Source organism: Phycodurus eques, chromosome 17 (genome assembly GCF_024500275.1).
Source record: "Phycodurus eques isolate BA_2022a chromosome 17, UOR_Pequ_1.1, whole genome shotgun sequence".
Lineage (NCBI taxonomy): Eukaryota > Metazoa > Chordata > Actinopteri > Syngnathiformes > Syngnathidae > Phycodurus > Phycodurus eques.
The window spans coordinates 1,701,350-1,987,453 of NC_084541.1; the positions used below are offsets into that span (position 1 = coordinate 1,701,350).

At 44.3% G+C, this 286,104-nt stretch overlaps 12 protein-coding genes, 1 non-coding gene and 1 pseudogene across 31 annotated transcripts; 6 read left to right on the forward strand and 8 right to left on the reverse strand.

Annotated features, from left to right (window-relative positions):
- Positions 1–1,818: 1,818 nt before the first annotated feature.
- spns3 (SPNS lysolipid transporter 3, sphingosine-1-phosphate (putative)) lies at positions 1,819–8,317 on the forward strand. Of its 3 annotated transcripts, none has more exons than XM_061703090.1 (13): positions 1,819–1,898; positions 2,522–2,773; positions 2,857–2,922; positions 4,690–4,826; positions 4,977–5,128; positions 5,214–5,280; positions 5,374–5,516; positions 5,625–5,777; positions 5,861–6,050; positions 6,315–6,380; positions 6,460–6,558; positions 6,678–6,849; positions 7,946–8,317. In XM_061703090.1, exons 2-13 carry the CDS (start codon positions 2,548–2,550, stop codon positions 8,008–8,010), a joined length of 1,536 nt encoding a protein of 511 aa, XP_061559074.1. In that variant the 5' UTR covers positions 1,819–1,898; positions 2,522–2,547; the 3' UTR covers positions 8,011–8,317. The 3 variants fall into 3 exon arrangements, with proteins under 3 accessions (XP_061559074.1, XP_061559073.1, XP_061559076.1); XM_061703089.1 differs by having other exon boundaries at positions 1,833–1,898; positions 2,506–2,773; XM_061703092.1 differs by lacking the exon at positions 1,819–1,898 and having other exon boundaries at positions 2,754–2,773; positions 4,703–4,826.
- Positions 8,318–10,604: 2,287 nt separating this feature from the next.
- Positions 10,605–81,090, forward strand: spns2 (SPNS lysolipid transporter 2, sphingosine-1-phosphate). 6 transcript variants are annotated; one of them, XM_061701720.1, is made up of 14 exons: positions 10,620–10,710; positions 18,769–19,001; positions 31,847–31,912; positions 43,308–43,444; positions 45,422–45,573; positions 47,250–47,316; positions 50,037–50,179; positions 51,271–51,426; positions 51,521–51,710; positions 54,914–54,979; positions 55,660–55,758; positions 59,135–59,298; positions 62,942–62,988; positions 65,758–68,262. In XM_061701720.1, the coding sequence occupies exons 2-13, from the start codon at positions 18,770–18,772 to the stop codon at positions 62,982–62,984; spliced, it is 1,515 nt and encodes a 504-aa protein (XP_061557704.1). In that variant the 5' UTR covers positions 10,620–10,710; position 18,769; the 3' UTR covers positions 62,985–62,988; positions 65,758–68,262. The 6 variants fall into 6 exon arrangements, 5 of the variants coding, with proteins under 5 accessions (XP_061557706.1, XP_061557704.1, XP_061557703.1 ...); XR_009770154.1 differs by lacking the exons at positions 10,620–10,710; positions 65,758–68,262 and adding exons at positions 73,241–73,318; positions 80,778–81,090 and having other exon boundaries at positions 18,382–19,001; XM_061701722.1 differs by lacking the exon at positions 18,769–19,001 and having other exon boundaries at positions 10,605–10,710.
- ruvbl2 (RuvB-like AAA ATPase 2) lies at positions 76,818–82,514 on the reverse strand. The gene is made up of 14 exons (XM_061701723.1): positions 82,440–82,514; positions 81,422–81,476; positions 81,267–81,322; positions 80,785–80,926; positions 80,588–80,717; positions 80,443–80,509; positions 79,396–79,502; positions 79,197–79,290; positions 78,816–79,034; positions 78,407–78,525; positions 77,686–77,805; positions 77,485–77,614; positions 77,173–77,287; positions 76,818–76,958 (listed from the first exon to the last, which is right to left on the reverse strand). The coding sequence occupies exons 2-14, from the start codon at positions 81,474–81,476 to the stop codon at positions 76,933–76,935; spliced, it is 1,380 nt and encodes a 459-aa protein (XP_061557707.1). The 5' UTR covers positions 82,440–82,514; the 3' UTR covers positions 76,818–76,932.
- A 217-nt stretch (positions 82,515–82,731) lies between these two features.
- trnav-aac (transfer RNA valine (anticodon AAC)) lies at positions 82,732–82,804 on the reverse strand. Its single transcript has one exon. It is a non-coding gene; the product is annotated as a tRNA-Val (tRNA).
- A 1,079-nt stretch (positions 82,805–83,883) lies between these two features.
- Positions 83,884–92,151, reverse strand: ftr83 (finTRIM family, member 83). 4 transcript variants are annotated; one of them, XR_009770239.1, is made up of 8 exons: positions 87,594–92,151; positions 87,317–87,412; positions 86,886–87,119; positions 86,599–86,758; positions 86,457–86,513; positions 85,882–85,947; positions 85,345–85,471; positions 84,936–85,024 (listed from the first exon to the last, which is right to left on the reverse strand). XR_009770239.1 is itself a non-coding variant. In XM_061703096.1 (7 exons), exons 1-7 carry the CDS (start codon positions 88,167–88,169, stop codon positions 84,498–84,500), a joined length of 1,716 nt encoding a protein of 571 aa, XP_061559080.1. In that variant the 5' UTR covers positions 88,170–92,151; the 3' UTR covers positions 83,884–84,497. The 4 variants fall into 4 exon arrangements, 2 of the variants coding, with proteins under 2 accessions (XP_061559080.1, XP_061559079.1); XR_009770238.1 differs by having other exon boundaries at positions 85,882–85,950; XM_061703096.1 differs by lacking the exon at positions 85,345–85,471 and having other exon boundaries at positions 83,884–85,024.
- A 60-nt stretch (positions 92,152–92,211) lies between these two features.
- Positions 92,212–97,467, forward strand: ftr82 (finTRIM family, member 82). Of its 2 annotated transcripts, none has more exons than XM_061703094.1 (7): positions 92,212–93,023; positions 94,129–94,224; positions 94,677–94,910; positions 95,083–95,242; positions 95,354–95,383; positions 95,486–95,563; positions 96,215–97,467. In XM_061703094.1, exons 1-7 carry the CDS (start codon positions 92,433–92,435, stop codon positions 96,733–96,735), a joined length of 1,710 nt encoding a protein of 569 aa, XP_061559078.1. In that variant the 5' UTR covers positions 92,212–92,432; the 3' UTR covers positions 96,736–97,467. The 2 variants fall into 2 exon arrangements, with proteins under 2 accessions (XP_061559078.1, XP_061559077.1); XM_061703093.1 differs by having other exon boundaries at positions 92,217–93,023; positions 95,327–95,383; positions 96,215–97,466.
- An 816-nt stretch (positions 97,468–98,283) lies between these two features.
- On the reverse strand, positions 98,284–101,404 carry atp5l (ATP synthase, H+ transporting, mitochondrial F0 complex, subunit g). The gene is made up of 3 exons (XM_061701846.1): positions 101,050–101,404; positions 100,550–100,710; positions 98,284–98,480 (listed from the first exon to the last, which is right to left on the reverse strand). Exons 1-3 carry the CDS (start codon positions 101,099–101,101, stop codon positions 98,382–98,384), a joined length of 312 nt encoding a protein of 103 aa, XP_061557830.1. The 5' UTR covers positions 101,102–101,404; the 3' UTR covers positions 98,284–98,381.
- A 762-nt stretch (positions 101,405–102,166) lies between these two features.
- On the reverse strand, positions 102,167–106,834 carry LOC133415637 (polyubiquitin-A-like). Its single transcript, XM_061701838.1, has 2 exons — positions 106,755–106,834; positions 102,167–105,705 (listed from the first exon to the last, which is right to left on the reverse strand). The coding sequence occupies exon 2, from the start codon at positions 105,695–105,697 to the stop codon at positions 102,272–102,274; it is 3,426 nt and encodes a 1,141-aa protein (XP_061557822.1). The 5' UTR covers positions 105,698–105,705; positions 106,755–106,834; the 3' UTR covers positions 102,167–102,271.
- A 1,869-nt stretch (positions 106,835–108,703) lies between these two features.
- Positions 108,704–109,845, forward strand: LOC133416347 (acidic mammalian chitinase-like; annotated as a pseudogene).
- Positions 109,846–110,637: 792 nt separating this feature from the next.
- Positions 110,638–115,968, reverse strand: nherf4b (NHERF family PDZ scaffold protein 4b). The gene is made up of 11 exons (XM_061702754.1): positions 115,914–115,968; positions 115,112–115,139; positions 114,548–114,606; positions 114,261–114,466; positions 113,959–114,163; positions 113,716–113,852; positions 112,504–112,708; positions 112,235–112,431; positions 111,940–112,143; positions 111,665–111,874; positions 110,638–111,555 (listed from the first exon to the last, which is right to left on the reverse strand). Exons 1-11 carry the CDS (start codon positions 115,927–115,929, stop codon positions 111,526–111,528), a joined length of 1,497 nt encoding a protein of 498 aa, XP_061558738.1. The 5' UTR covers positions 115,930–115,968; the 3' UTR covers positions 110,638–111,525.
- A 6,913-nt stretch (positions 115,969–122,881) lies between these two features.
- cltca (clathrin, heavy chain a (Hc)) lies at positions 122,882–168,368 on the forward strand. The gene is made up of 30 exons (XM_061703300.1): positions 122,882–123,173; positions 136,565–136,772; positions 143,068–143,336; positions 145,216–145,377; positions 145,459–145,572; positions 145,722–145,895; positions 148,130–148,327; positions 149,623–149,823; positions 149,928–150,080; positions 150,166–150,288; positions 150,449–150,586; positions 150,995–151,159; positions 151,277–151,457; positions 151,886–152,049; positions 156,594–156,719; positions 156,811–156,953; positions 157,454–157,688; positions 157,771–157,893; positions 157,954–158,099; positions 158,210–158,393; positions 158,484–158,676; positions 159,313–159,470; positions 159,554–159,826; positions 160,126–160,443; positions 161,176–161,307; positions 161,906–162,016; positions 162,091–162,261; positions 162,359–162,580; positions 165,835–165,910; positions 167,261–168,368. Exons 1-30 carry the CDS (start codon positions 123,132–123,134, stop codon positions 167,374–167,376), a joined length of 5,019 nt encoding a protein of 1,672 aa, XP_061559284.1. The 5' UTR covers positions 122,882–123,131; the 3' UTR covers positions 167,377–168,368.
- On the reverse strand, positions 167,541–178,411 carry ptrh2 (peptidyl-tRNA hydrolase 2). 5 transcript variants are annotated; one of them, XM_061703311.1, is made up of 3 exons: positions 177,646–178,411; positions 177,051–177,135; positions 167,541–171,337 (listed from the first exon to the last, which is right to left on the reverse strand). In XM_061703311.1, exon 3 carries the CDS (start codon positions 171,328–171,330, stop codon positions 170,794–170,796), a length of 537 nt encoding a protein of 178 aa, XP_061559295.1. In that variant the 5' UTR covers positions 171,331–171,337; positions 177,051–177,135; positions 177,646–178,411; the 3' UTR covers positions 167,541–170,793. The 5 variants fall into 5 exon arrangements, with proteins under 5 accessions (XP_061559295.1, XP_061559294.1, XP_061559292.1 ...); XM_061703310.1 differs by having other exon boundaries at positions 177,225–178,411; XM_061703308.1 differs by lacking the exons at positions 177,051–177,135; positions 177,646–178,411 and adding exons at positions 173,814–173,957; positions 175,494–175,574.
- A 54,089-nt stretch (positions 178,412–232,500) lies between these two features.
- rps6kb1a (ribosomal protein S6 kinase b, polypeptide 1a) lies at positions 232,501–256,896 on the forward strand. Of its 2 annotated transcripts, XM_061703301.1 has the most exons (15): positions 232,501–237,282; positions 239,017–239,060; positions 239,398–239,518; positions 244,416–244,484; positions 245,114–245,261; positions 245,419–245,476; positions 246,422–246,522; positions 246,919–247,009; positions 247,331–247,421; positions 247,500–247,607; positions 247,695–247,757; positions 251,303–251,380; positions 251,465–251,572; positions 252,752–252,864; positions 254,587–256,896. In XM_061703301.1, exons 1-15 carry the CDS (start codon positions 237,211–237,213, stop codon positions 254,816–254,818), a joined length of 1,497 nt encoding a protein of 498 aa, XP_061559285.1. In that variant the 5' UTR covers positions 232,501–237,210; the 3' UTR covers positions 254,819–256,896. The 2 variants fall into 2 exon arrangements, with proteins under 2 accessions (XP_061559285.1, XP_061559286.1); XM_061703302.1 differs by lacking the exons at positions 232,501–237,282; positions 239,017–239,060; positions 239,398–239,518; positions 244,416–244,484 and adding an exon at positions 244,699–244,799.
- Positions 256,897–257,009: 113 nt separating this feature from the next.
- rnft1 (ring finger protein, transmembrane 1) lies at positions 257,010–264,196 on the reverse strand. Of its 3 annotated transcripts, none has more exons than XM_061703305.1 (9): positions 264,040–264,196; positions 262,466–262,807; positions 261,999–262,075; positions 260,674–260,774; positions 260,407–260,560; positions 258,902–259,060; positions 258,758–258,823; positions 258,506–258,607; positions 257,010–258,435 (listed from the first exon to the last, which is right to left on the reverse strand). In XM_061703305.1, exons 1-9 carry the CDS (start codon positions 264,044–264,046, stop codon positions 258,301–258,303), a joined length of 1,143 nt encoding a protein of 380 aa, XP_061559289.1. In that variant the 5' UTR covers positions 264,047–264,196; the 3' UTR covers positions 257,010–258,300. The 3 variants fall into 3 exon arrangements, with proteins under 3 accessions (XP_061559289.1, XP_061559288.1, XP_061559287.1); XM_061703304.1 differs by having other exon boundaries at positions 262,466–262,905; XM_061703303.1 differs by having other exon boundaries at positions 257,011–258,435; positions 262,466–262,908.
- Between the last annotated feature and the right edge of the window lie 21,908 nt (positions 264,197–286,104).

A 286,104-nucleotide genomic window follows, 5' to 3' on the forward strand; every position in this document is an offset into this window, starting at 1 on the left:
TGACTTTGGGCAAAAGACGGGGTACACCCTGAACTGGTCGCCAGCCAATCGCAAACTGCTAAACTGAAGGTTTTGCTTTTTGTTGTTTCAATGGGAGACAGGTCTGGACTCCCGGCAGGCCGGTCTAGTACTCTTTTACTACCAAACCACTCTGCTGTAAGACGTTTAGAATGTGGCTTGGCATTGTCTTGCTGAAATAAGCAGGGATGTCCCTGAAAAGGACGTTGCTTGGATGGCAGCGCATTTTGCTCCAAAACCTGTGTGTAGCTTTCTGCATGAATGGTGCCTTCACAGATGCGCAAGTTACCCATGCCACACATCCCCCATACCATCGCAGATGCTGGCTTTCAAACTGCTTTTGAAGAATGTTGGTGTTTAAAAGCTAGCTAGCGTTGGCTTCACGTTCATGTTCCCATAGCTTTGGTAACCTTGTGAGCGGATGAACAGAAAATGCTAACTCAGCTAATGGTAGTAATTGAAAAGATACATCTTACTTGGATGTGTTGTTTTTCAAATTGGACAGAGAATTTTTATACAAGCCAGAAGCTGTTTTTTACACCACAAATTTGCCGCAAATCATTCTTGTAGCCGACAACATCAGACAATTTTCTTAAATAAGACCAGTGATGGGGGAATATCTTGCTCCGACTCTGGAGTTAACGCTCCCTGGATTATAAGACTCCAATCAATCGATCAATCAATCAATCACTCAATCAAGCACTGAATGAAGCAATCAAGCAATCTATTTGTCTTTTTTACACGATGTTGTCATCTGACGAAGTCGAAAAAAGTAACACGCCTATGTTGACAAAGTAAGAAATAAAAATGTAAGGAATCAAAGAAAAGATACCTGAAACAGCGACTTAAGTCCAGTAACAAAGTAGTTGTACCTCCCACCACTGTTGAAAAGCCATCTACAAGACATTTGTGAGCTCCTAGCCTGTAGAGAAGAAGTGTCTATGGATAAGTGAGCTATTTTTGGTGGGGGGGGGGGGGGGGGGGGGGGGGGATTCTCTTAAACTGCTATGACCTAAAATAAAAAAATAAATAAAGAGAAAAAAGGCACTGAACTCATGAAGCATATTTGATTGGTTAGTGGGAGTGAGTATTACTTGAGGATCAGAGTCAAATATATACATTTTAAAACCTCATTTAAGCATCCGTTCTGGCCTCTTGAATTTGAAAAACATACTGCATCATCCAATTCCTTTTGATCAGAAGTTATGTCACCCTGACATAAAAAGTGCACATTATCGAGGAGAGCTGCAGCAATGACGCACACTTGGGTTTGAAGTAACATGCATGTTCAACAGATGCGCTGCTTTCGTCTCAATTTAGCTTGTGATTCATTTCGATTGGTATCACAACAAATCGTCAACTGACAGCCACATGTTATAGGAGTTGTGTTTGCTTAAAGCCCGCAGCCACGGTAGCCTGTATAATTGATTGTTTTCCATTGATCTTTCAGTTTTGACTTCCAAAGCCTGAAAACATTTATGGCGTATGTGAAGTGTTCTGGGGCTGGTTTGTTCATGTTACAGAGACTGAAAAAGCAAAAGCAAAGTTTTTTTTTTTTTTTTTTTTGCAAATAAACAACCCCAAAGACCAAGCAACACAAGGTAATGGTTTATCATTTTAAGTCCTTTCTTTTATTATTTCTCAAGAAAGAAGTGGGAGGAAAAGAAAGTGATAGATGTATTGTTTACAGCATTGCGAGACAGTGAAGAACTGTGTGAAAGCATTTCGCCACCCCCAAAATGGGCCGTCCCTCACTTTCTAACTCAATATAAGAGCTTGGGCTTCGTTTGGGCTTCCGCACGCCTCGCAGACGCGCAGGGAGATCGAGATCCACTGTCATCTGAATGCTGCCACCATGGAATGAACAAACGCATCAACAAGTATGTCAGATGACTTTCAATTGTTAGCCAGGCTCAACGCGTGACTTGAGGTTGAATGGCGGTGAAGAGGTCAACTTGCCACGTTCTGAGGGCCAAATGCAAATTCTTTGAGGGAGTCAAAATAGCGGTGCCAGTATGGTGATCAAAGTATGCTGTTAGATGTCAAGATGATTAGAGAGCAGAAATTCCCATGAACAGATCAGAATTGTGCTTTATTTATGTTGTAATATGTTGGACTTTTTTCAAAACCCTCTTCTCCTTTCCCTGTCACGTAGTTTCACCACCCTTGTGTAATTGCCTTTTGTCAGACGGATATGTGGGTTTAAAAGGAGCCGGTCATGAAATGCTGACTACTTTTTCTGAGTACAAATGAGACAAACTGTGTTCTCCGTTTGATGTCACTAAGTTCTACAGGAAGCAAGAGAAGCAAAATTCGACAAATAGTCTGTTCCGTGTCACTTCTATGAGAAGCGAAAGTAGCCACAAGTGAAATATGTGTGATACAGTATTGCAATGTGTTAAAACCAGTCAATCTTATGCAATAATGTTTAACACTAAAACAACTTCAGCATGTTTGGTGAGAGAGGTGTTGGATTCTTGATATTAGCTCCCAGTCTCCGCAGTCCAAGCGAAGAGAGACCTGCTCACGATGGAGCCGAAAGGATCCGTCACGTTCCCGCAAGACGGGCCGCTGCCCCGACGCAGCCGGGGTTCCAGCTCCGGTCTGCACTACGGCTCATTTGTGAACAGTCTTTCTTCACTTACACCCAAACCGGACGACAGGCCTGCCATATCACGTCGGCGAGCCCACGTCGCAGTGGCTGTGCTCTGCTATGTCAACTTACTCAACTACATGGAACGATACACAATTGCAGGTTTCTGCACACCTCAGGCTCTCAGCACTCATCGCTGTTGTCAATGAGCGGAATTGCAAATAACCACCTTTTCTTGTCCGTAGGCATACTTCTAAATTTACAGACGTTCTTTGATATCAATGACAGTACAGCTGGACTTCTCCAGACAGGTAAGATGATGATCTCTTCGAATGTCCCAGACCAGTTGCATATTTTGAAAGTCCCTCACTCCGCCCTCCATTGCTTCACAAGGAAGTGCTGAAATTCAGTTGCAGAACATACAGTTTGTGATTACACCAATTTGTGCGAGCAGTGACTGTGTCAAAGCATTAGAGATATCCGTTTAGAGAGGTTTGCGTTCCCATCGTAATGTTGTAGTTGTGGTGTACAACTGCACACTGCCTCATACAGACTCAAGACTCAGTATTACTTTTTTTAAAATTAGTTTAGAGGCGGGTTACACCTTGGACTTGTCAGCAGCCAATCGCAGGGCACATATACTAACAAGCATTCACAGTCACAGTCACACCTAAGGGCGGTTTAGAGTTTTCAATGAACCTTATGCGCATGTTTTTGGAATAAGGGAAGAATCCGGAGTACCCAAGCCACACAAGCCCGGTGAGCGCATGCAACCGCCGCCCGGAAAGGCCAGAGCTGATATATTCAAACCCAGCACATCAGAACTGGGAGGCAGACACGTTCACCGCTGGCTGCCCCAAATGCAAACTGCAACAATAATAGACTGTAGATGACAAAACACAAAAGACATTTACATTATTACAATGGCTGAAAGGCATTTTGAGATTATGGGATTATTAAAAGAGCCCCCATTTATATATATATATATATATATATATATATATATATGTGACAGATCTCAGCAAGTATGTGAATTCTCATGTGTCTTATCTAGTGGGAACAGCCTCGGTTAGAATAACTGCTAAAAAATCTCTAGCCAGGAAGATATGCACAAACTGGCAAACCCTCGCTGCTAAATACATAACAAGAAGTATACAGTACTGTCTTATTGTGATGTTTTAGCTTTATCTTTTGCGGTACCGTTAGTACTGTTTTCAGACTTCGCCTTTTTTTGCAGACCAAAAGGCAGACTCCACTCCGGACCGGTCGGTCACTAGTCGCACACATGTCAGGACAGACAACCTTTCACGCACGCGTGCGGCGACTGAGTGGGAATTGATCCCACATTGGCTGCGGTCAGCAGTGTGCACTACGACACTATCAGTCACCCTGTTTTAAGACTCTAAATCGGAAATTATTCACAATATCCTAGTCCTCATTTGTTACATATTCATATATTAAGTGATACAACTGTTCTACAATGGAAATGTAACTTTAGGTCTGTTTAATTTTTGCCGGGGATATGTTCTTGTTTTGTATTGAAATGCAATTAAATGCATTTTTCCAGAGTTAACAATAGTCCTGTTTTGTGTCAATTATTTGATACAGTGGTGCACTAAAACCCATTTAAATAAAACAAAAACAAAACAAAAAAAAGTAGCTTTTTCGGAATTATTATGTGATTTGAAATGCGATGAATCGAGAATAATTCATTCCAAAAGCTCGAATTAATTATATTTTTTGAAATGGAGTCCCACCCCTAAAAGGAATACAAAGAAAGAAACATGTTACACTGATGAATGTATTCTAAAAATAAATCGAATGATAATGAGGCAACATGTGGTGGTCTGCCTTCGGGGTATTCCGAGTCACTTCGTGAAAGTGGATAATTGACAATCGATGGATGGATGGATGGATGGATGGATGGATGGATGGGCAATGATAATGACCGCAGAAATGTCAAATTCTCATAGTATAACTATAATAATAGATTTTTTTGGGGGGGGGCGGGGCATTGAAGTGCTATCTTCACATAAAGAAGACTCCATTCTTAACATTCTATACTAAAATACTCACAGTTTTTATCTGCAGCTTCCTCGTGATGGCCCCTCTCTTCGGTTACCTTGGCGACCGCTACAACCGAGTACACATCATGGCGGCGGGTTTGATTATGTGGCTGGTGACCGCCACTGGCAGCTCTTTTGTTACGAAGTCGGTATGTGCAAAAATACACTCCGTGAAGCTTCACTCCCTGACTTCATCATGTGATTGTTCTTTTTTGGAAAACATGGATACTCAGAATGACGTCACAGCATGCCTGACTAAACGCTGACCATGTGCTTCGATGTCGCTTTTATCTCTGAAGTACTTTTGGCTTTTGGTGCTGTTACGAGGCCTGGTCGGGGTAGGGGAGGCGAGCTACTCCACTATCGCTCCCACCATTATCGGGGACCTTTTCACCGGGGGACAACGGACCGTCATGATCGCTGCTTTCTACATCTTTATCCCTGTTGGGAGGTCAGACATTTTGTGTCCGTGATGACTAATTTCATTCTTCCATGTCAGCGTGATCCTCTTCGAATGACCTTCTGTGTGTCCTTAGTGGTCTTGGCTATATAACAGGGTCTTCAATAGCCAGCCTGACTGGCAACTGGCACTGGTCTCTCAGGGTGAGAATGCCCTTCAAAAGCTCAAAACTGAAAATATGAAAATAGCACTGACAATGATCCATAACCTGCCTTGAATTGTTACTGTGTTGACAGATAACTCCCATTTTCGGTCTTGTTGGGTTGATTTTAGTGGTGCTCTTATGCCCAAACCCACCCAGAGGTGCTGCAGAAAACAACCGGCATGGTGTTAACGAGCAGAGCTCTTACTTGGAGGACATCAAGTATCTTCTGCAAAAGTAGGACCTGGAAACATTTCTGGGGGTGGAATATTTGAGATTGCAGGCGACACTGAAAATCCTGAAGGTTTTTTTTTTTCATATCGCATTTTCTCTCTGTCTCTCAAGTAAAAGTTACATATGGTCAAGTCTGGGTGTGACGGCAATGGCCTTCCTTACTGGAGCCTTGGCTTTCTGGATGCCTACTTTTCTGTTCAGAGCTCAGGTGTCTCAGGGCCTTCAACCACCATGCACTCAAGGGTCCTGCAACTACAGAGACAGGTGCAGTGTGTGTGCTTATTAGCTTTCCATTCCTAACACCTGCAGCTTTTTAGCATCGCTGTATTTCTCCGCTCCCAGTACAGTTTAATCTTCGGCGCCATCACCGTGGTCTCTGGCATTCTCGGAGTGTGTCTCGGCACTGGTTTGGCCCGACGGTTGCGGGACAAAATGCCCAATGCAGATCCACTCATCTGCGCTGGAGGCATGCTGGGATCCGTCCCGTGCCTCTTCATCAGCATCTTCTTGGCAACGGCAAGCATTCCGGCCACTTATGTAAGCCTACATTCTTTTTATACTGTACCCATTTCCTGTAGTATGTAAAGTAGTCTTGCAATGTACCGTACCTGAAAAACCTTACAAACCACAAGCCTTACAAGGATCGTCAGATGAGTTCGGTGTCGAAGAAATTCCACCGGCCAGCACCTCTCGAATGAACTACAGCAGATTTTGTGAGGGGGTAAAATGAAAGCGATGGGTTAAAGTACTTGTTGTAAAGATTTGGCTAATGTCCATTTGATCCTATTCGTCTCATTTAAGGTCTTCGTTTTCATAGCTGAGTTCCTATTATCACTCAACTGGTCCCTTCTGGCTGATATGCTACTGGTGAGTGTGACAGTAGGAACAAAACACAATGAAATAACACTTCCGGTGAAGTCATATTGTGTTTCTCTCTTTGCCATAGTATGTCGTCGTGCCCACCAGAAGGGCCACAGCCGAGGCTCTCCAGATCACAGTCTGCCACCTCCTCGGGGATGCCGGGAGTCCGTATCTCATCGGAGCGGTGAGAAGTACTGAGAAGGAGTCAACTGTGTTTCTTTTCCAGTGGCGTTTCACCGGTGCTACTGGCGGCAGCTTCAATAACCCCCAACTGCAAATGGTTCTCTTCAATCTTCATACCAGATATCCGACGCAATACAGAAATCCAAGCCTCCATCAACAGACTGGAGCTTCCCTAGTCTTCAGTACAGCTTCCTGATCTGCCCTTTTGTTGGCATCCTGGGAGGGATTTTCTTCCTCATGACTGCTCTTTACATCAGTGACGACAGAATGGCAGCTCAGCGGCTGGTGGAAGGTATGTATTGTACTGGTAGGTCCAGAAGCATTTGGTCAAGTTTTCCGGATTTACTGATACGACTACGAGTACCGCTTCTACTACTACTACTGCTGCTATTGCTATGGAAAGCTGTTTGAGCGAAGTAGTATGACTACAGGTATGTCTTGCTAGTCCTATTTTCCCCACTTGTGCCTGTCCGTCTCCCACTGCTGTACGACATTACCGCACACTACTGCGGGAGAACAACAAAGCCACTGCGGTAGAACGACGACACTCCGTACGTGTTCCTAGAGAGGCAAAACTGCGCACTAGTCGATCTCTGCGCACTACTAGTACGGCTAGTGAAACTGCGGCTGCTCGTCCATCCGTCCGTGAACCATCCAGCCAATAACAGGGCATACTTAATTTATCAGACAAACAACCGAGCTTTAACAATGTGGGTGCAAGGAGATGACTAGGAGATTTTTATACTGTTTAGCCACATTGGCTAAGAGGTTTCAGTGCTCAGTGCCAACGTTGATACAGTAGTGGAAAGGCCATTGAGACAGGTTCTACTAGTGCACCCTCATCGTTCTATCGTTCTAAAGATGGAGGTATTCTGCATACAGTAAAAGGATTCTAAATGCCATATTTTTGCGCCACATCATTCATGAAGATGGATGCCCACACTGCAATGCTTTTATTTCAAATTAACTGTGACGGCGGTCTAGGGTAAAGTCATGAATCATTGTTCAAATACCTCTGGATCTACGTACGGTACTTCGCTTTAGTTTCAGTTCTTTGTGCTTGCTAAAATCTCACTCTGGTATATTTTCAGTGCTGCAAATTGCGGTGGAACAGTAGCTTTTTATTCAATTGACATTATGGCACTCCTGGCGGCAAATACAATTTCCTCATTGACCCAACGATTGGCAGTCCAGTTCTATGACATTGTCCAAGTCAGAAATGGGATTGTCCAGATGAATGGATCATTGTCATCCTAGATTGGACCTGCATTGACAACATTCCGATCAATTCCATTGTTTGTTGTGTGCGAGGGAGATTTCCCATCAGGGCTGCTTGGTTAACACCGGAACACAATTTGTTTGTATGTTTCTTTGTGTATTACCACTAGATCCTCCCCTGCAAGGTCCTACACCCGAGTCCACTGTGGAGATGAACAATGCGCAGATCATATAGAGCTGGACAACTGCAGCGAGGCATTTAATGCTCTCGTTCATTTGATCAAAACTAAACGTGTGGCGATGGATGTCGGAATGAACAAAAAGAGTGTTTTTTTTGTTTTTGTTTTGTTTGTTATTGTTGCAAAGTGGTGTAGAAACATAAACTTTACCTACCGTGCCCACACTGTCTTCAAGGTGCATTTCACCATGTTAACATTCTGTACCACGTTGCACAAGAGGGAAGACAGGGCAGACGGATACACAGTAGTTGATAACAGAATATATGTCGACATATTGTTTTGCATTTTGAATAAATTGAACAAAGAAAATTGAGTACCTTTTTAACATTATTTTATCTTAAAACAAATTCATTGTGCAAAAAAAAAAAAAAAAAAAACCCACAACACCTTTTTCCATGCTAATATCAGGATAATCTCCTGTTGCTCCACAAACCCTGTGACAATATTAATATGCACCTCATTTGAGAATTTGCGAAAGATGAAACGAATTAAGCCAATTAAAGCTAATTACTCTCCACAGGTAAACAGGCCACCTCTTGAAATGATAAACTGACACTGCAGTCTCCTAATAGCCCATTTATTTCGACGCAGTCATCACATCTTGTCTTTCTTATCTAAAGGAGACCCTTCCATTTCTGCTGACACTCTTCACATTTTGAAAATCCCTTCCCTTGGTAAATCCAGTTCTAAGAAGAAAATGCCGAGTGTTCAGGAAAAGAACCTCCGCCTGCGTCCAGCCAAGAACACACAGCAGTGACCCCCGAAAGTCCAAAAAGGTCCAAATTTCACTAGTGGATGAGAAACGTCTACAGTCCACTAGATGATGCTGCTGTTTTATTGTTAAGAGCACAATGCTCCACTTGGATTATTATTTTTTTGTCAGTGGAGCATCAGCATCTAAGCTTGTCTATGTTCTTCTGCATGTACGCGGAACGGCCCATGTGTGTTTTGAGCAGCTCCGTTCAATAGAATGCCGATGATTGCGAGACGTTTCTCCTGGGCCTGGCGTTGTAATTACTGTTGCGCGCTCGCCAGTTCTGAAAAATGTCTTACGCTAATCAGTATGAAGCATCAATTTTAGCGATTATTTGAACCCTTTTATTTCTCTTGATCAAGTGTGGAAAGAGTGAGCGAATGGTTAGCACATCCACCTCCCGGTTTTGACGTCGGGGGGGTTCTACTTGGGGCTTCGGCCCTGTTTGAGTCCACCTTGCCTCCGTGTGCTCGGGCTTCTTCCCACATTTCGAAAAACACGCTTCCCAGGTTGAACGAAGTCTCTAAATTGTCCTCGCGTGTGAGTGCCAATCGTTGTTTGTCTATATGTGCCCTGCGATTGGCTTGGCGACCAGTCCCGGGGGGTGGGTGGGTACCACGCCTCTCGCCCAAAGTCAGCTAGCTCTCCAGCTCAACGTCGAGCCTATTAATGCAAATGGACGGACGGAAGTGTGGAAATGTGTTCCAGGGCACCCCGGCAGTTCTGATCGGTACGTCTCCAATCCGGCAAGCGGTTTATCCAGAGTCGGGCCACGGGTCCCAATTCCAGATTGGGCAACGATGCGCCGTCGACTCAAAGCAGGAAGTAATACAGCATATATGCCTCGTCCGTCCTTGTTTCTTTTGATACATAGGATCAAGAAACATAAAGGAGGGAGTACATTCTTGTTTACGTCAAAGCGAGGACAGGCAATCATTGGCTTACATCATCACCGTCATCTGCCGATGACTATTCCCAATGAGGAAATCTCATCAAAAATCAACACCTCTTCCCTGGCCACGATACGATTGATCCGCCAAAATATCATGTCAAATTCATGTTAAAGGCAAGGCAGGAATTCAGAGTCAACCACTTGGGCTGAGCAAAACAGCCAATGTGGGAAAACATGAAAGAAACCGAGACAAAAGTGAGCTTGAGCTGCTGCAATCGTGACGATTGGACGTACACCAAATGAAGCGACCAGTCAGTGTATACAGTATGGAAGCGCAAACAATATTGGCTGTCACATATACCGGATCCGAGCAAATTGTATGATGCCTGGTGACACTCATTTTCAGGTTCTCTTTGGAAAAGGCAGACCTGTACATCACCAGAACGCCCTTTCACGTGGAACTATTGGTGGCTTTTAAGACTTTTCCGGGTTTGCTGGGATTTTAAAATCAGCATATCGCCAAGTGACTCTCCGTAGTGTGTTTTTATGTTTTGATGTCTCTGTTAATCTGTTAAAGTATTTTTTTTGGGGGGGGGGGCTGTCTGTTGTCGTACTCGAGCGGCTCCAACTACCGGAGACAAATTCCTTGTGTGCTTTTCACATTCTTGGCAAATAAATTGCATTCTGATTCTAGTACCACAACAGACTAGCATTTGACAGAAACTACTTTGGAGACAGCATTAATTAATCCCACGATTACGATTTTTGATTGTTTAAGTGCTTCAAGGGAATATCAATCCGTCCATTCTCGGAGGCGCTTGTATGTTTCGCATCAAGCGAATTTACTCTAATACACCAAAGTCACTTTATTTTTGAAGAGGTGACATCACATAGACTTAAAGATCAAAGTCCTGGGAGGAAACTCATTCAAAGTTGAGCTGCACGAAAACAACGGAGACGTTTCAGTCCCGACTGTCAAGACAAACCGAAGCAAAGCTCCACCAGAAAAAGGAACAAAGCTCAAGTCTCGAATTTGGCAAGCTGAGCAAGGTAATTTTCTTTTCATTTTTATATGGATGAATGGATTCTTACATTTTTTTGTATGCTTGTCGTTTGCAGTGTTGTCCGACTGCACACAATCGTACCGAGTACCGTATTTTCACGACCGTAGGGCGCACCGCATTAAAAGGCGCAGCCTCGGCTACGGCGGCTATTTCTGTATTTAACACGTACATAAGGCGCACCACCGCGTTATTGGGCGCAGGCGTATGCAAACAGTACGGTGGCATGCGTGCACGCTAAAGCAATGGTTTTACTGGGGGCGTGGCTTTAGCGTCCTACTTCACGCACACTTCCCCTGACCTCAGCCACGTCCGCTTTTCCTCTGCGTAAGCAGCGTGTTGGCAGAAAATGCTGGGGGGGAAAAAAAATAATCGATATAAAAAACAATTCAAGCGGAGCGCTCATCACACAACAACATTTATAGATGTCGGAACTCGGTGCACACATAAGACGCGCCGCAGCATAAGGCGCCCCCGTCCGTTTTGAAGAAAATGTAAGACTTGTAAAGTGCGCCTTATGGGCGTGAAAATACGATACCTGTTTCTGATTTTAATCTCCTTTATCCGCACGAGTGGAGAAAATGCCAGAAACCACGTTTCGTATGATGTCGTCCAGTTCTACACCAAGGAAAACTGCAACAATGACGAACATAGTGTGAGGCGTACCGCTGACGTGGCTCGTGAGGTGTTGAGTCAAAAATTCAAAACAGCAGTTTTTACTCGTGTAGGTGCCAAGTAATTGTTCAAAGTATAATTGCTTAGTCATGGAATATGCTGTTTTCCCTTTTGCTAACAGTTTAGCCTTGAACTTGCAATTTCTGAGACATGACGTGATTATTCAGTACTGTGCTGAGGAAACAGACTGGACAGACAACGTATGTGCAAAAACAAGCAAGTACACACGCACACGAAAAGGTATGTGGAAAACATCGGAGAGGTAACAATCTGACCTGCAATTAAAACACAATGGGCATTGTGCACCATGTTTCTGAGCACTTTATCTGCATACCTCTCAGTTTCCCCCCCCGTCGACCGTGGCAGCGCAGGAAACTGTCACAATGGCTAATAAATTGTCCGGGTCGATCAATGAGGGAGAACGGATATGGTCGGTGTTTACTCAAGGACGGGGGGGGGGGGGGGGGGGGGGGGGGGCATTTTCGACATGAAAACAGCTTGGAATGCTGTCCCATCAAGTGGCCTGTTCATCCACAGTAACACAAGACAATAAATGATCTATTCCGTGTCCCATGTTTTCCCTTGCCTGTCTTTGAATGGAGTGGATGACCACGATAAGACAAGGCAAACATTTGTGGATATGAAGTTGCAGTCTTTGCTTATCACCCGGACACCGGTGCCAGTGACATGACATTTAGCAAGAAGAGGCCGGCGACACCCACGGTGTGGCCTCTCACACTGTTGGGGACCATTACATCACATTCATCATCATCCATGTCAAGACAGTTCATTTGATCAATCTCTCTCCAATTAGTTCATTTGAATTATGATATATTTATTTTCTCATTCGTTTCCCCCCCCCCCCCCCCCTCCCTCGTTAATTTCCCAACTTTGATCTTGTAATGATATATTTTTTTGTCCCTAAAAAATGCGCCTATTCTCAAAACAGTCTTTCATTCATTCATTCATCGAGAGGACGCTGCATCTTTTTGCACAATTGCCCCCCCGCCAAAAAAAAGTACCGGCATTACCTGATAACTAGCAACCCTTTATTGCTCAGTGACTGTTTTTTTTGGTCAATGTCTTCATGTCTCCAAAGTGTTCTCTGTCAATTGACGTACTCGAGCGGCTCCAACGACCGGAGACAAATTCCTTGTGTGTTTTTTGGACATACTTGGCAAATAAAGAGGATTCTGATTCGGATTCCGATCTTCCGTACCGCTTCTCCTCAACGCGGGTCGCGGGCGTGCTGGAGCCGACCCCAGCTGACTCCGGGCGAGAGGAGTCAGCTGGGGAACACCCGGAACTGGTCGATCGAACTGGCCAATCGCAGGGCACATATAGACAATCATTCGCACTCACATTCACACCTACGGGCAATTTAGTCTTCAATTAAACTACCACGCATGTCTTCGGGATGTGGGAGGAAACCGGAGTGCCTGGAGAAAAGCCACGCACGTAGGCACGGGGGGAACGTGCAAACTCCACACAGGCGGGGATCGAACCCCGTCCTCAGAACTGTGAGCCGGACGTGCTAACTAGTCATCCGCTCAGAACTGCACAGCTTTATTCGTGCAGCATTTTATTTACAATGATTTGCAAATCCTTTTCAACCTATATACAATAGAATACACTACAAAGATTCAGAACTGATGAACTTTATTATTATTAGCCATCCATCTATTTACTGAGCCGCTTATCGTCAGAAGGGTCGCCAGTCGGCCACAGTAGTAGTGTTATTATTCTTCGTTGTTGTTGTTGCAATTGTTCCCAAAAAGCTCCGACGGGGGGGGACAAAAGACTGAGAAAGTTGAGGAATGCTCAGAAAAATACCTGTTAGGCACATTCCGCAGGGGAACAGGTTAAAAAAGGAGCGTCCCCGCAAGGATGGGGCGAGGTTCGACACTTTGCGAACAATTGGCGTCAGCAAATAATCCAGCAGTCCGAGGACAGCATTTCTCAACGTACAACGGCAAAGCATTTACGATCTATAATATCAAAACATTCAGAGAATCTGGAGAAATCTCCGCACGCAAAGCGGCAAGGCAGAAAAAGCAACATCGAATGCCCGAGACCTTCGAAAGCGACACCCATTGTGTCAAGGATATTGCCGCACTTCAGAAAACCGTTGTCAGTTCGCACAGTTTGTCGCCGCATCTACAAATGCCATCAACGTCACAATGCCACAATCGCTGCCGGCGGCTTCTCCGGTCACAATTGTGACCCGTGGAATCATACGCTGTACTCTCGCTTTAAAGCTTTGAAAGTGCCTTTTGTACAACAAAGGCGATAGATAAAAGATCACAAGGGGTCAACATTGTTTTTGACTTGACGATAACGTGCAACTACTCGCTTATTTTGTCCAGTATTTCTGTGACATGGGGGGTTTGATACCCTCCCTTTGTCGAGTGATGGGTATTTTATTGCAAATGGCAGTTGGACAGAACAGAGAGACGACGTCATAAAAGATCAATGTCTTATTCCCTTTTTTTCCCTTGTTCTGTGACAGCAAGACTCAGCATTCTCACATTTCCCTTTTTTTTGACCCAATGTTTATCAAATACCTCGAGATCATCCAAGTGTCACCCAAATGACTCGCAGTCACAGTGTGGGCTGCAACTTGACTGCCAACTGCGGTTTGCGCTACAATGGCGCATGCCGTCTGCTCCTATGTATTTAGCATTCCTCTTCCAGAGGCCCGCTGGCCACTGGACTGGAGGGAGCTGATTCACAGACGGAACCAGAGGCAATGTGGTCATTACCAAGAGCCATGAAGACTATAAATAAGAGCTGCGCCGCCACACAGATCTGGCCTCGGCGCATGTTCAATTCTGTTGTGTAGCGCCCTTAAATTGCTAAATGTCCGCATTTTTCTCACTTCGGCGAGGAGATGGGAAAACGTTTTTTTTTTATCCGAGAAGACATATCAACTGGAGAGCGATGACCCGGGGACTAAGGAGGCCGACATAGATAGAGCTGTCGAGTCAATAATTCGAATGGGCAATAAAGTTGGCTGCCTCCGCCCTCGCACCCGAAATTTGAGTTGCCGCTGGCTCCTCGCTGCCGCTTTATTGGAGTAAAAACAGCACGAGATCAGGAGACATCAGGATAGATCAACTTGGCTGCTTCGCTCCTCCGCAGACACCGCAGGGGGGTCGGCAGGGCACATCGGATGAGAAAAGGTCCAAATGGCACAGCCCGCGCACCTCGAGCCTGACGGCGCTGGCTCTAAAAACAAAATGCATTAAGAGGAGAGCTCGGAATCGGACGCTCGCAGACGCAATACGGCAGAGAGTGCGGCGTTAATGTATTTTGTACTTTGCACTCTTCAGTACTTAGTCGACGCAGCTCTTCAGCGCTTCACGTGCACACCATGCAGCTCTTAATCAAATGATCAATAAATCGGGTCCTTCTGACCCTTAATTATAATGTCTGGCCCTTAAGTAATTTCTCAGTAAAGGGGAAGGCCCTTTCTGTTCCAGTTTTCACAAAACAAGGCCTGCTTGGATGAGTTTTGTCTGGAAGAGCTCGAGAGACCTGATCTCAACCGCAGCAAACATTTTGGGGATTAATGGAAGAAGGGAGAGACATTTTGAAACATGGAGCAGGCTCAGTTCTGCTTTCTAGGGCTGCTTTTTTTTTTTTCCTTCCTCCTCCTCCTTTCTCGAGGTATCGTAACTCCCTGCAGGGTGGAATGAAGTCTGTGTATTCCGAAAGCTCAGTTTCAGCCACAAGTCATGTCGTCCTCCATCAGGACAATGACCCCAGACGCAAAGCTAACCCCCCCACCAGGGAACGGCTGAAAACAACTGTATTCTGAAGAGATGGAAATCCTTTTGAACATCTGTGGAGGGCGCCGAGCTCACGAAGAAGAGCGGGCCAAATACTCGACATGTCCGCACGTGTAAAGTTCTCACGGAGAGTAACACGGATCATTTGGATTGCACCGATGTCCTCAAAAGGCGACGCAACAAAATATTATGGAAACGGCAACCTACCGTCTTTTTTTTTCAGGCTAGTTTTATATATATACATATATATATATACTGGATATATGTTGGACTACATCAAAAAAGAACTAGGTGAATGGCCAGGCCATTTTAGTGTGCGTTTTTTATAGCACATGTACCATGTGCTTAAGGTGCGGCAGTGTTGCAATTGTACAGGTTGTAAACCTTTTCGTGCTCACTCGCCTGTCCAGTCGGATGCTTCAGCACCTGACCGTTGAGGAAACCGGTTCGACTTGACATGATTCTGTAAATCCTCTTTTGAGTTTGGGGTGTGACGATTGAATCATCAGTGTGGGGAAAAAAAATAGTCTTAGTTTAATTCATTGTCTTAGTTTATTCCGTATAGCAGATGATGTACTATTCTTCCAACTTGTTTTCACTTTTTTTCTTCACTGCTAAGTGTAACACAAAATATATAAGATGAATTTCAAGTGGCCCAACTTGCATCGCTTACTAATGACAATGTTACTTTTCATAGAAAATCTTCTTCGGATGCCAATTGCCTAAAATGAATCCTGTTCTCAATCATTTTTTTTCCTCCCCCCCCCCCCTCAAAGAAAGAAATATATATATATATAGTCAAATGACACATCACTCTGCAAACGAAAGGCAGAAAGGAAAGGAAACCATCAGCAGAAAGCCACGTGTCAGTGCGTTTTGGAAACATGCATTTTTATTTAAGATGCAGCAAGACTCGGCCTTATCGCCCCGCAGCCGCTCGGCCCGACGATTAGTTACGTTATCTCCCATCCTGCGCCGGAGCCTCGGCCCTGAGCAGCGACAGGAAGGAAGGCTTCACAGAGTCAGCGGTGACTCTGCGGCTCCGGGCCACAGAGCAGAAAAACTGCCCGAGATAGGTCCCGGTCCACCCGCCTATTCTGTATGAAGGGAAAACGCAGATTGATCGCTTTACCGTTAGCTGCGCAAAAAAAAAAACAAATGCGTTCAGAGCTCGATCAATTTCCGAGGAACCTTGCGACGCCAAACGCCTGCAGAGCAGAACCGGGCAAACGCCCAAAGGCTCCTTGGACGCCAAGATGCAGTTCCCGTCTTTTTTCGAACATATCTGCCTGCACTTCAGATGCGCAATTCTGCCTTGTCGAACGATATTTCGAAAATCATGGCCTCACCGGACATCATACAATTCTTTATGATCCGGTATATGGAACAACAGATGTTGTCGGCAACAGTCTAGTTTCCGCTTACGGAGTGCATACGGAGCCTTTGCAAAAAAAAAAAAAAAAAAAAAAAATGGGAACATCGTTTATTTTTATTAAAATAATTTTTATTTCCATAATTCCATTGAAAACGTTGAACTTCCATAGATTATATAGATTTCAAGTATTTACTCGTTCTTTGGGCGTCCAGCTCGTAAAACCCACAAAAATCGAGGAATTCCAAAAATGTGAATACCGTGACGAAATCGCCATTTACTTCCCAGTTTTTGTCGAAAAAAAACTTTAAAAAAGAGAGAGCCATCAGGGTCACTTTGAACCAATCAAAATATGGTCCTTTCAAAACGATATGATGATAGCAAATTGCGGGAATGAGGGCAACAGTCTCCGGATTACGATGGTCTCCACAGCACGGTCTTTCTTTTAGTACCCGGTGACGCCAACAGGTTTTTCATTGGTCCGCTTTGTTGACATGATATTATTATGATGATATTTTATGTAGCATTTTGTACAGATCCATTCCATGCCAAATGTTGTTTTTTTTTGTGGTTTTTTTTTTTTTTTAAAACTTTGTGGCCTCAGAGGTTGCACTGTGACCCTTACAACTAGTTTGACCAACCTTAACGCCAACTTCATTTATTTCTTGCCCTCAGAGAAAGCCACCAACCGTTGTGAGCACGACTTTCAACATCGCAGCTCGAGGTGCCCACGTTCAAGGAAAGCGGCGGTGCTGTTCGGGGTGCAATACAACGAGATCTAGCCGGCCACAGGCCAAACCAACGCAGTGTACAGTGTCCCCTCGCTGTATGGTTGTTCACATATCGCGGATCCAGTGCATGACAGATTTTTTTTTTTCATACACATTTTTTGCGCATATAATTCATCATATTGCGGGATTTTGAGCCTTTTGCCGAATTCTTTTTTTTTGTGGTAAAATAATCGCTTCCTAGCCTAAAACATTAACAATGTAATAGAAAAAAAAGAGGAAAGATTGATGAAAACACATATTACAAGGAATAGAATGTCCATAGTGTACAGTGCTTCTGTGTAATATTGTATGTTTAAGAGTATAGAAGGTGTTTCTAAGAGTGCGGTCGAGTTTAATGGGAGTGGGGGGAAGACCGAGAAGAGTGTCGGAATGGTACATGTAGCTTTATATTATGTATAAATAATCCAAACAAGGCGGCACGGCGGCCGACCGGTTAGAGCGTCAGCCTCGCAGTTCTGAGGACCCGGGTTCAATCCCCGGCCCCGCCTGTGCGGAGTTTGCATGTTCTCCCCGTGCCCGTGTGGGTTTTCTCCGGGCACTCCGGTTTCCTCCCACATCCCCAAAACAGTGCATGAATTGGAGACTCTAAATTGCCCGTAGGCACGACTGTGAGTGCGAATGGTTGTTAGTTTCTAGGTGCCCTGCGATTGGCTGGCAACCGGTTCAGGGCGTACCCCGCCTCCTGCCCGATGACAGCTGGGATAGGCTCCGGCACGCCCGCGACCCTAGTGAGGAGAAGCGGCTCAGGAAATGGACGGATGGATAATCAAAACAAATATGTGGTTTTCCCCTATTGCGGGATCACGATAAACATTTATTTAGTTTGAAAAGCCTTTTTGTTCTACCCCCCCCCCGTTGAGAACAGCAACTTCATCATTGAACAGTTGAAAGAAGGTCAAAGCTGCAAAGCTGAAATTTCACCCAAAAGCTTTTTTGAGAGGAGTGCACAGTAAATAATAATAATATATATATTTAAAAAAAACAACCAGAAAGAGGAACTGTGTCCAGAGGACCTGTCATCCCTTTTTTTTTAATTTTTTTTTTTATTCTTATTGTATGAACATGAATCATTGCACGCCGGTTTCACCTTGCACGGTTATCTTAACCAAACCCCCCCCCCCCGCACCACCCGGGTTTGCGGCGCAATCAGGTGCGCGTCCCTCATTGGCTGCCGGCCGCGCAGGGGCGGGGTTTACAGTTCCTGGCCGCACCCCTTGCGCTCGCCTGCTTGACAAGGGGGGGGGTGGGGGGTGGACGACAACCCAGGAGCGCAGCGGCCCTCGGTCACTCCGCACTGGTGGAAAAATATGGTGCCGAGAGGAGCTCATCCTGCGCTCCACCGCCACAGCGACTAAATCCACAGCGAGCGCTCACACTCGGGTGTTGTTTTCTTGTGCCCTGCTGTCACTTTGCACCAGAATGTGCGTGGAGGGCGACGGATGCGAGGTGGAGGGCTGCGGCCGTTCGGACGAAGTGCGCACGCTGTCGGGCGGCGTGAGCACCGCGCTCAAATCCAACCCGGACCTGCGCGCCTGCAAACCCGGGCACAAATTTCGAGCCGCGCTGCTCCGATGCCGCTCGCCGGCCGTCGCCGCCGGGATCCTCAGTTTCGGGAACGTGCTCAACTACATGGACAGATGCACAGTAGCCGGTAAGAGGGATTTTTTTTGCATTTTGTAATTTTTTACCAAAAAATTTTTTGGGGGGTCGGGGGGGGGTCGTGAAAGGTTCTAATGATCATTTTGCTGCACGGAATCGGCCGGCAGCTTCTTCGGTCTCGATCATCTCACCTCAGCCCGGACGGGCGGAACAATGGGAGCGCGTCGGCGCAGCGGACGCACACTTGCCGTGTTTATTTGCGCTCTCGGAGACTCGCGCGTGCTGATTTCATCTCGGGTTATCTCTCGCGGAAATGCTCCACAGTGGGTTAGTGATGACTGGATCATGCCGCAGATCGATCCGCAACCGCGCGTGTGACATCGACGGCGGTTGATAAACGTTCAAGATGTGATCCGAAGGGGGGGCTGAACAAATGAGCTACGAGTTCCTGCGCTGCGGCTCGCTGCTGCTGTGAGATGCTGAGACGAAGCCTCGCATTGTTTACCTTTTTGCGCCTTGTGAAACCGAAACTGACATCCGGGCACGCAAACGAATTGGAACGTTTCGAATGTTAATTGCGATGATGTTCAACCTTGGCGACTTGCAAAATGGAGTCAAAAAGCCCACCGTTTTCACAAGTAATTCATTCCCGGACCGGACGTCGTAGCCTTGGCAGTGAATGAGTTAAAAAAAAATATTGCTGCAGCACAAAAGAATGGAGGGAAGTGGAATTGTAGGTTGCGCTGGATGAAAGGAGTCAAATCCATGTTTTCAGTTGACGCTTTTTTGCTTTGGTGAAATGCAATTGCAGCGGATGCTCGGTTTAAAAACAAATCTCGCATTTGCTACGTTGAGATGTATCGTCGTCGCTCCTTATTCCGACTGAAAAGGAAGGCCGACTTGCACGCGCAGAACAACGTGTGCTTTTAAGTGGCTGGCCACGTCACGTGCCTGCGGCTCAGCATCCCGACGGCTTCAGCTCGGAAGAAGCTCGAGAGTGTCGATGACGGACTGCGGTCCAGACCACTCGAGCCCCGACCGCGCTGAGATTTCAGTCTCGCCGTCTCGGGCCTGCTGGACGGCTCGAAAGGTCTCGAAGGTGAAACACATGCGAAGTCCCAAACTGATGATTTGGGGGGGGCAGCGCATTGGCTGCGGCCTTGCCCTTCCGTCCCTGCCACCTGAACTCCGCACGGCCGTCGGGCACGAGGTACGCGCGAGAATGTGCACGGACGGGACCCTCAGGAAGAAAACCTTGAGCGTGAGCTTATCCGCCTGCTCCATCGCTCTTGCAGTCGTCATGAGATGGCGGAGGTTTAGCAACGCAGCGGTACACTTGGTGTATTTTCTGCGTGTTCTACAGCGCTTGGTCGGCAGCTAGCTGATTTCGGGGCAAAGAAGCAGATGACAGCCCCCCCCCGGCGAGTCGGCAGCCATCGGATACCCTGAGTGGGAATCGATCGGCGATGTGAAAGCACCTTTTCTGTTCCTCCTCTCCTGCTTCCCGCAGTCATTTCCTCACCCTGACGAGCAGGTACCTAATCCCAAATCGTAGATCCTAATGTCAATTCAGCAGGCACGAGTGCGAACACACAGGATAAACGCCCCCCCCCGACCCCCGACCACCATTCCCGGGATGAATGAGAGAGGAAGAAAGTAGATGTCGAACGCACACAGCATGAAACTGAAATGGTGCCGCGCCCACTCCTCCTCCTCCTCCTCCTCCTCCTCCTCCTCCTCCTCCTCCCTGAACGTCAAAAGGTCTTTGTAGCAATAGCCGCGACTGTAGCGAGCGTTGTGCGCGCTTGGATCACTAAAGCATTGTCAGCGAGACGGAGGGTGACCATTCCAGGCACCGGAGCTATTCTGCCCCGCAACAACAATGCGATTGTCGATTGGGACTCGACTCGGCAACGAACTGCGATGTCAGCTGCGGAAACGCTGTTCCGCGGTCGACATGCGTCGCCACGTGCATGCAACGCAGACGTCTGCTGGGGCGCCAAGTCCTCCTGGAGGCTTTTTTGGGCCCCGCTCGATGCAACGTCGCCACGGAAGCAGGAGTTCAGAACGTTCAGGAACGGGATGCCTACGAAGAATAACCATTTCATTGATCAGTCATTTTCCCTGAAGTCGATTTTTGCCAAATGCCCGACCGACCCAAGTAGGCCACCGGTCGGAATTAGAATGGCGTCTTTTAGCATGCACGACTCAGGCGCTCACGTTTTTCATGCGTAAACATGCCTTCTGAAAGACAAATGAAGAAGCGATGAAAACGTAACGCATGAAACCCGTCGCGGTTGAACGGCCAACGATCAACTCGAGGTTTGCTGTCGGGAGGCGGTAGGAAATGCCGACGGCCGCTCTGATTCCAGCTCCCTTTTTCACGACCGAGACCGCGCCGCAGGACAAGGCTGCAGTGTCCCGTGCGCTGCGACATGCGAGGGTGTTTTCTCGAGGGAGGGGGAAGGAATTTGGGCCTACGCTAAATTGCAATTTGATCTGACAAATATTGACAGGGAGCGAATAGGCAAGCGTGCCCGTGTCGCCGCCCTGGCCGCGCAATCGGAGGAACGTCCCTTGACTAAATCCCGACGGCCGCCGACCCGAACCCGTTCGCCCGGGCTTCGCCGTCGGCCCTCCCCCTTTGCACGCCGCCGCCGATCACGTTGCCGCCTTTGTTCCATTTGCTTTAAAGATTGGGATTTCATTTAATCGGAGTTGGCTTTGAAACCTTCGAACCTCAAATGGGTCTCACAGCAGACGCGCCCCGAGAGCTTATCATAAAGAGCGGATCAAGTGCTTTTCGGAGAGTACGGAGGCCACGCGAGGCAGACGCTCGGCACTCAAAAGAAATTTGCTTGATCAGTAAGGCAGCCTCGAGCCGCCCCACTCGTCGCCGGCAAAGTGGTCAATTGAGGCCTGCGAGATAATCGCATGTCAAGCTGTCGCTCCAGGAATGCCCCCCCCCCCCCCCAAACAAAGATGCGTCCTCTTGGACAAGTGCTTGCGTACTTTTGGCCTCTTGCATCTTAGACATAGATGAGCGCGCGGTGGTAATCCTCTTAAGGCAAAGCTCTTTGTCACGCAGTAGCAAAGATGTCGCCATGTAGCCAGTCTGACATGTATTCCTTGCACCACCTCGGTCCGTTTTCCCTTCGGCGTCCGCAATTCGCACCCTTTTACAGTCAGCGTGGTCGGGGGGGTAAAACGTGGCATGCATTTCCTCGCCGCTACGTGATGTCACTGCAGTCTTCTGCGAAAGTGCTCCCAGACGTTTCGGGTCCACAATGGCTGGAAAAGGAGGGAAGTGAGGATTTAACGCAAGATGTCAACATGGGAGGCGGCACGGTGCACGACCGGTTAGCACATCAGCCTCACAGTTCTGAGGACACGGCGGTTTCCTGCCACCGGCGACCAGTTGAGGGTGTACACCCCCACCCCGCCTCTCGCCCGCAGTCAGCCAGGATGGGCTCCCAGCGTGAGGATAAAGCGGAACGGACGATGAACGAATGAATGTCAACACGTGATCCCGGACGATGGCATGTTGGACTTCTGCAGAGTGATTTCCCACAGACTCCTCGGTAATCTCCTCATTTCTATATCCTCGCGCGCTCCGCAGTGAGAAAACAGTCTGTGTGTTCTTAAGGCTCCAATTTAGCTGATGTCTGTAATAGTAACCAGTGGAATGGGGACAGCGCTCCTTCCACCAGATTCTTTCATGTGGCCACCCCACATTTTTACCAGCAAGTGTACACACTTCCTTGCATCGGCTTTCACTGTGTTACCCCCGGATATGAACTCTTGCATGTAATAGAATCATGGGAAGTCGCTTTTTAGGGACTTGGGCCAAATAGAAAACCTGGCCCAGAGTTAGTCCTTCACGCAGCCATGCATTTCTCATATTGTACGTTTACCATTACGGTCGCAGGTGAGTTCGGATGAAGGGCGGGGACTCGGCCGCCCCGGATCGGCCGCCAGGCGTTCGCAGGGCGCGGGAGGGCACGGGCCAAAAATTCAAAGCCGAGACCGCTCGGCTGTGAAGCAGATGTTGGAACCTCTTACTCCCACCGTGCTTCCCTGATGCAAATGCAGAAAAGCAGCGAGAGTTGTGGGTGAAAAAAAAAAAAAAAAAAAGTGTCACCACAACTAAATACAACGGCAACATAAGTAACAAGGATCTGGCAAAGATTAAACAGAAGCCTAATGTCAAAAGTCGAGATGACGAGGCCTTTTTTCCCCGAGGACCCGCAAAACGGTGCACTCGACACTCGTTCTACAAGCGCATTGAATTGTGTTGGCGTACTTCGACTGGATATCAAAGATGGCGAATAAATGCGCAAAGTGGCTCGAACGTGGCGGCGTCTTCACGGCCTCTCGGGGGATGTTTCAACGAACGAGGCCTTATCGCTGGAATTCTCAGCTGGTTCTTATCTTTGGAGCGTCCAGTAGCTGGCCAAGTCAACAGCTGGCTCAAGCTGCCTGTTGATCTTTGACAAGCGATGAAGGCGAGCAGCAGCCCGATAATCGCCGACCTCCCCTGTCATCACGGGAGGACGTGCGGAAATGACAGCAGAGCGGCGGCGGCGGCGTTTGTCTGCCGTTGCGTCCTCCGCCGACGGCGTGTGCTTGGGGATCGCAGCGAAGTCGACGGATTAGCCCGGCTTCCAACCAAACGGCTTCCAACCAAACGGCTAATCCTTCGTTCTCTCCCACGTCAAAAGTGCAACGTCCCTTCCCTTCCCGCTTCATTATCTCTGAAGATTGCGATATTTATCTTCCGGCAGACAGAAAGATCACAGGAAGCGACCCGAGAGCGAGGCAATGCGTTCGGCGCTTTGCTGCGTAAGACACACTGTCGAGTAATAGCTCAACCCTGCTTAAAATAAGGACTCCCTTGCATTCCATTGCTTCAGTTCACTGGTGTACACCAGCACCACCGCCAGTGTTTAGAATAAAATAAATAACACAAGATAGGGACTACGTGTGATTTTACATTCGCGTTGCCAAAACCACAAAGACTCAACTCGGCGCACACACCAGGCACGCCGCATTATCGGGAAAACATGTGAGACTTTTAAGTGCGCCTTATGGTCGTGAAAATACGGTACAGGCACAATTCATTGTCAATTTGTGTCATAAAGCAATTGTGCATATCTATAAATAATACATTATGTATATTTGATTTGTTTTATGGTTTGCATGTTTGGATTTGGGGGAAGGGCTCATTTGTAATTCTGTTCAAAACGAACACAGTATTAGACCAGCGGCTTGTGTCAGCCCAGCTCCAGTCCGTCGCCACGGTGCTGTATATTTATGCTGCTTCACGTGCTGCCGCCATCTCGCGTATAGCGTTTTGTTTACAAAACAAAAACCAAAGCCCGACCGAGCGTGTGTCCACTGTATTTGTAGGGCCCAGCTTCAGAAATAAAAGATCCTCCTTCCCTGCATTTACATGTGATCGTGTCAACAGCCCAGCAGAGGGATTACGTCGTAGCAACCAGAAGCTTTGTATGTGTTTGCGCGCCTCTCGTTTTGGATTTGTTGAGATCTAAGTGTCGCGATGTCAGAGGTAGACGAGACCAAGACCGCAGCAGCGTGTTCATTACGGCGCTTGGGGGTTGGGGGACCCCAGTCCAGGGCTCAGATCTTTCTGGTAATCCTTGGTCCGAATTGCACATAATACAGTCCATGCACTCAGTGTGCATTTCTTTTTCCCTTCTACTGTGCAAGATTTACACTCCAGTTATTGCACTTATGACATGCTTGCACGTAGGGTCCGAGCCACATAACAGTACTACGTAGGGAAGTAACTGTTACGTGGCTCGGATTGCAGTTCCAAGGTTCATTTTGCGGTGTTTAATGAGTGAACCACAAGCGTGCGAGGCCCGACCGAGCCTGTGTCCTGTGCAGTATGTATGTCGGGCTGCTCTAATGAATCCAAAAGTGACGCCTTGACAAGTATGACCACATTTTGAACGATGTAGATGCATCTCGCTTACTTTGACCTTCATTGCGAAGACATTTTGATAAAGAAATGGGTCACATTATTTTGTTAATATCAGATGCTTAAAGGAAAGGCCGATTTCAATGTTGAGTTCATATTTGGGTTTTTTTTGCGAGTGATGAAATAGTGGAGAGAGTAATGCGGTGCCACATCTTAATTTACGAGACAGTGAAAGAAGAACCCCGCTGCCTGAGCTGAATTAACTCTTCTTCTTCTTCTTCTTCTTCGTCTACTGGACTGTAATTGAGTTTGGAGTTGCTAGTCCTGAAAAGGTAGATGTGCCGTGAGAGTGAGCAGATAAGTTTAATGTCTTCATGGGTCCCCTTGACAGCATCTCAGTCAGTCGAAATGGGTTTATGTGCGATTTCAATGAAAAGCCAAACGAAAGTACGGTCACGGTAATAACACGTTCCACTCTCATATCTAGCCCAGAATTTCGAGAATAAAAATAAATGTCTACACTTCGCGTTAAATTTCACAAGACGGGGCATGACAGATATGTTATTATTTATGGCCAAAATGTGGTTGTTATGGCTGCCCATAGGGAATCCTTTTTGATCTCCTGGAGCGGAAGCGGTGGTCTGATTTTGCAGACGCGGTGACATTATTCCCAGCGTACAGAGTCCAAAAACCAAAGCCGCGTTTCGTGTTTGATGGTCTGTTGTCTCTTCAAAATGCTACACGATATGTTTTGTCTTTTTCCAGACCAGCCAAAAAAAACAAAAAAAACAAAAAAAAACATATCTTCCAAAACAATGGACTTGTTGAAAGGCAATGTTCCCCTCAATCTGCCGGTTTTGTCGCAATATTAACACCTGAACGAAAACCATATTGTGGTTTTGAGATCGTCCGATGTCCAAAGCGACTCCCATTTCCCCCTTCGTGTCACGCGCCAACACGGCATCGAGACCCAGAGAACCTGTGGACATCATAACGGCCGAAGAAAAGCCCATGCCACATCTTTTTGGCGATAACATCAGATGGAGATTATTTCCCCAGCAAAATGATGCACACAGCTTAATCCGTGGATAATTAAAGCCGTCTTGTGCTCATGAAAACCATTAAGCATGGAAATCGAACAAAGCTTATCTTGGCTGTACATAATTAACGCAATACTAATTACACAGTACCACCCACAGCTGATTCATCTGCTCAAATTGAAGAGGGTTCGTGGTGGCTGTGACCCTGATGATGACACAGTAGAGAAAATGAATGCCTAAATGTTACCTGATGTGGAACAGAGACAGAGCTTCTATCATACTGTATCATCTTGGGTTTTTTTTTGAAGGACGTATCAACACGCTGTCATAGTGCTGGGTTAGCAAGGCCCCGTTTCAAATTGCGCCTCACCTGGCGAGGAGAGTTCAAACGACTGTCTTCGCGGAATACCGAAGGCTCGAAGAACCCCGACCTTGTCTCGGCAGACCAACCTCGCTTGTCCGTCTCGCATCTCCCCTCAAAATACTTTGGCCTCGCTGCTTCGCTGCCCCTCTTTCTATTTCATCGAAAGCGCGAGCTCCTGAACGAGTCGGCGAGCCCCGAAATGTATTATTGACGAGCGATAGGTTCCGTCTGCTCCGGTGGCGCTTGGCCGCCGTCCGTGTATTCTCGCTGCAGCCGTCAAATATTTAGCACGGGCTGGCTGGGCCTAATGCGCTGCGGCACCAGAGCTGAATGGAAGCTTTTGATTAGTCGAAAGAAAATTGTGTTAAAACAGCGCATACGAATCCAAGTGGTGAAGCTGGCAAACCTTCAAGCCATTAACGGGATTTTGCCCCCGTTTTGCCCACCGATGGCGAGTATTAGAGCGAAGACCGCCTCAGACATCATCGAGCTTTGAGCTTTGAAACGATGTCAGATTCCTCACGAAGATTGCCAGTCATCGCGTTTGTTTTGAATATACGTATTGAGTCTAATTTAACGGCAAAACCTTCTGTAGCTAAATCTTATCTGCGGTTTCCTTGAAAGCACCTGGTTTTGTGGGCGTGGCCCCGTCACCTGCAAATAAGCCACTGCTCGCTCGTTAGGACGACATGCGGCATGTAGCGCGATTTCTGAGGCGCGTTTGAGGAAAATATGAAAGCACAGAATTGTAAAAACCTTAGCGGCATGCCACTTCCACTGTAGTTCGTAGTTCAGTTATACCAATGAGCCTGTATTTAAAACGCGGCATTTTCTTTTCCATTTATCCCGCCTTCGGTATTCTAGAATGATAACCCCTTTCAGCATAATAGCATATTTCTGTGTGACATATACAGTCAATGTGTATTTTGCCACAGCTGTAGTGTAGCGGAGAAGTGCTTGAAATGGAGGGGGGAGGCGCTTGTAAAATGTAAAACAAGAGGGCATATTAAACTTCCAGTCAACAATGAAGACTTTCTACCTCATGTTATTTTTGTGTGGGGGGAACCCACCTCAACATGCTCGCAAGCCCGACCGCGCAGGCAGCTCTATGCTGTTTCTCAGACATCTGTAGTACATTTCCTTTCTGTGTGACGGGGGAAAGAATTGAAATGAAAAAAAAGAAAAAAAAGAAATTGGCTTCCTCACCCACTGCGGCCACACGGCCAGGGAGGAGAACAGTCGGTCAGGAGCCCGCCGGCCACAGTCGGACATATTTGCGGTCGGCTTCTCTTCACTTCGGTCTGAAAGGGCTCTCCGTCGCGGCCCCCTTTCCGCACGTTTGTTTTGTCCCTCGGCGCGTCTTATCTCATGCTCGCATCTAAAAACTGATCAAACCCATAACAAACCCAAACATGCACTTTCTCCTCAGTTATTATATTCCCTGCTTTGGTCTCTCACTGACTATTTATACTGACGGCGTGATCGCCCCCCCACCTCCCTTTGCCAGAATGGAAGCGGGGAAGGAGATCGAGCCGCATCAGCACGGCGGTTTACCGCCGCACGCCGGAACCTGGCCAGAATGAATGACTTCCATCCACTGGCTCCCTTTCACTTATACACGCACCCGACACTATATAGACAGAAACAAGGAAAAAAAGAATGCCTTCCTCAGCGGTCACCCTGACTGACGTTTTAAGGCCGTCACCGATTTCTCTCTGCGGCTCACTGCTCTGAAATTGGACTGCTATCCTCTGCTATTCCTTTTAGCCTACTTTCTCTGAAAGTCACAGAAATAGAACCTGGACAGTCACCAGCCTCTGCTAGGGTTCTAATATAAAAGCTGTTCTCTGCCAAGAATTGCTTTGCCTTGTTAATGTGACCGTTCAAAAAGATAATTCGTGTTAAAGCCTAACCCGCTCGCCCCCCTGCAAATGCAGCATTCGTGGTCCGTGGACCAATTTGCGTGTGTTTTCCGCTCGCTCGAAACGGGGTCACAAAGACAGACCCGATGAGAGGGCGGAAGAAGTGTCAGCCATTGCATTGCACCGACTGTTGTATGACCGATGTGTTTAGAGCAGAGACGCGCGATGCACGGACCAGCGGCGCAATACCAACGTGAACGGGCCAAGTTGTTAGTGATGACTAGAATGGTCACATTTGGTTTTCTTGTTGTTCAGGGAGGGAGGGCTCCAAGTATTGCATAAGACTTGGTCATGGAAGCTGTCTGGTTCGTGTACATTGCTGTGTTAAAGATGGAAGTTGCTGATATAGCTGTGTTCAGTCAGGTGGATCCACATTCCTGCAATGGCTCTCGCCGTGCGTCATGCTCACACGCACTGCAAACCCTCAGGTGGTCTGACAAAAGTAGTCCCTTTTGTTTTAATGACATTTGACCGCTCGGGTTATATTTGTGGTGATTTGATACTGTTTGTGAAGGAGTCAAAAAAGTAGTCCCGATTTCTTACATGCTTTTTTTTTTTTTTTTTTTTTAAACATTCAAACAACCTTTCTAACAGGAAGCAGTTGATGCACAGGCAGCCTAAGATTCCACAGAAAGGAGGCAAGTATTGAAAAGAGAGAGTTCAATTCCTCTGTGGTTACTTGACCTTTTTCTTTTTGGAGTACCAAGCCATTGCCATGGCAACTGAACTGGCCGCGCTGCCAGCTTTGGGAGAGGGTTCGCCTTTGTATTACCTCGTCATCAGACGCATTTTAGAATTCATCCTTTTGAGACCGGTGTTGTATTTCGCCCTATCGTCAGAGCTACCCGTCCGAGAAAATGATCCAATAATTAAGAGAGCAAGTTGAACAAAGGGAAAGAAAAAGCAAAAGCACAGTTGTTTGTTTTGAAGGGCTTTACGCGACCTCGCGGAGAGTAGAGATGGATAGAGATGATAGTTCTGATGGGCTGCTGATGAAACGCAGAGCTACTTGCTCTCTCTAATCCGTTGCAGATTAGCTCTGTAAAAAAAAAAAAAAAACACTCAAATTGATGCACGGTTAGCCACTGGATTGCTAAATGTGTCTCATTTTGAACGGGTTTCAATAGACGTTAATACTGCACATTAATACTCTGTGTAAGTCATCCCTTTTTCTCTTGTTTTCTTCCAATTAACCAGCTCAACCTGTATTTATTGTCTGCTAATGCGAAGTGTGTGTTGTGTGTGGTGCACACACACAAGTAAGACTGCGTCCAAGAAAGACGCTCCACCATCTGGCGTAGGAATCCCCCCCACGCAGGAGGCTGCTCGTATGCCCTAGCGAGTTCGCGAGTTCATGTACTTCTTCTTCTGGCCTAATTACTGAAAAGAGAACGGAAGAATTTGGAAGGGTACTGATAAACACCCATGCGACTGGTTGTCTTGTTTCAGACACACTGACCCGTTCTCCATTTATGAACGACAACATGATGTCATCATCATGTGCGCGAATGCTGTTGAGTATCGTTTTTCTTGCTTGAAGTCCTTTTGGGCATCAGTCCGTACTAATAGATCAAAGGTTTATAAAAGGAATGTTAACATATGGAATCTGATCTTATCCCTGATTCTCCCCGTCTGGAGACGGTTATTCTGGGGAAATGTCAACTTGCTGCATAACGTTTTTTTTTGTATGCTTTCACTGTTGTGTGAACTTCTCACACGGATGCTGTTTCATGGAAATGAATGATTGATTAATCAATCAGAAGCTGTACACGACCGTGAATCTTAAATTCATTTCAGATGTATTTATTTATTTTTTTACATTTCTACGGTTCCAGTTTGGGAAAGGCTATGTTCTGCTCCAGCCAACCACGACCCCGAAGGCGTGCTTGATACCTTTAGGATAAACTGGATAAACGAGAAAAGAGACAACAACCGTTCCAAGTGTTATTGTATGAGACTCCACGAGGTGCGCAAATGTGAGCGGGGGTTTAACTCAGGTCACTCTGCCGCAGTCAAAGCTACACGCAGTGCACCTGCCCGTGCAGGTAATGCATGCATAACGCATTCTTGGAAACGGGATGTCTTTTGCCCAGCTGACGAAGCAAAGACAACAGCATCCGTCGTGAGGGAACCTTCGGACTCGCTCGGTGGTGATCGTCGTCGTCGTCGTTACCCTAAACTCCCGCTCGGTGGATGACGATTTGCCCGCTGCTGCTAAAAGTAATATATTGCAGAGACTCCAGCGCAGGAGTCTCGAGGTCGGGTTATACGAGGTCATGTTGGAAAGATCACAGGCTGCCAGCTTTTTAAAAATCTTAGTCATGCCTCCGTTTTCATTTTCGTGCAATCATCCGCAGCCACGTTTCATCGGAAGGCAGGAGTACTACCAAGCCCCACAACATTGCGAAGATTGAATTGTAATGATTTTGGATTTGATTTTGGATTTTTTTTTACTTTTGGTTGGAAAGCCAGTGGGGTCCGAGAGAAGCAGATCTTTTTAATGATTCATTTTTGACTCTCGTTATCCGGAAACAATCACATTACATTTTCTATTCCGCTTATGCTGTTTCTCCTGGCCCCAGGCCAAACGCAAACTCAGAAAACTCGGATTGGTGGCCGATGAGGAGTCATCGGGCCCATATCGAGACGACCGCTCACATTCACGACATCACCGAGTGGCAATTGAGTCCACACCGCCTACGCAGAAGTCAGGCGAATGAACCACTAGCCTGGAACATCAGAGATTATATGGGAAATATAATCGTTAAAATATAAATTGGAGTGTTGGCGATCTATCTACCGATTTTTGCAATTTCTTTTCTCTAACACGTTACTGCAACGTAAGACAAATACGATGACATTCAAACAAAAAAAAAAACCCCAAAAAACCTGTCAAGAAAATGCGGATTCTTACCGATTTTTGTCGCTGTTGTAAAGTGAAACAAATACTCAAGGTATTGTATTGTAAGTATTGTAACAAAAAATGTCAAAATATTCTGCCAGTAATTCATATCTTTATTGATGTAAGAATTAAGGGACCAATAAAGTTGTTTGATTCCTTTCCTTCAAATTAATGATCTAATGAATTGGTTATCAGAGTTTGATCCTGCCAAACATCGGCCTAAACAATCCGCGTCGGTCGGGCCCTCGATACGAGTGTGATTAGGGAACGGCACGTCGTGTCAGGAGATGTTCAATGCATACTATGGGAATTTCTTCATTTCTGCAAAAGTGTGCTTCGCTTACAGAAACAGGCTTAAGATGCCTTTCAAAGACCTCGCGGGTTCTCACGCTGAACACGGCTCTTACGATGCTGCTGTTGATCTTCGGGCTTTACAGGAGCCGTCGGCTATATTTGATCTCGCGCGGATGTCTGCAGTGCCCGTCTCATTGTGTGAAGTGACATTCAAATGCAAATTGCCCAATCATAACAGGCCACTGCTAATGTGTCAATTAAGGAAGCACTTCATTACTGAAGTGGTATTTCTGCTCATTGATCCATTCGGTGATTAGTGCTGGCCACCCATCATACTGTACTAATCCAAATGTATTTGTTGAGTGGCTTTTCCAAATGAACGAAGAGTGTCTTGCAAGCGCATTGAAATGTTCCTTTTTTGCCGTTGGCAGGCGTCGCGCTTGACATCCAGAAGCATTACGAGGTGTCGGACAGCGTCGTGGCCTTGTTGCAAACAGGTATGTGTCCTATAATCCTTTTAACAGCAGGAGCCTAAATGCATTGCCCACACTGTGCCCACCACGAAAGGCTAAAACAACAACAACAACAACCACAATGAAAGACGTACTGTGTTTGGCTTTTGCAGTGGCAACAGCAACCTCCGCTGCAGGGGTGTCAGAACTCATTTTTGTGGCGGGCCACATCGCAGTTACGGTTTCCCTCAGAGGGCCGTTATGACTGTGGAACCATAAAAATCTTTAATCGCCTCATCATATTTACACGCGAAATGTATGACCTCGTTTTGGAATCAGAAATCAAGGGTGATGGGGTTTTCAACGACGATTAATATTTGGTAACGCAAAAATGCTTACGATATCTCAACATGATCATTTATGATATCTGACGATTTGAAAATGTCGGTCCACGACTCATGGAAGTTGACGCACATGATTTTGCCTTTGCGGGCCACATAAAAGCCTGCGGCGGGCCGGATGGGGCCCCCGGGCCTTGAGTTTGACACCCGTGATCTTACTGCCTCGAGCGCTAATTAGAAAAGGAGCACCGGTTCAGAATATGCTGTCGAAAACGAAACAATGTGGTTCCGTGTTGCTGAAGCATGTGCAGCGCAGCATCGATAATTGTGTGCATTTCATCAAGGTAAATAGTTCAGATTTGGTTGCTTCAATGGGGTGTTTTGGGAGTAGCATTGCCTCACTTGAGCGGCGGCGGCGGCGGCGGTGGCGGGCCAAGAAAGCAAAACAGGCAGGCTGCTTCCTGAATACTAACCAGCGTGTGTGCACCTTTGGTTTAGGGCAGGGTTTCCTCCAATCCTGACCCTAATGAATCCACCTTTTTGGGGAGATATCTTGCAAAGCCCTCTTTTTGGGGAGGACAGGAGCCAGTCTTGTCTCAGTGTGGCCTCAGAGTCCTTTCCAAACCATCAGTTTGGTACACAAAGCTTCATTGAGGCCAAGCGGGCCAGCTCGCGTTCGTAAAAGAATACCGCCCAGTGTTTCCTCTCTTGCTTGATGTTCCAAGGCTAACTTAGAGGTGACCTGAATGGTGTCTTAAAGAAAGACAAAAATACCCTCCGGGGAAAAAACAACAACAAAACACTTCCGCCATGTCTTATTTTTTCCAGTAAAAAAAAAAAAAAGGCCATTTCATCACCTCGAAATCCAACTTTCACCCAATTCCATTTTAGCGTCGCCATTTTCCTCCTTTTTTAAAAATCCCCTTTCTCCTCACAGCATATTGTCCAAATTGAGTCGTTTTGTTGTTGTTGTTTTTACATTCTGTGGCAGAAAGAAAGAAAACATTATCAGCTTTCATTTGCGAAATGGGACCCGCCAGCATGAAGCCGATCGGACGCCGCATGGCCGTGTTTTGAGCGGCGGCCCATAAAAAGCATTGACTACGTGAAAAAGAAATAAAGAGCACTTTGAATTGCTGTGAATTTATTACCTTCGTGCCTAAAAAAACGAATTGATGAATTGAAAAATGAAACCTTTTTATTGAGTGGGTACAGCAAAATCTCCATGGAAAAAAGTCCAACAACGATGAGAAACGAACGACGCAAATCGGCAGCTGCCGCGTGCAAAACCAACTAAAACCACATCGTGTCTGCATCAACAAAAAGCTCGGGGTTCTCTGCATCCACCGATTGAATATTGAATTCAAATGTACGTCATTACTCTTATGGACCCCTGGTGTCAACAAAACATTCTTGTTGCTAGGGCAATGTCGAAATGCTGCTTCCGATTCCAGTTGTGCAGTTTCTATTTGGAATCTTGGCCCGGCTTTCAAGCTGTGCTTTGCGAGCGTTTTCTCTTGACTTCCTCCCACATATCCCAAGCGTGTGCTTCTTAGGTTCATTAAAGATTCTTCATTGTCCATGAGCGTGAAGGCTTGGTGGTTGTGTACCCTTGCCTCTCGCTCCAGCTTACTTGCGCCCCTAAGGAGGATAAGCAGTATATTAAATGGATGGTTGTCAGCACAACACCCGAGGTATTGCTTCGGTATTGCTCGGGCAAATCGGAAAGAAATTAATCGCCTGACGTAATGTAAGCTGGCGATGTAATTATCCCCGACTGGTGTGGCACGGGAGCGATATCGGGGGTCGGGTGGCCGTGGTGGTTGAGAAGAGGCCTGACGAGGAGCCGCGGCTCACATGGCGTCCGGGCCCCCCGTTCTGCGGGCGGCTGCCCACCACCTTGCCTGTAATGTGAAACCCAGAAATGCGCGCTCTTTCACACACACACGCCGACCGACATGACAGCGCTCGGCTCGTAACGTGGTGTCGATCTGTCATTGGGCTGCTATGTGAGCCTAAGGAATGAAGCCACAGGTGCTGCGGCGGGAAACTTAGCGAGACGTTTGGGGGCCATTTAGACAAGAGTTTCTTTTTTTTTTTTGGGGGAAGGAAAATGGACTGATGGAAATGTTTTATTAAACACAAAAAGTATTCAGAATACGCTTTCAAATTAACAGCTGCAACAATGGTGTGCAAGTGCACTGCAAAAACTCCATCTTACCAAGAATATTTGTCTTACTCCTAATCTGATAGCACTTAAATCACCTGAAATGTAACTTGTTTTTAAACCCTTTTCACTTGTTTCAAGCAATTTTGGACTCGGAATAAGTAGAAAAAACAATTGTCAGTGGAATAATTGGGGGTTTTCCTGACTTCCACTGACGTATGTCGAGTGAAGTTGAGCGTGAAAAAAAGTGCAAATGTTTCTAAAAACAAGTGACTTGATGAGTCTTACTTGAAACGCGTTAAGAAATAAGACGATCATTCTTGCTAAGATTGACTTTTTGCAGCGTGTTTCTTTTCAAAAAGAACTACTCCCGCCACACCGGGATCAGACTTAACGCTTGCCCCAAATGAGGACAAGTGGTATAGAAAATAATTGGATGGATGGAGTCTCCCCCCCCCCCCCCCCCCCCCCAAAAAAAAAAAGCTTTGACTAAGTCTTTGCATACATAACCTCAGGTGTTACTCGCTATGGTGTGTGGTGTTGACGAGGAGCATCTTTCTTCTCTACAGTGGGAAGACAATCTGTCGGTGCTTGATCAGCTGTTTTGACCACTCACAGCTGCTTCTATTTTGTATCTTGCCCTTGGTACTGCTCTCCCTCGCTCTCTTTGGCAGCTGTTCTTGCCTTGTCGTCACTCCACCGGCACCTTCCAAAAAGGTTTGGGAGACGCAGGGATGGAGGCAAACGGAGCGTAGAAGGATAATAATGCACCTGCGGCCGGCTCATACACAGCGGCAGGATTTTGTCTTTTGTATTTATTCCCAAAGCCCAAATAATTGCGTTGCGACGGCGTTCGGCGTGGCCCTCGGCTGCGGAGACGGACGGGAATAGAGCGATGACGCGACGATTCGCCGGCATCACCCTGCGCGCATGCGTGTCTCTATATTCGGAATATTTTTATAGGCCGAGTCTCGCAGGAGGGCAGCTGCTGGCCGTGATCGCGACATTGTTTCCTTTCGCTCTGTGTCGACAAAACCAAAAACAACTGCCGATGATTGAGCATCTAATTGGGATTGCAAAGTCAATTTACAAGCATGCTATCAGCTTATTCATCTTTCATTGAAAGACACAACAAAAGAAAGGCACATTTATGGTTTGGGGGTATTTTAATTGTTATTTCATTGTAATATTGATGATAAAATTCGAGTGTACTGTACAGCAGAAGGACTTTTAACACATTTATAGAGCAGGTTTGTTAGTTTGCTTTTGTTTTTTTTTGTTTAAATGCTTCATTTTAATTTCGTTTTTTATTAGCTTCAGTAATAGTTTTATACTTTTTTCATTCAGGGTAATTGTCGAGTGTGAGATTTAAAAAAAAAAAAAGATCACAAGAAGTATTCTGTAATAAAAACTCAACAACAAAAAAGATATAATTGAAAACAAAATGTATCAACTTACCAACAGATGAACAAGCATCCACAAATCCAATCCAGGAACCGTATTAAGAGTCCGCAGAATTTGAACTGCAATAAGTGCAATGCGTCATACTGCCTCCAATGTTAAATGAGATGCATCACAACATACAGTAAAACCATTCATGAGACACATGCTGCATGCGGCTTGGCCGTTTTAAAAATGTGTTTATGACAGGAAAAGAAAACAGATCACTGGATAGAAAGTAAGCTTGCTTTTACCTGCTGTACCTTTTTTTTTTTTTTTTTTTTTTTTTTTTTGGTGAAGCCATGATGATTGTGACCGATAATTATAGTTTTTTGGTCTCTTTCAATGAATCTTTCATCATCCCATGGTTGATTTCATCCATCCGTTTTCTGTAGCGTATTGACGTCGTCAAGGCTGCGCTTGAGTTGGAGCATCTTGACCGAAAGACGAGTCGCCACATTGGAAGGCCACAGCCGAGATTCGAACGCTGAACCTCAGAACTGTGAGGCAAACGTGATCATCGCTATTCCACTTGGCCGCACTGCAGAAACTGAAAATCTCACCAAAACTCTTACAATAAGACTCATCACACTTAAAATACAAGACCTGAAAAGTCACTTTTTTTAAGGCAATTTTCAGTTGTTTCTAGCAGAATTTCAATTGAAATAAGTTGAGAAATGTGTTACTGTGTTAAGAAAAAAAATGTTGTTTTTTTTGAATCCTTATTTCAAGTAAAAAATACGCTTGAAACAAATGAAAGCTGTCTAAAACCAAGTTACTTTTTCACAGTCTTATTTGGAGTGCAATCCAATGAGTTGTGACTGGAAAGAAAACAAATACTCCTGGTAAGGTTTTGACTTTTGGCACTGTGCCCCATGTGCAACTTACTTTTCTTCTTTTGCAAAGAGAACAGATTGCTTCCCTCCTGCTACTGGGACCTCAATTAGAAACACACGCACACAAACAAACACTCCTGTCACTCAATAGGCTTGACTTTTATATAGTGCACATGCAGCCAGTGAAGGTCAAAGGTAGGATTGCTGCTCATCAATTTTGTGTGGAAAATGTGAGTGCGTCGGCACTATTTTTCCCATCCTATTAGCGTAACGACAAGGATTGCACCAATTCAGACAAGCGGGGTCGGCTGTTGTTGTCATTACGCTGGCTGCTCCGGTGTAGAATACTCCGGGGGGGGGGGGGGGCAACTCCTTTGCTCTGCGCTTAAGTGCTCTTTGTAATCTCTGCCACGCAACCCTGCGAAAAAATAAATGTTTTATTATTTATTTTTTTTGCTGGGATAATAAAAAAATAAAAATTGTTTATTATCCCAGCAGGTTTGAATAGGATTCTGGACCCGAAGTGAATCTCACATCCTGCTTCTTTTATTTGTGGCGTGTGTGTTGGCCTCGAGTGTGTGCCGCTAACAAGCCGAAGATGATGTTGCCAGACGGTTTTCCTTTTGTAGCAAGGTGTAATTCTCCCCGGCTCCAGATCTCACAACGAGCAGGTCGTCGGGATGGACCGCAGCTGTGACATGCGCCGGCTATCGGCTCACAGAAGCGGGAAGTTTGGATACAATAAAAAAAAGGGTTTAAGTGGGAGTTGGCGGGCATTTGACTGCAGCTTCTGTAGGAATTAACTGTTCAGATCCCAGGCGAGAGGGAGCTGCAAAGGTATTTCCCAGGGTGTATGTGGACTTCAACAGATTGGTAATCCAACACCGGTCAAGACTGAGCAGAGGGGGGATTGAGGGGTAAATTTGTGGTAGTCAGAAATGTGAGGAATGCAGGAATACACGGGGCGCCGCACGAAGGGGAATCCCCGAGGCGGAAGCCTGATACGTGCGAATGTCCAAATGGACGTGTCGCAGGCTTCACGGGCAATCCCATTAATCATTCGAGGAAGAAACTGACTCTCAGCTGTACGCTTGACACAACACACCGCGGCCTCTGCGCACAAAAGCCGATATATCGCGGCGCTCGCGTGTCAAGTCGACGGACGGACGAGAATCGAACACGACGCAAAAAAAAAAAACCAAAACATTTGGATTCACTTTCTGCTAATTTTACTCCGACAGGGCAGAGAGAAGCACCGCAGTTGCTTTTAGGAGGCCCCAGACCCAAAATAAACAGCGTTGCATTTCCACACCCTTCAGTCAAGCTTCCTTTCATAACCACAGTAGCGCGGAACCTACTTTGCCGTTTTGATTGCATTCAAAATGGCTTGTCTACATAAAGTTGCCCCATGTGCCTTATTTCTGCTGTCACCTGGAACTACCCACAAACACACAACTATTCACACGCACATACACACCATGAGCAATTTGTTTTTGCAATGTGGGAGGAAGCCTTAACCCCTGGACAGAACACGGGGAATAACACGCATACTTACGCAGGAGGGCCCGAGCCGAGATTCGAACGCAGAACCGCCACAACGCTCTGCTGCAGCTTCCAAAATAATCCGTGGGAATGATCTTGGCTCTCAGATCACACGTCAAAGATAAAACAACCGGAATCAATGCAATGAGGTGTGTGAAGAGCACCTTTAATTAGGTGCATGACATCACTTATCGATATGTGTATTAACTTGTGGCATTGTCGGAATTGTTTTGCTCGTGGTACTGTTCGGGTTGAGTTTCTTAAATTGAACAATAAAAGTGTCCGCAGTATGCAGGCTTCCTTTTGTCTGCGCAGTATTGATGGGTGGGGTGATGATAAGAGTGCTTTTCACGCCCGGTGTAAAAGTCAACCGCTTTATATGGCGTTGCCATGGCTACAAACCGATGTCACCCAGAATAGCGCAAGTGTAATCCTGCTTGTTTCGTTGAGCATGAATGGCAATTTTTTTTTTTTTTTTTTTTTTTTTTTTGGACACTTGACGAAAATCAACCCGAAGCGTGAGGATCTCATGGCACAGACATACCATGGCGAGCTCCTAACTTTGCAATAATAATGACTGACAAGAGTGGAAGGCTGCTGTATTCATGGAAGACTTTGGGATGGGAGAAGTAAGCGCTGACACAGAAACAAGGCTGTGAAAAACTGATTGACAGCGTCGAGCCCGCAGACATGCACGGACCTGCGTATGTTTGCATGTGTGTGTGTGTGTGTCTCTCGACTCCTCGCATCGTGTCTGTCTCTGGCGCAAGCGGTCAAATTCCTTCAGCTGTCGGTTTGACTTGTCGGGTTCCACGGCGCTTCCAATTGCCGTGGGAGATGGCGTGTCCCTTTTCTTTTGAAATCCGCACGTCAGAGCTAAGACGCAAAGGTCTGAGGCCACGACCGGCGTTGTTCTTTGAATGACCCTTTTTTCCGCAGCGGTCATTTATAGACGACAAAACGGCGTCGGCGATGACATCGATTACGATTCAATTAAGGTCATGTTCACACAGGACAATTGGCACTTAGAATCTCTTTGTTGTTGGTGGTTTGTGTGTTAGTTACATGATTAGCATGATTTAAAAACCGCTCCGCTGATTTCCACAAAACTCTCAATGCAACGGTCCAGCCCTTCGTTCAAATGTTCGCGTCTCCGTCACACGTCACCGCACTATCCGGCGCGCAATATGAACGGCCAACTTTGCATTAGTGTGCGACGAAACCATCGCATTACACCATGTTTGGCACTTTTTACTCTTTTCACTTTATGGGTGTTGGCCCGTGGCCAGAAGTTGGTACAATTCTGTACAAGGGCGTGGCCGCATGGCTCACAAACGGCACAGTTGGCAGCGCCTCACATTGGTTTCCGGTATTTTCCATTGGTGCTACCGATATATTAGCTTTGACTGTGAATAGTATTTTTTTCCTATTTAATAAACCCCCTCGAGACTCGGCAGGGAGTTAAATATGTTTTCATCAATGCACTCTTTTCGCACGTTATCAATGTAAAAAAAAAGACGACGACGAAATGTTTGCGCTCATACGCAGATCGCAACCTTTCGACCCTGGCGGAGCTTTGGGCCTTTGTCATTACACGCTGTAATTGTGAGAATTCTTCTTTTTGTTCAGTCCAGCTGCGATGGTATTCTCTTTCCTACAGAATCAAATGTGCGTCTGAAAGAGTTTTAAAACACCAAGTCAAAGCCGCTAACAGAAACACAGCTCAAAACAAATCTTGTCGACTTGAAAAGTCTGTTTGGGCCTGGGAAAGGAGAACGATGCTGTCCCTTTGTGCCTGCTTTTTTTCCAACGCAATTGCTGCCTTTTAGGGGAAGCACAAACTCCTCTTGTTCAAAGCAGACGAGTTACGAAACTGTGTCTCCCCCCCCCAACCAAATGTTTAGCGTCACAGGTGCCGTCTTCAGGTGAGTGTCATGTTTCACAGGCAAATGTGTTTGCGCACATTGGCTCGGTGAATAAACAGCACATGCTTGAGCCGAATTGTGTATGTCCTTCCGTTGCCTTCTCGTCACTGTGGCTTGTGTTCGTAGGGGTGAGTCATCTCATGAGGTTTTGTCGAGCCACTGGCCAATCAACGCGAGAGCTGGAAGTCCCATGTTTTTCTGTGTTTTTAACCCGAGTTGATTCGAAAGCACGAGGTCCAATTTGAAAGTAAAAGTGAACCCTAGAAAGTGTTTTCAAATTATTTCAATGACTGTAACCAAGCATTTGGGGTGCCCTGGCTAAAAGGACTCATGGAAGAGTCGCAATACCTCACGTGCTCCGCAGAAACCAGAACATTGTTATGATGATTAGAAAAGGCTTTTGGCTATCGTGACAGACCTAAATGGACAATGAGTTTTTTTTTTTTTTTTTAAGAGTTACTTAGACGGACTTGTATAGAAAGTTCATGTTGATTGGGCTTATGCAGTGAGGGTCTTGTTCTGTCAAATGTTTCAGCTTTCAAGTGTCATGTTATAAATATGAGGTTGCATGTGCTGCATCAGTGAGAAGCTATACAGTATCACTTTGCACTTGGAGGGGGAAAGGAGAAGAGTTTTTTTTTCCCTCTAAGATTAACACATTCACTGCCATTGACGGCTTCCGAAGTCAAATAACTAAGTCATGTTAACTGGGAGGGCTGGTAGTTAGGTTAAGTAATGCCGGACTCCAGAGTTCCCATTATATCCATGACATCGTGTTCTCTCACGTAGCCATTTTGTCAGTCATGTAATTTTCTACATTGGCTGTAATTGATGCATTTCACCGGCTCGTGTGCCTTGACGAGCATGCACGTTATTTGGAACGTGAGTTGTATGAGCAGAACAGGTTTGGCGCTCCTCGTTGTTTGCCTCGCTTGATTCACCACAGCATGTCAAGTCGCTGAGAACGGGGAACTTTTTCTTTTAACTTTGCTACACAAAGGGAATGAGGCTTCAGACTTTCTACAGAGTAACTCGTGTGTAGATGTGTCAAACATTTTGACCCATTTTATCCAACACGAGACGCACGAAATAGCTTTCCTCCCTCCAGGGCTGCAGCATAATCATCCGCACAACTGTTTGGGTTGAACGAATTGATTCTCAAAATGTTTGTCGATCTCTGAAAGCTTTGTGAAGATCACGCAAACGCGTGCATGTGTCCCGCTATATTGCGTAAACAGGAACGTGAAGGTGGACAAACGTGGAATGTGGCGTGTGCAGTCAGGCAGCATTTTATGCGTGTTGCGTGCTTAAGGGTTGACTGTACATTATACAGCACATTTCTACGAGAGAACGTGGCCTGGTCTTGAAATAAGTAGTACTTAAGTCTATTATGAGAACATCTAAACATCTTAGCAAAACGTCTGAACATTTCAATCAATTCATCACATATGCACTGGTTAAGTGTTCTCTCGCTGACCGTAATGGAGCGTATGCATATTTTATGAAGATGCCATGAATCAATTTTCATTTTCACGTGAAGAATTAATATTCCGGTGTTAAAAGAATTTGAAAATGTTCAAACATAAGATAATAATCTGTACACGATAACTGGCGTCGCAAGATCAAGCTTTTTTCAATTTCTCTTTTCATCTTGTTTTGGGAACGAGCTCTTCGCGTCGGCCATGGTTCATCGCGGGGATGATTATCTTTCTAGATCTAATCTGGGCATACGGTAGCTAGCCTGTGACATTCCGCATGGCCTCCGCTTAAAGAGAGAAACATGATAATAGTGCAAAACCGCCCAGCGCGAAAATGAGCACGTTGGATTCAGGTACACTTTGACTGAAAACCAATCCAAATCAGGTTTGTAGCAGGGCAGTGTTGTTCGGGCTTCCTCTTACACACACACACACACACATACACACTAGAGGTTTTGTGCTGTGCTTTGAAGTCAGCGCACACAACAACAAACAAGGTTAACAGTGCATAATTGCGAACACGATGTCAAGGGGCCCGAGTTTGTTCCGACGTGTGGACATTGCAACGAGGCGATAATGAGCCGTTGAGAAAGGCTCCTCTAATCATCTCATCGACAAATCGCAAAGTCACCGAAAATGAAGACGCATAGGGAGATGGTGATGTGAGACCTTGCTAATGATTCCAAATCAGCCCATTAATGATAAGAAGTGTGTTTTTCACGAGCTGCTAAGCGGTGACGAATGGTCTCTGGCCCCCGTCTCTTAAAACCCCACACGGAACAGCTGGTGTGTCCATTGGTAAAGCTGGTTGGAACCATTTGGCGTTGCACAATCGCCCTGCACCACTTATCCGCATGCAGCACATTCTCATGACGGAGACTTGACGAGCGGGAGGAGAAGCAGGAAATTGGAGGCGAGAACATTGGGCCTGACAGTCACACTTTTAATATCCAAAGGTCTTTTATTTACGAGTGCCCCAACTTATGACTTATGAGTATCCGACTGAGGCGAGGCCCTCGTTCGGGTACCCTGGGCCGTCGCCCCCCCCCTTTACGCGGCACTGCATGGAGAAGATGCGCAAACCGAAGTGACCGCGTGGTAAATGGGCAACCTGCGCTGGCTTCAGAGAGTAACTCGCTCCTGCTGTATTTTGCTTAAGGTTCGAATATTTTTATGCCGTATCACGCGTCGACAACATCGGATTCCTGTCCCTCATCCTGTGGAATCTCGGTGAGGCTGGGATGCGCGTATCTTATATAACGTGCTCCCCCGTCCTCTCTTCTCTTCTCTGGCCCCATCCGCCAGTCCTCCTCTACATCTTTATGCTGACAATGTGTCAAAACGGCAGCCCGCCTCCTTTGCTCCCCCACTGCTGTCAAGAGCAACATCTCCGCCCGAGCTACTCTTAAGAACACTCGAAAGTCAGCGGGAGAAGATTAAAAATGCAAAATCTGCAAGATCTATTTACGTGGGTCCTGGCCATAAATAAATATTGACCAAAATCCCGGAGAATCAAGCGTCACTCACTGCAGTGGGCCAATTAGTCCAAAATGTTTAAAGCACTCACGTTACTTTCACTGGGATGCACACAATGTGCAGTTTTAAGAAGCCGGAGGAATTGTTCATGGCGAGTAGGAAATAAGTCCCAATTGTTCTGTTAGGCCATAAACACTCATCTGTGTGTCATTGTCGTTTCTATCTGCTTTTACAGTGTTCATCTGCAGCTTCATGGTGGCAGCTCCCATCTTCGGTTACCTGGGCGACCGCTTCAACAGGAAGGCCATCCTGAGCTGCGGCATTTTCTTTTGGTCCACCGTCACGCTGTTGAGCTCCTTCATCAGCAAAGAGGTCCGTTGGAGCGAGACGGCGGCGCGTGTTCGTCTGTTCACTCAAGACGAGCTCATTATTGCGGATATGCTTGTGTTGAAACGACGGAAATGAAATGATGCGCCCGTTAAGCGAGACTCCCGCTTTGCCCGCAGGCGTGTTAGCGTTTCTTTTGTTGTCGTCGTTTTGTCTTCGCCCTCCATCCAATTAACAATGAAAGCTGACGCTTAGTCTCGGTTACAGCCCTTTAGGAGATGAGACTGCAGTTTTGCCACCCCTTGACAGTTTTGTTTGCGATATCCCTAAGAGCCTCCGGGCGCATTCGACAATAACGTTTCTCTCAGGGGGCAATTACATGGTGAGATTAACTGCCGCAGAAAAAGGCTTTGTGCGCACACAGAAACTACCGCGTAGTCTTTCATAAGAGAGCTTGAGAAAGTGCAGACCTCCGCCGCGGCTTCAACATTTGTCCTGTGTGAAACCAATCGGGGATCAATGACCCCATTTCGAATCGGAGCCACGGAACCATTTTGAGTCGTCAATGCAAATTGACGAGCGCGTGCCCCGCCATGAAAATCACTTGACGTGGAACCGAATGAGATCTTTTATTCGGCAAGCGGGAAAAAAGGAAATGAAAAGGATATTTTTCATTCATAATTTTGATAATTCTGTTTTGAAATGTATATTTGTTTTGGGTAATAAAATGGGGGAAAAAATGATACTGCTATATCTTAAGGTATGAAATTCGATTTTCCGAAGTTGAGGCCTTAATTAAAAAAAAAAAAAAAGAATGATTTTCGTTTTAATATGGAACCGACTCAACTCAAAAGCTGCCATTCAATAGTCCTCAAAATGCCACACAGACATAACGGCGCCTCAAAACGGAGACTGTTTAAAACGTCTCCGTTTTTCCTCACTAAACCGTTTCATCAATGTGCGGACTCTTCATCAAAACTACAAAGGCAGCAGTCCGCAAATAATAACCTGCGGTCGTTGCAAATTCCAAGACGGGTGTATCAGAAACTGTAGACAGAAGGTCAGCCAACCAATCAACCTCAGCGTCCCGAGATAACCGAAAAGGCTAACACGCTGCCATTCTAGCAACGGGGCTTGACTGGCAGCCACGCGCGGCTTGAAAAGCTTGACTTCTCGAGCGCGCATGGCGGCGGCAGCAGCAGCAGCAGCGCGGCGTCGCTGGGTTGTCCGCTTCCTCGAGTGGGCCGCTTCCCTGCGGGGAGTCTCTTGCGGAAGGAATGACAGCACGTGCATATTTGTGCGGGCCTCTTGAGAGGAACTGAAAATACATGATGTCATAAATCAATCATAATCATTCGGATGTACGAGGTGTGTAATTATGTTCTGCGCTTCAGTTCAGCGCCACTGCAAAACAAAATGAAAACTTACAAAGAAGCCATTTGCGCCATCCTCAGCATGCGCTCTGGCCAGAACAAGGCAGAAAACAACAAAACAATAACGCAAATTACAGATGATGCATATGATGAACGGACACGACCACTTTCGAACCTCGAAAAGAATTGAAAATCCTCTTTTTTTTGCATTTTCACCCATGTTGCTCAGAATATGTTTTTTGTTTTTTGTTTTTGCTTAATGCGACTAACAAGCAAGTAATGACTGTGTTAAAATGTTCCACTCTCACAATGTAAGCGGAAAACACATCTCTTTGTCAAGGTCGCAGACACAGGAGTACCGTATCTCGCCCAAGAGCGGGTTGCCACGGAAACAGCTGTCCACACAGGTGCCCGTGCCAGTGCGACCACTCCTTAAGCCTTTGAATTCAACCCTTTTCAGTTTATCATGTCTGAACAGACAGTACAGTACAGCCTGGCAATCAAACGTCTGAAAGCTAAAGATGATAAGATGATTAAATAGGCATCATACTGTACGCTCCTCCCGTCAAAAGCTCCTATCCTAATCTCTTCCAACTCTTTGCAGCGCGATGGGAAATGTGAACATTCGGTGCTCTCTCTGTCTCTGCAGTACTACTGGCTGTTCGTGCTCTCCCGGGGGCTGGTGGGCATTGGAGAGTCCAGCTACTCGTCCATCTCCCCCACCATCATAGGAGACTTGTTCACCAATAACAGGCGCACCATGATGCTCTCTTTCTTCTACTTGGCCATCCCTTTGGGAAGGTGAGTGACAGAAAGTCACAGCGCTGACGCTCTCGTGTTGATCGCGATCGAATTGTCAGCAAACCCGTTGCGCTCTTGTCTCGACGCAATCGTAATAAGGGTAAGGATATGCAATAGTTCTGACACGTTCGCACATTCTGACAAATAAAAAATACAGTTCTTTTGCTGTCTGCTATTATGGGAATGCAAAATGGCCGCTCACGGATCCCGCCGGTCTTATCGCAACGGCACAAGACAGTGAGTGACAAAAGACGGACCATTCGTCAAAGAACCAAATCAAGGAACTCTGAAGACAATAAGACGCAATTGTGTTAGTTTTCATGGAAAGTGCATCGTAAGCAATAGGAGAAAAATCGCATCTCTTCACAAATGCAATTGGCTTTTTCAGAAAGCATGTCGCAAATCATGCAACTTCAATTGAGACATAACGCTAAAGACATTTTAGCATTACAACTGGGAAAAATGTTACTTTGGACTCTTGTTTTCTCACAAACAAATGATTACAGGTTGAATGATGACAAATAACTCGCGTCATGAAAATGTGTTGATTTTCAGTTGATCTTCACTGTTATTGATCCAATTGTATGGAAAATGCCCGATACACAAAGAAGGTCAGGCTCATTCTTCCAGCTGCGCTAACATCGCCCACACAAGAACGCAGAACTTTAAAGATGTGGTCTAGGGGTGTGGGAATTGGGAGCATTTTGAGCTTCACTTTATTCAATAAAGGACCACAGGGACAAAGTAAACAAAGTTGTGGGATAAAAGATGAACGGATCGGCGAACGGAGCACAGAAAAAAAAACCTTTGCGGTTTAACATTCTGCACGGCACGGTGTGTACCGGCATGCAGCGCTCATGCGCGAGGAAGCAAGAAAACGGGAAATGCGCGCTGTGAGATGACGTTAAAATAACGTCAACCGAAACACGAGTTAAATCATTGCCTCATCCAATAATGGCAAAACGGGTTGTGGGAGCTTCATATGATGTGATCGTTCATGATGTTTTGGGCTTGTAAAGAAACAAGTAAGGGAAGGGAAAACCAAAGTGATCCCTGAACAATGTGTTCTGAGTTGCCAAAGTGTTTGGGTCCTGGTAAAGTGCCCGGCAACACACACAATAGAAGGTGAAAGAGTTGGCCTCAGGGAAAGCGCAGTCAAACATCCCATCCAGTCTCGACTGAGATTGTTGTGACCGTTTCGAGGAAATGACCCAATTCGCAGGAAATGGATTTTTTTTTTTTTTAATTCCAGCTTTTTGAACTGGACCCTCTCATAATGGGCGCAGTTTATCGGACGCCAATGTGCACATTTGTGGTTGATTGACATTTGTGTACATTCCAACATGAATTTGCAGGTTATTCTTTTCCAAGCGTTTGTCGACTCCCAACACGACCTAAACCGGTGAAATACACAGCAGTGTTTTCACAAATAGACCCATCAGCCAATCGGCTCTCTTGCTACTACTACTGTATGCTCATCCTCAGCTTATCAACGTCAAGTGCGCAGACAAGTCAACTGTGTAATCAGGCTGCAAACGGGATATGTTTAGCGGTAAATTGAAAGGATGGAAAACAAACAGCGAGCAAACTCGGTACTATGAGTCATATGATTTAGATAGAAATGACATCCATGTGTCGGTGCTGTGGAGCTAATCAGCAGTGTTGTTTTCCTGCAGCGGATTGGGTTACATCCTGGGCACCAGCGCCAAGGTAGCTTCAGGAGACTGGCACTGGGCACTGAGGGTAAGGGCATCCACAGCTACATTATACACACACAGAAACACATCCACCCACACAAAGACGGATTTACCCGACCACAGCTCCTGCAGGGCTGTGGTCGGGTTCAGAGGGGTCAGGAGCACGGGGGGGGGGGGGACACGCAGGGGCTGGACGTTGCAGGGAAGTGACAGCGCAAATACGGCTTCGGGCTGAACGAGTCACACACACACATTGACAGAAGCTCAGCCACGCCGGCGTCCTTCAGAAAACCTTGCAGAAAGGACGTCGCTGAAAGCAGCATCGGTTACATCCATGTCATTTAAAATGGCAGGTATGTAGCAAGTTTACAACGGGGGACTCTTTCAAATCATTTTATTCATGTTCCTCTACATAATGTTCATAGCATGCACAAAATGCTCATTTAACTCAGAAAACTCATGAGACACACTTGAAAATGAGTTGATCGGCCAGATTGAGGTTTTGGATAGAACCCTCAGCTCCCCTTACTTGAACATTTGAGACAATGACGGGGAACAGGGAAGGACCTGTTCTCGGAAGAGTCCTGAACGACATGCTTAAGATAGTTTGGTGTGAACTTGAACTTGAAAAAGCATCAACCTCATCGAACAACCTTTCGGATGAACGAGGACAGTAATAAAGTTAGAATTGAAGTCGCTACAAAAAACATGTAGGTGGTAAATATCAAAAGAATCCAATGACAAACGGGGAAGTATGGCGGTAACTGAGCTCGTCGTCTTGTGCTGTGTGAGGATGTACTTTTTGTCGCCCACCGTTGATGACCTCAAAATGTTGACATATCGAAAGCACATTTCCCTACCGATACTTTGATCCGCACATTTTAGCCGTGTGGTGTACAGTGAACCCCCGCCGCCGCCCCGTTGTATCGCTTATCGCTACATTCCAGAACCTAACATTGTAAGTTTATAAACACACCCAAATCTTCACCCAAACCATATCATTTTGTCTTAACAAAAGTCCAGTAGCTTAACGCTAACACGTAATTCAAAGCACTGTAGAGGGGCTAACGGAAAATAGCACAGATGTTACGGCAATTATAAACCTTCAAACAACTGCGACTTTTAACGCATACAGGCAGACCATACAACAATGCTAAATGCCCTCAGCTCTTTGGGAGCAACAGCTGCTACTGGAGATCAGTTGAAGACCTCCTCCGGATCTCTTCCTGCAGACCTCAGTGCCGCCCGGTCGGTATGCAGCGGCACAACGCGCTTCGACGCCGAAGGTGCGAAACCCGAGACTTAAGTAGAGGGACAAACAATGAAAGATTGTATGACTATACGTTTGTGAATTTTGCGTAATGTGTTGAGATGTTTGCCTTTGGAAGGTCACTGCTGAAGAGAGCTTATTGGGGTTGCGGAATGTATGGATGAATTCAAGTGTAATCACTGCAATTCCAGTGAATGCAAGGCAAAACGCTGCGGACACGAGTTGCACGGCAGCCATAACGGAAGCAAACCCTTGGAATGCCTCAAGGAACTCCCCAATTGTGGCTGACTTTGGAGGTCAGCTTCTAAAAAGCCCGGACAACGTGAGAGAAAATAAACCTTCCTTCAGCGGGTCACCGAGGATTCCTTTGGATTCCTGGACATGACAGGTTGTTCTCTCGGTTCGAGGAAACAGGAAGTCAAATTCCTACAGGTCTCGGCGGAACATGGAGTAACATAACAATGAGCAGGGCAGTTTGTTCCACTGTGGCCACGGTGACATTCCAAGCGAACAATCCAAAAGCCAATTAGTCAGCGGTGCGGCATGTGGGAGGAAAACAAATATGAAGGCATGAAATGTGTTTTCACCGGCGGTATCCCGCCGTCGGTAGAAATGACTGGACCGAGCTTCCGCTCGCGTTCGCCGGCTGTGTTCCTGCTACCTTCCTTGTTTTGGCCAAAAGGTGTTCAGCAAAAAAGGAGATCCATAGAAATGAGGCGCAGGGGGGAGGCCAGTTGCTCATACGTGGGATTGATTGATACAGGAAGTGTCTAATGGGCCCGGTGGGAGGCCGGGGTTCAAAGTTCTGGTTTTTGCCATGCCCTGGCGGAATAATCGTCGAGGGAATGCTTTTGAAACAAAGTCGGTATATTCTGTTGCAGCATGTTGCAAATAAAAGCGGATTCTCTTTCTGAGATGAGAGCACATGATAAGATTCAGTTGTTGATCATACGACAGACATGACGTGTTATAGAAAAAGGAAAACGATCGATGTGTAATCTGCACACCTTCCGGACTTCAGCTACCCGCAAAATAAACCGCATTAGCCACATCCAGAGACTCGCCCGTAATACACACTTAGCAGTATGAGCCTCGTTTTCACATCGCACTGTTTGCGCCTACGAAGCTGTTTTAGAAGCGACTAATGTGACGTATGGAATTTGCTCTGGAAGATGAAACACACTCACACCCCGAACACACTGTAAATATGCTTCCACATAATAGATAAAGATAACTGCAGGCTATGCTGTATTATACATGGATCTCATTAAAATACGCGCGCGCAAGTACACAGGGACAGAGCCAACAGAGAGAGGAGCGGGTGTTCAAAGTTAAGATGTCAAGCGTCTCGGCAAACACAGCGGCCGTCCGTCCGTCCGTCCGGCTTTCGAACGCACCGTTCATTGTCCTGCGGCTGATGTGTGCTCGTCCAAGCACTGTCCTGCCTCCAATATGATTCCAGTCTCACGCGAGGCCTTGTACAACTGTTGCATTAGGTGACTCCGGTTTTGGGGATGACCGCAGCCACCCTGATCATGCTCTTTGTGCCTGAGCCAAAGCGAGGAAGCGCCGACCAGATGGGAGGACGCATCAAGACCCGCACGTCGTGGCTGTGTGACATGAAGGCGCTCGCTAAAAAGTAAGATGTCCGACGGGGAACTATATCCATAGTTCCATCCGAATCATTCTCTGCCCAAAAAAAAAAAAAAAAATCAGGCACGCTTGCACGATGGACCTGAAGAGAGACAAGAGATCAGATCTCTTGGATGTGTGGGTTTTCGATGAAAATATACATTCTCGCATGGCCAACATACAGAAGCCGTTCGTCATGGAAGTGTCAACAGCAGGCACAGTTGAGTCTTTGTCAATCACTTGCCGCCACTCGGTAACACTGCTCGACTGTTGAGTGAAGGCAGCCTTGCGCGTGTGACAGTGTGCACTTTTGTCATGATGTGACCTTTGCCGGGCACATTTCTTAAAATAGCGTTTCGACGACATAAAGTCCACGTCACGATGGGGGTTTATTGCGGAGTATATTGTAGGTGAGGTGCCATATTCTTCATCTGAGCAACAGTGTTGAGTGTCGGGCAACACAATCTTCTACATTCAGTACCTCTGGAAGCTGTTCTTTTATAGCGTGTTATTTTGGTCTCTGACATAAAACTGCCAAGTCAAGCTGCATTTCACTTTACTTACCACTTAGCGTTGGAGCTGCTTTCAACGTTTGTTTGCATGCATGACAAAACATTTTTCACAAAAACAGTCGAAAGGTCGTCATGTGTATGCCGGGCCGTGAGTTGGCGATGCTCCTTTGTAACGAAGATTCACGCGACTTATCAAACTTCTCTTCAGCGGTCCAAATCGGACATCGCTCGCTGCCACGTGTACCCGCATCCTGTTTTCACTGTGTGCACAACTTTCACTATTCCACTGCCGAAACAGTTGTTGTTCAGATCGTGTGTTCATGGAATCTTTTGATTTGTCGAGAAAACGCGCGCAAAGTAGCGCTCAGCACGTCTGCCTCGAGAGGCAACAAGTTCTGTGTCGGGATCTTGGCTCGGGCCGTTCTCACCGTGCTCGCGAGGGTTTTCAACTCCCAGCACTGCGGCGACGTCCCTTCGCGGTCTCTGCTCGTTTGGACTCAGCTCGACCTTCCCCGTGACGCTAAACTGATATTTTGTGTTTTGTTTTGTGTGGTTTTCTTCTCTTTTTTTCCCCCTTCACATCCAGTCGGAGTTACGTGTTCTCGTCCCTGGCGTCCGCCGCCGTCTCTTTTGCTACGGGTGCGTTCGGGATGTGGATTCCCATCTACCTTGCCAGAGCTCAGGTGGTCCAGAAGACCGCAGAACCGTGCGACACCAAAGAAATCTGCAGCAGCACAGAAAGGTGAAACGCAAATGCTCAAATGTTCAATTCAAACTTCCTAACCGCAATCCTCCATGTGCAAAAAAATAGTCCTATTTTTCTCCTTTTGCCTCAGTCTTGTCTTCGGGGCAATCACTTGCGTCACGGGCCTGTTGGGCGTGCTCATCGGGGCCGCCACCACGCGCATGTGCCGGAAGAAGACGGAGCGAGCGGATCCCCTCGTGTGCGCCGTCAGCATGCTGGGCTCGGCCATCTTCATCTGCCTTATTTTTGTCGTGGCAAAGAAGAGCATCACAGGAGCTTACGTAAGAGTACACGTGACGTGGAGGGGAAACGTGTGCGTGTATTTCCAGCCTCTTAATAATTGGCAGGTACCTGAAGAAAAGTAAATGATTAACATTTTAGAAAAATGAACAGTGGACTTGTTTTAAGCACTGGAGCAGAAGGCGGCTCATCAGGGCGGGGCTAAAAGAGATGGCCTTTGAGTGGGCGTCGCCCCTAACATATATATGACCTTGGCTCACGTCAGCATCGCCTCAGTTTCCTGGCAGGTACGACATCAGAGTCAGGACTCGGGGAAAAACACCCATATTGCTCCAGTTTAGAAAATTGCAATTTTACGTAATTATAACTTGGACAAAAGAATGAAAATATGTATCGCTGAACGTGATACACAAAGAGTCCGACGGTACTTCCGGTATATATTTACAGGGAGTACCGAAGAAAGCCCGGGCGAGCACAGGGAGAACATACAAACTCCACGCAGGAAAGACTGGAGCCCACATGAGATTCAATTCCCAAACCTGAGAACTGTGACACAGACGTGCTAAACCGCTATTTGACGGCGATGCTGCCCTTAGTAAACTGAAGTCTTTCAATGGAGTGCCCGATTTACAAAGGTCTCAAATAGAGGACGCTGGATTGCGTGTTCACGTACAGATGGCGCGTTCTGTTGGCGCACGTGTTACGACGCCGTTTTCACTCACTCAGATTCCGTGCGCTGGTGGACGCCATATTTAAAGGAGTCTTTGATGATTTAAGTAGCTCTGATGGTTTTTACCGTGGGCAATCGTGGGGGAGCACCGCAAGCGCAAAATGAAGTTTGAATTGATGGAACTGGAAGTATGGGTAGAAAGAGGAAAACAAACATATTCCTGAGAATATATGAAATATATATTGATTGCTCTGATGATTTTGGCGGAGCTAGAAAACTGCATAAAATCCACGTTTTGTTTGATTTTGCTCCTCAAAGTCAACCCTTCCCATCTTACATAGCAGCGCGTTGAAAACTTGGAACATTCTGCTCCCAAAGAACTGCTCTGTGAGAGGCCAGCACCAATTGTCATAGTGCGCTGAAATGACCGTAAGCACAGAAACGAAGAGTTAAAAGGGGCTTTATCATAGGTGACATGGCATGACTCCTTCTTGTGACTGGCTCCATGTCAGCCCTTAGATCAGAGGTGTCAAACTCAAGGCCCCCGGGCCAGATCATATTATGTGGCCTGCGAAAGCAGATCATCTGCTTGAACCGGCATGATTCTTGCTAAAAAAAAAATAATCATCATCATAATCGTCACAAGGAATTCATATTTCCAACCATGATTTTGTTACCAGGCCTCTTTTTACAATACAGTAACTTATACAATAGTTACAAAGTATTACCCTGGAATTTCGATTTCCAAACTATTCATCTATCAATCTTTTCTCTGTGTAATAATATAAGGAGGTGAGTCGATATTTAGATGATTTTCAAAATCTTAAGCCCTCTGAGAGAATCCATCACGGCAATGTGGCCCACGACACAAATGAGTTTGACCCCCCCCCCCCCCCTGCCTAAATCATTCAGATTGGATCATTTTGTTTGTTTGTTTGTTTGTTTTGGGTTAGCTGGAAAGGTCTTCCCCGCAGCCCCTTTTGTCGCGTGTTGGTTTCCACCTGTCACTCAGAAAGGATATTTAAAGGTCCCATATTTTGGCAACCTAGATGGCCATTGAGTGACTGCGTAACATGGACTTGTTTTTCAAAAATGAATCAATTTTATTGAAAAAAACAACAACAACAACAACAACCTTGGTTTTGGCATACAAGTGTCCAGAAAAGCCCCCTCTGACAGCTACTTCTGTTTGACCCAGTTTTGTATCCACCTTATTCATATTTGGCTAAGACCGCCCCCTTTCCTCTGATTGGTTGCCTCCGTGTAGACGACCTTAGTTGTGAGAGCCCGTGTGTTTGTCATGTTGACGGGAGCGAAGAGGCAGGTGGAGACCTTCGGTAGCGACGTAGATAAAGCTTGAGAAATTCGGAACGACCTGATTTCGGGCCTCTCGGCAGAAAAACGTCTGGGACTCAGGAATGCGCGGACGATTTTAATTCATAGCTCCCACGTTTACTGAGGCGCCATAGAGCCTCCCAAATCCGAGAAAAAGTTGTTTTGGGGAAATAGGGGACCTTTAAGGATGCAAAAGAAGCCATCACCATTGGCTTTTACTCCTCCCGGAATGCAAATTTGAGCATTTTGCAATCCTGAGTGCGACCAGTTAGTACATTGGCTCCCGCATCCATTTGTGTACCAAATTAAGGTTGCACACGCATACCTTTTGTAAATCAGGGTCCGAGTGGTTTGGCTGAACCTCTGATGAGTAGTTCTAGACTTAAGTTTGTGGGAAATACCCATCAATATAGTAAAACTCCATGCAGGTGACTCCTCTCGTTCCGTGTTCGCAGACCTCTCACTTGTTCAAATCTCACCTGACAGCGCAGAGCCACTTGTAACTGATCACCTCGGGTTTCGCGGCACGGCGCTGAACAGATGTGTCAACGTTGTGGGCGCGTGACCCGGCGATTGACCCCTCGCAGTTGTCGTCTCACCTCGACGACGACAAAACTAATCGGATTAAAGGCCTTTCTTCCTCGCTCTTGGGAGGCGACATGTCGGTCGCGGCCGTTTGGGCGCACGAGAAGGGGGCTATTTCCTCGGCAGGAAACACGCATCAGCAGGCCCTGTTTAAATGTGCCACACAAAAGCAGCCCATAAAGGTCTGTTGCAAACAAATCCCATTGGGTTTGTTTTTAAGAAAATTGTCAAATAGAAATAGCAGCTGCGACCACGCCTTTCATGCGCTGCACATACAACCACAACAAGCTATTCAAAGTTCACTCCTCCACCCAAAAGAACAAGGTAGGGCTAGCATCTTGAAGCTGGTGCCAAACTATGGATATATATAAATGTGAGGCATATAATCTTTTATCATCCATGCACTGTTTTCGGCTCGTCTCGTCAGAATCAAACTGAAGATCTGCGGCGCTCGCGTACAATTGAGCCAAATCCTAATAACATGTTTTTCAGCCACAGCGACCAAAGCAGTTGTATTCAGCAGTACGTGCCCACACACAGTCGAAATGATGTATAAGTCCACTTGTGGCTTTGTGCCTCGTAACCGCACGGTGGAAACCGGTCGCTCTTAATCGTCGCTGCCGTATAATGCGAAATGTTGTCGTCTTTATTTAGGTCTGCATCTTCATAGGAGAGACGCTGCTCTTCCTGAACTGGGCCATCACGGCTGACATTTTAATGGTAAGTGCTGGAACCCCATACTTATCCTTGGCGTCTCTGGGAATTCTGTTATTGTACCAATTTAATGACAAATACCCATGCTGTATTTTGGAGTTGCGAAGGCTGATGAGACGTCCGCACGAACGCGGGTTTTCTTTTTCAAATGTATTTTTCTCTGCGCCTTGGCCTTTCGTCCCCACTCAAACTCTCCTCCCGCCCCCGGCGCCTGGCTGCAGATTTTCCCAAATTCTTTAGAGACACTTAGCCTGTCGACGGGAAACGGTTGATTCTTTTGGTTTTTCTCTTTTTGATGACATCACAGTGTGCGCCTTTTTTTATTTATTTATTTTTTTAACAGGGGAACAAAATCAATTCTGCAACTCTTATATTTGTTCAGAGTTGAAAGAAAGAAAACCGGGAAATAAATGACAATAAAACTGTTTCACGGTCAAACGGATTTGCTTCAATGGCCCTTGTCAACAAATATACCTTGGGCGTGGACAGACATTTTCTATTTAAAAATACTTTTGTAAGTGACTCAAGATAGCGAAGTGAGTGACACTTGCGTGTACGGGTGTGCCAAGTCATCGGTTTATTATTGACTGATAGCAGAGCTCGGTGTTAAGATGTGCAACGCGAACTTGATCTCCTCATCACCTGACTTAATCCTAAAGTTTGGTCATTTTGACTCCTCTGTGCAGTTTGTGGTTATTCCCACGCGGAGAGCAACAGCGGTGGCGTTCCAGAGCTTCACCTCTCACCTGCTGGGTGATGCGGGAAGTCCATACCTAATTGGTCTGGTAAGACGCTCCCAAAGCGAAATAGTTGAGCTTCACCACAGGTTGCGAACGTGAGCTGGAACGTGTCAAACGAGTCAGCGTGAATGTTGCTCCTCTCAGCTCTGAGACGTCATTGTTCCATTGGAGTTTTGATGTTCTAAGGGAATTTCATAGGTCCGGTGGAGCAGACCGTCACGCCCAGCAACACCCCCCTTCGCTCACACACGCGCACACACAAACAGCGTCCAGGCGACACCAATGAAACTTGTGCTTTGTGCTCAGTGGTGTGTAACACGGGAACCGAATACCTAGTTTGGGCAACACGCATTTTTCTCATTCCAAATAAAAGGTGACCAAAACTAAAGTTGATATAACTCCCAAGGTGCACAGGAAGAACAGTGAGCCGTTTGTGTCGACAAAACAGAGCAACATGAGTCACCACAAACTCTGCAGTGACGTCAAGGATATCAAAGTCCACGTTGTTATCACAGGACTAACTTCCCGACGGGTGTACGTTGCGTATTGTGTCATTAATTGTATGTAACGCTCGCAGGGGGGCTCGGGTCAGGAAGTCTTTGATTTGAGAATCGAGACTGATTCTCGGCCGCAGCTGTCGAGCCATGTCTGCAATTGTCCCTCCTCTTTCTTTTCTTTCGAATCAAGTGAGATGTTCATATTCCATAACCTAAACCTATAGAAAGCATGTTTTGGGACTGGGGGCCGCACACCGGGACAACATCCCGAGCGACCCGAGAGAAACACCGGAGCCGGGACTCAAGCTCAGAATTTTCTTGAGGGTCATCGGCAGCTCTCGCCACTTAGCCAATGTATCGCATGAATGCGACTACCCTGAATGTATCTAGACAATCATAAGGCAAAATATATTTTAAAATGCTTAACATGCACATTTTCTGATAATTGTAGTTTAGTAATGATAAAGCATAATCTCACAACATGTAATTATATTCCATCAAACATTTTTTTAATTCATTATAAGGCGTCTTTTTCTTCACTGGAGTTTATAAAGTCGGGGGTTGCGGTCCAAGTGGGCCAATCTGAAAATGAATTTTTGAATTGAATGAAAGGTTTAACATGACATCGGTCCGCCCTCTGCAGTTATAACAGCTTCAACTCTTCTGGAAAGGCTTTCCACGAGGTTTAGGGGACTGTTGAAGGGAATTTATGACCCATTTTTCCAGAAGCGCATTTACGAGGTTACACCCCGATGTTGGACAAGAAGGCCTGGCTCTCATCCAAAAGTGTTCTATAGGGTTGAAGTCAGGATTGTGCAGGCCAGTCAACTTTGTCCACATCAAACTCTTTCGGAACCTTGATTTAGGCACTGATGCACAGTCCTGTTGCAACAGGAAGGGGCCCAAAAAGTTGGAAATGTCCAAAAGGTTAGCCCTTGAGCTTCAGTTAAAGGAACTCTGAATGCTTCAGCATACCAAGAGATTTGGGACAGTCAAACAGTTTGTGAATGACCCCTTCCTGTTCCAACAATTCTGCGCACCAGTGCACAAAACAAGGTCCACAAAGACATGGATGAGAGAATTTGGTATGGACGAACTTCATGGGATGGACGAACCCTCAACCCAATAGAACAACTTTGGGTCGATTTCGAGTGGGCAGCGAGCCAGGCGTTCTCGTTCAATATCGGCGGGTGACCTGACAAATACGATCCTGGAAGAACGCGCAACGATTCCCATCAGCTCAATTCTAAACCTTGTTGAAAGGCTTCCCGCAAGAGTTGGAGCTGTTCGAGCTGCAAATGGTTAAACCGACACACACCACGTGGATGTAGAACAGGATAGGCTATCGCTTCAAATCATAGGCGAGTCAAGGCAGGTGAGCAAATACTTTTGGAAAAAAGTATTTGTGTGATTTATTGCGCAGCAAAGGGTCGAAACGGTGAATGTTAAAAGTCTCATATCCTAAATGCAAGTCTAAAAAGGAGTCAAGAGAGTCCATTGGATGGATGCATGGATGGAACTAACATCAGAATACTTGTAATTATTTCATTATAATAGTCCATTGATGATTTGAATATAACACCCTCCTGTAGTATAGAATCTGCACGTGAGCTTCATTACAAATTCCAAATTGTCCATAGATGCGAATGGATGGATGATTTGAATTTCCTCATGGGAGAAATAAAGTATCTATGACCGAGGGAAAGAAAACGTTATTTCCCGCCACATTGTGAGCGGTTCATTTTTAACTTACACTGACCACTTGGGTTACCGGATACAATTTCCCTCACCCCTTGTGGTTGGTGATTTCATTTTTTTATCAGCCTAACTGCGCGTGTAGATGATTAATGAGTATAAAACTGCATATATATCAGCGTTCCTAACTAAATCCCCCAATGTTTTCCATCTGCCAGCAGCAGTGAAAGTCCCAGGGTTGCACACCGCTGACCGACGAGCGCCAATATGCTCCGAGTGCGTCATTGCCCAGCGCGTCTCAGTTCCTAAACTGAGGTTTAGCATGCGAGTGCAATGGAGTCATCATGACGTTCACTGAGGACAGGCAGATAGAGTTTACGGTCACCCTTGCAGCCTGTCACTGATCCCGCGGTTGAGGAACACGGGAGAAAGCTGCGACTCAGCTGTTTTGGGGATTCTAACACGCGCAGACGATGTTCTCAACAGACGTGCTATTTCTTGTACACCGTGATATCCTTTAATGGGTCGGACGCCTTCGTAGAATTCCGCCAATACGCACGCCACTTAGCAGACACTTCCGATGTGTGCATGTGCGCAGTTGTCCCATCAGAATCCCAAGAGACGCGCGCATAATAGACTCTCAGGTGAGACACGGCCGTCGGCAGAGTGGGTGGGAGGCGCCGGGAACAATCTCAGCAATCATAATTATATGACAAGCAGCTGAGAGGATCCCATTTTGCTGAGGTGAACATTTCATCCAGGCGCTTTAGCCCCGGTAACCTTTGACCCCTCCGACTCTCGCCCGCCCGCAGACAAGAAGCTCTCGTCCTCGTTTTGCATGCCTCTGAATAATTACGAGTCTTATTTCAAGCCACGAGGCTCGCCAGCGCATTTGTCACTGCGTTGAGACACGAAGCGAGGTACGCTCAGGCCCGTTTCTCCTCCTGGTGCTACTCTTTGGTACAATGTATTCCCATGGCATTGCCCTGTTTGGACACACATAATCTATTCTACTTTTTCATCTTACGGGGACATTTTGGACAATTCTATACTGCCTGTCAGCTGTGTAATTGTGCCTTCCATCATGCTGAATGTTGAGTGGGAGGAGGAACCCCGCCGGTCCTGGCGTATGACCCAAGAGAACGCCATTTTGCACACAGAATGTTCAAAAAGGTGCTCCCGTGCAAGTCGCTGACACGAAATGAAACGTCCTTTTTCCTCCGGCGCAGATCTCTGACAGCCTTCGCGAGAGCTACGCGACGTCGGCGCTGTGGCGCTTCCTCAGTCTGGGCTACGCCCTCATGCTCTGTCCCTTCATCATCGTCCTGGGCGGCATGTTCTTCCTGGCCACCGCGCTCTTCTTTCTGGATGACCGAGAGAAGGCTCAGAATCAGTAAGTGGCTCTTGGCAATGTCGGAATACATTTTGAGCACCTGCATTCGTTACGGGTTGAATCCAGCTTTGAATATTTTATACGCGCATTTGATGGCATCATCTCAACCATCAAGCTGAATGGCGAGCTTTCGGTACATTGTATTTAGTAGTAGAATAACACACACACACACACACACACACACACACATCTCCGGCCCGCTTGACCAATGCAGTTTAGATAAGAAATATTCCTTGTAATGTGTGTTCTAAAAATGGCCATGCCTGAAGAACAGAAGAAATCGGGGACCAAAAATTCAGTCAAGTGCAAGATTTAAGTGGCGCCGGTGCTTTTCTAGCCGTCTATGACTTGATTTTTTTGTATCTATCTTCTCTACCGCTTGGCCGCCCGTTATTTTCTGTCTGCTTATTTTGTCGGGCCTTTTCTCACGTTGACATACTCCTCTGCTGCCCGCGCTTTCGGAAATGACTTCCTTCCTGTTCCAAGATGGGAGACATTTTTAGACGGGATGGCAGTCTTGATGCCGCTGCCGTCTTGTCTCCAGTCAGTCAGCCTCTTCGTCTTCCTCGCCGAACACGAGTTGTTCCCACGCTGAAAAAACACCTCACGGAGCGAAACGAGACATTTGCTATCGCTTAAGCAGAAGGAAGAAAAAAAAAAAAAAAAAAACAATCTTTTAGCAATTGTAAGAGCTTGAAAAGTAATGCCATTGGGAAATATTTGTGGAAAGAGAGTTATGTACAGTACTTGGAAATACTCCCGTCATGCTACCATCCAAGCTGTTAATATGTCCTCTGTGAATTGTTAAATGTATAATTTGACTGAGGCCTGAGAGTGGTGGAGGTCCATGGCAGCCATAAAGCTATGATGTGGTCTCCGTGGTCCCTGCTCCTGGAAAAAAAGGCAACAAATGTGCAACAATGACCCCAACCCCATTACAAAAAAAAACAAATCTGTGACTAAAAAGCACTATTCTGCGGTCCTGTTTTGCTCGAATAGATCAAAGTGTCGCAGAGTGAAAACAATGCATTTTTGTTTTTACATGTTTTATTAAATATTTAAAAAACACAGATGTGTAATTTGACGTAGGATAAGGAAAGGCAGACATTACAAAGAGTGAATTACTGTGTGGGTTTCATCTGAGTCATGAATTCATTACTTGCAGTTACCATCCATCCATTTTCTAGCGCTTATCCGAGGGGCAGTCGCTTGAGCTGGGACGCCCAGACTTCCCACTCCCCAGCCACTTCATCCAGCTCTTCCGGCGTGTCCCGGGTCGTCCCCGGGGTCTCCTCCCGGTGGGACGTGCCCGGAACACCTCACCGGGGAGGCGTCCGGGAGGCATCCGAATCAGATGCCCCGGCCGCCTCATCTGGCTCCTCTCGCAGCGGCTCGACTCTTGAGATCCTCCCGGATGACCGAGCTTCTCACCCGTTCTCTTAAGGGAGAGCCCGGCCGGACACCCTGCAAAGGAAAGCCATTTCGGCCGCTCCTATCCGGGATCTCGTTCTTTCGGTCACGACCCGCAGCTCGTGACCGTAGGTGAGGGAAGGAACGCAGATCGACCGGTAAATCGAGAGCTTCGCCTTTCGGCTTCGCTCCTTCTTTACCACAACGGACCGATACAAAGTCCGCATCACTGCAGAGGTCGCACCGATCCGCCTGTCGATCTCCCGTTCCATTCTTCCCTCAATGGTGAACGAGACCCCGAGATACTTGAACTCCTCCGCTTGGGGCAGGATCTCATCCCCGACCTGGGGTGGGCACGCCACCCTTTTCCGACTGAGGACCACGGTCTCGGATTTGGAGGTGCCGATTCTCATCCCAGCCGCTTCACACTCGGCTGCGAACCGCTCCAGTGAGAGTTGGAGATCACGGCCTGATGAAGCCGACAGATCCACATCATCTGCAAAAAGCAGAGATGCAATACTGAGGTCACCAAACCGGTCCCCCTATCAAGAGGACTGGTACCAGAGCCCAAGCTGCGTGTGGAGGCGAGCCCGACTATAACTAGTCGGAACCTCTCGACATCACACACCAGCTCGGGCTCCTTCCCGCCAGAGAGGTGGCATTCCACGTCCCTAGAGCCAGCTTCTGGAGCCGGGGATCGGATCGGCAAGGTCCCCGCCTTCGGCCACCGCCCATCTCGCACTGCGCCCGACCCCTATGGCCCCTCCCACTGGTGGTGAGCCCACGGGAAGGGGGACTCACGTTACCCTTTCGGGCCGTGCCCCCACAGGGGCGCTCGCCTTCGAGCTCCGCCTCCAGGACTGGCTCCAGAGGGGGGCCCCCGGTGACCCTCGTCCGGGCAAGGGAAAACGTCTTCCAGAATTGTTTGTCGTCATAGCGGTTTTTGGAGCTGTGCTTTGTCTGGTCCCTTCATGGGTGACCCTGCCAGGGGCATAAAGCCCCACACAACTTGGCTCCTGGGATCATTGGGACACACAAACCACTCCACCACGATAAGGTGACAGCTCAAGGAGGGGATTATACATACTGTAGGTGTAAATTTGAGTGTGCATGGTTGTTTTGTCTATACGTGCCCTGCGTGTACCAAAGTCAGCCGTGACCCTAGTAAGGACAAGAGCTATAGAAAATGGATGGACATACAGTATGCCAAACCCACAGGCAAGTTATTTTTAAACTCGCTCAAGGTATATATTGTATGCTCAGTAAACATACCTCAAGTCTAATAGGTCGTAATTCCCGTCACAACTTTGTAGATCTGAATGAAGAAAAACTTCAAGAGCAGCAGTTCTTAACCAAGAACAGTTGACAACGTGTACGACTTTGTACGACGGGGGTTATTCCATGGCTGATATTTCTAGATTACATTCACGCTATAAAATCCAACTGACTTTACAGAGCACCGTTTCCCCCTTCTTTGACTACGTCGCCAGATACTTACCTATTTATAAAGCATCGGAGCCGAACTTGTGTACTCGCCGGATGGAGCGTGTCTATTTCCGGCTTCAAGGAGCACTTTTTTTTGTATTTCTGGGCCGCTGTCTTTTTTTGGCTACACTGTTTCCGTGAATAGCTCAGGCTCGTCGCGTGCCCCCCAAATACACGCGTTCGCCCGATCTCCATTTACGCTTCCTGATGTGCGAGCAGATCGGTCTCGGTCTTCGTCACTGCCACGCCAGCGCCGACGTCCATTTAGGGGTGCAGGGAGCGAGTTGCGTCTTTGGGATCGCCACGGTGAACCGACTTCACCTGATTCCGTGGTCAACTGTGGTGTTATTATGTAAAAAGGGCGGGGCTTGAGCAATGGAAAGTCATAAATACAGCAAATATTTGGCATTTCGAACTGCACTAGTCTCTTGTGCATATGATGTGCGATTCACTTCTTCTGCTGGGTCTTCAGTGGTGGCCTATAGATCGGCGGGCCTGTCCAGGTCGCACGTGGTTTGTGCTTACTTCAGCATCTCCGAGAGAGATGAGCTGAGATGAGAACCGCAGTAGTGGTTTCGGCCCAAAAGGGTCGAAACCACTCCGTGGACACGTGCCGGCACCGATCCTTGCAATGCTGCTTTGGTTTGCAAGGTTGAAACAAATAAACACTTCGCAGCCATCAATACCCCAAACTGTCCAAACCGTTATCTGGCATCCAAAGTCTCACATTTCTTCTTTCCCTCCTCAGGTTGAGCCAGCTCTCTCGGCCCTCCGCTTCGGTCAAGGTGTGATGAGGTAATTTTGTTTTTAAAACGTCAACACCAAAGTGAGTCACTGATGATAATCTGGTCGACTTGGCATGCAGGCAGCTCGGGTTCACTCGGTGTGAGTGCGTGAGTATGAATGCCTGCCTTGCCTCTATGTGGCCGGTTTTTGACTGGCGGTCAGTCCAGGGTGTTCTCGGCTCAGATCTGCTCCAGCTCACCGGGACCCTGAAAAAGGAAAAGCAGCATAGAAAATGGATGGATGAACACCAAAGCGCATCTGCGATTAAGCAGCATAGCACCTCACATCATTCAGCCCTCGATGTGAGGTTATCCAGACTTACGATACACACTTCTGATTGCTTACAGTAGCTATGTGCTCAAAGGGTCTCGAACATTCTCGGTGTGGTTATTTGACCCACGACCTGGCATCTTATCAAGCGCCATGCTAGCATCCTTCCCCACTTCCTGGCCCCTTTTTTTATCAGATGTATACACATGTAGCCCAAGCTCTCTAATTATTAACCGGGGGGGGGGGGGGGGGGGGGGGGGGGGGGATACAATAAAGGGCTGCCAAATCTGTACGGTAGAACAATGAGGAGTAAATGTAGTCGCCGGTACAGAATAACAAGACTGAAACTCTTGACTCGTTTGGACTTGGATTTTTAAAGGTTATCATGTTGAGCCAAAAGATCCAAAATGTTACCGTATTCTAAAAACGGATTATTTGTCCTCTTAACACCATGTGAAACACCGGAGGTACGCAGTGTAGGCAAATAGTCGAGCACTTGTTCGTGTTAGGTTGAGGTTACGACATCAGTTTTACACATTCGATAGCTGTTAAAACTGAAGCATCACTCACACAATCTGTGCTTAGTGACACTTGATAGCTAAAGGTTGTTAACTAGTGTCCACCAAGGCTGAACATTAAACCTTCAACCTGTCTTTCTGACTTGTTTGAGAGAAACACACATTTTGCTGGATCTGGTTGGTCATCCCATCGCTTGTCCCCAATGCGAGTGGACCGCAACAGCAAAAAAGTACAAAGGCGAGGCGTCGTCGTTGCGCAATCATGCTGAACAAATCAGCCAACAAGAGGAGGGAGGCCCTTCATCTGATAAATGAGGATGGAGTGAAGCAGTAATCTCCTAATCTTTTCAACCGTGATTGACTATCCCAGACTAATACTAAGATACGCGGAGATCCGATTAAAATAATGTTGGCGGGGGGCGGGGGGAGGGACTCAGCCTGGCTGTCAACCGGGTCAGCGTGAGATGTGACAGCAGAACTTCCATTTCTTCAGGAACCGCACCGCTCGTGGAGGGAATCGCATCGTGAGGTCGCCGTTGTCCAAATTGCTCAAAGTGTTTACACGGCTGCAGGTTTTCACCAAATTCATTGAGTCGAAGCTGTTGGCCGCAGAGAGGACGACGCCACGCCGCACGTCACACAACTCTGTGCAAGCGATGAAATAGTTGACCTCCTTACCAGACACTTCCACTCACGCCCGAGTGTGAAGCCGGGAACTGCTTTTAATCAGGAGCTGCATCCTGTCAGCACCAAACCACTCAATCAACTTGATTGGACTTTATTCCCTCGCCGCCTTCCGTGAGCCCAGGAACAGCAACGCTGCGAGGGGGGCAGGCCAACCTTGCATACAATGAAAGAATCATTAGCGTTATGTATAGCCACAGTGGCATTTTAACTATTTTGATGACCCTTTGGAATGAAAATGAGCATTTAAAGATGTATTATTCATTCCCCCCCCCCCCCCACCACCACCACCCCCCTCCCCTCCACACACAATTTTAAAGCAGTTCCTACAGTAGTGGTCTCGTCTGGCTGGAATTCTCATTCAAGTGAGCAACTAGACGCCACGCTCCATATACTGCTGGGCCGAATGGCAAGTGTGGATTTTGTTACCGTGGCAATCAGGGCAAGGGCGTAGGAGCCTATAAAGAAATTAGAAGCATTTTCACCTGTGGAGGCAGCACTTCATCACCAAGCAGCTGAATTGCACGTCAAATATCTGTCGTGTAGTGTGGCACGGGAACTACTATTGGCACCCTGGCTCCCTCTGGTGATGCATGAAAGGATCACTGAATTTAATGTTCAAACTGCACATGTTATAGTGTCTTACTTAAAAAAAAATTTAAAAATCCAGTATAGTACATAGAGTTCAGTTGTATTTAACTTTTAAGTACAATACATTTAGTCATTTTTATTATATTTAAGCAGTTTCATATATTTTGGCCCTACTAGGCTACTGTATCTTAATGTTGGTCATTCCGATGGGACTTGGAGGGCCGAGTATTTTTTGATGCGGTACTTGGATGAACGACCGGTCTTGCCAAAGTGCATGCGGACGTCACCAAAAACAAATGGAAGCTACTGTATTTTGTTAACAGTGGGCTGGAACAGCTTCCCACAGACATATTTTCAGAACTAGGCAGAGATGGGAAGAGATTGACACGTTTGTTGTCATTTCAGTTGTTGTGCACCGCACCGAACCATACCAAATAATCCTTAGTGGACCTTGCTGTCTTGGTAGAGTCACTAACCCAACCTGGGGTCCATTAATAAATTCCCAATTCTCGGGGTCAGTATTTTATGTGCCAGAATGGGGTCATCGAAACGTGTTGGTACGGATGCAGGCTAAATATTGAGGTCACGGGCCGGTGCTACTGGCATCAGGAAGGTCCGAACAGATGGCCTAAGAGCTTTGGGACCTCTACGTGAATTACATTCCCACGGTGAGGTCCGCACTAAGCACACAATCCGCCTCCTCTCGTCCTTCCAGGTGACAACCGAGTGAAGAAGCAGCAAAGAGGAGCTCAAATTCCGGGGGGCAGCTGTTTTCCAAACCACACCCGTGCGCCTCCCCGCCGCCGCTCCTCTAAACGCATCCGCGGAAACGCTTCTTAACTGGACTCGAGGGCGCGTCTTGCCCCTCCTCGGGAGTCGCCTCTCGAAATCGCGAGCTGGTGAGAAGGTGCCCGGCGGCGTGCCGAAGCCTGCCAACTTGACAGCTGGTGTCTGTGAGGATCCACTGAACTTTCACTCCGAGAGGGAGGAGGTGACCTCTGTGACATCTCCTGATGCCATACTACTGAATGCTGACCATGAACCTACCCTGTCTGTCTGTCTGTCTGTCTGTCTGCCTGCCTGCCTGCTTGTCCGTCAGTTGGCTGTCAATCTGCACCAAGTGCCATTGTGTCATTACATTCCTTCAGACTTTGCACTGACCACCCTCATGACATCACCGCCGACGATGTTTACATGCACCGTTCAGCCTTTCGTACGGAAAGACAACGTATTATGCCCCCGCCCTCCGGCCCGTCCAAAGCCTGGAAACAGACCAAAAAACTGCAAACGTAATGCAGGGCAACTTAAGTAAAACCTGCGAGTGTGAAGCAAAGTCGTTACCTGCCGCCATGGCGTTACAAGCAAGGCTGCGCCGTGCGTGCAAACATAGTCTGCGCCCGAGAGCCAAAACGTGTGATCGTGCGTGGGTCAGTGAATCGGCCTTAAAAGCGCTCCTGTCCGCACAGCAAGCCAGCTGTTCCCGACGAGCCTCGTATGCAAATCCTTTTGAGCTTTGAGCACTTCAAATCGGTGTGTGCCAGAGAACGTGACCGGGACGGGAGAAAGTTCACAAAATGATCTCTCGTTTGCAATGATCTGGCTTTTTCTATGTGAGGTCAAAGGAGGTTACTGCCTGGGATTGTTGTTGAGGGATCAACATGATACAATCTGGGTGCTTTAAAAAGGACACTGGATGATATATTTTATAATTTATTGTATGTATATATGCCCCCCCCCCCCCCCAAAAAAAAAATGAATGGAATTATTATTGTGACTTGGGGATGTATAAAGGGGTGTTTTGATGTACGTGGGAAGCAATACTTGTGTTTTGTGGAAGCTTTTTAGCCACACTGCCTTATCATTGAGCTGGCTTTCTCCCTCTCTGATGCTTGGTTTAGAATTTCTGGACAAAAGAAGAGTTCAGTCCAGCCCACACCGGATAGAACAACATCTACCCCTCTTGTCTATATTTGAGCTATCACGCCTTGACTAGAAAAGAACCTTTGACGTGAGCTGCAGTCGCAAGCCATTAGTTTATTGCTGAAGGAAATCTAAATCCCAGACAGGAAGAGGAAATGTTCCAACAGATAAGCGAGCATCGCTAACCCCCAACCCCAGCCCCCCCCCCTTTGTCCATGAGGGGATTCAAGCCGGACAATTATTTAAAAACATGCAGCAGTCGCGCCGCACTGAACGCATGAAGCTGCTGCTGTAGCTTCTGAGGAAAAGAATTGGTTAGTTGGACTGCAAATTGTTCATGATAATGCAAAACATTTTGACAGTACCTGTTAGAAGCAAGTTGACTGAAACCACGAATAAAGTTTGAAAACAGGCGCGTGCGAGCACTTTCAGGCTTGCAAGGAAACAGGCGTGATCGGGAAGCGATGACCTTGGTGGAGGAATTAGACGTTACTGGAGGCGTGTGAGCGGCACCGACGGGACCCGCGCGCGGGCTGTGCCCTTGCTCTCGGATGATTAGCTTTAGCTTCGCTGAGCGCGGTGGTGTCCGACCGACGCGTTTGTACACGTGCAACGACTACAGCTAACTTCTTACCTTGGGTTCATTTTTTTTATCATTACCAAACGTGCAGCAATCGTAATATATTGTAAAGTGATGGCTCGGATGCAATGTATTTATGACTAATCTGTAAAGGGAATTGTTAGGCTTGTTTAAATTACACTTTGTCATTGTCATTGGGGTTTGAGACAACTGCTTGTGCTTCCTTTTGTATCTAAATCAAAACAATCACATTTTTTTTTTTTTTTTTTTTTTTCTAAGAACCAACATGTTGAACCATTTTGCACATTCAACGTTCAGGGATTTTATTTCAATCCATGTCGCCGCCTCTACCCTACTGGTCATTTCATGCGCACATCCAAGCGTTTGTCACCAAGTGGGTTGCCAAATTTCGTTGATCTAGCGCCAGTCCTTCAGTATCTGTTGTAATCTAGGAAAGCTACGTTAAATCATCATTCGAGCGATGTATCGAGAATGCACTATTTCTTGTCGTACAAGAATCTGTATATAAAGAAACCTGTTCTATTTCTGGTGTTTGTGCAGAAAACGAGGTTATTTTTATTTGTAGGCAGGTTGACCCGAGAGAAGCGTGAACAGATATTATTGATATTATCTAGAAATGAACTGTGATGCTCCCGTCAGGGGTCGATTCAAAATGTACACAGCTGCAATTCAAATAAACAAAGTATTTAATCACCTTTACGTTTTGTCTGTGTGTGCGTGTGTACTGTATGCAGCATGTGGACAAATCACACATCTTCCATGGAGGGGAACAAGAACTTATTGAATAACAAAAGCTAGATGCTGAAATGAAATAACCAGCGCAAAACTGCATGGAAACAGTTTCAGTAGGGCTAAAATAAAATAAGATGACCCAGTAGGAAAATAAAGGGAAATAAGAAAGGCAGGAAAATCTTCCAACATGAACATGGAACAGTCTGGCTATTTAAATGACACTCCACAAGGGAGGGAGGAAGGAAGGAAAGGAATATATATATATATATATATATATATGGGTGTTTATTTGACTATGGGCCTTCTTGTGTCCTTGATGTAAAATTTAAAGAAAAAATGGAAATAGATTTTTGTAAGATGTCATGTTAATATTAGTATATTGTGACATTTTTGGAGCCGTTTTATGGCGGTATTTTACAGTTTTCACCCTGTCCCTAGCACAAGGGTTGGATCGTCTTTCTATTAAAACATGCTAAAATGGTACAACCTTGACCGTAAATTCCTTAAAAGATAATAGAATGAATGATTTCTCATCATATATACAAAACATTTCAACTTCTTTACAAAAATATGTCTGTCCCTTGAACTTGCTGTCATTGGCGCCACATTGACCATTTTCCGATGAATCGGGTTGCGTCCAAATCGGATTCTCGAATTCCCTGCGTCGTTTTGTCTTGTCACTCAAGCCCATGCTCGGTCGCACAGAAGCCACACATTTGGAGAACTGGAAGAGTTGAGTTTTGTCCTCATTGGTACCCTTAAGTCACATCGTATTTTTATTGCAAACAACTTGCGGTGTTCCTATGTTTCAAGATTTTCCCTGCAAAAACTTGACAATCATATCAAAATGTTGTACAGGACGAGCTAGCTAAAAGCAACATTTAAGCTAACTCTACCAGCATAGCACAGTTAGCGAAGAACTTTGGAATGCCTTTACCATCACGTCTCATCACATCGTCCAGTGTGGTGGTGACGATAGAAATGAGAATCAAAAGTGCCCCAAAACAAATAAACACCCATATATATATATATATATATATAATGTATAACAATTTTTTTCCATATACAGCATATAAGAGAAATGTCTCCTTCTCTCCGTATATTTGTCGACTCACAACGTCTTGATTAGAATTGCAGCGCCACACTGCTTGACTTCGTCGCGGAATGAACTGTTATATTGTTCGGATGCAGTCAGGCAGGGCTCAGTGAGGCCCGCTTTGGAAAATCATCTCGAGTGTCCCGAGCGGGGTGCGGACCCACTGACACATCGCAGGTACGCCACACAGGTGCAGTGTGTGTATTTATTAAATAAAAAAAAAAGAGCTGCATTGACCTTTGCGGGACATGAGAACGTGCAACGTAACTGAAGGCGCACTTTGTGTTGCTGTTGTTCATTACAGGGGACAGAGTCCATTAACATGGACATGGCTGCGCAAACACGGAGTATGCTGCATTAGTGACAAAAGACGACAGGCGTTACGGTTTCCAAGTCTTTAATCAGGCAGCCCTGCGTTTGAAGAAAAGAAAAAAAAGGGGGGAGATGACACAGCAGCCACAGGAAGCTCCAAGTGGAGAATTGGTGGATGACCCACAGAAACCCACACCCTTTCCCAAAGTCAGGCGCTCGGATCGCAGATGCGGGCAGGAAACGCTGGGGCGTAGACAGGAAAAGGGGAGCCATTCTCGGGAGCGGTGGAATTTCCATTTACACATCACACGGGACAATTTAGTGAAACGCGCCGGGCAAAGTCAGGCGGTAACGTTCTTGCCCGGCCACGTGAAGCCTCTGCTTGTTTGGCGTTCGAAGGGCAGCGACCCTTTTAAAAACCGTCATTACCTTACACGCTCAAGAGCACGGTTGTTTGGACACTCGAAGAGCTCACGAAAAAACCCACGTCCGCTTTTCGCTTGGGGTACTTTTAACAACTTCAACGGGAGCTGTTAAATCCATAATATTATCTGGGCCTCAAAGAGTTCTTAATCCTCGGAAATATGATATGCAAATCCTTAAAAACGGTTTCATGAGAAGCATAGTGGATGAATGAATGAGCAAATGGCAATATTTAGTTTTCTTTTAGGCTAGTGGTTAGCATATAAAAAAGGAGCCAAAGCGACCTTCGGACGTCAAGAGTGCGCGTCGACGCGAGGCTCCGCGCGCGCTACGTTTCCCGGAGGAAACGGGCGACGTCTTCCTCCTCGTTGCCGTCAGCTCATGTGGAAGAAGAGACGTGCTTCACGGTGGCTCGAGCGATGTCGTCGCGGGCCGAACGCCGGCGGCGGGGAGACGAGAATGGGACGTGATAGTTAGGCCTGCGGTCGTAGTAGGAGAAGACTTCATCCTCCCCCGGGCTCGCGGCGACGATCGCACTCGAGGAACGTGACGTCGAGAAGGAAAATATGGCAGCGGGGAAATAATAATAATAAACAAATAATAGGAGAGTGGGAAATATATGGCGCAGTGGGTTGATACCAAGCGCAAAGTATAGAATACTTCCATTCGTGTCAGATCCGACGTGAGAAGTAATTTGACTGTGGAACGTTAACCGTGTGTGTTAGGAAATCAGACTTCATATCTGAGTCCAAAGGAGAACGAAGTGTCATTTTAAATTACAGACGGGTTTAAAATAACACAAAACGCAAGTGTGAACTGGGTGTGAAGGAGTTCCCAGGCTCACTGAACCTTCTCGCTGCAACTTCACAGAAAATGTAAGCGCTCGTTAGAATCCCGCACTAACCGCACGACATCGGTTGGACATAATTCAATTTACAGCGGAGCTCCGAGTTATTCGCACGCTCGCCACAATCTCAGTTGGAGTGAATTCTGGCTGCGAATGATGATGGCCTGTAAAGTCTTGTGTCACTACTCGTGAAAAGTATTCATTCATGCTTTTTGTTTTTGTTTCACATTTTAAAATCTATCCATGATCCCGAAAGTATCATTTGGAGGAGTCTTTTTTTCCACCTTTCTAAACTGTCCCGGTAACGTTCATTATCGAGCATAATTTAGAGCCTTTTATTCAACTGTAGATTTCTATTTATATCGAATATGCCTAAATTGAGAAAGCGTACAAATCATTTCGGACGTTCGCTTTTTGAACAAATGTAAATAATTCCTGTGTGTATATTGCAGTGGACTGATATGCCCTTTTGATATTTCAAGATCGAAATAATTTTGGCCTTAACTGGTTACATGACCACAAACAATTCATGTAAACATGCACAAAGACTCAAAGTTACCATTTGGACGACTTTTTTTTGGGTACAGTATTCCACACTGTACTCATGCACCAGCTGCGAATCATTCAACACTAGTCGATTGGCTTACCTAAACCAGGTGACACTCTTGACCTCTGCAATGAGCTTCTACATGCTGCTACCACCAAACCACCTACATGTATATAACACAAGCATATAAAACAACACTTTTCTGCAACGGTGCGACATTGTTAGCGTTCGGTATTTCCACACAATACGAGAAAGAGCATGATCATAAAAATCGACTTATCGTATTTTCTTGCCTGTCTCTCGTTATATATGCGTGTGTTGTTATTTACACCGAAATGTTGAAACACCGTGGAGCCATGAACATTACAATGCATATCTTACAGTACACGTCGACATTGCTGCAAATCCTGCAGTTATTTTACCACAGGCCATGCAGTCAAATCGTGCAAAGTGATTATCCCTCCATCCATCCATCTTCTGAGCCGCTTCTCCTCACAAGAGTCGCGGGAGTGCCGGAGCCTATCCCAGCTATCATCGGGCAGGAGGCGGGGTACAGCCCGAACTGGTTGCCAGCGAGGACCAGTTCTTCAGGGCACACATAAACAAACAACCATTCGCATTCGCATTCACACCTACGAGCAATTTAGAGTCTTCAATCAACCTAGTACGCATGTTTTTTCGGGATGTGGTAGGAAACCGGAGTGCCCGGAGAAAACCCACGCAGGCACGGGGAGAACATGCAAACTCCACACAGGCGGGGCCGGGGATTGAACCCGGGTCCTCAGAACTGTGAGGCAGACGCTCTAACCAGTCGTCCAGCGTGCCGCCACATACATTCAATGAATTGTTGGTAACATAAACGCACGTTATTCATGTTACATTAATCCTGATCATTCATGGACATTAAGGATTAACGTCTTTACTATGGCAACAGGTCAACATTGCATGGTGCAATGCATGCTGGGAGCCCCATTTTCATATTTGATTTATTTGACGCCTACCTCCACTGCCATTGACGGCTTTAGAAGTCAAATAGCCATGTTAACTGGGAAGGCTAGCAGTGAATGAGTTAAAGAGGAGATTGAGCTTTCCCGTCCAATGCTACGACTCAGATGAAAGTCATCATCTAATTCATATAAATATTATTTTCTTGGGCCCTTGTCAGTCATGGGCTCTTAAAATCCTCATCACAATTCTCTCCCTTATGGTGGCCCTGGTTACGATAATGACCCTTATGACAGAGGAGTTGTGAATTAAGGTATTTTTTTATGATATGATTCTTTAAAAACCAAAGTCCGAAACCGCTGCACTGATAGATTCCGACCTGACTTTTAACGGTCATATCAAACAATTACTAAAACTGCCTTCTACCAGCTGAAGAACATATCCAGAGTAAAGGCTTGCATGTTCCAAGCAGACCAGGAGACGTTCATCCATGCTTTTATCTCTAAATTTGACTATTGTAATGGTCTTCTGACTGGACTCCCCAAAAGAGCATTAAACAGCTGCAACTCATTCAGAATGCTGCAGCTCTGGTTCTGACCAGAACAAAGAGGTCAGAGCATATCCCTGCTTTCATTGTATTTTTACTTTTCTCTTTGTTTTAAATATTTAAGCTGTTTTTTTTTTTTTTTTTTTTTTCCTGCTTGTAAATGCTTTTCATCATGCAAAGCACATTGTATGAAATGAGCTATATCAAGAAATGTGCTTTGCTTTACAGCCATCGGTCACAATGATGTCTCAACTCCACAAGTAGCACACTGCCCAGCTGGAAGTCAGCCCCGGGACACTTCATCAGGTACGCCACCGCAATCTAATGAGGTCAGTAACACTCGCTTTTGATTGACACTTCATTGTGCATTGTGAGTGGTGCACCTCCTATGGAAGTATTCTATAGTTTTTTTTGTTTTTTTTTCCCAAAAAAGGGGGAATTTTGGGAATGTGGAAGTTTTGGGAATGTGAAAAACAGTTCCAAATGTCTTGGATGAGCTCAAGATTATTTTTGTTGACTGTCTCAGCTTTTGGGGGGTGCAAAATGTGGAATTCTGGGAAAATTGAAAAACTACTAAACGCTCTTCACTATTCTAATGAACAGTGTTCATTTAGAACTTTTTTTTAATTTATTTTTTTAAGCAAGTACATTATTGGAGCAGCAACTGGTTAAAAGGCTCATACCGGGAAATCTGCTGGACGTTCTCTTGCTGCTCGTTATAAATTCCTTTTTTCTTCTTCCTTCCAACGGCATTGCTATAATTAGCACAGACAACTATGGTTGGGAAAATTTGAGGTAAAACTCCAGACATGTTCTGGAAACTTGTTGGTGGGTTTAACCAATGTTGGGATGTTGACAATATTCAAAGTTGGACACATTCTATCAAAATTCCGAAAGATTATCCATCGATCCATTTTCTATGGCGCTTGTCCTCATTCGTGTTGCAGATAGGCAAGCGGGGTACGCTCAGATAGACGAATATTTATATTTTAGAGCCTTCACTAGAAGAAAAAGCTTCACATTGTTTCATGAGGAAAAGGCTTAAAGGTCAGATGACAAAGATGTTCAAATTGATATTTGCATTGTTTATATGTTATGTAATACATGCACGTAGTTTAGTCAAAAATGTTACTCTATCCACCGCAAGGGCTACCGGAAGCTACGCTCTATGTGGAAGGGGGTATAAGTAGATGTCCACATCAATTTGGGTGACGATTGGTTGCATCTCCGCCAGTAAACCAACCTGGCTCTGTCTATTTCAATGTCTCTCGCCAATAATGAATTCTTGCAATGCCAAACTTTCCAGAATGTCTACAGCATGTTGCTCATTGTCAGTCTGAAATCAAATCCGTCACGCCGTCGCGTAGCTTTTACCTCACTTATACCTTCAAATTTGACTTAATGGGCACGGACCACGACTTTGTGCGCACAAATTGCCACTTTGAAAGTAGTTGCAGTGTGCACACAATATTTTTTTTCTCCCCATGTCTTGTCTGGGTCTCCATAATATTTATAGATTTCTCTTTATTAAACACAAAATGCATATTTGACAAAAAGAAAGAACAGGCCCATCTGATGCACAGTTACTGCTAAAACAGATTCATTGTACTTCCTCGTAATGGATTATTGATAGCGCGCTCATACTAGATGTCATTACAGGTGCTATCTAATATTGTGGGTGGTGAGTGCATCTGCCCCAAACGGGGTTTTAGTGCGACTCGTGTACTTCTGTACAGTATTTACATTTGTGTATTGTTCTGACTCGGTCTGCCGTGACACAGGGCTGGATGGGGTAGATGTCTCCCTGCGCAGATGGGAGGTTTGGGGGTGTGCATAATGTTGGTGAGACCAGCCTGCGGTGCAGAAAAGGTCCCCTGAATCTGTTCAGCAGGCAAAATGCCACCATGTGTTAGCATGCCGTGCACGCCTTGTAGCCTGTGGACACTGACACAAAGAGCCGGTCCCAAACTGAGGAAACGTGCTTCCAGTTTAAAGGACGACAGTGATGTTATCGGGGGGGAGATATCTCCGTTATGCAAGTCAACTACAGTATATTGATGCATTCATTTATGGTCGATGGTCCCGACGGTTTTGCAAGCACATCGGTCGGGGAGGTGCCGCCCACGAGTGCTGCGAATGCAGTAACAAGTACCACACACGTGCACACACGCTGTTTGTCTTATTATATATACACAAGTGAATTCTCTTCCTTCATTAGACCAAACAGTCATTCCATCAACTGGCCTAGTGCTGCAGGCTGCAGCCAATAGCAGGCTCGTGGGACCCAGTGGGATTTATGGGACATGAGCCGCACAAATGTCTCCCACCAGGCACTAAACATGAAATATTCACTTCTGTATAGGAGACAGTCTGCCTACGCTCAGACAGGTTTGGGTCATTTTGCAATTGCTAATGAAAGAGATCTCGTCCCGGGTTGGGCAGCGCTCACATAATATTCATAGATTTCCAGAGATGTCTGCCTTCACTTAAGTAGGGTACACGATTGGCTGTTGTATCCATGTAGAACACGCCCTACTGCTTCCAAAAGGCAAAAAAAGATGGGACACGGCATTAATATGTTACCCGCTAACTGTAACCCATCCTTAAGCCCCAACCCTAGCCCTAAACTGAATACTGTTCAGGCTGTGTGATATTTCAGTTTTTCTTTTTTAATAAATCTGCAAAAATTTCAACAATTCCGTTTTTTTTTCTGTCAACATGGGGTGCTGTGTGTATATTAATGATGGGGAGGGGGTGGGGGGGGGCAATGAACTTAAATGACTTTTAGCAAATGGCTGCAATATAATAAAGACACATAAGACACACCAACAAAAATAATTAACATTAAATTGGCGGTTTAGTGGGTGTCCACTGTATAGATGAAACTATAGAAACGTCTTTAAAATACTGCAAGTGTGCAGTCAGATGATGTCAATAAATCATACTTTGGATTGCTCTGATATGATCCTTATTTCAAATCATTTTAATGCTGGGTACTAGTGCGGGCGATCACTGTTCACCAGTGTGCGACTGCCATCTCGTGGCAGTAGTTTCCAACTACAGTTTGCGTTACTAGAATTGCAGTACTGTGTTATATAATTTACGTGAATACCTTCTGTACTAATTCAAGTTTGGCTTTTGTTTTACTCAAAGAAGTTGCCATCGTAATTAGTTTTAATTTGGTTTTTTTTAATTAATCAGCAAAAATTTCAACAATTCCGTTTTTTTTCTGTCAATATGAGGTGCTGTGTGTATATTAATGAGGGGGGGGGGGTTAATTTAAATGATTTTAGTAAATGGCTGCAATATAAACAAAAACAAAAAAAGTGGAACATTTAAGGGGGTCTGAATTACTTTCCATACCCACTGTATGTGGTTTTACAGAGAATAACTAAAGTAGGTGATTTGCCTATGAGACAAGAGAATCGAGTTAGTTGTAAAAACCTGTTTAATCATTTTCATAAAAATAAAAACCATGTAATGACGACTCAACCGAGAACACACGGGGAATGGGTATTCCTACCAGACCTCAGAGACAAAACATGAAGGCAACGCGCTCAAACAATGTAATATAAAAAGGTGAACTGGGAAGACAAATGTCAAGAAATCCTGCACGTGATTGATTGTTCATGCTCAATGCACAGCAGTACACTGTTGACTTGCTTAGGAAGATAAATACCATGTTTATTATTTTTTAAATTGCTATTTTATATGAAGAATTGGTACAAATTAAGGAAAACATATTGGAAATTATAAAAATAAAGAATGGGAATAGCCGCTCTGCTGCCCAAACAAACCCATAATATTGCAAGTCAGTCGCTTGTTGTTTATTTCAAATTGGAGGAAAAGTTTGAACAGACAACTGCGCTGAAGATAGACAACATTATAAATTGACATAGTAAGAAAACACGACTTTTTCATTACGAGGTTTCCATCTGAGTTGTTTCTGCAAGGGAACAGAAAAGATGTGTAACACCAGTTAACACTGCTTGTTGCGGAAGACAATAAAGAAAATGCACACACTCTTAACAAATTCCTGGGAGCATAAAATACATGGAGTTTGAAGTCTTCATTGATAGCAGAGGATTTGCGAATTATTTGAACTTCACTTTCTGTGATGATGGCAAATTGCGTGATGCTGATACTGATATGTTACTCACGCGTTTCGTTGAAGAGGAAGGACTCCTGATACTCCTTCATGTACTGAGAAGATCTGGCCTCATCCAGGAAGAGAGAGTAAACCTTCTTGATGTCCTCTACTTGTACCTCTGTGCCCTAAGGGCAAAAAAAAAAAACAGTAAACCAGCATAAACTACTCAGAAAAAGTAAGGGATATTCAGCTCAGGGTGAAATTTCAGGATGAACCTAAAAAGAATAACCCTAATGTTTTGCAAGTAGTGTATAAATATTTGCAGAAGCACGCCTTGCTATCGTTTCACCCAGTTTGCGGCACAACGATGACGATGTCTCACCTTGCGTTTGCGACACACCAAACCGGCCGTGCTGATGAGCTGCATGGCGTATCGCAGCGACGTCTCCATGCCGATGCGAGTCAGGACCGTGTGAGCCTCCTCGCTCAGCTCCACGTCCTCCTCCTCACACCTGGAAATAAAAGGATGAAGAGTTACTCGACGCACTCTAATTGCTGGAGAGGCATGAGCCAAGATTCTTACCGGATCTTTAGGATCTGTTTCGTCTCCTTTTCGGTGTAAGGGGAGGTGGCGATGATAAGCAGGCGGTCCAACAGATCCAGGGGGATCCCATGAGGGCTCTGGTAGTTTGTGCCACGAATGCTGGAATGAAAAGGAGGGAACATTTTGTTGGAAAGCACAAGGAGCAAGCTGGGCTCCCTTGTGCGTGTGCAAAGCTTTCTTTGAACCCTTACCGTAAAATAACAAAGACAACAAAGCCAAACCACTCAAAAGTCCCGTACAGTATAATAAGATTGAAAAGATGTTAAAACAACGTGTGTTACAGTAGTTGATAAACTGACGGTTAAGAATTCTGCAGCTTGTGCGGAATTCATCATTGATTCATCGTGCCTCGATGTCAACAACGCAAAATGGAAAGCGCACTACTTGGCTACAACCAGCCAGAACGCGACCATCAGTCAAGAACATGACGTCAGCTAAGTTAGCGACTAGGGATGGAAGGTTCACCAATACAGCGTGATACCATTTCAAACGCTTAGTTTGACCAGTTTATATAATAATTATCATTACCACCGTATTTAGCATGTCTGCCGCTGATCGTTGATTATGCCGATTGGGGATCAAGGACATTTTGTCAAACGCCCATCTGTACCTTTGGCATTAACGGACATTAATGAGGCATGACTTCCACTATCCTGTACATTTACACAATGTGATAAAAGCGAATAAACAACAAGAATACCGAGTGATGCCCCTGTTGGTGGCCATGATGAGAACAGGGGACAGGTCACTCTCCAAGGCACGGTTCAGGAAGGAGAAACACTCCATATCTAGCATGTGCACTTCATCAATGAACAACACCTGCAAAAACAACAACAACAAAAGTGTGTAAAGTCATTTAAAAGCAATCATGATAATGGTGATAACACTTCGTGGCTGTTTTAAAAAAGAAAAATCACTCCCCATCGACTATATGGTGCCCCATAAAGAGCGTTCCCTCATCGTGTAGTACTGTTTTCATGTGTAGCGAGTATAGGAAACCCCCTAAATAGTGCCCTCAATCTATCCCATAATGCACCTAATGTCGGTCTACGACTTTTGCATAGTAATGTACGAAAGGGTCACCGACACAAAATAGGAGTGACGCGTACCCCGGGGATGATCTCCGCCTTGCCCTCTTCTCTCCATTCGCAAACTTTGGCATTGATCTGCTCGCGGACTTCCGACTTGATCTCGCCGGTGTCTCCGGAGAAAAGAGCGAGGAAGCCCTGCGTGCGGCTGTTGATGACGTCGATCTCGTGCAGGGACACCGTGTGCACCACCTCCTTCCTCTTCTGCAGCTCACCCTCCGGGCACTGCACAAACTGGGTCTGCAAAGAAAACATTACTGTTTGCAATGTACAATAGTTTGACGCGAATGGCTACGCTACGAAAATCAGTAATACTATTCCAAACATCGACAGATCATTTGAAAATGTTTTTTTGGGGTATTTTTTCTTTTCGTTCTTAACTTTGAAACGTTCCACTCGTACCTGAGCTCCCATGGCATCGTAGTCTCTAGCTCTGGTAAAGGAGCGGCCCAATTTGCTAATCTTGCCGGTAGCCTTGTCGATGGTGATGACATCACTGAGAGAAAGGAAACGAGAGATAAAGTGTGAGTGGCCTGACCGATGCAATACTTTTGACACACTGTGGTGACTGATCAGAAGTAAACAAATGAGATAAACATACCCCGCTTGAACCTTCTCTTTACTGAGACTGTCAATCATCTTGTTGCCCAGGTCATATATTGTCTCCATCTCGGTAGTCTTCAAGGTCAACTTGCCTACCTTGGCACCCTAATAAACAAGGTATTATTTTTCAGGTGTTTGTAATAAATGCGGCATTTTCCCCCTCTCTCTGTACCACAAACTATGGTTAACTTTAAACGTCATAAGAGTATGATTACATAAGTTCTGAATGTGCAGCTGGGTATTCAATCGATGAAAGGATCTTTTTATTCACTTTTCATTCTGATTTCAAATGTTTAAACACGTTGAAAGGTAAGATTCCTCATTTCCTCAAATATATGAATAGTAGTGTAAGGATCACACTGACATAAGAAAATAAACATTTCAGATACGAGCAATATTATATAGTTACCATCAATAAACAATCCAATGAAAAACTGTAAGTAGAGTGGTAATATACAGATGGGCATGTCCGACCGGGAGGAGGGCGGGGGGGCCAACCCTGGACACGCTGGGGAGACGATGTCTCCCGGTTGCCCTGGGAACGCCTCGGGATCCCCCGAGAAGACCTGGATGAAGTGGCTGGGGAGACGGACGTCGGGGCTTCCCTTCTTAATGATGCTGCCCCCACGACCTGACCATGTCGCACTACTGCTGAATCGAAAAATAGTATGTACAGGGGGGTCCTCGGGACCTCTTAAAAACGATCTTTCGAACGTCGCGTGCCGTAAGAATACGGTATCACGCAGCACTAGAGCACATGCTCGGTCAACACCAGATTTTGAATTTGCTTCTTTTATATTTATGACCTAGAAGGGTTTTTCGTACAAATATTTACTATATTTATGACGTTAGCGTAGGATAGCGACAGACTACGGTGAGTTCCAAATTACGTACCAATTTGGGTTACGTCGCCTCCCTAAACTCCGTCTTAAACACGGGACCCCCTGTATTGTTATAGTTGTTTTTCGTACACCAGTATTGTTACTGGTTCCCTTTCTTAGTCTCCAATACAGTTTGAGGCCGATAAAAGTGTACTCTAACCCACCGTTCCGGTGGCAGGTCGATCAATCTGGATTTCTACAACTTCTCCTTCGATGATCTCCGTCTCCTCCCTGTAAAAGAAAGCCGCCTATGCATGACATTTGCATTTCAAACAACGGAGATCACGGCGATCGTGTTGATCCGCTCACTTGATCCTCACTCCGATAGCTTTTCTAAAGGCTTGGCTGAGCGCCTCAGTCTTGCTCATCTCCAGGGAGAAGATCTCACTGCCGGCCAGCGCTGTGAAGGGGGTGTCCGGGCCGAGGCTCTGAGCAATACCTGCGGGGGAACTTTTATTGAGCTTGGGTGTAGCAACAGTCTCATCCCTCTTCTATTTAGGTCTCACCCATGGCGATGGCGGTCTTTCCAGTGCCGGGCTGGCCTGCAAACAGCACCGCCCTGCCAGCTATGTGGCCGTCTTTGATCATCTCGAGGATGACCCCTGCTGCCCGTCTGGAGGCCAGCTGACCAACCATCCCCTGAGACACCTGCAGGGGAACACTCACAGTTATCCATCCATTTCCTATGCCGGCTGACGTTTGGTGAGATGGAGGGTACACCATGGACTGGCTGCCAGTCACTTGCAGAAGAAGAATCAACTTTTATTGTCATGAACATGCATGCAACTATACAGCTGAAGAGCGTGGAAGAAAAAGGGCGTTTGGGGGCCCTGGGCTGTTCAGCAGGGCAGTATAAAAAAAGAAAGAAAGAAAATATGTTTTTTTTTTTTTTTTTAATATATATATATATATATATATATATATATATATATATATAAATTGTCTCCATAGTTGAAGGTTGCGATAATGTTGTGTGCAATGCTCTCACTTGTCTTGGTTCCAAAGCATCATCCAAACCAAGTCCACGGATGTGAGAATGTGCACCTGAAGACAAGACAAAATTAACACAAATAAAATGGGCTACTGCGGTAGTATATGTAATACTGCTTGTATCTACGCAGCTTTGGATATGTACATTCTCACCAATTCTCTCAATCCGTGTGATGTCACGAACCTCTGGAACTTTAGTAGTCGCCATCTGGAATAAGTGAAAAGGCCAATGGAGAAAGATGTGCATTAGATACTATGACACTTTATGTCATACATTTAAGTCCAAAATGTCCAAGTTTGGCTCAGACACACTCGGATTTAAACACGTAACCACTGGCCACAACATAAAGGTACACCTGCACAATCCATAGAGATTGAATACAGGGGCTGTACAATGTTTTGGTCTGCCTTTACAAAGATAATGCCCTTTTTTTTTTTGTCTCGACTTTGATTATCATTAAATTATCATCATCATGATGTTATTTAATATTCGTGTGGTTTTACCCCGGTGGGGGGTGTTCTAATAAAGCAAAAGAAGTACTGTATTAGCAACCCTGCTATACAATAGACCAGCAAAAAATGTGGCCATTGTCGTAACGTGACGTGGCGTGGTTGTGTTTCAAGCATATTTCGATGTCTCCCCCCCCAGAACTATCTGATGTCTTTTAAGTTGCACGCTCACTTGCACGATATTTAAAATTCGCTAAACAGGAATGACTCTTCTCATGAAAGCGCAAATATTGGCCGCTCTTTGTGCCGAATGAGCCCGCTGTTTGCTTCGTCCACGGTTGTCATAGCGACTGTTAACATTGAATGTCCCAATACATAGCATTCAACAACGTAGTATGATTCGCAACGCGTCTTCGAATAGGAATATACACGTGTATATGAATATTATAATACTATACTCGTGAGAAAATGGCAAAAAAACAAAACAAAACAATAAAGAATCCGTTTTTTTTTCAACAGCTATGGGATGTGGAGTACCGAGCTCACGTCAGCTATGTTAGCGAACTAGCCAAGTAAGCTTCATTCATTCAATTGTTTGTAAACCTTGACAGCGGTTACGTCCGAATTAAGGCACGCTGTTGGACGAAACCAGAGTTTGCCGACTGATACGCACATCGACGTGTCAATATGTGAGACGAAAGAGTTGGAAAACAAAGCTCACCTGCAACGGTTCAAGTTATCAAAACGTGAGAATGCGGCGTTTCTTTCTGTGAGGTGTGCAGGCTAAATGTATCCGGAGAGAAACGAGTGTAGCTTTTCTTTGCGGAACTGGAAGTAAAGGTTGACTGCCCCCTACCGACTCACTCAGCGACAAGGCTGAAGCAATCTCGGGTACAAACGCTGCATAAAGTCTTGTTAAACTCAATCCCTCTACTTTAAACATTGTTGATTTACTCCATTGTGGATCGCTACAAATATACTACTTATTTAAAAAAAAAAAAAAAAAAAAAACATGTTTCCGCCCGGTCTCGAACCGGGGACCTTTCGCGTGTTAGGCGAACGTGATAACCACTACACTACGGAAACGGTTGACGGTAGTGATATTATATATCAGCATTTGGTCTGTTTTCCCACCAGAGGTCGTATAACGAACACGCAATAGCATGTCAAATAGTTTTGAGAGCACATGCCACTTAACAGAAAATAAATTGCTTGCAATACAACAAAGAGTACAGTCGCGTCCTTTTCACCCAGCCTCTGCCACTCTGATGTATGTTACTGTATGAAATAGTCCCTCAGTTACCGCCGTACTCGTGTTCGTTTTCCATGTAAATGTTGACTGTAATGCGTTCGCGGAGGTTAATAATGGACTACGTCGTAAACCGAGGACGCCCATGTATTGTACAATACACATTCATTGATAATCATCGGAAGTTTTCATATCCTCTCCTCCTTTGACACCCTTGTCCCAGCTGGCAGAATCTGATTCGATTTCAATGTGAGCCAGCGGTGCGCAAACTACGGCCCGCGGGCCACATCCGGCCCATTGCTCATTTCAATCCGGCCCTCCAGAGACTGGTACAGAATTGCCCAGATCGTATCAAAATCCTGACTACATTCATTTGAGTTTGTCCTGTAATGCCGAGTAGTTCCACCAGGTTGCGCTGTAATGCCCAGTGGTTCCACCAGGTAGCGCAAGCACGCTGATTACGCTAACAGCCAATCAACGCAGGAACCGACGGCTACGCCTCAAATCGGTTCAAATCGAGCTTGCGGGCTCAGCAAAACACCTTCATCTGACAAACTGCCATCGAAGATTCAGTCACACAAGACCCTGAAAGAGCGCCACGGGAGCTGCAGATGGAACCGATTGATCTCCAGTGTGATACTGTCGTAAAAGAGAAGGTCAACTCAAACAGGATGAGCTTTATGCTTCATGAAGCGCAGACACATTTCCCAAAATGCGAAAGATGGCACAGAGGATGCCGGTGGTGTTTGGCTCGATATGTGTGTGTGAACAGACCTTCAGTGTGATGAACACCAACAAAACATCCTACCGATCCCAACTGAGTGATGAACACCTCAGACGTGTTCTGAGAATTGCATAAACGCGCCCAAGGAGGGATGGCTTATTTTCTTTAAGACAATTTTTAATGATAGTCCAATGTCAGCTCATACAGACAGTTTTAACATACAGTATATGACAAAAGTGTTTGTTTTATTAACTGCAAACTCCACCTCAGTTTTTTTGTCAGTACTCCATCTTCAGGATCAGGCCTTTGGTGTGCGATGAAACAACGGCACAAACCAGAGTGACACGGCACACCCTGATAAAATCCATCCGTTCATTCTCTACGCCGCTTATCCTGGTCAGGGTCACCGGGCAAAAGGCAGGCAACACCCCGAACCGGTCACCAGTCAGTTGCCGGGCAGACAACCGTTTGCACTCACATTCGCACGGTCACTGAGTGGGAACTGAACACCAAAGTCAGGCAAGTGTACCACTAACACCATTAGTGAGCCCTTCATAATATCTTTATTAAAAACAAATACATCTCGTATAAATGGCAATTTCAATCAAATACAGTTCCTCACGTAAATGCGGAGGTATACAGCGCTCTCGTTCACTTTGTTCATCTGATTGCCCAAATCCACACATCTGCAGAATATTCATGGTCATCAACAATACAGGTTCCCCAACTCCCCAAATAAACGTATAACTTTTAAATTCACGAGACGCGATCAAATTAAATAACTTGTACATTGCTCTGTGTTCTTATCAGAGCTGGATGAGAGTGATGGATGACTCGTACCAAACCCAGAAGCCCGGATAGACAGGCTCACTGAATGAGGCCTTGAAGCGGTGAATGAGAGACATTGTTTCCCCGAGAGAGTAAAAAGAGAGGGTTCCCCCGGCGTGGTCCAGGAAGACCCCAATTCGAGAGGAGTATGGCGCGTTGACCTCTATCTGGTCCTTGTTGTGGCGTGCAGAATAGCTGGAGTCAGAGCAGAAGAGGCTCCAAGATTTGTGATTGTAGCCGATGCGGCAGCTGTCTCCGTAACCCGTCCTCTTGATGCCTTTGTAGGTGACACCCACGGCAGCCCCCTCCCCACTCCAGTCGACCTCCCAGTAGTAGGCGCCACCTGAGAGGGCCTCCGTGCACAGGACCTGGGGCAAAGAGTCAAACCTGGCGGCACTGTCACTGTAAGACTGGGGGTCTCTCTTGAGGGCAGCTTTCCTGTTCCCTCGAGACAGGTGGAGCTGTCGGTAGGCTGTGTTTGGGTTCAGAGTAAGTTGGCAAGCATCTAGGAAGAGACATACGATACGGATTGGAGAAGATGACACATTTAAGATCACGTGACCATGGAAATGGAAACGCACAAGATGACACGGCCCATCACCATCGCACCAGCAGCTTGAAGTGAAAACACTAAACTATTTCCAGATTCAAAGCAGTTTGGAATGAGTGTGTTGATTGTGAGCAGAGAAAAGGGAGCAGCTATGGAAAGAGCTCGGTCTCATCAGGTAAGATGTGGATGTAGATTGAAGGGCGGAAAGTGTGAGACCCTCTGGCTTTTACACATCAAACAAAAGAGAATTGTTGCAGGGGTTAGATGTCACCTGCCTGCTATGTCTCTCTCTCTCTCTCTCTCTCTCTCTCTCTCTCTCGCTCGCTCGCTCCCCCTCTCCCTCTGCAGATCACAGTTGGTGGGACACCCGGCGGCCCCTGCTACTTCTGTCCGGCTTATTATCTGGAATGCCAGAGGTATCGACACTGCTTGTAAGTCTGACCACAAACAGAAATATATTGAATTTGAAGGTTCACTCGGATTTATACAAGCATTCCGGATTTTTTTTTTTTTTTTTTTAGCATTTTTGATTCTTGTCTGACTAACCTTCTCAACACCAAATATAACAGACTGCTTTATTTCTTATCTTTTTTTCTTTTTTTTTTTTTTTTTTACTGCAAGTCAGTCACTTTCTCTGTGATACTGTGGGACAAATATGTCCTAAAAAAAATAAAATAAAAAAAAAAAATAAAAAAAAAAGTGTTGAGTTTGTGGTCAGCCGCAGGGTCTGACAAAGGAGCTAAACAGCGCCTAACGCAACTTAAGCGCCGAAATGAGCAGCAATCAACGGAAGCGGATCAGCTGACACTCACATTTTAGGAAGTCGTCCCTGTGCTGTGGTTCCTGGACTTGCACAGATCTGTACATGGGAGCGTCATCTGCTGTGGAAGCAAAAACAACAAAAACATATCCTGATTAGAACGGGCTGCATGATTAGATATTGGTTATCCGTGAGGTGCCGTTAAGGTAGATTAGCAAAGCAACGATGTGGATTCTTCTGAAAGTTCACCGTATTGTCATAGTATTTACAGAGTACATGCAAACAACATTTGTTTGTTTGTTCATGTTAACTGAGTCACGTCATACTCAAAGTAAACATTTGAACAAGCGGCTACCGAGTGACCTCAAACAACACTACATTAACAATATAGTGCAGCATTGGAACAATATCCTGCTGATCTGTGCAAAACTTTGTAGAGGTCATTTGTAATGTAAATCGAATTGACTGTTTCAGGCCAAGTGATGCAAAATGGGAAAACTCTTTCAAAATATAAAGTGGAGCTTCCCGAAGGAGCTTATTTCCATTGCACGTGCAGTACTAATCACTCAGTTTGATTAGGGTAATCAAACTGAGGGATGAAATCCGTAAAGAGTTCAAAATACTCACCTTTCAATGTGCGCTTCTTTTTGGACTCCTCCAGTTGACAAAAGGTCATTTTGTTAACTGTAAACAAATATGTGTTAGCGTGGTGATAAAAATACCGGTGGATTGCAATCCAGCCACATACAACGATACGTTACCCACTCACCCGTCTTGGCTACTTTCACGAGTTCATCATTGCTAAATTCGTTCATGTGCTGTTTCATCTCGGACACGGCCTTAGTAACTGGGCCGAAGGTGAAGTAAGGGTTCACGGTCACCGTGGGCAGCTCCTCAGCCTCAGTCTGGGCTATCAGCATGTGGTAGCTCTGATAAAGAAAAGAGAAACAAGGGAAATAAGAGTGCATTGTTGCATTTGACTATATTGAAGTACAAAAACATCGAAATAAAGTGCATTTAATGTGCGAACATGAGAATTTGTCATGTTCATGTTACCTGAATGAAGTGGATGTGGTCCTCAGTGCGGGACAGTTGAGTGATCTCACTGTCTCTCCTCTTCAGGTCAGAGATCTCGTGGGTCAGACGCTCCACGTGACCCTCGGCGTTGTTGAGTGCCGCCCGCTTATTGGTGGAGATCATCTTGGCCATCTCTTGCTGCATTCTCTCAATGGAGCGTATCATGTCGCCAAACATCTTCTCACATTCCTGCATTGCTCTCTGGGCTGAGTTCTGCGCAGGAAACAGGAGGCAGACCATAAATCAAGTGCGTGTCCCTTTTTTTTTCTTTTCTAAAAGCATCCCGAGCGATGCTTTCATCACTCTCAACATGAAGGAATGTCAAGTGCGTAGGTCGTTGATTTAACATCCTATTCGATCTGGAACGGGTCGGCCCGGTTTTATAGTCCTGATCGATGAGCGGTCCGAACCTTGAGTGTGTCTACCGCTTGTTTCAGTTCCTCCATCTGTTTGAGTCGATCGTGAATCCTCTCCTGGATCTCAGCCTGGGTGGCACCCAGGCGTTGCTGTGGAGACAACAACGAAAGGCGTCAGTTGGATTAACTTATCGCAAACTGTCAGGAAAGTTCTGTGCAGTTTAGGAAGGCAGAAAATGAACTGCAGGTCTCACAGAACCGCTCATATTTCGATTTGTTCACCCCCGCTGTGTCGCCCGATAGTATTCCAATCGGTCACCTAATTGCGTACCTGTTCTTCCGCCCGCTCTTGCTCCGCAGACACCATGTCGTGACCTTTGTGCTCTTTCACCGTACACAGCACGCAGATGCACATCTGGTCCGTGCGGCAGAACAGCTCCAGACCCTTCTGATGCTGGGGACAGATCTGCCGGTCCAGATGGCCGATTTCATCCACCAGCTTGTGCCGTTTAAAAGTCGCCGACTCATAATGGGGCTTGAGGTGCCTCTCGCAGTAGGAGGCCAGGCACATCAAGCAGGTCTTGATGGCTTTGTTCTTCTTGCCCACGCAGATGTCGCAGCCCACATCCTGCGGTCCGGCAACGTTGTAGTCAGGGGACGGAGGTGGAGGCGGGAAGGCGTCTGAGTTGCGTTGAAGGGTAGAGTGCCGAGAGCCTCCGGTGCGTCTGGGCGTGGGCCTCTTGCTGTAGGTGACCCGGCACTGTGGGCACATGTATGTGCCCGTGTGGTCTGCGTGGTCCCAGTAGGTCTTCAGGCAAATGGAGCAGAAGATGTGCCCGCACGGAATGGACACCGCATCCCTGAGGTACTCCTTACACAGGTGGCAGTTGTCCTGCTCAGATGCCATGCCGTTCTATAGTTTTCGCTCAAATGCAGCGAGGATGCTGTGACATTCAGTGACTTGTGTCAGCACAGGAGCAAAGTGATCCCACAGGTGCTTCTGGCCTGGAGTTATATGGAGCAAACGGGGGGGGGGGGGGGGGAGAGGCTAAACTGGTTAAGCCGAAACCAGTAAAACAAGGGCGGGGCGAGGCGAGGGCACAGTGAATGTCTTCATCGGTGAGAGTGTGCAGAGGGAATGAATAAAATTCGAGATGACGTGGGCGCCGAGCCATCAGTTTCATCATTTCTTTGAATGGAATCGCATGTAGACACTTCAAGTAGAAAGGAATTCTCAACCGCATCTCGATGTAAATGAGTGGTAGAAGTGCATCTTGTATTTGCATTTGAATGATTGAAGAACAGAGACAATGAAGCCTATCGAAACAATTCAGGTGTGTCACAGTTGCTCGTACTGAGTGAGACATCGTCTCACGAACGCCACTCGAGTCAAAGTGCACCACTAAACAATCAATCATCAATCATATCAAGTGATTGTGCTCCTGCAGTGATGCGCAATTCATTGTTTTGATTAGGCTAATTTGGCTTGCTGTGTGTTAAACCAGTCACAGTGCAACCGTCGCCTATCCCGCTTAGTTAAGAGTCGAACTTGTTAGCATTTAATTAACACTCATTTCTGATGACCTTTAACATGCAGGTTCTGCAATGAGACTTTGTCCCTGCAGAAACTCTTGCAGTTGTAGGAATGTTTTCTCTTCTGAGTAAAGAAAATACCTTCCCATTGAATGTTTCGTCTTACAGTGAAACACAGTCAAGATGGAGTCGCAGGCTTGTCGGAATGGAGTGGAATGCAACTCCACTTGATAGCCCAGATAACAGCAGTGCAAACAGATTCCGTTGTGAAAGAGCCAAGATGGCCCCTGCAGAGTGGGCCATTGACAGGTCTGCTGTCCATCAACAACAGCTGATATGCAAGAATAAATATATATGTCGTACCTGTATACCAAAAAAGAAAGGTAAACAGTGTATTGAAGTGACGCAAAGTGAGCTAACCAACAACGACAAAAAACATTCATAATCGACTATGCCATTTTTCATTGTAACCAAGACAATGACTGACTTCGTATATTCATTTTGAAGAATGCACAGTATCGCAGTGAATGGAATAATTCTAATTATTTTCATATGACATGTGACCATATATTTGTCTGGTTAGGAATGTTGCAAAATTCTTCAGAACCACAATTCAGCTGGAGTTTCAACAGGCCTCTTTGGCTGGAAATTGACACTGAGGAGGATTTGATTTGGAAAACTGCTCTGTACTTTGTTCTGCCAACATAAATGACCTTGGTTTGAACAGTAAACCCGGACTTTGCCTCCATAAAACAAAAATACCGTGATTTTATGGAGAACAGGAATCTATTGGCCAACGATCATTGCACTTCACTCGCTTCAGTGCAGAGGATGAGCGCTGAGCTGTCTGTTTCTGGATTAGTTCCATGAAAATGACTCTTTCCAGTGCACAACTCTGACTAACATACAGAGTTTTTTTTTGTTGTTTAGTTTTTTTCGCATGTGTCTGTACAAAGTATTAGGGCCACACTGAAATGAGGAAAAATAAAACAAAAGCTGGAAAGTAATGAGAATTAAAAAAAAAATAAAGTAACATGACAAGAAACATTTGTGTGCCGCATAATAGCTAACAGCTAATTTCTAGACCAGTAGCAGAACTTTAAAATCTATTGTAAAGCTGACTGGAAGCCAGTGTAAAGACTTTAGAATTGGAGTAATATGCGCTGACCTCTTTGTTCTGGTCAGAACCCGAGCTGCAGCATTCTGAATGAGCTGCAGCTGGTTAATGCTTTTTTTAGGGAGTCCAGTCAGAAGACCATTACAATAGTCAAGTCTACTTGAGATAAAAGCATGGATGAGCTTCTCCTGGTCTGCTTGACCTTCACTCTGGATATGTTCTTCAGATGGTAGAAGGCAGTTTTAGAAATTGATTTGATATGACTGTTGAAAGTCAGGTCGGAATCTATCAGAACACCAAGGTTTCGTACTTGATCTTTGGTTTTTAAAAAGAGTGACTCAAGGTATTTACCAACAGCAATCCTCTTTTCTTTATTGCCAAAACAATTATCTCCGTTTTGATGTGGTTTAATTGAAGAAAATTTTGGCTCGTCCAGTTATTTATCTGTTTTAGACAGTGACACAATACCTCAATTGAACTGTAGTCCTCATTAAATATTAAATATTTGTAAAAACCCTTCTGGTTGACGATCAAACAAACCCGCACACACGCAAAAAAAGCATTTTCTCTCATCTTGTTGGTTCTTAGGAACAGATATGAAATTTCGCTGATACTGATGATGTTGTGCGAAAACATTAACTATTTCATTGTTATGCGGAACTGCCTCCGAACAAGATCCTCAACTGTCGTAATCTTAATGCAGGTAAATGTTGTTTGTATTATCCTGACTGTATTCTCCTGACGTATATTCTTGTAACTTTGACCTTAATCCTATCGCATTGTTTTTTTGTTTTTTCTTTGTATGGCCCTAATGTTCCTTCATATTTAGACAGTGAAAGTCTCATTTGGCCCGTGTAACGTTCATCAGTCTTCACTTTGGTTAACTAGCAGAAATCAGTCCAGTGTTTTCACCATCACATGTTTAGAATGGTGTCTTCCTGTTTTTATCACACACCCTCACTAAACTCGCACTCGGTTTCCTTCGATGAAGTCGCCATATGTGCGCTTGCCTGCACTTTTCCTGCAGAGCGCATGCCCGCACTCTCTCGAGGCTGGCCGACCTTTCACCTTGAACTCGGTTTCAGCTGTGAATGACTGGAGTATCTGTTCTAAAACAGAACTCCTCCGTTCACAACAAGCACCTGACGTACTCGCAGGGTCCTGTCAGTAAAGCTAATGAAAAAGTCCTGTATCCCAAACATGATCGCGTTTCATAGAGTACAACAATGACATTGTAGCTGCTGCACAGTCTTTCCTTTTTCAATATCAGAAGAGTGTTAAGTGCTTTTCCCCTCTATAACAAGTGCAGGTAGTTAATCTGTAATCACAGGGTGCACCCTCTACACTGGAGGAAGGAAGGGGAAAACTGGCTTATCACAACCTGACCTAATATGGTGAAGTAATATGTATGAAGTCATGCAGGATATGGAGTGAAGAGCGGATACTGTACTTCTAATAGTTTCCAACGCATTTATTTTGTTTCCAGCTCCACTGAGGAATGTGAAGCTTATAGTGTTCAGTGTTATGTCAAGGGAGGAGTGGACATAAGAATACTTGGATGAGGAGCTAGTGTCGTGTGAAACCAATAGTCCAGGTCCGATGGAAATGCTTTATGACGACAGCGTACACTTCGTGTCGATGCTTTCTCGTGGCTGCTTTAAACAGTGGAGTAGGCAACTTTCCGCATGATGTAACACACGAGTATGTCAAACATCTACACGCGCCTGCATCTTACAGTAATGTTCCGGTTGCATGTGTGTCGACTTCTGCTGAGCAAACAGATGCTATCTCGATATCTGCGGTTACATATTGACCTCCACGAGTTCACTGGACTGGTTTGATGGGTTGCAATATAAAAAATGTATAACTGATCAAAGGAGTGAGAAGGGATGTTTTCCCGAAAATGCTCAAGCTTGCAACGTCTGTGTTTGTTTATTGGGTGGTCCCTTAAATTCCAACAGCACCTAACCCTCCATTTGTGTTTGTTGGACTGTAACCGGTCGAAGACAATGGCGATTCTGTCTGACAACAATAGGTGGAAATACAGCTGTTGAGAAGTGCGCGCAATTCATCCCCAGATGAGCCACAGGAGGAATTGGAAGCTAGCTGTGGGGGAAATCGAGGCGTTTTCATGCATGTTTTTCTTTCTCGTTTAAGCTTTTCACATTTCATTCATTCTCCCGTTCAGTCTTTTACTTTCCTCTCTTTCCAGCCTACACGGCTCGCTCTCCCTCCTTTCCTCCCTCCCTCGCTCGCTCCCTCCCTTTCTCTTCACCCTTGCTCAACCTGCTTATCTGAGCAGGGCAGGACTCCCATGTACACGCAGAGTGCAGGAGGCGGGCCTTGTCTGCTTTCAATCAATAACCTCTGGAATTCAGAAATACAAGTAGGTCCTGTCTCTGGCTGGCTGTACCACACTCACTCAGGAGGGCGGGCTCCCACGCAGACTCAACTCGGCGCTCCCGGCATTTTTTTCTTCTCCACTTCCTCAGGTCTGCAAGCGTTCGCGTGCTCACCGCGATGGCTGATCACACGTCTCCAGACTACTTCAGCTGTACCCTGTGTGTGAACCTCCTGAGGGACCCTGTGGCTATTCCTTGCGGTCACAGTTTCTGTATGGACTGCATCAGCGGCTACTGGAATGAGGCGGACTACACGGGGATTTACATTTGCCCCCAGTGCAAGATCACCTTCACCCAGAGGCCTGTGCTGCGGCCCAACGCTACACTCAGCATGGTGGCTGAGAAGATCAAGAAGAGTGGTCTGAACCTTAACGTCCACATACCCCAAGGGAATGGCTACGCCGGGCCAAGCGACGTCCCTTGCGACTTCTGCTCTGGGAAGAAACTCAAGGCCGTCAAGTCCTGCCTGAACTGTCTGGCATCCTATTGTGAGAAACACCTGAAGCCACACTATGAGTCAGCCACATTCAAAAGGCACAAGTTGGTGGATGAGTTGGGAAACCTGGACAGGAAGATTTGCCCGCAGCACCAGAAGTCCTTGGAGCTCTTCTGTCGAACCGACCAGATGTGTATCTGTGCCATCTGCACAGTCAGTGAACACAAAGGCCATGACATAGTCTCTGCCGAGGCCGAGAGGAGTGAAAAACAGGTAGGGTAACAAGGAAAATGCTCGATTGTGTTGTTCAACCTTACAAATAGTGCGTGTACCTGTTAGATGACTTCCAAGTAGCCTCAGAGAGCAAAAGTGCGCACTCGTGTCACAGTGTAACAGTTGTATGAGCAGATAAGAGAAAAGGCTACAAAACATGTTGTCTCCATGGAGATTATTTGGCTGTTTTCCCCACCGCAACTGTCGCACGTACTTTGCCCTATTTTCCCTAAAGCTATCAGCTACCTCGGCAGGCATCGACCGCCAAAACAAATGCGGCTCTCCGATTAGCTGTGCGGCGGGCGGGGGGGCTTGGGGGGGGAGTGTCTTGCTTATCAGCACTGAAAGTTCCTTTTCAGAGAATGCGGTGTTCCATCTGTGGGATGGATACACAGAAACTGTCTTCCTGTGCCATTTCCCACCTGTGGGAGGAGGCCTGGAGTGACACTGGAATGTCAGGGAGTCAAGGCCCTTCAGCCGCTCGGGATCACGAATCAGAGCCAAACACAATCAAAGCGCTCGAGTGCTGTGAGAAAACACAGACGGTCAACAGACTGCGTAGTGTATAAATCTACATTGTTGATTATACTTTGTGCCTTCGAGCTTCCTCTCTACAAAGTCTGGTATCTCTAATCGGGACATTTACCATCAGAGTTTCGCAAATCTCACACCATCTCCTCCTGTATCCCCTCCCCCTCACACGCTCACCCCTGCCAGATTCCCTACATTCCACCAGCTTATCTTGAAGAATGGCTTGGTGAGCTTGAGAATAAAGATGAATTAGAAAAGCCCTCTATTCTGCATGTCAGTACGACGTGCACCTTGAAACATCTCTTTAAAAAGTCAGTCAGCGGTGGATTCGCATTCCTGACATGGCCAGAATTCCATTACAGACCCCCCGTCTGAGATCAAACCTGCCTGTCTTGAGGAAGCTCTTTGAATAGGCTTTATTAGACGTGCTGAGTTGGCTGTCTGGACTTAAGCCTTGAAATATGAACTTGTATTTCCTCAAAAAACAACAATCAAGCCAGCAGGACACTGACTTGGGAGAGTTTGTGAAACGCAACATTTATGATGGACTATGATAACGAATCCTTTATTCCAGAAACTCTTGGGAATCTCCACTGCCGAGATTAGACAAAAATGTCAAGAGCGGGTAAAAGAGCTGGAAGAGTTGAAGACTGCAGTGGATTCACTAAAGGTAAGGTCGAACTGTTGAACAACCATATTCATCCATTTTCCAGAGCACTTGTTGTGGGTGATCTGGAACATATGCTAGTTGAGAAGCGGTGTACACCCTAGACCGGTCACAGACTCACAGTGGGGGAAAAAAAAAAGAAAAAAAAGAAAACTAACTGGCAAAAATCAGCAAACTTTGGAGGTCAAATAGCCTTCATTTTACGCTTGTATAGAAGTTGAAAATCCTGCACTGCAAAGAAAGGTTTTACAATGGCAACATTCCCAGAACTGATTATTATTATTCCATTATTGGTTTGGATATACAGCCAAATTGGAAATGGATCAGCGATGAAATGTGGTTAGCCTCAAAGGTTCCACTCCAAATCATTCTTCAAATGACATCTCATTCGCATCACACTGCTGAAGATATAGTGGCCGTTCCTCCAGTAAAACACTCTCCGTGTTCTCGTGCAGAACTCAGCCCAACGAGCCATGGTGGAAAGTCAGAAGATGTTTGAGGACATGATTCGTTCCATTGAGCGGATGAGGTCAGAGGTGACCAAGCTGATTGGGATCAATGAGAAGGCCGCATTCAACCAAGCCGAAGCGTTGATCGAGCGTCTGGAACAGGAGATAGATGAACTGAAAAAAAAGGAGTCGGGCTTGAAGCAGCTTTATAGTACAGACGACCACATCCACTTTTTGCAGGTATCCTACTGCACAAACACATCCGAGGGAGCTGATTTTGCGACGAATGAACTGTTAAGGTTTAAAACCGTTTGTCGCTCCATTTCATGTCTTTACATGTGGAACTGTGTATGCATTTGTGTACAGGGCAGATTAATTACAGGAAGTGTTTCTCCAAACTTGCTTCCCTCAGAACTTCAACTACCTGTGCACCCCCACCGATGACGGCTTCATACCAAAGGTGAGCGTAAACCCAGTCTTTTCCTTTGGGGCCGTCAGGAAAGCTGTGGCCGAGATCAAGGAACGTCTGGAAGAGTTTGGCAGGGAAGAGCTGTTGAAGATCTCCAAGACAGGTTGGTTTGATTTTAGCAACAGAAGCGCACCAATTTTTCATGATGAACGCAGAAAAATATAAATCAACGTTCTGTGCCTTACAGTAAATGATGTTCCGGTATACACTACAGAAAGTCGAACACTGGACAGAAGGAGCAGAGGTGAGCTGATGCCTAAAAACAATTGCCATCAACGCATGGAGTCAAACAACAACAACGGCGACAACAGATCAGAGATTTTGAAAAATGCTGTTCAATTTGCAGGTAAAGAGCACAACATGACAACAGTGGACAGCACTCCCGCTACCCCAGAGCCAAGGAGCAGAGCAGATTTTATCAAATGTAAGTACTCAAAGTATCCATTTCAAGGAGACAGCGTCACAATGGCTCTGGATCCTCGCTCAGCCTCGCTGATCCTGTCATCAGCGAAGAAAGTGAATCAGACCAGTGGAGAATGCAGAAGAGCTCATTCACAGACACGTGCTCAGAAGCAGATCAAAGATTTACCCGCTTATTTAATTTCACACGAAACCATTGGGCAGGCACATCGAAGACCCAGCTTTTTGGATAAAAGCCATTAAAAAGGCCAATTTGGGAAGGCTTTCCACAAGGTTTAGGAGTGTATTTATGAAAATGTTTGGGATAAATTAGGGCGACGAATGAGAGCGCAGACTTCTCATCCAACAAGAATATGTGACCTCAACAAATACACTTCTGGAAGACTGGTCAAACATCCCTGTAAAGAGACGCTTGAACCTTGTGGAAAGCCTTCCCAAACGAGTTGAAGCTGTTATAGCTGCAAAGGCCGAATTGACGTCATGGATTAAGAGTGCGATGTCACCTAAATTCATAGGCGAGTCAAGGCAGATGAGCGAATACCTTTTGGGTGTACAGTATGAAGTATATGCAAATATAGGTGCACACATGTAAGTCCCCTTAAATGTACTGTACTTCAGTTCGAAAATCACAAGTTTATTGCTTCTCACGATTCAGACTTCTGCCATCTGAAGTTGGATCCGATCACGGCCTACAAAGAGCTGCACATCTCTGAGCACAGCAGAAAAGTCATCCGAACCAGAGACCTGCAGCCCTATGGGGACAACCCAGAGAGGTTTGACAGTTTTGCCCAGGTTCTGTGCCGGGAGGGTCTGTCCGGAGGCCGCTTCTACTGGGAGATCGAGTGGAGCGGGGAGTTCTCCGTCGGAGCGGCCTACGGGGGCATCAGCCGTAAGGGCAAAGGCTCATTGTGTCTGCTGGGCTACAACGATAAATCCTGGAGTCTACTTTGCTCTGACACAGGCTACTCGGCCTGGCACAACAGGGTCGATAAAGCCGTCAGTGGGCCTCACTCTCCGAGAATCGGCGTGTACTTAGACCACAGTGCAGGCGTGCTGGCGTTTTATAGCATTGGAAGCAGCATGACGCTGCTGCACAGGTTCGAGACCACGTTCACTGAGCCCCTTCACCCAGGCTTCGGAGTTGGAACCTCAGTCAAAATCTGCAACGTCAAGTGAACATTACATAAATGAATATTACATATTTGACCCAACACTTACATTTTTTTTTTTTTATGATGTCTTTGGAATATATATTTTTGCATAACTTTGAAATGTATGTTACACCGTTTAATGCTCTTTGTTTTCCACACAAATGCATAAATCATCACATAATGTATTTCACTTTTTTGTCAAATTACTGTAACCTTTTTCAAGATCCCTGCCAGAAAAGGCTTTTAAATGCAGTATGCTTATTAAGACCTCTAGTTACAGTGTACATCTCATCCTCATATTTCATATTTATCTTGTCAGAGAGGGTGTGGCAATTGTTCTTTTGTAATGAAATAGATAACTGGATGCATTGTTGGTTTATTCTTTGCGAATATAATTTCAACCAACTGTAGAACTGTATCTTATTTTATGTCCTCTTAACAGTTCAGTTAAGCCTTATTTAATGTTATGCATGTTTACTAACAAACTGTTGAATTGCCTCTAGAAGTCAAATATCCATGTTAACTGGGAGTCCTGGCAGTGAATGGGTTAATTAAAACCCCTGAATATAATTGTTACCGAGGACAGTCCCTTTTTGGGCAGATTTATAGTTTTGAATAAAGAGCTAAATGAAAACGTTTTGTTGTTTTTCCACTAACAAGGGAAGAGTTTGGCAAGTACACCACAGGTGCTTCGTGTCATGTGAATGGAGCCAACGAGGTGTGGCGCCCAGAAAATGTACCTCGAGCTCCCTCTGCTGGCTGAGGACAAGCAATAAAAAGCAGAATTGAAAAAAGGTGGCGTTTCTTTAGGATCATTTACAGCAAAGCTGACCATATTTTTGCACGCATACAAGTGCGTTTAAGAAGTATCGGCTTGAAATGGATTTTCGCTGCTGCTTTACAATTTTGTTGGTGATCCAAATTAACATGAGTCGCTAATGTAGTAGGGGTAAAATCCAGAAGAAAAATGTATTCCTCGAGCTTTACTTTCAGATTTCATTTTATGCAGACAAAAAAGTTAGGGATATTCTGGTTTCAGTGAAGTTTCAGGATGAACCTAAAAGGTACTATTGTATAACCACTAAAGGTGAACTTCATTTGACCTTCTCTAACTTTTGAATGCACGCCCAACTGTCCATGTTTGAGTACTTTTTGCAAAACTTGCTGTTCTTTTAAAAGGAGTTGAACAGCAAAACAACACAGAAGAGGTTTGTTCCAAAAATCAACCATATGGGGGGGAGAATTTGAGTGCCCTATATTTATACATACTTAGTCCTGTCATCTCTCATTTAATGGGTGGCCAGGCCAAATACCAAAACCCTATTTATATTCAATTTTACTTTAAATGTACACAAGTTGCTGAAAATGTTTGATTGATGAGGCAAACTTTCAGAAGCTGTGATCTTCCTTGATTAAAAGTAAATGCTAGACATCTGGGAAGCATCAAAAACATCTACTTCACAAATGAATATCTTGAATACTTGTAACGTTGGAAAGTCAAACGACTACCAAAGAGTTGCAATGCAACTCTTTGCAACCAAACATTGCACGAGAAAACATGGGGGGGGGGGACTTTTGTAATAATAGACATCTGTTTATTGTTCCCAGACATTTTGCAGGATGTAGCGCACACAATGCTCAAGAGGAATAGAATAATAACAGTCCAAAAGTTCAGACAGCATAGCCAATAATTCCTCCTTTTCCAATGCACTCTCCAATGTAAAACCACATCAGGACTTCAGTTGCCACCAGCCCATTCCTTAAAGCATCCTGTAAAGAGGGAAAAACACATTCAGATCAATAATATAACAATTGGTTCTTTCAATGAACAGATAAACAAGATTAAGAATGAGATGGAACACAAATCAACAGTTTTAAAGTAAACACCAGATGTTCTCCATTTTGATTCTTGGAAGAAAAAAAGATTGTTTCAAAAATGAAGAACTGCCAGAAAGGATCATTTTTACAAATACCACAAAATAAACATCTCATTTCAGAAAAAAATCATATCATCAACAGTGAAATATGGTGGTATTCGTGTGATGGTCTTGGGGCTGTTTTGCTGCTTCAGGACCTAGAAGACTAAATGGAACCACGAATTCTGCTGTGTACCAAAAAAATCTTGAAGGAGAATGTCTGGCCCTCTGTTGCTGAAACAAACTGCGACAGGACAATGATCCAAAACACACCAACAAGTCCACATCTGAATGGCTGAAGAAAAACAAAAAGACTTTGGAGTGGCCTAGTCCAAGTCCTGATCTCAATCCTATTGAAATGCTCTGGCGTGACCTTAAAAAGGCAGTTCATGCTCGAAACCCCTCCAATGTGGCTGAATTACAATTCTGCAAAGATGAGTGGGCCAAAATTCCTCAACAGCGCTGGAAGAGACTCATTGCAAGTTATCGCAAACGCTTGATTGCAGTTGTTGGTGCTAAGGGCGGCCAAACCAGTTATTAGGTTGAGGGGGCAATCAGGTTTTCACGCACGAACATGTAGGTTTGGAATTTTTTCCTCCCTAAATAATAAAAAAAACATTTAAAAACTGCATTTGTGCTTACTTGTGTTGACATTTAGTAATATTTAAATTTGTTTGATGACAGGAAACATTTAAAGTGTGACAAACATGCAAAAAAAGAAATCAGGAAGGGGGGAAAACACTTTCACACCACTGTATCTTTGGGCAGTTAATCAGGTTGGATGGGGAGCCTCAATGCATGCCAATGTCATTTTCAGATGTCTCCACAGATGTTCAATTGGATTCAAGTCTGGGCCACTCAAGGACATTCACAAAGTTGTCCTGGCCGAAGCCACTCCTTGGCTATGTGCTTAAGGTTGCTGGCCTGCTCAAAGATGAAGCGTCACCCCAGTTTGTGGTCAAGAACACTCTGGAACAGGTTTTAATCCTGGATGTCTCTGTACATGGCTGCCGTGTTTACTGAGTTTTTTTCCATCGGAAAGAGGCTGTAAATAAATGTGCATTCGATTTCTTAGGTGTCTTTTTAAAAATAAATCTGTAAAAAAAAAAAAAAAGTTTTTAAAAGTTATGTCGAACGTCGGCAATATTGGCTTCAACACATTGTTTCAATTAACCATTGGGAAGGTGGGCAATGGCCAGCGCGAACCCAATTTTGGAATAAGGTTGTAACATAAAATGTGTAAAACATGAAAGCGCTTTGAGTTTGACTACTTTCCAGATGCACTGTGTATTTGTCCTGCTCAGTCTAACAGATCCACAACAAGAGCTGCATTAAAAAAAACATGCATTTAAAAAAAAAAAAAAAAAAAAAAGCAAGACATGCATGGCCAATGACAATATTGCTCATCCAATGCTAGTGGATGAAAGTACAATTTCCCTACCCAAAAGAGAAGCTTTAGTAAATTACAGTTTTGAAATTGAGGATGGAGGTAACTGTCAGACAACGCAGAGATTTTGCTCTGAACCATGCCCGTCTTATGTTTTTGTCTTGGAGCACAAAATAGTAGATGACGACGCAGGGCTGTTCAATAGCATTTAAACTACCACACACGGTTCCAACAAAGAGATTATCAACAGTCAAACTGAAGTCCTTTTCAAGTGCTTTCAAGTTCGCCCACACTTTTGAAAGAGGTAAAGGAAAGCAGCTCCAGAAGAACGTATTTGTCATAATGGCACAAACGAGCCACTTGACCGCAACTAGTATGGGAATAGGTTTTATTATAGATTGATTGTTCAAGCGTCGGGATGACGCGTGTGGCTTTGCTGTTAAATACACAATTCCCCAACTAGCGGTTTTTTTATTCCACAATTCATGTCGGACATAGAAAAGCACATCTTCGTGTGTGAATCCACGTTCGCGCACCTTCACTGTCGTTTGTCCCAGCCGTCCAGTCTGGAAACCCTTGATGAGGTTGGTTGCCCCCTCGATGGCCTTGGGGATCTCGGCTGGGCTCGGTGGAACAAGTTCAACACGGGCGTAATGCCAGAAGGTTGCTAGCCGAGGTTTGGAGTAGGTGACGGCGGCTGAGAGGCGAGGACACAGGTTAGCAAGCGCCAAGACGGCTAATGCTAACGTTAGCGCTGAGCTTCCTACAAATGAACGACCAGCAACTAACAACTACGTACCGAACCGCAACCTGTAATTTAGTCACAAGAACGTATTTTGTATACGCCAACTCACAATAGCTACAACAACTATTCATTTTATTCGCACTTGTTTATGTCAACTCGCAATAGCTACCACAACTATTCCATTTTATTAGCCACCAGCCAAGCTAGGTCGTGCTAACGGCCATTGGACAGCCTGCAAAGAAATAGCGAGTCCTAACTGAACAAACGTCATTCATCTACGAAGTAACTCACCGCCAACCAAAGTTGGTACTTTAGCGACCAGCTTTTGCACTGCCTGCGCCATTGTAAGACGATGGTCGACTTGTCTCCTGCTTTGCCGACTGAATGTCACCTCCAGCTAAAGGACCCTGAGCGAGAGCTGCATAAACTGCCTGTACAAAAATACCCGTCCTATGGTCTCCTGCTTTAGCCGGCTGAATGTCACCTCCAGCTAAAGACCCTAAGCGAGAGCTGCATAAACTGCCTGTACATAAATACCCTGTCCTATCTACACGTGCACAAAATGTCGCTATCAAAGAATTCGTCTCTTGATATATTTATGCCATCAATCCTCGATTTTGATACGTCGTTCCAATGAGACAATATTTGGTGATTTGTCAATATATTAGGAACACCCGTCAAAAAAACTATCACACACTTGCACTCTTTAGAATAAAACTAGTAATAAAACTATCCAGGTTATAAATTCATATTCATTTGACACTTCAATCCAGGTTTTAAATCCATATTCATTAACCGTGTTATTTTCATATAAAGTGACTCCCAAGTTAATTTCTTGGAAAGCTGTTCATGTTTATAATTGGGCATGGGCATGTTATTGTATTATTGTTATTGTATATAGAAGTTAAGTTGTTAGCACTCCTCCTTAGACATGACAGCCAAATGAAGCTTCTTAAAGCACTCAAGCTTTCAGGCCATCTGTGCCCAGCATTATGTCTCAATAGTAAGCGGTGATCTCCAAGGCATAAACGTTTGCAAAATTTGAATATCCAAGTTTTATTTTAATTTTATGAATTACAAATTAATCCCAAGGCCGCAGACACCAAAGAGCAACTGGGTGTAAAATTACCATCTATGTTGTCAATTTACAAAGTCCCTTTTGGAGAGAGTGCTGTACTCGTTGCCTTAGTAATCCATCCATCCTCAATACCGTTTATCCTGTTCACGGTCACAAGGTGCTCGAGCCTATCCCAGCTGACTGGGCAACAGATAAGACTACACCCGGAACTGGTCAAGTTCAGTCACTGAGTGGGGGTTGAACCCACACTGCCTGCACCCAAGTCAGGCAGCTGTACCACTAAACCATCAGTGACACCTCAGTAATAAAAGACCAATCTCCAAACTCATCCAAGACAATAAATTAATGGACTCGCTTTAATCTTTTATTCAATCACATTTAACAAGTCATACATATTGGCTTTGAGAGGTTTCAGGTTTGGAAGTCCGAGTTGCTCTAGCACCCACCTCTCAGACGCAGGACAAGATGGAGGGTTGACTCTTTCTGGATGTTGTAGTCAGAGAGAGTGCGGCCATCTTCTAATTGTTTGCCTGCAAATATCAACCTCTGCTGATCAGGGGGAATGCCTTCCTTGTCCTGGATTTTGGCTTTGACATTCTTAACTGTGTCATTGTTCTCGACCTCAAGGGTGATGGTCTTGCCAGTGAGGGTCTTCACAAAGATCTGCACGCCACCACGAAGCCGCAGGACTAGATGGAAGGTGGACTCTTTCTGGATGTTGTAGTCCGAAAGGCTGCGACCGTCTTCCAGCTGCTTGCCAGCAAAGATAATCCTCTGCTGATCAGGAGGAATACCTTCCTTGTCCTGGATTTTTGCTTTGACATTCTCAACAGTGTCACTGGACTCAACCTCAAGAGTGATGGTTTTACCAGTCAAAGTCCTCACAAAGATCTGCATGCCACCTCGTAGACACAGGACAAGATGGAGGGTAGACTCTCTCTGAACGCTGTAGTAAGAGAGGGTGCGACGATTTTCCAACTGTTTGCCAGCAAAGACCAGCCTCTGCCGGTCAGGGTGAATGCCTTCCTTGTCCTGGATTTGGGCCTTCAGATTCTCAACACTGTCACTGGTCTCTACCTCAAGGGGGATAATCATACCTTTGAGGGTCTTCACAGCAATCTGGATCCCACCTCTGAGACGCAGGACAAGATGAAGGGTAGACTCCTTCTGAATGTTGTAGTCAGATATGGTGCGGCCATTTTCCAGTTGCTTACCAGCAAAGATCAACCTCTGCTGATCAGGGGGAATGCCTTCCTTGTCTTGGATTTTGGCCTTCACATTCTCAACAGTGTCACTGCCCTCAACCTCAAGAGTGATGGTCTTGCCAGTCAGGGTCTTCACAAAGATCTGCATGCCTCCTCTGAGACGCAGGACAAGGTGGAGGGTGGACTCCTTCTGGATGTTGTAGTCAGAGAGGGTGCGGCCATCTTCCAGTTGTTTGCCAGCGAAGATCAACCTCTGCTGATCAGGGGGAATGCCTTCCTTGTCTTGGATTTTGGCCTTCACATTCTCAACAGTGTCACTGCCCTCAACCTCAAGAGTGATGGTCTTGCCAGTCAGGGTCTTCACAAAGATCTGCATGCCTCCTCTGAGACGCAGGACAAGGTGGAGGGTGGACTCCTTCTGGATGTTGTAGTCAGAGAGGGTGCGGCCATCTTCCAGTTGTTTGCCAGCAAAGATTAGCCTCTGCTGATCTGGGGGAATACCCTCTTTGTCCTGGATTTTGGCTTTGACATTCTCCACAGTATCGCTGCCTTCAACCTCAAGAGTGATGGTCTTGCCAGTGAGGGTCTTCACAAATATCTGCATTCCACCTCGAAGCCGCAGGACAAGATGGAGGGTAGACTCTTTCTGAATGTTGTAGTCAGAGAGGGTGCGACCATCTTCCAACTGTTTGCCAGCAAATATCAACCTCTGCTGATCAGGGGGAATGGCTTCCTTGTCCTGGATTTTGGCTTTGACATTCTCAACTGTGTCACTGTTCTCGACCTCAAGGGTGATGGTCTTGCCAGTGAGGGTCTTCACGAAGATCTGCATGCCACCTCGAAGCCGCAGGACTAGATGGAGGGTGGACTCTTTCTGGATGTTGTAGTCAGAAAGGCTGCGCCCGTCTTCCAGCTGCTTGCCAGCAAAGATAATCCTCTGCTGATCAGGGGGAATACCTTCCTTGTCCTGGATTTTTGCTTTGACATTCTCAACAGTGTCACTGCACTCAACCTCAAGAGTGATGGTTTTACCAGTCAAAGTCTTCACAAAGATCTGCATGCCACCTCGTAGCCATATGACAAGATGTAGTGTAGCATCTTTATGGACGTTGTAGTGAGAGAGGGTACAGCCATCCTCCAGCTGCTGTCCAACAAAGATCAACCTCTGCAGGTCAGGGTGAATGCCTGCCTTGTCCTGGATTTGGGCCTTCACATTCTCAACACTGTCACTGGTATCTACCTCAAGGGGGATAATCTTGCCTTTGAGGGTCATCACAGCAATCTGGATCCCACCTCTGAGACGCAGGACAAGATGAAGGGTAGACTCCTTCTGAATGTTGTAGTCAGATAAGGTGCGGCCATTTTCCAGTTGCTTACCAGCAAAGATCAACCTCTGCTGATCAGGGGGAATGCCTTCCTTGTCTTGGATTTTGGCCTTCACATTCTCAACAGTGTCACTGCCCTCAACCTCAAGAGTGATGGTCTTGCCAGTCAGGGTCTTCACAAAGATCTGCATGCCTCCTCTGAGACGCAGGACAAGGTGGAGGGTGGACTCCTTCTGGATGTTGTAGTCAGAGAGGGTGCGGCCATCTTCCAGTTGTTTGCCAGCGAAGATCAACCTCTGCTGATCAGGGGGAATGCCTTCCTTGTCTTGGATTTTGGCCTTCACATTCTCAACAGTGTCACTGCCCTCAACCTCAAGAGTGATGGTCTTGCCTGTCAGGGTCTTCACAAAGATCTGCATGCCTCCTCTGAGACGCAGGACAAGGTGGAGGGTGGACTCCTTCTGGATGTTGTAGTCAGAGAGGGTGCGGCCATCTTCCAGTTGTTTGCCAGCGAAGATCAACCTCTGCTGATCAGGGGGAATGCCTTCCTTGTCTTGGATCTTGGCCTTCACATTCTCAACAGTGTCACTGCCCTCAACCTCAAGAGTGATGGTCTTGCCAGTCAGGGTCTTCACAAAGATCTGCATTCCACCTCGCAGCCGCAGCACAAGATGGATGGTAGACTCTTTCTGAACGTTGTAGTCAGAGAGGGTGCGGCCATCTTCCAACTGTTTGCCAGCAAAGATCAGCCTCTGCTGATCAGGGGGAATACCCTCTTTGTCCTGGATTTTGGCTTTGACATTCTCAACGGTATCACTGCCCTCAACCTCAAGAGTGATGGTCTTCCCAGTGAGGGTCTTCACAAAGATCTGAACGCCACCTCGAAGCCGCAGCACAAGATGGAGGGTAGACTCTTTCTGAATGTTGTAATCGGAGAGGGTGTGGCCATCTTCCAGCTGTTTGCCAGCAAAGATAAGCCTCTGCTGATAAGGAGGAATACTTTCCTTGTTCTGGATTTTGACTTTTAGATTTTCTACAGAATCACTAGCCTCAGCTTCAATAGTTACTGTTTTACCAGTGAGGGTCTTCACAAAAATCTGCATGCCACCTCGCAGACCCAGAACATTTTGGAGGGTGGACTCTTTCTGGATGTCATAGTCAGAGAGGGTACGGTCATCTTCCAGTTGCTTGCCTGCGAACATCAGACTTTGCAGGTGTGGGGGAACGCCTTCCTTGTCCTGGATTTTAGTCTTCAAATTTGTAATGGTGTCATTGACCTCAACCTTGAGAACAATCGTCTTTCCAGTAACTGTCTTCACAAAGATCTGCATGTTTGCACCTGAGAAGAAAAAATGTGTTACTCGAGCTCCTTCCCTTGAAGCAAACCAGTTAACAGTAACTTTGCTACCAAAATGTTCCCACTAAAGTGGTCCCTTTAAAGTCAAGTGGCCAAAAGCAGTGGTTCCTCAAAATATGGTTCTCTAACCACTAGTGGTACGCGGGCTCCCCTTTAGTGATATGTAAAAGAATCACTTTTATTAACTTTGAAGTTAAATACATTTGCAATTTTTATTTAACTTTTCTGCGGCACAGTGGATGACTGGTTAGAGCGTCAGCCTCCCAGTTCTTGAGGACCGGGGTTCAATCCTGGAAAATGTATAGGTGGGGGCTGTGGCCACTGCCTGACGGTACCCCTGCTTACAATATTTTAAATATAATAAAATGTCAACACTTTGGCCTTATCACATAACCTTATTTTAAATCAAAATGGAAAAACCATGGAATGCAGACATGAGATGGAAAAGCAGCAAACACCTCTCTGCTGGGGTACATGTACATGTTCTTCACGCCGTTGGTCACGCGTTAGCTATGGGAAAGCTCACAATATTTCAAATTTAATTCAACAGCAGTGAACTTCCACTTGTAGGATTTCATCTTAACTGCTTCCTATGATGAACCGTTTTGATGTTAAAAGTGCAGTTGGGTTCAAGTACAAATCCTAAATTTTGTCTTTAAGTAGTATCAATGTAATCACAGTCTACATGTAAGTATAATTGTATACGATTGTATAACATGTCTGACCAAATACATTTCTGTGTATAATAAAGAAAATACTTAATTGTAAGGCAAGGCATGTTTATTTGGATACCGCCATTCATACACGAGGATAACCATTTACGGCCAAAAAATAATGTCAATGAAAATGGATGCATGAGTAGATGCAATTAATTATGTTGGTGCGCGACTTGAAAGATAATTATGCGTTATGTCTTGTATATTTGACAAAACTTCACATTATACAATCATAACCCTGTACAGTAGTATATGAAGTTGTTTTTGTTGTTGTTGTTTTTTTTTTTTTTTTTTTTTAGATTGTCAAGTACTTACAAGAAATGTGGCTTCCAGGCAAGGAACGCTCCAATTTGTGTCGGCGTGAAGCGAATTGCTTGTCCTCCTCCTGACAACGTCGGCGACTGTGGCCCTGCTGCGCACGTGTCGCTGTTTTATACCTTCGTCACGACAATCGTCATAAAAGCGAAACGACAACGAACGGAAACGTTCGCGTTTGATCCAAGGAGAGTTCAGCGGAATAAAGAAGCGGCGTCATCTCGCGACGGTTTACGCCCCAGTTAGCTTTTATTCACTCCCAAATAGAAAACAACTAGAACCCAGTTAGCTTTTTTTCACTTCCAAATAGAAAACAACGAGAACCCAGTTAGCTTTTATTCACTCCCAAATAGAAAACAACTAGAACCCAGCTAGCTTTAGAACCCAGCTAGCTTTTATTCACTCCCAAATAGAAAACAACTAGAACCCAGTTAGCTTCTATTCACTCCCAAATAGAAAACAACTAGAACCCAGCTAGCTTTTATTCACTCCCAAATAGAAAACAACTAGAACCCAGCTAGCTATAGAACCCAGCTAGCTTTTATTCACTCCCAAATAGAAAACAACTAGAACCCAGTTAGCTTCTATTCACTCCCAAATAGAAAACAACTAGAACCCAGCTAGCTTTTATTCACTCCCAAATAGAAAACAACTAGAACCCAGTTAGCTTTTTTTCACTCCCAAATAGAAAACAACTAGAAACCAGTTAGCTTTTATTCACTCCCAAATAGAAAACAACTAGAACCCAGCTAGCTTTAGAACCCAGCTACCTTTTATTCACTCCCAAATAGAAAACAACTAGAACCCAGTTAGCTTCTATTCACTCCCAAATAGAAAACAACTAGAACCCAGCTAGCTTTTATTCACTCCCAAATAGAAAACAGCTAGAACCCAGTTAGCTTTTATTCACTTCCAAATAGAATACAATGAGAACCCAGTTAGCTTCTATTCACTCCCAAATAGAAAACAACTAGAACCCAGTTAGCTTTTATTCACTTCCAAATAGAAAACAACTAGAACCCAGTTAGCTTTTTTTTCACTCCCAAATAGAAAACAACGAGAACCCAGTTAGCTTTTTTTAACTCCCAAATAGAAAACAACTAGAACCCAGCTAGCTTTTATTCACTCCCAAATAGAAAACAACTAGAACCCAGTTAGCTTTTATTCACTCCCAAATAGAAAACAACTAAAACCCAGTTAGCTTTTTTTCACTCCCAAATAGAAAACAACTAGAACGGTACACTTGGTTTCTTTGATGGTTCCTATAAGGTTTTTTTTAATATAGGGTTTATACGTGTTCCCCAGGCGGCACAGTGGGCGACTGGTTAGAGCATCTGCCTCACAGTTTGTAGCAGAGCTGTAAAACAAACAGTAACAAGCTGGCAGCTAAGCTTTACTGTTACTTTACAGGACAATTTGTTAGAGTGTACCCATTTAAAGTTACAAAAAAAAAAAAAAAAAAACATCAGTGAAAACAAAGCTTGACTTTACGACAACACAATGCTAAAAAAAAAAAAAAAATCCATCTATCCATTTTCTATAGCACTTATCCTGTTCAGGATTGCGGGTAGCTAAAGTGTATCCCAGCTGACTTTGGGCATAAGGTAGTCTATACCGTAGACTGGACTCGGTGTCAGTCACTCACAAGGCACATTTTGACAGAGAATCATTTCCAGCGTCACTGAGTGGGCATTGAAGCCATGCTGTCACTTAACTCAAGACGAGTGCACCATGAAGAATACTAAACATGATTATCAGCCCTCCATTTTTTTCCCTCCAATCCTTCCAGATGTTCTTTGGTCACTGATTAAATCTTCACTGTCCCACAAAATGTAAGGAAAATGTCCTATTTCATTGCTCTTGACTCAACTATTTGATCAATTCTGAGGACATGAACTATTGCATCCCATTTCCTCTAATCACTCTTTTTGTAACTTTATAGTACCAACATGCAGAAATTCATTGTTGCAGGTAAGGCGCACAAGTAGATTATGTACAGTCCATGTTTTTTGAACATTTCATGTCAGATGGGTTGCGTTTGAAATTTGAATATTCTGATGAAGTATGTCCATTTGCAGGTCTCTGGCTGAGCGTTGCTTGGTTGGGTAAGTTCATTTCTTGCTTTTCAGATCCATCGAGCAAGTTTGCAAAGTCTAAATACTGTATTAGGTCATTAAAGGGTAGCGATTTTTAAAATCTTTCAGGCTCAGCCGAGCGACTTGTGTGTCTCTATAACAGCGTATCGGACCAACGATGGGAGATTGGACATTTCAAGATTGACAACATCCAACCAAACCCGCGTACCCACCTGATCTATAGTTTTGTCGGCATTGATTCGAGTTTTGACATTTTAGCTAGTTCCAGTGACAAAACTAAATGCCCACTCTTCAAGAAACTGAAGGACAGGTGAGACCTCAAACATACGTATTTGTCTTGTCTCCCCCCCCACCCCCACCCCCCCCCCCCCCCCACTTAGAATTTATGTTCAATAATAAACAAACAACTACGTTTGGTCCAACACACAGCTGAAAACCCTTTTGGAGGTCAATATGATTTCAAATCTGATGTAAGTAAAGCTGTGCAATGTAGTCATAGTTGCAATGACTGAATTCATAATTGCAAGACAATGTGGAAAGCTGCATACTATCTCACTATGTACACAACTTATTTTATTGCTACTGTACGTCACTATACTACTATTATACACTATACTGTATAATTTTCCTCATGTTCAACAGATTCCAACAAATGATAGTCACGCAAGTAAATAGGGTGACTTTTATCAAGTCTGCAATCTCCTTCTGAGAGAACTTGATGATATATTTGATGGACTTAACATTTTGTGGCTGTCTCACAAGGAAAGGAACGTTTCGCAAAGCTCATCCAGGTATGATCCTGAAATTCTCATCTTATTCTGACAGATAAAAACGTGTAGACTTCCTAAAGCCTTTCTGCTGTATGGGAATTCCAAGAGGCCTTGAATGTGGAGGCGGCCCAAACTGGAGCTGAAAAACGACCGCTCACTGCTAGTGTCTCTGCTCAGCCATCAGTCATGACTCAAAGCTACGAGGTCAAACAGATTGCAGAGTAAAGACACATTTTACAAGGATTTTCACAATGTGCCCTTTTTATCTTTCGCTAAGCAGTAACTCCTCAGGGTTCAGCCGAGACGTAGACTGCTTCAATGTCAGATGTTGAAATACCCTTTGTGAATGGCCAACCATCTTTCTCCAAGTACTAACCAGCACAAGCCCCTCAATGCTTAAACTTGATCTATGGTTTGTGTTTTATTGGCTTGAGCACCATCCCTGGGTTCTTGTCCCTAACCATTTTCCTAGCCATAAGCTTAACATGGGAATTGGGGTATTTGGAGAGGATTTTACTATTAACTCACTGCGCATCGTTGAACATTTTGGCTGATCTACCAGCAGGGTTCTTGGCCCGTTATGAGGCAAACTATGAGGAGAAGGAGCTTCCGTTGTAACGGATGAGAATACAATATTTCAAAGTGTGGATTTTCCCTTCTGGTCTTCTTTTGGCTTCATCAACAACGCAGGTTGTTTTGGATGACATAGCTTCTATTGATACAAAGGTAGTCCCAAACCAGCCAAACACAAAAACCTCATACCGAATGATACCATGCCGACAAACATCCTGTCATTCAGCGACATCCTGTCATTCAGCATCTGCATAATGAGCTAGTTCACAGCTTTAAAATCCAGTAGCATCATTATGATTCATGATATTGAGATAGTTGGGTCTTGTCAGAAAAATAAACAGTACACAATCATTTTGGTTGCTGTGTGTGTGGTCGGTGAACGAATTTAATTGGGGCCATAAGGTAGATAAAGTGCAAATTTTTCATTTATTGCTCTTCAACATACAACAAAAAAAAAAAGCATCACTATATTTAGGAATACTGAATACACAACACATACAGTCAGTGCTCTCAAATAGTTACACCGTGTGTTGCTACAAGAGACTTGTTGGTTACATAAACTGTGTTCATTTGATCCTTTGTTGCTTTGCAAATAAAGTCTTTACTTCTGACAGACGAGACAGGTCACGTGTAGTTAGTGATTCCCCTGTCATTATAGCAATATATTATGAGTTTGTTGATCCTGGAACTAGTAGTTGGCGGCGATACGACTGCTGCATAGTATCACTCTGCCAACTGTGTCAAAAGTACAGATAGGTTTTCAAATAAGGCGTTAAAATGACAAATGAAATACACAAGTACAGAGACGTGAAAAATCTACTTCAGTACACTTCCCGCTACTGCTCATTTAGTATCTATGGGGAATATAGGCCTTCGGTTATCCATTGGCGAGTAAAGTCATCACTATCAATCAGGGCTAAGTTAGTTAGTTTTAAAGATATTTTGAATGTGACGTTTCTACACACTGGAGATTGATTTCATGAACGCACTTTAATTGTTGTACAAATAATCACACATTTCCTTTTTTTTAACTTTTGACACTTCTATTGATGTCTGTGGTGTGTATGCATGTTGATCTTTATCAATATATATATTCTACTATGAACACACGTTCAGAAAGGTGATGGTCTTTTAATGCCTACAGAATTGAACCGAGTGGAAATCATTGACAAAATATTTGTATCTTTTATGCGCATTGGATGTAAATCCTTCAAGTGGACCATCCCGGTAATTTGAACAGTATTGAAATAATAGAGTTAAGGTACAGTTTGAAGTCCCATCAGACGGAGAAGGAGTACAGCATGGAGTGTTGTCAAGACTGTTTGAGTCATTTCACAAGCGTGAAACCTCTGTTTCTTCTCCCTATTGAGAATGAGCAAGAAATGTCAGGTCAACGCTATATACTTTGTAGCTAACCATTGATAGAGTGCCTGTTTTGATCATTTTTTACACGTCTGAAATATTTTGTCACCTCACTGTCGGTGATCTCAAGCGTGTCGGTCTTTTTCAAGTTGTCGTAGCTCTCCTTCTCCTTGACGAGTAAGGAAAGACATGGTCCGGCTTCCTTCACAAGCTTGATCACGTCTTCCAGGTATTGGTGCTCCACATTTTGCCCATTAACTTCAATCACTATATCACCCATTAGTAGTCCTGCTTTCTTCCCCGGGCTCCCTGGGGCCACCTGAACAAGACAATAAATGTTATCTTCATGTGGAGTCTCATTGAAAGGTGATATTTTTAGCCTACTTGACTGACGAAGGTTCCGGGACACTGCGGTATAGAGCCAAGGTTGAAGCCAAACCCCGAGGGGCCTTTTTGAAGAGAACACAGTCTGGGCTTGGATGAACCTACTCTATGATTTTGTTGGCAATGTTCTGATGCACAGACCGGCTCACTGTTTTCCATCTTAATAGCATCGTCCTCCCAGAAGAGGAGAGGGGACAGACCTAACTGCAAGAACATTAGACCGAGTATAGAGCTTTAGTGCGATTCCCAGCTGAAATTCACACAGTGTAAAACTGAATGCAAAGTGACACCCAACCTGTGTGTAAAATTCATGGCCCTGCTGAATAATCGTGGTAAGTGAGATATGTCGGCCACTCTCTCTCACTCTCGTCACAATCTCATCATGCTGCAGCAACTCCACAGACTCTCCATTGACCTCCAGCAGCACGTCGCCGTCCCGCACCCCGGCCCTCTCCGCGGGACTGCCAGTGCCCACCTTCCGCAACACATGAGCTGCCGCATAGGAAGAAACCATTCAAGAACAAAATGTGACACCTGTGTTGAGCACACATTTTGAGTCCTCACCTGTACGTCCTGATGGGGCCTTCTCAAAGTGAAGGAGGAAACCGTAGCCCTCAGGTGCCAAATCCAAATCTAGTTTTCTCGACCTATAGGGCAAGTTGTGTGGGACCGCCATAGTAGGGAGTATGGGCATCCTTAGTTGAGTGTATTTCTTCTCGCTCTCGCTGTCAATCACTAGGATGGTGATGTATTTGCCACATTTTTTCATCTACAACAAAATTGGATATTAAGTTCAGTCATTGTAAAATGGCATCTTGTTGATATAGTTCAGTCCCAAAGTATTTGGACAGTAACATTTGTTATGATTTTACCTCATACATTATCACAATGTTTTTGAACTAAAACCATCAAGATGTAACTGTAGTGTAGACTTTGACCTTGAATTTTAGTGGTTCGATTTGGCGACATTACCATTTTATGCCAATTTCAGGGGCTCGAAAAAATATTTGGATGAGGCAACGTAATTGTTCAGTGGTGCATTGAAAATAATTTGCACTCAATGACTGCCAGACGTCTGGAGACATGAGACATCACCAAATTCAGATTGTCCTCCTGCAGATGTTTGGCCAGACCCTCACTGCAGCTGCCTTGAATTGCTGCCTCCACTTTTGTCTTCAGTACCTTACAAGCATCTTCTCTCGGGGTGAGATCAACTGACTGATTTCGGCCATTGCACACTTTTCAATTTCCTTGTCTTACCCACTACGGAAGGCAACTCAAATGGACGGTTACAAATGTATTTTCTTGATGAGTGATTCTTTGGGAAAAATCCATAGCATCAACAAATCAAGAATGCTCTGGAGAAACTCTATAATCATCAAAGTATACAATCAAGAGATGCCTTAATAAATGTCAATACTGAGGGTTTGCAAAGCACTGGTAACGTTCCAAAGCGGGAAATCCAAACTTCCGAAAAACAATTAAGTTTCCAATGTCCAATATCACAACAATCGAAAGAAGAAATCTACGGTGACAAAACCGATATTTCCTTCCTCAATGGCCCAGTCAAAGACATGATCTCAACAAAATACAAATGACTTTCACTTACTGAAGACAAAGGGGAAGGCAGCAAATCCCACAAACAAGCAGCAAGGGAAGCCACCTTCCGCGAAGGCCTGGCAAAACATTTACAGGAAGGAAATACTCAGAAATATTGTGTCATTATCCAAATACTTCTATAAGTTGATCTTTCTGCGTTCATCAAATTGTTCATACCATTTTGCTGAGTGCAGAGTGCGTGAGATCTGAAACCACGGCTCCATTCATCCACACCAGGCGATCCCCCTTATGTACGCCAGCCTTTTCGGCCGCCCCTCCAGGTACCGGGTTGACTGAGAAGCAACCCTTTTCAGCTAAATGGTAAATGGACAAAATTGAAAGATAAAAAATCAAATAAAAGTCCTGCGCAGCCTTTATACTCTCGAACCGTGGCCATCTGAGTGTCAAGAGTGCCGTTACCTCCAATAGGTGTGAAGTTGATGCCCAGACCCAAGTTCGGATCTCTGGTGATGTGACACAGTCGTGGTGGTTTCAAATGTTCACTCTTATATGCTTTGACAAGATCGCGAAGGTCCTGCCCCTTGGAGACTGCTTTCTCATACGCCTCGTCATCAAGAACCAATAAGCATAGGTGATGTCCACTTCGCTTTATTCTCCTGGCCACCTGATGCAAAACTACTGTTATTTCAGCCTGGGAAATCACCACGACACTCACTCATAAATATAAATACATCAATAAATGTAAGACTCAACTGGTTTACCTCCTGGTGAGGAGCATCCTCTACATAGACATTGTTGACCTCAAGAAGCCTGTCTCCATCTTCAAGGCCGCAACGCCCCGCAACGCCTCCAGAAACCACATTTCGGATAATGTGACCTTGTTTCACCCATTCTACTCTCAGGTGAAATCCGTAGGTCTCCCCTTCCTCCTTTTTAAGAACACAGAGATGTGGTCTCGGTGTGGACTCTGCAAGAGAGGAAATACCGGAGAACGGTGCTCCAATAACGTTTTCTACAGTTGGCTGATTAGAGGCGCCGAAGCAGATACCTTCTGTGATGACCATCAGTGGGTTGTCTATTCCCTCCTTAGGGTTAAATGAAAATTTCCTTCACAGAAAGAGATAAAAGACCAGACCACTTTAGTTTGACACACTATGAAGGTAATGTGCAGTTCAAATGTATCACATATGTTATTGTAAATTTGAATTATCGGCAGTTTATAGTCAGTGATTTGAATATACATGAATAAAATCACCATTAAGTAGGGGCTCATCATAACCATTTTGTCAGAATCCGACTTTTATCTGTGAACGCCAAGTCTTATCTCGGTCCCAGTGGTCCGAGATTCAAAATGCCGCGCCGAGCAGAAACAAAATCGTCTCAAACCCTGCGTGGCGGCGCGGCCTTTAATATACTGTAAGCGCTGTTCAAACTCCTATTTTCATGTCTAACTCCCGTTGCTTACTCAATGATATACTGTACAGTACAATGTTTCCTTGGGAGGTTGGGTGTTCATGCTGTAGCAGTTCTCGGTTTACAGTCAAGTTGATTTTTCAGAACGTCGGAAGATAAGGGAATAGGTGTAAAGAATTGGAGCAAAAGCAGGACTTACTTTGTCCCGCATTTCATTTCCACCGAGCCTTGGAAAAAAACAGATCAGATCAAGTGTTTGGTTTTAGTAGCACACAGTTAGGTGAATATTGAAAACAATATTTCTTATTTGCTAAACATCCAGCTCAAATCAAAGATAAATAAATGTCAATCACAGTTCTGGTGATGATCTCAAAGTGCAACCTTGTTGCTGCTGAACTTTAACCAACTCCAAGTTAAGATTCCAGGAAGGACAACAGTGCTTCTTTTAAATACAGCGGTCAAATGATTGTCGTTAGCCATGTCCTCTAATGTCTCACTGCTTTTGATAACAATGTCAGTGACATTTTGTCCATCTCACAAAGTGTCACAATAACAAACTTAATGTCTTGACTGTTCTTTTCCAGTTGGACAAGATAACTGTAACGTAGTAGGTCGTACAATCTGGCGACATGAAATTCTTCACGTGCCGCATGTGGCCGTGCAACTTCTCTTTTTGGGTGGAGTAGAGCAAATGTACTTAAGTGCCACTAATGGATCGGTGTTTGCTTTTCCCACCATAAAGCTTTCATTATTATTTAACCCGGCTAGTATTCGTCCCACGAGAGAACATGTTGAGTTAGAGTGTAAAAATGTCATTTTAAGGTGAAACAGTATTAAGAGTCTGGATGTTGTTTCCCATTCAAGCAGTCAGTAGAAAGGAAGTTCAGAGCATAAAACAAGGCATTCAAATATTAATTATAGAAACATGGATGACATAATACATAAAGGACAGCTGCTGGAAAAAAAAAACATAACATGGTAAAATGTTTTAAATGTAGTACCTGCACTTGATGTCATGTTGTGCCGTACAGAAGGGGATGAAACATGGGGAGTAATCCAAACCCAAACATTTATTCGGATCTATCTGTGTGGCTCCTCCCCCCGGGGGCACCGGGCAAGGGCAATGTCTAATCATTGTGAAATTCACACGCGCATACCTTCAGTGCACTTCAAACTTATACGACTTTGTCTATCACTCTATCTTTGGGCTCACGCGATCATTACTTTCAGACACAGTCATCGTATGAATGGGCAACTCAATGTTTCCAAGTAACAACTTGCTAACCTAACTAGCAAAATGGTTTCCTCCACTTTCTACTCTCGTGTCAAGGTCTATCGTGTTAATGATCCTCGAGCAAGTGCTTTCAAATTTGTCAGCTCGATTTCGGTTAGAAATGCGGAGCTCTGCGTGCTCGGTGTAGGGCTGGCTCGATTGTAGTGGGATGCAGGGCGCCCCCAAATCCTCAAAACCCGACAACTTGTTGCATTTTCACCTTTAACAGAAAGCTGTGATGTACAGTGGATATAAAAAGTCAACACACCCCTGTTCAAAGGCCAGGTTTTTGGGATCTAAAAAAGCGAGACCAAGACAAATCATTTCTCAACTTTTTCATGTTGTAAGTCAGTTGGGGGAATCGGTTGTAAGAGGGTGCGCACACGCACACACACACACACACACACACACACACACACACACACACACTACCACATTATCTCAGTTGTTTATTTTTACATCCCGAAGACATCATCTAATTTTTACCTGCGTTATAGAAACTATAGGTAACATGACGGAATACGTCTTGGAAGGATTTATTTCGTTTTAATTTTTGTAAAACACAAAAACCTAGGTATTTAACAGGGGTGTTTAAACTTTTTATATTCGCTGTGGATTGGTTTAATTTTTCACAATTTTTAAGTGGCCCTTGAATCCATCCGTTGTCCTTAATGGGGCCCCTGGAGTGTACCACAAGAGCAGAATCACCGTCCAAGTACAGTTCATTGATATTTAACTTCTTAGTACACTTCCCCCATGTATTTAGGCACAGTGTTAATGTTCAAACTGTGCAAAATGTTACAGTGACTCACAATAATATTATTTTCATGAACATTTCCCGGTTGAACCTACACCCAGCAAGTTCATTACGTTATCATTTAAGCTCGAGGCCACTAGATGGCAACAGGTTTCAAATCAAACTTCACCAGCATGCAGGGAGCAAAGGCCCAAGCGTAGACATAGTCAATTAGTAACTAGATCTCAAAGTGCTTCAAAGGTTCTGCTCATAATTTCCTGCATGTCAGGAAGAGAGTGAAATGATCATATGGAGACTTTGGATTATTTGGCATCATTTACGATCACATTGTGCGAGGTTTACTTGTACTTGCATATGTATCATTTTCAAATTGAATTTTCAAACCAATCGATTTCAAAATGGACATCAATAACTCCAAAAGTGTGTCAAGTAGGTCACGGTTGTGGACTTGCCGTGCTGTTGGGAAGTGGTTTGCAACCCACAGGGGTCACCGTCGTAGCCCCCGAAGACCACATGAGTGTAGTTCAAAGGTCAGTATTGTAGCGCATAAGCAAACCATAGCATTCGTGGAGGCAAATTAATGAGCACAACAACGATTAGAAGAGGATTCACCCCCCGAATAATTAGTTTTTCCCGGACGTGTGTGTCAAACTGGTAGACTTTCGCATTAATCAGTACCCAAGAGGTACCTCTCGCCCTCCAAAAGGTTGGTAACCCCTGGTTGAGAGAAATGATCTTGTCAGTTTGGGGTCATTGCTCCAATTCTGGATGAATGTGGTTGAAGAAAACAAGGATACTACGGAGTTATACGTCCATGCAATTAGTTATGGGGGGAAAAAACTGCTAGGGCTAGTATTAATAGTTGATGTTAATAATGATACTTTATTTATATGTCTTTCTGATGCCCTACTGTATTCACACATACAAGTAGACGATGCCAATAGCAAGCATAAAGACTAGGGATAGGCAGCGGCAGTTCTGGACCAATTCTACTAGTGGGGCAGTCAGGCTGGGGCCAGGGGTTTTGAATCGATGCTTGCATTCGGACCTATGGACTACAATTAACCTAACATGCATGCTTTGGGGAATATCCCATATGACCAAAACTCTATGGATTAAGAATGGGATGTCACTTGAATTCTGAGTCAAGGCAGGTGAGCAAATGCTTTTGGCAATATAGTGGACGAGGACTAGGGAAACATGCAAACACCACAGGGCAAGGGTGCAGCAGAGATTCTGGAATTCATGAGATCAAAGTTCAAAAACACACTTTCGTTCGACTTTTCTGCCATCTCAAAGTACAATAATATCAGGTGTCTTTTATCCATCCATCCATCCATCCATCCATCCATTTTCTTTACCGCTTATTCTCACGCGGGTCGCGAGCTGCTGGAGCCTATCCCAGCTATCTTCGGGCGGGAGGCGGGGTACACCCTGAACCGGACGCCAGCCAATCGCAGGGCGCGTAGAAACAACCAACCAATCGCAATCGCATTCACATTCACATTCACATTCACATTCACACCTACGGGCAATTTACAGTCTTCAATTAACCTCGCATGCATGTTTTTGGGCTGTGGGAGGAAACCGGAGTGAGGCAGATGTGCTAACCAGTTGCCCACCGTGCCGGCGTTGTCTTTTATATAAAAATGTATTAATTTTGCCCAGAGTGGATCAACTTCAGGACATCTAGTACTGTGTACAGTATATGTAAGACACTGAGAAAAGGTTCATTTGTGTTATTTATACAAGATATTCTATTGTTTCAAGGCAATGGAGAAAGAGAGCAGAGGAATCAATGGAGTGTCTTTGGGACTTCAGTCCAGCTTTCCGGATGCGAGTGGCAGCCCTTCTCAGTCTCGGGTGGACAGAGTAAGACAGAGCTCCCATCTGTACCTAAATCCTTGCCAAAGCACCGGAGTGCATTAACAGTCAAAATGTGTAAAGGAGACTTTCTGTCAGCTGCAAATCATTTGCTTCACGTCTCACAATACATGCAATGGCTGCTCAATGACAGTGAGACTATTTCACCTCTTTTGATGCTGCAGATGTTGAGAAACACCCAACAAATGGGGATGAAAACAGTTATTGGAATCTTTGAAGAGACGATATATATATATATATATATATATATATATATATACAAACATGAAAAACAGGTCCTAGGTGAGAGACCAGACAAGGTACAGCTCCAAAAACCTCTATGAAGATGAAAAATTCAGGAAGACGTATTCCCTTGCCCGGACGTGGGTCACCGGGGCCCCCCCCTGGAGCCAGGCCTGGAGGCGGGGCTCGAAGGAGAGCGCCCGGAGGCCGGGCCTGCACCCGTGGGGCCCGACCGGGCACAGCCCGAAAGGGCAACCTGGGTCCCCCTTCCCATGGGCTCACCACCTGTGGGAGGGGCCATAGGGGTCGGGTGCAGTGTGAGCTGGGCGGTGGCCGAGGTGTTTAAAAAGCTCCTCGGTGGCAAGGTTGACACGCCTCTGCAACATCGCGTGGACATCGGGGACAGTGCCTCTGGATTGGCAGACTGGGGCGGCGGTCCCCCTTTTTAAAAAAGGGGACCAGAGGGTGTGTTCCAACTACAGGGGGATCACACTCCTCAGCCTCCCTAGTAAGGTCTATTCAGGGGTGCTGGAGAGGAGGGTCCGTCGGGAAGTCGAATCTCAGATCCAGGAGGAGCAGTGTGATTTTCGTCCTGGCCGTGGAGCAGTGGACCAGCCCAACACCCTCGGCAGGGTCCTCGAGGGTGCATGGGAGTTCGCCCAACAGCTCTACATATGTTTTCTGGACTTGAAGAAGGCGTTCGACCATGTCCCTCTGGGAGTCCTGTGGGGGGGTGCTTCGGGATTATGGGGTACCGAACCCCCTGATACGGGCTGTTCGGTCCCTGTACGACCGGATTCAGAGTTTGGTCCGCATTCCCGGCAGTAAGTCGGACTCGTTTCCGGTGAGGGTTGGACTCCGCCATGGCTGCCCTTTGTCACCGATTCTGTTCATAACTTTTATGGACAGAATTTCTAGGCGCAGCCGAGGCGTAGAGGGGGTCCGGTTTGGTGGCCTCAGTATTGCATCTCTGCTTTCTGCAGATGATGTGGTTCTGTTGGCTTAGCCGTGATCTCCAACTCTCAGTGGAGCGGTTCGCAGCCGAGTGTGAAGTGGCTGGGATGAGAATCAGCACCTCCAAATCTGAGACCGTGGTCCTCAGTCGGAAAAGGGTGGCGTGCCCTCTCCACGTCAGGGATGAGTTCCTGCCCCAAGTGGAGGAGTTCAAGTATCTTATCTTCACGAGTGAGGGAAGAATGGAACGAGAGATCGACAGGCGGATCGGTGAGGCGTCTGCAGTGATGCGGACTTTGTATCGGTCCATTGTGGTAAAGAAGGAGCTAAGACGAAAGGCGAAGCTCTCGATTTACCGGTCGATCTACGTTCCTACCCTTACCTATGGTCACGAGCTGTGGGTCGTGACCGAAAGAACGAGATCCCGGATATGAGCGGCCAAAATCCTCCGCAGGGTGTCCGGGCTCTCCCTTAGAGAACGAGTGAGATGCTCGGTCATTCGGGAGGGGCTCAGAGTAGAGCCGCCGCTCCTCCGAGTACGAGAGGAGCCAGATGAGGTGGCTGGGGCATCTGATTCGGATGCCTCCCGGATGCCTCCCCGGTGAGGTGTTCCGGGCACGTCCCACTGGGAGGAGACCCCGGGACGACTCAGGACACGCTGGAGAGACTACCTCTCTCGGCTTGCCTGGGAACGGCTCGGGATCCCCTCGGAAGAGCTGGATGAAGTGGCTGGGGAGAGGGAAGTCTGGGCGTCCCTGCTAAAGCTACTGCCCCCGCAACCCAACCTCGAATAAGTGGTAGAAAATGGATGGATGGATGGATGCAAGTTTGCAGCCCTACATACACATATGAATAATAAAAGGCTAGAGTATCTTATCAATAATGGTAAGTGTTTCTATTTTATTCATACAAGTCTTTGTGTGTATAAAGAATATCTTACGTGTAAAACCCTTGTGCATCCTTCAGCAGGGACCAGTATAAAACTGGACGATACGGAATGATTTACAATGTACACCGCCAAATTGGGGAAAATGTAAAAACAAAAACAAAAAGGCAGACAAATGTTGCATTAAAACTATAGTATATATTACTGAATTACAGCCATTGAACATATTTGCTATATCAGCAGGAAAAAAAGAAAAAAGAAAGAACAAATCTGCAGAAATGTTTGTTTGCTTACACAGCAGTTTGTTTTGCATTGAGCAATAATGGTAACATCCTCTGGTCAAAGAAATTGTGGATGTTAAAAGAGGAACTTGGGTACTCACTGAGGCCAACATACTACACTGAATCAACCAAAACCGATGATTGTTTTACAAACCCTAATTCCGATGAAACTGGGACGTATAAAATGTGAATAAAAACAGAATAGAATGATTTGCAAATCATTTTCAACCAATTTTCAATTGAATACGCTACAGAGACAAGATTTTTAGTTTTCAAAGTGATGAACGTTATTGTTTTTTGTCGTTGTTGCAAATATTCTCTCATTTTGAATTTGATGCCTCTACCATGCATAGTGAAAGCCATACATCAACAACACCCAGAAACGCCACCGGCTTCTCTGGGCCCGAGCTCATCTGAGATGGACTGACGTAAGGTGGAAAAGTGTGCTGTGGTCTGACGAGTCCACATTTCAAACAGTTTTTGGAAATGATGGACGTTGTGTCCTCCGGGCTAAAGAGGAAAAGGATCATTCGGATTAATATCAGTGCAAAGTTCCTCTCATCTGTGAAGGCAGCATAATACCATACCATACATATTTTGGAGCAAAATATGCTGCCATCCAAGCAACATCTTTTTCTGGGCCTGCTTGTTTCAGTAAGAAAATGGTAAGCCATGTTCAGCACGCGTTACAACAGCGTGGCTTCATAGTGAAATTGCAGTGTCTACGGGGGTTTCCAGGTGTCCTTGATACAGACCGTCCATCCATCCATCCATTTTCCGAGCCGCTTCTCCTCACCAAGGGTCACGGGAGTGCCGGAGCCTATCCCAGCTATCTTCGGGCAGGAGGCGGGGTACACCCTGAACTCGTCGCCAGCCAATTGCAGGGCACATAGAAACAAACAACCGGTCGCACTCACATTCACACCTACGGGCAATTTAGAGTCTTCAATTAAAGTCGTCCACCGTGCTGCCTGATACAGACCAATACCAGCCATTTCTTGGGCCCCCCCCTACTCAACACTAGCCAGCGACAGCTAGTAAAGGACCCTATACAGGGGATTCCAGACACGTTGTCGTTGGTGTATCTCATGCAGTGCCACAGTTGTCATTGTTTTCAATTGTCTTATGTTTCATTATCTTTTTATATGTTTGATTTTTACACCATGTATAGCACTTTGTGTGCAGCTGTGTGTGTGTGTGTTTTTTTTAAAGTGCGTTATAAATAAAGCTGAGTTGTGATTGATACGGCCCAAAGTCAGTTTTTGTTTTGGGGCCCTTGGCCTGGCTCGTCTCCCCTCTTGCAGCACCTCTGCCACAGACGACTTACTAAATTACTACGACAAACAATCACTTTGAATTTAATTCATGCTGAATAGTTATTTTTAGAGTATGGCGAATTGAACTCAAGGAGCGATCTAATTGGCCGACGGGAACAAGTGTCCAACGCGTTTGACTGACGTCCACTTACACACACGAATGATGTGGCAAAAATCAAGGCGCGAATAAAAAGAAATAGTTCCTAGATTGACACGTGTTCCTCTGAACCTCTATTTCTAAATTCAGCATTTTTTCATCAAATATAACACATTCAAGTTTTAAATACTCCCACAATATCAATGGAAGGGCGATCGTGACTGCCTAAATGCACTTTTTAAAAAGTGTTGCTCTGTATTCATCCGCCTCACGGAGTACTTCCATTTCCGGGATGTTTTCTGTGCTTGCTCACCTCCTCCGCCATTGCAGATCCAAGGAGTCGGTGTAGTGGCAACCCGCCGTTAGCCAGGGGAAGCTCGCAAGTCTAGCGCCAAGAGATCAGTATAAACGTACCGTCACACCGACAGCGCCTTCGATTCTATCTTTGGAACCTCCGATCAGAGGCTCCCTGGCTGCCCGGCTGGGACCCGAGAGGCGCCGTAGTTTGTTAGCATTCGAAGAAACCGGAGGAGAGTGAGAGGAACCGCCATGGCTCAGATCCTGCCAATTCGTTTTCAGGAGCACCTGCAGGTGAGTGAATGAATTAATTATTTCGTTTGTATGTGGCTTTTCTTTGATTCCAATTTTCTTGTGGCACTATAGACTTGATGGTCCAAGGCAAACCTTGCTAACAAGTCAAGTGCGAGCTATGCTAGCTGGCCGGGCTGGGTGGATGACGTTTATCTTAGTTAGCATCTTAGCCTTCTGGCTAACTGTTTATTGAGTCGCCCATGTTCGTTTTAATGTGGCGTTTGAAATTATATGGCCAATGTTAACTCTGTGCTGACTTTAGATGAGCATTTCGTGGACATGACTGGGCCGCGTGGAGCACTGGTATCACCTTAGTAAGTTTACGGTCTTCGCCGACTGTCAGCCAATTTTTTTTACAATTCATTATCGCATTACGTTTACCTGTTTCTTCTTTGGTCTGAATTTACTGAACTAGAAATTGTATAACGCTGTAGAGGATGCTAACATTGTATGATTGTCTTGTCAAGTATCGGTAAGTCCTATAAGGAACACCCTAAAACATGCTCACTTTCACCGGGGTTTCAACAAGTCATGAAGTGGGTTACCTAGACACTATTACCCATTGATATGGCATCCATTTAATTGTCAATTTAATTCATTTTCAATTGGTAAAAAAAAGTGCAGGTTTTCATTTAAATGACGCTACATTTCGACAGTCCACTTGGCCGTTAAAGAACTGTTTGGTACTGGATACCTAAAAAGCGGTCACACTTAATTCCACTGTGGCAGATGGGTACTTTTAGTATCTTGTTAACAAAGTTGTGTAGAGTGGAAATATAGCATTCTACTTATTTTGCACAATTCGGGACTCACCTCATATTTAGGCTATCAGAAATAGTGACGCAGATGTTTATTTTATGCACATGGTTGCAGTGGAAAATTCTCATTTTAAATGATTGATTGTAACAGGAAAAGGCTGTGCCTTTTTCGTAACACCTTGTCCTGCAAGCACTGAGGTCTACTGGATGATATGCTGCCTAATTAATAGCAAGAAGATGAGGCAGAGAAGGTCTCCTAACATCAGGGGTGGGTAAAAATAGCGATTCATCAATGCATTGTAATACTTCCCCCTGAAATTCAATATCGATTCAGCAAATCCTCTGAATCAATTACCACCTGACCAGTGGGGGGGGGGGGGGGGTGCTTTTATGTGATTCGCGTTGTATGCACGGACGCTGGACTCTGCCAAACGAGAAGAAAATGGCAACTAAAGCAAGCAGCCGTAAGCGAGCGACTTTTACTTTTAAATGTGATGTTTGGGTTCATTTTGGATTCCCCTGTAAATCTGGAAGAGGAGAAATGGACAAAAAACACCCGTACCATGATAATCAACAACAACACGAAAACATGTCTGAAGTCGCCATCCTGAACCTGTACATGGAGTTAAGAAAGCGGTTTTGGAGTCAAAAGTCGGCAGAAAGAGTGGCTCTTACATGTGGTGGTTGGACTTTCAAAGCGACTGACCCATACGTACGTACGTATTCATTTCATTTCTAACGCGTGGGAATGGGTGTCAAAGGTTCTGCAGACTAGAGCCCTGCAACAGAGCAATAGCAAACTTGTTGACAGAAGCAATAAATGAATGGGGTTTGATTAAGAAAGTATTACAGTTGTTTGTATAGAAAAGGTTGAAAGTATGCAATTGTCACGATTGTAATATGTCAAATATGCTACTTAATTAGGCGCTACTTAAAACCGTGCAAATAGAAACCCTAACCCTAATAAGTAAAGAAATATTCTTCATGTATAATGCACTTTACTTTTGTACTCCACATGTGCAAATAAGTGCACGTTTAAAAAAATAAAGGAAAAAAGGAAAAACCTTTTTAAAAATTTACCTTTTTGTTTATACACAGCTGGTTTTTTTAACTTTTGTACTCTTATGTACAAATAAGTTATATGCTAATGTTATTCAGATGTTTTATTGCCTTAAAAATGTGATGTGATATAGGTTTACATGGCATCAAAAATAAATTTCAAAAGTTACTGAACTGATATTGGAACATTTAAATCAATATCGAATTTCAACCTAAAGAATTGAAATTGAATCAAATTGTGAAGTTTTTAACAATGCACAGTCCTACCTACTAAAGGCTTCTTTTTACTCGCACGGGCGGCGACTGCGCTGACGTCACTGCTGAAATCTCCCATTTTTACCACTCTTACACAAGCAGTCCATTCCATCCCGCATTGCATCACGTGACCGATGCATTGGGCCGGGCGGCACTTGAGGCGCACCCACATAACAAAAGAATAATACCTATTAAATATTCAAATACATCACAGACTTTGTTTCTTCGCTTTTGTTCACAAAATTGCTAGAGGAAAGCTAACACACATTTAATGGAAAAACACCATTGACACGCTAATGAAATTTACCATTGAACTTGCGGGATTTATCTCACAAAATAATGAATATCAGTACACAAACGCTGTATAAACACACCAAAAAAAGACGCACTTGTGAATGCAAGTGTGTCTCGCTGCGTGCACCAAACAGCCCCTCAGAGGTCAAGACGTGCACAGCAGGAACATCGATCCCAACAATGAAGTTCAAAAGTGTATTACTGCACGTGGAGAAAGCCAATGCCGTTCCCACTAATACTGACAGTAAAAAATAACTGAATTGAACTTTTGTTATTTTGCACTTTAAAAGTGTAATTTGTATTATTTTAGGTTACTTTTCATGGTTTTCAAATGTATTTAATTTTTTTCAAATGTAGACTACACTTACGTAGTTGAGCAGTGGTTATGTTGCAACTTAAATATTTTTGTTTTTATTAGTTATTTTTCAGGATTTTCAAATTTTATTTTATTCAATTGTAGTACACATTCTTATTTTAAAGTTGCTTTATGTAATAATAAATGGGCCAGTTTTTCTCATACCTACTATTGGTGATTGTTGCTCTCTTTTGAGTAATATCACTTGATCAAGCCTTTTCTAACAGTCCATACTACAAAATAAGTAAAGTATGTATTATTGTTGCTGATATCGGATGAGGCCGATATCCATATTGGCCAAAACTCAAGGCTGCAATATTTGATCGGAAATGAAAATGTTGGATCGGGACGTCCCTAATTTATATACAAATTATATGGTTTGGTCGAACATTTTGCTGTTTAAATATACAAATGTAATGTATTTTGTTTTGTGTGCCAGTTTTAGAGTGCAATTCAACTGGGAGTGACAGCTTAAAGCAAGGACACTTTGGCTCTTATTTAGAAAACTCTTTTTCTCAAAGTGAAATTATAAATATTAGTCTCACTTGACAGTGAGGCGCTAAAGAATATTTAAAAAATGTATTTCAATAGGTTTTAATAAAACTACTATTTAAAAAAACAAACAAAAAAAACATTTTTTTATATGGTTTCTCAATCAGATGTTCACCCATTGTAGGTGGGTCTGGAATTGTATTCCAGTGATAAACGGTACTTCACTGTACTTTTAGTTTTTGTTTACAGTATTTATTCAGGTTACTGACTGTTCAACAGCTGTTAAGAGTGAAGAGCTACCAGGCTATGATGAAAGCATCCGTTCAGATTTGTGTCACAAGGTAATTTTGTGCAACCAGTATTTCTTTTGCACAGCCAGGACGCCACACGGTGGCACAGGCAGAGTAGGAGAAAAGCCAATTATTCTCTAATGAAAATACACACAATAATAGGGCACAATCCTGGATTGATTGTAAAATAAATTATTTTGAGTGTAAGTAAGCAGATTGGCATGGTGGTGGGTTGTCTTATGCTGGGGTTATATCGCTGTGTTTTTTTTTAAAAAAAAGCTGTTTACTCCTGAGGGCTCTGAGGCTACTATCATTAATGCATACGTTGTTTCATGCTTGTTTCACACAAAATCCACAACCTGTTGAATAGATGAATCACATGCAATATTTTCCTCTAGGTGTTCTTTTTTTTTTTTAACTAAAAACAATTGTTTTATTTGTTTTTCTTTTTTGTCAAGTGTTTTGGGTCAAGTGTATTCATACCCTAAAACGTTTTTTTGACACGTACACAGGTGTGATAAACCTGGTGCAGTATATCATAAATTCTGCTTCAGTGCGTGTTCAGATAAAGGCTTTAGTAAAGCACGGGATTTGAATTGCTGGGAAGTGAAAGCTGAATGTCTGGTATTAGTACTAAACTTGCCTTGATTGATCATGGGGAAAATGCATGCTCAATTGATCGATTACAACAGGGATGGCCATTTTGCTGACCATGATGTCAAATGTGTTGTCTAAAACCAGACACGGTAAAACACTGTGAAATCAGAATAAACGATGAATCCGAATGGAATTTTATTCATTTTCACAGGGTTGGAGTGCTCCTTTTGCCAAAAGTTTTTGTCAAGCGTGTTTTATTTCAAGAAATGCATAAAAACAATCCCAACAACTGTGCTAACGAGACGACGGATCCCCATCTTGATAAATGACGTGACGTTCACGACGACGTACACGTCTCTGTTACTATTAAATGTAGTGCACGTGTATACCCGATCGGAGTAGATCAAGTCACATGTAAACAGTTGACCAGAGATTTAAATCGAGCACAGCAAACGGTTAACTTTCCCGTAAGTGTTTTTTGTGTTAAGCTAAGCGCTGCATATGGAGCAAGGCTGTTTCGTATTGGACGGAGCCAAAACCGCCGGCGTTCCATGAGTTGCGGCTCATGACGCAGCCATCCAACTGTGTCGGCATCCTCACACCAGCTTGTGTTGGTGATCCTAGACATGATCACCAGCTCCCCACAACAATGACCATTTATGGAGTCTTGTAATATTATCGTCCATTTTATTTCAAACGATAAGTCAACGTAGTAATTATCGTGACAGGCCAAGATCTGGGTGTCAGCGAATAAGTTTAGAGTTGGCTGGCTGTTAACTGGCTTAAATGTTAGCCAGTCTACGTGTTGAATGAGTCTGCATGAGTTGTGGCCATTGCAGCTTGTGTATGAAAGTGATTATTACGCGTTTGTTTTATTACCATTTGTTCAATAAAGCACTTTTAAGTGCACCGGTGGCTGTGTCTCTCCTTGACCAGTTACAGGGTCATTAGAATACGTCCAATGGTAGGCTATATTAAATTAGCCAACATCTATACATTACCTTGTGTTGGTGATCTTACATGTGCTGTTGTGATACACATTGCACTTTACGTGTGAAATGATCCCAAACTTCGGACATTCTGTCTTTTCCGGACTTTTTTTGTCCTGGCTCGCCACCGTGTTTTTTTTCTTCTACATGAAGTGGTGCATGCGACTGCAGTAAAATTAGTACGTGGAAAAAATTATCCCTGCGAAAATGTGTAAAAAAATAAATAAAATAAAATAAATTAAAAAAAAATAAAATAAAATAATCCCTGCAAAGCTCAGAGGTAGAGTTTTTGTGACGTTTTATTTCTGATCAAATAATTTTTTATATTTTCGATAAATTGTTGCAGCTGGATGATATTGGCATGTTTCTGTGCCAGTGTTTTATAGACCAGAATAATGCTGCCCAATTGTGCCATAGCAAAGTTTTGTTGGGAATGAATCAACCAAACATTAGTGCGCACTGTTTTGCTAGACCTAATTGACAATCACTACTTTGCAATCAACATTTTTAATTGATTCATAGATTATTAATGTCCATTCATAGTGAATATGGAATGAAAGTTGATGTCATGATACACTTAATTTCTCAAAACAGCAGTTATACATCTGTTACAGAGAGCGAGTAGAATCACCTTCCCCTTTTCCCTCTTAGCAGTCATGGGTTGTCAGCTAGTCAACTTGCTAAGTTTGCATTTTCATAAATCATCCATTTATATAAGATGGTGCCGACGACTATTAAGTAGAAGTTTAATTACCTGAATGTAATTTCTCCCCCCCCCCCCAAGCACCTCCTATTACCTCTTGTGTACACGCACTCAATTTGGCACGATTTTCTTACATACACTTAGTCCAAGCTGGATGTTGCCAGGATTTATTCACGCTGGTATTGTACTCAGTGATCTATTACTGTTATAATTGTCATTTAAGTTCCATTTCAGCTGCAGATATTGACTCAGCAACTTTACTTGGGAAATGTAAACGATACAAAAAATAAATAGAAATCCTATTGTGCTATTATTTTCAAAAGCAGAATTCCCTTGTCCTGTAATAGATTGTATTTTACTTCCATAAGGTTTATGTTTGCTCTTTGAACTTTGCTTGTAACAGACCTGCTGATACCCCGTGACTGGCTGGCAAGGATGCATATATGCTGAAGACTTGACATTGTGCAGCATTGTCGAAATGCGAGAACAATTGCGTTTGAAAGAAAAGGGGAACAGTTTAGTGACACATCTCCTCTTCAGAATTCTTCGTAGAACTAAATTAGAAGGCTAGGCTCTAGAAACGATCAATTCTTCCTCTCCTTTCTAATAGTACAGGCAGTCCTCTTGCTTCTTGTGCTTGAGCTGGTCACATGTCCCCCACCAGTGTCACATGGTTGTGGAGGAGGCTAAACTTGGCAGCCCTGTTGTTTTAGCCTCGATGGACAATGGTTCCCAAGTTTCCTGTTGTGGAGTATGGCTATGAAGTGGTGCAAAGCTCAGCAAATGACAGCACATCCCTCCCTGCCCTTCCTTGAGCTTTACATGTGATGGACATACACAGGGCTTTTTTTGTGCTGACCAAGATGATTCTTTCCTTTTGAAGGAAATGGTAAGCAGGTCCTATGAGTAGTCAAACCTCTTCTGGAGGCACCCGGAAAGATTATCTTTAAGACATAACCACTGGTTTAATTTTGATAATTAGATAAGATTAGATAATTAAGATTAGATAATTACTTTGCCATGAACAAACACACAGCTCCCTGAGCCATTGACATGCTATTTTTTAAGTTCAAGTTTTACTTTATTGTAACTCATTCACTGCCAGCCGTTACCTGAGCAGGGAACACCTACATTGCCAGGCATTTTCGAGCAATTTCACAGATTTTTCAAGACCCACAGATTATTGTGTACAATGACTATATAAACACCAAAACCACCAAAAGAACGATCAGATGCTCTTCTTTCATCAGGAAAAAAAGTTTCTCTAGCTTCTATCGTTCTTTAGTAATCAGCAGTGAAATATAAGCTACTTTCAGCCGAATCTGTTTATGGAGTATAAAAAACTGAGAAAACATCCTTTTTTTGTAAAAGCAGACACATCAAGCGGAACAATGACTTTGACACCAATATTTTTTTTCATTCGTGTAAAGCTCAAATGTGAACATAAAACGACGCTAAGTACTTTGGACAGAAAATTAATTTACAGGCATAACCATGTTCAGAATTTACATGACAAAAAAATGCATGAACAAATAGCTACCACAATTGTACTTTTTTCCTCCAAATTCTCCTCCTCTACAGTTTGTTCAATAGTCCAGGTTTTATTACCTTTCCCATAAAATATAGCAAAGGTTTATCCACATCTGGATTTCATTATTTGGTCGCAGTGAATGGGATCTTGTGGTTGTCATTCTCCTTGAAACCAGTGCCTACTTCTGCTTGAAGCACAACCTGTGCGGTTTAGAAATGTAACCATTACTATAAAAATACATTGTTGAAATTGCTGTCATGGGACGTGGAGGGGAAAAAAAGCTTTCAATTACCTTTTTTGTCTGCACTGCGTACTGGAATGGGAGTCGAACATCTGCTGGAAGCATAACCTGTAAGTTTTAAAAAAATACATACGATTACTAGAGAATACTTTTTATTGATGACACATTTTGCAAGGGTAAAAAAAAAACAAAAAAAAACGTCGCAATCCTAAAAGACGCTCGACTCGCGGGTGTTGAATTCCTGCTATAGATGGACGAGCTGTAAATGGAAAATTCAAATCAGTACTGGCAACAGATGTTACATTGTAATGTGAAGTAGTGAGACTAAATGTTTTTTAAGTAACAAGGATTGGTCAGCTGACGATCAGCTGGCAAGCGGCTGAGAGTGTCTCGCCATATGTATGGGGAGGCATTTTGGGTGATAGCTTTGGAACAGTGCGATCGGCTCCGAGCGTCATCCTTTATTCCCCCACGTGATCTAAGGCTTCATTCCTGTCGGTCGGAGGAATATTTTTATTACCTTGGCGCATTACATTTCTAGTGTAAACACGCTTTGGACACTGTGATAAAGCACTATATAAGTGCAGTCCATTTACTGCAAGCATTTTTATTTATTTATTTTTTTAAAAATATTTTTCAATTTTGTCTTCTCTTTTCTGCCATGGTTTGCACTTGACGTCTTTAGACGGCATTGGCAGGGAATAGATGAATTCTGAATGACGTCTTTGGACTGCATTGGCAGGGAATGAGTTAAAGATACGTTAAGGGGACATTTTTTATTTAAACAGGTTGTTAAATTGTTCTATGGACACTCAACCGTTCATGCTAGTTTATACTGCACAGCTTATAGTTTTTTTATTGAAACACAAGCATTTGAAATATGAATTTAACTCATTCACTGCCAGTTCTCCTTGTTAACATGGATATTTGAATTCAACAGGCAATGGCAGTGAATTAAAATACCTTGCCGAAACATAGATGGTGCAAGTTTTTGTTTGTTGGTAGCTTTGTTACTACATTACTGATTTCTCCAGAAGTCATGACATTTTGGGATGTAACTGGATAAAGTTAACGATCAAGGAAGTAAAGTTCATTCTAGTTTTACATTCATTGTAAATTGGGAGTAGTTGTGAAGGGGCAGTCATTATGAAAGTTCGTCACTAGGGTTGGGCATCGAGAATCCAGAACCGATTGGAACCAGGACTGACATTTCGGTTCTCAGAATCGTTCAAATTTAAAATTTCGGTTCCCAGTTTTGTTGCCAACAGTCCGCTGACTCCAAAGAAAAAAGTGGTGAAAACCAACGAAGAACACGCATGAAGACGTGCTTGTGCTCAAAGGCGGTGGAAAACAAAAGTGTTTCCTAACTTTGTTAAAATAAATGACCAGTTGCTTCAGTGGAACTCTTGGAATAAGATTATATTGTGCAAAGGAGGCTTTTGTGATGTGTAGAAGCCTGATGTGCTCCCTCCAAGGCTGAGCCTCTGCTTACACCGCGAGGAACTTCAGTGAAGTCAATTGGGTGAGTGTGATACAATAAAATGTCGACACCAACATTGAAGCAGCTAACAAGTTAAAGGGTGGGTTGCACTGATGGTTTTTAGCATTTATTTTAGTCTTCAAGCCAACGTTAAGAGCTGATGACAGACACAAATAAAAATAATGTCGCATTACAAGCTTAACATTGAGCTAAAACTTCATCAAAGGTCGAACTAACAACTTTACATCATAATGAATTGGGGGGAAAATTCTCACGGTGTCACAAACACTAACCTTGTGCCTCATCAGTGGGTAGGTAAAGGAATCAACGTTTTACAGAGCATTTGTTTCCATTCATGACTTTTTCATACTGTCTCGTTTTACTTTTACTTTCGTTTTCACCTGTGTTGTGTGAAGTTACCTTTCATGCCAAAATGCTTCCAGTGCATACCCTTCAAAATAAAGGGCTGAAAACAGGAAGTCAAGTTAAAACTTGCACATATAAACCCTTTGACGTGATAAAACAATCCCAAATAACTATTTAACAATGCGATATTTAACTTTTATCTGAAACATCAATTAATTAATATTAAGTCAATTGGGTTAGTTACACACACTGCATTTAGTTCATAGGTTTGATATTGATACTGGTTATAAAGAACCAGAATCAAAATGAGGAACCGGAATCAGAACTGAAATCGCTCAAATTCAAACGATGCCCAACCCTAATGGTCACTGGCCAATCCAAAGCCTGTATCTTTTACTTGACAAACAAAAATTATTGTAGATGCTTGCCTTTCTTTGGACTGAGGTAATTTTAACTTCATTATTTTTTTCACTTTGCTTGTGGTGAAATTATTCAAAATTTCCAACTCCCAAATATGTTATAGAAAACTGTAATGCTGGATTATGAATACTAGCCAACAGATCTGTATGGCCTTCTTAGGTTTTGGCTGGCCCAAGGCTCACCTCTGTGCGTAGTGGTGTCTTCAACATCCATTCAACATTGACCTTGTTTCGTAAAGAAAAAAAAAAAGACACTGTCTTTTTATAGGTATTAGCAATGTTATATTCTTAACATGTACCGGTAAATGTTTTTGAGTAACTAACTCCATTATTGTATTGAACAACTGCAATTTTGATTAAGGTCTGCCATGACAAGTTAGTTCACTCTGACTCGTATCTTGTGTGTTATGTCCCTTTGGAGTTCACTTTTGAAATAATATTCTCCATCCTGTCTTTTAAGATTCATACAGATTAGCTGAGGATGCCCTAATTGACAAATGGTTACTCAAACCATGAATCTTTCCCATCCATTGGATTACATTATGATTTCCCTTGCTTCTACCTCTTCAACTCCCAGTTGTCGTTATCTCAAATATTTTGTTGATAATTTTAATATTTGGGAATACTTCTGCTGCTACTACCGTAATTTCTCGTATATAATGCGCACCTATGTATAATACACACCCCCGAAGTTGACCTCAAAATTCTGGAAAACCCTTCTACCTATGTATATTGCATTTTTACAATGCATGATTTTGCTTTGACCCATATGATCAAAACATGAAGTATTATCTGTATTTTTGTTTTTGTTTCCCCCAAAGACTTATTCTGAAGGTAAGCGCTTCATTTGAACACACAATCATTTTTGAAATTCACATCCCTACTTTTATTTAGTAAATTAAAAAACACACAGTTGTGCTCATATGTTTGATTACCCAGGCAGAATTTGTAAAATGGGTACAATTCTGTAAAGAAAACATGAAGGACCAGACGAAACTCATTTAATTTTAGTTTAATGGGATTCCGATTAAATGGTCAAGCATTTCAGAAAAGCATAATTTAAATATAAAAAACAAACAGAACCATAAAGAAATTAAGGATGGTTGTTTTTCAGTCATCATTCATATTTTAAAAAAATAAAATAAATACTTCACACAAATTCGACCAGATATGTAAACTTATGAGCACAACTGTACATATATGCAGTCATACGTACCCCCTTGTCATACTGGAATGTAAGTGTAGGCTGCACTTTTTTTATAACCACTAGGTGACTGTGGCATTTTGGAATGAAAGTGTACAGCTTTTTTATAACCACTGGATGGCGCCATATATTTATAAAATGTGACTTCCCCCCACCCCCCATTTGCCCCTATACCTATGTATAATGTGCACTTTTGAAAAATTTTGGGGGAAAGAAATGCGCATTATCCATGAGAAATTAGGGTACTTTTGAAAGCGCAGCGCAAAGCCAAAAAGGGCTATGCTAAAGTTCTGCATTTGCTGTCATTCCACAAGTTTGACCTGCTTTTACCCAAATTCCTTCAGTGATTTCATAGTAGTTTTAGGCCACATCAGATCTTTCTTTCGTAAACCACGCTGACAAACAATTTGCATTGTGGTCATACTTCCACAAATGCAAGAGCCGACAGACAGAGGGGACCACATGGCACTACCTAGAAAAGCCTTATGAAATTCAGGCCACTCCTTTGCCTAACATAGTTAGTAGCCCGCAATTTGGTTCATCAAGATCTTGCCTGCTAAAGCTACTGCACCCTCGACCCGACCTCGGATAAGCGGAAGAAAATGGATGGATGATAATAGTGATTATTCAAATGAATTCTGTCTCATCTTCCGAAATGTTTATAATAACTCTTGTATGGATTTCGTATTAAGCAGCTTACGTTCAAGGATGATAGCTGTTTTACCAAATGTTTAATAATGACAACTGTCACTGCTTATCATTGAGAGCAGTTTCATTTGGAGTTTAAGTAGTTGCTGATTTCATGACTGTTTTAATACGTTTCCAAAGGCATCTCAACTCGTCAATTGCAGAAATGAAACTCCCAAACCACTGCAATTGTAAACGTTGTGGCACAAACTTTCATTTGCTCTTTCCTCTTTTTTTCTCAATACATGGTTGTCACACCTAATCACAGTGTAATTGAAATGGAAGTAGTGACATTTAAGAATGTGGGTGTGCCGTGTCCCATATTCACGAGCAATTCCTTGATATATGGCACTAACTGCTTCGAGCCCCGCTAGTTGTTGTTGTTATCCTCCTTGTTACAAAAATTTAGTATAATCATAAGTGGTACAGAAAATGGATGGATGGAAGAGTTTTGATTGTGGAGCGACAGTCCAAGCTGGTAGTCGTTCTGACCACCACATTACTCCATAAACGTTTTCAGACCACGGGTTCACCACTATTAGTTGGTGTGGTATGGTCGAACATGAGCATTCATCAGTAGGGGTGAACATTTGACATTTTATTTGATTGACTGTGGGAATAAATATCAGTTCTATTTTTTTTCTAGGTGTAATAATTTGGCCTAAATATTTAAGTATTCGTAAGAACAGTGTATTTTTCTTGTATCGTCAAGGTTCCTCACTAAGTTGTTTTAACACTTGTGATTGTGTCACAAAAGATATGAAACAGACAACACAAAGTACCTAAGTTTCACGTTGAGACAAATAAGCAACATGAAGACAGTCTAGATTCCATCAAATGTTAATAGTTTAAATAATATAGCGATAACTTTGCTACCCCGTGTGCTAACCATGCTAGCCTAATGTTCACTTTCCAACAGTGACTAGGCTTAAGCCACAAATTACCCTAATCGTGTAACTGACACAGTAATTTGTTCTCTCCGGTTTTAAACACTTCTGTTATAAATCCCAGTTTACATGTACTGAGTGCTGTTTGATGTTTGGCCAAACTGTGCCTCTGCTACGCTAAGCGTCCATGGTGCTCCTGTAAGCTGTTTTCTCGAATGGCTTGGGGATGCATTTTCAGTTCTGTGCAGGAGGCTTAAAATCTTTGCACAAAGGTCATGGGTTTATTATGGTGGCAATAAAAGTGCAAATGCAGCCACAAGTACAGGACTGTATCTGTTCAATTAAATTTTGTATTTAGTCACAATAGCACAGTCGCAATGAACTTTATGGATGAATACATATTAAAGAATGGCCTGCAAAGGTGAGTTATTTTTAATCACAAAATCAAAGCATCCCATTTAAAATCTTTTTTTTTTATTCTTATCATAGGAATCTTGATATTTTTTTAAATTGCCATCCTATAGTTACGAGTCAAAGGTTGAACAGGTGGTTGAGAATCCCCACAGCTAAATGAACTGAAAGGAGCATTGTCGTCTCCTAACATTGTGTAAGAAGACAATGGGATTTCCAACATGGTTATAACCAGTGCATGTAAAGTGAGACTTGACTTATTAACAAACACTCCAAACCATCAGTAATGTGGTGTACATGTGAACATGGTGACTTTTACCTCTAGCAGCCTATTTGTAGTCATCCTAATATACTGTGCTTTTTCCTTCCTTAGCTCCAAAACCTGGGGATCAACCCTTCCAATATAGGCTTTAGCACCCTAACCATGGAGTCGGATAAATTCATCTGTATCCGGGAAAAAGTTGGCGAGCAGACTCAGGTGGTGATCATTGACATGGCCGATCCGAATACACCAATCCGCAGGCCCATCTCAGCCGACAGCGCCATCATGAATCCAGCAAGCAAGGTCATCGCACTCAAAGGTAAGGCAATCTATTTAAAATACAGTGGTTATCAGATATATATGGCCTGCATCATTCAGGCTTGACATTTTCTAGCAGTATTTCAATAGGGAAGGGAAACATTTTCATAATTTCCCATAAACATCCAGCTAATTTAGCTTTCTAATTTGACCTTTTAATCGGCAGGTATGTTTCATGAACATTTGTCCTGTAACTGTTTGAAATAAGCACATTTAAAGAAAATATATATTTTTAAGCATTCATGATTGCTTTGACTTTTTTGTTGTTTTTGTCTTTTCTGTGCTCTTTGTTTTTCTTTACTGCTTTCTTATGTGTTTGCAGACGGTGAGTTAAAATTTAACTTTTATATTGTGGAAGTAAAACCCTGTTTTAGAGACTTCTGATGATACAATTAATTCAGTCAACCTTGCTTCGGTAAATAAATTGACCAGAAAGACATGAGGTTTTGGTACAATTTCCTTCAAGGTGGATTTAGAGTACCTTGAGTCATCTCCCGCAATTTACGCTATTCCTTTTTGGACCTTTTGTCTCATTAAAACCATCAGAATTGTATCGAACAAAACAGGAGTTATCTTTCACAAATTATAGCTTGCTCGCATTCCATCAATTTTCTTTCATATAAGAGTGATTGATTTAGAATCTATTTTACCGATGCCAATATTGGTGTTTCAATTCATATTCTTAATTTTCATTTTAAATCCATGCCATCTATCCAGTATGTTGCTCTTGTTTCCTGATTGTCTCCATTTTTAATTCAGCATATTTTGACACAGCTGCAGTCACATCTCTATTAAAGGAATACAAATTCAGTACTTATCAACATAAACGTAAAGTTGCAACTGCAAGCAAGAAGCACATTCAATTGTCAGTATTTTAGAAATATGCATCCGTTTTCAGCTCTAGAGATTGCTCCTATCGAATTACTTAAGCTATGGCATGACCATATTGTTGATTTTCAAGTTGGTTTCATTAAATGACTAATTCTGGCTCAATCAATTGGATTGTTTGACGTAAAGAGCCATATAATTCCTGTAGGTTTGGCATCCTACGGCGTCATTCATTTGTGTTAATCAGAGTAGTTGACATCACTAGAGTTCCTGCATTCAGTACTACAAGTACTGTACAATAATATGCACTATGTATATACATCTAGAACCACAACTGGAGAAATTATTTTTGCACACAGTCAAAGTCGGTAGATGTAATCACCATAATGAGTATGCATGAGTTCAGTTCCGACATGTCGGTGGCATACCCATCCTTGTGTCTGAGGTTGTATTTAGTCTGAACAATCTGATGAAATGTCAATAACGTAAGGTTTTATTTACAAACAAAATTCAGTTCACACAGGCCTTTCAGGGGGAAAAGGAAAAAAAAAAAAGTTAACTGAATTCCAGGCCAGTAGTTGGCAATGTCACTTTGAAAATAAACACTACATACATGGACATACTGTACAATGGTACTGCTAAAGGTAGAAATACAAACTCGTTTCACTCCTCTGGCAAAGTCACATTTTGGAGTAGAGCCATGCTTAGCGAAACTCCTCACAGCTGATGTGTGATTTAAAAGTGAACAACTCAACAGAGCAACACCAAACTATTAACTTTTCACTCCATATGTAATTAGCAACCTTCAAGCCAACTGCTACTTTTAACAGACACTGAGCAGCAACGCATACAAATAGAACATACAACAATACTTACAGGCATATAATATACAGTGGGTACGGAAAGTATTCAGACACCCTTAAATTTTTCGCTCTTTATATTGCAGCCATTTGCTAAAATCATTTAAATTCATTTTTTCCTCATTAATCTACACACAGCACCCGCATACTGACAGAAAAAAATTGAATTGTTGACATTTTTGCAGATTTATTAAAGAAAAACTGAAATATCACACAGCCATAAGTATTCAGACCCTTTGCTGTGACACTCGTATATTTAACTCGGGTCCTGTCCATTTCTTCTGATCATCCTTCAGATCGTTCTAATCCTTCGTTGGAGTCCAGCTGTGTTTGATTATACTGATTGAACTTGATTAGGAAAGCCATACACATCTATATAAGACCTTACAGCTCACAGTGCATGTCAGAGCACATGCGAATCATAAGGTCAAAGGAACTGCCTGAAGAGCTCAGAGACAGAATTGTGGCAAGGCACAGATCTGGCCAAGGTTACAAAAACATTCTGCTGCACTTAAGGTTCCTAAGGGCACAGTGGCCTCCATAATCCTTCAATGGAAGACGTTTGGGACGACCGGAACCCTTCCTAGAGCTGGCCGTGCGGCCAAACTGAGCAATCGGGGGAGAAGAGCCTTTGTGAGAGAGGTAAAGAAGAACCCAAAGATCACTGTGGTTGAGCTCCAAAGATGCACTCAGGAGTGTGAAGAAAGTTCTAGAAAGTCAACCATCACTGCAGCACTCCACCAGCCGGGGCTTTATGGCAGCGTGGCCCAACGGAAGCCTTTCCTCAGTGCAAGGCACATGAAAGTCTGCATCCAATCTGCCAAAAAACACCTGAAGGACTCCTAGATGGTGAGAAATGTGTGGATAAAACCAGGCACTGCTCATCACCTGTCCAATACAGTCCCAACAGAGAAGCATGGTGGTGGCAGCATCATGCTGTGGGGGTCTTTCAGCTGCAGGGACAGGACGACTGGTTGCAATTGAAGGAAAGATGAATGCGTAAAGTACAGGGATATGCTGGTTGAAAATCTCCAAAATATGCTGCTCAGGACCTCAGACTCGGCCGGAGGTTCACCTTCCAACAAGACAATGACCCCAAGCACACAGCAAAAATAACGGAGTGGCCTCAGAACAACTCTGTGACTGTTCTTGAATTGCCCGGCCAGAGCCCTGACTTAAACCCAATTGAGCATCTCTGGATAGACCTGAAAATGTTGTCCACCAACGTTCACCATCCAACCTGACAGAACTGGAGAGGATCTGCAAGGAGGAATGGCAGAGGATCCCCAAATCCAGGTGTGGAAAAAGTTCCCAAAAAGACTTATGGCTGTCTTAGCTCAAAAGGGTGCTTCTACTAAATACTGAGCAAAGGGTCTGAATACTTATGGCTGTATGATATGTTTTTCTTTTTTAATAAATCTGCAAAGATTTCAACAATTCTGTTTTTTACGTGTCAATATGGGGTGCTGTGTGTGTGTACATTGAGGGGGGAAAATGAACTTAAATGATTTGAGCAAATGGCTGCAATATAACACAGTGAAAAATGTAAGGGGGTCTGAATACTTTCTGTACCCACTGGTATTCTCTCTGCTCTGTTGGAACAAAAAATGACAAAATCTGGTACAGTATGACACTCAAGGGGTGTCATCTTCTTGCTCACACTGCATCTCTATCATTAGACCTCAGTACTACTCTGCATGTTGCGGCACAACGTGATACTCCACTGAAGGCACCCTCTAAATTCGGACTTGCCTGTCTGCAAAAAAACATAACTTAAAAATCCACAATATAGTCGGGATGCGAACGATAAATGAGAAGGGGACACTGTAGTTGCATATTGTTATATGGCACTTCTACAATGACAAAGTGTCGGGTTAAGAGCATAAATTGGACACGCATGTGGAACCCTGATCTGCACATGGTTTTGTTAAGCTGCGGAAGTCATACGGCGACACCACTGGTCCTACTATTATATGAATCGCTCATTTATGGCTCAGCTTGTGAAGTATGGCACATTTTAAACATAATTCTTGTGGAACATAATTCAATGTCAGCAAAATACTATATTCATGAAACACAATGGCTTCAAAGATAAGCAGCCTCCTGCATGTTTATATATAACTTCATATTGCTTCAGGTTGTAGTACTGGTCTTTGTATCATGGACGGTGAAGCACGCTCATGCACCCATTAGTTCCTGCTTTTACACCATTAGTGATCCTTTACGACTGAGATTGTCATTCGACACCAATAAAACTAATAGTCGCAATTCACACACAACCCCATGATTCACTGTATTGCCCTGTGCTTGCTCTTTGAAATTTGGCTGCTGCAAGTTGTTTGCGTCTCATGGCTTAGTGTTGGCAAAGTGATCTTGACGGTTGTGCTGTTTTGCCTTGGTCTTTGCTCTCTGTCACTGTTAATGAGTTATGAATAATCATCAAACAAGGAAGTCACACTGCTTGTTAATAAAGCTTAAACTCACCTAATTAACCCCCAACTAATTAAACTGATACAGGTGAGTAAACCTAACCTATTTAATCTTGTGGTCTGTCATGTATAATTAATGAATCAAACATGAAAGTTTTCCTGAAATTATTGTAAAGATCCTTAAATACGTATGTGTACAGTAAATTCCCCCACCTTTGTTTGATACTTCCACTTTTATAGTTGAGATGCAGATGTGTTGGCCTTTTTTGAGTTATTTCTTGTTTACATCTGTCTGCTTTAGTTCCATGTTTTTGAAGGCTCTTCAATTGATGGGTGGGCCATGTAGTCAGACATAACAATACTTGGGTATCAATCAGTTTGTAAACAATGCACTAACTTTGGTGAAATCCGGGTTTTGCTTGTTAAAATAATGCAAACATTTAAATTCCATGAAACTGGTAAATTCAGGTATATTGAATACTGTAACCCTACCAAGACTTATTGCTTAATCGAGTTAATGCAAATTAAGAGAATCATGTTCTGTTATGAGTTGCCTAAGGGCAGATGGATTTACACACGTGGACACAATTGTTGTACTCGGTACCCCTGTTAATGGAAGAAAAAAAACACAATGGTCACTAAAATTGGGGGGGATCCCGAGCATACATGTTGCTCTGATCCACAATATGTTGGAGCAGCTTGTCTGTAAGAAACAGCTCCTGAAAGTCAGCAGGTTGGTCAGAATCCAGCTCTGAGGCAGAGCTTGGGTGTCCAGGGGTTGCTGTGAAGGGATCTCATTTGGCTGCCAGTCAGCCTGATGCCAGGTAGAATTATCCCCACCTTTGCCTGATGCACAACCTGTAAATTATAGAATATAAACAATTAAAAAACAAAATCTGTTAAAACGTAATTGACAAGTTTCGTCGTCAATGGCAGGGAACTTTTTTCTTTTGTCTTTTAACAATTTAACTCATCCGTGGCAATGAATAAGTTCCACAAGACTAGCCAACCTCCCTGGATGTGGCCTCAGAAGGAAAAAGGATGGCAAATTGAAGAGATGTAATATGAATAGTAACCAGAGCCCAGAACCTCCAAATAAAGGTGAAATCAAAGATCAAGGTACATCAGTGTCAGATTGCACCATCTGTCATTATTTGAGCCAAAGTAGTCTTAATGGGAGACGACCAAGGAGGGACACCTTTGCTGAAAGCAAATCATAAAAAAGCGATACGGGAATTTGACGCAATCCATATTGAGAAGCTACAAAGCTTCTGGGAAAATATCCTTTTGACAGATGAGATCGAACGGGAGCTCTTCGGCAAAGCATATCAACCCTATGTTCACTGATGCAAAAATTAAGTCTCCCAAGAAAGGAACACTGTCCCTACTGTGAAACATGGATGAGGCTTGGTTATATTCCGGGGCTGCTTTGCTTAATCTGGCGCAGGGTACAATGAAGTCTCAAGACTATTGATGAATTCTGGTGAGAAAGCTTTGTCTCAGACCAGCAAAACATTGGAGTATTCTGAAGTAGTAATCCTACTAAACATCTGTGGAAGGAGCCGAAACGTGATCTGGAGAAGGCACCCTTCAAACCTGAGACAACTGAAGCACTTTGCTCACAATGAATTAGCCCAAATACATGTTGACAGATGCAGAAGTCTCATTGACAGTTACAGAATTCGTTTGATTGCAGTGGTTTCCTCAAAAGGTTGTGTAACAAAATATTCAGCTAAGGGTATCATTTTTTTAAAATCCAGGTCTGTGTCATTAGTCTGTTTTTAAAATTATTCTGTAGAACCACAATTAAAAAGCAATGTCTTATTTTTATTGGTCAATTCAGTATTTGTTTTATCTATTGCTTTTTTTGAGTTTCAAGTTAAGTGTCTTGTGGATTTTTCTTTAACAGAGGAGTACCGACAATTATGTCCACGTGTCTTAAACCATCTGCCTTTAGGCAGCAGAACATCATTTACATGGTCTCTTATTTTGTTGCTGTAACTTTACATTCATACTGGATGCCATTTCTGACTACAGAATGTATGGCCAATGTTGCCTGATCAAATCTCATTACGTTTTTTTTTTTTTTTTTTTTAAATTCCAATTTGGTGTTTCTCTCTCTTTGTTAAACTATAATGGCCTTTGGGTGTGGCTCTTGCCCTCTTTCTCCCACTTTTAGCTGCCAAAACCCTTCAGATCTTCAACATTGAAATGAAGAGTAAAATGAAAGCACACACCATGACGGATGACGTTACCTTTTGGAAGTGGATTTCCCTTAATACAGTTGCACTTGTGACTGACACCGCTGTCTACCATTGGAGTATGGAGGGTGACTCGCAGCCTGTCAAAGTATTCGACCGCCACTCCAGCCTGGCAGGCTGCCAGATTATCAACTACCGCACTGACGCCAAGCAGAAGTGGCTTCTTCTCATTGGTATTTCAGCCCAGGTAATTTATCATATTTCCTTGGTCCACAGCAGGGGGTCATCAACCTTTTTGTAACTGCGAACTCCTTGAGTACTGCTTCAGGCAAACAACTACCTGTTTAATGCACACTTATGAAATAACACGTTTGCTCAAATGACCTTGAATTCTAATTTGATATTCATCTATGTAAGGACATTGATCACGTTAATGATGTCGCACATCATTCACAATTATTTAACACAGTAGGAAAAAACAAAACATTTTGCAACACTTTATTTGTATTAATCTCCAAGTGTTTACATTTTAAAATGATTACTTCTACAACATTCGTAGGAAATCACATCATTCCAACACTCATTTGCTATTTCTGGAACAGACCCGTGGGCGGCTTGTGGTCATTGAAGGCAATCTGCGGGCACTATTTTGTTGACCCCTGGTCTACAGTACAGTGTAAATTACAATGGAATTAATGTTTTGTTTGGATTTCAAAATAGTTTTTCTTTTATTAAACCATGTTATAAAACATGAAACTCTCGAGTGTAAAAAATAACCAATATTAATGTTAAACACAACTCAAACATAAAGGGGAATTAATTTTTTTTTTAAAATTGCCTTTTTTGTTTGTGCGCAAATAGTTGGGTCTCTTGAGTGCATCCCCGCCTGTCAAGTTTGAAATTAATCAACAAAGTAAATCTTTTATCTGCCTATTCCTGATAGTGTGTGTGTGTGTGTGTGTGTGTGTGTGAGCAAGCAGTTCTACACTTCTGTCCCACTGTTAATGTGGGATTAATTAACATAAAAACAACCTTGACCGAGTTTCTAAGACATTTATGTGATCAGATACGCTCACCAAAGTTCCAGAGGGAAAGTTAGTGAGTTATTGGATCTTTATGTTGTGATTGACTGTTCCATTAATCACAGCAATCATCCATGTCCTGAAGTTGCAAAGTAGCCCCAGACGTTACACTAACACCAGCATGTTTGATGTTGGCATGATGTTCTTTTTATCCAACTCCAAGTTTTGAACAGCCATCCATCCATTAGTTGTACAGCTGGAGCCTATCCTAGCTGACTTTGGGCACGTGGCGGCGGGTACTCCCTGAACTGGTCGCCAGCCAATCGCAGGGCAGCGCTATCGAACAATGCACACCTAAACTGACATTCCAATAGCTAATTTCATATTGCATAGTGACACTTTGACAATTTGTGCATCTCTGTAGTGTCATTATTACTATATACAGAGTTCTAGCTCTGTTAGGTTGCATCATTTGCATAGTTGTTGATCAGTATAACTGCCTCACTGGGCATACAATTGTGTGAAAAAGTGTTTGCCCCTTCCTGATTTCTTTTTTTAAAAAAAATTTTGTTTTGTTTTTTTTGCATGTTTGGCACACTTAAATATTTCCCATCATCAAACACATTTAAATATTAGTCAAAGACAACACAAGTAAACACAAAATGCAGTTTTAAATGGTTTCTATTAACAGAGGCAAAAAATAAAAATGCAAGAGTATAAGAAATCAGAAGGTGCAAACACTTTTTCACACCTGTATATACTTCTCCAAAAGATCTTTCTTTGCAAATGTAGGACTTTTTTGTCACACGTAGTTTTCAGGTGCCTTAGGTCCACCATTTTAAGTGTCAAGAAAAAAGCAAACAAAAAACAATGAATCCTTAGCAAATCTTGCAAGCCGTTCGCAAGTGTCAAAGGGCTTCCACAAGATTGTCTATGACAGTGGTTTGAATTCCAAAAGTGGTTTGCATTTTTTTGGGAATATATTGTTCCTGGAAATGTTTGGAATCTTGAATTGTGCAACTTCAGAATACGTTAGAACTTAAAATTAGTTGGTCACAAACCTGTTCAGCAAATATATATGTGGTTCTTTTTCATCCTGATTAGCAAAATCGGGTGGTGGGAGCCATGCAGTTATACTCTGTGGATAGAAAGGTTTCTCAGCCCATCGAAGGGCATGCTGCCAGCTTTGCCCAGTTCAAGATGGAGGGGAATTCTGAGGAGTCAACACTCTTCTGCTTTGCTGTCAGAGGTCAGGCTGGTGGGAAGGTGAGTGAGCATCATAGAAACAGATTTAAATGCTCTTGGCATTTCCATTGTCAAAAATAAGTTTTTTTTCTCTCGATTTAGTTGCACATCATTGAAGTGGGAACCCCACCAACTGGCAACCAGCCATTTCCAAAGAAAGCAGTGGATGTCTTCTTCCCTCCAGAAGCCCAAAATGACTTCCCTGTTGCAATGCAGGTGTGTATGCTTTATAGAATTGACTATGGCTTTGGCATGCATTTTTATCGCTATCCCAGCATAAATACTTTGCAACTGCTAGATGTCGGTCTTCATTATGCACCTTCTTTTTGGCAACGTCCTATTGACACACTATTTTTGTTTTACAGATAAGCTCGAAGCAAGATGTAGTTTTCCTCATCACCAAATATGGCTACATTCACCTATATGACTTGGAAACCGGCACCTGCATCTATATGAACCGGATTAGTGGAGAGACCATTTTTGTCACTGCTCCTCATGACGCCACCTCAGGCATCATTGGAGTCAACAGGAAGGGACAGGTAAGTGTGTCAACGCTCTATCATTAATATGATCTTATTTGAATAAAAGTTGTTTATTTGATGTAAAATATCGACAAGCTGTTGCTCTTCAACTTTTACAGCAGTCTCACTTATAATGCATGGCATGTATGTTTACTAAAATTGGCAGCAGGTAAAAATGCAAATGACCACAGCATCAGCTGACCACCGCATAAGCTTTTGCTTCTGGTTGCAATGAGAGCATCGCCTCTGAGCCGTTGCATGACAGCAGTGTAAATTATCCAAGGTGTACCGTTTCACACAAAGACGTGGTTGCGTATTGCTTCTTACCGTTGGTGTAAAGCTGAACCAGAAAGGTGAACTGGATCCAGCCCGCTGATGAAGAATATTCCATCTAGGCCATGCAGCACATGAATAATTGATGGAAAAGAGGAAACCTGATCCAAGGCAGCGATGGAGCTGGCTGTATGTCAGGGCAGCGAACTGCATACGTCTGTGTAGCGCACAAACAGATCTACGATGGCTGCGATCTGGAAAATAGTAGACCAGTGTCTCTGTGCCTCCGGTTTTGTCAATAGGTGGACAGCAACATAACCTCATACAAAGTCATGCATCGAGCAGAAGGTTGTAATATTTTAAATATGTTCACTTATTGTTCCCCTTTAATTTAGATGAATGCCAACGTTCCCATTACATACAGAACCTAAACCTAACCATGCTTTTATACACTTTGTGTTTCGTTAATGCACTCTATAATTAAAAACCTGTTCAGAAGGCCATGGCCACGCATATCAAGTTTAAAAAAAAAAAAAAAAAAAAATTAAAAAAAAAATAAATTCCTCGAGCTTCTGTAAGCAAATCCATAAAGCATAAAATCTTGTTCATGCAGTAAGTATTTGTGAACAAACCACAGTGTCAGTCAGCATCCACTGTGTAGTTGCTTGGAAAACGATATCACAGAAGTGAAATGATTTTTAAGCATAGAGCTACGCTGATAGTAGACCCATCTTTACTATCCAACACTGAGTGGCTTATAGCTTCATGTAATTGCTCGGTAGTGGCAGGACAGTAGAGAGAAGGAAAAAAAGTTGGTTATGGTTAAAGCTACAGAGTGAGTTTGGGACAAAATGCCCACAATTCCCCAGTGCATAATTTGAACCTCAGTATCTCCTCGTGGCTGACATGGTTCCTGGCTGGAAGGTAAACGTCAGGCTGGTGAAGTGGGATTGGTGGTGTAGTATTGCAGCGTTTTGACTAGTACAGCTGTACAGTGTCAGTATATCAGTATTGGTGCATCCCTAGTACACACATCACCAATGGAGGCATTTGGAGGATGTTGCACTCTCATTAATGGGGTATACAGTATTTGAGTTGTCCCTTTTTGCTGCAGTTGACTTGGCAGATATCCAGATATCCTTATCAGATTTGTTTGCACATTTAAAAGAGGCCTGATTCCATCTGAACATAATCTGATTCAATGCAGTTTTTGTTTTCTTCTCTTGAGCGTTGTGTGACTTGCACCATTCGGTGTAAATTCAGTCGGTGTCCAAGAAGCTGAGCTGGTTATCTTTTGTCATTCGATTGTGCAGGTGGTCATAATGTTGTGGCTAGTCATTGTATATTCAGTACCATTTAAAATTTCTTTTAGGACCATTTGTCCTAATTTGAGTTTCACCCCCCACAATATAAGTAACAGAGGCTGCATTAGTGTTGAAAATAATGACGTCTAATCAACCATGGTAATGGTTGGTCTGACCTGCTGAGTTTGTTTGTTGAGGGGTGCAAACACAGACAGTCTTTCTCCTTAGCCCCCCCTCCCTTTCTCCCTCCCTCAGCGGTATTTCTTTCAACTCCCTTTTCATTCTGATGCTAGACTGCTCACAAAAACTGTGTGTGACACTGACTCACTCAGAATACATTTGTATTCAGGAGGCAGAGCCCAATGCCAGACAGAGATTTAATGTAGAGACCCACTGTGAGATTCAGCTGAGTTTTGCTTTAGAGCATGATTAAGGTATTTGTCATATGCTTGTAAGGTTAGTTAAAAGGCTATACAGTACAGATTGTATTCTGTGGAAGGCAACAAAACATTGTTTGCATTTTCCTTTTTTTCCTTTTATTGTTCATATATTGGAATCAAAATAAGGTTTGTTGTGAAAACCCAAATAAGACTCCAAGCACCCGAGTCCCAACATTCTGCCCAAGTGTTTACAAAGATTTTATTACAATTTTCCATCCATGTCTTTGTAATACAGGTGCTGTCAGTCTGTGTGGAGGAAGAAAACATCATACCATACATCACCAATGTGCTTCAGAATCCAGATCTGGCTCTACGTTTGGCAGTCCGCAACAACCTTGCCGGTGCTGAAGAGCTCTTCGCTCGCAAATTCAACAACCTGTTTGCGGCTGGCAACTACTCTGATGCTGCAAAGGTGGCTGCCAACGCACCAAAGGTATTCTTCCTGTCAGCCTTACACGAATACATGTGTATTATAATTACGATTGATTTTCCGACAAGTTGCGCTTCAGGTTAGTTGCCAAAATTTACATCATTGGGATTCAAGGAGATTAATTTGCAAAACTCAATGAAATGTGTTGCATTATTATAACCTACAAATTGTTGGCCTTAAGTAATCAGCACAGTAGTAAAAAGTGCAAGAATGTTGGCGTTATATGCCATATACAGGGATCTCGTTTGATGTGCATCCCACGTCTGAGACCCACAAAAATGAGCAGGGACGCATAAATTCAGATGAATCTGCATCCAAGGATGCAATGCTATGGATTAAAACATTACAGCATGGTGCTGGAAATCCGGAGGATTTATTTAGTTTTTTGACACGACGGAGCTCTAGAGTGTGACTCATTTGGTCGCATAAGCGCCTTAACTTCGGAGTGATGCTGCTAAAAAATAAAAAAGAGAGCGGGTCCACCAGTACGCCCAGCCATCTGACGAAGAAATGCAGGATGGGACGGGATCCTCCCACCCTCCCTCTGATTGTACGTATGTGCGCATTATGCTCTGATATCACTATATCAGTGGCATAAAAAACATCAACAATACTATCGTTTGTCATAGTTTTTGAGAAAATATATTGTTCTAAAAATTTTTTTTAAAACTAAACATATATTGAGAGAGCGAGCAATGGACAACACAAAAATATTGTACAGTGTTAAGAAAAAAAAGTAACTCATAAAAAAACCATGTAGCAGCACAGCGAAGCAAGAACTCTTATATAGTGGAGGATTACTGGATCTGTATTCCGTGATAAGTTGCAGGGACTCATTGTTCCAGGGCTGGTACTCATCGTTTCCAGACATGTGCATCCTGGGACTCTCATAGTTTCAAGTGTAAAATGATCTATGCATATATAATAATAATAGTAGTAAGAAGAAGAATGCATGTAGGGTTGTTATAAAAGTATGGGTATTCAAAAGAAATGTCGGAGGTAAAAAAGAGATTATACTTGAGAGGATATTTTAATGTTAAAAAAAACTTTCTGCAACCAAAATAATAACGGCTATGAGACACTGAGCTCAAAAACTCTTTACATTCCAGTGCACAAGCCAACTAATAAGAAACGGTCGTAGATTTTGTAGAAGTTGTAGAAGTTGAGGCAATGCATACATATCAACAGTCACTTTGTCCTCCAGAATGGACAGTCTAGCGTAAATGTAGTTCTCTTCTTTTTTTAATTTTTTTGTTGTTGTTTTTTTATTTTTTTATGTCGTCTGCTTTCCCTCTCAGGGTATTTTGCGAACCCCAGACACCATCCGTCGCTTCCAGAGCGTGCCTACTCAACCAGGGCAGACTTCCCCCCTGCTGCAGTACTTTGGGATCTTGTTAGACCAGGGCCAGCTCAACAAATTTGAATCTCTGGAGCTTTGCAGGCCTGTCCTCCAGCAGGGAAGAAAGCAGCTTTTGGAAAAGTGGCTCAAGGAAGACAAGGTTTTCAATATTTGACTGGAGTTATGTCCTCGAAGGGAAATTCCAAGTTATGTCATGTATTTGATATTTACTGACCATGTGCTGATGTTAATTGTCCTTTTTAGTTGGAGTGCTCAGAGGAGCTCGGGGACCTGGTGAAAGCAGTGGATCCCACCTTGGCGCTTAGTGTATACCTTAGGGCTAATGTCCCCAACAAGGTCATTCAGTGTTTTGCAGAGACTGGCCAGTTCCCTAAGATTGTCCTTTATGCCAAAAAGGTCTGTTTATCTGGTTGATTCCTTCAATGACAAATAACCCTATTGAACTGATGATCACGAAACCATTTAAAAATGTCTTTTTCAGGTGGGATACACTCCAGACTGGATCTTTCTTCTTAGGAATGTAATGCGGATCAACCCAGAACAAGGCCTACAGTTTGCCCAGATGCTGGTGCAGGATGAAGAGCCCCTAGCTGACATCACACAGGTTAGATAGGATGGCATACATAAATTCAATACAGAATGTATGTATTATGTTTGGTAAGTGACTAAAAGCTGTGGAAGTAGAACTCTCCATACATGTTTTACAGGTAATCTGTTCTGTAATTCTGGAATTTAAATTCTCATCTCCATCTGTGTTTGCTCAGATCGTGGACGTATTCATGGAATACAACCTGATCCAGCAGTGCACCTCATTCCTGCTGGATGCCCTGAAGAACAACAGACCATCAGAGGGACCTCTGCAGACCCGCCTGCTGGAGATGAACCTCATGCATGCCCCTCAGGTGGATACATAGTTTGCAGAAAGGACATAAATCTTTATAGCTTCAATATTTATTTTTCTTTTAACCTGACCTGTTCGGCTGTTAACCAGAATGGAAAATCTGGATCCCTTTTATGCCACAAGAGTTTTACTGTGTCACAGTGAAGTTTTTAAAAAAAAAAAAAAAAAATATTTTTTTTTATATACTGCCACTGTGGTTCGTTGTATTATGATGAAAATTTCAGTCGGACGGAACGAGTTTTAAAGGGGAGTGACAGAAAGAAAAGGAAATGACTGAAAAGACTACTAAATAAAACAAAGAAAAGACAAAAGGCAGGACACTAGCTATGAAAAAGATAAGATATTTAAGGTTCGAGGTAAGCGTGAATATTTGTTTAAACTTTTATTACTTTTTTTGTCATGAGTATAGGTTGCTGATGCAATCCTGGGCAACCAAATGTTCACCAACTATGACCGTGCTCACATCGCCCAACTTTGTGAGAAGGCCGGACTGCTGCAAAGGGCATTGGAGCACTACACTGACCTGTATGACATCAAGCGTGCTGTGGTGCACACACACCTTCTCAACCCTGAGGTAGAACTAATCATCTTTGTAATTATTAATTTCCCACTGTTGAATCTGATTAACCCCCAAACAGTATTTCAGTGCACAATGAGAATGACAAATTGCTGTACCCTCTTTAAATTCCAGTGGCTGGTGAACTACTTTGGCTCACTGTCTGTGGAGGACTCTTTGGAGTGCCTCAGGGCCATGCTGTCTGCCAACATCCGCCAGAATCTGCAAATATGTGTACAGGTGGCCTCCAAATACCACGAGCAGCTTACCACACAGTCTCTCACCGAGCTCTTTGAGTCCTTCAAAAGCTTTGAAGGTGAGATGCTGTAGTTAACATCGACTCTCCTAGTCAATGACGACTGCTATTTCTACATTTTATTTCTGAATTCTGCCTTAAATGTTTGCGTGTTTTTCTGTGGCGTAGGAGAGCCAGACTTGTTAATGGCATTTAACTCATCCCTCAGCTGTAGTGTGACATGTACTCAGATTCACGTCCCCAAACTATCAATCCAACAATCAGGGCAGAGCACATGCAGGGCAATCAATCGATTCCCCACAGGGGATTTGATTAGATGGACTGGTTTCTAAAATATTGTAACTCCTTATTTGCTGGCATGTCAGAAATTTATCATGAAAATGTCACGTTACCATGTTCCATCTAGTTTGTAATTGTTTGCATTGTTAGTCAATACATGTTGTTTCATTTTATGCTTGCTGTGTGCTTGACTCTCGTGCGTCTTTCAGGTCTCTTCTACTTCTTGGGTTCCATTGTCAACTTCAGCCAGGACCCTGAAGTTCACTTCAAATACATCCAAGCTGCTTGCAAGACGGGCCAGATCAAGGAAGTGGAGCGCATTTGTCGAGAGAGCAACTGTTATGATCCTGAGCGTGTCAAGAACTTCCTGAAGGTGAACACTCCTTTTTCTGATTGCAGTTTCTCGCTGTTACATGATCTTTTGAGCTATTTTTTTTTTGTTTTGTTGCCCCTTGATCAATGCTTTAACACTATATGAGGAATGGGTTTTCCCCAAATGTTCTACAGTGGTACCTAGACTCGAGTTTATCTGAGATGTGAACCGTTGCTTGACTGAGTTTATTTCTTGAATTTGCTTTGACTTGAAATGGGCTAGATGGGGGCAGCACAAACTTCACAGCAAGCAGCAATTTGGCAGTTAGTGAATAATGAAAGTCCGCTGGCTTAATGCTAACACACAATGTAAAATGCCATAGACGGGCTAATTAATAGTATCGCTGTTGCAGTGTTATAACTCTTTAAGCAATGGATATTTGAACACAAATGCTCCATCATCAAGTGTAGACAGACAAGCCAATAATACTCGCAGGCATATATTCTTTATCCTCTGTGAAAAAACTGAGCAGTTGTGACCATATGTCTCCTTTATATACTGCCTTCTGGTTGCCAAAGCGCACACACACCAGAAGGAGCCACACAGTGAGTTGCATATGGACGTCTTTTCCTTTTGGCTTGTCCTGTTAGGGGTCGCCACAGCGTGTCATCCTTTTCCATTGTAAGCCTATCTCCTGCATCCTCCTCTCTTAAGACCAACTGCCTTCATGTCTTCCCTCACGACATCATCAACCTTCTCTTTGGTCTTGCTCTTGCCTGGCAGCTCCATCCTCATCATCCTTCTACCAATATACTCAATATCTCTCCTCTGGATGTGTCCAAACTATCGAAGTCTGCTCGCTCTAACTTTGTCTCCAAAACAGCTGACTTTGGCTGTCCCTCTGAGCTCATTTTATCCAACCTGGTCACTCCTAGAGTGAACCTCAACATCTTATTTTCCACCACCTCCAGCTCTGCTTCCTGTTGTCTCTTCAGTGCCACTGTTTCCAATCCGTACATCATGACTGGCCTCCCTACTGTCTGATAAACTTTGTCCTCCATCCTAGCAGAGACTCCTCTCTCACATGACACCTTCCTCCACCCGTTCCAATCTGCTTGGACCCGTTTCTTGCTCTGGACTGTTGACCCCAAGTATTTCAAGTCCTCCACCCTCACTCTCCCCCCTCCATCCCTCTTATTCATGCACATATATTATCTTTCTTAGGCTAATCTTCGTTCCTTTCCAGTCCATGCCTCCATCTTTCTAATTGTTCCTACTCCCTGCTTTCCCTGCAGATCACAATCTCTCATCTGCAAACGTCATGGTCCACGGGGATTCCAGTCTAACCTCATCTGTCAGCCTATCCATCACCACTGCAAACAGGAAGGGGCTCAGGGGTGATCCCTGATTCAGTCCCACCTCAAACTCCTACAGCGCACCTCACCTCTGTTCTGCTGCCATCGTACACATCCTGTATTATTCAAACATACTTCTCTTCCACTCAAGACTTCCGCATGCAGTACCACAGTTCCTCTCTGAGTACTCTGTCATATGCTTTCTCTAGATCCACAAAGACACAATGTAGCTCCTTCTGACCTTCTCTGTACTTTTCCATCAACATCCTCAAGGCAAATAATGCATCTGTGGTACTCTTTTAAACCATACGGTTCCTCGCAAATACTCACTTCTGTCCTGAGTCGAGCCTCCACTACTCATTCCCATAACTTTGTGTGGCTCGTCAACTTTATTCCTCTATAGTTCCCACAGCTCTGCACATCACCCTTGTTCTTAAAAATGGGCACCAGCACACTTTTCCTCCATTCCTCAGGCATCTTCTCACCCACTAGAATTCTGTTGAGCAAGCTGGTCAAAAACTCCACAGCCACCTCTCCTAGATGCTTCCATACTTCCACAGGAATGTCATCAGGACCAACTGCCTTTCCATTTTTCATGCTCTGTCTTTCTAACTTCCCCCTTACCGATTGCCACTTCCTGGCCCACCACACTTGCCTCTTCTACTCTTCTGTTTCCTCATTCATCAACTCCTGAAAAGTATTATTTCCCTCTATCCAGCACACTACTGGCACCAGTCAACACATTTTCTCCTTAAGTGTCCAACCTGGCATACAGGTCATCATATGCCTCTTGTTTGCCCTACCTCGCATCTCAATGTATTCCTTTCTCCTCTCCTCGGTCCTCTGTGTCCCATGTCTTATGTAGCTAACCTCTTGTATGATTTCCTGTACTTTGAGGTTCCACCACCTTCTCTCCTTTCCTGCCAGAAGATACACCAAGTACTGGCTGTCATGGTTCAGTCTTCTGGAACCTCCTCCTGTCCACCGAGAGCATGTCTCACCTCTTCCCGAAAATTCGCACAACACTCTTCCTTTCTCAGCTTCCACCACATGGTTCTCTGCTCTGCCTTTTGTCTTCTTAATCTTCTTCCCCACCGCCAGTCATTTTACACGGCACCATCCTATGTGGTCTTGCCACTCTCTCCCCTACCGCTACATTACAGTCAGTAACTTCCTTCAGATTACATTGTCTGCACAAGATGTAATCTACCTGCGTGATTCTACCTGCGCTCTTGTATGTCACCCGATGTTCCTGCCTCTTCTGGGGAAAAAAGTGTGCACTAGAGCCATTTCCATACTTTTTGCAAAGTCTACCACCATCTGTCCCTCCAAGTTCCTTTCCTGGATGCCGTACTTCCCCATGACTTCTTCATCACCCCTGTTTCCTTCACCAACATGTCCATTACATTCTGCACCAATCACTACTCTCTGTCTGGGATGCTCAGAATGACTTTGTCTAAGCGCTTTCCAGAATTTGTCTTTCACCTCTCGGTTACATCCTACCTGTGGGACATAGCCACTAATCACATTGTACATAACACCCTCAATTTCAAGTTTCAGCCTCACCACTTGACCTGATACTCTTTTCACCTTCAAGACATTCTTAGCCAACTCTTCTTTTAAAATAACCCCTACTCCATTTCTCTTCCCATCTACACCATGGTAAAATAATTTCAACCCTCCCCCTAAACATCTAGCCTTACTGCCTTTCCACCTGCTCTCCTGGACAAACACTACATCAACCTTTCTCCTAATCATCATGTCAACCAACTCCTGAGATTTTCCTGTCATAGTCCCAACATTCAAAGTCCCCACATTCAATTCTAGGCTCTGTGCTTTCCTCTCCTCTTTCTGCCAAAGAACCTGCTTTCTACCTCTCAGTCTGCGACCCACAGTACCTGAATTTCCACCGGCACCCTGCAGGTTAACTGGGGCGGGCGTTGTTAACCTGGGCCATGACCGATCCGGTATGGAATTTTTCAGATGAACGCTCATATTTGTTTGGCAAAGTTTTAAGCCGGATGCCCTTCCTGACTCAACCCTCTGCATTTATCCGGCCGGGTTTGGGACCGGCCTACAGTTTGCACTGGCTTGTGCCCCCCATAGGGCTGCATTTAGTGAGTTACATATGGACAAACTATTTAATTCCTAAATTAATAATTTAATTGTTTTAACTATTTTTATAAAGTGCATTACTGTAGTATGCTAGCTTGCTTGTTAAAGTGTTGCACACATTTTGGTGTTTTAGAGGGGCTGGAATGCATTAATGGAATTTTTATTCATTTAAATGGGGAAAGAATTTGAGTGTTTTGAGTCACATGTGTGGTCAAGGCACTACTGTACTACTTTTTCAACTTTTTTTTTTTTTTTGTCATTTAGCCTCTCGCATCGTTCATATTATAGTCTTGAAAGTGTATTTGAACTCTGTAGCGCTTGATGATTGCACTAACTCTCAAAAGCTCTTTTTGTTTTCGTTTTGGTCGCAAGTGTTTAATCAGTTATTCTTACAGCAGTAAATTATTTTTTTGTGCTTTTCCTCTCTTGTCCTTTGAATGGCAGGACATGTATCAGGTAAATCTCTCGCTCCACTATATTAAAGGATCTCTCCCTATTTTGTTATAATCCCTGTTCTCTAGTATGAGGCAAATGAATGAAACTGGGATTTGTATGGAGGTGTATATACTCGTTCATCCACAGACTGATGCAACAAGTGCTCGCATATCTTTAGTTAGTCCTAGCTAGCCGTCCTTTACTATGACTGCAGTCACTGGTGAACCAGCTAGTTTTCTGTACTCATGTGAATAAAGATTTGTGGTTTTAGTGTATAGTCCTGCAGTAGGAGCCTCAAGTCTGTGCTGCATGTTATGGGATTATACAAATTGTGCAATCCCAGTTTGTTAATCCTCTGTAGGTCGGTGCAGTGTGTCAGCAAACTAGTGTATTGTGGTTCAGAGGACCGACATTGGCCTTTTATTTCTCTTATTTATAGAAACGGCTACTACTAGGACTCTGTTGGAGTTGCAAGCCCTGCCTCATTTGGTACTGCATCAAATAAGTGAATCACTTGAGCTGGGTTTGAGATACCTAATCAAGTTTGATGCAAACATTGCGATGCATTTAAATATCATTGTGCACGATTCAGTGTAGTAGTAAGACAAAAACCCTTCAGGCTCTGGACTGGTGTTATGGGTTGGTTGCAGGTGCAATAACGCACCTTTTCTTCCCCCTCTTGCTTTGTGTCATGGACAGGAAGCCAAACTGACCGACCAACTGCCGCTCATCATCGTCTGCGACCGTTTCGACTTTGTCCATGACCTGGTCCTGTACTTGTACCGCAACAACCTGCAGAAGTACATTGAGATCTATGTTCAGAAGGTAAGGCTCAGAAGACAGTTTAGACAGGACATCATTGCAGGTACTTTATGGCCTCGTAATGCAAACTAAAGCTTTTGCGTCTGCATTTTAGGTGAACCCAAGTCGTCTGCCTGTGGTGGTCGGTGGTCTTCTGGATGTGGACTGCTCAGAAGATGTCATTAAGAGTCTGATTCTTGTAGTCAGGGGACAGTTTTCAACTGATGAACTGGTAGCTGAGGTGGAAAAGAGGAACAGGTAAAGCAATGTTTGTGCTCAACCACAACATGAAGAAAAATATTGCGATTCACCTTAATTTGTTGATTCATCATCATAATGGGTTGAAGTGTTAAGTACTGTCTTAATCTTAATTATACTTTCTACCAAGACATTTTGGACAATTATTGCTTCAGTTTTGTGGGACAGGTTTGGGGAAGACGAGGTGACACATGTAAAGACCTCCGTGGATTTCCTACTGAAACAAGGCGTATGCTAAAATCCAGAAAACATTGTATGAACAAAACTTCTAGATGTATGAATCCAAGCACATTTCTTTTGCACTTCCCAATCAGCGTGGACTTGAGCGTCCATGTTGGAGTACCCAACCCCTCCCTGTTCACGCCCCCATTTAGATATGCCCTGCACCTGAGATTCCCCTCTGTGATCGTGAACCGTGAATTGTGAACTAATCCCTTGCAGCGAACATCACACTGTTACTATTGTTTGTGTTCACTGTTTTTTTTTTTTTTTAATAAAAGATTGAAGCTGCTGCTGCCATGGCTGGAGTCTCGCATACACGAGGGCTGCGAGGAACCAGCTACCCACAATGCCCTGGCCAAGATCTACATTGACAGTAACAACAACCCTGAACGCTTCTTGAGGGAAAACCCATTCTATGACAGCCGTGTGGTGGGCAAATACTGTGAGAAGAGAGACCCACACCTGGCCTGTGTGGCCTATGAGAGGGGGCAGTGTGACCAGGAGCTGATCAATGTGAGACTTAATTTCTTGATTTGCTTGGCTCTTTTCCAGCCTTTTTCTGATATTCTTAATAAAAGTATTTCTTTCCACACAGGTCTGCAATGAGAACTCCCTGTTCAAGAGCTTGTCTCGTTACCTGGTGCGGCGCAAAGATCCTGAGCTGTGGGCCAGTGTGCTGCTGGAGACCAACCCTTTCAGACGGCCACTTATTGACCAGGTATTCACATAGAGACTTTCAATGTCTTTTCTATATCTTCAAGCTTTTGATGTCTCTCAGGTGGTGCAGACAGCACTATCAGAGACCCAGGACCCAGAAGAGGTGTCAGTCACAGTCAAGGCCTTCATGACTGCTGACTTGCCCAACGAGCTCATTGAGCTGCTGGAAAAGATTGTGTTGGACAACTCCGTCTTCAGTGAACACAGGTGTTTACTTGCAGCATCTAGTGATCCATATTTCTTTTCACCAAATGTTATCAAGATCAAATGTCAAAAATAATGTGCTGCAAGAATGTGTCTACGACTCTTGCCTGTAGAAATCTGCAGAATCTGTTGATCTTGACGGCGATTAAAGCTGACCGCACACGTGTGATGGAGTACATCAACAGACTTGACAACTACGACGCTCCCGATATTGCCAACATCGCCATCAGCAACGAGCTGTTTGAGGAAGCGTTTGCCATTTTCAAAAAGTTTGACGTGAACACATCGGCCGTTCAGGTGAGTCGTTATTTGCTGGAGGTAGCTCTCTATTGCAAGCATTTAAGTTTTATTTTCTTTTAAACCTTGCTATCCCCTCTTTCTCTCCAGGTGCTCATTGAACACATTAGCAACCTGGACCGGGCCTATGAGTTCGCAGAGCGCTGCAATGAACCGGCTGTGTGGAGCCAGCTGGCCAAGGCTCAACTCCAAAAGGGTCTTGTCAAAGAGGCCATAGACTCCTACATTAAGGCTGACGACCCCTCCGCATACATGGAGGTGGTGCAGGCTGCCGATAAGAGCGGTAAGTAGAACGGTGTGCAGATTTTTCAGCAAACCTCACTTTACTCCAAATCCTATGTAGGTCATTAACAGTAATCCCTGAGCGTGATGCCATCTGGTGGACAGATACATTAAATAATTCTTCAGGTGCTTTGTGAAACAGTCCACAAACTCAGCAAACCGAGAGGGAGGGCATTTTAAGGGATTAAGTACAACCGTTTCAAAAGATTAATCACCATGTGTTGGCCAGTGGCAGGTGCAAGAGACCATTAGTAAATTGGGATTATAGACTTTAAGCGTCTCAGTCAGCCAAACAGTAAGGGCCTGTTGGGTGGAGAATTTTGAGTGGAATCATGTTGGCAACAGAGATCCAGGGAAGAGAAAATGTCTGTTAAATTTGATATTAACAGAACTCCTGTGTGAAATATGCTTTAGCTTCAGTTGGTCAAGTACTTTTGCTATAGATTTAAATTGTGTAACGGGTTTTCGTGAAGACTTTAATCAATCGTCAGGAGGGCAAATATCAGAATATTTTTAATTAAAATAATGTGAACGTGTGTCTTTTACCTTTAGGTTGTGAAAGTCACAAGAATGATCTCTTTTCATCTCACAAAGGGGAATTGTTTCCAAAATGACCATATACTGTGTTGTGTTTTAGGTAACTGGGAGGACTTGGTCAAATTCCTCCAGATGGCACGTAAGAAGGCCCGCGAGTCCTACGTGGAGACGGAGCTGATTTTCGCCTTGGCTAAAACCAATCGCCTAGCCGAACTGGAAGAGTTCATCAACGGACCCAACAATGCTCACATTCAGCAAGTAAGCTGTGCTCATTTTGCCAATGTGCGGCCTGCTCAAAACTCCAAAACGTTCTCATTATATTTTTGTTTATAATCTCATAGGTCGGTGACCGATGCTACGACGAGATGATGTACGAGGCTGCTAAGCTGTTATACAACAACGTCTCCAACTTTGGTCGCCTGGCTTCAACCCTCGTGCACCTCGGGGAGTACCAGGCTGCCGTAGATGGCGCCCGTAAGGCCAACAGCACCCGTACCTGGAAGGAAGTCTGCTTCGCCTGCGTAGATGGTCAGGAATTCCGACTGGCTCAAATGTGCGGCCTCCACATAGTGGTGCACGCTGATGAACTGGAAGAGCTAATTAATTACTACCAAGTAAGCCTGAGTTCTGTTTCTGTAATATGCCAAAACTCATTAACTGAAATGACACTTTTAAATTCTAAAATATCATTTTCCATGAATTTTCAATCAAATAATAAAGCACATATCTTGATTAAGATATCAAATTAGTCATTATTCACTCCTGATTTGATTCATTTCTGTTCAAATTGGTAAAACATCTGAAATCTGAACTGAATTCGGAAGCGTCTGCATTAAAGCCCTTGATGTGGCTGTATCGTCTCTTCTATGACTGGTGGTCGAATAAATTTACACGACAACATCTTCCCCCTCAGGACCGTGGTTACTTTGAGGAGCTGATCACCATGCTTGAGGCAGCTCTGGGCCTGGAGCGTGCACACATGGGCATGTTCACAGAGCTGGCCATCCTTTACTCCAAGTTCAAACCCCAGAAGATGAGGGAGCACCTTGAGCTCTTCTGGTCCCGAGTGAACATCCCCAAGGTCCTGAGAGCAGCGGAACACGCACACCTGTGGGCAGAGCTGGTTTTCCTGTACGACAAGTATGAGGAGTACGACAACGCCATCATCACCATGATGAACCACCCAACAGATGCCTGGAAAGAAGGACAGTTCAAGGACATCATCACTAAGGTATATTAGGGATGGGTTTTTGACTAACGTTACTTGAAGAATTAGTTGCGTTCTTGAGTGTCTTTACATTTTTATTTTGGAAAACACTAAGGAAATTGTATTGGTTTCTCATAGATCATTATTCCAAGAATGTACTTTAAAAAAAGTCATGTTTTGACGACAACTGTTTTGACTGAATCAGCAGTGCCTCTGCTTGGATGTGTACTCCATTTTGACTCAACTGCTTCAAGACACAAGTCCACGCAATTGACAAAGTGCTCAATCAGTTAATCAAGAAATTGATTGTCATCCTTAATCGCTTTCATACGAAGAAATAGATTATTGTGCCGTCCTTAATCGCTCCTATACGATTACGATTGGAGTCGAATTGTAATCCACATACCTTGCATCTTATTGTCATCCTTATTCTCGCTAGCTCGTAGTTTCTTTAACTACTTCTTCTCGTCACTTTAAACCGCATACACTCCTTGAAGTCTCAGCGCCCTTTGCACAATGGTCATTGCACCGGACCATTGCAATATTAGTCATTCGAACTGCTCTATGTGCTAGAGGACTCTGACAAAAAACAATTGTGCAAAAAGATGCAATGTCTTTATGTCCCCAAAGTGTTCTGTAAATTGACTGTCTGTTGTACTAGAGCGGCTCCAACTACCGGAGACAAATTCCTTGTGTGTTTTGGACATACTTGGCAAATAAAGATGATTCTGATTCTCTCTCTGTTAACCTGTTTAGGTGGCCAATGTTGAACTGTACTACAAAGCCATCCAGTTCTATTTGGAGTTCAAGCCCTTGTTATTGAATGATCTGCTTATAGTGCTGTCTCCAAGACTGGACCATTCTCGTGCTGTCAACTTCTTCAGCAAGGTACACTTCTACTTTCTCACAATAACCACGTTTTACTGCTCTTGTGTGGTGTGGTCGAGGTGACCAACACAGCACCGACAATCGTGTACCAGGGCTTGATCAGTGACACCCACCTTGGTGCCGCAGGGCATCCAGAGTGCAGGAAAATACAGAGCGGAAAAGCTAGGCTATCGTTTAACTTGTCTGGTCACTACATCGTGGTTGCAAACTCTGCTTCTTGTCATTTTTACTGTGGTGAATGACTGGGAGACACGTTCTACAAACACTCAACACAACCAGTTGATCTCTTATTTGTGTCTGCAACATAGCGGTCTTCAGGTCACTTTCTAATTGGCTACCCTTACATTTCACGTCAGAATCAGTCAGTGGATTGGGCAACCTCCATGTTGACCACACTCGTGAAGATTTTGAAGTTTGTGGTTGTCTGCCCTGACCATTTTCCGAGCATATCGGCGCGCGCGTGTACACACACAACAGCAAAATCTACACACACCCCACACAACAGGAACCTCACTCAGGATAATCTTTCAAATATGAGGGACTACAGGGGAGGTAAAATGTTCATATTGGGTTGGAGACAGTGATGTTTTTCCCACAGGTGAAACAGCTGCCATTGGTCAAGCCATACTTGCGCTCAGTGCAAAACCACAACAACAAGTCAGTTAATGAAGCACTTAACAACCTCTTCATCACAGAGGAGGACTATCAGGTGAGCAAGCTGCTATGTCATTGACCTTTGATGTCATTTAGATTCATGAATCATATTTTAAATGTCATACTCAGGCTTTAAGGACATCAATCGATGCCTATGACAACTTCGACAACATCTCGCTGGCCCAGCGTTTGGAGAAGCATGAGTTGATTGAGTTCAGAAGAATTGCCGCGTATCTCTTCAAGGGTAACAACCGCTGGAAACAGAGTGTGGAGCTCTGCAAAAAGGACAGGCTTTACAAGGTCCCTTTCCACCATCATGTATCACAGATTCCTGATTTTTCTTTTGCATGTGTGGCTGACTTGTCCGAACTGCGCATATGCTGTGTGCTGCCTGCAGGATGCCATGCAGTACGCATCAGAGTCCAAGGACACGGAGCTGGCTGAGGAGCTGCTGTCCTGGTTCCTACAGGAGAACAAGAAGGAGTGTTTTGCTGCCTGCTTGTTCTCCTGCTATGACTTGCTGCGGCCTGACGTGGTGCTGGAGACCTCCTGGAGGCACAACATCATGGACTTTTCTATGCCATACTTCATTCAGGTCATGCGAGAATACCTCAGTAAGGTAAGTCATTTAGATTGTTTTTATATCAGTGCAGGTCTTAGCAAATATAGATTTAAAAAAAATAAATGGTTTTGAAGCTGTCATTAAATAGTCCTAATCAGCCTGAACTGCATTTATTAAGTACAGTCGACACAGGTTGACTTCAAAGTTGTCGTAATTTCAAATTTTTTACATATGCAATAATGTCAGGTTAAAGAATTATTTCCCTTGCATGTCACCACCATAAAATCTCAATATATTATTATTTTTATTTATTTTTAAAATGGCATGTTGCACAAGAAAACACATTTACTGCTATCCTTACTGTTTTTCATGTGATTGTTTTATATTCAGGGCCTAGAAGTGATTTTCATACAAATATCTTTTGTAATTATGACAGTTCAAGGTTGCGAATGGTGCACAATAAACTAGATTGTCCAACAGTGTAAGGATACGTGGTCACGCGAGATAAGAAGTCATGCTCATTTATTGCTCTATTTACTGTTTTTCATTTGATTGTTTTATTTTTATGGCCCAGAAGTGCCTTCCATACAAATATTTACGTTGACTATGACATATTCCTACTCGTACAAATATGGATTATCACCTCTGCAAGAACTAGGAACTCTTATCAGAAATTGAGGTTGCCCTTTACATCTAACATAAATTAAAATTACTTTTCCTCACTGTAAGACTGTCATGAGTAGTGGAAGGCTTTTGCAGAGCTAGAGTCACCAAATACCCGTTCATAGATATTAGATTAATTAATAAAGCTTGTTGGTGATAATGAGTTGAGTCGGGCACATTCCTATGCCGCAGTAATTTTTTATTTCTGGTTCCATGGATAAGCTCACTGGTACCCTTGTATGATTGCATTACAAAGTCAAAAGAAAAAGCAAAATCCACTTGTGGAGTTAATCCTTTTGAATCTCGCTGAGCAGAATTCTCAAGATTTGTTAGACTTGAATCATGTTTTTCCAGAAAATGTTGGTTGAATTTATAAAAAAAAAAGTACCACTTTATAGGCATTCAACTGCACATTGGTCATAAGTATGAAAACAGTAAGATCATAATTCAAATGGTGTGTTGCAGCGTTGACAACAAGGTGGGTTAGTTGTTTTATTTATTTATTTGAGTTAGACATCAAGGTAATCTAACGTCTTCGGTATTGACATCTTACCTATTCTTTTTTTTTTTTTTTTTTGGTACAGCAAATATGAGGCTGCAGTCCGTACCAATTTTTAGGGAGGTATTTAACTTTGTTTTCTATGCTGCGAATCTTCCCTTGCAGGTTGATGCAATTGAGGAGCAGGTGAATGTTAATGCTGTTTTTGCTGTTTTTAACAAAATGGGTGTGAGAACTGCAGCCCTTATGACGCATGGTTTTAGTTTGTGCATTGGAACGTTCACCATTACAGACAATGTATTCTCTTAAATGCCAGTTTAACACTATTGGGGATGCCATCTGCAGCCTCTTTTAAATGTGAATATTGATTGATTTTGTGTTAATCTCAGCATGGTGCTGCACTGCAGCTCAAATTGTGCCACCAAATAAGTGATTGTGTGATGGATACTTGTACATGACCCGCTGGCGATGACGCACAGAAATGCATCCCTGACATCAGCGCCATTATGTGATGTGGGGTTTAAAAATATAGGATTCTCAACACATTACGCTGGGAGAAGTGAGTGTCAGGCAGACCAGTCTAGTACTTGCAACACAGCACACTGTTGTAACACATGCAGAATATGGCAAAAAGGCATTGCTTGGATGGTAGCATACAGGTGCTGGTCATAGAATTAGAATAGGATGAAAAAGTTTATTTCACTAATTCCATTCAAAAGGGGAAACCGGTATATTCATTCATTACACACAGACTGATATATTTTAATTTTGATGATTATAACTGACAACTAATGAAAATCCCAAATTCAGTATCGCAGAAAATTAGAATATTACTTAAGACCGACACAAAAAAAAAATATATTTCTAGAAATGTAGGCCTACTGAAAGGTATGAGCATGTACAGCACTTAATACTTCGTTGGGGCTGCTTTTGCCTGAATTACTGCAACAATGCGGCGTGGCATGGAGTCGATCAGTCTGTGGCACTGCTCAGGTGTTAGGTTGCTCTGATAGTGGCCTTCAGCTTTTCTGCATTGATGAGTCTGTCATATCGCATCTTCCTCTTCACGTTACCCCATAGATTTAGATGGGGTTGAAGTCAGGCGAGTTTGCTGGCCAATCAAGAACAGGAATACCATGGTCCTTAAACCAGGTACAGGTAGCTTTGGCACTATGTGCAGGTGCCACGTCCTGTTGGAAAATAAAATCTGGATCTCCATAAAGTAGGTCAGAAGCAGGAAGCATGAAGTGCTCTAAAACGTCCTGGTAGACTGCTGCGATGACCTTGGACCTAAGGAAACCCAGTGGACCAACACCAGCACATGTCATGGCACACCAAACCATCACTGACTGGAAATGAAAATGTACCTGACTTGAGTGGGTTTCCTCTCCATAAACATGCGGTCCTCGCCTTTGGTTTATGACCCATACCAATGTTTCTAGGCAACGAATGGAGCACCATGAAGAAGGTCATGCAGCGCTATAAAAATGTTGTCACATGAAACAAAGCATGCTTTGTTACTGCTGTACTTACTAATTTTCATTTGATTGTTTTATATTTATGGCTTAGAAGTGTTCTTCGTTCAAATGTTTAATGTAATTGACTTCGTTAGGTTAGAGATAGACTACAGCGTTCCAACTTATTCCTCGTACAAATGCGGGTCATGTCGCCGCTGTTCTCCCCGTAAAATCGATGACTCACTGTAAGCGCTGTATATGGCACGCAGGCTTGATGTGGCGCCTCCAAACGTTTGATGGTTGACTGGCATGCGCATGTGTGACGGAATGCTCGTCTATTGCGACACGGGCTGGTTTCTTTTGAGCCTGAGAAAAACCATACCCCCTTCACTCACCCTTCACCCCAGTGACTCACGGCATGGGACAGCGCCTGTTATTGAAACAAACTGAATAGCAAAGGCGTAATCAGTTTCCACTTGAAGATGAACTGAAGTTCATGGAGAAGAAATGTCACTTTTTGGCTAAATTTGCGGTGAAACCATACCATTCTGGATAACCATTTTCGACATTTTGGTCGGTTACATACTAAACTCTCATGTTAGGTTTTGGTGTTTTTAACAAGTTTGTGTAGTTTGAATGTGGCACTCAGCATATATATATATATATATATATATTTTATTTTTCTTTGTAAGGTTGACAAGCTTGAAACCTCCGAGTCGCTAAGGAAAGAAGAGGAGCAAGCAACAGAGACGCAACCCATCGTCTATGGTAAGTCTTAATCCTCAATTCTCATTTGGACAAAACAAAAATTTCCTCAGTGTCCTACATCCACATTGTATGAACAAAAGGATTTTTTTTTCATGATTCCGACAAATGATGCATTGTCCTCCTTCGAAATTCCACATTTTTCCAAAATATTTCCCCCTGGATTTTAAAGACTTGTGCAGTTTTTCTATGTATTTATTTTACAATCTAAAACTACTCCCAGGTGTCTTCTCATTTATGTGACGTGCTTCAGTCAAAATACCAGGCACTCCAGAGACAAAATGATGGACACCACAGGGAAAAAAAATAAATAATAAATCACCATGGAAATGTCTTGTCCTCTAGATAGCCGTCGCCTGCTAACCCGCTTGTTTTGTCTGCACCGTAATAGCTGTCGTCAAAAGCTTGGCTGCTGCTCTTCATATCTGGGAACAATTTGGGTTCAGCGCAACGCCCTCTGGTGGACTATTTTCCTGAATGTTCATTCCCATGCAAGGGATGCATGGAAGTATAAGCGTAGTGACCTTTACACCTTAAAGGAGCGTTATGTTTATAGTTTTCCAAAATACAGTGAATCCCTTTTTATCTCTGGGAATACATTAGACATACTCTCATACGTTATAGACCGACTCAACTGCTGAAAATCCATAATAGAGAGCTCATCTTAGTTTTACCCCTCCCACAGGCTTCAACACATTGAAACTTATTAAAACACTTTTTTAAAGTATCCTTTGATGGTATTAGTAATAACATGAGTTGTACTTTTTAATTAATTCGTTCGCACTCTGCTCCGCACAGTTAGCCAAATAAGAGGCAATTTACATTTGTTATACATTTACACAAATGTCTGAAAATGTTTTTACTTTGTCATTATGGGATTTTTTTCTTAAAGAAAACTGGAAAACATTCTAGAGGCACTGTATATTTCAACCAAAAATGTTTAACCAAAGTATATTTCATCGAATGAAAGTAAAATGGCTTAATGCTAACATAATAGGAAACGCCATAGACGGACTAACGGAAATTAGCACGGATGTTACGGTAATTATGAACTTAAAACTACTATTACTTTCACACACATGGAGCAGCAACACAAACAGAGCATACAATCTTTCTGGGAAACTGCAAAATTTGGTACTCCAGCCCGTTTACTGCAAAAACCCATAAAATGCAATTTCTTCAAAATCTTTGAATATAGTGGGGGTGCAAAAGATGAACTGCAAGCTAGTGGGGAACACTGTCCCTTCTCAAACGGTCACACCTTTATATGTACTTTGAGTACAAATGAGGTAAAGGCGGGAGACATTTTCCCACCCTGCTTATTATGAGCCCTCTCTGATGTGTACTTTGCAGGCACACCCCAGCTGATGCTGACAGCGGGCCCCAGCGTACCCGTGGCCCCCCAGCAAGCGTACGGCTACGGCTACCAGGCGCCGGCCGCCGCGCCAGGGTTCAGCTACGGCATGTAAAGATTCCCCCTTGCCCTTCTGTCCACGTTGACGGCTACTATCCATCCGTGGCCCACAGTCATGACTTCACAAGACCGTCTTTATCACTCGCCCTGCCCTCAACACGGAGTAAACTAGGGATCATACAAAGAAACCCCACCCCTTTTTCTACTTTTCGCCCTCACAAGCTTTCATGGACTGTTTTATTATTTTTTGTCAAAGATTTAATCACAAAAGAATCAATTTTCTCACATTCCTTAATGACTAGATTAATTTCTTCTATTTTATTTGAATGGTAATGTGGTTTATGTAAAATAGGGTGGGCCGGGGAAGAGCTAGTTCTCTTCAGTTGTGAAGCTTCTGATTTGCACTCAGTAGTGAGAAGAAATTCATGTCGACCCTTTTTCCTATTCGTGAATGTGTGAGCAGCTTCCTGACTAAAATGCATTTAATATTGTATCACAAAACCCGCTTGTGCACCTTCCCTTTTGATCAAGTGTCCACCGCAGTCCAGAAACACTACATTGTCCCAGTCACGTCCCCACAAAACACTTTTTCAGGGCCGATTGTCAAAGGAGAGCATTTAAAGAGAAGGTCGACTCTTTCCACTCTATGCAGGACTTTGTACATCTCCAGACGACACGCCATTGTGCTTTAAATGCGATCATAACGTGGGACCAGTCCAACTCGGGAGGGAAGCAGACCTATATTGCGCCCTCTGTATGCTGCAGGTTGTTTCTGCACCTTTTAGTGTGGGTCACTGCGGAGATCCTCTTGTTGGTTCAGAATCGTCACGGGACTTGTGGTAATTTGAAGTATATATATATAGATATATCCAAAATTTGCATCTATACAGAAAATCATGAATTCCTTTTTGAATTTATAATCCTGCCTAAGTTATCCACGATTGAAATTGTGCACTTACGATACTTGATTGTGCATAATCAGGATCATAATAAATGAAACGGCGGTTTTGTTTTCCACTAAAAATAAAGGCTTCTGGTTTGTCAGTGGTTTTTTGGTATTTTTTGTCTTAAATGCGGAACGGAGAGGGACCCCCTGTATACGGAAAGGGTCAACCATTTCCCAGCTTTTATTTATTACAATTTTGACTACATGCCACCAAACAATGTCATGAAAAGTGGCTACACAGGTTATTTTCAGACCAAAGTACAGAATCAATGAACTAGAAAAGTAATGCTCGTACGTTTCACACCAAGTACCACCATAATGGCCAACATTAAAATACATTCAAACTTATTTATAGAGGCTGAGGTTTTAGTCCTAAAAAGCACATTTACTGTACTCAAATACAACTGGTGTACTTGAGAAATGAAAAAAAAACAAAACTTTCATAGCGAGAAGCCTGCTTCTATTTTTTGATTGTATTTCGTGTCAAGTTTAATTGTATTTAATTCAGTGATTCTTTCGTGTACCGCTAATTGTACTCGTAACACATTTTGAGAATCACCGAACTCGAGAACTATAAAACTCCGTTCACAATGAAGTTTCATTCCTACGTGTCAGTGTAACCTGACTTTGTACACGTCAGCAGCTCACTTTATGGTAATACTATTACGTAATTGGCCTGAAGTTACTGTTATAGGTTCAGGAATTTTGTTGTTATGGGCCTGTTTCATTTAAGGGCAAATTTATTATGTTATGGGCCGTTATGGTACGAGTTTCTACAACACTTCCAGGCCATATATATATATATATATATATATATATATATATATATATATATATAGGCACGGGGAGAACATGCAAACTCCACACAGGCGGGGCCGGGAATTGAACCCCAGACCTTAGAACTGTGCGGCAGATATGCCAACCAGTCGTCCGATGTGCTGCCTAAATATCAAACAAATGGAAAAACTTCAAGTATAGTGGTGAACCCTGATCAGTATATTTTTGAAAAACTAATAAAAAAAAAAAAGATGCTCCCCTGTAGTCTCTGGTGCATAAAGCATGCGAGAGCATCTTGGTGACTATCATCTAAACACATTCACTGCAACGGATGGCTTTCAAGGTCAAATATCCTTATGAACTGGGAAGGCTGGCAGTCAATGAGTTTTAACAAATGTAAGCAATTAGGAAAGCAGTGGTCCGCGCGCCTGCCTCACAGTGCTGAGGTTCAGGGTTTGAATCTTGGCTCAGGCCTGCCTTTGTAGATTTCATGTTCTCCCCGTGCTTGGGTGTCCAGAAAAATTCCGAGATTCTAAATAAGTTAACCAACGAATGACCAATTGGTTGTCAAGTTACTCTCGAATCAGTCAATGAAATGTAGTCAAATTCCCATCCCTAATTTAGGATCAAGAAACTTACATGGAATACAAAGCTTTTATTTCTAACACCCAAATGAATATTCCTGCAGCAGTAATAATCTAAACACTAAATACACAAAATGATTATATTTGAATCTATAAATCTATATTTGAATAGTTTTAGGCCATTTTTTTTCCCCACTTAAGTCTTTGGTTGAATGCAAAACAGGCCAAACAAGTGCATGACAATAAATTTGAAAATGATTGAAAAATATATTTCACTACTAATTAAAAAGTAAAACTTGTTAGAAATTCCCTACTTAGATCTATTTTTTGGATTAAATCTAATATCTACCCCCAAATCCACCATTTTCAGAAATTGGGATGTTACAATGTTTAATATACTGTAGGAATTGGCATTCTGAAAAGTGTTCACCCAAGTGTTTAACGAATCTGTACAATCTGAGCTTCGCTTTGTGGACCACTGAAATACAACATTCTGCCTTTAAAAGGTAATGCTCCAAAACTGTGAAGAGTATTCATGGTTATAGTTGGGAGGGGGGCAGCAGCATGCGGTCAAGAGGTACTGGGTTCAAATCGTGACCCCGACTTTCATATGTGGGGTTCGCATGTTCTCTCCCGACTTCCTCTGACATTCTCAAAAGTCATGTTAGGTTTGTTGAAAACTACATTGTCTATTGGTGTGTGAATGGTACTAAAAATAATGTCTGTCCATCTATGTCTACGCGCAGGAGGCGGGGTACACCCTGAACCGGTCGCCAGCCAATTGCAGGGCACGTAGAAACAAACAACCATTCGCACTCGTATTCACACCTGCGGGCAATTTGGAGTCTTCAGTTAACCTAGCGTTCACGTTTTGGGGATGTGGGAGGAAACCCACGTAGGCACGGGGGAGAACACGCAAACTCCACAGAGGCGAGGCAGGATTTGAACCCGGGCCCTCAGAACTGTAAGGCGGATGTGCTAACCAGCGGGCGAGCGTGCCGACCTGCGCATTTGAGATATTTATCTCATGGTTAATGTTATTGCACGTAACCTGTACAGGTAATTCCAGAATGTAATTGCATTTCCTTTGTATTAAACATTGACATTCCAAGTTGCTACAGTATAGAAGCTGTATATGGGACATTCATCTGAAGAAGAGGGAGCTTTAATAAAGCTTCAAGCCTCCACTGATGCTGTCGAGGAGCTCAGTCGGACCGGGACCGATGCTGAGCACTGTGCGGGAGCCGGCGGCGACTTGTGTCCTGCCCGCATCCTGGATCAGGCTCACGGGCAGCCTCATCTCCTTGGCGACCTCCATGAGCTGAACCAGGGTGTCCTCGTCCGGGGCCTTGACCACCACTTTGGACTGGCCGTAGGACTCCCACATTTTGAGGAGGTCCGGGTTTCTGCGCTGCACCTGTTTGAAAGCCGCCACGGCCGCGTGGGAGCACTGCACCGCCACCTTGCCCTTGGTCATCTTCAGGTCGCTGCGGATCACCAGGACCATCTTGTACTCCCCTCCGTCTTCTACATGCGTCACTTCGCTCGAGCCCAACGCCACGGCCGTCATCAGACCTTTGGGGGACGGACCCAAGTAAGCACGCAGCTGCCAACCCAGGAAGAGCCCGCAGCCCAGTCCGGCGGCGGCGCCCACGCCCAACGGACTCTTGAGCATGTCCAGTGGACCCTTGAGCACGTCCATGTTAAACCTGGGGCAAATCAAATACATCAAAATGGTCATCTTGGCACTTGCAATTGGGGTTGCAAAAATCTTTCTAGCTGCCTCCTGGGATTTAACCCAACATTTACACGATTGAAGTTGGCTCATTTTAGGGATCTTAAATCCACTTGGAAGCGTATTTCAACATCATCCCGATTCAAATAACCCGATTTCATGCAAGTACAGATGAATATGAAGAGGTGATTGCCTTAAAGAGGTGAGCAAAACCGTAAAGGCTTGACCTGAGGGAAAATGCATTATCGTTTGCATTTTTTTGGGGGGGGGGGGGGGGGGGGGGGGGGGATAAATTGAACCTCTGGAGTACATTTATTTTTTGTATGGGTAGGGTCGGTTGAATGATGAGTAAAATGGCAAAAACCCGATTGTTCAATAAATTCCCGGAAACATGCTTCGATTTTTGCCGATTTCCCCTGGAATTTGAGCGCAAACGTTTGCGACCCTTACTCACAGTTGACTCCAGTACATCTTGCGTTCGTCGGCTGAATGTCACGCCTATATTGTCATTGTCGAGATGTAATTTGGAGGGTTTTTTTTCTTCTCGTCCCGTCCGTGAGACCGCGGCGGCACGACTTCATTTACGGTCGTCGGCTCCCGAACGTATCGCCCCGTGAGCGCCTCCCAACATTTCGTCAGCCGCGCGTTTCTCTCCATGACAATGGCGCTGACGTTCGCCTCGCTCCTTTGGCTAAATGCAACAACGCTTTGGTCACAACATTTAGTCGAAAGGTTTTGCAAATCCGCCCCGTGAGCCTCTTCCGCTTTCTTTTGGAGTCCTAGAGAAGTGCGTGACCGCCACCTAGCGCACTGGCGAGGTCATCGCATTTGTAGTCAGTTGGTGCCCTGAATTGTAGTTCCTGGCACAAGTCGAACGACTGTAATGTTTTTGCTTTTTCCCCCCCTTCTTCTCCAGTTCCACTTTCGGTCTCCTCGTCAACAAATAAACCCTAAAAGTAAATTACTGTGCTGCACTAGTAGCACTGCTAGGCCCAACTAGTAGGCATTTGTCATGCACTATCGTAGCTTCCCATTTCTTCAATATCCAGTTTATGGTCCACGTACTCGTATGCGCTTTGTTCTCACTAGTAATACGTACGCAGTTCATCGTGCTAGTACAGCGACTAGGGTGCGCTCGTAGAACCACCGTGTGTCACTAGTACACGATACTAGTGACACACGGTGGTTCGACTACTATTCTACTACTTGTGCCGCTTTGGACCTTCTATGATGCAATTCGACCTTACTAGTAAACTACTGTGCTGTAACTCGTCATACTACAAGGCCCAACCCGTAGGCATATGTCACACACTAGTAGCCTCATAAATGCTCAAACGGCGAGATGTCAAGCGTAGCTGCCAAGTTGTCCTACGAGTGAGGAGCGTACTACTACTACGAGGACCCAAAAGCTTGGGATGAATGATTTGGAATAAATGCTTCAAGGGCTTGCCAAAAGGTTGTTCTGTTTTCCTGCAATCATGTAAAAACAACCGGAACAGTTCAGTTGCGATCAATTTAATGTTCTTAGAATGTACAAATGAAACGGAATTATGTGCATCGAACCAGCGTGGAGCAAAAAGCAATTATGTTGCAGTGGTACATATCAAATCTGCACAGTCAAGTGCAGAGGTTGTAAACTTCCATTCAAAAACGAGGGCCTGACCGATTCATCGGCTGGAATTTGCCTTGCTGATTTGTGTCTTTTTTCGCATGAACACATTACAACAGAAGACGGATTCGCATTCGAAAAATCGAGAAAAATCTGCAAAAAAAAAAAAAAAAAAAGGTGTTGATTATTTTTCATGTTTAGTTTTTTTTTTTTTAACACATTACAACATAAGACAAAGATAACGACAATCAAACAAACAATACCAAGTTCCCGGGTAAGTTTCAGCATTTAGTATATATTTTTCAAATTCATTGACCGATTAATCGGTTATCTGAATCGGCCTATAAAAAAACTCCGTATCGGTCGGGCCCTATCAAAAACTTTTAGTGTTGAGTACTATTGCGAGATGTATTGCAGGGTATATATACACTGTCGACATATAGCTAGGGACAAATGTACATTATGATTGAGGTAGAAATTATGGACAAATACACAATATGGTATAATCACAAATGATTGACAAATGTACAGTATGAAACAGACGATGAGCCAAAGGTCGAGGAAAATACAAAGCAAAATAGCACGGACCAGGCCAACCGCAAGTGCGTGAGCGAGGTTGAAGTGCGGTAGCGTGCCGCCGTGCAATTAACCACGCAGGAGTGTGAGCGGTCCACGGTTGGAGTGAGGCGTACACATGCGCACCTCTGCTCATACGCGGCTGTTCTCGCCACCCTCTGCAGCGACTTTCTGTCAGGTTTAGATTCGATTCCCCCCCCCCCCCCTTCCATGAATGTGTCTTGAATTGTTTTTGTGAAATGTGTTTTTGTTATGTGACACCCACCGAGGCCTGACGAGTCTCCCGACTGCTCCAGGGCGAGTGATCTGCCTGTTTGTAGAACAGCTCTCTGGTGACTTGTGCCAGCCCGAACGATGAACATTTGATCTTCTTTTATGTTTTCTCGCAGCCTGCTCTGTCCCCGCACCCCTGCCAACGGCAACAAATTGTTTTGCTTTGAATTTGCGCCACATCTCCACCACCCCATTGCAACACCCTGAACTCTATAAAGTTCAGGTACAGCGCACAGTTCTGATTTGCTAGTTCCCCTGTATTGCCACCGTGGCTCCCGAACAAGTTGATGCTCTCTCTCTCTCTCTCTCTCTCTCTCCCTCTCTCCCTCTCCCTCTGTAGCTGTCTTTTTCTCAGAGAGTTACTCAACAGGTCCGAGTTGTTTTGGTAGAAAGCAGTTGCGCAATCAAGAACTGGAGCCGTGCTCTTATGTCTCACACGCACGTTGACATGGATCTGTTTTCAATGCACGGACAGTGATTAACAATGGATGAAGCGCATTCAAATATACTCGTTGTTGATGTGTGTTTTTGGAGCGCACGAATCCACTTGTGGGAAATGAATGAGTTGACAGTTCAAGCGGAGGCCCGTTTTCAGTGCCAGGAGCCTGCTTCCAAGGCATAGCGTTGCAATAACACGCAATTCTAATGGGAGCATTTTGCCCGCTCGGGATAACGCTACTCATTTATCATGATTACGAAAGTTTTTGGCATTGGAGGAACCTGTGGCCCGTGGGCCATATGCGGCTTGCGAAAGCTTTTGTCCCGGCTCACATGCAATTGTAAAAAGAAAAAAAAAAAGAAAAACAAGAAGCGTCACGAGCAGAGTTATTGCAGCTACATATTTCTGCCATCTGTGGAGTTATTCAGAGTGGGTACTTAATTGCACACAAGATGTTTGACCTTGTGGAGTTATTAAAGTTCTGTATTTATGACGCGACCTCAGTGCAGTACACAGAGCTTGCCCACGCCTCCAAAATGTTTTTGATTTTGCAGCCCTTTATTACAACCAATAATGACTATTGATCATTCACACACGTACTATAAAGTCTGTAGCACTGTTACACCGCTACAGCAACGTGCAAAAATTATTTGTAGTACAAGAACAACGGTAACCACTGACAGTAGGTACTGACAAATAAGTTCCAATGTACCCAAAGAGATTATTGCATAAAAATAAGTCAAGCGGCTACTTCAATCATGATCTTACCCGAAACAAGGTGACAAAAATGGTTTAAACAAGAAATATAAAGTCGAGTAGTCGGGCCTTTGAATTGTGTCAAAATGTGCAAAAGCTTTCGTAAAAATGCACCAATAAAAATAAGCTATACACGAATCCAAACATGCCCTGCGATTGGCCGAAGATGGCTGGGATAGGCTCCGGCACGCCCGACACTCGCGTGAGGAGAAGCGGTACGGCTCGTGGATGGATGGATAATGCAAGCGTTTAACTTTGTAGCAATGTTCTTGTTCAATACTCCCTGCTCTGTTGGACGCTAATTGCTCGTGAACATCACCTCGTGGTTGCGGGGCCCGAAGCGGGCGCTTAGTCCGCTTTTGCCTCGGGTGCACGCGAGCACTTTTCACAAGCGACTTCAAGTCATGAAACCATTGCTGGGGGCATTCACACACAATAATAAGTGTTAGCAAATACAGACAAATTGCAGAAACGTACTTCGACTTTGACTTTCGAAGGGGCACGAGGTACATTGAGAGCTGTGAGAGGCAGCACAGGGTCGCAGGGTATCCAGACTGAAGGAAAATACAAATCATAGTGGAAGAACTATAAGGGGCTCAACTAGCGCTCAGCTTATCAGCCAACTGCGTTGCACATCCAAACTTTTTATTGCCAATTGCGATGAAGACACAAAGAATTTATTCGTGTCCGTCAACAGTGCGAGTTTTCGGCCAGTTCTTAATTGGGTATAGTTCTGGTTCTCGTCACAGTCACGGAGCAGCCTGCGAATGTACGCACCCTGCTTTGGTGTTGCCCATGTGTCTGTCCAACGTGCAGTTCGAGGTTGTGTTTGCAACGGGGCAAAATGTGTCGGGGAAAGTTTCTTTTGAAATGGCCACAATGACAGCCTCTGATCCCATTTGTGCTTTTTTTAATTTATTTATTTAACCCAAAAAAATGTGAACCGGCCGGATCCGCATGCGCACGGGACCGACACTTCCACCAGATGGTAAGCTGCATAGCTTCATGTCAGAGTCCCCACCTCGCTGCCCACTGATACATTCCTGAGAGACCTGTAGCGAGCAGCTCTGTACACATGCACGCACGTGTTTCTCCAGAGGAAAGCAACTTGTTGGAGGCCCATATTGCATTTGTTTTTCTTTGGATTTTAATCTCCAACGACAGTTCACCACAGCACTTGTGATTTATTGACACTCCCAGTTGATGTTTACTGGCAAACCTAACATAAAGCAAGAATTAAACGTGTATTTAAAACAACTACATCGCTTTGCCTAAAAAAAAAAAAAAAACATCAGTTTAGCTTAATGCTAACAGAAACTTGCAAAATGCCATAGACAGGCTAAGGAATAGCATTGGCATCATGATGTTATAACCCTTCAGGGATCAAAAATCACAAACCGTGGAGCAACACATGTAGACGGACAATATAACAATACTCACAGCCAGGCATTTATTCTACATTTAATAATTACTGCAGCTTACTGAGTCAACTGTGAAACCCGCCTTTGTGTGTCTCTCTCCCGATTATACTGCCCCCAGGTGGCCACGCCAGAAGGAGACGCACAAAGTTCACTGAATTGAAGCAGCAAATGTGGCCAAAACTCTTTTCCTTGTTGAAATTCTATGACTTATGTCGTCACTGTATGTTTTTATAAAGTACAATATTAAAGAGTGACATCTTTCTCATTAAAAAAACACATTCCAAAAATGTGCGTGTCGTGGGTAGGCCGGAACAGATCAATGGTATTGCCATTGATTTCAATGGGGAGAGACGATTTGAGCGTTTTGAGTTCTGAGCATGCTACAAAACAAATTGAAGTGTATCACAAGACACCATTGTCTTTGAATAACAACACATGCAGTTGGTTGTAAGGTATACTGGAGCATTGTTATCATTTTAGCTGTGTAGACCTTCATCTTAAATTCAAGCTGATTCACACAAATGAAAAAAAAAACCCAAAAACAATTCTAAACAGTCACGAGGTATTTTAATAACTAAGCTAACACCAATCGACTCAATGCAGCTCTGCTTACCTTACAATGGCTTTGTCATAACAGCGGAGGCAGGGCACCCGTGGCAGACCATTGCTTGAGAGTAGCTCTGGATCTTCGCCCCAGCCTACCAGATCATATCACAGCCCAATAATATAAAAAAAAAAAAAAAAAAAAAAAAAAAAAAAGCCCGTTATGATGTGAATGATTACTTACGCAACTGGGGAAGACGTGCAGAACGGATAGCTCGCAGAAATATTTTCAGAAATAGTTAGATACTATATACAGTACACTGTATGACTTGGTTGTTTTTGCACTTAATGGGAGGGCAGGCGGGCACTCCGCAGACCCAACTGCTTGTATACGCTACAAGCAATTTCAAAAGTACATTTTCCGTGTCCTCTTTAAATGAGAGCCGATAGTTGCCACTTTTCGTCACATCGTCATTGTTTTGTCGCAGATACGTTGTGGTGGCGTCGCGGTGGCGCAATGTCTATCACGATTCAAGATCTGTGACGCACATTTGTTTTGGCAGGCAATAAATAATAGAGATGTTAATCCCCATGTTTTACTGTTCAAAAGTGTTGTTTTTGTTGGCCTTTCACAAGCGCATCCACACAGTCGAACAAAGACGCACGTCACGGGCAGACAAGACGGCCTCGACGCTCTTCATCTCCGGGACCTTCTCCCTCGTTGTTTAGTCTTCCTTCAGAAGCCTCGTGAACTATTTTACTCTGCACAGAAGAGGAATCCGAGGATGTGCTTATCGGCTTCCTGTCATTACCCTTCATCCCGCATGCCGATAGGACTCGCAATTTTCCATTCCACAGATACTGTTGGAGGTTAGCAGACTACGAAGAAATTCCCCGGGCTGCACAAGGATTTGACAACGTTGTGCCATAGACACACCACACGCCCCCCCGGGAAGGTCAGTGCGTGCGCTCAGGGAGGCCTCGAAGTGTGTGACGACAATGTGTTTATTTTGTAAACGACAAGAGGATGTGGTGAGCCGCAAGCGCCACGAGCGGCGTGCTCTCTTAGAGGAACTGCCCTTCAACAACATTTACAAGCACGTGGCTCGACGCGTGGTTCTCAGGGACACGTGAGAACATGTTGCAGGTTATTCGAGTGCATTCGAGGCATATATTGTCATTCACGTTTACAAAACACACGGGCGGCTCAAGGTGACACGCTGTTCTGATTTGAGGCGCCGCACTTGTTTTGCTTGAGATGTGAATGAGGACAATGGCTGTGGAACAAAGTCGGACTGCGCGGTGTTACTTTTTGACTTTCTCGCGGAAATCGTCGCATCCGCTTATCTGTTGGAGATGAAACTTTCTTTGAACAGTTTCTTGACATTTTGGTTTTGTCCATGACTTGAAGTAAGAACTGGACCGAGTTTGTTTTTGTGCTTTTACAAAACAATTGCGAGAAAGGCATGCTGCTGGACAGCCACAACTTCTTCCACAGGACAACGTCTGGATTTTCCTCTGCATTGGTTGGCCCGTCCGTTTTATTGCCCTTCAACAACAACAAAACTAAACATAGTAATAGAAAAATAAAATACAAATTTTTTTTGGGGTATAGTGCTGTTAGAAAAACAAAACCAATTTCCATCCAAAATGTTCTGGACAAAGGAGCAAAAATATCAAAGCAAAGCAAAAGCAAATGTATTCATATAGCGCATTTCATACACAAGGTAACTCAATGTGCGTTTCGTGATTAAAAGCATTTCAAAACAAAGTGATCAAAAATAAAACAGGCGTACAGTGCAAGAAATATCATTTCAAAGCGGAAGTGCTCGAGAAAGCATGGCGGGGGGAAGAAGAGTTTTGAACCTGGACTTCCAAACGTGCACACTTGGGGCTGACGTCACTTCTGCTGGCAACTTCTTCCATTTGCGTTGCGTGCAGCATAATAGCTAAATGCTGCTTCACCATGTTTGCGTTGGACTCTGCGGGCCACTATTTGACCCGAGTCTGTCGATGTCAGCCACTCCCATTTGTGTACCTTTTCTTCATGGACATTGAGGTTGTCTGAAATTTTGGAAGTATCTGAAATTCAAAGAATACACAAAACTGGTCAGACATCCCCATATCCTTCATGTCAGTTGATAGAATTTCAACATCCTTAGAGATGACCAGTTTCTAAGATGTGACCTTGAGTGTGGCTCGGACTCTTCATATGTTTCTTTTCGGGTTGCTGAATGACGTCGACAGTAAAAAAATGTTGGCAGCCAATAACTTAACCCCTCGTCGATTTAGACAGAAACCGACTGCCTCGTAAAGATGTCGACGCTGCCAAAAAAAAAATCCAGAAATTGTCAACGAAACTCACGGATAGTGCCGTACACACTTCTTGGAGCCACTTATTTCATTGGCTGAGCCTAGAGAAACGGTCATCTCCAAATCGTACAAGTGGGAGAGGTCCACTAATAAAAACCTCAACATCCAAACATTGCACTTTTGTTAGGAGAGCAATGAAATCTCGCTTCAGTGCCTCTGATTGCTGCCTGACAACATCCAGGGCCCCTGTGTGTTTAATGACAGATTTCACAGTTGGGTGCTGATCTCCAGGATTTTTTTTTTTTTTTTTTTTTTTAGAGATATCAGACACCATGTCATTGGTATCAGAAACCATGTCATTGGTATCAGCCACCGTGTTATTGGTAAAACACAGTACTTTGGTGTTCTTCTAACTTCAAAAACATCCTTGACAGCTCCATCACCAACTATTAACGTTTGGGGTGCCATTTTCCTCTTGTACGATTTAGTTTCATACCTTTCAGTGGTGGTGGGGGATGATCATTCTTGGCCATGGTCTTGTAAAAGTGGCTCAAATCTATTTGTAAGTCCGATGTCAATGTTTCTCGCGTCCTTTTTTCTTGCCCGTCCGCAGCCGCCCCCTCGCGGTTGAAGCGGCCCGCGACGCAGGCCAGCCGGTTTCCTCGGTAATCTGCCGGTGTTGCGTGGCTGTCTGTTAGCACACTTCTGCTCACCCGCTTTGAGACATCGGTAGCGTGGTTTCATTCCCCCGACCGTCCATTTACATCCACGTACACTTCAAGACGGTGGATTTTCGTTTCCAGGATTTGACGCCACGGTGTAGTCAAGGGTGTCAAATACAACAATTGTTTTGGCAAACGTTTTCACTTGCCGAGCGATTGGCGCAGCTGTGGAATGTTGGTCATTTATGTTTTATTTTCTTATATTCCTTACTGGCATCCTTCCAGAACAGTTGAGCGAAAGTGATGTTTATGACATGCAATTTAACATCCTCAGTTCTAAAACATTGTCATCCATTGTTGTGTACTTGACGATGTGGCATTTTATAAAGTGTAAAGTATAATTCATATATAATATTCAAGTATATCAAGGATGTTATATATATATTTTTTAGCTTTTATCATGCATTTTCTGTGAATTATGAGTTTGAAATCAATGGAATTGTAAATCAATGATTTTGTTATTATTGTTATTATTATTATTATTGTTAGTAGTAGTAGTATTAGTAGTTTTATTACATATATACATACAGCGTTTAGTGTGCACAGTTCTGTTTGTCTCACACGGTTGTTGAATACGGAGGAAAAAGGTCAAATCCGAGTGTACTTGCATTGGAGTGTTCTTCAACAACTTTGTCCGTGAGCCGTTCGTTGATTTACCGATTAACTTCTCACGACGCGTAGTATTGCCTGCATTTTATGGCTCAAACAAAATTATTGGTGACGTTTAAATTGCAGAGTCAACGAGAGCCTTCCCCCTGGCCTCCACCACATTTTTTGTTGTTGTTATTCCTGCCTCAAGCTGTCACACTTTAAACCCCCCCCCCCCCCCCCCCCCCCCCACGGACCGCTCCCTCCTCGGACACAGACCCAAGTGTTGTGCAATCGCTTCTCAGTAACCGCACGCTTACGGTTGGCATGGCGCTCTCCAGTAGTCGGCCCGCAGAGAGATCCTGGACGTGTTGTTTTTGTTTTGCTGGGTTTCCTGGGAAGTCGAGCTTCTCCTGTCAGAGCTCATTTCCACCCCCGCCACACACACACACACACACACACCCCTTACTTCCATTAATCTCATACCTCCTCCCCAAAGCAACTGCTTCAACCATGGGGAGAGAGTGGATGTAAACAAAGGGATAGATCGTAGTGATAGGGTTGCATGAATGGGAAGAGGGAAGGAGTGCGCTTTGCCCGTGTTATTATGGCTCCACGAGTCGTGTAAAATATCATCTGGCAGCAAACAGAATAATGGAGCTGTTCTTGTGTCAGTGTGCTGAACATTCCTACCCTACGGCCCCGTCCTCTAAACTCAACAAGAACAACCTCTGTCTGCTAAGGTCTCTCGCCCACTCTCTCCCTCCCTTTCTCTACCACTGACTTGCCCTCTCCCACCCTTTAAAGTGCCGCTTTCTACACTTTCACTTCTCTACCTTCTTTCACTCCCCTGCCTCTGTCCCTCCCTTTCTCTCTGTCGAACCCCCCCCCCCCCCCTCCCCACCACCCTTTTCTTGTCTTCCTTGTTTTGCTCACACTCTGATAGCGTGTCCCTGCCATGTGGTTGACTGTCCCTCTCTGTGGCCTCCGCAGTAGGTGCTCTACGTGGAAAGGGAGATGCAATTGAGCTGGCCTGGGCATCCTCTCCTTTGGGGCTTTTGGTTGGCACGCCGTCACCTCAGCTCGCTTGGTAAGACAATGTTTTCCTTGACTCTCTCCAACAAGTTGTGCACCGCTTGTGTAACGTCACTCATTTACCTCTGTGTGTCAAGCGTGTGATGTCGATGCTGTGGCGCAGCTCTTAAAACGAGGTCTTGATGGTGCTGTTAAGGAACGCTTTAGAGGGCAGAGTGTGCCAAGGCATGGCTTTGTGTGTGCGCACGCAATTGAGAGTGGGGGCACACACGAGCAGGGGCTGTGGGTAGCGGCGCTGTTTTGACAGGCAGTCCTAGAACAATCGCACTCGCTGACCCCACCGACTGAATACGCACGAGGATAAAATGACTCGAGCGCCCGCCTCCCACAATTCTCCCCCCTCTGTCACTCACTCACCCTCCTTTCTCTGTGTTCAGTCCCCCTCCTCTACTCTCACCATCTCCTGAGAGTTTTCTGCTCCATAGCAAGGAGGTCTGTGCTGTTGATTAGATCACCGAGCAAACGACATCTGCTTGTGTTTGCCTGCTCCGGCTGCGTCTGTCATCGGAGCCGTCGTGCTCGTGCACCCTTGTCCGGTGTACCTGAACCGAAACCACCACGTGCACTGCCCGCATTTTGCTGTTTTTAAAAAGCCAACGAATTCCCTCCCACAGGCAGTCAAGAGTTTGGCCTGGCTCACATTTGAGAGCGGTTTCAAAGCAGGATGTCGCCATCTAGCGACTGTAGTTGCAACTGCAGGTGTTGGTGTCATTGGGTTCATGATGAAACTCTGTGCTCCTTTGCTGGGGCTGCTCTCATGCGTTTTTTTTTTTTTTTCAAAAAAAGAGAATTGGATTGTTTTTAAAGGAAGACATTTTTGGTGAATCCTTCAACAGATTATGTTTATTCAAGTATTCCCAATGCATTGGTGTTTCATTTCAACTAAACGTTTGCTTGAAATTGCTTTGGCATTTTCGAGATATTTAGGCTATTTAGCGACGAAAGGCCGCTTTATACTCCTGGGGTGCCCGCATTGCAGCACGTGACCGACGAATTGGTCCGCGCGGCCCCTCTGCGTCGCTTGACGCGCACACGGCTAAAATAGTTGCTGCGCGTAGAATGCCGCGGAGATCATCTCTTGTGATGGGTCCGTTTTAGTCACGTGCTGTGATGATGTAATCAGCGCGCGTCCCGGTTCCACATCGCACCTACGCCGCCGCCTTCTCGATCGATTTTGCAGCATAACTAAACGTACCTCGGTCCATTTGTTCGAGCAGAGCAGACACTGTTCCACGGTCGCCATTGTTGTTGTTTTGTTCCTTGTTACGGAAAGGAAATGGGTTGGGGGGGGGGGGGGGGGGAGGCCTACCGGAAATGGCCACAAAATGCAGAGGAAACGTGACGGCGTGTTGCGTCCTAGCCAATATCAGCCGTAGCGACACCCCCCGACTCGGAGGAGAACTGCAGCACACTTTCGCGTGGGTTGCGCTCCAGTGTAAAGGCAAACTGCGCGCGGGTGGATGGCCGCAGTGACGTCAACGCGGTCGCCGTCCGCGCGCGTACAAAGAAGCCTCGAGACAACAGGTTTTCTGTGTGCAGCTTAAATAGGTGACAGTTGTCCAAACTACCAATCAGTTCTGCGGTTGATGAGGAGGTAGGGATGGATCACCGATGGTTTGATAGTTAGGAATTCCTTCGATCGCATTTGAAAGAATGAATGTTGCTCTAACGAGCTTGAGGATTCAGTCTCAAGTTTGTGGCCTAAAAGTAGAACTATGAAGAACAGATGAGCGATGAGGAATTGAGCTCCGTCCATGCAGACGTCAATTTTGTAATTGGATGTAATCTGATCATTTGTTACAAATGGACTTTTGTCGTTTTTTTTTTGTTTTTTTTTTGCTGCGCCGGATAAAAATCTTCTAATATTGGCTCGTACCCTGTTTATATAATCGACTGTACTTAGCGTGGTGTCAGGTTTTTGTGATATATGTTAAAAAAAAAAAAAGACCAAAATAAATAACGTTTTCCACCATTAATGTGACCTATAGCCTGCCGTAACTTAATAGATTTTTTTTTTTTAATTGATATTTTCGAGAGGGGAATCAAAAGTCAACAACTGAGATAATGTGGTTGCACAAATGTGAACACCCTCTTATAAGTGCGGATGTTGCTGTGTTCAGAATTGACCGCTCACTTTCCAACTCGTGTCAAATAGGTTTTACACTAAGGGCCTGCCAACATTCAAAGTGCCTCTGATTAACCCCAAATAAAAAAAATTTGATGCTCTAGTAGGCTTTTCCTGATATTTTTTTTGTCGTCACGTGTTACGGCACAAGCCATGGTCCGCGGAGAGCTTCCACAGCTGGAGCTGGCATGAGAAAAACAACATCTCATACCAGTTGACAATGGCAAAAAACGCATGTGGCAAATATGTGTTATGGTCTGATGAAACCAAGTTTGAACTTTTTTGTTGTTGTTGTTGTTGTTGCCGCCGTCATTCCAAAAGCTACGTTTGGCACAAATACGACATCGAGCGTAAGTATTCAGAGCCTTTGCTCAGCATTGAGTCGAAGCACCCTTTTGCGCGGGGGTCCTCCGCCATTCCTCCTCGCAGATCCTCTCCAGTTCTGTCAGGTTGGCTGGTGAACGTTGGTGGGCAGCCATTTTCAGGTCTTTCCGGAGATGCTCAATTGGGTTTAAGTCAGGGCTCTGGCCGGGCCGTTCGAGAACAGTCACGGAGTTGTTCTGAAGCCACTCCTTCGGTGCTTAGGGTCGTTGTCATGTTTGAAGATGGGCTTCCGGCCCAGTCTGAGGTCCTTGAGCGCTCTGGAGAAGGTTTTCGTCCAGGATATCCCCGTACTTGGCCGCATTCATCTTCTCAAGGATGATCAGAAGAAATGGACAGCATCCAAGTTAAATGTGCGTGTCACCGCAAGGGGTCTGAATACTTATGGCTGTGTGATTTTTCAGTTTTTCTTTTTTTTTTTAATAAATCAGCATCAAAATTTCAACAATTACGTTTTTTTTTCCCCCCTGTCAATATGGGGTGCGGTGTGTACATTAATGAGGGGAAAAAAATGAACTTAAATGATTTTAACAAATGGCTGCAATATAAGAAAGATACACACACACACACACACACACAGTGGGGCTTCTTCTTTAAGAGGCTCCTCTGTCCTCCACTAATAATTTGGTTGTTTAAAAATATTATTTTCATTCCCCCCCCCCCCACCCCCCTCCCCGTGAAACTGCCGGGGGTAAGCCTGCCCCCAATCCACCAAACCTAGTAGCGCCCCTGAACTGCACACAGTGCTGTGAATCGCGGGAGGTGCAAGTACTGAAATGTGTCCAGTAGAGGGAGTTGTAAAGCCTTCATTCACTGAACTGCGGTGGCACTTGTGTTGCTCACTGACTCCTGGGATTGGTGCACTTTTTTTTTTTTTTTTTTTCCCGGTGTGTGCATCCTGCCTAGACTGCGGGAGATCATTGTCGACAGGCAGAACTCGTTTTGTAGGGGGATAAAACCCCGCAGCTCAAGCGCAGTGAGAGAAATAGCACACTTATTGGCACAAGATCAAGAGTATTTTAACCTGCTGTTCCCAGGGAGGAGGTTATTGGGTGGAGGGCGCTTAATTCAAGGACCATGAAAACAATAAAATAGAGCAAGAGCACTGCCGTGATCTTGTTTCATTTGGGGGGCCCACACAAGTGGGGATCAGAATACTCACTTGCACATGAATATTGTTCTGGACAATTCTTGCTATTATGAACGTTAAAAGGGAGAGAAGAGACGCACGTCGATACACACAAAGTTGGACCTTTTGACCTCTTGACTGAAAGATGTTTTTGAGTGACAGCACACATGATTTTCCTCTTTGCTCACAGGGAATAACGACATGGATCTTAACAAAGCATCTTGTGTAGTTCTTTTTGTCTATATCATTTCTCGGGTTTGCTCACTTACAAGTTGCACAGTTTGTTGAAAAATACACGTGTTACACATCTCACTCCCTGAATGTAGGCTTTGACTCTTGGCAATTAGGGTGGGGGGCACAGCTTTAATTTGCATCCACTATCACTTAAAGCACTGTGAACGTCTGACAGTGCGGCCGCCGCGTCTCCTCACACTCGTCGTCAACAACCTCTGTCATTTGCAAATTAGCACCGTTCAGTCTGATGAGAGCATGTGGGCGAGTGGAGTTGTTCGCAAGTCGCCAGTGGCAGAAAAGGCAACATTCACAAATAAAGGCGATACATTAAATATGTTTGCATACAAAAGTGGAAGGCGCTTATCTGCATTTTTTTCTTATGAAAAAAAAAAAATAATAATAATAATAAAAGAGCAGTACCCACGAGTGTGGCTCAGCATTCCAGCTCACCTTATAGAATTCCATAAGCGTTCATATTCGCCGAGAAAATGGAGCTGCTTCGTTTGAGACATGACTCACGCTTATGCTGCACTGCCTTCTTTGTTGTTGTTGTTGTTGTTATTTTTAGTTGAGTTTTTTTGTTTGTTTTTGTTTTGTTTGTTTTGGTCACTTGACATGTATCAGTGAGAGAATTGCTTCCCGACTCAAGAGCGGTTCCATCTTAGTTCCTCTGCAGATAGTTGGACAAGATATTCATTTGAAATTGACTTGTACTCATGTGCCGTTGTCGCAGTGTTCCCCTCGAGTTTGTGTCCTGAAGGATTTTACACGCAGATGTTTGGGAGAGTTCAACATTTGGATGAGAGTGTGACATACCCGACCACAAATATTTCTGCTATCCTGGTTTTAAAAAAAAAAAAAAAAAAAAAAAGAAGCAAAAAACAAGCACGATTGCTATCATTCATGTTTTTTTTTTTTGTTTTTTTAAAAAATATTTTCTCCTCCTCAACCTGTTAGACATGGACCTGCCCAAATGTCTTGTGACTTACGCATCTCCACCAGGCTTTTTTTATTATTATTCACAAATAGAAAATGGATTTGTTTATGGGGAGCGTTCTCTGTGTATGTAATGTGGGTATTATAAATTGGATTAATGGCTTCTCAAATGTAACATCTGAGACATTCCAGGCATGTGTCTGACTCGCTGTCTATTCCTGTCCCATGCAGTCCTAATAAACGCACACACACACACACACACACACACACACAGAGAGAGAGAGAGAGAGAGAGCTCCAGAATAAGAGGGCGAAAGAGAACGAGAGAGAGGAAGTGAATAATATGCCAAACTTTATTGTCGGTGTTTGTTTCTGGAAAGGTACAAAAAAAAAAAAGTCCCCAAGAGCAAGTCGAACCCAATCCGAATGAGTTATCTTGGGTTTCGTTTTTTTGAAGGTGCACAAGATGCATTGAGGTTGCGAGTATTATAAATCTGTGGTTTAGGGTTGACACGGGCGGGCTTTCAGTTTTTTGTCCGCTGTTTCCCTACCTTCATTGGAAATCTTCATCGTAGTGAACTATGTGTGGTTTGTTTTTTAAAGAAAGGAACTACATGACCTACATTGTTAATATACCATATTGTATATTATTTATTCACATTAACAGCTCAGAGTTCTCAGAGATGGCTAAGGATGAGAGGACGAAAAAAAAAAGAGAGGAAAAAAAAAAAAAAAAAAAAATCCCCCAGCATGCTGCAATGCATGAATTAAAAAAAAAAAAAAAAAAAAAAAAAGTTTAAAAACAGAGTTCAACACTTGATGAAAGAGGTAAAGGTGAAGTGTGGGAAAGTCCAGAAAATGGCACAAAATGGGGAAACCCCTGAGCAAATTAGACACGCATGGCAAATTCTCGCGCAGGACAGAATTGACAAGAATTATGCAGTCCTTAACTGTCAACGGACAACACAACCGATTTTACATAATAACCGTAACGGCTATGCACAAAGATATGATATAACTGAAATTTGTTGATCGTCACAGTTATGGGCGAAATATTGCCGTATTATCCCGCGTTTTTCTGCGACGGCGAATAATAACAATCACAGGGCTGATCCGGTGCGCGGCATGGTGAGACGAGACGGGACCGGTTGCTCCTCTCAACCTGTTCCTATTGGCTAACGAGCGTTGGCCTCGTCACTCTGCGGGAATGTGGACGCACAATTGATTTGAAAGCGGAGGAAGTTCCATTCTCTGCGTATTTCACCAGCTGCCATCCTCGGAGCCTCTGCGACTCGTCCAAATTGTTGACTGGGGAAATTCAATCCAAAGTCTTTTTCGGTATCGACTTCACTGCCGCCGATGCGACGCTCGCGTGTCAGGTTGGGTCGCTTGTATCTCAAGGTGCAGTCTGGTGCGAACGGCCATTTTAAATGAACGTAACAATACTTCATTATCGGCTGCATTCAGGAGGCAAAGTGCAACGTCGGTTAGCCAGCATGGCCATCGGCCGTGTATCCCTCATATTTTTACGTCCTAAATGAAGCCTGTCTTGGAAAGAGTCCTGAACTGTTGCGGTGTTTTGAAAACCTCGCCAAATTGTGCCGGCAGGGCGTGTCTTGTTCTTGTTCGGGGGCTTGGACGGTTCAGATTGCTTCAGCTTTTCATCCATTGTTAATTCCGAGTAGATGGCAGGCTGCTGTTCGATATATCGTGCTAACCTATCATGTGCCGCGTGCCGCTGAGTTGTGACATTGCGGCGGATTCATTTAGTTCTCTTGCGTCGCAGTCACATGCACGATGAGTTGTGGTGTTTTTTTGTGGGGGGGGGGGGGGGGGGGGGGGGGAAGGTAACAACTTTCCTCACTTCGCATCGGAAACAGATGGAAGTCGCTCCTAAAACCAACAAAGAAGAAGAAAAGTGCCACGAAACACCACCGAGTAAAGAACGGTGGATTTTCTTTGCGACTGCAAATATGGTAAGTCGAGTATTGCTTCTTTTGTCACCAAGTTACGGCTTATTTCTCAGATCTTAAATGAGTGTTACACTCTATCGTTCCCTCCCTGAATGTGCCGCGTGGAGTTCGTCAGATAGCGAACAGTCGAGGCTTCCTTCGAGTTTGTTTATTTGTCACCCCCCAGTTGACGTCTACTGTAAAGTCGACACATTCGACATCAGAGAATTAACATTGTATATTTAGTTAAAAACCAAAGTGCGTAACGCCACGGTCGGGCTAATAGAAATGAGCACGAGCGTTTCGTCTGTAAGACTAAGAAATGTCTCAATTGCGCAGATTGTTAGATTTTTTTTCTCGAGAGTGAAGACCACACCCCGTCGCGACAGACTCGAAGCCAGGCACTTGGACATCTGCTGCAAAGTGGCCGTCGATGGACGAGACCAGGGGGGGCCACTCGACGCCACAAGATCTTCTCAAATGAAAAGTAGGAGACGGCAGTGTTCTCCATCTCGCGGTATGCGCCGCACCCAGTAGCAGAATCCGGTGCATGTATGCCAATCAGTTGGCTTTACTTTACTTTTCCATAAGTTTCGAACACTTTTTTTGTAAAGGCACAAATGCGATTTCAGTCTGTGTTTATTAAATGAACGTAGATGTGGGTCACTTTTCTTTTCTTTTTTTCCAATGTGAATCCAGAAACGAATCTTCTTTTCTCGTCCAAAGGAGTACAGTGTCCCTGTCCGAAGGCGTCGCTCACACGCCATCGGTTTGCCGTCCCACATCTAGTCAGGTCTTGTCCTCCCGCGCCTAATCTAAGTCTGGGACTTGTCTCCCCGCCCCAGTTGAGCCACATTGCTTCGGTGCTCCGTTTGCGCAATGCCTAACTGTCCCGGTGCGTCACAAGCACCCCGTTCTACACACGCCATGTGCGCATGAGCTTAAACAAACGGAGCACACAGCGTTACAGTGACCCCTTTGTGGCCCATTCAACTGTTGCTAACCTGTTTTGATTATATCTGTCAATTATCCGAGTTCATTCAAGAGGGGGGGGGGGGGGGGTGTACAGTGTGCACTGCGAAACGACATGGCGTCTTCTTCCTAATTGGAGCCTGATCAGTTTCACGATCTCACATGATACTATCAGCCGTGTTGTCGTAATGTCACTTGTATTGTGCCTAATTGCATAAAAGTTCTTTGGACTTTTTACCAAATGAGCGAAATTGGTATGATTGGTTCATGGTATGAAATAAGTCCTAATTAGCCGGAACGTTAATCACATTCTACCAGTGAGCCCCCCCGCCCCCTTCCTTTTTGATGACATATGTTGAGCCACGCTGTTTCAAATCATGTGTTGAAAAGACACAACCTCCTCGTGCTTATTTTCCGTTCGATGGAAAATGTGTGTGAACGGTATGGGGATAATATTTGAGGGTTTCTCAGGTCAAGATCACAAAGCTGGCAACTCAACAAACCGTCTCAGTAAGAAATCCATCCCACTCTTCTTGCCCCCCCCCCCCACTCCCCGTCCAAAGTTTGCTCGCGCACATAATAAATAAGATTAAAGTAAAAAAAAAAAAAAAAAAAGAGTAAAACAGTACGTCTCGTCTGCAGTCAGTGACTGTTGAAGATGAAAGATTTCTAAAATATGACCCTTATTTCCATCAAAATGATCGTGTGATGCATTGCGGAGGAGCAGGCTTTCGGAATCCTTGTGACTGAAATGCTTGATGCAGCAGTTGGGGGACGGACATCTGACCAAATGTCATCGGTCCGTGTTTCAAATTCAGATTCAGTTACAGGTCATTTCTTTGTGTTTCTGGGTTTTATTTCCCATCTTAATGATGAATTTCACCTGTCCTGTACTTTTAGCCCTGCTACAGTCGTTGTTTGCCACTCAGCCCCTTACCCATACTTATACCCAGCTGTGGCATGTCACGCACTTTATCTGAACCCATTCAAAGTGCTTTTTTTTTTTTTTTTTCTTCCCCCCCCCCCCCCTTCTGTTCTGTCTTTGCGGTTTGGTTGTCTTTTCCCTAATCTTTTCAAACGGTACTTATTTTTTTTCAGAATTTGACTCACCGTCACTGTGAGTCTGACAGAAAGAGGGTCTTCCTCTGACTCAAAACTATTCCCACGAGCGCATTCACTCCTACAATGCGTTTCGCCGCTTTCCGCAAAGCACGGGGGCGATGGGAACGGCGCCGCTGCATTGGAACGCCGATATCTGTGCGTGATCTCATCCGGTGTCAGTCAGTCTGGAAGTGTTTTTTTTTTGTGGGTGAGTACGTACCTCTTGCCAGTTACAGTAAACATTTTCGTCCCAAAAAAAAACAAAAAAAACATCAGACGTCGATAATAGATTGTTCAAGTTACTCTCAGAAGGGCTTTGGTAAACAATGCGAATATGTGTCATCAATACCAAACATTTAACTTTAAACATAACATTTGACCTTCACTCAACTCGACTTTATTTATAGAGCAGTCGAAACAGCAACCGCATCTTTAACGCAAAACCCATGAATATGATTTTCTAGTTAACATATACAAGTGCTCCCTTTACATTGACAGTTAGCATAGAGGAGGTGCAAGAGTTTTAGCGGCTCCTTGTTTAACGGTCCGCATGCTGTGCGAAGCTGCGTGCTGACTGAAGTCCCCCATGACCCTCAGGATCACTGAGGTCTTGGGCCGGGATGTAGTTTGTCCATCGGTGCGTAACACCTAGACCAAAAGACTGGTTCAAATTCTCGTGTCACTTTTCGTGCCCTTTCTCACTTGACTTGATCGCCCGCTCTCATCTCCGTATCTCCAGATCTCCGTATCTCCTCCGGCAATGCACTCTTCGCCGAGTGGATCCATGCTGAGGCGGAGCTCATTACACCGTAGACGAACGGCAAAAGTCCAACAGTGCCGATAATCTCAGCGCCGTAAAATATCACGGCCGAGATAGTGCAAGTGACCCAGCACCGTGCAAAAAGGGCGGAGATTGTAAAATAACGGAGGAGGTAATGGAGTAGTTGTAATAAGTCGCACGCACACTACCGCCAGCGCCGATACTTCCCGTCAAAGAATGTCAAGGCCGAAACGCGTGACGGGAAATGGGGTTACACGATGCAAAGTGGTGACTAAGTGATCAAAAAGGGTGGCAAAGTACAAATTAGGAGACCGTTAGCAGAGCTATTGTAACAGGCTTAATCTAATATGATGTTGTCTCAATGAGACCTGCGCACCTGAAGACAGGCATTTTGGCCCACTCCTCTTGAGCAAACGGCTCCAGCTGTCTTACGTTTAAAGGGTGCCTATTCCAGACTGCCTCTTCAGCTCATTCGTAAGCTGCTTCAGAATAGTCCGAATGTTTTTTTTTGTTGTTTTTTTTTTCCCCCTTCACCACGCTTGAGTGTTTAATCCGTGTGTTTCGGGTCATCATCCTGTTGGAGGACCCATGAACTGCGGCTAAGACCGAGCCGTCTGACACCGGGCGCCCCATTTTTCTCCAGGATACCGAGGCAGTCTTGACATTTCACTGTACTGCACGGATTCCAAACTCACTGCGGTGGATGCAGCAAAGCCGGCCGAGAACATCACCTAGCCTCCTCCATGTTTCACAGTAGGCACAGTGTTCTTCGAAAATATCAAGTCTCCGAGAGGGCAAAGTGATACATAACCGTAAAATAAAGTGATACATAAAGTTAGACAGACTAAACTAAACTGTACTAAATCCTACTTGTTCATTTGAGCACAAGAACAAGTTTTTCCCCTTTTGGTGCATAGTCCTCATTGTTTTCTGCACATTTAAAAGTAAAGACAACTAACCTTCTGCCAGGCATTTGTTTAAAGCAAAAGTAAATGGTTAGAATCATATGGAATAATTGGACTCAACTTGTTTGAACAGAGAATGGGAGTTTTTTTTGGGGGGGGGGGGGGGTCACGCAAATACAGCAAATCTCCCTTGTCCGGACAACGCTGATCCTGCACATAACGGTCCGTGTACAGCGCGATTGATCGATCGATCGATCGATTGATTGATTGATTGCAAAAGTGCGTTCAGTGTTGTTCAACGTAACAAACTCCATGATATTAGCACACAGTCGAAAGAGTGGGCCCAACAGCCAAATCCAACACTCACCGGGTCACCCTGACATTAGGTCCGCTTGTCATCTGTGCAGTTATAGACACCGGTGGCACCCACCACAATAATGACTCTCCTTCTGTCAGCCTCCCACCCTCTGGATGTGCTGTGGGTTAGACTGCCCCGTCCCCACTACTTCATCTCTTTCCCCCCCCCCCCCCCCCCCCCCCCCCACCCCCTTTCGTTTTTGTCCACTACTGCAGCTCCGGTAAGTGCCCCACTTCAAACGTCAGTGCCATGCAGATGGACATATTTCACTGCACCCCACCCGCCCGAGCACGTGCAGAGGCAGAAGCTGTTGAATAGAGCAGCTGCCACGTCCTTTATAAGGAAAACAAATGGCAGAACTCATCAAAGACTGGTTTTAACGAGGGACCATGGTGGCGAGATAAAAAAAAAAAAAAAAAAACAGGTTCTGGGTAGCAAGACCAACTGAAAGTGATTGTTCGGGCTCGTTGTTCCTCCCATGGTTGCTAGCTAACCTCGAATCATCCAGCTACATGCAAATGATTTGATTGTGATATGTACAAGGGGTTCTTCTGGGAGGGAATTGTCAGCTTGGAGCTGCAACATCTTTTATTCATTTATGTCTGCGCATGTTATGATGTCAGGGAATTGTTGGGCCTTAAATTCGTCCGGAAAAAAAACAACAACGTCTCATTGGAACGTACATTAACTGTATCATCACGGTCTCCTCTCGTCCCCATTTTACAGCTCCCCTGTGCCTGGAAACATGAAAGCGATGAGTTGTAAGCAGCCCTTCAAACCATTGCATTTCTTGGCAGCTGTTTTCATTGTGTTAATTGAGTCCCTTGCCCCTCACCTTCTCACCCCTCCTCCTCCCCGTCCGCAAGTCTTGGCACAATGAACCAACAAAGTTCTGAGAATGTATTCCTCTCCAATCTCTTCCTCCAGTTCTCCCCCCTTATTCGAACCCTCCCCTAAATCACACAGCCTCCATTGTTTTTACAGCTACAAGCTCCTTTTGACGGTCACATATCAGTATCTTGGTCCCTTGATACGCAACTGGGCTTGTTAGCACTTCTTAAACGAGAACTTTAAACCTATCAAAGCGGGGATGCTACAATCCAGATGTACCCTTTGGGATCGTGCTATCGGCGTTGTAATAAGACAAATGTGTACAGTAATTGTTACAATTTGCAAATAAAACAATACAATCATCATCCATCCATCCATCCATCCATTCTCTGAGCCAGTCACCCACCGTGCCACAATCATTGATGAACAAAATACCAATAAGTCTTAAAAGCCGCTCTCAGTAACGCTCTCGAAAACTCAAGCAAATCCTTTTGAATTCAGATTTATTGACATGGAGCGCAGTCTGCACATCATTTCAGGGAGCGCTGATTTAAGCATAAACAGATGAGCATTAATTGGTACGAAGGCTTCCTCTTTCTGCATGACTCCAACAGACGATGCCTCAATTCCGAGTTATTCAGGGCCCAAAGCAGATGACGTAGGCGCTACCTTGCCCTTTCAGCCCCTCATCATCGTAATTAACTCCCTTTTTCCCCACATTTGAGCCATTCCTCCTCATTTCACATCACCTGTCTATCATTTCATTCCATTGTTATTTTTTATTCTAGGCAATCAAATGTTCATCTTATGCAAGCCTGTTGGCGCACAACTTACCGAGCCACGCCTCAGTGCGTCACTGGTGTGTGCTTTCACAATTTAATGACTAAGAGAACAGAAATGATGCTCTGGAATTTAATCTCTAATCTCGTCTGTGCCCCTTCTGAAATGCCTTTTGTGTTTTGCGATAGGACAATAGAATTAACCGGAAACATGAATGGGGTGAATACGGTGACTTCATAGGCTGTACGACATCCTTGGGAATGCAACGGCTTCGGTCACCCAAAGTAAATTGTAGTGGAAGAATTTAAACCTTTTTTTTGAACAGGCTTCATGAACATCGACTGTGTAATTTACAAATAAACTGCAGCACAACGTCACAAACTCAACAAGTGTCTTCCTTGAGGATTTACTGCTTGATTCAGAACGGTTGCTCAAATGTCGAACGCTTCATCATGAACACGTTTTGTTCATGAACACCCCCCCCCCACACACACACACATTTTAATTGTTTAAACCAATCGGTGGTCCATGGGACGGATACATCGGATTCCCACGCGAAAGCTCGGACAACGGTCAAAGCAGATACCTTCGCCCAAGCATCCCCAATCCATTCGCATACGGCGGCGTAACTCGCTCGCCGTTGCCTCCCAGTCGTAGTTGCACTTGGTTTTTCACGGCGGCTGTGAGATGGGCGCGCATGGAGTCACAGATCAACAGGAACGGGGACGCGTGCAAAAAAACATCCGGTCTCTTTACGTGCACCTCACTCAGCCACTCTCTCATTTTCTCCTCGTCCATCCTGCCCTTTTGATTGGCCTTAACGATGACTTCAGCTGGAAACTTTTCTTGAGGCAGCGTCTTTTTCTTAAAAATCCCCCTTGGTGGCAGTTTCTGTCCATTACCGTGGCAACCAAGCTCAACAGTAAAAGCCGACTTCTCGCGCGTATCGCTACCGCGGTGGTCCCCTTCGTCTCTACGGCGTGGTTCACCGGGATGTCGAAAGTGAGCGGCACCTCGTCCATGTTGGTGACGCGGTTGGGCTGGATGTGTTTGTCGGCAATCTTTTTACTGCAGTAGGAGCGGAAGATGGCCAGCTTTTCCTTGTCCACGGTCGTCGTTGCCCGGATGGATAGATGGCGCCGTTTCACGAAACGAAAGCACCGAGACGGACCTCCTTGAAAATGTTCGATTTTCATTTCTTCTGCAAGCGTCATTGCCCTCAGTCGAGTGGCGACTCGAGACGCTTCTCCCGGCTGTTCTTTGCTCGTGAATCCATTGAATCCAGCTCGCCTCGTGTCCGCGGAAACTCAGCGTCGTCTTCTTGACTTGGCGACGCTCGTTTTCCCGCTTCCTCCACTTGCCAACCACGGATTTGTTGATCTTGAATTCTCTCGCGGCTGCTCGATTCCCACGTTCCTCCGCGTAACTGACAACTTGCAGTTTAAACTGTGCTTCGTAAGCGTGTCTCTTCGTTCGTAGGGGCCGTTTTCGGGGGCCATTAGCCAAACCGATGTTGTTTTGGACAACGCACATACCGGCGCTATACCCCTACTGGGGGCGTGCCTTTAGCCTCCTCCTTCATGCGCACCCTTGCCCCTTTACGTCCGCATGCTGTACTCAGTCATGTCCGCCTTTCCGCTATATAAGCAGCGTGTCGGCAGGAAATGCTCCCAGTCAGTCGAGCGGCGCGCTCATTAAAGTCCCACAACAACATTGACAGATGTTGGAACTCGGTGCACACATAAGGTGCGCCGCATTATAAGGCGCCCCGTCCATTTAGGAGAACATTTAAGACTTTTAAGTGCGCCTTATGGTGTGAAAATACGTGAATGTATCCATTTTTGTTTGTTGGTGTGCCGTGGGATTTTGCCATTATAAAATATGTTCCTTGGCTCCATAAAGGTTGGAAATCGCTGCTCTCGTCAGGTCGACAGAACGGCAGCACTCACAACTGTTGGTGCTAGCGCTAGCTTGCAAGGCTACATAATGTTTTGTTGCCCGCTTGCGAGCCGTATCGTATTAAAAGTACGTGAACGTGCCTCAAGCAAGCCTTAAATGAACGCAAATTTGTCTTGTAGTCTACGTGTTGTCTGTCTCAGACATGTTGTCTGTCCCACACCGCTGACATTTTCTTTTGTAGTCACGTTATTGGCCGTCATATATTTATAGGACTAAAAAAGCGGAATTGTTGAGAATTTTGCAGATTTATTAAAAAAGAAAAACGGAAATATCACAACGCCACAAGTATTCAGACCCTTTGCTGTGACGCTCATATATTGGACTCGGGTGCTGTCCGCTTCTTCTGATCATCCTTGAGATGGTTCTCCACCTTCATTGGAGTCCAGCGGTGTTTGATTATACTGATGGGACTCGATTAGGAAAGCCCTGCCTATAGAAGACTTTACAGCTCACACACAGTGCATGTCAGAGCGAGTGAGAATCATGAGATCAAAGGAACTGCCTGAAGAGCTCAGCGACAGAATTGTGGCAAGGCACCGATTTGGTCAAGATTACAAAAACATTTCTGCTGCATTTAAGGTTCCAAAGAGCACAGTGGCCTCCATAATCCTTAAACGGAAGAAGTTTGGGACAACCAGAACCCTTCCGAGAGCCGGCCGTCCGGCCAAACTGAGCGATCGGGGGAGAAGAGCCTCGGTGAGAGAGGTCAAGAAGAACCCGAAGATCACCGTGGCTGAGCTCCAGAGATGCAGTCGGGAGATGGGAGAAAGTTCTAGAAAGTCAACCATCACCGCGGCCCCTCCCCCAGTCGGGGCTTTATGGCAGAGTGGCCCGACGGAAGGAAGCCTCTCCTCAGCGCGAGACACATGAAAGCCTGCGTGGAGTTTGCTAAAAAAAAACAAACACTTGAAGCACTCCAAGATGGTGAGAAATAAGATTCTCTGGTCTGATGAGACCAAGGTAGAACTTTTTGGCCTTAATTCTTAGCGGTGTGTGTGGAGAAAACCAGGCACTGCAGTGAAGCATCATTTTCATTTTCATTTTCAGCTGCAGGGACAGGACGACCGGTTGTAATCGAAGGAAAGATGAACGCGGCCGAGTACAGGACCATCCTGGACGAGAACCTTCTCCAGAGTGCTCAGGACCTCAGACTGGGCCGAAGGTTCGCCTTCCAACAAGACAATCACCCTAAGCACACAGCTCAAATAATGAAGAAGTGGCTTCAGAACAACTCTGAAAACTGTTCTCGAATGGCCCAGCCAGAGCCCCGTGTCAGTAATTCTTGCAGACGAGCGCTCCGCTAGACATGGTTTTGGTGTAGTATCTAAAAAAAAAAGCTTGTTTTCGTTCGTAATTGAATTTTAAACCAAGAAAATGAGTGTCATTGTGTCAGTGCAAACACCCGTAACAAGAAAAAAAAAAAAAGGGCCGGCATACCACAGATATGATGCGTTGCTGTCGTGATATTAATCCGAGTGATGACAAAAAAAAAAAATCTTCCGCAGCTCATTAAAAATGAAGGAACTCGTTTTTCTTGGAACTTTCAAAAGTATTGCGAGCGACATGGCAGCATCTTCATACCGCTCCCGCTCTTGTTTTGAATGACAGTCCTGTTGTTGACCTGTATTGCTTCTGAATATTTTTTTTTTTTTTAGCCTATCGCATTGCTGTGTGAATGTTGTCTGCTTAAATCGTGGAAACTTTTGTGTGTTAAGCTGCTGTCTTGGCCAGGCTTCCCTTTGTAAAAGAGACCCGTTGTGTCTCAACGTGACCGACCCCCCGGTTAAATAAAGGTTAAAAAAAAAGAAAGGAAAACCAACTTTGATGCAGCAAGCATACGATTTTTTTTTGTTCGCGTCACTTTAAATAGCGTAGCGCTGCTGTGGCGTGATGCAAGAACAGCATCTTCTGCGCGTCCTGCATCCGAGCGAGAGCAGATTTGAAGTGACGTTGCACGCTCCCGTCTTAAAACACACCCGTTGTCTCGCTCTCCTGCTTGCTCTCGTTCCTTTTTTCTTTTTGTCCCGCTCTTCCCGTGCGCCTATTCTTTCCCACGCACTCCGTTAATCTCCCACTGTGCATAACTCTTTCTCTGATGATGTCTGTCAGCCCTGTTCCCTATGCTAAGTGTTCTACGCGCGATTGCACAGCATCCAGGATGGGTTGGTCGCGCGTTTACATGATTTGGATGTTTCCGTCTCTTCCGAGGACATCCCGGACCACCGCTCTGTGCGTTACCTTTTTCCGCTACGTCTAAGGAAGCACAGACGCAATTCATCCGTGGTGGATTTGGACGGAAATCTTTGATCTCAGACCTAACTGGATTAAAAGTAGTGGGACATATTTGCGCACGACCAACTTTATATACATTCCCTGCTTTTCGATGTTGCCTTCGTTCCTCCTGTTAACGCCTGAGTGTTTTTTGAGGTGGCAGCATCTTGACTTCGACCCTGTGGTATTTCTTTTAGCGTCCATGTGCCAACTTCCTGCCATGAATGCTTTGTGATGCCCAGCGGTCTAGTTTATTTGACACCGCGGCTATTTAAAAATAGTGAAGTCATGCCTTTTATAAAGGCTCCAGCCGCTCCGCAAATTGTAGCTCAGAACAAAAGAACTCTGGACTTCCTCAACAACCCCAGATGCCATCTCTGAGAATCTCCAGAATAAGAAATTGGAATACAGTACTCGATTATGAAGTCATTTCCTGTGTTGAGTTATTTTATTTTTTTGGGGGGGGGGGGGGGATTTTTGAATCCGGTTCCGAAAGGGTTAACAGGCTGTGAATTCTTGATTGCCAACTCCCAGGATTGTATCTCCTGTAACGCAAATGAGGGCCATCTGCGCTGGGCGTATGCCTGCCTTTCCCCCTGGCCTACTGCACTCAAAGGCTCACTGTGCTGTGGTTTGCCCAGCTCTGTCACGTGACTTCTCTGAAAGTGCCCCCTCCCTCCTCCTCCCCCTTTATTTCCAGTAAACCGTTTGAAAGGAGGGGGGTGACTCAGAGTAAAACCAGCTTCCTTTTAACCACAGCTTGTTAAAGAATTTGTCAACGTGGACTCAGGGGCAAATTTTTTGTGTGAGGGAGCGATTGGTCTTCTCATTTTCTTTTCTTTCCTTTTTTTTTTTTTTTTTTTTAACGAGGACAGACAATTAAATTGCATCAGGAGTGCTTAATCACGCCACTTCCTGTGCCAGAGAGAGCGGGCGCAGGCTTGTCAGGAGTTAATGAGATGAACTTTTGTCATCTCCTCGTCGGGGGGCACGCAACTGCCGCTGAGACGTGTGTCCTTCCGTCTGAAAGACTTCCATTGAGAAAAAAAAAATAAAAGCACAGAGAGGGCGAGGAAAATGTGTGTGGGTGTTGACTTGTGTATAGGCTACGCATAGATTTTTCCTTGTCTGACACTTACATTTTCCACACGGATTCTAGTGTGCGGTTACTGGTTACCAAGTCTTTCGACCGCATCGGTTTTACGTTTCGCGGTGTAACCATAAACAGTCTCTAATCTACAGGACACATACTGGAATGCAATTCAAAAGAAAAGCATCCCTGGCTTAATTGTCTTAATGGCATTTAAAAAAAAAAAATTTTTTATATCTTATGCATCATGATGAAAAGATGCCACTTTTTGGAATAAAGAAACCTTTTCCGTGTTAACGCTTTGTGGTTACCGCCGTTTCAGGTTCATAAAACTGTCCTCACTCTGGGGATTTTTACATTATTATTATTATTATTCTTTTTTCTTTAATCAGTTGTCATCAATTGGCAACATTGATGTTCAACTCATATTAAAAGTAATGCTCACTCTCCTGTGTCCTTCCAAATTTAATATGGGACTTGCTTCTCCCCCGATCATCTCCATTTTTAATACTGCCTCGTGTCAAAGAGAAGAAATGCCATTTGTAGAATGACTATGAATGTATAAATGTCAAATACGTTCACATTATCAATTGCTTTATATATATATATATGTACATGTGTGTATGTATATACCGCAGTAAAGCACCCATATGCATTCCTTCCTTCCGTGATGTCCACCAGCCTGACCGGCTCTCTCTCCTTCTTGCTCACTCACGAACACAAAAACATACACACGCTCACACACAAGGGGGACAGGCTGCAATTCAAATGACATGCCCCTGTCGGAGGGAGGAACCATCTCCATTGGACACGGGAGCGGGGTGAAATTCAAATCTCAAACCAATCAGATCTCCCGTCCCCCCGTCCTTCGGCTGGCCCGGGAACGCCTCGGGATCCCCCCCCCCCCCCCCGGAAGAGCTGGGTGAAGTGGCTGGGGAGAGGGAAGTCTGGGCGTCCCCGCTAAAGCTACTGCCCCCGCGACCCGACCTCGGATAAGCGCTAGAAAATGGATATATATATATATATATATATATATATATATCACGTGTGTCTTCTCTATGTTTTGGGGACTGCGCCATTTTGCTGAGTGCATCGTCGTATTCCAAGCTTGGACCAAATTCTCTATCATTTTTCATGACACTGCACTTCATGGCAAGCTCTTACCAGATGTGACTGTGAAGCCGTAGGCCGCTGGCTACGAGGTCTCAGGGTGTGTAGGCGGGGGGGAGGGGGGGGGGGGGATTTTAGGCAGGCTTTGGCAAACTGCGTGGCTAAGATGGGGATTTTTCCCAAAAATCACCGACCACGGACTCTGGATGTCTGAGCGCGAGAGAGAGAAAACACACAATTCTTACCCCAGTAAATCGCAATGTCACAAACCCATGCACACACTCACCCACCTTTACACCACCTCCACACGGACATCCTGGGGTTTTACATTCATGCTTTTGGTACGAGCCCAAAAAAGTCCCATCCTGAATGCCGACCTTGAATTTGTCAGGACGCAAATGGGCTGCGCAGGGTGTCACCACCACACGGGTCGTGTGCACACCGCAACGCCAACACTCGTCAGGTGTTTCCGAGCCAGACGCCGCCCTCATTGGTTCGGCAGTCAGCCGCCCATATGCGTTCCTTCCTTCCGTGATGTCCGCCAGCTGACCGGCTCTCTCTCTCTCTCTCTCTCTCTCTCTCTCTCTCTCTCTCTCTCTCTCTCTCTCTCCTTCTTGCTCACTCACAAACACAAACACAAACATACACACGCTCACACACAAGGGGGACAGGCAGCAATTCAAATGACATGCCCCTGTCGAGGGAGGAACCATCTCGATTGGACACGAGAGCAGGCCGCAATTCAAATCTCAAACCAATCAGATCCCCTGTCCGTTCGCTCCCCCCCTCCACGACCGTATTGGGCGACCTCCCATGTCGCTCGGATTTTCTGTCCACTGGGTTCCACCCTACGTAGGATGTCATCAGCACTGTACTGGTTTTGTTGACCATATTAGGTCGGCCCATGTATTGCCAGACCCCTCCTTGCTCTTTTTTTTAAATTTTTTTTTTTTTATAATTAACATGATGCTTCTGAGGCTGAGGCCTTCTTTTTGAAAGAAAACAAAATTTCATTTCTTTTGCTTCACCTTTATAAACAACATTCTTTTCTTTCAAAGATTATTTTGAATCTCTTCCTTTTATAGTGTTTTGTCAGTTGCTGTGTTATTGTTTTATGTGAAACAGCAAACATGTTTTTGTTTTAGATTCAATATCTCAGGCTAAGCGCCACAACGATTCAGTTCATTTTGGAATGTTCTCAAGCAAATTTGCTGCACGAAAACCATTTAAAAACAATATAGAGAATAAGTGAACCCCCTTTGGATAATTTACAATTCGATATAACTCAACTAAAAATCATAATCAATCATAAAATAACTTACTTATCATAACTTGCATTAGATACTGAGGTCCTTAACATGAATAACTAAAATATTGGTGTATTTTTTTCATATTCCTCAATTAGAATTGTAGCATCTCAAACACTGAAGTTTAAGCTGCATAATTCTAAAACGCACACTGCATTATTACCTGTCTACTTTAATTAGAGCTTGACACAAACATTCCGAAAATATAGCTCTTTCCTATATTCAAATCTGTAGCAGATATTTCTATGTTAAAAATCATTCGAGTTGCACATTTAGTTTATGGAAATAGTATTTAAAAATCAGTTGCAACAAAATCTTATTCAAGTGGCGGATTTAAAATTCTTTTGGAAATGACGGCAGGAATCAAGTAAACAGAAATAATAATTGCATCGGTATTTTTTTTAAAGCGGCGTCGTATTTGTAGAAAGAAGAATGCCATAATTATAATTCAAAACGTTATATCGATAATCCATTTTATTTTGCTTTATATTGACAGAATTGTCCCGTCCCCCCTCCCCCCCCCAAAAAAAAAAAAAAAAAAAAAAGAATGTGAGTCATTTCCTCCGCAAGCCTGCTGTGTTCTGAGAACTAATATAAGTACAATCCAGAAAGATGAAGGCTCCCCTCCCCAGAAAAGGTATAGTGGAGGAGAAAAAACAAACAAAAAACGGTGTCATTGCTGTGGAAATTGGCTTTGTGGAGTTGCCAAGAGGAATAGGACATTTCACGGAAGGAGAATTTGTGAGTCAGTGTCATGACAAAAGTCTATTGTCTTCTTCCCGCAGTCTTGCAATGAAATATTGGCAAGTAGAGATGTGCGAAACACATTCTTAATCATTCTCGTACAAAATAGGTCCCATTTTCATCGATTTACCTGACAAATTGACCCCTCAAAACCGAAATAAAACAGGTCAAGGATGATCATTTCTTTTCGGAATGATTGACATATTTGTTCTTATGGAATGGTGTGAATAAAGCACAAAAAGTGGACATTTTGTCTTTCAGTAAATGATTCATCCGCTCAGAAAATAATTTGCAATGCATTTATTTGGTTATAAATTCGTTCATTAGCGATGAAACTGTTATTTCACCTCTGAGACTTCCTTAACATTTCAATTGGTAAGTGTGGAAAAATGATGTAGTCTTCATTATTTCGTCAAATTACATCTACATTTGAATGTCCTAAGCTATATATAGAGAAAACAAAAGATGTTCAGGAATTGTTAAAAACATATGTAATCTAAGGAAACAAAAGATGATCGAGAATGATTAGAAACATGTATGAATATTGACAATCTGCAACATTTGCACTTCAGTTTTTAACCTTTTAGCTGCTATGTCGTTTCTCAATTGGGGCAGGAAAAAAAAAAAAATGTCACTTCTAGTTTAAAATCGAAAGAATTTGGGGAAACCCCGGGTTTTCAGCCATTATTCGTTTCATAATGATATATGAGTGTTTTTAGACATCAAATGGAAAGATTTCATGCCAGCCCAGAAGCTCTAATCTCCCAAAAACAGCAGACATAAATATTCAGCTAACTGCTCTCTGATAAGATCTTCTCCCGAATTTGTCTTAAATTCCTGAAATGTTCTCTCGATGTGTGATTTGAAACCGTTTAAAACCGTTCAATAAAATGAATACGAGCATTTATTAAAGATACCAAATGTGCTGCTGGACAAGTCGTTCAATTAACTTCTGTACAATTCTGTATGTTATTTTACAGATACCCAAAAATCGTTTGAAAAATAATATACACTGCTGTGAAGCACATTATATGATCACAAGCCCCCTCATCAAAATATCTTAATATATGGCATGGTAGCATTTATTGTCAATCCTCAATATTTGTGGAACATACGGAGGGCCCAGATGACTTTTCCAAAAGGCCACTCTCTCACAAAATAAGAAAAAGAAAAAGAAAACAAAAAACAAACAAACATAAAGACATAACACCCACGCTCTTTGGTGTGTGAAGTGGTAATAGATCTAGAGTCATGTTACAGACGCGACCGCATCCCCCAAAATATCAATATAATGATACAAAATATCAAAATTACTCACATTTCCCCACTTTCTCCTGTTCAGCACATTGAAACAACCCCGTAGAAAGTTTTCCAGCAGGTTAGTCATACGAAAATCCCTTTTTCCCATTTGTTTTTTTTTTGTTTTTTTTTTTAAAACGAATGATTAACCCCCCCCCCCCCCCCACCCTTCATTGTGTTATGTCTTAAAATTATGGTTTCATATTGTATTCTTTTATTTGTATTCGCTGTAAAAAACGAAGAAAAAAAAACAAACCAAAAAAAACCTAATTCGAATTAGCACAAAGTGTTTATCAAGGTACATTAAATGTGCATTGAATTGAATTAGGATGCATGGTTGAGCACACTGGAAAAGAAGCTGGGCATTTTCTTCATTGTCCTTTGTGGGTGAGCTTCAATTTGAATAATGTAACATTTGACCGTGACGACGTCGAAGGACGATCGACTTCTGCCCTCGTCAGTTGTGAGTCATTAAGGACTTATTCTGTTGAATTTGGCATTTGCATACACGTTGAACGTTGTTGGAGAGGAAGCTCGGGGTTGAATCACGCATCAGACTTGATCACTGCACCTCTGGGGCATAGTGAGCTGTTGTAAGGGTGCCATTTTGTGAGTCAAAGTCGAGAGGAGGCCATCAACCAGTAGCTGTTAACTTTCATTTCACCGCACGCTCAGGTTTTGGTTGTGATGCAACACGGTCAGTTGTTGACTCACCATTAGAAAGCAAGAATTTAAGCTCACTGGCAAGCAGGTGACATTCTTCCTCACGGGTCTAGACAGAAATAAAGAGGGGGGGGGGGGGGTCATTTGGCCTTTTGTTTTTTGTGTGCGAACAAATCACGAGTGATCACAAGTAATGCTGTCTGAATGCTTCAAAGTGAGCTTGGATCTGGCTTTGTACCTGTTTTAGGTGAAGGATATGTTTTTTTGTTTGTTTTTTTGTTGTTGTTCCGGATTTGCTCCACCTCCTGTACCTCCTTAGACACCAGGTGAATGGGCGATGTCACGGAAATACACTTTTTTTTTTTTTTTTTCTCCAGGTGGCGTGAGCTGAATCTGATATGGGTCTCAGAAACAGAATACCTAATGGCACTATTGTTACCATGCGACATGTTTTTAATGCACTTTCCCTTTTGCCATGGCATTGGATAGCTCGGAAAACAACTTTATTGTCATTTCAGTCAAATATGGGTGTAATACTCCATTGTGTGCCTGCGTGTGCAAAAAAACAAACAAACAAAAAAAAACAACGTTTTTAGGGCACATTAGTTGCCTGCTATGAAATATATCAATATTTATGACATTTAAATAATAGACTAGACAATAATAACAAGTGTTTTTCCGTATTTATTTTTACAGTAAATGTAACATTTAGCGCGTTGACCGTCATACTGCTGATTCGTCATCATCGTTATCATCATCATCATCATCTTGATTGTAACCTAATATTAAATGTCTTTGAATTGTTGCCGTGTACGTCTGCTGTGTTGTATGTGCTTAGCAGCGAGCTGTTTATTTGTTAGCCTCGTGCCTTTTGACGTAGTACTGTAAATATCTGACAAGCAATAAAGTTATTTAAAAAAAAAAAAAAAAAAAAACATGTCGGCGGGTGTGGGACAGACAAACACGTATTTCCTGGATCAGACTCCAAGACCAATGTCAGACTGCCGCAGTAAAAACTTGTATTCCGATACCACCACATCCTGTCTTTTACAATCACGGGGCTTTATCTTGCCAACTCGAACGTATACACTCGTTGCCATGGTGACGGCATCACGACAGGTGTATTATAAAGAACAAAATGGGGGAAAACGTGTGCTGGTGGTCACCGTTGCTCGGGAGATTATGCTCATTTCAGGCCTGCTTGAGGTACGTTCACGTACTTTTAATACAATACCGCTCGCAAAGCAGGCAACAAAACGTTATGTAGCCTCGCAAGCTAGTGCTAGCACTAACGGTTGTACATAAACATGACAGCGTGCTCTGAAGTTTCGCTGTGTGTGAAGCAAATTAATGACAATAAAGTAATTCAATTAAAGTAAGCTAGCTCCCATTAGTTCTGTCATGTTGTCTTGACCTGACCGATTAGAATACGTGACCTGACGAGAGCACTGATTTCCAACCTTTATGGAGCCGAGGCACATATTTTACAGTTGGAAAATCTCACGGCACACCAACAAACGAAAATGTCACAAGAAGGAGATACACAGTAATTACTGTATGTACTTCCTGCCATCTAATAGAAGAGCATTTATTTGTTCTGTCCGTCACTTTGCCTCACTGGTATAAATAGAGGAACAAAGATACATTATTTCTTGTAAATGACATTTTTTTTGGAGCATTGAAGTCAAATTTGACAATATCCCACGGCACACCTGAAAATTGGTTGGGAATCACTGGACTAGCTAGAGAATACCTTTGAAGATACTCAGTGTACAGTACACAAGTACCGGGTGATTGAAAAGTAACTCCCTATTTTTCAGCACTTGTAATGTATTTATGAACTGTAATTCTTACAAGAAATGAACATGAGAGGAAAGTGCATTGCATGGTTTTATTTAAAATTTGATATGGGCGCCAGCATGAGCCACCAGTTTCTCAAGCCGCCTGGGAACCGCATTAACTGATTTCACAAGGAACTCTTGTGGGATGGAAGACATAACTTCTCGTATTCGCCCTTCAAGTTCTTCCAAAGTCGGTGGTTTGGTAGAATAGACTTGCTCCTTTAATCGTGGATCAAAAAATGAGACCAATATTACAACATATGAATCAATGAGACGTATTTTAAAATAGGGAGTTACTTTTCAATCAGTCATTTAAATAGACGCATTGCTCCATCTTGTGATCGGATCGGTGATCGGTTATCGTTTTTTTAAACTCGGTGATCGGCCCCAAAAATCCTGATCGTGCGAAGCCTAATCAAAATGCACAGAAATGTAACTCATGCTAAATATGAATTTCGAGAGATAGAGGGCCGCTGTGCGACCCCCTAAGCCGTAGTAATACAGTATATAAAGTATCAAATGTTGTTTTACAACAACACTTCACTGTATTTATAATTTCTATTGTGCCTGTGGGTGAAAAAGCGAAGCTTGTGGCCAAAATGTACACGCGTGGCGCGTACTGAGCTGGGTACATTCAAAAGAACGGGAGCGAGCAAGTCTCTTGGTGAAATAAGCAGGGGCGTCCGTGAAAAAGACGTCGCTTGGATGGCAGCATGTGTTTCTCCAACACGTGTATGTACCTTTTAGCATTAATGGCGCCTTCACAGATGTGTAAGTTACCCGTGCCATTGGCACTAGCACAGCCCCATACCATCACAGATGCTGGCTTTTGAACTTGGCGTCCATAACAGTCCGGATGGTTCATTGTCTCTTTGGCCCGGAGGACACGACGTCCACAATTTCCAAAAACAATTTGAAATGCGGACTCGTCGGACCACAGAACACTTTTCCACTTTGCGTCGTCCCATCTTAGATGAGCTCGGGCCCAGATCGAAGGTCACGGGCATTCAATGTTGGTTTTCGGCCTCGGCGCTTACAGGCAGTGATTCCTCCAGATTCTCTGACCCTTTTGATGATATTACGGAGCGTAGATGATGAAGATCCCTAAATCCCTTGCAATTGTACGTTGAGGAACATTGTCCTTAAACCTTTCGACTATTTGCTCCCGCACTTGCTCACAAAGAGGTGAACCTCGCCCCATCTTTGCTTGTGAATGACTGAGCAATTCCATCACCGTATCTACATTTGTAACATTAGACATTACCTATCAAATTAGAATGAAAGTACACCTTTTTCACAACCCCTAGTTACCTTCATACATTTATGCAATGTGGAATGATTTTTTTTCCATTTTCCTTGCATGTATAATGCAGCTCGATCGACTTTGGATACATTTTTGCACAAGAAATTACAGACCCTTACTCATTCATTCATTCATCTTCCGTTCCGCTTATCCTGACTAGGGTTGCGGGCATGCTGGAGCCTATCCCAGCTATCTCCGGGCGAGAGGCGGGGTACACCCTGAACTGCATGTTTTTTTGGGTGGGGGAAACCGGAGTACCCGGAGAAAACCCACGCAGGCACGGGGAGAACATGCAAACTCCACACAGGCGGGGCCGGGATTTGAAACCCGGTCCTCAGAACTGTGAGGCAGATGTGCTAACCAGTCGTCCACCGTGCCACCACAGAACGTTATAACGAATTATTATTCCTATTATATATCGGTCCTCAGGGGGTTCCTGTATTTTACATGTACATTTCGAGTGACACACATCTGGTGTGGCTCTGAAACAACCCGATGCTCAGACACCCAAATTGCGTGTAACTCCAAATTCGTCGACACTGCACAGCAACAACACAGAAGTCAATATTAAAAAAAAACATACCGATTGTTACATACTGTTACACATTCGGAAGAGGCTACTTGAGAAGAAGAAAATCAGAAGTGTGTCACTTTGTGTAAACCCAGCGTACAATTATTGTCTAACAGCTTAGAATTGCTGTCAGACAAATTGCTGTCATGCTTTCTTTCTTTTCTTTTCTTTTGATGTCGGATTTTTACGTATTCCAAATGCCTCAACACAAGGGTAGTGCCGATAGCAAGCCAAAGACGAAAATAGTTTACCACTCTGGAATTGGAAATGAAGCTAATCGCAAAATCGGAACGCATCCCACCGTTTTGGGTCCAGGCGACTCAGTACAATACGACTAAATTGACAATAACGATCGAAACAGGCCGGCGGTAGCATTCCAAGCAATACTCCTCCCTCGCTCCGTTCTTCGCCACGTTTGCCCCTCGTGATCCAAATTGAAGTGGAGTTCCCATTTTATTTTGCTGCTAACAATAGCTATCGTTTTTTTTTACATCTCTCAAGTCTTGATGTGAGGCAACTCACTTTTGCTCTGCACATTCTTCACCATGTCCATCGCTCATTTACAGTAAGTGAATGTTGAAAATGTATGTTACCTGGAAAATATTGTGTGATCCTTGTCTGTTTTCATGAAAACATTTCCCGAACTAAAGGTAATGGTCTTATGATGGCTAAAGATCGTCTTGTGGCACAGAATATTTTCAATTTGATTGACACCAAAGACTTTACGCACCTTCTTATTTTATTTGTTTCATAAATTGTGATAGATGTGTACTTCATGCCATCATTTCCCAGTGTTCTTTTTTTCAAAGTTGAATATATTTCATTCCAAATTCCTTGTCGCGCCAACAAATCGATATTACGCTGTGACTGTAAATGGCTGTTCTGATCTTATTGAGTCCGTTGTGCATATGCGGGGAGGTGGATCAATGTCATTTATTTGCTATAACAAAATATTGTAAAGTAGGGTTAAGTAAGTAAAAGCTGGGTACTAATGTAACCAATTACGGAACAATGGCAGTCCAAATATCACTTAATAGACATTCTTTCAGGACAGATTTCCGCTGTGTTGTAATAATTATTGTCATTGTCTTGTGTGGGCTCTTTGATTACTGTGCATTGAAGATATTTTCAGCATTTACAGAAGAAATGTGGTAAAAGCTGTTAGATCAATGAGTGCGCTATGAAACGAGATAACGACACGTTAACTTCACGTAATTCAAATTAAATACGCTAAAATGTTCTGTTGAGTTGAGTTCCCCCCCCCCCAAGGAATAAGAATTATTCAACTAAACTATTTGAATCAATATTTTGGCTTACAAAGTGACAAATTAAAAACAGATGCCTTGAGCACTGCGATTGGTTGGCGACCAGTTCAGGGCGTACCCCGCCTCTCGCCCCAAAGTCAGCTGAGATAGACGCCAGCACGCCCGCGACCCTCGTGACGATCAGTTCAGGGAATGGATGGATGGATGCTTTGAGCACTCGGAACACACACACGCACATGCACGGATGCACTCACGAAAAACATACACGCACACCCTGTGATCCCATAAACCATAAAGTGATCAAACGAATATAGTACAGAAAAATGTACACATTATTTACAGTGATATTCCACTGGGGTTTTGTGCCGTTACGGTTATTTTTGATCAAATTATAGTGTCAGTGATCATAGGAGCCAATTGGGGGTCGGTATTAGCTTGGTTTTGCTGTTACATCCCGTTCGTAAAATGAAACCACTTGAATATCGTAGAAATCAGTTCAATTATTTTGTAGGCCACATGAGACCCCATATTTATTCAAATATTCCCATCAAAGAGGACATTTTTTATGGCACCATCATTACACAAAATGGAAAATTCTAGATGTCTTGTGTGTCATTTAATACACTTGTCCCTGTAATTCGTCAGTATATATTTAGTATCTCTGGCAACCCTGGGTTCTGGACTAGAATTTAAAATAGGATCCTGTGGGTTTAAGTGGCTCCTTTTTTTGCACAACTTGACTTTATAACGACAAACTAGCCAGGCGCTAAGGTTTCTCTGACCAGTGTGTCTCCAACCACCCCGACGTTGGTGTCGAAATACGTGGTCCGTGCATATTTTTGATATATACGTAAACGGAGCAACTTTGATCAATTGTGAGGGCACGTGAAAGATCTTGACAAGCGTGGTAGGTCGTTGCGTTGTGATTCCTGAAAGAAAATTCGTGTTAGACAGTATGGCTACTAGCCGCCTTTCTGTCCCGTCTGGCCCGGTGACTAAGCAGGAATCAGACCAGACATGAGTTGCCCTCCATAATGCAATGACACATCCTGCGCTACGCTAGTAATCCATCCTTTTCACACAAGCGTGGACAAACTGCGACATGATATACTGCTAGTGTGTTTACTCAATGTACTGTCAGTGGTGTGTCATACATCCCCAAAGCTTTTAGTACTTGCTGGCTGGACAAAAGGGCGTCATCGTAGTTTCAAATAGATCAAGCCATCCTGCTTTTGCAAGCCGTGTGTGTGTGTGTGTGTGTGTGTGTGAGTGTGTGTGGTAAGAAATCAATGTATGATACACACTCTGCAGCAACGGTGACCTCATGATTCACCTCATCCTCTGACTTGCCGATTGTGTGTGTCTTTACCATGCAGAAATGGATTGTGATCATCACATTGTGGAGCGGTCAACCTTCTGCTCAAACGGTGAGTTTGTGCGTGTGTTTGTGTGTGCTCACCAAAAAGTACCTTGTCGGGTGTTCAATTTGATGGTCGAGGGATTATTTGAGGTACTGTCCGTGTGGCATTCAGGTAATTTACTGTATGTCCCGTCCCATCTCTTTTTTAGTAACCAAGCAAGGTCATACAGGGCAAGGAGCCGCTTTGAACTGAACATCGTGATCCTGTGAAACGACGTGTTGCTTTATTTTAAGTAGCTCTTTACTGTAAGTAGATCTTGAAGTTTAAAAGTATTCCCTTCTTCTTTGGCGCCGTAATAGTGTGCTCGGTGATTGATGACTTGGATTTTCCCACCGAATTACTGAACATTGACTGGCTGCTTCACAGGATAAGATAGTCTCGGGTTCTTTCGAAGATGCCTCCTCTCTGTTTTAGCGTTCGCTGTGCATTGCTGTTGCTGTTTGACCTACTCGTTTACTGGGGAAGCTCCAGCCAAAAAAAAGGGCTGTGTCTCTGTGTTCAGATGGAATGCCTTGGTGTCACCTTTTTTCTGTCAAAGGCCACAGAGAAGAGTGTTGTTAACAAGCCTGTCAAATTTGAATGAATAAAAAAAAAAAATGAAATCAGGCTTGCAAATGGTTGTACAACTGAGACCTGCTCGCAGCTTTCAGACGCTGTGGGCTGTATCCGCTTAAAACGCGCCCCGCTAAAATTTCAACTGTCTCTCAAATATGTCAGTATGTCAAGTCCCATCATTTCTCGTGTATAATGCGCACCCATGCATAATACGCACCCCCAAAGTGGACCTCAAAATTCTGGAAACCCCCTTCTACCTCTGTATAATGCATTTTTACAATGCATGATTTTACTTCTACCCATATGATCAAAACATGAAGAATTATCTGTATTTTGTTAGTCTTTTTCAAAGAATTATTCTGAAGTGAAGCACTTTATTTGAACACAGAATACTTTATTGTTATTTAATTGCTCTTAGTTTGAAAGTTCACAGCCCTACTTTTATTTAGTGCATGAGAAAACACACAGTTGTGCTCATATCAAACATATATATATATATACCCAAGCAGAATTTGTAAAATGTGTACAATTCCTTCAAGAAAACATGAAGGGCCCGGCGAAACACATGTATTCTAATTTTAATGGGATTCAAATTAAACGGTCAAGCATTTCAGAAAAGCATTATCATTAAACAAAACATAACCATAAAGAAATTAATGATGGTTGTTGTTCAGTCATCAGTCATATTTAAAAATATATATATTTCACAAATTCTGCCAGGGTACGTAAACTTATGAGCACAACTGTACATATATGCAGTCATATGTACCCCTGTCATGTTGGAATGAAAGTGTAGGCTACACCTTTTTCATAACCACTAGGTCGCGGTGGCATATTAGAATGAACGTGTGCAGCTTTTTCATAAACTCTAGATGCCGGTGGCATTTTGGAATGAAAGTGTACAGCTTTCTCATAACCTCTAGATGGCGACAGACATTTATAAAATGGGAATTTTTTTCCCCCCCATTTGCCCCTATACCTATGTATAATGTGCAGTATTGACTTTTGACAATTTTTAGGGGCAAAACAATGCGCATTATATACGAGAAATTACGGTATATGCGTACACATCCCTATATGTTTGAACTGTGAAAACGGGGGGGGGTTCTGATACGGGCGATATGGGTACCCGCCCAGGGTGGCATTCTTTGGGGTGCAGCACTCGCCGTAACGATTTGGTGCTAGCAGCTAGATAGCTTGCGGGCTGGCAGACTTCCAGATGCCGGAGACCGGCGGCGATGTCATCTTCTATGTCACTACCTCGCTTGGTGTTGTTCCCTGGTGTGTGTGTCCACATTAGGGCTTGGCGATACGTCATATTGTCCGACCTTGATCATACCATGATTTTTTTTTTTTTTATTTTTTTTTTTTTACATATTGTTTGAAAACTTTAAACTGCCAGTTTTGAAGGCTCTGTACTGAAAACTAAAGAAGCTGGGGAGTCGTTCAATATTTTATTCACGCCTCTTCCTAACAACACTTCTCATGGTCAATATTTAAAACAGTAATCCCAACAATATATTAGCATACTAAACAAATAAGGCAAGTTAAATTAAATAAATCAACAGTGCAACAAATGCATAAAAATATATGCCACCACAGCGCACTAGTTTACAGTCCTGAGTATTTTTGGATATATGCAAGTTACAAAATAAACAAACTGCTCCCTCTGGGATAATGCAGGTACCATGGATTGTAAACTTTATACTTCTCCAGTTATGATGCTCCACACCCTGTTAGCATAATTGCTACTCTTAAATGTCCAACATCTTTAATAACAATACAGATGAGCTAGTTCTGTCAGGTTACAAACCATCTGACTAATGACCATGACATGAATGATTGCTGGTTTGCTTGCGTCCGGTGGCCGCACTGCTAGTAATGGGGTGATGTAGTGTCCCCCAGAACTGGACTCGTCTTGAGATAACAAATGGATTATTAAAAGAATAATAGCACTAGTAAATCAGGGATAAGGGTTGTGTTAGTCGCATGCAGACCCACACTGTTACACGAAAAGAAAAACTGTTATTCTTCAAGACATTTGTCAGGCATGTCAGTTTTAAGCTACGTAGCATTACAAGCTTTACGGTAGTGATGAAACATACAGACCAATCACATGCGGGTCAAGCCATCTCACGTGACCTTACTCAGCCAACCAAGTCTGCATCTCAGGCGGTAATCACGACGTCCAGACCAGAAAGAAAGATAAGAAGTGACAGAGCAGGGGCGAGAGAAAGAGACTCAGCGTCGAAGTTGAGTTAAAGATGGAGCAAGGGAGTACGTTCAGGAAATGACCGATAAAGGAAGAGAACATTTGGAACGAATGGTTCGCTCGGGAAAAATTTAAGTGGAACAGCCAGTCATTTTTCTTTATACATCTCAGTTGGAAGTTCACTTTTATGTATCATATTTTCCTGAAGTTAAGCACTTTATTTGAACACATACTTTTCACTTTTTATTTACTTGCTCTTATTTTGAACTGTAGCCCTGCCTTTATTTAGTAAATGAGAGAACATTACACAGTTGTGCTTATAATTTTGATTACCCTGCGGGCGGAATTTGTAAGCTGTGTACCATTCTTTAAAGAAAATATGAAGGCTCAGGCGAAACACTATTTTTTTTAATGGGATTCAAATTAAACTGTCAGGCATATCAGAAAAGCGCAATCATTAAACAAAGCATAACCATAAAGAAAGTAATGAGATCGTCCTTGTTCAGTCATCAATCATATTTAAAAAAAAAAAAAAAGAAAAAAAGAAAAAAAGATCACAAATTCTGCCAGGGTGTGTAAACATATGATGATAACTGTACATACACTATTAGCAGTCATACATATTTGTTTAGTTCTGTGTTACTTGACAATGATAAAGGTTTTTGGATTTGACTGAGATGTTGATTACAAGCAGATGTAGATACAACGACAAGGCTACTTAAATATATAGCACAGTAAATAGATACTACGTGATCTTCCGGAACTTTGCTTCAAGAATTTCTTTGTTTGTTTTTGTTTATTGTGGAATCAGTATAACTGTTGATGTCACAAGTATCCCCATGCAGTTATGTCGCACGATTCAAAGGTCACGTATGATCGGAATCCGAATCCGAATCAGAATCATCTTTATTTGCCAAGTATGTCCAAAAAAAAAAAAAAACCACACAAGGAATTTGTCTTCGGTAGTTGGAGCTGCTCTTGTACGGCAACAGACGGTCGATTGACAGAGAACACTTTGGAGACATAAAGACATTGACAAAAAAATGATCTGGTAATGCCGGTACATTTTTTTCATTTTTATTTTTTTGACAATTGTGCAAAAAGCTGCAGAGTCCTCTAGCACTTAGAGCGGTTCGAGTGACTAATAATATCATGAAGCCGTCTGTCACGGGTTCTTGGGAACTTGTAACACCAATGAAACTGAAATAATTTCAACAGAAATGCAAAGTAGGCAAAAAAAAACAAAAAAAAAAAAAACACGGACCCCCCCCCCCAACCTCAAAGTTGTTGAGGTTGGTTCCTCTCAGTATATTATATGTGTTTTGGCCTGTCACGATAGCACATTTTTTAAAGATATATTTATTCGGCTATATTTTCCCCAAAAACTATCACGACATACGATATAATAATATTAGCGCGTAGCAATTCAAGTGTATCCTTTTTAAGAACAACTAACTTTTAATCCTAATTCTAAGAATAATGAATATTGAGATTGGAATGTAGAACAATAAATAAAATATCCACTATATACTGCCAGTCAAGTTTCCACTTGGTTAAGACAAAGTCCCAAGTAGCAACATTAATGACAAGACAAGTTGATCAAAGATCTACTAGATCTTTGGAGTCAAGAGGTGCCACTACTTTTTAAAAGTCTGCACCCTTTCTTTAAACGCCGCTTTGTCAACATGTTCACGAGCTACATCTCTTTACAATAGTAACGCTACGCTGTATATAATGTGAGCGTACATGCACCGTGTTCACGTTTGAATTTGCATTGTTGGGCAAAGGGTTCCATAATTGTAAGCTCACGGGAAACAAGAGATGTCCCACAGTGGTTTTTGTTCCCCAGCTGAAGAAATTGGTTGGGATGCTTGTGTTGAAAATGGATTTTGTCACTTTTGAGGTTTTAAGTTGTGTTGTCTTTGTTGCGACTTCATACAAATTCAACACACCAGCTCGTTGGTGTTAGCGGGATGGCCGCGTGAATCCAAAATGTTCCCACGTTGCCGCGGTGGCATTAGGCTTTGGAACTAATTCCATCAACCGTGCGGCTACGGGCTCGCCGTCAGATAACTTAGCTTCGTGAACCCATGCGACCTCATTGTCAAGCACGCATGCGCGCGCGCACACACGCGGACACGCACACGGCCAATCAGACAGAGGGTCCCCGCGCTTCACTACCTCTGATTGGTTTAGACCACCATGAAACCTATCGTGTGTCTGCTTTCAAGTCGCGGAGGTGTTTTTTCTTCCTCAAATGAGTGGGCACCTCTATGCACCCTCTTTTTTTGTGTTCTGCTGCATCATTCAGAAATTTGGGCGCACATGCAACCAAATTAGTCGCATTTTAGAGTCCTGTCTTGTCAGCCCCCCCCCCCCAAAAAAAAAATCATACAACGGATTTCCAGCACCATGCCAGAGTACCAAACCATGCGTCCGAAGACGCAGATTGATGGTACTTTATGCATCCCTGCTCATTTTTGCGCGTCTGAGACACGAGACGCACATCAAACAAGATCCCTGATATAATGGTGTCCAATACAATAGTGTCTTCTATAATTTTGCCTTTACAAATGTAAATGTAATATAACAAATGTAAATGTATTATAAAAAAGAAAAAAAGCCTGGTTTTGTTTCATTTTGGATTTGATACAGTTTGTGTTTGATATCCACATACTGTGCGAGTGGTCGTAATGTTTTTGCCGGTCGGTGTTGTTGTAATATGCGTATCGTCCATACTGGACAACAGTTAACGTGCGAAAAAACCCCGTTCGTCACTGTTCATTGAGCTGCCGTGTGGAAGTGACAGTTGATTGGTTACTGACAGTTCCACTCTGACACACTTCCTGTGTTGACTCTGCAGGAAGTTTCACTCTTTCCACCAATCAACCATCTGCCTCGTCTTTGATCATGCCGCTTCACCCTCACCCACAAATTATCTTATGAATGGATGCCCGCCATTCAGATTTAACCCTCGAGATGGGAACTTTGTCGCGTATCAGATTACACGCAGGTGCTGGAAATCCGTTTGCACCTTGCGCACACTGCGAGCGCATACACCCACCTTTCGCATGCACACTTCAGTAATCTTAAAGACACACACACATTCGCACACGGACACACACACACACACGCACATTAACTGAACCCTTTGTTCTCTAGCAGTCCTCGTTCATTTTCCAGCAATTCATCCTCTATATTTGATTTTCAATTTATATTTGTTTTTAATTAATGGCGGGAGTTGAATCCTTTTTTTGGTATTTTTTGTAGATTCTTGTAGTTTGATAGTTTTATATTATATATGAATATTCATCTAAAAAGAAAAATCTGAGCTGCAAATTTTTGTTTTGGTGGAAGAATGGTATTCAATTTTAAGGAAATGTGCATTTATTTTTGGCATTTTGGCGTTGTTGTTTTTATTTGTATTAACGTTGATCTGGTTCTTGTTTTGAACTGTGGAAAGCAATAGACGAGGATTCCGGTGTTGTTGGTGACCAAAGATGCTTGGACTTCTAACCTTGTAATTCATTCTCGCATGGTGTAACACAGTACAGAACTGGCAACTTTCTGCTCCCCCCCTAACGTGTGTGTGCCAACGATGTGAAATATATGTCGAATCAATTACATATGTTTTCCATGTTTCCAATTCATTCACTTCTTTTGTTGTCCCTTTGCATATTTTTGTTTATTATTATGATTTACTGTTTTTTTTTTTTGGGGGGGGGGGGGGGGACCAGTTTCAGTGTTTTTTGCCGGCATACATATTACTATTTATTAACTAATATCTAAACAGCTAGATCTTTTTTATTATTTTTTTTATTTTTATTTTTTAACGTGCCTTCTAAAATATACCTATGTTGCATGGTCATTTCATTTATCACGTATCATAAGCTGAGGAATTTGACTTTGAATGGAAAAAGGATTCACACAAAAAACAAATCTTACTCGTGGGAGATTTGGATCTTTTATAGCTCTCGCCATTCCTCTAAGTCCGTACACAAACATTTTCATCACTTTTTAGTTACAGGCAGGTTTTTTTTAACATTTTAAAATCTGGTGTTCCTTTTGTCTATATTTTACAGCATATGGGATTAAAAAAACAAAACAAAAAAACAACAACAACTCCCGTGAGGAACTTATACGGTTAATCATCTAAAAATCATCAGTCAGCAGTACCTTGATAGTAATAAAGATCAGTTTGCTTTGAACTGACAGAAATTCCCATTGAGAGCCTCCTCACAAGCCTTCTGAGCTGACGGAACCATGGTGGATGGAGCTCTGCGTCTAATCAGACTTGCATCCTGTGACTAATGTACTTGTCTCCTCTTCAAGAGCGTCCGTGCATGCACAGTCACTGCTCCAGTCAGGAAATGTACTGCAAAGTCCAAAGCCATACAGCTTTGATCAACATCTGAAGCAGTCACACACCACAGGCTTTTAATGTTTTTCTGCATTTTAGCCACATAAACAAAAAAAAAAAAAAAAAAAAAAAACTCTTTTTAAGCCTTTTTTTTTTTTTTTTTTTTGAGGAAGAACATTTACTTGTGGTCAGTTAAGTAATCATAATGTTACATTTCCTTCATCCTTATTTTTCAAATCTACAAATACAGCGCTACAAGATTGTCATATTGGTGCGGACAAGTCTTTTTTTCCCCCCCCCACTTGGCTCCACGGATTCTCCGTCACAGTCACCCTCTTCATTCTTTATTCTTTAATTCGAGTGAGTGTTCAAGACGAAGCTGCTGGGATTTGACATTTTTTTTGCTAACAGCTGTATATTGATGAGAACTTTTTTGTATCACAGCGATTCACCATGTAGGGTGCTTTTGTTCATTTCTGCTGTGACTGTGATCCGACACGGCTTAGCATGCTTAGCGGCTATCTACGTGTAATGGTTTTTTGTTGTTTTTTTTTGTTTTGTTTTAAACAGAAAATAGTGTCGAAAAAGTTCTGCAGAAGAAAAATACTTCTGTAAGAACAGGACGTACGCAAGAGTACGTCGTATCGTAGCGCGTAAATGTCTGTTGGCGTGACAAATAAATTCCTTGAAAATACAAAAATAACAGGAATGACTTCTTTTCTTCTCCCTAAAGCTCGCATCTGTTTGACGCAATCATCTGTATGTGAAACTTTTCAGAAATGGGAAGAAGCAGAACCGTATCATTTTGCTGTTTCAAGGGAGATCAGTCCTGTTTTCCTCTCATCTGGTGTCTCTTTTCAACTGACTGCTGCCAATCATCCGCCGTCCTGATCAAATCAGCGTGTCTTGTATATTGCGTTTCAATAATCCTTCAGCCTCCTGCGTCAAGGCGTTGTCTATCGCCGGCATGCTCACGGGGAGACCGCCATTGACATGCAGAAAGGAGAAGTGGCGATTTGAAAAGGTTATCCAGTAGTTGCTGGTGTGCTGGACCATGGGGGGGGGGGGGGGACGGGACCTTACACGTCTCCATGACAATGCAATCATTTCCATGTGAGCCCATCTTAAAGGCGGGAGTTCATTTCCAGCACAATGGGCCTGCAGATGTTTGTTCCTGCCTCACAAGGCTGTTGGCATTAGGGGATCACAGTAGGCAGCCTTGCTCCGAAGGAGGCCAGGGCAGAGTTATGGGTCAGGGCAGGTCAGCGAGGGTTGCGTGAGCCCCTTACTGGATCCTACTGGATCATTCCAGATTTTCCTCAGCCCTCGAATGCATTTCAGTACGAGAGAGGTGTGAAAAAAAATGTACGTTATCCGAATGTCATCGACGGTTTTTCCATTCTCATTATGTTCTGTTTTTCTTTTTACAGTGAAATAGAAAAAAAATAAATAAACTGCTAAGCATTCAAATGAAACCAATTGGGGGTTTACTGTCGATCAGATATTTGTATCTACGCAGGTCGCGGCACTACCGAGGGAAAAATGTTCATTTTAGTTTACACGTAATTTCACCCAACTTCACCACAATGTGACCTTGCTCATACAGAAACCCGGTTTGTGTGGCGTCACGGTACAGTGATTGTACTGTACATTCACTTTAGCCTTTTTGCATTGGCCTTGCTTGTGTTCCAAGCCAAAGTAAGATAGCTGCATAAATAATTGTCCATCGACAGAGTTACGCACTGTAAGCTATAAGCTTAAATGGGTGGAAAAACCAAAATGTCTGTTAACCGTCTGCACTTCAGCTCCTTTATGAGCAAAGGTTTCCATTCAACCCCATCTGCAGGAAGGTAGTTTTGCGATCGTATTAGTCACTGGGAGTGCCGGTCACCTGAGAAGCACCTTGACAATGACGCCATTGATCTGTTTTTTTCTTTCGATAGAGCCCCGGTTTGCCATCAGCCTCGCCGGAAGCCGAACTCTCCGTAGCTCAATCGCAGGGCTGGTGCAGCACTACTAGATGTCGCATTGAATGTAAAGAGTCAGAAATCCTCAATGAGAATTCTTATCGAGTACTCGATGCTAGTGCAGAAACATACAGTGAGGATGACTCGGTCAACCGCAGTGATTTGGTCTCGTATTCGGCCACTTAAGAGGACGTATTGTTCAGACTCAGTCGCATTCCGGGGGTCTCTTTCTATACTTAACGGCAAACTGAGAGACTCTGAAAGGGTGAACAATGACTCTAATGTAATTGTAGCTTTGGTGTGTGTCAGAGAAACACAAAGAGAAGTGAGAGGTCACGTGCGCGGTGTCATGTTGACGGGCCGACGGCTTATGGGCCAAGCATTCGTTCCTGGATTTGTACCGCCGTCCGTGTTTCGTTCCACATTCTTCCACACGGCACACGCCGCTTGCTCATCATCTTAAGCCACGACGCCTCTATATGTAGTCATCACAGCAACAACTAACTTGTGGTAATTGTCGTTAAAAAAAAAAAAAAAGGTACCACCATTGAGTGTCCCGAGCAGCTCGCATATGCAGGCAACGCTCATTTAGGCAGTTGGTAAACCCCGTGAATATCATCATGTGTTTGATCAGTTGCCATTAGTATGTGTCCGTACACCGTATGAGCAGTCAGTCACACAAGGCAGTCTGTGACTCATAAGCCAGCTCGCCGGTCAGCCATGCAAACCCCTGCGCTCCCCACCCTGCTTCAGTCCAAACAGACACTTTGTCACCCATCCATCCCCAACAAAGGGAGGGAGTGGTGGTCTTTTAACCCGTTACAGTAAAAGCTTATCCTCCGTCACCCAGTTACAGATATTTTACGAGAGGCAACAGCCGGAAAATCATTCCAACCAAGCAATTGAAATATGATGATGCTTAGCTAGTGTACACTTGTTTCCCCGACATCTTTTGCCTGCGTTATTTTAGTTGTAATTTTATTTTTTTGACGATGAGAGTTGGCACCATTGCTGTTGAGTTTCGTGTTCTGTTCATTTCATAAATGTTTGCTTGATTCCGCATGTCAGTGTTGTTGCAGCACAATAAAACACAACTGATTGCAACTTAATAGTCTAAGATACCACAGCAAAAAAATAAAAATAAATGCAGTTTACCCGGAAATATAATATAACGGTCCCCAATTTGTCCCCGAGTATAATTGATGATGCTACGCTGTACCGTCTCACAACATATACTATGTGCTTAAAAAAGCAACAGCAGCAGCTTCTTAACATAGACGCAGTATATGTTTGTCTCTTCCGAACTTGCTGTGCGAGATTAGCCAAAAATAAATAAAAATAACTGAAAGAGTCAAGCTGTGTTTGTACTTGATATTTTTCTCGACACTTTTTGTTTTGACTGCATACGCACATAAGCTTTAAGAAGGAATCATGTTTAGTGTAGTTCACATCGTTTTCTTGCATTGCCTTTTCTTCTGCTACGAGACCTTGCGTTTTTTATTGCGTTTGCGACTATAACATTTATTGACCAGATGGTATTGAAGTTCATTTGTAGGATTTTTGGCTTACCGACTTCGACAATTTGGGTCAAACAGGGTGAAGTAGAAAACAGTTTTTTTTTTAACCGAATCCTGAATTGCCCATTTAAATACAAGGCAAAAAAATCATTTCACGAGAGGTTTACTGAAGTAAGCACGTCGTTTTTCCTTTGTGTGCCTGCGACGAGTATCGTTTGTCTGATTGTGACAATTGATTTCATCGATCCACGGGTCCACGCTTGTGAACCAGCTACGGCAACACGCCTCTGTCACCCAGACCTAACAGCTCAGGCTCAGCCGGCGCAGGCTGACCCGAACCTGGGAGCGGCGGGCGTCTCATGGCGCGGAGAACCTGCTTTCGGGTGCCATTTTTGATGCGAGAGGTGGAATAACAAACTCGAATTGTTGCCGCCTGACTTCCCGGCAGTAGAGCTGGTACCCAAGAGGATCGTATGTGTCTGAGCTCGCATATACGGAGATGGCCGTGGCGCACGGACGGATGTGATAAACACTCCAGGCAGGGGGATCTCCATCCAGGAGTGGGCTCTCAATGCTTTTGTGGTGAGGTCATCGGGGAAAAAGCCCACTTGAACTGATGGAGGAAAACACGCACATATTACATTCGTGCAACTAACTGCACGTGACTCATCATTTTCTTCTTTCGCGCAGTAAACCTGTTTTGTTATCATTTATCAAGCATGGCCAGATTGGAGACGGTGGAACATTTACTGGGGGTGGGGGGGTCTCATGTGTACATTCTGCCAAATCCCAGTGTCTTGTTGTCGGTGCTGTTATGTTAGGTGTGAACTGTGGCCTTGTGGAGTGTTGGGTAACACTGTTGCCTAAGCTAGTTGTTGCGAAGGTGTCGTAACCGGTTAGACCCAGCCAAGCTGTCATGTGAGCTCTTGTTCTCTATCATCCCCTGCTTGGGACGTCAGGGCATGCGCGGGTGCCCGCGCGTGAATGCCCTTTGAGGTGGCAGCCTTCAGAAGGAGCACACAGGTCAAAGGCGATCTCTGACTCATGGCCTGTGGAATTTCGTTTTTACAAAATAAACACGGGGCCGCCGAAGCATCAAACGCACATGCGCGGGCTCTGCAAACAGCAACGGGAAACGGTCATTTATTAAAACGGGGGAAGCGATAGTGCTCTCCGCGTCAACCTTTGCGACAACGTCCGGGTTCCGGGACGTCGAGCGATGTGGGGGTTTCCCCCTTAAGACTTTGTTCTCTTCTTCTTCCTTATTATTGATCAAGTAAGACATCGTGCCCTGGGAGATAAGGCACCGCTTCACAAGGTTTTTGACCCCCCCCCCAAAAAAACAAAACAAAAAAAACCTCACTGTTATGACAAAGTTTAAAGCCTGGAAGGCTCCAATATTCAGAGTCATGGGCACGTTTTATAACGTTATTGTTGAAAACAAATAAATAAGAATAATGTAATGGCAAGCACTCTCAACCCAGATTGAGTTTACTTCAAAAATACAAGCCAGCAGGTTAAAGTAATGAAAGAAAGAAAACAAAACAAAAAAACTCTAGCTCATTGAACTCAACAACTTACTGAATATACTTCTCAATTAAACTGAATGCCTATTTGTTACAAATTAAAAGAATAAGCAATGTTTAGCAATGCAACTGCATTTTCAGTTTCAGTAAATGGATTTAATTCTGGGTCAATGTCACTTAAACTATTTTGTACAACTTATGATTCTATATTCTATAATTCTCCGAAACATTTTAGTGATTAAATTAGAGGCCAAAATGCAAATAAAGGCCTTTTTAAAATCAGAAATCAGGCACCACATTGCCTCATAAGTTTCAACCAACTTTTAGATTTGTTTACATACACAGATGTCTCCAGCCTTATTTTTTTTATGAAATAAATGTCAGTCTCTGTAATTAAAACGTCAGTGCATATTTAGTTATTCATTTTACAAGTCTGTCAGTTATCTCGTGCGAATTTGCCAACCGATCGATCGATCGATCGATCGATCGAACGAACAGAATGGCCTGTTTGGCTGTGTTGAATTAACTTTTGAACAGTATCTAAGAGCAAAAGGCGCGTATTACAAATGAAAGGATCAAATCCAGTGGTTGGACTTCAAACTATGCTTCTGCTGCCACGTCAACGCGGCGACGCAAGCTAACCAAAGGAGGGGGAAACATCCGATAAATGATATGCTTAGCTTAAACAGACGGCCCTTCGCTGCCACAGCCCTTTTGGACTTTTAACACTTTGAGATTTTTCACACAGTCGACAGAATGTCGAACAAAGTTGTCCAAAAAATACTTTCCTTCAAATTCGCACACACACAAAAAAAAAAAAAAAAAAAAAAAAAGTTCCACCGGGAGACGATCACACAAACGAGTCGTGGCGGAGCGATCCAAGATGGCAGCCACTCGTGCGGAGAGGTTTCGTCCTGCCAGCCAATCACTTAGCCCCGCTTTCTTTTTCATTTAGAATGGAGTGCGTGAATGTATCACCGCATTCAAATATGAACTGTAGTAACGTATGCTTGAAATCGTTAAAGAAAACGTTTACATTTATAAGAACTGCACTTGAATTTTTCATTTGTGGTCAATTCGGGGCTTACAGTGTACGTGCAACCGGTTGTCCTGTGGATAACACCGTTTCCTTTTTTTATGTATTCATCGAAAATAAACATTCACACATAAAATGTTTTCCGTGCGAATGCATACATGCATGTACAGAATTAGACATGTGCATAAGCATGAACTTGAAGATAAGGCAGGTTTATGACTCGAAAAAAAAATATTCGATCATATTCCAATATTCAGAGTCATAGGCAAGTTTTATAACATTATTGTTTCCCAAAAAAAATTATGTAATGGCAAGCGCACTAAAACCAGATTGAGTTTACTTCAAAAATACAAGCAAGCAAGTTAATGTAATGAAAGAAAAAAAAAAAAAACATTCAATATAGTACTCGCATCTTTTTTTTTTTTTTTTTTTTTTTTTTTTTTTTTACAAATATACATATTGATTTTTTTTTGTACATTATACTGTAATGAGTCATTTGTTAATTAATTCCCAAATGTGTCCTTCGTCTCCTTAACTGCGCTAGTGCATGGCCTTTTGTGTGGGATGTTGTGATGTGTCGACACGACACTTCGCATAATAGGCACCATGTGCGAAAACAAATAAAATTAAAAAAAAACTGTAAAAAAAAATATAAAAAACTCTTCATTAGAAGAATGCAGTACCGTTGATCGAGTACAATAAAAATGACCTTTGAAACGATAAGCGTCCAGGTCTACCTTTTGTGAAATTCTACACTTTATTTAACAAGCCTCTCATTCAGCCCTAACGTAAGGATTTGATTTGAAATGATCGAGCTTTTTAGATATCTGAGAAACTGTTTCATTCAGAACTCGAGCATACATTCACATCAACAAAAAGCGTGACACAATACAATTAAAACAAATATTTATATTTTAACTGGACTCTCCCACTTTGCATAGTCACTATATTGTTGTTTTTTTTTTTTTTTTTTTTACAAAAGTCATATGCTATGCTTGGAAACAGAGGGATGATGTCATCACTCACGCACCTGGATATCGTATACCAATGCGGGGTTTTGTAGCTTTAATGAAATGTTCTTGCTACTGTATATATTTCCATCGTCAATACAGTATAAAAGTACACACCCGCATACTGTATACATATATGATATGTGAGCAATATCTCATATCATTTGTCTATCATAATACGTGTTCTCCTTTCACTCCCATTGTCTGTCCATGTTTTTGGACTTTTGTATTTATTCCATGAGCCAATTTTAAATGTTTGCAGCTTCAACAAACGAGAAGAGTCCAGTTTCCTCGATTCACATTTGTGGATGACTGACAATTCACACAGACGTAATAAAACACCCATTTTTAGCGAGAACGTTGGCTTATTTTCTTTATTGATTTTTGTGACAGTAAGTTGAAAATGGACTTTGCTATGCGGTCAACGATTTACATAAACATCGGATGTGAATTTCCGACACAGTCCAACGTATTTTCACATGCACTAAACATAAACATATATGAGTGTAAAAATAGAGAATTCCATTGAAATTGCAGACAGCACGTTCGTAGAAGACAAATCAGCATTTAATATCATGCATACAGTATGCTGGAACCCATTGGAGACTCAAATCTATTTTTTTTCCCCCATTGCTGCAATTTGAAAATAGTCAAACATAAATTCCCAAAACATGAATACATATCAACATAATATATACATAATTACTCTTCTGACCATTCATATAGTTGGGCAACTTTTGGTTTTAGTTACAACAAAAGTGTGACAAAAAAGCTTACAAAAATAACATTGCCTCTTATTTATCTGATTGTGTGTTTTTGTTTTGTTTGTTTGTTTGTTTTTGTTTTTTTTAAACTGCGATAGTCAGGAGGTTTTTGTGTCTGTATTGTCACTTATAGCTCAGGATTTTGAAGAAACCTGTTGTTAGTTTGATCAGTAGCTGCTGTAAATAGCTCTTATCCAAATTACATCTTATGCCTGCCACAAGGTTTTTTTGCTACGAGCATTTCTCCTCTCACGTGCTCAATTTTGCTCAGCAATTGTAAACTGTTACACAACACCGAAAGCAACATATACATCAGTACCGGCGTACAAAGCAACGCAATTTATTATGGAGTTACACGAACGAAGAAAAACCTACAAACACGTTTCTGCCAGACAAACGTTTCCCAGAGGTCAGTCCTACTCACAAGTTAGTTTTGAACCGTCGCAGCAGAAATTGTCGAATCCCCCATTTTTGCATCCTTTATAAGAAAAAATGTTGTTGTTTTTTTTAAAAAAAAAAAAAAAGCTCAATGTATATTTCACCCCCCCAAAAAAAGTTCCAGATCATTTGGGGTGCTAAAGCACGCCTGACTCCTTGAGCATGAACAACCTCCGGACTGAGCGTTTGTTTGCGGCGTTAGCTGGCGAATATGCCCCCTGCTCGTGACTCAGTGTTGCTCATCGAGTCGGCGATAAGTCACCCGCCATTTCTGAATACTCTTTCTCGAGCTCTTTGTTCTTTGCCGTCTGCTTTCCGCCGGCTGAGCTCTTGTCGCTGACACTTGTTTTCTATCGTCTTGGTGTTGTTTGTGCAAACAGTTTTCATTTTACTTTTGGTACATCCTCAGTGTGAGAAGGTCCCCGGAATTTGTTGATGTAGCGGGGGGGGGGGAATTGAAGAGGAGGTTCAATTTTTCCCTCCAGAAAAGTTTCAATGTTGATTCTTTGTGACTTGTTTCTTGTTCTGCGAAACACAAAATGATATGATGGAATCATTACCTGTGTTTTTTTTTGTTTGGTTTTGTTTTGGTTTTTTTCCCCCAAGCTCTCCTCAAATTCAGTTGAGTTGCACGATGCCAATCGCGCGGGTGTGTGTGTGTGTGTGTGTGTGTGTGTGTGTGTGTGTGTGTGTGTGTCGGAGGAAGCGGGGAGGATGGAATTGACTTTGCTTCCTTCAGAGAAACTTGTCAGCTACGAAGGCAACCAGCGATGACGTGAGGGGCCCACGCGCGCTCGCTGTATAGAATGTTTGTTGACGCCGATGGAAAGAAAGATGGCACCACGATATTGTGAGCGGGTCATTAGGATGTATTTGGTTAGCGATTAATCGCGAGCTCCATCTCAGGGATGGGCCGCACTTCGAGGGAATTCTTTTTTTTTTTTTTTTTTTTTTCCATGACAATGGGGAGGGAGGGTGTTCGCCAGTGCGCTTGTCCTCGGTGGCTAAACGTTGTAAAGGGTTTCCTAATATGGGCCGTCTTACAGGAGAGCCCTCCCCCCCCCCCCCAGCCCCCCCCCCCCGAGGGCCACCCCCCACCGGGTTTCAGCCAGTGATGACACAGCTCGGTACGACTCACTTCCACATTAATTGGCTGAAACCAGTTCTTACAGGAACCGCCTGTGATAAATGTGAGAGTTCTGAGAAGTCATTCATTTCTCCTCGCTGCAGCAGGAGAGGCGGCACCGCCGGAGAGAGTTGAACGGGTTCATGTGCGCGAGCGAGGGAGGAGCGCGAGAATGTGGGTGACTACAGCTGTCGCAGCCGCCATCTGAACGCCAAACCACTTTGATTTGGTTTCTTCCTTTTTGCCTTTTGTCTTTTTCTTTTTTCCACTGTTATTGTTACATGTGTATTTTTTATTTTGTATTTTGTATTTTTTTTTTTTTTTTGCCTTGCGTGTATATGTATCGATGATCAGCACTCGCTGGCCTTCCTCAGCAGCACGAGAGCGAGGACGAGCGTGCCTCTCTTTGTGGCCGCCCTTGGGCTGGTGAGTAACAAAGATGTGACGTGATTTGTGCACCCCACCCCCCCTCCCCCACCCCCCACCCCATACCTAGCCACCTCGCCTCTCTTTCTATCGCTCTGTCTCTCCCCCCCATCCGCCGCCTCGTGTGAGCGTCGCTGGTAGCAGACTTGTATCCTCTGCTGGGTGCGGCACTGCAGCGCGCCTTCGGTGGAGCACGCGGAGGCCCCCAGAGGGCCAAGCTGCGCTGGAGAGGGGATCCCAAGTGTGAGTATAGGGGCCTCAGACCCCACCCCCACAAGCCCCCCTCGCTCACTGCCTCTATTCATTCACATGTGCGCACCGAGGAAGGAATGTTGCCCCCTCACTTTTGCCTCTTTTTACGCACCCTCCCTCCACTTGTATCTTTTTGCTCCCTTCTTCTTCTTCTTCTTCTTCTTCCTCATTGCACATTGACAGTTGTCTGTCCTGTGGGGTCTGGCTCCACTCAGCATTGAAGTGTACGACTGACTGTAGCGTGCTGACTCATGCTCCATCTTACCAATTGGGAGCATGTGAGTGCGTGCGTGCGTGAGCGCGGTCACTCCCCCGTGTGTCTCACATACGCACTTGCACTCTGTGCCCCGCCTGAACTCAGCACTGACTGTAGACCGGGGCGGGGGCAGCCAGCGCTGCCCCCCCCCCCCCCCCACACACACACACACCCCCACCCCTCTCCCTCCACTAGTGACAATCCATCAAAACCTTCCTGTCTCGAACAAAAAGAGCCAGTTGTAGCTGTAGCCCGCGTCTCGCCCGACGGTATTTTTGGTTTCACTCTGTCCCTGCGAGTGATTCATCGCAAACAAGATTTCCTTTTTCCTTTTTTTTTTTTTCATAATGGGCTTATGTGGAACGAGAAGAAGGGTGGGGGTGGGGGGGGGGACTTTAAGTTGCGTAAAGACAGATTAAGGCGTTTCAAGAACAATGTTCCTTTTTTTGGTTGTAACTCGAGCCCGCTTGCAGTTGCAGGAGCGCGGCGAGGCAATTTTACTCGCAGGCTGGCTGGGGTCAGCGGGGGCGTTCGGAGGGAGGACGGTGGGGGCTGCGACGTGTTTTATTACCCCCCGATCTCTATCTGTCCCGGACACGGAGCCGTATCCCTCGGCGGGCCCCCGCGCTCGCTCGTCGGCGGAGGACAGCCGGACCCAGAAGGTCGCGGTCACCTCGCTTGATTGGCAACGGCGCATCGGGAGGAGAACTCGAGAACGAAGGATCATCGCTTTTGCGCCTCACCTTTCTCCTCAATGTCAGCTTACTGTCTCGTTCAAGTCCCATCTGTGCTTTGGTGCTTGTCCGGGTGAGTGTGTTGTTCAAGTATTGGCACGCTGCTGGGAGTCATTCATTTCACAACAACAACAACACCCCCCCCCCCCCCAAAAAAAGGGTCATTGTTTGAACTTGTTGTTTTTTTGTTTTTGTTTTTTGCTCCCTTCCATCCATTTTTTTTTTTTTTTTTTCCCTGGTTTGCCCTGGCCGCTCGCAGAGCAGTTTGACGAGCTGTGGAAGTGTTTTGCACAAGCTCGCGAGTCAGCTGCGGGCGAAGTGCGCTTCTTTTCTGCTCGCGCGCACGTCGCGACCTTCCGAGGCCAAACGATAAAACTCGGCCCTTTTGTCGCCCCTTATTGTTCCCCCTGCGGGGAGGGAGCGTGAGTCAGCGACCAGATGCAAAAAAAAAAAAAAAAAAAAAAAGCGTGCGTTGAATCCCAACGGCGACTGCGAAGGGAACGGAGATAGCAGGCTCGTGTTGTTGCGTGTGCTCTCCTTTTTCATCTCTTAATAAGACTACTAGTGTGTATAAACTAGTAGCCTGCACGTACATAGTGGCAAGTGCTTCTCTTTTTTTGAAAGCCTTCAACCCCGCACGGTGACTGTAAGCTGACGATGGGCATTTATCGTCAAATGTTGTCCCCCCCCCCCCACTTCCTGGCTCCGTGTCTAGTTTCTCGCATTTGCCCGTGAAGCGCTCTATTTTCTCGCATAGCGCCGCCACGCTACGCCGGCTCGAGCGCAGCAGGCGAGAGAGGGAAGGAGGAGCAGGGAGGAGGGGGAGGAGGAGGAGGAGGAAGAGGGGGGGGGGGCGGCGGCGGGGGAGAGAAAAAAGCCTCCAGCGAGCGCACAGTGAAAAAGCGTTTGTGCCGCCACCTCAGCTGAACCCTCGAATGAACCCGTTGCACCGCCTTCAGTCGCAGTGTCAGCAGACGATTCGGCGGAGCAGATTCGACACACGGAGGTACTGCCGGACGGGCCGGAGCCTGCGCTCGGCTGCCGAGCTTCTCATCCGCCGCGGTAAGTGGGATTCTCGGGCTTTTTTGGTTCCTGTCCGCCGCGTGCCGGTCACTCTCCCGGCTTGTCGCATAGCTTATCAGACTGGTGTTGGCTGTTAAGATTACAAGGCGACAACAGTCTGTAGGCTGTCTGGCGTGCCGGGCTCTTCCATCTGACCAGGCGTCCTGTTTTTGTCCTCCTCCTCCTCCTTCTCTCTTTGTCTCGGCTAGCATCGGTTCCCATTTCAGGGCGGGTGCGCCGCCGTGATACTTCCCTTTCTCCCAACCGTCTGTCAAGCGTCGTTCTTTTATTTCCCTCCCTCCGCGCTGACGTCTTGACATGTGGAACCGCAGTATGTTCGGCGTGTTCACGTGTGTCAGTGGGGATGAACTTGCGTCAGCGGGTGCGGGTTGCGGCCGTTACAGTGAGCTGCGTCCTCCTGAATTTCCGGAGAATCCAGACAGTCCACACCTCATTGCAACACTTGCTATTGTGACAGCGGCCGTCCGTATAGTACACGCCGTGCGCGTGCGCGTGCGTGCGTGTGCTCTTCCCTTTTCCACTTCCCTGTCCTCAACTCTTCACTCTCGCTAAACGGCTTTGCTTCATTCTATTGGAACCACTTTTAGGGTGGGATTTTTTTTAATTTTTTTATTTATTTTTATTTTTTTGACAAACGTCAGTCAAGTGTCTATTGTTGATGTGTTTTAATGTAGACGAGAATCAAACTTTTGTTCCCCTGGTCCTAAAAGCGCACTGCTTTTCTTTTCCGATCACCCAAATAAATGTATCCGCATTTCATCCTCATATTCTGTAAAATGCCCCATATGAATTACATGTTGCACTTTTGTCTGTACCTGAATTGTTGCTTCGTGCTGTATTGTTTTTTTCCCCCTCTTTCTTTTCACTTCAAATAAAGCATTTCTTTTTCTTTTTCCTAAAGGCTGAGTGTCTCTTTGATTTTCGATTCGAGCTTTGACCACACTTGAGCCACAGACGTTGACCCCAAAGCCTCTCGAGAATCCCGCATGCCGGCCAAGAGAGGATGACGAGGATCCATCACCGCGTCTAACGTTTCACATTCAAAGCGCTTATCACATTACTGATTTGCTCTCTCCGCACTGACATCGTCTCCATTTTGAATTGCAAGCAAAAGTTTATTATTTTTTATTTTTTATCGCACTTACCTCAAAATGTCAATACCACACTCCTTCACCATGAATACGCCATAAAACATCTGAAAAATGGAATGTTTATCGTGAATATATCTGAACTCACTTTATTGTTTTGTTTTTTCAAGATACTTCAATTTGAAGAGAGATCATTCCAATTTGTGTGTGTGCGCGCGCGACATATAACCGCGCGCCCAAATTCAGCTGGGATAGTCCAGCACACACCGTCAGGAGGGCAAACACTGAAGTAAAAAAAAAGATGGCTGGACACGTGACTGCCTTTTTTTTTTTTTTTTTTTTAAAGTCAAACATAGGGCCGTGACCTTACAGCGTGTGAAGCAAAGGTTGTCGTACACGTCACTTGGGTCCATTGAATTCCTTAACCGACCGCACCCAGAGATCGACAGACAAGAAAGAAGCGGGGCATCTGCCCGCCCCGCCCCCAGGCGCACCGCTCGAAAAGCCAACATGCAAACTCTGCCCGCCCGCACAAACACGGAGACCAAAATTGAATGTGCGGTCACTTAATTCGTACATTCACGGGGATGCCGATTTGAATGGGACTCGGGTTTCAATTCCCGGCACACTGACCCACTCTCCCCACGATCCCTCGTCGTCTCTCAGAGCATCACGGTCTGTGAAATCCCCAAATATCCAGTAACCTCATAAGAACTCACCCTTAAGCCTTCTCTTCATTTCATTAACCACTTTGTTCCTTTCACGGTCGTAATGTACGCAAGTCCAGGGCGCGTCTTTCAACATCCCCGCGCCCACCAAATCAAATGATGGTCCTTTGTCTTTTCTATAAGGCAGACCCGAGGTTTTGTTTTTGTTTTTCTTTTTAATAAACTACAAAAATAAGCGCTTAAGCAGTCTGCCACGATGTTGTACATAACCTTGCCCGCCCCTCATTAACATACGCAAATATAAAGTTGACTCTGCTCACAATGCCACACGCTCCTCGCCCCGAAGGTTTCAAGTTTTCTCCATCGTGCTCGAAGTCAATATTGGATTTCCAAACAATGATGTTATCACTCACGCTTGAGTCCTGTTCTCGAGGGAAAATAAAAGGGGGGGGGGGGGGGGGGGGAAACATTTACAGAAGTCTACAGTATAAACATTCATTAAGGAAAAGAATGCTATGTGTGACTCGCTTTGTTCCACACACACACACACACACAAACACATTAAATAGAGCACAAGTCCAGTAAAGACCTGAAATAGTTCGTGGTTACCGCACGCATACGGTATTTTTAGATGATTGAACTTCTAAATTACATAATCATCTCCAATCGAGTTATTGAACATTTGTTTTCCGCTGTATATGTCCATGCACCTCATAAGCCGCATAGTATTCTTGTAATGAGTCCTATTCTTCACAGCTACTTGAGCACGACACTATTGGAAAGAGTCGTCTATTATCCGCTGCAATTTTACACTCATACAAACTACAAAAAAATAATCTTCTGGTCAAATAAATACTTCTGACTGTCAATACTCATAATGTAATCATGCATCTTTCGTTTAACCGTCCCCAACGTGGAGTGACAGGCTAAACAATTCAAATTGCTTTTACATCAGATGGCAGAAAGTGCACAAGTGCCCCGCGTATCCATATTTTGTGACATTTTTGGTTTGGTGGTGTGCCGTTAAAAGAGTCCTCTCATGCTTATTGTGTGCCTTGGCTCAGTAAAGGTTGGGAAAACACTGGTTGATTGTGTGTCACTGGCAGATTATGGATGACTTAATATGAATGGTTATACAACTTGCCCCCGTGTTAGGTTACGTGAGTCACGCATGCTCTGTGTGAATTATATCACTAGCTAAACACACACACACAAAAAAAAAAAGACTGCGTGCCTCTGCGTCATAACATTGAGCCGAGCGCGTTGCTTCTTGATTTCTCCTTCGACCTTTTGTTGTTCCGGGAAACCTGCGTCACTCAGGTGTGTCCTGAACACACTGGATGTGAAAACTGGTGAGCTTAGGGAGCACTGAGGCAGCAGTGTGGGCGTAAAAACAGTCCAAATGTACTGTGTACCTGACTCACGCACGCACACTCACACACCTTGAGTTTGGCCTATTTGACAGGACGACTGCACGGACTCTCCTCCGATTCAGGCTTTCGGAGTCTATGCGTCACGACACGATGGCATTTGTCAAACATGACTTCGCCATATGCATCGCAGGCTCACCCGCGCTCGGAATGTGCGGTTTTAGAATTGCGTACATCACTAACGCGGCAATGAACGTGAAACTTGGTGAGCGGCGACGATCCGGGTGGCTCCACAAGAGTCTATGAATGAACAATTTAGAGATCCTCACAATTATAAGGGTATAAAGTCGAAACAACGCCGTCAAATAGGGGTCACATTATTTATTTTTTTACAGTGCTTCTCCACATTAGGGTCACATCTGAGCTGGAGCCTATCCCAGCTGACGAGGCAAGAGGTGGAGCACATCCCGTAATGTTCGCACGGTGTACGTAAACAAGCAGTCACACTCATATTCACACCTACGGACAATTGGGAGCCGTCGGTGAACGGGACAAGCATGTTTTTGGAATGTGGGAGGAAGCCGCAGTGTATGCAGGAAACCCGCACAGACAGATGTGAACCGAAACGCCGCACAGGAAGACTGCAACCCAGATTCAAACCAGAACTGTGAGGAAGACGTGCCGACCACCGCGGCCCTTTCGGACGAATAACACAATGAATGAACTGGAAAAATGCTCATCTTTTCAAGAAGGGGAAAACTACACATACGTGGCACCATTCCTGTATGTGTGTATTTGTGAGCGTAAACAGGGTTAGTCATTAAAAGGCATTAGAGCCTCGTGATTTCTTCCAGCCAGTTAGCAAAGAAAAGAAAAGGTACCTACCAGATAATAATGATCATTAAAAAACTCAAATGACATATCGCAGGCGTCGGGCTGAACCCTCATTTCAAAATGTGGTGCATTTCTTTTCACGAATCGGTACTATTGGTCCGTCGCCACGTGGCTATGTTGAATTTTTCAAATTTGTGACCAATGTAAAGTGTTGAAAATGGCTCGCTCTCTTTGACGATGCAAACAAAGTCAATGGCTCAACAAACGTGCCCTTTTTTGGGTCTCCTGAAACGCGATGCTTTTGGAGATAACATGGATTCCGCCCAACGCCGGCGATACGTAGTCTGATGTCGTCGTGGCAGCGTGACGAGCACGCCTCGCGTCGCATTTGAAAGATTCCCGTTTCGAAGGGCGGCTCAGCCCTCCACTTTGCATTAAACTGGACTACAAGCTCTGCCCTCAATTTGGAAACAGAATCGGAGCCTTGTGTAGTCACCGGGAGGATGGGAGTGAGTCAGAGAACCTTTGACACAGCACCGATGGCTCATTTGTCTGTGTGTCCAAAGCGTGGATCAGCCGAGGCTCATCGCGTCCACGTGGTCATGTAGACACGGGCGACCATCCGCACTCCCGTTCGCACCGTCACCGAGCGGGAACTGAACCCACGCTGCCCGCACCGGCAAACTCAGCCGAGTGCACCACCGCACCAGCGGTGACTTGCGGGTGGACCTGATTTTCAAAATACAACTCCTTTTACACTCTGATGATCAAAATATTTGGTGGTAATGTCATGGAAGCATCTCAGCTTGCTATCAAGCAAATCAAATCATAACCGAGAGTTGGACGAAAAACACACCAGAATGTTTAATGTATCACGATCATTTCGACTGCTCCCCCTCGCCTTCTCGTGCAATGGACTAGTCCATCTTCTTACTACATATGTGCAGGCTGACGATGCATCTCAGAAAATACCAGTTTTAATGGCAGGCTATGATCATTTCATGGCAAAAACAGCGCCCTGACTCTTCAATTCGTGAACTGTGATATGGCTCTAGTGTCGGTGCTTCACCAGCCATGAACCTCACCGCACATCACTGACCCCTTACTTCCCAAAAATTGCAGAAGATCATCCCGGAAGAGTGGAGGGTGTTACCTCTGCAAAAAAAAAATCAAATGCGGCACGAGTTTTGCCTCTGTATGACAACTCAGCCCTTAGTTCCTCTTAGCTATTTGGACAGAGCGCAAATAGGAGGTGGACGAATACAGTCTGTGAACATATAAAGTGATAAACCAACTCCATAGCCAAACTCAAGAAACCCCACAAACGTCGTGGACCTTCTAACACCAACACCTTTTTGTAAGTATAAAGAAGAAAAACCTCCGGGCCGCCCGATTTAGATTATGGCTCCATCATATATAATGAATCATCAAATAGAAAAGAGAGGTCCACTTACACACATGCTGAGGCCAAAACAGCCCCCCCCCAAAAAAAAAAAGCTCTCCAAGCTCTCAAACTAAAGCACTGCTGGAGATTTCGACTCAGGTGCTTTGTATTGAGCTACTGCCGGGACGTCCTGCTGACTCAAGGATAGAGATGATTGCATTTATTCAATACATGTCAAGGCACTTTTATGTGGAGCAGGTTTAGGATCCTGCCCCTTGAAGAGAACCAACAGAACCCCACCGAGCAAGAACAACTCCTGTCTTTGTGTAGAAACCTACAAGTCATTGTTAGGCGGGCGTTGAGATTTGATTCCAATCTCATATTGGCAGATGGAGAAATACTTTGACATAACTCGTCAAATATTTACACATTAAGGGCTTTCGTATCATACACAATACACATACAATATTACTTGCGCTTCGGGCTCAAACTCGCCCTTTAAATCCCGATTCACTGTATGTGTTGACAGTAACAAATGACTTCCGAACGAATTGTTACTCCTTGTATTATTCCGAAATAAAGACATCGTCGAAATAAAGACACAAATCAAAAATAAAGGAAAATGAAATCAAAAACAGTCTGGTCTGACTGCAATGCCTGTCTGAAAAAAATGATTATTGACTATGACTTTGAAAATATATATTTTTGTTAATACAAGAACTAAAACTGGGCATTAGGGTCAGCTGAAGGAAATTGATCATTTTTATTGATTTATTTTGTATTTATTTGTTTTGATGAGGAAGTGCAAAGACTTTACTGTTTTGTATAACTTCTAACTTTTAGTTTGAGGGAAATATGACATCCATAAGAGAAGAAGAAGACAAAAAAGCTTGGAACATTTTTTTAAAAGAGGAAATTATCCTTTATAATACATTAGCTCATGGTTTGGAAAATAAGAAGGCACTGCAAACTAAAAATAGCCGGAGAGCTCTAGCATTATGCTATTGATTTTGTATATTTGAATGCATTTGTATACATCCGTGGAAATAGCAGATTTTGTTAACAATGGGGGTGCGAGTTAATATCCCAACAAACAGTACGAATATGGAATGAAAATGTCATTCATCTTCAAAGGTTTTTTTTTTTTGCTGCCATCTACTGGAAATAATTTGGATTTGAGGATTTGAGTGTCTGTAATACTAGTATTTTCACGTTGTCGGATTGGCTTCAAATGACAGAATTTAGCAGTAAATTCCAATATCGTGCCAGATGTAACCGGACACGTATCGCTTCTCCTCTTCGTGGCCGAGTTTCGGCGAGTGTTGTCGGAAGTAGCCGAACCTTGCCGACCACGCCCGGAAATGACCGAGTTGAGCCGAGCAGTGCCGGTGGTCGACGCTCGAGGCGTTCCCGCCAGCCGAACGCTTGTTGTGGTTTGGTTAGCCGCCGGGCGGACGAGTGGCTCACGCTTTCTCGGTTGTAGCCGACCGGTCTAGGCTGTTATGGCTCGCCCATGAGGCGGAGTGGGAGGTGGGCTTGTGTTTTCTGTGTAAACACCAGGCCAAGCGCTGTGAGGCCATGGCGGGTGTCTTCGACATCGACCTGGACCCACCGGATGAGAATGTGTCGGACGACGAACTCGAAGACGGGGTACAAACAGTCCAGTACGCGTTAGCATTGATGCTAACGGCGGATTTACGCTCGAATGTTTAGCAGCGACGTCGACTTGCTAATACGAGCGAGGGCGGCATCCATTATCGGACACGGTCCTCCGCCCTGCGTTTCCCGCGAATTCCTGCATTCCAGCGAAATACGCCAAAAACGTCATTTTACACCATTCCCTCGATTTAAAGAGACGGTACACTCCATAGCGTCGTCACATGGGTTTCTTTGCGCATTTGGATTCGTTTTCAGCCAGTCTTCGCCACACGGGGTCTCTGCGTGGGACCGGGGAGCGCATACAGTTGCAAATACCCGATGTACAGCGGGAGAACCGTCTTTACAACGGTAGAAAATTGGTTAACGGGTGCCGACGACAATGCTACCGAGAGCAGCAAATTTACTGTCATTTCAAAGGTTAGTTTTGTTTATTCTGTGCTACTGTCCGATAAAGGAACTGGCCGTAGGCGTCTGTGATTGTTTACTCTTGACCAGTGGTTCTCAAACTTTCCCCACCAATTGAGTGACCAACATTAAAATAAAGTAACGTAGTAGGCCTACGTGTTCATTAAAAAAAACAATGGAAGTGTATTATTCCAAGCCACTGTAACAATATGCACAGTTGTAATATGTAGGAAAATAAAAATAAAAAAAAAACTACCGGCATAATGGGTTTATTCAAAAGCTTAAATGAAATTTGTGCTTAAATATAATTTTTCAAATGCAAACAGTTATAAAGTAAGAAAATGTACTGCACATAAAAAGTAAAACATGTACTTTATATATATATATATATATAAAAAAGTTGAAACAGGTTGTATGCATACCGACAAGCGTCATTTGTTGATTCTTTCGCGTACCAGTAGGGGGCGCTTGCATATACCACGAGTGGTACTCGTACCACGCTTTGAGAATCACTGCTCTAGACAAGCACTGTATGGGGGCGACACGGGTAGCGTAACTTGTCCATTTGGCATTATCGATGCGAGACGTGTGGATGTTACGTCCAAGTTTGTCTATTTACCGTATGTCTATTTAACTCGTCCACAACGAGGTTAATGACTTATTTCGCAAAATATTGTAACCGGAACGAAACAAAGCTAGAATCTATTTTAATTGTTGGAATTATTTTTCTTGGTGCCCAGTAACATCTTCAAGCTACAATATTGTAATGCTCAATATGCAAAGGTTTATTCTGGCTACACAAAAACAGAAGAAAGAATACAAAAAAAGTCATGCGAGAAAAAAAACATGAAATGTTTTATGCAGGGGAACCGTAGTCATACAATTCCAAGAAAAAAAATAACATTTGAAATGAAAACCAGCTTGTAATATGAGACAAAAGTGGCAATTGTACGTGGAAAAAGGGCATACAATGAAAGTTCAAATACTATGAGAAATAAAATCATAAAACTACGAGCATAAACGTATAATACCTGCGTCAATCTGAGGACAGCGGTATCCGGTCGAGTTAAACTTCAGTATACATTTGACGAAAAATGAAATCTGTTGTCAACATAATCATCATGATGACCTACAACGCTACTTTACAACACTTGTCATTACTATTAGTGTAGACAAAAACAAATGGTGCTCAACTAAGCAAGACTCATGTTTGTGCCAGTTGCCACCCAACCATGGCCAACGGCGCAGTAACTAACGGTCCTGCCTTGCCTTTTGAATGTTGGTATTTTCGTAAGGGTTTGCTGTTCCCCTTGTTTTCAGGGCGAGATCAGTGAATACATGGACCAATGCAGTGACTTTGACTTGTGAGTATCAACTGTTTGGTGCAAAAGGGAACGTGGCAAATCTGGACAACGGAAGCTGATCAAGCATTTTACTGTCTTGAATGTTTACTGTTGTGTGCTTTTGCATTTACAATGTCCAATTCTTTGCTAGAAGCAATACCCTCGATTGATGAACATTTGTTCACATGAACGTAATGACCGTTTGATAGCCAGGCAATTGCAGCGCCGGAGCACTGTTTACCTTTGTGCAAGGAATGCCAGCGGTTGAATCCTAACACACTCTCCAACTCATTCTAACACCCCAGCGGTAATTTGCCCTTAACTTCTTTCTCCCTCTTTTTTTTTTTTATTTGACCAGCAACATAGATGACTGCGAGAAGTTTGAGATTTCCGAGAACAGCGTGAACAAGGGAACTGAGCAGATCAGGCCTGAGTGCTTTGAGCTGCTGAAGGTTCTGGGAAAGGGTGGCTACGGAAAGGTGAACACTTTCGTACATCTCTTTCATTAAGGCAGTGGAAATTGTGCCTCACTCCTCAATGCCGCTGGGTCATTGAGCTGTTCCAATCCAAATACACACTGACTGCTGTGCATATTATTTTTAATATTACACACAACTCGCTATATGACGCAAAAACGGTTCTTCACCCACAATAATTGATATCTTTTTCAATGAAGTCCTCTCTGATACTGTCAATCGAAACATTGTCATCGTTATCTCTTGTTTTAGAGCTTATTGTCGAGATTATGCAACTGATAAAAATGTAGGAAATAATGCAATGTGGACAGCATTCCCCATTATAGTCACGGTTCATAATTCACAAATGTGCCGTTTTTTTTTTGGGATGACCTGTCCTCAGTTAGGGCGGCACGGTGGACGACTGGTTAGAGCGTCAGCCTCACAGTTCTGAGGACCCGGGTTCAATCCCCGGCCCCGCCTGTGTGGAGTTTGCATGTTCTCCCCGTGCCCGCGTGGGTTTTCTCCGGACACTCCGGTTTCCCCCCACATCCCAAAAACATGCATGAATTGGAGACTCTAAATTGCCCGTAGGCATGACTGTGAGTGCGAATGGTTGTTTGTTCCTATGTGCCCTGCGATTGGCTGGCAACCAGTTCAGGGTGTACCCCGCCTCCTGCCCGATGACAGCTGGGATAGGCTCCGGCACCCCCGCGACCCTAGTGAGGAGAAGCGGCTCAGAAAATGGATGGATGGATGGATGGATGTCCTCAGTTAGCAAAACTCACCTACCGGTATCTGCTATCTTTATGCTGAGGCCAAAGCCTCAGTCTAATATAAAAATATAGTGTTGCTTTTGGCCCCTCCTTGAGCAGTCACCTTGTCGTGGTGGAGGGGTTTGTGTGTCCCAGTGATCCTAGGAGCTAAGTTGTCTGGGGCTTTATGCCCCTGGCAGGGTCACCCATGACAAACAGGTCCTAGGTGAGGGACCAGACAAAGCACGGCTCAAAGACCCCTAATGATGACGAAAAACAATGGACTTCGTTTTCCCTTGCCCGGACGCGGGTCACCGGGGCCCCCCACTGGACCCGGGCCTGGTGGTGGGGCTCGAAGGCGAGCGCCCGGTGGCCGGGCCTGCACCCGTGGGGCCCGGCCGGGCACAGCCCGAAAGGGTAACGTGGGTCCCCCTTCCCATGGGCTCACCACCTGTGGGAGGGGCCATAGGGGTCGGGTGCAGTGTGAGCTGGGCGGCGGCCGAAGGCGGGGACCTCGGCGATCCGATCCCCGGCTACAGAAGCTGGCTCTAGGGACGTGGAATGTCACCTCTCTGGCAGGGAAGGAGCCCGAGCTGGTGTGTGAGGTCGAGAAGTTCCGACTAGATATAGTCGGACCCGCCTCCACACACAGCTTGGGCTCTGGTACCAGTCCTCTCGCGAGGGGTTGGACTCTCTTCCACTCTGGATTTGCCCACGGTGAGAGGCGCCGAGCAGGTGCGGGTATACTTATTGCCCCCCGGCTCGGCGCCTGTACGTTGGGGTTCACCCCGGTGGACGAGAGGGTAGCCTCCCTCCGCCTTCGGGTGGGGGGACGGGTCCTGACTGTTGTTTGTGCCTATGCACCAAACAGCAGTTCAGAGTACCCACCCTTTTTGGAGTCCTTGGAGGGGGTGCTGGAGAGCGCTCCCGCTGGGGATTCCATTGTTCTGTTGGGGGACTTCAATGCTCACGTGGGCAATGACAGTGAGACCTGGACGGGCGTGATTGGGAGGAACGGCCCCCCCGATCAGAACCCGAGCGGTGTTCTGTTATTGGACTTCTGTGCTCGTCATGGATTGTCCATAACGAACACCATGTTCAAGCATAAGGGTGTCCACACGTGCACTTGGCACCAGGACACCCTAGGTCGCAGTTCGATGATCGACTTTGTGGTCGTGTCATCGGACTTGCGGCCGCATGTCTTGGACACTCGGGTGAAGAGAGGGGCGGAGCTGTCAACTGATCACCACCTGGTGGTGAGTCGGCTCCGATGGTGGGAGAAGATGCCGGTCCGACGTGGCAGGCCCAAACGTGTTGTGAGGGTCTGCTGGGAACGTCTGGCGGAATCCCCTGTCAGAAGGAGTTTCAACTCCCACCTCCGACAGAACTTTGCTCATGTTCCGGGGGAGGCTGGGGACATCGAGTCCGAGCGGACCATGTTCCACGCCTCCGTTGCTGAGGCGGCCGACCGGAGCTGTGGCCGTAAGGTGGTCGGTGCCTGTCGTGGCGGCAATCCCCGAACCCGTCGGTGGACACCAACGGTGAGGGATGGCCGTCAAGCTGAAGAAGGAGTCCTATCGGGCCTTTTTGGCCTGTGGGACTCCTGAGGCAGCTGATGGGTACCGGCTGGCCAAGCGGAATGCAGCTCTGGTGGTCGCTGAAGCAAAAACTCGGGTATGGGAGGAGTTCGGTGAGGCCATGGAGAAAGACTTCCGGACGGCTTCGAGGAAATTCTCGTCCACCATCCGACGTCTCGGGAGAGGAAAGCAGTGCACCACCAACACTGTGTATAGTGGGGACGGGGCGCCGCTGACCTCGACTCGGGACGTTGTGAGTCGGTGGGGAGAATACTTCGAAGACCTCCTCAATTCCACCGACACGCCTTCCCATGAGGAAGCAGAGTGTGGGTTCTCTGAGGCGGGCTCTCCTATCTCTGGGTTTGAGGTCACCGAGGTAGTTAAAAAGCTCCTCGGTGGCAGGGCCCCGTGGGTGGATGAGATTCGCCCGGAGTTCCTAAAGGCTCTGGATGTTGTGGGGCTGTCCTGGTTGACACGCCTCTGCAACATCGCGTGGACATCGGGGACAGTGCCTCTGGATTGGCAGACTGGGGTGGCGGTCCCCCTTTTTAAAAAAGGGGACCAGAGGGTGTGTTCCAACTACAGGGGGATCACACTCCTCAGCCTCCCTAGTAAGGTCTATTCAGGGGTGCTGGAGAGGAGGGTCCGTCGGGAAGTCGAATCTCAGATTCAGGAGGAGCAGTGTGGTTTTCGTCCTGGCCGTGGAACAGTGGACCAGCTCTACACCCTCGGCAGGGTCCTCGAGGGTGCATGGGAGTTCGCCCAACCAGTCTACATGTGTTTTGTGGACTTGGAGAAGGCGTTCGACCGTGTCCCTCGGGGAGTCCTGTGGAGGGTGCTTCAGGAGTATGGGGTACCGAACCCCCTGATACGGGCTGTTCGGTCCCTGTACGACCGGAGTCAGAGTTTGGTCCGCATATCCGGCAGTAAGTCGGACTCGTTCCCGGTGAGGGTTGGACTCCGCCAAGGCTGCCCTTTGTCGCCGATTCTGTTCATAACTTTTATGGACAGAATTTCTAGGCGCAGCCGAGGCGTAGAGGGGGTCCGGTTTGGTGGCCTCAGTATTACATCTCTGCTTTTTGCTGACGATGTGGTTCTGTTGGCTTCATCAAACCGTGAGCTCCAACTCTCACTGGAGCAGTTCGCAGCCGAGTGTGAAGCGGCTGGGATGAGAATCGGCACCTCCAAATCTGAGACCGTGGTCCTCAGTCGGAAAAGGGTGGCGTGCCCTCTCCGGGTCGGGGATGAGATCCTGCCCCAAGTGGAGGAGTTCAAGTATCTCGGGGTCTTGTTCACGAGTGAGGGAAGAACGGAACGGGAGATCGACAGACGGATCGGCGCGGCGTCTGCAGTGATGCGGACTTTGTATCGGTCCGTTGTGGTAAAGAAGGAGCTAAGCCGAAAGGCGAAGCTCTCAATTTACCGGTCGATCTTCGTTCCTACCCTCACCTACGGTCATGAGCTGTGGGTCGTGACCGAAAGAACGAGATCCTGGATACAAGCGGCCGAAATGAGTTTCCTCCGCAGGGTGTGCGGGCTCTCCCTTAGAGAGAGGGTGAGAAGCTCGGTCATACGGTAGGATCTCAGAGTAGAGCTGCTGCTCCTCCGCATTGAGAGGAGCCAGATGAGGTGGCTGGGGCATCTGATTCGGATGCCTCCCGGACGCCTCCCCGGTGAGGTGTTCCGGGCACGTCCCACCGGGAGGAGTCCCCGGGGACGACCCGGGACACGCTGGAGAGACTACGTCCTTCGGCTGGCCCGGGAACGCCTCGGGATCCCTCCGGAAGAGCTGGATGAAGTGGCTGGGGAGAGGGAAGTCTGGGCGTCCCTGCTAAAGCTGCTGCCCCCGCGACCCGACCCGGATAAGCGGTAGAAAATGGATGGATGGATGGATGGTGTTGCTTTGGCATCATCTTGGGGCCTAGGAACTATGTTGAAGTGGGGGGAAGAGCTTCATTTAGTCAGGCCATAGTCTTGTCGAATAGAAAAAAAAGTGCTTTGCCACCATCTTGTTGGCTGTCGAGGCAATTATTGTATAACATTTTCAGGGCGGGGCATCAATTACTCGCGGAATAGCAGGGGAGCAATCAATTAATTCATTCTAGGCTCAAACTTTCTCTGTCGATACAGAACATTTTGTGAAAACGTTTTACATTAACTGTCATATATGTACACAGAGAAGTTACCTCGGGTTGAATAAAAAAAAAAAAAAAAAGTAAAACTAGTTACGAATGGAAGACAGCCTGACAAACCTAGAAAAGTGTGTACCCCGCCTCCTGCCCGATGATAGCTGGGATGGGCGCCAGCACGCCCGCGACCCGCGTGAGGAGAAGCGGCTCCGAAAATGGACGCATGGATGGATGATATTTGATTAAATATCGTTAGTCATATTGTCAGTCAGTCTGTCGTGCTGTGAATGATGGCCATCATCATACATTTCCCCGTTGCTGTCACTCGTACGCTTCTGCGGTGGCGGCACAAGTCAACAGAAAAAGCCCGAAGGAAAAAAGTGAAACACTTTCGCTGCTCACTTAGCGGAAGCCTCATGAGATTGATCGTGTTTTGTTTGAAGTATTTTTGTTTGGTCAGGTTTTTCAGGTTCGGAAGGTATCAGGTGCCACCTCCGGGAAGATATTTGCAATGAAAGTTTTGAAAAAGGTGAGTACAAATCATTTTTGTTCGTCATTCGGGTTTGCTGTCGGTATCCTCTTATGGATTTATCCATCGTGAGCTCTACTGCCTCCTAGTGTACATACTAAGCAGAGCAGTGTCATAGGGGTAGCATTATGTGACGAAGCACAAGCAGCCCTTATTTGTGGAGAATTAGCTCCCTTAATTACGTATCGGTTAAAGCCCAATGCCGCCTAATCATGTATAGTGTTTCACATGTGCCACAATGTGCCCTTTTTCTGTCCTGGTGACAGACTGGTGCATTCACTCGTGAAGCCACATGCGAGGAGCCGACCACCCAAAGTAACTGCAGAAGGCTTTTTTTTTTTTTTTTTTCTCCTCATGAAACCTCATAGTGGCTTTTACGCTCCGCTTGGCCTCTTAGCTTCAGCTGACACTAAACGATTGCCTGACTTGCTACATTCCCAGAAGCTTGAGGTTTTGGATAATGATGTGTTTATTGGCTTAATGAGGCTTCACTCTTGCTCTCACGCTGGGTGTCTGATTCCAGCGCTGTCACTGATGCGGAGACTTTAACACAATTCTAACGGGGCTAAAGGTATCGCCTGAATACTAATTGTGTCTTGCCTCCTGTGTTTTTCCGCCCTTTTTGTCAGGCCATGATTGTTCGCAACGCAAAGGACACAGCGCACACCAAAGCCGAGAGGAACATTCTGGAAGAAGTGAAGCATCCTTTCATAGTGGATCTTATATATGCCTTCCAGACAGGAGGAAAGTTGTACCTCATCCTGGAGTATCTCAGCGGTGAGCATTGTGATCAACATGCGCTATGAGCGTCGTCAGCTTGTCCCCCCTCAATGACATCATTGATGTAATCCATTTTACACGACTCGGGATGAGGTGGTGAAGTGTTTTTGTTTTTTTTTCCTTACGTGAATGCGTTTGACTGCGCTGACTGCAGGTGGGGAGCTTTTTATGCAACTGGAGAGAGAAGGCATCTTTATGGAAGACACAGCGTGGTGAGTTTCATGCGTTAGGCTACTCAGTTAAGCTTTAAGTCGACCCATTTACTGTTGTAGTTTTTTTTGAAAAATATTTATGGCCCGGAAGTGTTTTTCATATCATACATGCAAATCGAAATTCGCCGTTTTGAGCTCAAAATAGGCCATTTACGTGAATCGTATATATCCGAGGAGTTTTTCCTGGGGGAGCGGGAGAAGGGGGGGGGGGGGGCTTCGCTGACGTCATAGGCTGTTTCGTACTCCTTGAACGTTGGCAGCGAGATCCATTCCACACATCTACACACTGATGCAATTGTGTATATTACTCAGCAGCGGACTAATATGCGGCCTGAGGTTCCGCTTGTGCGCTCGGAACTTACTGTGGGTAAGTCACAGGAGTTGACGAGACCAGAAAAAAAAACATCCGGCGCTTCGCTGTTAAGAAGTAACGGTACTTTTCCTCCGTTGCAATGATCTAAATGTCGCTCGCTACTTTTATTTGTCAATGATTGCTTATTTATCAACTATTTCGCGCGCGAGACTACGACTTCGGCACAGAATGAAGTCACTTCAAATTCCGAAATGGCCTGATTTCAGCTGGAAAGTTCCAGTGCCCGCTTGGCTTTGAGAAACACACACGAAAAACGTTTAGAAAAATGCAATCCCACGTGAGATGTGATTGCCTAGACGAGAGAAATGTCTCATACTTCGAGAGTCAGTCCGATTTTGACCACAGATCCCTAAAATGTTGATGTTCCCAAATGAAGGTCTTAATTATGCTTAAAAATGATCAAATGGCACAGCATAACTATGAGCATCCATCCATTCTCAACACCGCTTATTCTGTTCAGGGGCGCCGGAGCCTATCCCAGCTGACTTCGGACAATTGATCAGTGTTCTTTATACCTTCCCTAAACCTGCACATTCTATGAAGCTAGCATCTTGTCTTCTTCTGTTTGACAGTTTTTACTTGGCTGAAATTTCAATGGCACTGGGTCACTTGCACCAGAAAGGCATCATCTACAGAGACCTGAAGCCTGAAAACATCATGCTCAACAACAACGGTACACAAACCTCACGTCTCTTTTTCACGCGCGGTCAAAATACATATTATTGTGTGACTGCCGAAGCAACCGTTCACGTGCCGAACGTGTTATTTCCCACTTAATATTCTTCAGGTTCACTTTTTAATCATATCTAAAGCATTTATTTTCAACAACTTTAGAATCAAAATAATGCAAAGCTGCCATTTGGGAAGGATAGCTCACTTTTCTCACCCCACAAACTCATCAATTCCGATACACTGGACAGAGACACATCACCACCGAGTATTTACCAAATATTTACATGATAGCTTTGCTGTTCTGTTGTTCTATTCTAATTTCTTTACAGCTATTTTAACAAGGCTACAACAGTTCTTAACATTCGCATGCAAAGGGGAATGTGATTTGTACTTTCAGGGCATGTGAAGTTGACGGACTTTGGCCTGTGTAAAGAGTCCATCCACGATGGGACGGTCACCCACACCTTCTGTGGTACCATCGAGTACATGTGCGTCTTGAGCATCTCGCCATGCAGGCTAAGGACCAAGCGGTGCAGTTTAGTTGAGTTAACCACAGAATGGTTCTGAACAGGTCAACTTTGATCAGGCCCGCATATCTGCTGTGGGCTTTGTAAGCGGGATGCTGCATCAGATAGATAGATAGATAGATGGCTAGATATATTAAGATAGGGACTTTTTCCAATTGAACTGCAATAAAATGAGTACTCTGCTGAACTGAACCAAATTGTACCGTTTGGTGGAATTGAGGCTTACACCCTCATGTGGAACAGCTGCTATACCATCTTAACCACCCCGCTCTTCTTCGTTAGGGCTCCAGAGATCCTCATGAGGAGCGGACATAACAGGGCAGTGGACTGGTGGAGCCTGGGGGCTCTCATGTACGACATGCTGACAGGAGCGGTAAGTACGCGCCGTCGCCTCCGCTTTCTGCTGAGTCAGCTAAACTGTGGCCTGAGCTGTTTTCCTGTTCTCCCGCAGCCTCCTTTCACTGGCGAAAATCGTAAGAAGACCATCGACAAAATTCTAAAATGCAAACTCAGCCTTCCACCTTACCTCACTCAAGAAGCCAGGGACCTCCTCAAAAAGGTGTACCGCAATGCTCCTCCCCTCCACCGCCAGCCTCAGGCTGCACAGTTTGCGTCTGCCGTACTGACGTTTGTTTTCTTCTCTCAGCTTTTAAAGCGAAGTGCCTCGGTGCGACTCGGGGCAGGGCCAAATGACGCTGCGGAGGTCCAGGTACATTTTTTTCAAGATGCATCAGAGGTCCAGCTCGCATTTTACAGGGGATGCTCTGTTTGCGACGGTACTGACGTACGAATTCAAGTTTCAGGGTTGCAAATGGCGAGCGATGAACTACAGGAGTTCGTGCAGTCAGTTGAGAGCACATTGTCACACGGCACAAGCAGGCATGCTCTGTCACTGTCCTACCAACTCTTTATCATTTGTTTATTTATGGCCTAAAAGTGCTTTTTTTTTTTTTTTTTTTTTTTAAATACAAGTATATACTGTAATTCTTACTTAATTGCTGTTAATGTAGGTTAGTGATAGAGTCCAGTACAGCGCGTTTTCACTTCAGACAACAATGACTTCACACAACAATGTAGATGGTATTGTTTGTGTTGCCTTCGGAACGAAAAAAACAACAACAAAAAAACCTGATTTTTCTGAATACAAACTCAGCGGTTTACTCGAGACGATGAATACACGGCCGTCATACTGCGTGAAACCGAAAAAGGGCAAACCGTATTCTCCTCAACGGATATGACGTCAGAGCGTTACGTGCAAAACAATTCATTTATCGCATTGAATAATTGTAAAATAATAAAAAAATAATTTAAAATTAAATAATTTCGCAAGAGGGAAAAAGATGTTGGAATGTCTACTAGTTCTAGTTTGCGTTGATCGGTAGCGCCTACCTGAGGGAAGGAGCCGGAAGAGCCGGTGACCGGGGTGCGGAGGGTCCGAGAGGATTTTGCACGCCCTTGTCTTGGTTCTGGCAGCGTGCAAGTCCTCAAGGGTGGGTAGGGGGGTACCGACAATCCTTTCAGCAGTTTTGATTGTCCGTTGCAGTCGGAGTTTGTCCTTTTTTGTAGCAGCATCAAACCAGACTGTGATGGAAGAACACAGGACCGATTCCATGACCCCTGTGTAGAACTGTCTCAGCAGCTCCGGTGGCAGGCCGTGCTTTCTCAGAAGCCGCAGGAAGTACATCCTCTGCTGGGCCTTTTTGAGGACGGAGTTGATGTTGGTCGCCCACTTCAAGTCCTGAGAGATTGTAATTCCCAGGAACTTGAAGGTCTCGACGGTTGACACAAGGCAGCTGGACAACGTGAGGGGCAGCTGTGGCGAAGGATGCCTCCTGAAGTCCACGATCATCTCGACAGTCTTGAGCGTGTTCAGCTCCAGGTTGCGTCGGCCGCACCGCAGCTCCGGCCGCTCCGCTTCCTGTCGATATGCAGACTCGTCACCGCCCTTGATGAGGCCGATGACAGCGGTGTCATCTGCAAACTTCAGGAGTTTGACAGTCGGGTTCGCTGAGGTGCGGTCGTTCGTGTAGAGAGAGAAGAGCAGCGGAGAGAGGACACAACCTTGGGGCGCCCCAGTGCTGATGCTGCGTGTGGATGAGGTGGCCTCCCCCAGCCTGACCTGCTGTGTCCTGCCCGTCAGAAAGCTGTAAATCCACTGGCAGATGGCAGGTGAGACGCTGAGCTGGAGAAGCTTGGATGAAAGGAGTTCAGGGATGATGGTGTTGAACGCTGAGCAGAAGTCCACGAACAGGATCCTCGCGTAGGTCCCTGCACTGTCGAGGTGTTCTAGGATGATGTGCAGTCCCATGTCGACTGCATCATCCGCAGACCTGTTCGCTGGGCAGGCAAACTGCAGGGGGTCCAGCAGGGGACCTGTGACACTCTTGAGGTGGTCCAGCACGAGACGTTCAAAGGACTTCATGACCACAGATGTCAAAGCGACAGGCCTGTAGTCATTCAGACCCGAGATTGCAGGTTTCTTGGGGACTGGAATGTTGGTGGAGCGTTTGAAACAGGATGGAACTTCGCACATTTCCAGAGATCTATTGAAGATCTGAGTGAAGACTGGAGCGAGCTGGTCCACGCAGACTTTGAGGCAGGATGGGGACACATGGTCCGGGCCTGCCGCTTTGTTAATCTTCTGTTGTTTGAAGATGCGTCTCACATCCTGTTCATGGATGGTTAACGCAGAAGTCAGAGGTGCGGTTGTGGTCGCGGGTGCGGCCGGGTGGGTGTGTGGTGTGAAACTGTCCTTTTCAAATCTGCAGTAGAAGGTATTCAAGTCGTTGGCTAGTGTGCTATTGTTCTCAGCTTGGGGGGATCGTCGCTTGTAATTAGTCAGCGATTGGAATGCATTGCCAGACTGATTTAGAGTCGTTTGCGCTAAATTGATTTTCCAACTTTGCTGTATGGTTCCTCTTTGCAATGTTAATTTCTTTAGTCAGCTGGTTTCTAGCTCAATTATACAGGGCCCTGTCCCCGCTCTGATATGCGTCCTCCTTAGCTTGGCGAAGCTGCTTAAGTTTAGCAGTGAACCACGGCTTGTTGTTGTTGTTGAATGTGCGAAATGATTTTGTTGGTACACAAACCTCTTCACAGAAACTGATATAGGATGTGACAGTGTCCGTATATTCATCCAGGCTGCCGGCTGAATTTTCAAAGACACTCCAGTCTGTGCAGTCTAAACAGCTTTGAAGTTCCATCTTGGCTTCATTGGTCCACTTTTTGACTGTTTTCACTGTAGCCTTCGCACATTTAAGTTCTCGCCTGTACGTCGGTATTAAGTGAATTAAGCAGTGATCAGACGAGCCCAGGGCTGCACGACGTATAGCACGGTATGCGTTTTTTACCGTAGTGTAGCAGTGGTCTAAAGTATTATTTTCCCTGCTAGGACAGTCGATGTGCTGCTTGTATTTAGGGAGTTAGTGATTGAGTTTAGCTTTGTTAAAGTCCCCGAGAATAATGAGGGGTGAGTCCGGGTGGTTTTTTTTTCAATTTCGTTGACTTGTTCGGCGAGCGTTAGCAGTGCGGCGCTCGTGTTAGCTTGAGGCGGTACGTAGACTCCAGCCAGTATGAATGATGCGAACTCACGTGGCGAGTAGAATGGTTTACAGTTTAAAAATAGCGACTGCAGTGTGTGCTGAGCACCGTGACGTCCGTACACCATTTTTCTTTGATATAGAGGCATATCCCGCCGCCCTTTGTTTTCCCCGATGATTCCATGTCGCGGTCCGCTCGATGAATGCGGAAGCCGGGAAGCATGACGGCGCCATCGGGTACAGCGTCGGAAAGCCAGGTCTCCGTGAAGCACATGGCCGCGGAACGTCCGAAGTCTTTATTGGTCTTTAGGGAGCGTACATTCGCACTGGTAGGCGCCATCTTGGATTGTAAATAATTGTAAATAATACAGTGGAAACATAATAATAAATTATTTGATGTCTGTCAGTTTAAAAAAAAAAAAATCTAACGTGGCCCTTGAGCACAAAAGCTTGCCCACCCCTCCACTATCCCCTTAGACTGCCCAGTGATTCATCAATCCAGTTCCTATGCCGCTTGTCCTCATTGGGGTTGGGGGCTGAGCTGGAGCCAATACCAGCTGACTCTGGGCAAGAGGCGGGCTACACTGCTTGCTCGTCAGTTGCAGATTTTATTATTATCAATTATTTATGGATTTATTTAAGTCTTGTAATTTGGCAGACTCATACCAATCGAAGCAGGCACGTACGAACGGGATGTTGTTGTCATTTCCTCCAGGCACACCCTTTCTTCCGCCATACCAACTGGGAGGAGCTCCTAGCACGCCGAGTGGAGCCTCCATTCAAACCTTTCCTGGTGAGTTCATCCGGCATACAGCGCCGTGCTCCCTGACCCGAACCTGAAAAACGATCAACTTCACTGAGCCGCTTACTTTGGCAGCAATCGGCCGATGACGTCAGCCAGTTTGACTCCAAGTTCACCAGCCAGCCTCCGGTGGACAGCCCGGACGACTCCATGCTCAGCGAGAGCGCCAATCAAGTCTTCCTGGTATGGCTTTGTTGTCTCACTCTTGCTTCATTACTGTTTTTGTCAAATGATATGTGCAATTATTCACTTCAAATTATGTGCAAATGGGCCTAGTGGCCAGCGTGGAGGAGGTTAGCACGTCTGCCTTACGTTTGAGAGGTTTTACCGGTTTTTGCATTTTCTACCAATGCTTGCATTGGTTTTCGCCGACATTGCGAAAACGTGCATGTTCGGTAGGGGTTGGAACTACCCGACTAATCGACTTTACTACTCCGCAATGGAAGCAGAGTTGCTTGCTGCAACAGATAAGTGCACTGAATGAAATTAGTCTGTCACCTTAAGTGATTGAAATTGCCTTCTATTTCTGAATGGGCAGCTTTTCCAAGTGCTCCCTGATTTAGGGGATTATGGGGGAGAAAAGCCAGACTCGAGCTGGATTTTGAAACATTTTTCAGCCCACACTACCGAAATGGAAGGCGAGAGAGTTATTCCACCGTACGCAAAGAGGTCTGTGATTATTTGCAAATACCACAAAAGCTCACCAGGCAGAATGGCTGCTGTGGTGGGCCCAGAACGACGACCGGTTTCTTTGTTTGACAAAGCTGTGAAACTGTTACCGGGCTATTCGAGCGGCAACATTTTTTTTCCTGGATGGAAGTAAAATAACACAACAGCGGGTGAGTACGTCACCCAGCCCCCGTCCATGCACTTTTTGCACCAGAGGGTGGCAGAACTTTATCTGTCTGGTGCGTTTTGTCTCCTGCTCCAACATGGGTTCCAAATCCTTATCCTCACTAGGGTCCCCGGGGGTGCTGGAGCCTATCCCAGCTATCTTCGGCTCACCCTGAACTGGTCTCCAGCCAATCGCAGGACACATAGAAACAAATAACCATTCACACTCACATTCATACCTACGGACAATTTAGAGTCCTCAATTAACCTACCATGCATGTTTTGGGGATGTGGGAGGAAACTGTAGTACTTAATGTTTTAAGGGAAGAAGGTGTGTCATCTGCATACAAATATAGTGTACAAGAGCGGCAACCTGTGGATGGTTTTCCATTTTTCAACAAGTTTGTTTGACCAGAATCCGGTAATTGGTGCCATCTGGTTAAAAGAGTCCTCTTCCTGTAAGCTTCCCTCACTGTCGCGCCACATTGCTGGGATTCAGCTGACAGTGTGTTTTATTGCTCGTCGCAGGGTTTCACATATGTGGCTCCGTCGGTCCTGGAAAACGTCAAGGAGAAGTTCTCGTTCGAGCCAAAGGTCCGCTCGCCTCGCAAGTTCCCCGGAAGCCCGAGGACGCCTGTGAGGTGACCACAAATTTGCTTTTCCCCCTTTTGGACACAATCTTCACCCCAGTGAATGTTATTTATTTAAATTTGCATAATACATATATGTAGAGAGATAAAAATGATGTTTTTTCCCCCCCCACTTCTTGATTTGCTTTATTTCTCTATTATTTTTTTCTCATTTAAAAAAAGAAGTGGTTCTTTTAAATTGTTCAATAAAATGAGCCGTCAAACTGCATGGTTCAGCTGGTCCATGTCTGTTGTACAGGTGAGGCACGGCGACCTCATAAAAATATTTGCAGCACATACCGTCATTTCTCATGTATAGTGCACACCCATGTATAATACGCACCCCCAAAGTTAACCTCAAAATTCTAGAAAACCCTTCTACCTATGTATAATGCATTTTTACAATGCATGATTTTGCTTCTACCCATATGATCAAAACCTGAAGTATTTCAAATAATTATTCTGAAGTTTTAGGTTAATTGAAGACTCTAAAATGTCTGTAGGTGTGAATGTGAGTGCGAATGGTTGTTTGTTTATATGTGCCCTGCGATTGGCTGGCAACCAGTCCTCGCCTCTCGCCCGAAGATAGCTGGGATAGGCTCCAGCACGCCCGCGACCCTTGCGAGGATAAACGGGACGGAAAATGAATGAATGAATGAATATTCTGAAGTTAAGCACTTTTATTTGAACACATAATACTGTCTTTTTATTTACTTGCTCTTATTTTGAAACACACCTACACCTTTTTCATAACCTCTCGGTGGCAGTGGCAAATTGGAATTAAAGTGTACAGCGTTTTCATAACCTCTAGATGGCGGCATACATTTTATAAAAATGTGAAAGTTTTTATTTATTTTTTTTTTTTGTTCATTTTCCCCCTATACCTATGTATAATGAACATTATTAACTTTTGACAATTTTGTGAGGAAATAAATGTGCATTATACACGAGAAACTACGGTACCTGGGGTCGAAGGTATCCAACACGTCGACAAATCATTGTTTTTGCAATCTATAAACGGGCAACAATGTTTTTGGCAGTGCTTGGCAAGATTGACTCTCTGATTGCCTTCTACTAGGCTCCATTTTTGTCATATGTAAAATGATTCCGTAACATAATAGACAGATATATTTTCTCTTTCTTAGATGTTTTAAATTGTCAGAAAAGTCGCTAAATATTGCATAATCTAAATACACCATAACTCCCTTCACACACAGGATGTGGAGTTTTATTGTTTAAAACCGACTCATAAAACAAAATAGGAATAAACGTATATTGAACCACTAAACTGTTCAACCAAACCATAGAAATTTGACTAACAAAAGTCTGCTAGCTTGATGCAAATAAATATTACGACAGGCTTATGGAAATGAGCATTGCACATATGACAATACTCATAGGCGTGTATTGACTCGCCTCTGCGGGAACAACAGCAACAACTAAAAAGATGGTGGAAAATAACTGTTTTTTTTTTTTTTTTTAAACGAAACTCCTGAACTCACTACAACACAGTTCATACCAAGATGCCACAAAAGGGCAGCAAAGTGCTACTTTATCAACATGAAGCTCCTCAAGTCGCTTCAACATAGTTCCTTGGCACCACGATGGCGGCCAATATTTTTTATTGCTATGGCCTGAGCACAAAAACACAGAACAGGACTCTTTCAGCGAATAAAGAGGAAATTCAACGTTGTAATGTTCCAAAATAACAGCAGCTTCTTTCCCGTGTCGCAGCCCGGTGAAGTTCGCACGGGGCGACTGTTGGCCGCGGGGACCCTCCGCGGAACAACCCATGGAGGTGTCCACAATGGAGCAAATGGACACGAGCAGCAGCAGCAGCGGCGCATCGGAAGCCTCGGCGCCGCTTCCCATCAGGCGGCTGTCCAGCACGAGCGCGCCGCTCTACAAAAAACAAGCCTACCCGATGAACTCCAAACGACCGGAACACCTCCGGATGAACCTATGACGCTCAGACACTTCCTTTTGCTTCTTGTCCTCTCGGACAAATAATTGGGCCGTCACTGTTAACGTCATCACCAGCTCTTCTGTCTCTTGGTCTCTCTCCAAAATCTTCAGCGGTGCTTTTTGGGGAGAGTCACCGACCGCTTTGCTTATTGGCCGTCGGTTTGGTTTCACGGTGCTCTTCTTTCCTCAACTTCGGACTGTTTTGCTATCCACAATGAACATGGGGTGAAAAAAGTCACACTGTTCACCTTTCACTTTGTGCTGAATGTAAAAAGACTCTCAAAGTATGAAATGGCGTAGAGGCCAAAAAATTTACCTCTCACATAAACCCCGAAAACTCAGAAAAACTGCAGCATTCCAAAAATACTCTCACTACCCCCCCCCCCCCCCCCCCAAAAAAAAATCACACTCACCAAAACCTCTCATTCTCCTGAAGAAAACTCATATAAAAACCAAGAAACCTCTCACACTAACCAAAACTATTTTCATACATTAAACCTTAGTCACATCAAAACCCTCTCACATACACACACACACAAAAAAACACCAAAATAACTAAAAAAGCTTAGTCACACCAAAAACCCTCTCACATTCACCCAAAAAAATTTTTAAAAATCACATTCGCCCAAAAAAAAAAAACTCATACTCACTAAAATTCTCTCTCACACACACAAAGAAAAATCGGGAGAGGACCTTTGGTGAATAAGACATCACTTTTCTGATGTTAGAGTTTTGGGGGAATTTTTGGGCACGTGTGAGAGGTTTTTTTGGTGTGAGTGAGAGGTACAGTAGTGTAAGAAAGTGTTTGCCCCCTTCCTGATATCTGATTTCTCACACATTAAAGGTTTCCCATCACCAAACAGGTTAAACTATTAGTCAACGACAACATAAGTAAACACAAAAAGCAGGAAAGGGGCATTCACCTTTTCACACCTTTATATTTTGGTGAGGGTGAGAGGTTTTTTGAGTATTTTTGATATGTGAGGTTTTTTTGGGTGCACATGACAGGTATTTTGATGAGTGTGAGAGGTAACTTACAATTGACCGTCAGTATTTGGCACCTCAAATTAAAGCCTTTACATTTCTACATCGAATGTTGAATGTCAGTTCAGAATGACATGAATCTTGAGTCTTTGTGGACTCAAACCAACATTAATACTCGGTTGAGTGTAAAACCTTTAACTGCTGCTGTACGAGCCTGTGGATTGAAGCCACTGAATGCGTTTTATTTTATTTTTTTGTGACGCTTATTGATGTGTTTTTGAACGTCTCGAATCATTTCCTCTGAAACGTGGGAACCAAAATCTCTTGTTTCAGTGAACCAAATGCTTTATACTTTCTCTAATAGGTTTCAAACGATGGATCGGTGTTAAATTTTCTTCCATCAGCATTGTTAAAGCATCAATTTTTAATTTGTTAGCGTGCTCATTTTTGGGCCATTGGCTCACACTATGCAAACTACTATGTATGTATTGTCTAGTCTTATACAGACAGCATTAGAGTAATTTCAAAAGAAACTGTAATGACATACATGCTCATTATGATTTTATTCACACAAAATTGGTCAAACAGCACAGAGAAATGCAGCTTTTTCTTTTTATAGTCAGCGGCTCACATCTTCCAGTATTTAACTTTGTGTGGCATTATATTATGTATATATTTTTTTAAATTATTTTATTTTCAAGTATATAATGTATATTACTGTTCTCACCTGAAACTTGAACTTTTTGCTATGCTGGAAGAAACGAGCAGCATACAAAAGCAGTGTGGATGAAACCGTGTGCGTGCGTGCGCACGCTTGTTTTTAGCTGCATTTGCTCGTTGGCGATTGATGTGAAGTGACTTTAGTTTTTTTTATTTTTGGTTCAGGATCACTAGTATCTGATTACATGCAATGTTTGAGGTCCAACAATGTAAGCCTCCATGGAGATGTTTGACAAACTATCCTCTATGTTGAGAATTGCTTTTAATCACTGTTGGGCAGTGAGAAGAAATGTAAAGTTAGTGAATGTTACATCTGCTTCTGGTTTTTATTTTTTTTAAGTGTGTTAGCTTGTCAATAATAAGAATGAAATGTCATTTGGCTCAGTGTGTTCTCTGACATCCTTAGAAAGGTTTTACACCACCACCTCACGGTACCTTTTGGCACGGTATCAAATAATCCCACGTGAAGACAATCATTTTGAGTTCATTAGATAAAACACATCAATCCTTCAAATGCAAAATTTTATTCAGATAGTTCATGGAGTGAAATGGACAAAAACAGTGGATCTATTTCCTTACATAAAATATATCTAGTTCTTTGGGCATTTTTTTTTTTTTTTTTTTTTTTACAAGGAAGCTACATCGCCTCTGTAAAAATATTCAAAAACTTGTAAAATCTTGCGAGCTGTGCTGCAGCACTTTTTTGATATAAACTAGAAAAATAGCACCAGGCTTACATATGCACCGTGCCTGTCCATCATCACCTGATACAGGCTGGCTGGGAGTTTGTGGAACCTCTTCCAAAGGCATTGCAGTGTGCAATTTGCCTGCAGTTCCAAAGCAACTTGAAGAGAAGATGAAGACGCGTCACCAGCAATCACTCGGGTCAGAGGTACGTGCACATCTGCTTACCTCCAACTCACATCATTAGATCAAATGTAGAGCTGGATAAGACTTTACAATTATCTCTTGAAAACTGTTACCCAGGAAATGGTTGAAAAAATATTTTCTTGTATTTACAGTCAAAGAATACTTTGGAAGAACAACATGCAGGCCCGAGGATAAATATAATCCAATGCAAATCAAACATGAACTAGATGGCGGGGGGTGAAATAATTGAGGATTTAACATAGGGTAAGCTATCGTTTGAATTTAAAGACCCTGTAAAGTGAAGTCAGAGATTTGTTTCTAAACACATTTTACGATTGAAGATAATTGCTAAAAACCTGCAAAGACAGAGAAATATATAGCACTTCACTCAATTGTGGCGATACAGCGTTAAGCCTTTATGCCATTTCAGTTTTCCAGATTTTTGGGGAGTGGCTAAAACAGTGCCGCATCGTGCTTTTTGGAGTTCGGCATGAGTCACCCTTCCCCATTTATACAAGAACTTGATTCGTTTGCATCAACAGTTAGACGGTGCCAGTGCGACATGCAGTTAGGTAGCCAACTATGCCTGCACCCCACAAATACGTCAGCTGGCGTGGACGCATGAGAGCGCTGCGTTGTCGGCCGTGAGTGCATTCGAGTCATGGGAGAGAAGGCGGAAGAATGAGGTAAGATCGTCTGAGACCCGAGAGAACGGCTTGATTTTTCATGATTTTGAAGCCTCATTTCATATACTTGGTAATATTTTTAATCACTCAAATGTGGCAGGGGTGTTCACACTGTCTGGCGTATATATGATATGTAGCTTCACTTTACAGGGACTTTAACGACAGTGAGTGGCCCCAGAAATGAACAGTGTTGAACAAGTTGGACAATCAAGCAAGGTGACATTCAGTAAATCTGCAGGTGCGGGGATGTGGCTCCATCTCTCCACTCGTACACCTTCTCTGTGATGACGGTGCGGCAGAGGGGGCAGCTCTTCTCCCGGTTAAACCACAGAGCGATGCATTCGTCACAGAATATGTGCTGCGCAGTGAGAGACGTTCGTTTGACTCGTCTGCGTGCGGCTAAATGACGGAAATGACGACGAATGTACCTGACAGATGAGCGCTTGAGGCTCCCTGTACTCTCCCTGACAGATGGGACACACGTCTCCGGCCTCCGTGCACTGGCTCCTCGTGGCTGCTGTCCCTGTATGCTAAAAAGTAACAAAAAGCACGCTATTCAGTACAATCGGCACTTTGGACGAGAGGCGAGCTCGTTCGCCAGTCATTCCGGAAAAAAAAGCCTTGCGTTGAAAGCCTTGCAAAGGCGAGGTACCGGGGGTGCACCAACTCGCTCAACTGACCTCGCTCTTTAGAAAGATCCTCGCGGTTTTCAGCAAAGACGTCCACTGCCCATACAGTCCTAAAAGCTGCACGGAAATAATGAATACAGAACATATCCGAAGATGATGATGTAATATAGTCACTGGATTTGAGAAGCCTCGTACCTTCAGTATAAGGTAGAGCAGAGCCAGCAAAACCCCCACAGTGAGCGCCGGGGCGCCGTCGGCCTCCCGGTACGTGACAAGGTAGCGGAACCAGAGCGGCGCGGGGGCTACGGCCTGGTAAACCTGAGCCAATTCCTCGCTCAGCAGCAGCCAGCGTCCCTGCACATAATCATTACATGTACAGTAGCAGACAATTTTCTTTTTTTAAATACAGCATTTAAGAATTGAGCAGGTCAAGAAGCACACTCCTCTTATGTATATATAAGAAATCTAACCGAACCCCACATAAGCAAGCACTTGGCCATAGAGGCACGGGGAAAAGCTCCCACTAAGGAAGAAACCTCATACGGAACGCACGCTCTGTGGGGACCTCGGAGAGTTGGGTTCAGGTAGAGCAGAGCAGGACGGGCAACTTAAACGATGGAGGGCGCCACAATTGTTCATTAGTGCTACAAGGGGGCCACATAGGACTGCGTACTTCCTAACCTGATGTATGACAAAAACGCCATTTTAAATAAGGGCAAAGTGTGTATGACAGTTTTTTTACTGAACCAATGTACATCACAGTTGCAAATGCATATATATATATATATATATATATATATATATATATATATATATATATATATATAAAAAAGATCCACTCTTCAAGGTTTGAAAGCAATGGGATGGAACATTGTGTCTACGGTGCCTCAGGCAATGTGAAATATGAACCCAAATCATCCACACATTCCTGAGTTGCAGACTTTTTTTTTTCTGCAGAGAGGCCTGAAATCTGGTCATTCGAATTTCTCGAGGTCATCTACGTCGCTAGTGAAGATCTCCGCCTACCCGAGCCAGCGCTGTCGACATAACAAACAGGTGTGCTTCACGGAAGTGAGACTTGGGGCTTCTACACGGAGGCAACCAATCAGAGGGAAGGGGGTGGTCTTAGCCAATGATGGTCAAAGCGGATACAAAACTGGATCAAACAGAAGTAAGAGTCACAGGGGCCTTTTTTTGGACGTACGTATGACAAAACCAAAGTGTTTTGTGGAATTGACACTTTTATACTAAGTCCATGTTAGAGAGTCACTCTGTGGTTTGTTGAATGTGTGTCTTATTTATCCGTCAGGTTACATTTATGTTGCCCTCCATTTTCATGAAACCCTGACTGTGACACAGTATTTAATATTGGAAAAAAAAAAAAGTGATTTGTTTTATATCGTGATTGGTGAATATATATCGATAGACTGATAGACCATCGTGATAGGATTTTTTTTCCATATTGCCCATCCCTACTCCGTAGTGTACTGTATTTTGCTGCACCCTTTAAGTACTTCGGGATCAGCCATTTCTATGTCCTTCAAAACGTTTGACGACAGAACCACAAAGATACGCTAAATCTTGATGGCAACAGCAGAATACAATTCCATGCATCCTTTTCCATAGCACTTGCAGGTGAACTGGAGCCCATCGCAGCTGACCTTTTTTTTTACATTTCAAAACCAATCAGTTTCTCTCACCTGTACTCTGTAATTGACCAGGGAAGCAGGCAGCAGCAAGAGAAGGCACTTGATCCCCATACAGAGGAATTTTATGATGAAGTTGGTGATGCCAACTGCCCACAGGACCTCCCAGAATCCCAGAGGCTCAATAGTTGGACTGAGGAATAAAAGGCTTGAGGGCGATAATGGCCCATGAAAAACAGTTCAAACAGTTACTGTTCATGTTTTAACATGAGCATCCACCGCTCACACAGATGTTTACTGAATCGAAAACCGAGACATTACCAGTTGTAAAGTGCCTGAGGGAGAAAGGTGTAGTAAAGCAGGAGCGTGGAGGAGACCAGGAGCAGCAGCAGCCACACACAATGCAGCTTTGCACGTCGATCCTGAGGGTGGTCAAATACAGAATGCACCCCAGCTCTATCAAGGTTGGGAACCGCTGCTTTGGGATACGATGCATAATACGACCTTGAGTATAATGCGCACCCCCGAAATGGACTGTAAAAATGAGGAAAACCCTTCTTCCTATGTATAAGGCACACCCATGACTTCCATTGACGTTTAGATGAAATAAATGTTCGTGGGGATCCTTCCCTAATATGTTTTCCGAATCAATTCTGATCAGTATTAATATGAATACTAATGCTTACGTGTTCTGAAATAATGAATGTAATATTGTGGCGCACCCTAGTGTTTAGTTTTAACACGGTGGCTTTATGAAGGTATTTTCCACCTCCCACGTGACCATTGGCATCATCAGCCGGCTTGCACAGCGTACTGAAAGCTAGAGAGCTCAAGTGTCCGGATAACACGTTGACTCTTGGTGCAAGATAATAATAAAAAAAAAAAAAAAAAAAAATGTAAATAAAACACACATAAGCGCAATTAAAATTCACATTATTACAGCTACTTATGATATTTGGGGACTAACTGACATAAAACAGTATGTGTGTTTATCCCCCATCTGCAGCTTATGTTGTGTCTTAACTATTTTTTTATTATTATCTGGCACCGGGAGTAAATGTGTTATCAGGGGACATTACCTCTGTAGCTTTCAGTACGTTGTGCGAGCCGAATGATATGCCACTGGTCGCGTAGGAGGTGGAAAATATATCCGGAAAGCCGCAGTGTCAAAACTAAACACTAGGGTGCATTAGAGCAGTGATTCCCAACCAGTGTGCCGTGACAGAACAAATAAATGCTCTTCAATTAGATGTCAGGAAGTACATACAGTAATTAATGTATGCACTTTTTGTTTGTTGGTGTGCCGTGAGATTTTTCAATTGTAAAATATGAGCCTTGGCTCCATAAAGGTTGGAAATCACCGCATTAGAGCATAAACACTTAAATACAATATAGGAGTAGATGCATGACTGCATTTTAAATATGAACCGAAATAATAAAAGCAAGAATTCACAAGATTTAAAACTAATTAATGGCTGTTCTAAAACACTACTCGTGTACCTCATTTCACTGCGAAGGAATTTCCTAACGTTTCCTATCCCTGTATGTATAATGCGTACGATTGCTTTTCAAGATTTTTGGGGGAGAAAATGCGCATTATACACAAGAAGTTACAGTAGCTCTTTTTGCAATTTTCCCACTCGTACCTGGAGAAACACTTGCGTTTGGATGCTTTTATTCACGTACAGAAAAGTTGTGAAGAGGCCAACACCAACTGCGAGTCCTGGTGAAAGAGGAGAAGCCATTACACTAGCTGACTGGATATGAATGTCTGTTCAATGTATAGCTGGATTAGCACTGCATGGTTTAAGCGGCACAATTCAGATGTCCATCATGGCAGCATAAATAGAAGACAAAATTGTGGATACAAACTTGATATGAATGTTCTATTTATACCTTTCCATAAATTCCCCTCCAATTCCCAGTTAAGTTCCATTGCAAGCTTCCATTTTGGAATATTTCCAAAATTGCTCTGTCCCATGGAAATGTACTAGAAAGTTTGCAGAAATTTACTGGAAATTTTTCCACCCTTCGCGATCTTAATCGGGTAAAGTGGGAATTGGACACTTGGACCTGAAGTGTAAATCCAGCCTATGAGTCTGTTTACACTCACCTAGCGCATGCTGGATGACCAGTTTAGCGCTCAGTATGACAAGAAAAGGAAGACTCTTTTGGAGCCAGCGAAACAGGCAGCGTAGCTCCGACAGTGAGGTACTGGGCTCTCCGGAGTCCGGATCGCCGGAGTCGTTCGAGTCGGGCTCGGAAGCGGGGTGTCGCTGCCAACGAGAGTGTCCGTGGGAATGGGCGTGGCTGTGGGTGTTGACTCTGGATCTCCTGGCAGAGGCACCTCTGCCGGAATCGCCCAGTGCGCCGCCACTCATGGATACGCGCACCTCATTGGTGTCGGGGTGGGCAGCGGCCGAGGCACCGCAGGGCGTCGTCCCGGTGGGAAGCTCTGCTTGCAGAGTAAGGGATAAACCATTTCTCGCATGAGTGGCCTCCTGGCTGGAATTAGGCTGCATGACAGTCGGAGACTCCCTCACTTTCACAGCTCTTCTGGACACAAAAGATAAAGCTTTAGAACTTCGACTGGCAAGTGCCAACTTGCTCAACTCATTAGAAGCTGAGCAAACGACTTCCTGTTGAACAGCATTGTCCTCTCTTGGATGCCCAACACAGATGAGTCTAACTGTTGAATGGGACGTATTACGGAAAATGTACTTGGTCTCTGGAACGTCCACCCACGCGCGAAGTGTAAAATTAAACGACCGAGTAAATCTCTAGCTATCTGCCTATTTCTGAAAATGGGCGCGTGAGAGAGCCCACATGCACTTCCGCTGTTAACTGGCTAACTGTTAGCCAGTCCACGTGTATGAATGTGCTTATTAAGTGTTACTTCAATAAAGTGTTTGAAAGTGCACTTATAGCTATGTCCATCCTTGATCACTTGCAGGGGCCTTACAATACATTCTAACTAGGCTGGTAGCTTATATTAAATTAGCTAACAATGTTTAAATTATCTTGTGTCAACGATCATAAACGTGCTGTTGTGTAAGCCAGTTCTGCTTTGCAGGATTGACACATTATTTTTTAGGTGTGAAATAATCCCAAACTTTGGACAATCTCTCCCGGCAGTAAATGGTGTGAGATGAGGGCTAGCTTGCTTGCATGAGAGAACCCTTTAAAAACTGGCTGATTTCAGCAAGACAAGAGGAGGGTGTGTTAAGTGGTCTATAATGTTTACTCAGAGTATTTTGATAAATGCATGTCACAGACGTGTTATCCTTGAAAGACAATGGAAGTATAATGGTCGCGTTGTCCTATAATTGCTGTAGGTTTGACTACCCCTGAGAAGGTCTGAAAACAGAACTTTGTGCTCTTAATGACTGCCAGCCTTCCCAGTTAACATGGATATTTGACTTCTAAAGCCGTCAATGGCAGTGAATGAACAGATACATAGTCACACATAATCGAGCTCATTTCAATTGAGCTCCTGAGCACAAGTTACGAAGACGCATAATTACTATTCTTGATACATACACCAACTTTAGTCAGGGAAATAAAAAAATAAAAGACAGAAACATTCTCCCGAGTTACGAGAGTTGACGACAGGGAAATGTCGTTAGCATTAGCTCGCAGCTCTTTTCTCTCAGGCCACTTCGAGCGGCTTCGAGGGCGTCCGCTCACCTGTCATTCTGCAAGCGCAGTTTCATGGTAACCGTTTAGTCGCCATTTAACGCCAAACGTCCAAAAACGCCAAACGAAAGAAAAGCAAAAAAGCAAAACACTGAAGCTGTGGACTTTCCAGCTCAGCCATAAACCCAGAGATGACGTGACAGCAAGCTTCCTCTGATGGTGGAGCTGGAGGGTTTTGGTGTCAAGTGCTGCACTACCGCCACCTAGCGTTTCAATTCCCTGATTCATTTCATCAGTGCAGCTCTGACTCGAGAGAAGCGCAACACGTTCGACCAGCTCTTTTGTTCCAAATTTGGATGAATCCTGCTATGCGCTGCAGTGACGTTCAAGGAACACATTGTGTTTCCAAGAAGGGACGTTCAAGAACAATTGATTTTTATTTTTTAGTATTTTTGTGTCACTTTCTTTGTGTGACTTTTCGTATAACTCGAGAATCATTGAGGACGAGAGAACGATTGCCATAAAAATGGAGTACATACGCTTGGGAGATTATTATTATTATTTTCTTCTTTTTTCTTTTTTTTATATCCAACATACCAGAGTAAATCACAGTTTGAAACAAAAAAAAAACCTGTTTGCAAGCGTCTCTTCGTTGGGCAGCATTCTCCTTCTCCAGCAGGGGGCGCTTTATGATAACAACTGGAAAAGCAGCTCACAAGATCCCAAATTGAAATGACATCTCTAGCTTCAATCTCTGATGCTAAATTGAAACACAAAGACTAATGCAGGCCTATTCTGTCACTATGCAGAACGAAAAGCGAGCTGGGATTTTGTTCATTCTCATTTGCTGCTAATTAGCTCGCACAAAAGATCTGAACATTTCGGTGAATGAATGCCATCAAAAGTGGCGACAAGTGAAATGAGACCCCCGCAGTACACAGGTGCTGAATGTGAAGAAAGTCTTTGATAATGACCTTTGCCCAACCGCGCTCTCCCCCTCTTCTCTATGCATCGTCCTCATCTTCCTCTTCAGGCCCTGAAGCCATATAAACAGTTTTTTGGGTTTGCCAGTCCAAAGGCATTCCTGCACACTTCAGTTGGCCCCCTTTTCTCTTTCATCTCCGTAGACAGATTCTCTCTCTCAGGGAGTGCGAGAGAGCGAGAGCGAGAGAAACGCCTCTGCTCACTTGTCGATGTTTGCGGGCTGGATTGAGGTCGTTTCCCAGTATTTGTTTCCTCCTCGCTATCCCATTACTGCTCATATCTCGTGACTCTGAATGGGGGGCGTGCTAGCCGTCAGCCTAAAGCTCACGACCTGAAACATTTGGTTCACTGTCACCATGTCAATCGCATACCTTCAAGGGAGTCCATTGAATATTCAGGGTAATGGCGTGCAATAGCGGCCGAGGTTGGTGATTTAGAGCTCTTTAATGTTCTGTTCTCTGAAACTCTCCTCCCCTAAATAAAAGCACCTGCCTGCCGGGAAAGCAGTGCTAACAAGGCCTCGGACGGAACTCGAACACACGGAGAAAGCGTTCCTTTAAAGGGGCATCGCAATGTTTCCTATTGGCCGCATGCTGTGTCTCAACGGAGCCGCTTCTGTTCCCGAACACCACGGGCACCGGTCCTAATAAATCCCGAGCAGTTCTCCAGGAGCCAGCACCTCCACTAAAATCTGCCCCCGAGACGGAGCAGTCAGCGAGGGCAAGGGAGCACGATGGACTCGCAAAATGTTGCAATTGCTCGCGTTCTCGTGAGACCTGCCTGTATGCATGCAGACGCAGCTTTTGGTTACCTGCCCCATTTTGAAGGAAATGCCACGCACTTTATGAGGAAGCAGAAATGAGAGCAAATGCCTTGCAGATGTGCACAGCAATATATTCATGTGTCAGCCAAGGGCTTTTTGTTGCTGCAGAGAAGCATGAAATCGCTGACATTTATTTGTGTGTGTGTTTTTTTGCGCACATGCTACGAGTTAACTGTCAAGGTGATTAAAAGGGTGGCTGTGTCCTAAATAGGCAAGGCTTTGTGTGAAGAAATGGCTGACACGTGTCTGTGTGCAGGGGCAGGGGAAACCTTGAATGGATTCCTCTCTGCTGGTCTCCCCTTTCAATTGATTGCTTTAATTTAGCCTATAATGATTAGAATGCCCCCTGCCTGCAATTAGCATGCGTGCGTGTGTGTGCGTGTGTACGTGTATACCGGTGGTCCGTGTTTAATTACAGCAGCGCACGAATACTGTGTGGCCCGGCGGGAGTCTGCAGAAATGGCAGCATCCGCAACTGCGCTTGGCATCTGACACCGCACCGCTGAGTGGATCAGTGCCCCGATTTAACCGAGAACCTTCCCGTCCAACGGCCCGCCACGCCATGTTTTCACCTTCACGCTCGAGACCTTCCTGTTTGACCTTGTGCGTTGAGCTCTCTTGAGCGAGGTTTGCCGTTTGTAAGGTGGAATCGGAAAACGATACGCAGTACATTCGAAGGGAAAAGGTACCAGAGAGAGCAAATGTTTGGTTCAAACTCGGATGAACTGTAAAAAGTATCCTGAAGCAGTCAGGCCAGTCAAGACACACACACAAAAAAAACTACACTACCATGGTAACCTTAGAAAAAATGACTTATTGCGCTCATTAGTCTGTTTGAGACCATTAGTCTTCATTTAGAAGGTCAAACTCAAAGTTGCATTATCATAAGTGCATTCCACGTACGTTGGATTTGTCGTTGTTTGTCGTCCTCCAGAGCACAATTCACTTCGGTTATAATCAACTTCAAAACGTGTGCGTTAGCAAAACTACTTGATGGACAAATAGTTATTTACAACCCCAATTCCAATGAAGTTGGCACGTTGTGCTAAACATAAATTAAAACTGAATACAATGATTTGCAAATCCTGTTCGACCTATATTTAACCGAATACACTAAAAAGACAAGCTATTTAATGTTCAAACTGATCAACTTGATTGTTTTTAGCAAATAATCATGAACTTAGAATTTGATGGCTGCAGCACGTTCCCAAAACGCTGGGACGGGGTCATGTTTACCACTGTGTTACATCACCTTTTATTTGAACAACATTCTTTTTTGTTGAACAACTGGCGTACGCCCGCCTCCAAAGGTTTTGGAACAGTGGTGCCCGTTCCTTTTCTTTTCTTTTTTTTTTTTTTTTTTTTGCAAGAGACTGAAAACATCTAAGAGATCAATAGTTCATCTTTTATTTTCCAGGTATTATCATCTGGATCAGATACACAACAAAATAGAAACACTTTTCCATTTATTTATTTCTTTTAATTCCTTGGAACATGTCAGGTTTGTGTTTTTGTGACTCGGAGTAACATTTATGACACTGATATTAATACATGCAGATGGCGAGCCCCCGTCCTCCTCATTGTTTTTTTTGTGTGTGTTTGCGTTTAGTCCTATCAGGTTTGCTCATCAGCAGAGCAGCCTGGGCGTCTCCTCTTAAGGGCGAGAGTAGCAACAGCAGTAACGACTCCCTCGGGCATGGCGGCGGCGGCGGTGTGGTGATGGTTGATGCTACTGCTCTCAGTCTGTAGAGAATGCAAATGAGACTGTGCTCTGTCTGATATACTGTACATGTGTGCGTGCGTGCGTGCGTGTGCGTGTTTCCCTCCCTCACTGTCCCATCTTTCCCAAGGTCCTGATGGGTGCACGCCATCCTCCACCTTTTGCTTTCAATCACGATAACAAGGTGCATTTAACATCCAGCTGTCACGCCGGTGCGCCAAGAAGGCGGCTTTATTGCACTATCGGCATGCAGATGACTTGGGGGGGGGGGGGGGGGGGGAACATACGTGTTCCTGATATGAATGGAAAATGAGCGCACGTTTTGTTTCACATCATCACCCGCCGAGAGAAATCCATATTTTTACATATCACGCTTGACACTTTCCACTCAGCATTTCATCAAGTCCAAGGTCCAAAACATCGTTTTAAGTGAGTGAAGGCGTGACCTCCATGACATACCTCTTTTAAGCCCTTGGTAGAATTTGTCTGGAAAACAAGTTGAACTACAAACCACAAGTACATGTGGGAAACTAAATCGATAAAACTTTGTCTATACGGCATTAGTAATTGACTGAGTTTTTCAAAAAGCTCCCGTCCCAGTAGGCCTAACCTCCACCTTAAGTTGATTATCTTCAGTGCTAATTTGTGAAGCAGGATTCCGAATGATGCTGTGTGTTTGATCACTCTGAAGCTCCTCCACAAGGAGGATGGATACAATTTGTTTTCCCGGTCATTAAGCAGATAATCTCGTGTTGATTGCCAAAAGCTAATTACAATAACCATGGCGGGAGCTCAACGCAGCATAGAATCAAGCAGCTGTACAGGTAGCATCGAGGGCTTCTCCCGCTGTTTCCTTTCTCTGTGTTGCCCATAAACGGCGCACAAATGAAAACAGGAAATACTTTGTGAACTGGGTCCACATTGTATCCTAACACACGATTGTTGTGCAAGGAAACTGAATAGTGCATCTCAGCAACATCAACTATTTATGGCATCGCATGTAAAACAACATGATTACGACTCTTTCCCCTTTAGGTTGCTTGCTATTTAAAGTGGGTAAGTACAGGCTTCAAAATGTAGGAAAGCCTGACACCACTTTATTTTATAATATCACTGTTAAATTCTTTCACTGAACTGAAATGGATAATAAAAGCCCACTTGTTGCCCTGTTGGTGTGGGAGCTATAGTCGGTACTATAAAGGTTGGGGTCTACCAGCGATAACCTTGCAAAGCCTTCCATTTTTAGAAAAAAAAACCACCCTTAATGCTTCGTGTGAAGGCGAGACATAAAATATGTCTCTGCCCTTGCTCCTCCAGTCTGTTTTCACAGGATCGCAAAAATGTTAATATGATAAATGACCTCTAGCAACACCTGCAGCTGCACAAAAAAAAAAAAAAGGGAGACAAAGATGAGTACAAGGCGGGAGATAGCGACTCTTGCGATAGCGTCGCACGTGAGAAACTGCTCGACATCGTCTATGAGCATGTATAGAAATGAACCGTGTTAGCGTTTCTGGCGCGGCGTTACAGAATGGGTATTTACTACTCCAGCACATTCCGTTACAATTAGGAGAATTGATTTCAAATATATGCGCAAAGCAGGAGATAAAAAAGGGGTCAGTGATGAATGGTTAATTAAGAACAGCAAATGACATCGAATGTAACTGATACGTGCGCTCAATTCATTATGAGTGAGTCTCCAATACTTTGTATGATGGTTTTTGTTGTTGTTGTTTTTAAATCAGATTGTGAGCATTCTGTAGGGATGCTGTTTTAGTGTTTCTTTCCAAGTTCCACTATTTATTTTGGATTTTTTTGGGTGAGTCAAAACTTGTATCCACATCTGTTCCACCCCCCCCCCCCTCGAGTGTCTAAATATTGGACATCTGCTGACAGCCGTTCATCTTCTCTCTCGAAATCCTCGCTCGCCAGCTGGATACATACAAAACATTACATCATGTCCCGTATCTCTCCTCGAATTTATACGAATATGCTTGTGGTCCAGCAGAAAGTGACTGAAAGTGCTAAACAACTGCAAACTTGTTTAAAAAAAATATATATATATATATATAATAACGGCAGCCCCTCCAGGGATTGGCATGGATATTGCTGTTAGGGGCTGTTTTCCCACAACTGGACTGAATTAAAAAGAAGAGGTAAAAACATTTGCTTTGTGCTGTGTTATGATTTGAACTCGTATGCATCAGATGCTTGGAATCTTAAATGAGATGAGAAGTTTACAGCAAAAAAAAGAAGAAACGCCATAGTTGTTGTTACAGAGAATAGTGTGTGTGTGTGTGTGTGTGTGTGTGCGCGTGTCCAATCACCTGCAGCTGCCTTTTTCTGTCATTTCTTTCACCGTCAGCTGCGTCGGGTCAACATACCGCTCTGCCTCGTTCCGTTTCCCTTCTTGATTGCTAATGTATATCATTCGTTGACACACTTCCTCATGCATCGCTCCTTCACGTCTGCTGCCGATATCGACAGGACCAATGCCACGAGCACGCTCCTCTCCTTCGATTCCAGTAACAGTAACATTCTCTTTTCATGGAAGAAGAATCGCACCGATGAGAATTGAATTTGGATTGACGCTTACGACACAGCCACTGCTCAGTGACGACGACGCGACAAATTCACTTAGCACATACTGCATATCACTAAACACGCATTTTAAGCTCTCGTGTATGCAATCACTGATCTGAATTTACATATATTACCATAGATTGTGCCACAAGGTCGTTGCATGCAGATGCTCTTCTCCTGTATTTACAGTGGGTACGGAAAGTATTCAGACCGCCGTACAATTTTCACTCTTTGTTGTATTGCAGCCATTTGCTAAAACGATTTAAGTTCATTCCCCCCCCCCCCCCCCCCTCATTAATGTACACACAGCACTCCATATTGACATAAAAAGCTGAATTGTTGAAGTTTTTGCTGATTTATTGAAAGGAAAAACTGAAATCTCACACAGCCATAAGTATTCAGAGCCTTTGCTCAGTATTTAGCAGAAGCACCCTTTTGAGCTAAGACAGCCATGAGTCTTTTTGGGAATGAGGCAACAAGTCTTTCCCACCTGGGGATCCTCCGCCATTCCTCCTTGCAGATCCTCTCCAGTTCTGTCAGGCTGGATGGTGACCGTTGGCGGGCAGCCATTTTCAGGACTTTCCGGAGATGCTCAATTGGGTTTAAGTCAGGGCTCTGGCCGGGCCATTCGAGAACAGTCGCCGAGTTGTTCTGAAGCCATTCCGTTGGTATTTTAGCTGTGTGCTGAGAGTCGTTGTCTTTTCTGAAGGTGAACCTTTGGCCCAGTCTGAGGTTCTGAGCGCTCTGGAGAGGTTTGTTGTCCAGGATATCCCTGAACTTGGCCGCATTCATCCTTCGATTGCCACCGGTCGTCCTGTCCCTGCAGCTGAAAAACACCCCCACAGCACGATGCTGCCACCACCATGCTTCACTGCTGGAACTGTATTGGACAGGTGATCAGCAGTGCCTGCTTTTCTACACAGGCCACTTAGAATTAAGGCCGAAAAGTTCTATCTTGGTCTCATCAGACCAGAGAATCTTATTTCTCACCATCTTGGAGGGCGTGGAGGACTGCAGTGATGGTTGACTTTCTCGAACTTTCTCCCATCTCCCGACTGCATCTCTGGAGCTCAGGCACAGTGATCTTTGGGTTCTTCTTCTTGACCTCTCTCACCAAGGCTCTTCTCCCCGGATTGCTCAGTTTTGGCCGGACAGGCAGCTCTAGGAAGGGTTCCGGTCGTCCCAAACGTCTTCCGTTTAAGGATTATGGAGACCACTGTGCTCTTAGGAACCTTAAGTGGCGCAGACATTTTTCGTAACCTTGGCCACAATTCTGTCTCCGAGCTCTTCAGGCAGTTCCTTAGACCTCATGATTCTCATTAGCTCTGACATGCACTGTGAGCTGTAAGGTCGTATATAGACAGGTGTATGGCTTTCCTAATCGAGTTCAATCAGTATAATCAAACACCGCTGGACTCCAATGAAGGTGTAGAACCATCTCAGGGATGATCAGAAGAAACGGACAGCACCCGAGTTCAATATTTGAGCGTCACAGCAAAGGGTCTGAATACTTATGGCTGTGTGATATAAAAATATCACACAGATATGGCTGCAATAGAAAAAGATTAAGAATTTAAGAGGGTCTGAATACTTTCCGAACATTGGAGGATAATATTGCTGCTGTAGATTTATGAGCTCCTACTATATCTCTATTTTGCCCCGACGAGCTCCCTTGAAACACTCGATTGTCGCTCAAATTTGTACCAAAATTTCAAACTGTCCTACGTAATACTCACTAGCTGACCCCCATTCATTTGAACGTCCCCAGCGCGGTACGTCCTGCTCGCATACTTTTGGGGCGACTAAGACCGCAACCGTCGCTGTTTCACATCGCACGGCAGCCGTTCGAGTTCTGAATTGCCCCAAAACCAGTGTCCGAGTGATCGACCCCGCACAGGAATAGCGGCCGAACCCCGCGCGCTACGTGAGAATTCAGTCGGGTTTGGCCACGCCGATTGATTGAAGACTCGAACTGAAATTGCCCCTGCGTGTAAATGTGAGTGGGAATATTTCTGTTTCCAGTGTGCGCCCTGTAATTGACAGCTGTCCAGTTTGGGGCGTTCCCAGCCTCTCGCCCAAAGCCCGTTGGTTTGGACTCCACGATGGATGGATAAAGATGCTGATGTTACACAAACATTTTTGGGATGAAATTCATGCACACGATGTGTGTTTGCACATTTCGGACCGCATTTTATTTGGCGGGCCAGCTGGTAGCCAGTGCCGCTCTTCTGGCTCATCACCTCCACTCGCACCTCCACCATTGGATGTGACGTTTGTCCAAGATGGCAGCGGGTCTGAGGCCGCCGTTTGGCTTTGCGGAGAAAGCTGCGGATAACGCACCTCTCCCTGCTCGCCTGTTTCTTACCGGAACGGATGGAGATGAGCTTTCGTCGACTTCTCGCCGAACGTGTTGTTTGGGTCTGTGAGCGTGTGAGTAGGAGGCAATGTGCCTGAAGCGAGGACTGGATCGTTCTGTGTCTTTTAGACCGGGCCCGGGTGAAGCAGGGGAGGAATACGTATCATCTGATTTCAAGCATGTCAAGGATTCTGAATAATTTCCTCATTACCCGCACACTCTTGTCATTTTCAGGGCATATTTAATTGAACGTGCGGTTGGGCATGTTTTTTTCCCTGCGTGTCACATCTGTGTCGAAGACTGTCTCCTGTCTTCCCGCGAAAGGAGGAACCAATGGCTCCCTTGCTTTCCTCCTTGACTCTCTCCGACCCCGTGAGAGCTTCAGCTGTCACAGTGTCACTTTCCCCGTCCGTAATTGAGGAGTGCACACTGCACGAAGCCCGTGATACCATGTCAACCGCGTCCAGTTGCTCCTGTTAAATAATCAGGCAGAACCAACAGTGCCGGGGGGGGGGGATGCGCATGTGCTGTTGATCTGGCCCGCTCGTGCAATCATTGGGCCTACTCTCTCTTGCGTCCTCCCCGGCGTGTCCCCTCAATCCACGCCCGCCGAGTGTCCGCTCGCTTCTACACTCTGATGGCCAGTTGCAATAATTGCCCTCTGCAAAGTTTGATCGGAACGTTCGCTTCAGGGACGCTCACGGTGTCCCGTCGAGATCAACACGAGTCATCGAAATGGAAACGCGCAGGCATTAAGAAGCGCTGTGTGCCGTTGTTTCTTTTTGCTTCAAACGATCCCGCATTAATGTGAGCAACCCGTTACCGAGCCGCAAGGTGGGGTCTCGCTTCATTTCGTCACGCCATGTCAGCCTCCCTCCTGGCACTGCTCCTCTCCTCTTTGCTCTTCTCTTCCTTTCTCCTCTCCTCTCCTCTTCCTTTCTCCTCTCCTCTTTGCTCTTCTCTTCCTTTCTCCTCTCCTCTTTGCTCTTCTCTTCCTTTCTTCTCTCCTCTCCTCTCCTCTCCTCTCTCCTCCTCGCTCTTCTCTTCCTTTCTTCTCTCCTCTCCCTTTCTCCTCTCCTCTTTGCTCTTCTCTTCCTTTCTCCTCTCCTCTCCTCTCCTCTTCCTTTCTCCTCTCCTCTTTGCTCTTCTCTTCCTTTCTCCTCTCCTCTTTGCTCTTCTCTTCCTTTCTTCTCCTCGCTCTTCTCTTCCTTTCTTCTCTCCTCTCCTCTTTCCTCCTCTCCTCTCTCCTCCTCGCTCATCTCTTCCTTTCTTCTCTCCTCTCCTCTTCCTTTCTCCTCTCCTCTTTGCTCTTCTCTTCCTTTCTTCTCTCCTCTCCTCTCCCTTTCTCCTCTCCTCTTTGCTCTTCTCTTCCTTTCTTCTCTCCTCTCCTCTTTCCTCCTCTCCTCTCTCCTCCTCGCTCTTCTCTTCCTTTCTTCTCTCCTCTCCTCTCTTCTCCTCTCCTCTTCCTTTCTCCTCTCCTCTTTGCTCTTCTCTTCCTTTCTCCTCTCCCCTCCTCTCCTCTTTACTCTTCTCTTCCTTTCTCCACTCCTGTCCTCTCCTTGCTTCCTACCCTCCTCTCCTTTCCTCTTCTCTTTGCTCTTCCCTTCCTTTGTCCTCTCCTCTCTTCCTTTCTTTCCTCTACTGCTCGGCCCACCTCACACAACCTCCCCTGTCCTGTCCTCTCCTCTTTCCTCTCCCCCTTCTCTTCTTTTCTCTTCTCCTCGCCTCTCCTGTCCTGGCTTTGTCCGTCCCCATCGTAGCTTCTCACCGCATCTCGCAGTATCGGGAATCCGAGCTCCTCGGAAAGGCATAAGGCCACACCTCTTCCCGCAGCACGGATCGCTGTATAATCAAGCATCACCTCCTTCTCAGTGGGAATGCAATGACTCACAGTGTTAGCGTGCGGAGCCTCCATTAGTCTAATGCTACTACCCTGACGATTATGAGCCGCGCTAACACACGTGCTCCGCTCTCACGGCGAGTTTGGCTACTGGAGAGTGCGAGGACTAGGAAGTGGGGGTGCGCTGCGACGCACACGCGAACGCAACCACTTTGAAATGCGAGAGGACAGCTCCATTTTAGAAAATAATCCTTGCTGCCAGAATGAGAATTGAAATTATACAGTAGCATGCACGGCGAAATTGCCCGGTGCGATCAAAAGCGCTGTCAGGACATGTACACCCGCTACAGAAAGGTAGATTATTGAGAAGCTTAGTCGTGAAAGATCTGTAATTACTATGTAGTGAGCAATAATGGTGTCCTCCCACACTGCACGCTTCTGACAACCACACAGCGCTTTCTTTGTGTTATCTTAGGAGGTGGGAGCAAAGATATGTTTAAATGATGAGAAAACAGAAAAGGCGAAAAAGGCAAAAAACATCTTCTTCTTTTTTTAATGCAGTGATTGGAGTTATTTTATTCTATTTGGCATTAGACTTTCTTGTCCGTCATTCTTCACAATCTATCGTAGCCGCTCAAACACAGATATCATGAATGATTCATAACTTATCTTCCATACGTACTGAAGCTGATTTATTTGGATCAACAAGTATCGTCAGTTTGGAAAATAAGCTGTCAATTTCTTTCCACTGGCACTGTTCCAATTTCACAGGGCCGTCGTATCTGGTAGAGGGTCGCTCATTTCGGCTTCGGCGAAGGCGGGCTACCTTGATGCTCTTTCGCAATCACGATTCGATAATATTGATCATGACAAATGTTTGTTTGTTTTTGTTTTTGATTGTTTACGGCTATAAAGGAATATCACATCCATCCATGTATGAATCCATACATACATACATGCATTTTCTCTTTTGCTTATCCTCATGAGGGGCGACAAACATCCATTACCATTCCCATTCCCATTCACACCTATGGGCAATTTAGTCTTGGATGAACCTAACATGCATGTCTTTAGAATGTGCCGGAATACACACAGAAAAGCTGTTTATGTTTATTGATGTAATTTAAGTTCCCCCCTGCTCCCTGGACAGGTTTTTCAAGATCTCAACTTCTCTCAACTTAAAAACGTTTTCTCAATGTGTATTACCAAGAACTCAGGGAGTAGAAAAGGTCAACGGCTGGAGAACTTCGACATCATTACCTCTGTAGATCTGCGAGAGAGAGCCCCAGAAAGAAGAGCACATTTTCAATTTGCAACATTGACGTGGAAGGGGCCCAAGTGAGAGGTTTTCTTTACGAGGCCCCCAATGCCTGGCGGCATGGGTCATTTTATAGCATGAACTGCCTGTGAACATCATCAAATAAATGCCTCCAAAAAATTGGGAGACCTGAGTTCAATTTCCCCCCCCCCACTTTCTCAGAAGGCGTTCTGTCACTGGAAATCTTGATTGGTCGCCAATGACAAAAGAGCAACACATCTAAGTGTGTGAGTAGCATGCGGAGAAAAAAGTGGCACGCTGTCCATATTTAGACTTGTATTGAAACCCCTCAATAGTCACTGAAATCACTTGAAAAGTGAGCTTTTAGGTCATTCACATTAGCTCAATGCAAGCATTACTGCAAGCATATCAAGAAAAGAAAACTAGCCAGTGTGAAACGTGGAACGGGGGTTGGGACGTTCTGGGCCTGCTTTGCCACATCCGGCACACAGTGTCTCGAATCTGCGGCGTACAATGAAAACTCAAGACTGCCAAAGTTATCTGGAGCAAAAATGTGCCGCTCAAGAAGAAACAAAAAGGTTTAGAATCCGAGGACTCGGAATAGTTTGACAGTCAGATTATTCTGGATTCAGACGAGTGAGAATATTCTTGTCGAAATTCTAACTTTCATTTTAAATTCAAACTCCACACAGGCGGGGCCGGGATTTGAACCCCGGTCCCCAGAACTGTGAGGCAGATGTGCTAACCAGACGCCCAACGTGTCGCCCAGTTTTATTCTTTGGATTTTTTTATTTTTTTTTAATCATTCAATTGTGCCACAACTAATAAGCAATGCCTTATTTTCATGAATTCACTTTCGATACATTTTTATTTATATATCATCAGTCAGTTTTCAGTGACAATTGTTTTTTTCCCCCTTCTTCAACAGAAGGCTACCAATAATTTCGCCTCCATGTGTTGAAAGATGGGATGCAGCAAAAGGGGCAAAAATTCGCAAGCCGCCAAATTTAAAAGAAGGAGAGGGGGGGGAGCTAAAGTTGCAGCAGTAAAAATTGCTGTGACCATGTTTTAAACAATTATTAAAACAATTTCAGAGTTGCGAAGTTTTGCCCTGACAATATGCAAACAACAAATATGTCTTTAAAATTGTCAAACAATTGCAACAGCAATGCAGTGCTGAACAGAGGTGTGCAAAATGGTTAAACAAGTTTTACTGATAATGGTTAGGGGATGACGTTGTAATTGTTTACTAGTTAACTTTAGAAAGGGTGCCAAGAGTTGGGAGTGCCCCAAAGAAACGAGGCTATCGTTTTCCGAAATACGTTGACCTCAATTGACCCCATGTGAAAGAAGCAAGTGTTTTGGTTGTATTCCCTGTGGTTTTTGTCTGCTACAGGAAATGAATGATATGTGTTTCATGCACGGATTCTGTGCGCGGAATGCTGCTTTTGTTTTTCAATGACAAAAGTTTTGCTTCCCGGTGACGCATTAGGAATGGCATTCTGGCGTTGGCGCGATTGGTATTCGATCTCATGTCCGCACAGATATCAGGGTGATTCCTCCCGCGCTCGTATGTTTTGGAATTCCTCGAATGTGTGTGTGGCTTTGCAGTGTGCGATACGTTAAGATGAGCAGCCGCGCTATGATGTCATCTGCTCATTGAGGGACAATCTCTGGATATCACAGAATGATGTCCTGTTCTTCTTGTTCAAAGCTAATTCTCTCCTCACGCATTCTCCTCAGGATGACATTTATCATGTTAGCAGGGCAATTTAAATGATTTTACCCCGCACAGGGAGACTTCCTTGTGGTGATGTAGGTCAGGGATTGTTCTTAATGATCTTTGTGTTTTTCAGCGGCCCACCAGTCAGTGTGTCCTTGACTCTGCTGTAGCGGCTGCTTGCGTGTGCGCGTGTGCGCTATCACAGTGCATTTATGTATGAATACATGTTTGTCTCCTTATGACCTCATGTTGTGCATGTCATACAGTGTGAGGAGTGCACGTGTGTGTGCATGCTCCACAGCGCTGCGCTCTTCAGACGTCTTGTGTGTCTCTGGTGAGTAATCAGGTAATTGATCATGATCATAGAGACAGGTAATTATTCCTGTGCCAAGCTCCTTGGCAAATGAAAACTGCAGGAAAAAGCATCAGTCTCATCCAACACAGCGGGGGGGGGGGGGGGGGGGGGGTATGAGGGCAAGAGAACAGTAAAAATTGTGCTCTTAGAGAATAAATGCCCCCACAAAAAAATAAATAAGTATCGTAGCCCAAAAGCATCAAGTAGCGTAAGGATCGTGATAGTACAAAAATATATATATTTTTAAAAGTAACATTAGAAATGGTAAAATAGCTTATGTATATGATGACCTTTCATTCAATTACACAATGGCAAGCAGTGATTCATTCATTAAAAGGTTGTTGGCAGTGTTGTGCAAATTCCTTTTAAAAAAAAAAAAAAGAAGGTAATTACTTATAGTTACTACTGACTTTCCCCCAAAAGTAATGGAATTCATTACCAATTACTCCGTCATAAATGTAATGAGGAATTACTGTGTGGCGTTAACATTTTTTGAAAAACCTTCCAATGTGTCAAAAGATTCCCGTTTTTGAGCGGCTTTCACGGGCAGGTTACATAGAGTAGCACAGCATAGACAAGCACGAAACTTTTCATCATTAAGTGATTTGAATGCCAAATTATTTAAAGTGTCACACAGCTTGCAGACAATTAGTACATACTATTTTCGACAAAATATTCCCCATAACACTTGGCACAAGACGTTCAATGAATCAAACTGGCATGAGCCATGTTTCAGAACATTCGAGGGACTCGCAACGTGTGGTCCTTGTGGGCCACCTGGGGCTCACGGGCGCCATATTGGTTACCCCTGTTATAATCAGACAAACACTTATTATAATACTTTATTACTAACAGAAAATTGCAAATTATTCTAATGTTGCAGCAATCAAATGCCACGTATTATTGTAGATCGAATGACTATGCTCATAAAGTAATAAAAAAATAAATAGCATGGTAGATATTTTATAACTATTGGCATTAATTGCACCTCAATGAGCGTCTACGTATTTGGAGACCATCTGTTTGCATGCCATGGGCATCGCTCCTCCCTACTAGCATTTTGGCAACTAGCGACCTCCCCATCGTACGCGGCTGCCAGCGTGTCAAGCTCCATCGAAGAAGAAAAAAACGCGGCAGGGCGAAAAATCAATCTTCATTTGTTTTGGTTGCGTGGCACCGTCGTCGTCTCCTTCGGCGTTAATGGCCACTCGTTCGGTCGTCTAGGCATGTGCCAGGGAAAAGATGTTTCATCGGAGGAGCTCGACGAGTCCATGGCATAATGTGCATTTGTCGTATACATTCTTTGAATTGTGTTTACGGAAAACTAATATCTATACTTCCAGTTAGAGGACGCCGCTTTTGCCTGTAGATTTATTTGGGCTCAGCATTTCTGTTGTTTAGTATTTCCTCATTTGTGACTGCCTTTCCTTTAAGGGATCTTGCTTGTCGGATGAAAACAGCTTTAATAATCTAATAATAAAGTCCAAAAAAAAAAAAGTTAATTACAAATAAATAAAGTAACCACCACCGAATTTGGCAGTAACAGTCAAAGCGTTAACATGAAAAGTGAAAAATTAGATTATGCTTTCCCGAAAAAAAGTAACGCACGTTTGTAACGTCATTCCTAATAATAGCGTTAGTACCATCACTGGGGGTTGGATTGTGGCTGTGGGTTTGAATCTTGGCTCAGGCCTTCCTGTGTGGAGTTTGCACGCTCTCCCCGTGTTTACATGTTTTTTTTTTCTCACGGTACTGTACTGCAGCTTACTCCCACATTCAAAAAACATGTTAGCTTATTTTAAGATTGTAAATTGTCCATAGGCTTGAATTGTGACTTTGTCTATATTGTGACCTGTGATTGGCCCTCATGCCTAGATCAGACTACAGGATTTTAGCCCCGATATTGGCCCGATTACCCATCGCGGGCGATTTCCCAGATCGGGCCCAACATAATTTGTGGGGAACGACAAAAAGTCTTGTAGTGTGACATAATCCACGCCCAACAATCTGGCCCTACAACAAAACAAAAGCCTAGCGTGTTTGATTTTTGGGATATCTTCCGATAGCGCACTTTGACGTCGACCAATAGGATTGCGTATTGTGACCGGCACTTCGCCTCCCTTGCTCGCTGCTGTCCACATATTTAAGCGTCGTTGTCAACATTTGTTCACGCACGGGAGCCAATGTTTACTGAAGCTGTAGAGCATGACTTGACAGAACATCGGCTTTTTTACATACAAACGTTAATGCTAGCACTAGCTCGCTAGTCTACATTTCATTCGGTAGCCTGCTTGCGCGCCGTATTGTATTAAAAGTACATGAACATAATTCAAGCTCTTCTTGAATGGACAGCCGGTGACGACACCACGCTTTTCCTCATTGTTGTTGTCATCGCCATAGTAACGGGTGTATCCGGTTCCATTGACCGGTTCCACGTTTTCTGGTTCCCCCTCTCTGGCCGTGTTTGATTTGACAAGATAAAGCCCAGTGATCGTAAAAGATGGGATACGGTGGTATGCTGCCACTATCTGACCGAGATGCGGCAACATTTTATGGGAGTCGTCTGACATCGTGCAATTGTGAAAAGAAAACAAATTTGTCTTGCAGTCTGATCCGGACATAAGCCAGCTGGGATAGGCTCCAGCGCACCAGCGCAGGATGAGACAAACCCGATACAAAATGGATGAATGATGGATAGATCATTTCAATAATTGATCTCGTCTTAACCAAACAACCGGCAGAATCCCCCCTGCATGCTTCCATGTGCGATCTCGATTGCTTGCTCGATTGGTACTATTTAGGTCGGTCCTGGACCAAATCTTTCTTCCACACACCCCTTTTTGCACTTTGCCTTGATTAATGAACAGCGGACAACCCATTCCAATTTGTCAGCTGTCATTAACATGTGCTGTTAAGGTATTTCCCTCTTACAAATAGCCCCTTCAGTTCAGTTCAGAAGTGCTGCACTTCAGAAGTGCTGCTTGTATTGTTGAGCACAGTGAAAATGAAGAAAGGAAACCAAGTCGGTCTGCACGGACCAGTTTGTCTGCTTTCATTACACTGCCGTCAAAACCAGAAGACCTTTGCCCCCTGAGGCGATGCCTCATTGTCATTCTTCATAGTTCTTCATCATCATCAGTGAGCATGCAACGGATAGTTTTCCCCTGTTCTCTTCCTTTCCCCGGGCACCTTCTCATCCGTACCCGTCTGCCGTGCACAGAAGTGGTTGCGCGCTTGTGGGCTGAAACTTCATCTGGAAGCACACACTTATTTGGCTCCAGGATAAAGCTAGATGGGTTCTGAATTGAAATGCTATGAGCCTGGCATGAAACCCGCTGGCCATGGGAGACTAATCAGCTGTTGAAGGGCAAATGAGCAAATAAAGGCACTTTGTAAATCTAATTTGGCCTTGACATTTTGAGGGTCTGACACAAAAGCTTCATGAGTACAAACACAAGCAAATGTATGTTTGTCCCTGTTTTTTTTTGTTTCCAGTGCGCAGTGATGCGACATATGAAGAGCTATTGACCCAGGAGAGGCGAAAAGAGGCGAGAGTTAAGCATCATTCAATGACGAAAACTATTCAAAATTTACTCATTATCATATTGACCACCACTCATTGAGAAATATTGAGAAACCAAGCAATGACAAAAACTTGTACCTGTTGCTGTCACCGGCTCTCTCTCCAGGATTCCGGCCCAGAACGTGACTCCACCTCCTCCTTGGTGACCTCGGAGCCTTGTTGGGACATCGTCAATACATCAATATGCTGCAAGAAATCCCTTTGCATCATTTGCTGCTACGGACATAAAAGGGAGAGAAACCCAAGGTGTGGCCCCCATCCTCCCCTGACCTCAACCCTATTGAGAACCCTTGGAGCATCTTCAAGCAAAGATTTCTGAGTATGGGAGGCAGTTCACATACAAACAGCCGCTCTGGGAGGCTATTCTGACATCCGGAAAATAAATGCAAGTAGAAACTCTCCCAAAAAGTTGAATGGATGCAATAATTATAAAGCTGCAATTAAATGATGCTATGTTATAATGTAACATGGCCTGTGTGTATATGATGGACCTCGAAAACTTTGAAGGGGGTTGCAGTTTTTCCAAGTGCAGCCAGTTGGTCCAGGTATGTGTACAAGAGTCAATCGCAAAGGTGTATGGGTGTGAGCCATCACGTTCGGCCGCGTAGCTCGTTTGCGGCAGGCCAACGCTCAGGTTCAAATCACATCGCTTGCTGTTTTGTCTCATGCAAATGCAAAGTACAGCTTTTGTCAGCAAGAGTGCGCTGCAACGAGGGCGAGGGCGAATCAGCGTTGCCAATGTTGCATTTTCGGTGCCATAATTAGACCCATTAAGTGAGTGTTTTTGTTTTTTTGGAAAGCGATGAGCAACAGACTTAGCGAGTTGCCGTTTGAGGTGCGATTGGAGACTCCGAGAGACTCTCTTCAGCAAAGGAGATATTCACCGCTCCACGTCCAGACTGCAAATAGCCATACTGATCTTTATCATTTCCAGCTGCACAAAGTTGAGCTAACCATTGACCTGAACTAAATATTAAAAGTGCCTAAGATAGTATGGAAACTATGCTGGGGTAGAACATCAAGGACGCCAATCCGTAAATGAACCTACGAGCGATTAAGAGTCTTCAATTAACCTAGCATGCATGTTTTGGGGATGTGGGAGGAAAATGGAGTACCCGGAGAAAACTGCAAACTCCACACAGGCGGGGCCAGATTTTAAACCCGGTCCTCAGATCTGTGAGGCAGATGTGCTAACCAGTCGCCCACCGTGGCAGACATGAATTCCCCCACCAGCAGTGGCGCACAACAGAGATCAAATGCAAGTTGACTTGCACGAAATGCCCAATACTCTTGGGTTTTTTTTTTTTTTTTTTCCAGGACCTTGAAGACAAAAGTCCATTCTGTGGAAGATGACATAATCGAGGCGAAGGAAACTCTAATAATTTAACAACAACAAAACACACACACACACACACACACACAATAATAAGATGGGCTTTGAGGCTACAAGGCTGACTTAGGTACATTACTTTTATGCTACGTTTTCTTTTTTGTTCACAAACAGAAATATACAGTACATTACCTTAAACAACCGGCAATATGAGAACTACTGCAGTAGCGCATTTCAATGAAATTGCCGAGATATTCGGCATTGTAACTGTCAGTCTAATTTAACAAACATGTTGTTTTTGTTGTTGCAAGAAGCGGCGGCAATGACACAAGTGTGCTCCAGAGAAACTTCCTGTCAGAATTTCACGATCATTGTTACAATTCCATCGACTTCACCAGATCTTGCTTTGAAAACACAAGCATACTGTGTTGGTTATGGAAAGGTACTGCATGCGTTGTCCGTGAACATATGCGAAGCATCTTCCAGGGCAGTCATCAAAATATAGATATCTTTGGTACTCGCTTTGGGCTTTCTTCATCCTTCATCATCTCTGGGGGGCGCAGGCTTTTTTTCATTTTATTTTATTTTTTCATAGAAAAGAAAGACAAGACTCTCTGTCCGTGCATTGATCACAGGGGACTATAATGACATTACTGTCAAGGACTCATGGATTCACTTGTTCACTAAACTCGACCTCCGTAATGTTAATCATCTGGTGGGCTTGAGGAAGGGAGAAGAGAGAAAAGCTGTGGGTAATACCCCGCTGGGTCACGTTGAGTATTTAGTCATGCCATTCGGACTTCCAAATTCACTCGTTGGGTTTTTTTCTAAACCTTCGATATGACGTCCCAGTTTTGTTTTGTGGATCTTGATGTTATTTTGACCTTTTTCCAGAGATCTTCAGGAACCCAACCAACATGTCTTGCAGTGCCTTCTAGCGAACCGTCTGTATGTTAACCCAGATGTGGGTACTAATGCTTGACATTTACTCTGTTACGTTTACTGAACTTAAGTAGTTTTTGGGGGGGATAAATTGATTCATGTCGCGTCTGCATGATAGCGAGTGATGACAGCTGCGAGAAAGCCGGGTCTCCTCGTCGGGGTCGATCACAGCTCCAGCCAGGTGTTGATTGGCTCCAGCCAGCGCAGAGGAATCAGGAAGTGATGACCCAGTCCGCGAAATGGTTCAATTTACTTTGTAAGGGGCTTAATCGATCTTTAGCAGCGGGCCGGCGCGTTTACCCTGAGTCTGGAAGAACTCCTTTGAGGGCCTCGGGCCAGCGCATGGAGAAATGATTCCTCGCTGTTTGAAAGCAGTGGTTGGCTCAGGTTCGCCTGTCCGTCACAGTTAAACTCAACGGAGATCTTGACGGCGAGACCAATATCCGCCGGAGTTTGGAAATCACACTTCTTCGTCGAGTTGATAAAAAGTGGCAAAACCCTTCCCTGACAAAAATTCATGAAGCAAGTTGATGGAGCTGGACGGTGTGCCACACACCCCGGCGGCATCACACGGAGACATAAACGTGCGAATGTGAGTGTATACGTGCCCTGCGATTGGCTGGCGACCGGTTCAGGGTGTACCCCCGCCTCTCGCCCGAAGATAGCTGCGGTAGGCTCCAGCACGCCCGCGACCCCAGTGAGGAAAAGTGGTTCGGAAGATGGATGGATGGATGGATGGATGAATGAATGCTCCGCTCTGGTCTGGTCTGCGTTGGGGTCCACATTGCATCACTTTCGCCAGTCATAACAGATTACAACATTTGCATGGATGAACAGAAGGTTTGCGTAAGCAAACTGGACGTCGGAGAAATCTTTATCAATCTTGCAAATGGCACTCAGTGCTTCTTGGGAATGCTGCAAGTTGATCACACACGACTGCGTTGCTCATTTGAACAAGACGCGACAGTTGAACGGAAGACACAGACGGCGATATGCATTATACATGAGCGCTGAGCAAGTGTTCACGTTGCAGTGTGGGTCTGAATATGTGGAAAGTATTACGGCATATTGCAACGTGAATAATGTCTTCAAGAACACATGGAGGCACGTGCATTTGCGTGCACACACACAGAACAATATCACCTCTGCAGCAGTAAAGGTGCACGTCCTCTTGGCAGCAGACATCTTTGTATGACTCAACCTGTTTGGTGTGCACTGGGCAAATGAGAGCCATAATGGCATGTATATACTGTAATAGTTCACAATGAAATTTACAATATAATTGCCTGCATTCGAGGAAATGTATACTGCAGTAGACAGTTTTATTCAGTGTTCGTGATGAGCTGCCCTTTTTAAGCTGCTTCTTACATCCACAGTAGTTTTAGCGGCAGGTCACCTTTATCGCATCTGCTGATCACTTTTTGCACTCCGTCTGGATGAGGACGGGAGGAAACTCACCTTATTGACTCGTTCATTCAGATGAACCCACCCATCCACCCACGCATTTTCTGTAGCGCTTATCGTCGCTAGGGTCGCTGGGCGTGCTGGAGCCTATCCCAGCGGATTTGGGGCGAGAGGCGGCGTACACCCTGAACTGGTCGCCAGCCAATCGCAGTCAAGCGAACACGTCTCATGGATATTTATAATCATATAATCCTCAAAATGCTAACTTTTATATTATAATCATAACACTACTTGATATTTATTTAATTTATGTGAAGTTAAAAATGCAATTCTTAGCAATTAGCCTCCTGTAATTATAATGACTGCAACATTTCCATCAGTATGCATATGTTTGTGTTTCATAAACCTGGAATTTTCTTTTATGAATGAATGCTGTGGTTAAAAAAAATATCATATCTGCAAATGTTATCTACTCTGCAGTATATTAAATTTGATATGCTCATGCAGGGTCAGGAGCTTTTAATATCATCTGGATCGGGTCCATATTGAACATTTGGCAGCCGTTTGACTTCATTTTGAAAAACACAGCCAAATAGCTTTTCCAAGTCAACAAAGCACATATGGGCTGTTTGGGCAAACTCCCATGCGCCCTTTAGCCAGGGCGAAGAGTCCACTGGTCCACTGCAGTGGCGAGCGAAGGCAAGGCAAATGTATTTATATAGCGCAGTTCATACACAAGGTAACTCCATATGCTTTACATAATGAAAAATAAAAGACAGGTTAAAAGCATTTAAAAACAAAGAAACTACCTTTACGAAAAAAAACGTACAGTGCAAGAAAGATTCTTTTAAAAATGGCAATACTTTAAAATGCTCAATCGCATGCACGAGAAAAAGGAATAGCTTTTAAAAGGTATTTAAAAAGATTTCCACTTGGGCAAATTGGGAGGGAGGGGAGGGGTGGGGGTGAGGGGGGGGGGGGTGCATCCAGAAGGGTAAGGGTGGGCATCGATTGCAGATTGTTTTCTGGGGTTTGAAAAAATTTGATTCCAACCTATTGACAATAGGTTTCTGATTGGATGACAAAATCTATCGTCCACAAGTATTGGAAGTAATGCAGCAAAGAGAAACACTACAAAATGAAGAGAATAGACTGCTGGGAGGACATTGAAGGAAAAAATAAACTTCATGAAAA

Excerpts from the sequence above, each read along its gene's own strand:
- ruvbl2 (XM_061701723.1), bottom strand. The coding sequence starts at position 81,476 with ATGGCGACTACTAAAGTTCCAGAGGTTCGTGACATCACACGGATTGAG. Across the intron at positions 80,927-81,266 it reads ATGCTTTGGAACCAAGACAA|GTGTCTCAGGGGATGGTTGG; the intron begins GTGAGAGCATTG and ends GTTCCCCTGCAG. Across the intron at positions 80,510-80,587 it reads GCTATCGGAGTGAGGATCAA|GGAGGAGACGGAGATCATCG; the intron begins GTGAGCGGATCA and ends TTTCTTTTACAG.
- ftr83 (XM_061703095.1), bottom strand. The coding sequence starts at position 88,169 with ATGGCATCTGAGCAGGACAACTGCCACCTGTGTAAGGAGTACCTCAGG. Across the intron at positions 86,759-86,885 it reads ACCACATCCACTTCATTCAG|AGCTACCACATGCTGATAGC; the intron begins GTAACATGAACA and ends TTTCTTTATCAG. Across the intron at positions 85,951-86,456 it reads AAAGAAGCGCACATTGAAAG|CAGATGACGCTCCCATGTAC; the intron begins GTGAGTATTTTG and ends TTGCTTCCACAG.
- rnft1 (XM_061703303.1), bottom strand. The coding sequence starts at position 264,065 with ATGAAACTGCGCTTGCAGAATGACAG. Across the intron at positions 258,824-258,901 it reads TGCTCTACCTTATACTGAAG|CTTTTAGGACTGTATGGGCA; the intron begins GTACGAGGCTTC and ends ATTTCCGTGCAG. Across the intron at positions 258,608-258,757 it reads GGATCTTTCTAAAGAGCGAG|CATACAGGGACAGCAGCCAC; the intron begins GTCAGTTGAGCG and ends GTTACTTTTTAG.
- cltca (XM_061703300.1), top strand. The coding sequence starts at position 123,132 with ATGGCTCAGATCCTGCCAATTCGTTTTCAGGAGCACCTGCAG. Across the intron at positions 143,337-145,215 it reads TCATTGGTATTTCAGCCCAG|CAAAATCGGGTGGTGGGAGC; the intron begins GTAATTTATCAT and ends CATCCTGATTAG. Across the intron at positions 162,262-162,358 it reads AAAAGGACAGGCTTTACAAG|GATGCCATGCAGTACGCATC; the intron begins GTCCCTTTCCAC and ends TGCTGCCTGCAG.
- spns3 (XM_061703089.1), top strand. The coding sequence starts at position 1,863 with ATGCTGCCACCATGGAATGAACAAACGCATCAACAA. Across the intron at positions 2,923-4,689 it reads AGCTGGACTTCTCCAGACAG|TTTTTATCTGCAGCTTCCTC; the intron begins GTAAGATGATGA and ends AAATACTCACAG. Across the intron at positions 6,381-6,459 it reads TTCTGGCTGATATGCTACTG|TATGTCGTCGTGCCCACCAG; the intron begins GTGAGTGTGACA and ends TCTTTGCCATAG.
- ptrh2 (XM_061703307.1), bottom strand. The coding sequence starts at position 174,001 with ATGTGGCGCAAATTCAAAGCAAAACAATTTGTTGCCGTTGGCAGGGGT. Across the intron at positions 171,338-173,813 it reads GGGAGACTCGTCAGGCCTCG|GTTTAACATGGACGTGCTCA; the intron begins GTGGGTGTCACA and ends GATTTGCCCCAG.
- spns2 (XM_061701718.1), top strand. The coding sequence starts at position 18,407 with ATGAACATGAATCATTGCACGCCGGTTTCACCTTGCACGGTTATCTTA. Across the intron at positions 45,574-47,249 it reads TTGGCCATCCCTTTGGGAAG|CGGATTGGGTTACATCCTGG; the intron begins GTGAGTGACAGA and ends GTTTTCCTGCAG. Across the intron at positions 51,427-51,520 it reads ATCTGCAGCAGCACAGAAAG|TCTTGTCTTCGGGGCAATCA; the intron begins GTGAAACGCAAA and ends CTTTTGCCTCAG.
- LOC133415637 (XM_061701838.1), bottom strand. The coding sequence starts at position 105,697 with ATGCAGATCTTTGTGAAGACAGTTACTGGAAAGACGATTGTTCTCAAG.
- nherf4b (XM_061702754.1), bottom strand. Across the intron at positions 112,432-112,503 it reads GGCCCCATCAGGACGTACAG|CTCATGTGTTGCGGAAGGTG; the intron begins GTGAGGACTCAA and ends CCTATGCGGCAG. Across the intron at positions 112,144-112,234 it reads GCCATGAATTTTACACACAG|TTAGGTCTGTCCCCTCTCCT; the intron begins GTTGGGTGTCAC and ends ATGTTCTTGCAG.
- atp5l (XM_061701846.1), bottom strand. The coding sequence starts at position 101,101 with ATGGCGCAGGCAGTGCAAAAGCTGGTCGCTAAAGTACCAACTTTGGTT. Across the intron at positions 100,711-101,049 it reads AGTACCAACTTTGGTTGGCG|CCGCCGTCACCTACTCCAAA; the intron begins GTGAGTTACTTC and ends CTCGCCTCTCAG. Across the intron at positions 98,481-100,549 it reads TGGGACAAACGACAGTGAAG|GATGCTTTAAGGAATGGGCT; the intron begins GTGCGCGAACGT and ends CCCTCTTTACAG.
- rps6kb1a (XM_061703301.1), top strand. The coding sequence starts at position 237,211 with ATGGCGGGTGTCTTCGACATCGACCTGGACCCACCGGATGAGAATGTG. Across the intron at positions 247,010-247,330 it reads TGTGGTACCATCGAGTACAT|GGCTCCAGAGATCCTCATGA; the intron begins GTGCGTCTTGAG and ends CTTCTTCGTTAG. Across the intron at positions 252,865-254,586 it reads AGCCCGAGGACGCCTGTGAG|CCCGGTGAAGTTCGCACGGG; the intron begins GTGACCACAAAT and ends CCCGTGTCGCAG.
- ftr82 (XM_061703093.1), top strand. The coding sequence starts at position 92,433 with ATGGCTGATCACACGTCTCCAGACTACTTCAGCTGTACCCTGTGTGTG. Across the intron at positions 94,911-95,082 it reads ACCACATCCACTTTTTGCAG|AACTTCAACTACCTGTGCAC; the intron begins GTATCCTACTGC and ends TGCTTCCCTCAG. Across the intron at positions 95,384-95,485 it reads ACTGGACAGAAGGAGCAGAG|GTAAAGAGCACAACATGACA; the intron begins GTGAGCTGATGC and ends TTCAATTTGCAG.